Source organism: Nomascus leucogenys, chromosome 4 (assembly GCF_006542625.1).
Source record: "Nomascus leucogenys isolate Asia chromosome 4, Asia_NLE_v1, whole genome shotgun sequence".
Classification (NCBI taxonomy): domain Eukaryota; kingdom Metazoa; phylum Chordata; class Mammalia; order Primates; family Hylobatidae; genus Nomascus; species Nomascus leucogenys.
Window position 1 is genome coordinate 53,110,809 of NC_044384.1, and position 248,294 is coordinate 53,359,102.

The window sequence follows — 248,294 nt, forward strand, 5'->3', positions numbered from 1 at the left end:
ACCATTCTTCCTCCTCTCTCTCTTGTTCCGGGTTCTCCCTTCTCTTACCCCCACCTTTTTTTGGGAGGAATCATAAAACAACACTTTAATGACAAACTCCAGAAAGCTAGACCTTATGAGGACCCTAGATATTCACCAACATCCATGGAATGGCCTTCATTTTCCACACACTTTAATTTTAGAAAACATATGACCTACTAGAAGTCACTCCAACAAGGAAGGATTTACATTCATTTTTTTCCCCAAATAGTCTTTTAATATACATGTTTCTTGCTAGAAGCAGATTTTGTTGATGCTTTATTTTTTTTTTAAAGCCACTAACTAACTATAGCCTGACAATTTCTATCCCATCACATTGATATTAGTGGGCTGTGACTTTATGACATCAAAGAAATTAATCACAACTTTTTTAATATGTGGCTCACAATGCAGCCATTGCCATGATCCAAATATTATATGCTAACCTCGGAATCACGGAAGTGACGGGAGAAACACGCTGTGGTTAGCGATTAAAGACTGGACACAAAATTGTCTCCAAACCCATTTTTTAAGTCTTTGAACATGACCAAAATTGTATTAATGAGCTTTGGCTGGAAAGAACACTACAGTGTGTCTCTATCTCCATTTCTCACATTTTAGTTAAACTTATAAACCCTTCCCCCAGATGGGCTTCCCCGGTAACCATATTAAACAGAAACATTAGACAGAATCCGTAAGAAAATGTTCACACTTGTAATCCCAGCACTTTTGGAGGCCAAGGGGGGCAGATCACCTGAGGTCAGGAATTCTCGACCAGCCTGACCAACATGGAGAAACCCCATTTCTACCAAAAAAAAAAAAAAAAAAAAAAATACAAAATTAGCCAGGCATGGTGGCGCATGCCTGTAATCCCAGCTGCTCAGGAGGCTGAGGCAGGAGAACCACTTGAACCCGGGAGGCAGAGGTTACGGTGAGCTGAGATTGCATGATTGTGCTCCAGCCTGGGCAACAAGAGCGAAACTCCATCTCAAAAAAAGAAAAAAAAAGAAAGAGAAAATAAACTATTCATTCCTTTTTTTAAATGCATAAACCACCCAGAAAATATATACCTTAAAAATAAAAAAGGGGCTTAGTAAATATTTTATATTTCACTCAACTGGAATTATAATAGAAAGGGAAACTGTTTTATTAGAAAATTTACCATTTGCAGGAAGGTGTATGTGCCTATGCACCTGAGTCTTTATTAAGACAATAGAGGAAAAACAGCCAGGAACAAGGTGAAAAGAAGTTCATTCACTGTCTCAGAAAATAAAGACCTCAGACTTTCTAAATGAAAATATACCATTAGCATCAGATACTAATCACAAGGTAATTATTTTTAAAGAGTTTCCTAAGTAAGACACACACACCCATGACACCCTGGGGCTAATCTATGCACTTAGAGACTGATTCTGCCCTTCGTTGTATGTGAGTTAGTTGTCCTTGGAGTGACTAAAAGCTGCTTTCCATGTTATTCTACCCTCCTGTAAAAAGAAAAAAAAAAAATGTCACTTCAGAAGATACGGATAAAAATGCATCCGATTAAAAAACATTCCTCAAGGGCAATTTGGATAAAAGTTAAGCTGGGCAACATCAAACTAGGCCCCTTCCTATAAAATACATCAAATTCAAAGAAGTTTCTTGTTTTTGTTTTCTTTTAAGTTACTAATCTTTTTAATGAATCTCAGACTCCATCAGCCGAACTGCTTTTTTAAGAACAGTTTTTACCTATGTAAAGGCAAGGATCGGTTTAACAGAAAGCACCCAAAATATTAATCACATGGTAAAATATCTTTCTATTCTTTGTTTAAGAAAAAAACTCTGTTCAAGGAATTTCAAGTGAACAGAATTGTCCACACTGGAAAGGACAGTCCTCGTCAATCCAGGTGACTTTCTGTGGGCTTATGATCCCTGAAAGTGGCCCCCAGTAGCCCCCCTACACCCTTGCTGGCATGAATTACAACACCAGGTCACCTCTTCAAGAAATCCCCATTAATAAGCCTCCAACAGTGTAAAATATCATCTGTCATGGAAATTTTTTTCAAGTATAAAGATAGTTCCTGCCCTCATTAGGCTACATTTTATTAGACTCCGTGTATATCCCTATCTTATACCAAGCCTATGAGCTATCCAATGTTCTATAACTCCCTTTAGAGCTATATACTAGTCAGCACTCTTCATTCATTCATTCATGTAACCTCCCTTATTGAAGACCCCACAATGTGCCAGCACTGCTTCTAAAAGCTGGGAAATCAGACATGAAGGAGACAGGTAACATCCTGCTCTCGAAGAGTATATTTTCTCCTAGGCAGAGGCATTCAATAAACCAGCAAACAAATGGAGAAAACCATTTCAGACAGTGATCAGTGAAATAAAAATAAAGGGACGTGGTCAGATAGGGTGGGCTAACATGGACGGAAAGGCTTCATTGGGTAGGTAGAGATGTTGAGCTAAAATCTGAATGTCAAGAAAAAGCCGTTTGTTGAGAAGCTAGGAAAATGAATTCTGCTGTTTTTAAGTAAAGACTGATTTACTCACATTATTATATGGATTGTACAACCTCACAAGCAGTATCACAGACAACTCACAGGATTCCAAGCAGAAATTCAAAACCCAGGCATAGTAAGAACGCTTAGCTTTTATTTGCCAGCAGGACAACCCCGGGCATTATTGCTCAGCTGAGGGCATATTTAATTACCAAATGCTCTGCAAATGTCTTCCAAATTGTATAGATAAAGCCATCTAAATTGCTGACTTTCAAGAGGATATATTTCTTCCTTTATCATAGAAATGCCCATATTCCCTGATGAATTTGCATTTCCAATGATTCACCATTCATTTTAAATTCATTTTAATTTACAATTATTTTCTTAAATTCTTCTAAACAGCTGGGAATCTGTAAAGTGCATTTGCTTTATTTCATTAGATAACTAACTTCATTGCTACCTGAGCAGTTCTTCGCTTCAGAAAAACATTCAGCAGTCCTGCTATTTCACTGTACAGGCAGCATACTCACCATGCCAGCCAGATTTAGAAATGATTGCTTTTGCTTGTGGCTTACAAGAAAAGACTTCATATCATATATTAATTTTTAAAATGTTTTCTTAAGCCCCATTTTAGACTTTATGGCAAACCCAGAGGCCAAGTAAAAATGAATGGTTATAATATGGTTTTGTTTAAAGGCATGACAGTGAGCCATAGCCTTTTCCCATGTCACATCTGGACACTTCCATTATGGTCACTTAGGTGTCTGATGGTTTGTCAGAAAGCTAGCCATAACTTAGGTGGAAAACTGGACTCCATTAAAAAAACATTAAAAGCTGAGAGGGAGGCAAGTTGATGTGGCATGGCTCCCAGCACTAAGAAAGCAAGAGTGCATGGTGAAGCTTGGAAATAGAAAGTGATGTCCTCATAAAAACATGGCTCTAGGCTGGTATGCCACTAGAAATTCTTCTGTCAGTTTAGAATATTTAGCTCTAAGGGATTTCAACTTTCAAATGTATCTTTGGATGCAAAATAGACTGCACAGGAGGAGATAGCATAGAAGAAGGGAAAGAAGCATTTGCTCTCAATTACGATCAGCTTACGTGAAACTGAAAATTTCTTTTCTTCCAGATAGAATATTTGATTAGAAAGGGGGCAAGTAGATTAGATGAGCTACCTTTCTGACATCAAGTGATCCTCTGGCCTCCATGACTAGAAGATGTTGCTGATAACTGATGGAGCTAAACAATATTAAAAGCTTCAGCACTACTGGTTATCAGGGGAACCTTTCAGCCTAATTGGAAAGCTCAAAGCTTCAGGCGTCTGAAATTTTTTGGTTTGGGGCTCTTCTACAGCATTCCAATGCAGTATATCCAATCAATAATGTGATGCTATGCACAATACCATCACGAGGCTTATTAACTCCCCTGAGTTTTGTATTTGACTTGTTAAACTGTAAAAAGAGTTGGAGAAAACAAACAGAAAAGAAATATCTTGGTCCCTAGCTGCCAAAATATAAAACAAATAAACAAACTCCAGTGCTCAAAGAAAACTGAAAAGGGCAAAATGGAAAATATATACAGATGTACTTTCATGCACAAAACATGAGCATCTTGGATGATTTCTTTTAGTGTGAACCACCCTGTGTTTTAGGCAAAGGGGGCATCCATCCAAGCAGATTGAGTTATGTACTAAAATTCAGTTATGATGATGTAGATTCAACTCTAAAACCTATAGACATGAGGCTTTTTTCCATAGCAGACTGTGGTACTTTTCAGCCCACCCTGGCTACAAGCAGTGGTTATAGCTGCAGCAATTAGATGCGGGCATCCCGAGGAAGTTCAATATAGTCGGTTCCTCAGAGCGACAGCTGTCTGCATCTGGGATACTTCACAATTTTCTTAACCAATCTCCTTGCACAGAACTAAACAGCAGAATCTTCACACTCTGGTGACTCTGACAGAGCACACTTGATTCAGATGTTTGTGAAACTGTCTACTCCAGAGAACTTCCGCTGAAATCATCAGGGAGGTTTTGACAGTAACAACCAGAAAAAGTTCTTCATTTGGTTTTGAATTTTCCTTTTCCTCCAAAAGTTCACCAAGCTGCCTCCATAAGAGGTTTGAAAGGGAACATAGGTGGTACTAACAACTGAGTGAAAGGTAAGGAGCAGAAGTTGGAGTTCAGATCAAATCTAGCACCTGCTCCTGCCCTATGATGGGAAACAACAACCTCTAGAAACACACGGCACAAGCCTCTTTTCTGTGCCTGAGTTAAGAGATACACAGACCTAAATTTGAACCTAAAGACATATATTTACTCACATTTTAATATTTCTGAAGTCATACTGCAGCCCACATTCGCTGTCAGCCAGCAGCAGTCAGCCTTAGTTGTCATTGCCTATACACAGGCATGAAACTGTGCAATGGCCGGGAAGAGAATCCTGGAGATGAGTGGGGACATCTCTTAGAAAATACTACATTACCAATGCTCTCAATGGCAAAGAGGATGATCCTGTGCAGCCAAACATGAACTTGATGACTCCAAGTTGGAAAATAATTCAGAAGAGTCAGACTCAGAATGTGAAGTTTTGTAAATACCTTAACTAATTTATTTCATGTATACTTTCCTTATTACATACGCACAAGAGATGTATATGAGAGAAATCCATGCCAAAATAAGTTTAAAACCTTTTTCAGGGTCTCACTCTGTCGCCCAGGCTGGAGTGCAGTGGCTCAATCTTGGCTCACTGCAACCTCCACCTCCTGGGCTCAAACAATCCTCCCACCTCAGCCTCCTGAGTACTGGGACTACAGGCGTGCACCGCCATGCCTGGCTAATTTTTTCTGTATTTTTGTAGAGACAGGGTTTCACCACGTTGCCCTGGCTGGTCTCAAACTCCTGGGCTCAAGTGATCCGCCCACCTCTGCCTCCCAAAGTGCTAGGATTACAGGCGTGAGCCACTGAGCCTAGCCAAGAAACTCTTCCAATAGGTATACAATAAAAATTCTAAGGAATAAAACAATTACTGTGGTATAGTTGTGGTGGTACATCTTTCTTTCTTCATGGTACATAAAATCAATACAACCGATGACATCTAAAATTCAATGAAATATACCATTTTTGTGACCTGGAAGAGTTTACCTAGCTGCTCTGAGCTTCAGATTTCTCTCCTAGAAAAAGAGAATAATAACCCCAACCTCCCAGAGAGATGGGGGCTGACAGAGCCAGCTCAGATAGAGTTCACAGAAGTCTGTGTCCAACATTGTCTGTTCCCAGTCAATAGTAGTAGCTACTCTCCTCTTGTCATTTATCTATTTCAGCCTGGATACAATGCAAGTACCACAAACATACTCGTTTACTTATCCCGGTGTATTTTACTTTGTTTGTTAGACTCACCAGCCATGCACCAAGTGGACAAAAAAGCACCAAGAAGGCCTTGATGACTACTGTATTTTTTTGGTGATCATCTATGAAGCAGATAAAGTGAAATGAAATGATTGTTTGAATCCAGTGTTCTAATGGTAGAATAATTGTGACGTCAAAACAGGTTTTTTAAATGCCACTCCAGTGGAATAGAAATGAATACATCAGTCTCAAAGTGGGTAGAGAAAATTGTTTTTTTTTTTAAAGGAAAACTTTGACAATCAAAGAATGAGCCAACTAAAATGCCAAATTGTGTTTAAGTCAAAAGGTTAGATGACAGTTATTTTTCTCTGATTCCAACAAACGGAAAAGGGGAATATGCAAATGAGCAAATGCAACCTAAACTAAAATTAGCTTTTATTTTTACTTATTATTTTCCATTTAGAAAATCCAGTTTTAAGTGGTTGTTTCCTTTTAAAATAATAGAGAAACAGAGTCAATGGGCTTCCAGTTCCCATTTTCATTCTGTCTTAGTATTTTCCTGTGCAAATCTTCACCATAATACTGTAGATATCTCCTTTCTGCTTTGTAAGGTCACAGTTGGTAGAGTCATATACAGAAAAGAACAAGTTAGCCCCCTTATGCCTTAACAAATGTGCAACCGTGCTCTTTTAAAAGACTAGACAGCTCTCCAGAGTGACAGAAGGACATCAAAGTAGAGAACATGAAGACAAGCTAACAATCATTAATGTATTCTTAGAGGCATGGCCTCTATTAAAATGATGGGATTACAATTTATGACCAAATTGTAATCCCATAATTTTAGGTCAATGTACACCCCAAACAAACAAAAACACAATCTGTTTTTAATGCATAGGGTGGGAAAGATAAGATAGAATATAACACCAAAAGAAAATAATTCTTCCTGATGGAGCCCCCTGGAAGAGTGAACTGAATAAGTAAGCAGGTGGACATCAGCCTTCACCTGAAGTGCCCTTATTCCTTCAGTCCACTAAGCTAGGCATTTGGGGTTGCTGTTGCAGTTGTAGGATATTTACGAGGCCCATTATTTCATGCTGTCTGCTGTTGTGTACTTTTGCAAATAAATATTTTGCATGTCCCAAAATAAGCTCACAGGTGGAGATGGCAGCACACCCAGCACCAAGAACAGGCCCGTAAACTGACATGCCATGGCTTTGAGCTCCCGTGACAGCACAGCTGCTGCTGGAGTTAAGACAGAGTGTTCCCTGTGCCTCTGCCCCTCTCTGCTAACCCAGTCCCACATTTTTAGATAAATATAGCTGAAAAGAATCTATTCAGAGAAGGTAGGGCAAAATGGTACAGACTTTGGGCTCTCACAACCCCACCAAACCTGCTCTCTTTAAGGACACCAGTGACTTAATAGCCAAATCTTTTGGACAGTTTTTAGCATCTTTCTTTTCCTCTCTTGACCACATTCTCCTTAAAATCCTCTCCTTTCCGGGGGGCTTCAGGACACCATCCTCTCTTGGGATTATTCTTCACAGAAGCTATGGTCTCTGCCTCTTGTGTTTCTCTTCTTCTTCTTCTTCTTCTTCTTCTTCTTCTTCTTCTTCTTCTTCTTCTTCTTCTTCTTCTTCTTCCTCCTCCTCCTCCTCTTCTTCTTCCTCTTCCTCTTCCTTCTCCTCCTCCTCTTCTTTTTCTTCATCTTCTTTTTGTTGTTGTTGTTTTTAGAGACAGAGTCTCGTTCTGTTGCCCAGGCTGGAGTGCAGTGGTGCAATCATGGCTAATTGCAGCCTAGAACTCTTGGGCGCAAGCAATTCTCCTGCCTCAGCCTCACGAGTAGCTGGGACTACAGGTGTGCACTACTATGCTCAGCTAACTTTTTTTTCTATTTTTTGTAGAGCTGGGTTCTCATTATGTTGCCCAGGCTTGTCTTGAACTCTGGGCCACAATTGATCCTCCCACCTCAGTCTCCCAACCTGCTAGGATTACAGGTGTGAGCCACTGCACCCGGCCTTGGGTTCCTTTTGACACCCCTTGAATGCTGGTGTTCCCCAGGACCTTGCCACTCAAGCTGTTGTTCAAGAGCCAGCAGCATGGGTACCACCTGGAGGCTTGTCAGAAATCCTAGTGCTGGGGGAGGGGGGAGGGATAGCATTAGGAGATATACCTAATGCTAAATGACGAGTTAATGGGTGCAGCACACCAACATGGCACATGTATACATATGCAACAAACCTGCACGTTGTGCACATGTACCCTAAAACTTAAAGTATAATAATAATAATAATAATAACAAAAAGAAATCCTAGTGCTCAGGATAATGCTTTGAGAGCAAATCTACCTCCCAACATCTGCAATCTGACTCTACCTTACTCTCCCCACTGCGACTATCTTGGTCTATGACCTGATCATCCCTCATCTGGAGTATTAATCAGTCACTTAACTGGTCTTCCTTACTCCATTCTCTCCTCTTCCAACAATTTTTTAATGCAAATTTTATCATGTCTGGGGCAAGTTGAATAACGATCCCTAGAAAATATTCACATTCTATCCCTGGAACTTGTGTTACCTTACATGGAAAAAATCGACTTTGCAGGTCTGATTAAGTCAAGATTCTTGAGATGAGATTTTCCTGGATTACCCAGGTGGACTCGGTGGACTCTGAAGGGGTCTTATAAAAGAAAGGCAGGAGGATCCAAGTGAATAGTTGGAGATGTGACAATAAAAGCAAGAAGCTGGAGTGATTTAGAAGCAAGAAGCTGTAGTGATTTGAGGAAGGGGCCATAAGCCAAGGAATGCAGATGGCCTATAGAAACTGTAAAAGGAAGCAAGGAAATGGATTCTTCTCTAGAGCCTCCAGAAGGAACATAGCCCTGCTGACAGTCTGATTTTTAGACTTCTGACCTCCAGAGTGGTAAAATAAAAAATGTTCACCAGGATCACTTGAGGCCAGGAATTTGAGACCAGCCTGAGCAACATAGTGAGACACTGTCTCTACCAAAAAAAAAAAAAAAAAAAAAAATTGGCTGGGCCTAGCTGTGTACACCTGTAGTCCCAGTTACTCAAGAGGGCTAAGGCAGAAAGATTGCTTGAGCCCAGGAGTTTGAGGCTGCAGTAGGCTATGATCATGCCACTGGACTCTAACCTGAGTGACAGAGTGAGGCCCTGTCTCAAAAAAAAAAAAAAAAAAAAGAGGATCTCCTTAAAAAGGAGTTTAAGGCTGGATGTGGTGGCTCATGCCTGTAATCCCAGCAGGCAAATCATTTGAGATCAGGAGTTCGAGAACAGCCTGGCTAACATGGCAAAACCCTGTCTCTACTAAAAATACAAAAATTATCGGGGCGTGGTGGTATGTGCATGTAATCCCAGCTACTCAGGAGGCTGAGACGTGAGAATCACTTGAACCCAGGAGGCGGAGGTTGCAGTGAGCTGAGATTGTGCCACAGCATTCCAACCTGGGTGACAGAGAGAGACTGTCTCCAAAAACAAAACAAAAAAAAAAGAAAAGAAAAGGAGTTTAAGATGGAATAATCATAGCATCGTCCTCCTTGGGTTACTTGATTATAGGTCAAGACAAGATAATCCATCCTAAGTGCTTGGCATCACACCAGAAACTTAGTAATTGCTCAATACTTTTAGTTGTTAACTACACTTTATTAGCATTCAACTAAAAATTGTTAACATTTATTAAGCCTTTATTATATTCTAAGTACTGTTAAGTGTTTTACATGTAGGCATTTATCTAATACTCACAACTACCCTCTCAAGTAGATACGATTATTATCATCTCAGCGATGAGGAAACTGAGGCACAGGGGTTACGTGGCTTGCCCAAAGTCAAACATTAAGCAACAGAGCTGAGATTCAAACCCAAGCAGTCTGACTCCAAGTCCTGTACATGTAATCACTGTGCTACATATTTCATTGATTCTAGGATGCATATTTTTTCAGTCAATGATTATCATAGTTTAATCGGCTGGTTTCTTTTTTCCTGTGGAACATTGTATGAGTCCGTTCTCATGCTGCTAATAAAAGACATACCTGGGACGGGGTAATGCATAAAGGAGAAGAGGTTTAATGGATTCATAGTTCCACGTGGCTGGGGAGGCCTCACAATCATGGTGGAAGGTGAAGGAGGAGAAAAGGCACATCTTACATGGCAGCAGGCAAGAGAATGTGTGCAGGGAAACTCCCCTTTATAAAACCATCAGATCTTGTGAGACTTATTCACTATCACAAGACCAGCAGAGGAAAACCCACCCCCATGATTCAATTACCTCCCTCGGTCCCTCCCACAACATCTGGGGATTATAGGAACTACAATTCAAAATGCGATTTGGGTGGGGATATACCCAAACCATATCAGACATAAAATAACGTTACGTCTTACAGTTGATGGCATCTTAAATTCCATGGTATAGAATGTGCTGCTTAATGACACAGTCAAGGTGGAAAAGCTCTGGCTCCTATGACATTTTCACTCTCATTTCCCTTCCAATGTCAATCCAGAAGAGTGATTCCGATGACAGGGAGTAGATGAACAGACAGAAAGATGGAAAGTGCAAGACTTTTCAGGAAACTGAAACTTTCTTTTGTTGTTAGGAGAAGGCCAGGGCTAGGAGTCTTACTCTTATGTTCACTTGGACAGGGTGGGAGCCTTGAGGGACAGGGCTAGGTCAGATGCAGCCTAAACGGGAGCCACTTGTCTCTCTCCTCACCCAGAAAGTGTGGAAGTGCGGGATTCCCAGAGTGTGTTCACAGATGGGGGGTGAAAGGCTGGCCAAAGTTCATAGCAACAAAGGCCCAGAAACAAATTAATAGGGTAAGATTCTGTGTATAACCCTGAAGGGAAAACTCTTCCTTAATTAGAGACCAATTCGTACAATAGGACCAGAGCTCATAGAAGCTTCCTTCTACTAGTGTCTCTGATCAAGCTTGCACTTAAGCCAGTACAAAATTAAGTTTAGCAAGAGATATGTAAACAGAACCATTCCTGTTTTATGATAGGAAAATTATATACATTCGAAATCCCTGTTTGTTCCTTTCCCAGGGGTCCTTAGGTCCCTACCCGTAGGGACTTGGAATGGGCAACATCCTGAGACTGTAATTCAGGTCTTATATTTATACACCTCAAAGCCCCTCGTGGGCCTTTCTCCAGGTATTTGTGGACCAACTGTAAGAATGGATGTAATGAACAACAATATTCTCAGAGTCCCAGAAGTCTAGGATAAGAGATGGTTTAGAGGAGGCTGATTGGGGTCAGGAGGTCTGGAAACAAGAGTAGGGACATCTGGTTGGCTTTTAGGGAATTAGGAGCAAGGTCATGTTCACAACTACATTACATATTGTACTGGATCCAAGTGTTAAGTGCAAAATCTCCAGAATGTTCTTAGGCCCTAAGAACTCCAAAGAAGTCCTAAATATTTTAAATATATTTCGGGCTTTTTTTTTTTTTTTTGAGACAGAGTCTTGCTCTGTCATCCAGGCTAGACAGCAAGTGGCACAATTTCAGCTCACTGCAACCTCCACCTCCCAGGTTCAAACAATTCTCCTGCCTCAGCTAAGTAGCTAAGATTACAGGCATGCACCAACACACCTGGCTAATTTTTGTATTTTTGGTAAAGATGGGGTTTCACCATGTTGGCCAGCCTGGTCTCAAATTCCAGACCTCAAATCATCCGCCCACCTTGGTCTCCCAAACTGCTGGGGTTACAGGCATGAGCCACTGCGCCTGGCCTTTAAAATATTTTGAACAGACAGAAAGATGGAAAGAAACTTGCTGGCTGATACAGGGCTGAGCTATTCTGCTGGACTGAAAAGTAGTGAAACAAGAATGATATCTGTAAAGACTCCGAGTCACAAGCAGTGGCTGGTTTTGAAGCTTACCTTGAGGACTTAAAGAGGAAGTGAAGCCTGGGTGCGGTGGATGGGGAGAGATGATTAGGAAGGTAAGGGGGAAGAGGGTCTGGCACGGTGGTTCATGCCTGTAATCCCAGCACTTTGAGAGGCCAAGGCAGGTGGGTCACTTGAGCCCAGGAGTTTGAGGGCAGCCTGGGCAAAATAGTGAAATCCCATCTCTACAAAAAAAATTACAAAAATTAGCCAGGAGTTGGTGGTACGCACCCTGTAGTCTCAGCTACCTGGGAGGCTGAAGTAGGAGGATGGCTTGAGCCCGGAAGGTTGAGGCTGCAGTGAGCTATGATGGTGCCACTGCATTCCAGCTCTGGGCAACCGACCAAAACCCTGTCTCAAAAAAACAAATAAAATAAATTTTAAAAAACATCAAAAAAAGATAAGGGGAGAGAGAGCCTAAGAGTGATGAAGGCACCTTCACTTCTAGTTGAAAGGAAAGCAAGAGCAACTGTCATGAAGAAGAGGAAGAGGAAAGAAAGGATACAAAGAAGGGAGGGAGGGAAGGAGGAAGGGAGGACTCCCACAGAGTAAGACTCACCAAGAAGCCCAAAAGTAGTCACCTACTGTGACTTTCACTACCCAGGAACGAGCACCCTGAAGCTCCTCTACTCCTTTCCCCAAACCTCAACAACCCAAGCTGTATGTGTCTCATTGGGGAAATAACTTACAAAAATGAAAAAGCCCTTAGGTTTCAAATCCCAAGCACCCAAAAGATTTTAAAAAGAAATATGCATACATCTAGTCACTGAGTAATAATTCGAGTTGCTAACACAATAACTTTAATTAGAACAACAAAGATTCTCTCAGGTTTTGCCTATGAAACATACTAGGTGCAATCGGGGGAGGTGATATGTTGATGCTTTATAAGCAACCCAGACTTAAATGCAACTTGGGTAAGTGTCTACTAGTGAGGAGAAGAGAATTCATTTTGTCTTATGTAACAGGGAGTGTCTGAGTATGAGAGCTGCATTGGGCAGCTAGATCACCCCACAAACTGGGTTTGATATTATAATTGGGGGTGACTCCCAAGAGAAAGTCCGCAGCAGTGAACTTGAGGGAAATGAGCATACTCCAGGAATAAGAAGAAAATGGTTAATAGCAAGCTGAAGGGTAAAGAAAAGCTCAACCCTCAGAATCAGCTGGAGGCAGTTCAGACACCATGTGGAGGTGCACAAGGTCTGAATGCCTCTGAGCACAAAACCAAAGTCTGAAAAGAGGAGGTAAATTAAAGACTGTTCAACAGAAAGTGTGTGGATTTTTGAAAGCAGCCTTTAAAAACTGCACACTTTATCAGAAACTAATGAAACAGAAGAGTCCTTTCCCTCTTCTCCCCTACTCCCTTTACCATCACTAATCAAAAGAACTGAAAAACAAAAGATCATGAAAATTTGAAGCAGGGAAAAAATGAGACAGACAGGGAGGGGTTGGTGAGGAGAAGAGAATTCTGCATTTGAAGATAGAATCCTACAGGTGAGACTGGGGGCAAGAGTTTCCAATTACAGGGAAGGGTGAAAATGGCAGAGAAGATATGAAATATCTTATTTGTGTTTGTTCTATACCGAAAATGAGGATCTTCCTACCCCAAGGACAATTTTTACAGAAAGCAAAATGTACTGTGAGAGACGATGGAATCTCTCTGCATGTTCACAGAGCAGCCCAAACAGGGCTGTGCCAACCACCACTGACAGCTGATGGCATGCCCTGACCCCCCCACTGCAGCTATGTGGAGCCCAGCAATAACTCTCATGGGTACTCCACCCACCCCCAGCTAAAGCAATCACCGTGAACCCAACCAAAGCATGAACACAAACACCCAGAGAGGCATCTCTCTTTTTTTTTTTTTAAGTAGAGACTAGTTCTTGCTATGTTGCCCAAGCTAGCCTCGAACTCCTAGACTCAAGCAATCCTCCTGTTGGCCTCCCAAAATGCTAGCATTACAGGTGCAAGCCACTGCACCTGACTGCATCTCCATTTTTAATCAGAAGCTACTACAGTTCTCCTGCCTCCAATTTTTCTTCCCCTTGCTGGGTCTATCCATGTTCTGCTCTCTGATAAGTCTGGAAAAACTTGACTTTCTCTGCCCTTTCTACCACCCAAGGGAGGCTTTGGACTATCTCTGAGGTTATTGCTCAACCTTCAGTGACCCACCTCAGCACCTCGCCCCCATCTCACACTCTTCAATGTGAATATTCTCTCCCATTCCCACAAATCCATGGTCACAGACTTGGGTTACATGGTCCATTTTCCCTCTTCTCTGCCCTTCTGTGAGCTAGAAAGGTTTGCATACCACCTGGTACTGTTCTCTGATTATTTCCTATATAAAACATTATTTTCCTAACTAGACTTCATTGGCTAAAACTATTCTATTTCTGATTTGTACTTGGGAAGTAAAATGCTAATAAACATTTAATGGGTTGACAAAATTTTTGGAGAGTTTGAAATGTTTTGCTTTCTTTATTCTGAGAAGTGGAGGATAAGTTAAAGATACAGAATTTCCCTTTCAGTTTCTTGCCTGAGTGAAGCAAGAAGGTATAGATGTAACAATGCTTCCACTCAAATTCACATAATCCCTTAAAATAAAAACAGAGGCCAGACATGGCGGTTTACTCCTGTAATCCCAGCACTTTAGGAGGCCAAGGCAGGCGGATCACGAGGTCAGGAGTTCAAGACCAGCCTGGCCAATATGGTAAAAACCCCACTCTATTAAAAATACAAAAATTAGCCAGGTGTGGTGGCACATGCCTGTGGTCCCAGCTACTCAGGAGGCTGAGGCAGAAGAATTGACTGAACTCGGGAGGCAGAGGTTGCACTGAGACGAGATCGTGCCATTGCACTCCATCCTGGGCGACAGAGCAAGACTGTGTCTCAAAAAAAAAAACAAAAAACAAAAACAAAAAAACCCAGAAATCTGTGTTTCAGAGATTGTTACCCGTTTTTTAAACAAGGCTTTAGAATAGAAAAAATAATATATAATTTGGCTTTTCCCTTGAAACCCAAGATACACATAATCTACCACACACACACACACACACGTATGTACATACATGTATGCTTTTTTGCATGTGTATTACATGCCAAGGGCTTTATATATGTTATGTCTGATCCTTCTGACACCACCACAAAGTAATATTAATGGCCCCCATTTTATAAATAAGCAAACCGATGCCCAAAAGTTTCATTCAAGCAAGGCTGTGCAGCTAGTAAATGGCAGGACCAACTTTGGCCTGATGTTCTTTTCACTGCACCACACTACCTCTTTCAGATGTCCGAGATGGAGCCATGTAGCTTGGTTATGGGGTTCCATTAGTCTGCCCTCTTATCTTCTTTCAGCACCTACCCTGTGGCCATGAACCATTGATTGATAATTTTCCTGTACTCTCAATAGAATCAGGAACCACCAACACTGACAAAGCTACCATCTGTTGGCTCTAGGTTAGAACTAAAATGTGGTTGTGGAGAATTGTTTCCCACAGAGAACTGAATTCATCCTGAGGGAAATCTCAAGGCCCTCTCCTTACCTCTTACAAATAGAACTATACAAAATATTTAGACAAAGAATATGGACTTAGCTGTGCTCTCTAAAGGTTCCTCCTCTAAGTAATGTGGACCAGTGTTTCTTTCTTTTTAAAAAAATAGAGATGGGGTCTTGCTGATTGTCCAGGCTGGTCTCAAACTTCTGGCCTCAAGTGATCCTCCTGCCTTGGCCTCCCAAAATGCTGGGATTACAGGTATGAGCCACCATGCCCAACCTAGACAAGCATTTCTAGTGTGTGATGAGGCTTACTTGCATCAGAATGTCCTTAGGTGATGGTTTTGAATACAGATTTTCACACTAAATTTACTAAGTGACCCTCTCTAGGGCTGAGGTCCTGGAAATCTACATGGGATTGTTACCTTCATTCCAGAAAATACAGTAAAAGTACGGCATTATAATTTTATGAGACCACCACCCGGTATGTGGTCCCTCATTGAGGGGAATGCACTATGTGGTTCAGGACTACAGTTCCTCCTTATGGAAGCTAATGGTAATTAAATAATCCCATTAAGGAATACTTGCAACTTGATTAATACTCAAAAGAAAAATTCCAGTGAACTATGAGTGCTTATTACAGACAGCACTGATCTGGTCCCAAAGGGAAGAAAACCTTCCCTAAGGAAGTGACATCTGAGCTGAAGGATGAACAGGCATTACTAGGCTAGAGGAAGGAAACAGTGTTCTACTTACAAGACATGCCTCCTGTGCAAAGGCTCTGGAGCAGTGAGTTGAACTGGAAGAGCTAAAGGAGAGCAGCAGAGGATACTCAGAGCGGGAAGAGAGGAGCTTCATGAGAATGCAGAGGGAGACAGGCCAGATCAAGCAGGTCCTTGGGAGATTTTAGTCTTTACTCCAAGAGCAGAGAGAAACCATTGAATAGATGGTTTTATTTTTAATCTTTTAATGTTATTTTCAAATTTTATTTTTAATTTTTTTATGTTTATCTTATTTTTTATTAGGAGCCTACTGAGGCCCAGGGCCTTTCTATCAGCAAAATAAGTCTATGCCCTAGGAAGTAAAGTCTCTGCCTGCCTTCACTGCAGTTCACATTTTTCCTGCTTGTGAAAGGGAGAAGCAACCCCTCTGCATAACACAAATGTTGCAGGCATAATGGATGACTGACTTGATTTCTATATTACAAGTCAGTGGCTTAGGTTCATACTCTTTTCAGACATCTCTTCTTATTGTCCAGACAGCTACTACTACAGTGCTTAACCATGGGCAGGGAGTTTAGAATTCTGCATCAACCAAGTCTTTTGTTGACTATCAAGGACATTTGGAATTAAGCAAGCCAAGGGTAATCAATTCTGATGCTTTAGGCTATTAGACCACCCGTGGGGCTTGGGAGATATTTCCTGTTGTATATAAAATGGTACAATGGCTCCGTGTGTGACAAGCTCTCCTCCCTCTCGCCCTAATGTATTACATAGTGGCCTCTGCCAGAGGCAAGTACCTGACTACACTTTGCAGGGTCCAATTCAGTTTGGGAAAACTTAGAGTCATTAAGAAATAATGGAATTTGTTTTTCATTTGCAGGAGCACAACTTCTTTTTCTTCGTCAAGAGGAAATGTGCATATCTACATCTATAATCAATATGAAACTACATATAGAGACAGAACAGGCAGAGAAAACTGGGAGAATCTTCTAACTTTAAAGTGTTCAACTTAGACCTCCTCAAGATTTTTTCTGTGATTTGGCACATGTGATGTACACCTGGGCAGAGGGTGCAAGGCCTTTCTCTTCTAAAAGGTTCAAGTTTCACTGATGTGAAGTTTGGGAAAGTAATTACTTAGAGAAAGAGTGGACAGTTCCCTTTGGATAGAAGCTGTCTTATACACTTAATTTCCTGGAGGAGGTAATATCAGCACCCCCATCAGGTTCTCCTAGTCTAATTAGGAAACAGACATAGTCAAGATTCTTCAAAATTAAGAGACAGCCAATTAGGCTGTGAAGACGTTCCTCTAGAACTTTCTTTTGTTGGGAAACATCTTTCCCTTTATTTATCACCAACAGAGGATGTGGAAAGGCAACGGGGAGAAGAAAGATGTTATGCAAATTTTTTAAAAATGGGAATAGAATACGAATAGCGTGTCCAAAGAATGGAGACCTTGTGTTCTGTTCTTTTCAGTCCCGTCTATGTCCATTCAGCTTCAGGCATCCTGCGTTGGACCCTGTAAACGAAGCCAAGTTACAGGGATTATGACCCAGCATGGTGGTGCAGGCATATTGATCAGCATGGGAGCATTGGAAAGGTATTTTCTGCCACTTGTCTACTCATCTGCCTCCCTGTCTCCCTCCTTCCTTGTATTAAAAAAAATAGGTGTGGGCATGGGCAATAGAAAACTCAACCTCATCATGAATAGTTACCCTTCCTCTGGGGCAAAGCCACCCCTTTCCTGCTAACTCACAGGACAAAGGTCTTACTGAGGTTCCTAAAGAGCTGCATTATAAACCACTATGGCACACATTTACCTATGAAACAAACCTTCATGTCCTGCACATGTATCCTGGAACTTTAAATTAAATTAAATTTTAAAAAAGAGCTGCACCTTGTTTGATATATCTGAGTTATGCATTTGACGAGCATACCAATGAATGAGCATATTAACTCCTCCCAGGAACCAAGCTGTGTCTACAGAGAGATCATCATAGAATCTCAGGAGCCCTTCCCATGGGTATGACATCAGAACAACTACAAGAGTCAGAGTCGTCACAGAAAAGGGAAAGAGAAAGAAGGAGGAGGAGGAGAGGGAGGAGAAAGTCATTAGTTTCTTCCTTCAAACAAGGAGCTTGATATCCCATGGATAAAGAAATTGGCTGATTGGATGTCTCCTGTTTTATTTACTGACTTTTGCAACATAGAACAAATTATTTGAAAAGTTTATTCACTGTTTTAGTTTATATATGCTTCCTATAAGAGCCTGTTTTTTTGTCTAGGAAGCCAGAGATGGATATAGAAAAGAGGGACTTGAGAGCAAGACAACTGGTTAGGAATAACACAAATGCAACGTTTCATCCGGTACAAAAAGCGCTGGTCCTGGAGTCAGACGAATGCTCTTTCTCCTCTGCTACATGACTTTGGGGAAATCATTCTTTCTCTTTCCTCATCTTCAGTAAAATTAGATTAACAACTCTGGGTAAAAGAATAAAATGAAGCAGTGGAGGTGAGTGTTTGGTAAATTGTACAAATACAACTTCTCATTGTCTCTGTCTGAATAAGGAGTGTTAGAAAACAGGAACGTTACCACAGGAAAATACCAGGACTAGGTAAAATAATGTCAGCGCTAGCTAAGGCTAAATATATCAGAGATTAAAATATAGACTCAAAACTGTGTCATGATGCTTTGAAACTTAACATGTTGTCTAAAAGTGGAGATTAACATTATCATCTTAGTTTACTTTCTGGTTCTTCCAGGAATGACAGTGAGAACTTGTGACATCCATGAACTCAAAGAAGAAAAGGGAGAGTGGTTTGACACCTTCTCCACCACCTAACCCCAATCCTACTACCTATAACCCTGCAAAGAAGCAGACTGCTTGGGCTTGTGTTTGTCCTTTAATTTATTCATTATCAATTTCACATTTTTTCTTAAGTTTCTATCATAGGGTTAGTTCTTTCTAGATCAAGCACAAGGAAAAACCTCAGTTCTTTTGCACTGATGCATTTCTAAGAGAACCAAGACACAGTTCAGGGAGGATGAGTTGAATAACCCAGTATTTAGAAAAGGCATGCCTCTAAATATGATTATGACCGGCCACTCTGCCATCAGCACCAATCGTCCTTACAAATAATTCACAAAATATAATTAAAGGTGAACTGCAGATAGAGGTCAGTTTTCAGGTTGAATAGATTTTAAAATCAGAGAGTGGCACCCCTATAGGAAATGAAGAAAGCAGAGAAAAATGTGTTTTTACTCTTTAAAATCTAAAAGGTTCTCTTGCTATTATTTCCAGAACAACAACAACAACAAAACAACAACAACAAAAAGAACTCTATTTTCAGAAAATAAAAGAGCACCAATAAAACTATAGCAAGTACAGTGAGACCAGAGGTAGATATTTAGGCTAAATGGACAGAACAGGCATCACTAGATGGCCACAGAAATTATGAAAGAAAATCAAGGCTGTAGCTATCTCTAACCCAATCCAAACCTCAAAAAAAAAAAAAAAAAAAAAAAAAAAAAAAGGTAAAAACAGGTTTTCGTTTCATGATTCTAAATAACCAGTTTAGTTCATTATTTTATGAATCTGCAAGCTGTCGTAGATTTTGTATTTTCAGGTACAAGTTCACATCTACACAATGACAAACACCTAGGGCATGTCTAAAATATTGTCAAACACCAGGCTGTTTTGCCTACATAATTTCAAGTATCCAGACACACCATTTAGCAATTTCCAGTGTTTGATTTGGCTCAGAATATCCAAGTTTTTATAACACAATGAAGGAATCCGCAATGAATGGGACATTTTAGCTGTGCCGGACAAAGAATGGTGATCAGACCCAGCTCCCTCTCATGCTGGGTCTTCAATGTGATGACATGGTCAACACAAGGTTCTGGGGTTTCTGCCCCACTTCTTTATGGGCCATCGTGACCAGGTGTAACTCAGATGTAACACTAACCAAGAAGAGAATCAGAGAACTAGATGCCTTGCTTTGTTTTTTACCATATTGTACTTTTTTCCTCTCACCTATTTCTTAGAGTTTAATATTTGTATACTTTATTCATTTTTAATTGTGGCAACAAATATATAAAATTTTCCATTTTAATGATTTTTAAGTGTACAGTTCACTGGCATTAAGTACAACAATCACGTTAGCCACGTCCAGATCTTTTTCATCTTCCCAAATTGAAACTCTGTACCCCTTAAACAACAGCTCCCCATTCTTTCCTCTCCCCAACCCCAGGTAACTACTATTCTACTTTCTATCTTTATGAATTTGACTATCCTAAGTACCCTACATAAATGGAATCATACGATATTTGTCCTTCTATCTCCACTCTATTTTGATATTGCCAGAAAATCCAAAAGTTAGAAAGAGTTAAACCCGGGTATGATCAATAAAACTAAAATAACAAATATGTATGAATACTGGCCATCTTCTGGGTTCTGAGTTAGATGCTTTCTCTTTGATATCTGTCTTTACTACATAAAGATAAGTTTTAAACTATGCATTTGTTGTAGAAGACCAAAGGTTTAGCTTCTTCTCCCCCCAAAAGACATCTTTAAGTAGGCTTTACTATAGGAAGAAAACCTGCAGTAATGCTTGCCCTTGCCTTGGGGAAATAAGGAATAATAGGAGTATAATAATGCTTTATCTATCAAAATCTTCAGACGCAAAGAAACAAAATAAAAGGCTGATGATTTACTACCATTATCTGCAAGCTCTTTCACAGAGGCCTTGTTTTGTTTAGGGACATCTACAATTAGAAAAGAAATAGACATACCAACTTTGTTTTCTCAGCAAGAGCTGCTGTACGTTTGGTACAATCGATTTCTTTTTCCTTTTTAAAAAATTAAGATATTCATTATCTACAAAGCAACCTTAGAGGGACAGATTGAGGATTTAATTTCAGATTTTCATGTCTGACTCTCATAACCAGATGGTCTTTACACAATGGAAGTTTTGTACCATCAGTCATAATTGTTTCTTATCACTACTATTATTAATGTTATTAGTAAAAATAATGTTGAAATCACTTAAACGTCCTTACTGAATAGTCCTGTTGATTTGCTCCTCATCTCCCAGTGCACATTTTAACTGATCAGGCTAATACTCATTAAGACCCTAGAAAGTGCTTTCTCTCCTGATGACGTTAAAGAAAGTGCACAGGTTCTTGCTATCAGTAGCAATTTGTTTATAGCGGCTCTTGCCAGAGTTAGAGTTAATACTTTGGTTTTTTTTTCTTTTTTCTTTGTGTTTTTGTTTTTTGTTTGTTGTTTGTTTGTTTTTTGAGCAAGAGTCTTGCTCTATCCTGGCTAGAATGCAGTGGGGTGATCTTGGCTCACTGCAATCTCTGCCTCCCAGGTTCAAGTGATTTTCCTGCCTCAGTCTCCCAAGTAGCTGGGATTACAGGCGTCCGCCACCATGCCCAGCTATTTTTCATATTTTTAGTAGAGACGGGTTCACCATGTTGGCCAGGCTGGTCTCGAACTCCTGACCTCAGGTGATCCACCTGCCTTGGCTCCCAAATTGCTGGGATTACAGGCATGGGCCACTGCACCTGGCCTTGTTTCTTGTTTAATTATTACTTATTGACAAGATTTTTTTGTTGTTCTCGGCCTTTGGGGGTGTGCATGTGTGTGTGTGCATGCGTGTGTGTGCATGTGTGTGTTGTTTTTGTTTTCTGTGTTTTTTTTGGGGGGGTTGGCTATAGCATATTCGCAATTCTTTTTCTTTTAAATACATTTTATGTGTTTAACCATAGCATGATTCCACTGGATAAGTTTTATTCGATTTTTTTGGGGGTGGAGCAGGGAAAGGTTTTTTAAAAATTGAAATATGACATCCATATCATTAGAGTTTTAAAGTTAGTAATATGCTTAAGGCGGATTTTTTATGGTTAGCAAAGCTGAGAGGTTCTGACACCCAAAGGATGCAAGAAGAGATAACTTACATAAATGTATATGGTGCCCCGGAGGTGCCGCAATTGTATTATGGGGTTTCTCATGAACGGCCTTGGTTCAAACAGTAGAACAGTGAAGCAAAGCTAAGTGGTTCTGTACCGGATGGGCTGTGCATGTGACACATTACACTGCAAACAGAAGTACCTTTCAGTGCCAGAGAGTTTACTAGGAGGCACTAGAATATGAACTAGCACAAAATATCTGAGGAAATGTATATCTTATTTAAAAATGTTTCTTTAAAACAGCCACTGCATTTCTTTAAAAAGCCACTAGCTTTAAAATGGATAGCCTAACAGATTACATGGAATAATCTGAAAATGATAAGGTCTGAAGCTTAGCAAAGAATATATTTAATACATAAACTGGAGAATGTAGAAAATAGGATGGTATGATATGATTGATTGATTGAACTATTTCTTAGAGATTTCAATCAGCCCTGAAGTTTATTTCTTCCTATTTTGAAAACTGCATTTTCTTTTTTTAAAATTTTGTTTGTGAAGTGCTTGCTTATACTGATTTTGTAACTCCTGAAAGGCAAAAAGCAAATAATTATGAAGAAAGAGGTTCATGGCAGAATTCTAGTCAAGTACCACTTCTTATACGAGCAATTATACATAATGCTTAATTGTTTTATATGTGTGAGGCAGTCTTGTCAAAATCAACGATCCTCAATGGAACAAAAAGCAAGTGTTTTCGCTAGTAAGCAGCATCACAAACATACGATTTTTCATAGCTAGGATTTACCTTGGAGAAAATGTCATTTCACCCCATTATTTTACATGTGACGAAGTGAGATGTCCATATAATTTCTAGATGAAATAATAAAACAAGATTTAGTTATTATCTTTTAAAAAGATTAGCCACAGAGATGTTGATAAATTAGTACTCCCATTGCAAAGATATCCTTCTTCTATGCTGTTAAACACTAGAGACCATGTGGCTTATTCAACTACTATAAACCAAAATGATACTAGTTGCTATCATTTATTGAGAACTGACTGTGTGCTACGCTCAGTTCTAGACACTTTCCATATATTATCCCATTTAACCTCAAAATAACCCTTCAAAATAGATATTTTCATTCATATTTTATGGCTAAAGAAACTAAGGATCAGGTAACACCACAAGTTAAGGTGGCAGAATTACTATTGTAACTTAACGAGAGTCATAAAACCTACTTGCAATTATTTATTTAAAATATAGAAGGTAAGTATCCAGCAAAGAATTTCAAATGCCAGTAGTGAATACAGATGCTTCACAACTTTCTCCACACATCTACCTCCTTGTGGACAGATTTCTCAACTGAATAAGACTACCAAAAACAGCTGTCAGCGTATCCAATCATAGTCAGGTTTTATTTCTTCATACATCTGTATTGTTTTATAATGTGAGATTATAACTAGCATTCACATTAGACAACCAGAGAAGAAACTTTGATAAAAGACCAAATTGGGCCAGGCGCGGTGGCTCACGCCTGTAATCCCAGCACTTTGGGAGGCCAAGGTGGGTGGATTGCCTGAGGTCAGGAGTTCAAGACCAGCCTGGCCAAGATGGTGAAACCCCATCTCTACGAAAAAAAAAATATATATATATATATTTATACATTTTATATAATATACATTTATAATAATATATAAAAAATATACATTTTATATAATTATATATATATATATACACACACAAAAATTAGCCAGGCATGGTGGCGCATGCCTGTAATCCCAGCTACTGGGGAGGCTGAGGCAGGAGAATTGCTTGAACCTGGGAGGCAGAGGTTTCAGTGAGCCAAGATCGTGCCACTGTACTCCAGCCTGGGTGACAGAACAAGGCTCCATCTCAAAAAAAAAAAAAAAAAAAAAAAGAGAGACCACATTGATTTAAGGGTCTCAATACAAGGACTTGGTACGTATTTGTGTTTCAGAAATATGCCCATTGGCATATCTGCAACTGTTAGAAGATTTACCTTCTCAGAAGATGAGATATTACAAACTCAATATTGACAGTGATACAGGAAACTAATAGGTTTTCCAGAGGCTAATTATAAACAGGTGGTGGCTGGGGCCAAACTCCAGGAATCACAAACCCATTTTGTTAGAGCTCATTAATGCTTCTATTCAACTCCAGGAAAATGTGCACATTCCGCAGCATTATAGGGGGTTTCAGGTTGGCTGATAAAAAACAGGTGATTTTCCCACAAAAAAACTGACCCAGGGATAAAATAAAACAATATAATTAGCCTTCCCATGCAGCAGGGCCTCTCGTGGTAGTCACAGGTGGATTCTGCTGAAGCAATGATGGAAATGCTGTTGTTTAGTGACCAGGTAGGGGAAACTGTGGCAGCCTCACCACAGCTAGTGGTATCCAGGCATGCCCAGGTTGAGCCCAAGCATTGAGGCCTCTCTCTTCTTCCTAATGGAAAGTGCAATGGGATTTTAAAATTTGATCTGAGTGTCTGACTGCTTCAGTGGAGGGCTCTGCAATTTCACATTTCATCTCAGCAGCTAATGTCCAGATCTTGTCAAATCACCACCAAGAATGTACCGCAGGGCTACCCTGGACAAAACCGTGCTGTTCTGTGGCAACTTGCACTCTGAGGGTTCAGTGACTGTGATGCAACCAAATGTGCTTTCCCATGCTAACATTAGAAGGGGGGCTGCTGCTCCCCTCCAAGAACAGCTCGTTTTCTCTTCCACAACCGTCGTAGTGCAAACCTTTTTCAGCTGAGCTGCTAGTTTCAATTCAAAATATCCTATCTTGGTTTTTTCTGCCTTTAAAAAGTGGTAGAACTTATTTTGATAGTGAGACCCTGGAAGATGAAAACAGAAAGAAACCAGTTTTCTTCTTAATTGTTTTCTTGCTGACAATTTTATTGCCATTGTCTTCCGTGTGGCTAATGGTTGTTAGGCTGCTGGTCTCACACCAGTTATTTACGGAAAAAAAAAAAAGGAGGTTAGATGGATTTTTAATATACTCTTTTTCCCAGTTTCTTAAAGATGGGCAAAAAAAGGTGCTACAGACACCCCAAAATGCAGATTGTTCATTAGATAAAAAGTACAAAAGTACTTTCAGGTCGTTTTATGATTGCAGAGGCTGACTGAAGTCTGTTAAGTTTGTATCTCGTACTTGGCAAGATACGAACCTGACTTTTCACATGCTATTTCACTGACAGCCTGTTTTAAAATTTAAAGTCAATTGTAATTACTCTTGATTTAAAGGTCATGAAGTTTACTGATTTCTTTGTATTGCATGGAACAAAATAAATTTTCAAAATATTTTATATAGCCTCAATTTTGAGATCCCTTTGAAATGCAAGAAAATAAAGATCCCCACCACAATAGAATGAAAATTTACCACTATTTGCCACTGGAATTACTATTTGCCACTGAAATTACTACAACTTCAAGATCAACCAAACAGGTTGAATCACTTTAAAATATCAATGGCCTAATGTTTTAAAAGATCATCTTTTTGTAAGTGATGTCATTCTGGAATATTAAAATGTCTTATAAATGTACATTTCAGAACTTAATTCACTCAAATGAATATTATTCCCTTCACAGCAGTTATCTTAAAAAGAAAAGCCATTTTTCCAGTAATAATTTCATTGCTTAAAATATTTTGAGAAGTGTCTTTATTCCTCTTAGGAACTAATAAGAAAACTGTCCTGTTTTTAGTCCTATTTTCTTTTTTTGACTCTAAGTAGCATAAGCCATCTTTCTCATCTACTTAATGTCTAGACCTGGCAATAATTTTTTGTGTTGTTGTTTCCAAAGTTAAACGATCAAAGATCAAAACTCCGTTGCCATCAAAGATATTTAGAAGATTGTGCTACAGGACTTGAGGACAATCTCAAAAAGGGAATTTCAAAAGTACGGTTCAAGCCATGTCAACAAAATTTAGAATGCTATGCTCAACTTCGCAGGGTCAGGGCTCTCAGACGAACGTCACTCACTTTTCTTCTTGTCTTGCCTCTTGTGGCCGATCCCCTGTCAATGGCTGGCTCCTGACACTGGGCAAGCTGCCTGTTTCCCTCGTCTATAAAGTGATGCCAAAGGACTCGATGCCTGCAAAGGATCTTTCCAGTTCTAAAATTCTAGGACAATGATGCATGGTTCTCTATGTGACACTTGATTGTTTTTGTTTGTTTTTAATTAAAAGTCACTTTAGGCCACACCTTTAATGTATTCAGTCATCATATCAGTGATTGGGGATATTTCTTCCATAGTCTCTTTTCTTCTCACATTCTCCTGTATTAACATTTAGTGCCATTTAGGGGCAAGAACAAAGTTTTTATTCCATTGAATTTAGGGCTTGTGGACATTTAAAATTTTTTATTGCAGATCAGAGAATGTATCAACCTTGTGTGTGGGGATAGAGAGAAAAAGAATGTGCAAAGATACTCATGTAATATAAACTTGTTACATTAAAAAAATCTGCCAGCACCCCTAGTTCTCATTATGATGTTAATCTTTCATGTATTATAGCACTAATCTGATTGACTCTATTTACTTTTTAAAAGCTTGGTCCTTCCCTTTTCTGTTGGCATTGCAGCAGCTGCTTACCTTAAAGGAAAAATGATGGTTAAAAAATACTTCCTGTGAAATGCTGCCAGTTGCAGGTATTTGCAGGACATGTCTGGTTCTATTTAGGGTTTTTTCTTTCTTTCTTTAGTATCCTTGGCCATATAACCTGATCTTTTTCATAAGAAATGTCAGCAAAGTCTTTGAATTAATGAACTGTGAAGTGCTCAAAAACATACCATTTCAAGAAGTATCCTGCAAGGATATAAGAGTAATGGGAGGTGATCCTTGAGTTTATAACCAAATATCCCACCCTAACTAAAAAGAACTAAGATAACCACTGGCCCAGGCACAATCTCCTTGAACAAAGACCTAGAGAGGAAGAAGTGATGAGGAGTGGGGGAGGTCAGAACCAGAGTAGCAATCTGGGGAAATGTATTTATGTTAGCCTTTCTAGCTCTGTTGAGCACTTCCGTCAAATAATGGAATTATACCAACCCCCCTATAAAAGATACCAGGTGGAGAATAGCAAAGAGAAGGGAAGAGGTGAGGTGTGTTCAGAAGGTTGATCAAATAAAACTGAATGAAAGGTCCTTGGCTACACCTAATGTAGGTTTTTTCTTTTAATTTTGCCATTAAAAAAAATGCGGTGTCACTCCTTCAATCTTTTTACAATTCTGCATGGTCGAACATTTGAAATGAGTTTGTGTATCACCCTCAGGCGCTGATTCAGACTTGATTGGGGCAAAGCAGACTGCATGTGCTTATTTTTATCCACGTCATTTGGGACGTTATGTCGCCAAAGGAACCAAAAATGTGCTGCTCTATTGCCAAATTATCACCTATCCTTTGATCAGACAGGGCGATGATCCTCAACAAGTTGTGCGACCTTAGTGTAACAGCAATGTCAGGTCAACTTGAGAAAGTGAAGAGAGAGCCCTAGACACAAATAAAAAGAAACAACCAACAATCCTTATAATTATCATCATCTGCTGCTTTTCCCTCTTTTGGCAAAGAAACACTCCATCCATTTGCAGAAATCGCCCGCGGAAACGTTACATCAAAACTAATCACAACGATTAAAATCAGCTTTTCTGTGCAAGAGGAGGGTAAAAAGCAAGTTGGAGGCTGGAATGAGACTGCTTTTCCAACAAAAAAAATCTGGAAAAAAATTTCCTATGTGTATATTTCTCTATAGGTATATGTAGAGCTTTATTTTTGAAGGAGATCAATTGTCTGCCCTGTGATCAGTTAATTTGATTTAAGTTTTATTTTGGAGATTGATTTAGACTAGAGGTAGAGGCATGAGCTAATTGTATCCTGATCCTTGCCTTGAGGGGTTTCAAAGCCCTGGAGCAACTCTTCTCTGTATTTTGTTCTGTCTACCTTAGCCAAGCTATTGCATTTCTCTCTGGTGTGGCGAGCCGAGCAGATCGCTGGGAGAGAAATCGGAAAAGGGGGGAGAGGAAAAGGAAAAGGGGACTTGGAGAGAGACTTTGTGCTTCAATGTTTCAGGTAAGATCTGACGGTTTGGGTTTGTTATTATTTGCTAAGGAGGGTATGGCTGGGACTTTGGGCGCAACTCGCTTTTACGCATGTGCCAGGCATGGGGCGAGAGCGCGGCACACTCGCACACACGCCGCCCGCCGCGGCGGGCGACTAGGAATCCGCTCGGACCCGCGGCGGGGCAGGGGCCGCCGCCTCCTACCGGGCTGCCGCTCCCACTTCTCGGCTTTCTTCCTCCAGTAGGAGCCGGCGCGAGCAGGGCGGAGCAGAGCGGGCAGGAGGAGCGGGTGCGGCCAGCTGGGGCCGCGGCCGGGGGCCGGGAGCCGGCTCGCCGGGGCCGGGTTTCCGGATCTCGGGGCCGGGTTCCGGATCTCGGAGAGGAGCCGCCGCTCCGCGCGCCAGCCTCCCCGGCGGCCGTTCTGCCGCGGCTCTCCCCCGCCCTCCCCGAGCCCCTCCCTCCTCCCCCGAGCGTCCCTTTCTTCCCCGACGCAGAGCTCCGCGCCCGCGAACCGGCCCCGCCGAGAGCGCCCAGCGCCGCGGGGGCGCCCAGAGCCAAGCGCACATCCCTGCGGGGCGCGCAGGGGGCGGCGGCGACCGGGGCTGCGCTCCTGCTGGGGGTAGGGGGCCCGCCACCCTCTTCTCGCAGGCAGCCTCGGCGGCGCCCCCGGGCGCCCCGTGAAAGACGCCATTGTGGCGGCCGAGCGGATTGGGGCCCGAGGCGGTTTTTTCTTCCCCCTTTTGCCCGGGCCGGACCGCGCCGCTCCCCTTTGTGAGCCGCGGCCGGTGCCAGGCGCTCTTCGTCTCAGGCCGGGCTGATCCAGATTCGTCGCCTCTACCCACCCGGGCGCCTTTAAAGCCCCCTCCCACTCCCTCCCATTTCCAGCCCCCCTCCCCCTTTTGGATGCAAACGTTTCATTTATTTTTAAAAAGCTCTCATTCCTCTTCCTCCCCACCTCCTCCCCGGATAAAGGGCATGGCACATGCTCCGGATTAGAAGTCTCCTTGGGAGCCAGGGAGGGGGTGGGGGCGGCGCTGGGACGGGGGGTGAGGATGCGAGCGCTGCAGGTAATGGCTGTGGCTTTGCTGCGCTCGCTTCTTCTCCGCGCCGCCGGCAGCGCCAAGTCCGGAGCCCGCATCCTTCCCTCCCCTCCTGGCGGCCTAGGTTCCCTTAAAGGGACAGAGTTTCCCGGTCGCCTCTGGCCGCCGTCTGAACCAGCGCTCGGGCCGCAGAGGTGGGCGGAAAGGATGCTGTTTGGCTCCTTTCTGACCTCTTTCCTCCTCCGCTCCCCCCAACTCCCGTCGCCCCCCTACCCACTCCCGCCACCCCTCTTTATTGAAATGTGAAGTGTGCTTCTTCTCCTTCCCCCAAGAGGGACCTGGCTGGAAAACAGAGTCCGCGCCTCCTGGAAAAAGAACGGGGTGGGGGACGCGTAATGGTGAATTCGCGTTTAAAGTGAGGTCGAGCCCCAAAACATCCAGGAAGAGGAAAGCAGACCTGTGGTGCAGGAATCCCTTACCTGCACGCGCGCTCCGCACAGCCGCCCCGCCACCGCAAACTTGCGAACTGTCGCGGGTAGACAGTGTCTGCCTTTGTGCTTTCGAACACTTGCACTGTCGTGGAAATGATTTTCTGGTATCAAAACGTTTTCAGTGACTGTGCTTCGGGGGTTCGGCTGGGCGGAAGCCAACTAAGTTAGCAAAGTCGCAAATGGGGGCGCTGGCTTTGTACGTGGAGAATGGCACGCGAGAACTGTCCAGGATCCCAGTGGCACTGGCTTCTTCGCTAAAAGGTGCACCGCAGCAGGCAGGAGTAATTTGGTACAAATGTATGACCTTTTAGATAATAGAACTGGCTGCTTTCAAGCAAATCCTTGACTATGCGTTGTGTGTGCGTGTGTGTGTCTGTGTGTGTATCCTGGGTGGTACTGGGAGACGTAACAGTTTAACATATTCTTTAAGAAACGGTTGCCTTCTGTTTTCAATCAACTAAGCTGGCAGCTAGAGATACAAGTTTATTTGAGAATACCCTCTGGGTACCAAGCATGCTTGGATTGTTTTAGCAAATTAAAAATGAGCAAAATGCTTTTACCTTCTCAGCAGTAGACTCCTTAAGAGACCTCCTGTTTTGTGTGTATGTGTGCGTTTTTTAGAGAAACATTTTCTGTGTGTATCTCAAATGTGTTTTTAATGTGGAAAAGGAGAAAATAAAGGATTTTAAAAGGCTGAGGCTGATGCTGTAGAATGATTCATTAAACCTGATTCTACATCAAGGAATTCACCTACATATATGGGAATCTGTGGCAACCAATAGCCTACTTGGTGAATTTAAAATAGCAGTGGATCCATTTGTCTCCTGGATAATGGGCAGTGTGCCGATTTATTCCTCGTGTTTGTATTTGTGTGGCATTTGGCTTACTACGAGGGGCTGATGTTCAGGAAACTAAAACACAGACTGCAACAGTTTGACTCGGGAGTCCTGCTGCTGCCTGAATGGAAAGAATTGTGAGCAGTTGTTATGATGACAGTAGGTTAAATGTTTACTAATTAGGTTGCAAAGGTGACCATGAAACTTTAAAACTTTGCATCACGGAGAAAACTTCATCGGGTTAGGCTTATGTTTGTAAGAAGAAGGTAACTAATTAGGCAAAAATGTCACACAGCCGGGAAGAAATTTTGAAATGAATTGAGGGTGAAAGATATTTGGCAAAAATCTCTCACCACAGTATGCAAAACGACTGCAGTGATTTTGCTGTATTAATTATGCCTGAAGCACAATATATAAAGTTCTCCAACACACACTAGAGGTCTCTCTTCTAGCTGTAAGATTTTTGTGTTTGTAATTCTTTGCCAGGGCTTGCATAGTAGGGGTGCACAGTAATAGCTTGTTTCATATTTACTTAAGTAATAGTGATTTACTGACCATTCAACTTACTCTGATGCGAGATATTTATTTTTGGGGAAGCCTTCAGTAATCATTGTACAAATTATACCACTTAAGTATTAGGAAAGTAACTTCAGTAAGACTTCAACTAGATGATGATGAAAGCATATTATTCGATTTGCGTTGAATAATGCATTATGGACCTTTTGGCATCAAATTATTTATCCAAAGCAGTTTAGGTTTTTAAATGTAAGAGTAATTAGTGACAGATGTATTTTATCAGAGAACTTTCTTAAACCTCCATTTAGCTCTGCATTTAGCAATAGCAATTGCTTGCACAAATGCTTTCTTGTCTTAATGTTTCTGAATCAGAGTGATAGTTTTCTACTTCTGATGTGATGTTTTTAGCTAAGATCTTTTCCCATTTGCATTGCATTTGAGTCATTCAAATGATGTTTGTGAGCCATTAGTTCACCAACGTTTTTATTTAGTTGTTTATTAAACTGCATTTCTGAACCTTGTTTTGGACTGCGTTTATAATTTCCCAGGCAAACAGCATTTATTTGCTCCATCTTTAGGATGAACTATCTTGGGAATAAAAATGAAATTTTTGGATGCAAGAATGTATGCTTATTTTAATAGCTTACTCATGCAGAAGTGAGACACAACTCGCTCTGGCTTTTCATTCATAAAAACGTGCTAGATGTAAATAATGTTTTGCTTGTTGATGAGTTTGGTTTGAGATAACTGAAGAAAACAAAACAGAGAGATTATCCTTTAAGCATAATAAGCCTGTGTTCATTAGGTCCATTCATTCATTCACTGAACAAATATTTGTGCCTGCTGTGTAAGAACTACTGTGTTAAATGCTGGAGACACAATGGTGAGAAAAAGCATTCAAAGCCTCCAATCTCATGGAGCTTATAGTCCAGAGAGGCAGACATTCATCGAATAATTGAACAACTGACAGAGATGAGTGCTTTGAAGGAAAAGGAATATGGGGTTCTGGCAGCATTAACTTAAAGAGGGCCAAAATGGCCTGGACCAGGATCAGAAGTGCCACACACTAAGATCTGAAGGATGAAGGGGCCTGGGCAAGAGAGAGAGAACAGAGACTAAGTTCCAGGGAGAAAGAAGAAGGAACAGTATTTTACCATGCCAGGAGAGGCTTAGCAAAGGGGGAGGAACTAAGGGCTTAACTGGCTGGAGTAAGAGACGGAGGAAGCAGTGATGCAGACTGCAGGGACAGGCACCTGGTCTTCACCCTATGAGTAAATGATGGGGAGGATTGGGAGAGGGGCAGCAGTAATCAGATTGGTGTTTGGAAAGAATAACTTTGCTGGCACTCTGGGAAGTGGTTAGAGGGACCCAGATGGATGAAGCATAGCCCTTGGAAGGCTATTATAGTCATCCAGGCAAGAGAAGATATAGCTGGGGTTAGGGTAGGGGAAATACTGATGGAAGGGTTTGAGATCTATGTAGAGGGGAAAGTTTACAGAACCTAATAAAGAGTTGGCCATAGGTGAACAAGAAGAGAGAAGTGTCAAGTGGACACCTAGGTTTCAGGCATGTTAATTGAATAGACGCGGGAATTCTGAAGCCCGGGTGGATTTTGTATCTTTCACGTCATTTCTAATAGCCAGATTAAGTAGCAGTGAGAAGCCTCATTCACATCCAGTGTAACAGCATTCACAAAGGAAACCAAAGCATCTAGTCATTCTTTAATACCTCCATTTGTTCAACAATTGGGTCTGGAGTGCCTACAGTGTTATCAGGCACGCATCGGCCTGCTCTTTTTATCCTGCTATCCAAAATGCCTTTTCCTTTATGAAGTGTATCATGTGGTTCCATTTATCCAAGTCTGACTAAGTTGGAATTCATCATTGAAGTAGGCCTATGTTGAGCCTTCTGAAACAAACGTGTGCCTTATAGTGTAAATTAATTGTGTTAAAATATTATAAACGTGTCAGATGATTATAAAATGAATGGTTGGACGCTTTTTAAAAGTCTGTTTACATACAAATAACTGACACAATTATGCAAATCTCTCAACTGAAAACACTTTGAATATCACTCTCTCCGTAGGGGTTTGATGTACAAATGCAATTCCATAAGCTACTTTTCTTGGTGGTTCTCATGTGGATGGCCCTGAGGGCAAACTCCAGTTGGAAAAACAACGGTCATTTTGGCCTATTCCTTTTTCTCTATAAAAATGGGAATGATGTCATCTCTCTAACCTGCCTTATAGGATTGTTAAGAGGAAAAATAAGAGTATGTCCAACTGAAGTGCATATAAGTAGTATCAATCAACCCCAAAGGGCACTTTCTCTGGAGGAGCCACCCCAAGTCTGGCCCCTGCCATCTCAGTCCCTCGGTCCACATCAGTCTCACCTTATCTCAGCTGCCTCTGAAACCCCAGGCACTGGTAACATCCATGGCTAAGATTTAGGGAACAAGTAGCAGAGGCCGTCTGGAATACCTACCTCCCTGAGCCCTCCAAACAAGACTGTGAGGCAATTAGTATTCTGCACCCATCTTATTCTGCACCCACCCTAGATAACAGGCCCGAAACCTCGGTGTCCACTTGACACTTCGTCTTCTTGTTCACCTGTGGCCAACCCTTTACTAGGTTTTGTGTACTTAACCTTCTTCTTCTTCTTCCTTTTTTTTTTTTTTTTTTTTTTTTTTTTTGAGACGGAGTTTTGCTCTGTCACCCAGGCTGGAGTGCAGTGGCTGGATCTTGGCTCATTGTAACCTCCCCCTCCTAGGCTCAAGCGATTCTCCTGTCTCAGCCTCCCGAGTAGCTGGGACTACAGGTGCCCGCCACCATGCCTGGCTAATTTTTCTATTCTTAGTAGAGGTGGGGTTTCACCATTTTGGCCAAGCTGGTCTCGAACTCCTGACCTCAAGTGATCCGCCCACCTTGGCTTCCCAAAGTGCTGGGATTACAGGTGTGAGCCACTGCACCCGGCCAACTTTCCCTTCTAAATAGATCTCAGACTCTTCCATCAGTGTTCCCCCTACCCTAACCCCAGCTGTATCTCCTCTTGCCTGGAGGATTAGAAAGGTTATGTGCCTTGCCTGAAGTCAAAGACTAGGCTAGTGGCAGAGCAGGGATTCTAACTCAGCTGGCTGACTACAAAACCCCGCCATTAGCCCCCGTTAGCCATTCTGCTTTCTCATCTACACCCATAGTCCTTTCTGTCCAGGACATACTATTTAAGCCCTTTTCAAGGGCACTTGGCAGAGGGCTTGCTTGTTCTGCCACCGGCTTCCATTCCTCCTGTCTCTCTTCACCCCCACCTCTGTATCTCCCTGCCACACCAGCACCCTACTGTGACGCCAAGAGGGAAAGAAAAAAACCAAAAACAGTGTGAGGTTGTTGTGAGAGATTGTTGTGATCAGAACATGTGAATTGGTCTCTATCTCTTGCTGAGCAAATCGTTTACTCACAAGTACGCTGTCATGCTGACCAAAATAGGGATTTGTTTTCTATCCAATGGGAACTGAACAATTCGGCCCTTGCTGCCGACACCAACGCTATTAAGAAGAAGAGTTATGAACTGAAGAGAATGTTAACGAGATAGATTTCAAATGCTGGCTAGAGGAAGGGATATTCTTCCTGACAAATCTTTCCAAAGCATCTACTGCTATCATCAATTACTTGTTTTTGTAGCACTTTCACTTTGCTGGAAATTTGTAGCCAATGGAACAGAAAATGTGTGTAAAACAAAAGACCCAGACTTTCTATGTGAGGGAGAGAAAAAGCTACATTGATCCATGGTACTGATCCTTCTCTATCCTACCCATCGATTCCCACCACCCCATATGCAAATCCCACTCCATCTCTGTCTGTGCTGTATTTTCTTGGTTAAATTACTGCATCTCTCTAAGCTTCAGTTTTCTGAACTACAAATGAAATAATAATATGAGATCATTGTAAAGGAGATAATAATAGTCCTAGAGTTGTTCAGAGAATAAAATGAGATGTAACAGGATGTATATGCCTAACACAAAGAAAGCACTCAGAAAATATCCATATATTGTTAAGAGCAGGGACTGTGTTTATTCACCTTTGCTTTCTCAGTTCCTTAATACAGTGCCTGGCACACAGAATAAGTGCCCAATAAATAACTGTTGGGTACGCGAACATACAATTTCAGAGAACACAATAATAAAGCCTGATGTTGATTTCACTTCTCTGTGAGTACTTTTTGCCATTGACAAGAGGACCCAAGTTCTGCCAGATGCCCTCACCTGCTGGTTATGGGCTTTTTCTAACCAATTAGATGAATCATTTGGGAACAGATCAAATTTGATCTGGGGAAGCACTGATGCTAAGTAGGACATTGCCTCAAAGATGGTCCTGTTTTGCCCTTTGATTACTCACGTGGAGGTCGTCCTGTGCACAGTTGTCATGGGATTTCTGAAATCTGCAGACACTTATCCTGTGAAATGATGCAAATACACCACTAGGTTCTGAACCCCCCACAATGGGAGTCACTGAATTCGCGTATTAACACTGCAGAGAAACACGGGACCCGGTCTGATACCCATTCCATCCAGCAGATGGCAGTGACACACATTGGCAAGTAAACTTGGAATCGCCTCTGGTCTTGCTGTTAGTTTCTCACCATTGCCTCTCTCTCCTGGAAAAGGAAAGCCCAGCTGGCTTTAAAAAGCTGCCTTTTCCCAGCACTTTGGGGGGCCAAGGCGGGTGGATCACGAGGTCAGGATATCGAGACCATCCTGGCCAACAAGGTGAAACCCCGTCTCTACTAAAATACAAAAAAATTAGACGGGCGTGGTGGCGCATGCCTGTAGTCCCAGCTACTCGGGAGGCTGCAGCAGGAGAATCGCTTGAACCCGGGAGGTGGAGGTTGGAGTGAGCCGAGATCGCTCCACTGCACTCCAGCCTGGGCGACAGAGCAAGACTCCATCTCAAAAAAAGCAAAACAAACGAACAAACAAAAAAGCTGTCTTTGCTCGTTCACCGAAACAACCGAGGCTCAACGGGGACAGCTGGAAGGATCAACACCTCCGAGCCGTCTGGTTCTTCCTGGGCTGTGGGGCAGGGAGGAGAAAGAAAGCAGACCTTGTTATCTGGTGCAATCCACTTACTGCCAGTTTCACAGAGATAGGAACCATAAGAGGCCTGCTTTCCTGTTTATTTAATCAAATCAACAGAAGAAAGAGCTGTCAACCTCCAGCGTCTACCATGCTCTGGGTTGAGAGCACTTGATGCCAAAAGTGATCAGAAATACTAGTAAATTACCCAGTCTTAGGCAGTCACGTGCTGCCAGGGAATGGAACAGTGTTGTGTGCTGCTGAAGACCCATGTGGAGTCCTCTCATGTGGGGTCGTGAAATGACTTGGTCTTCTGGTTGCTTAGAAATAGAGACCCACTGTTAATTGTGTGACCCCAAAGCTTTGGTTTCATTATCTATACAATGTGGGTGAGGAAAACCACGTCAGAGGGTTGTTGTAAGATTGAATATGTAACACCAATACAATGCTTCTAAGTGCCAGACTGTTTTTCAAGGGCTTTGCAAGATATTACTCATGTAATCCTCATCCATCACCTAAGAGGGTGATATTATTGGCATCCCCATGTTTTAGATGAGGAGATGGAAGTGCAGAGAGATAAAGTAACTTGCCCAGGTTCACGTACGGTGAGTGGCCAAGCCAGGAGTTGAACTGTGCATTCAAGCTTCTGGTCTTTGCTCTTAGTCTCTAGGTGCGGCTGCCTCTTACTAATACTGATTAGTAATTACTAATACTAATAATTATTAAGCACCTTCCATATGCTAGGAACGTTACATATTTTAACTCCTCTCATATTTTCACGTTCACTATAAAGGTGGGAATGATTACCTTCCTCATCTTAACAAATGGGGAAAAATATTTACTCTGTGCCCACTCAGTAGGAAACACAATAAAGTAATTCCAAAGAGTTGTAAATACTTCTGCTCCAATTTACACTTGGATACAGGTAAAAAAATTAATGACAAGACTGCAATCTATTTAAGTGCTACAGGGTGGGTCCCCCTGTAACTCCCTCTGTAACTGACTTAGCTGATAAGAGAAATCCGCAGTGAGAGTATATGGGGCTTATGCTCCCATTGTACATGACAAGGTATGTAAACATTTTTTTTTTTTTTTTTTTTTTTTTTTTTTTTTTTTTTTTTTTTTTTTTGAGAAGGAGTCTTGCACTTTCACCCAGGCTGGAGTGCAGTGGTGCGATCTCGGCTCACTGCAGGCTCCGCCCCGCGAGGTTCACGCCATTCTCCTGCCTCAGCCTCCCACGTAGCTGGGACTACAGTCACCTGCCACCTCGCCCGGCTAATCTTTTGTATTTTTAGTAGAGACAGGGTTTCACCGTGTTAGCCAGGATGGTCTCGATCTCCTGACCTCATGATCCGCCCGCCTCGGCCTCCCAAAGCGCTGGGATTACAGGCGTGAGCCACCGCGCCCGGCCTGTAAACATTTTTTTAAATTGTCTTGCTCTTTAAAATTTTCATCAGGAGCCCTTGGATATTTATAGCCTCACAGCCATTTCCAGAAATGGTGAATGGCCTGCAGAGATTTGGTTTGGTCCCACTCCCATTTATAGCGCTGCTTTCCCCTGCTAAGAGTCACCATCATCATTTGAAGAGGTAAGAAGATCTAGGTGATTTAAAGCCTGGCACAGTGGCTCACACTTGTAATACCATCACTTTGGGAGGCTGAGGTGGGTGGATCAGTTGAGGTTAGGAGTTCAAGACCAGCCTGGCCAACATGGTGAAACCCCGTCTCTACTAAAAATACAAAAAAAATTATACAGGCATGGTGGTGCATGCCTGTAATCCCAGCTACTCGGGAGGCTGAGGTGGGAGAATCACTTGAACCTGGGAGGCAGAGGTTGCAGTGAGCCAAGATTATGCCACTGCACTCCAGCCTGGGTGACAGAGCAATCAGACTCTGTCTCAAAAAAAAAAAAAAAAAAAGATCTAGGTGATTTGTTAAATGGCCATCACCTATGAGGGCCAGCTCCTTTGCCCGTGAGTTCCGGGAACTCACAATGGTCAAAGAAATTCACCTGCAGTATGAACTACATTGGTCTCTCCCTTATCAAAAATGCCATTCTAAGTCTGGGATGGGAGGCAGGTTTTAGTATCTGGAGTGTAATGACTTTGGACCCTGCTTTATGCAGTCTGCACAAATGAAGTTTGGTAGAAGAGACAACTCTCAAAATGAGGCCAAAATTTCAGAATTCAGCCTTTTTTTTTTTTTTTTTTGAGATGCAGTCTCACTCTGTCTCCCAGGCTGGAGTGTAGTGGCATGATCTCGGCTCAGAGCAACCTCCGCTGCCTGGGTTCAAGTGATTCTCCTGCCTCAGCCTCCTGAGTAGCTGGGATTACAGGCACCTGCCACCACACCCAGCTGATTTTTGTATTTTTAGTAGAGATGGGGGGGGGGGGTTTCACTATCTTGGCCAGGCTGGCCTTGAACTCCTGACCTCGTGATCCACCCACCTCAGCCTCCCAAAGTGCTGGGATTACAGGCGTGAGCCACCGTGCCTAGCTGAATTCAGCCTTTTCTAGTGGCTGAGAATATTATATTTCAAAGATCCAAAGTATCTGAAAAGTGAGTCATTCAAAGGTTGCATAAGTCACACTAGCGCTATAAGAAGTGCAGGTGGTTTTCTATAGGAAAAACAGATCTTTATCTAGACCTGCTCCAGTCTAGCTCATCCCCACTTAGTAGAAATAGCCACAGGAGTTCAAGACCAGTGGAGTCACAGAGACCTGACCAATCGTGTATATTGCTGCAAGGTGAGCCAGGGTTGAGTGAGTGAAAGACAAAGGAAATTCTGCACACTTCCACCTTAAGAAATCAGGGGCATTTCTTATTTTTTTTTCTTCCCATTAAACCTTTGTGTTCATGCAAATCTTTGCACATGCTATTCTTTCACTTCTGATGTCTTTATGTCTAAATGCATTAGAAACAGAATGTTTCTAGCTGAAGTTCAAATCATTTAAAAAGCTCAATATTTTAGCTATGCATAATTGTTCAAGGGGTCTTCTTTCTTTTTCCCTCTTAAAAAAATTCTGAGTCAAAATGCATTTTAGATTTTAGGCTGAGATTCAAATTTTACTTTTGAAAACATGCACCCAGATTCCTTTTAGAGTCACACTTTTTTTTCATTGTACAGTTGAAGTGTTCATATAGCTGAGTTATTTTTGACAGCTCTTCTGCAAACTATAAATGTCTGGTAAGAACGTCTCCAAATTATTCTGCTAAGGAGCATGACAGATACATTTTTAACACCTGAAAATTATATCTTCTGATAAGTTTGGTTATTCAAGAGCTGATGATATAGTTTACATACGATCTATCTTCTCTCTGCTTTTTACTGTTGTCTACTTTTTGGCCTCATAATTACTTTTTTGGTGCCTCTGTCAAAGGATGGAGAAAAAGAAAAGAAAGGAAACACATTTCAAATCCGTTTCTCTTTCTCCCTCCTGCTCCCCCTAACAACTTGACAAAGTATATTGGAAAGGAGTCAGCTCTTGATCCATGCTAACAGAGGGACGTAACAGCATGAAAAATCCAAAGGAATAGTCAGTCCAATATCATTTTTGTTAATATATTGACGTGATGTATTAATTAGGCTAGTATTAAATATTGCAATCTTAATTTGCATATTACTATTGGACTTATATTTTTCTTCTCCATTTCAACTTCTGCAGTCTTACTATATGACTTCAGCATTAATATGAAAGACTTATCCAACCCCCTTACCAAATAGTCTTTTCCAAATATGAATATGAATTAGCCTTCCCAAAGTATTTTCTAGCTCAGTCATTCTTAAACTTTAGTATACAACAGAATTGTCTGCAGAGCTTGTTAAAACACAGATTTATGGCTCCACTCCCAGAGTTTTCAATTAGATAGGTCTAGGGTGAGGCCTGAGAATTTGCATTTCTAGCAGGTTCCCAATGGATGCTGATGCTGCTGGCCGAGGGACCGCACTTTGAGAACCTCTGTTTTAGGGGTATAGTCGACCCTAGAGATGCTTCTGGAGGGAAATAAAAAAGGATTCATGCAGCTGGGCACGGCAGCTCGTGCCTGTAAACCTAGCACTTTAGGAGGCCGAGGTGGGAGGATTGCTTAAGGTCAGGAGTTTGAGAGCAGTCTGGGCACCATATTAAGACTTCATCTCTACAATAATAATATTAACCAGGCATGGTGGTGCATGCTTGTAATCCCAGCTACTCTGGAGGCTGAGGGAGGAGGATTGCTTGAGCCCAAGAGGTTGAGGCTGCAGTGAGTTATGATTGCAGCACTGCACTCCAGCCTAGGTGACAGAGCGAGACCCTGTCTCAAAGAGAAACAAAAAAAAGATTTATGTGCCTGTAATCCTAGCTACTCAGGAGGCTGAAGCAGGATGATCACTTGAGCTCAGAACTTTGAGGCTGCTGTGAGCTATGATCACACCACTGCACTTTATTATTTTTTTTGAGATGGGGTCTCACTCCAGGCAATAGTGAGACCCTATCTCTAAAAAATAAAAAAAGGATTAATCAGTCAAATAAGCCTGGGAAACATGATACCCTCTTTTGAAGCCTTTTGAAGTATTTTGAAGATTTATAGAAGTCTTGCAATATGGGGAATCCATTTTCTAACTTACATTTTCTAAAGTTATTTGACCACAGAGCCCTTTATTCTGTCAGTACAATTTAACTCTCAGAATTACTATTCTTGGAACATACACGTTAGGGAAGGATGCCCTATTTTGCAGTGCCTTGATGGGCTAAACTTCAGTACTCCTCACTTCTGCTTCATTTGGGCAACCCACTCTCATGGACACAGGTTGGCTGTTTGCATCACTTGGCATCTCTGCAGCTCAGCAATCTCCCACTCCTGGCATTCTGTTGACCAGAGTATATTATTCTCCAACTGTTCCCACTAAGCCTGCTTTTCAACCTCAGTGCAGTCTGCAGTCCCTTCCCTGCTTCCTCTTTCTCTCTCTGTCTCATTTTTTTTTTTTTTTAGACAGAGTCTCACTCTATTGCCAGGCTGGAGTGCAATGGTGCAATCTCAGCTCACTGCAACCTCCACCTCCCAGGTTCAAGTGATTCTCCTGCCTCAGCCTCCCCAGTAGCTGGGATTACAAATGTCCACCACCACACCCAGCTGATTTTTGTATTTTTATTAGAGACAGGGTTTCACCATTTGGCCAGGCTGGTCTCGAACTTCAGACCTCAGGTGATCTGCCCGCCGTGGCCTCCCAAAATGCCAGGATGAAGGTGTGAGCCACTGCACCCGCCCCCTGCTTCCTCTTTAGTCACCCCCACTGCCTGTCTTCCTTGTCACCTCTCCCTCCTTACTCAGCCTGGGTTCAGTGGACACTTGTTTCCACAGTGTCCTCACTGCCACCCTTAATTCTTTCATCACCTTGACCTCTCTGTCTTTTCTGTCTTGCCAACGGTCCGTCCTGGATAACCTTCCTTTTTCCTCACTTTTGATCCTGGGGCCCTGAGTGGCACTGGTGGATTGTCACATAATTATTCCTGCTGCCATTACAACATCCATCCATTCATCTAGTATTTACATGGCTTTTTCTATGTTAGGCACTACTTTAAGCCTTAGAAATACAAGGCGAAAAATCCAAGGTCTCACAGATTGTGCTTTCTAGGGGGAACAGAGATGAGAACCAAATCAGAAAAAAATTAAAGCAGGTGAGACCTCCATAAAGAGGTGATGTGTAAGCTGATCTCTGGGTGGCAGTCATGTCAGCTCCGCCTCCCGAGTTCACACCATTCTTCGGCCTCAGCCTCCCGAGTAGCTGGGACTACAGGCGCCTGCCACCACGCCTGGCTAATTTTTTGTATTTTTAGTAGAGACAGGGTTTCATCGTGTTAGCCAGGATGGTCTCGATCTCCTGACCTCGTGATCTGCCCGCCTCAGCCTCCCAAAGTGCTGGGATTACAGGCGTGAGCCACCGCGCCCGGCCAGCAGGCCCCTTGATATTGCCTGGCAGTACCCAGCTAACTTCTTATTTCATTCCCCACAGAGGCTGTTCTAGATCTCTTTACTCTTCCCAAATTCCAAACTCATTCCCACTTATCAGGTAATTTTGCCTCCTGACTTATTGAGATGTCCGCTCCCTCCACTCCTGACACCGAGTCTCCAGCATGGCTCTACTAATCCTCTCTTTCTTTCTTGTTGTCCCTCCTAACGTCTTGTCTTTCCTCTCTCCATTGGCCCCTTCCTGTAGCCTACAACCATCTGTTGAACAACCCATCTTTTTGTGTACCCCCAAATTTCTTATGTTGAAACCCCACCCCCATGGTGGCTGTATTTAGAGATAGGGTCTTTGGGGACATAATTAAGAGTAATTACCAGTTTGTAAGGGTAGGGCCCTGATCCAATAATATTAGTGTTCCTATAACAAGAGACACCAGATAGCTCAGTCTCTGTCTGCTCTCATACAAAGAAGACTTGGCTGTGTGAGCACACAGCAAGAGGGTGGCTGTCTGCGAGCCGGAGAGAGAGCCCCACCAGAATCTGCTTCTCCGGCTCCTTGATCTTGGACATCCCAGCCTCCAGAACCATGGGAAATAAATTTCTGTTGTTTAAGCCGCCCAGTCTGTGCTATTTTGTTATGGCAGCCTGAACTCACTAACACACCATCCTTCAACACAAAACAGAACCTCCCTGCCTCCTGCTTCCACTTCCCTTACCTCCCCTCACGCCAGCGCACGCCCCTCCACCCACTGCCATCTGGCTTCTCACACCTTCCTCCCTCCTCCCCTCCCTGCAGGTTGTACTTTTCAAATTACATTTCCTTCTAGTGTGTTCATTTAGTGCATTCTTATGCCTTTTCAAAATGGGACAGCATTACAAAACATAGGATGGAACATCCTCTAAAAGGTTTTATTTTTAACTTCTCTTGGGATCGCAACCTCTGCAGTCTTTCAGTGTTTCATGCTACTTAACTGACCTCAAATGCCAGATGTAATCTCTGCCTGTCACTGAATCCAACATATTTCTGAGTGAAGTTCCCTTTTTTACTTCCTTAACCGTTTTTTTTGAATGACTTAGGGAAACAGAGATTAGTTAGTGCTCTAGTTTGTATTTTTCAACATCAACACTGTTGGTTTCCTACCACTTTCCAACTGAATGGTAATAGCCCTAAGCAGGACTAAAAATCAAAATTGGGAAGCTGGTTTATTCTTTCTCAGGAAATTTTCCCTGCTAAACTTTTGTATTCTCTTTTTAATTAATTAGAATCCCATCAACTATTGCTTATTTAGTGGAATATTATCGCAGGACATGCCCGAGAGCCACCGATTTCTGGGAGAGGACAAGTGTTATTGCTTCCCCAAGTTGACATATTGCATCCAGGGCAGGGGTCACTCACTCTGAGGAGAGATGATAAGACATAGAGATGAGGCAGGATTAGGACATTCACTTCCACTGCTGTGGATTTCCTCCAAAGCTCCTGCACTGATTACAAAGAGTTCCTGGGTTGACTCTGTCACATCCCCACAAAGAAAGCCAAAAAAAACCCACCCTGCATTGCTGTGATTTAAGATTAAGCCCAATTCCATAGGGCATGGAAAACTGTCAGGCAGGGAAGAGGGAATTAAATAGAGCAACATCTAGAGAGCACTTTGCATAGTGCCCGGCATGTAGTAAGTGCTCAGAACGTGGTAGTTATTGTCATCAGTGCCATTGTCAGTATAATTATTACTGGTCCTCATCATATAACTATACATATGCATAGGTATTGTACACATATGCATGTGTATATGAGTGAGGATTCCTTCTGGCTCTAAATGGAACCTATGAGTCTTTTTTTTTTTTTTTTTTTTTTTTTTTGAGACGGAGTCTCGCCTGTCGCCCAGGCTGGAGTGCAGAGGCGCGATCTCGGCTCACTGCAAGCTCTGCCTCCCGGGTTCCCGCCATTCTCCTGCCTCAGCCTCTCCGAGTAGCTGGGACTACAGGCGCCCGCCACCATGCCCGGCTAATTTTTTTGTATTTTTTTTTTTAGTAGATACGGGGTTTCACCGTGGTCTCGATCTCCTGACCTCGTGATCCGCCCGCCTCGGCCTCCCAAAGTGCTGGGATTACAAGCGTGAGCCACCGCGCCCGGCCTGGAACCTATGAGTCTTGAAGGAACCCAAGGTGAAATGGTGAAGCTCATCTCGAGATCTGATACCTTCCATTAGAGTTGTCTAGAAGGCTGGTTGAAATGTCATTAGGCACTGATGTTGTGCCTAGAGAAGGGGCATAAAACAGGCTCTGCCCACCTAACCCCATCAGATCAGTGAATACCTACAAAGAGTTAAACAGCTAGGCAAATATGGCCTGCCAGAAGGACTGCGCCAGGGGTTCTAGGATGGGGGGTTGTCATAACTTGGGGATAAGGGGGGTGGGAGACTTACTGCGATGGAGACCAGTGGGGAAATGAAAAAAGGAAACTGAACAGAAGGTGAAACTTCACTCTTGGGCTGCCTGTGAAGAGTAGCAAAATGCTAGCCCAACAGGAAAGAATATGCCATGGGAAGCATTCACAAAGCTGTGTCTGAGCTAAAAAGGGCAGAGGAGCTTCTGGTGTCTAAAGAAAGAATATTTTTAAAAATCCAAACTATACAAGTAAAATATTACACTCTATGCTGTGGGTTACAAGTAACCAATTAATCAGCACCTGGTTCTCAGGCACCGTGGGGCTACAAGGAAGGCAAAGGCTCTGCCTCCAGATGCTTGGAATCTTGGGGGAACCGTGGTAAATGACAATGGGGTAGGGAACTTGAACAAAGTACAAGGCCCAGCGGCCAGTGGGTTGGGAAAGCTTCCTGGAGGAGGTGAGGGTATAAACAGGCCTTACATACACACACAGCAAGCCAGGCTGGGACAGTGGGATGAACTGCAGGTAAAAACGATTTTAAAAGGCAAGTAAGAAATCAGTCTGGCAGAAACAGGAGTTTGGGGAGGAGAACCGCAAATTCAGCCCCCTTTCCTGTTCCTATCCACCCTGCTTCTGGGATCTTGGCTACTCTCTCTGATCTAGATCCCACAATACCATCCAACTCTGCCGTCCTTGTCCTCTCTGTGTCCCCAAGCTTCCTCCGCAGATGCCTCATCTTTCTATTTTGACCACTCTTCCCAGGGAACCTCATGTTCCTTGACTTTAGAACAAACCAGTGCAGCTGACTCCATTCTGTTTTTCTGCCTGCATGTGTCTACCTGCCCAGTGCACACCCCCGCCTGACAGACAGCACACACTCTCATAAGGTCCCAAAGTAAACTCATCACCTTCCTCCTGTCCTGAACATTTCTTCCTCCTGTAAGTGCTCAGGTGCTCAGTACAGAATCCCCATGATTTTCCTGATTCTTTTCTTTCCCTCAATCCCTCCTGGACACACACAGACACGTGTATGTGTAGATGCATCATGGTGCCTATGCATTTGCTCACACACAGACTCATCAAGGTCATTCCTACTTCCAGGCCCCCATCCCCTCTCACTCTCATTCCTTTTTGTTTGTTTGTTTTTCAGAGACAGAGTCTCACTCTGTCACCCAGGCTGGAATGTAGGGGCACCATCACGGCTCACTGCAGCCTGAATCTCCCAGATTCAGCTCCCAGGAACCTCAGCTACCCCACCACCTGCCTCACCAGTAGCTGGGACTACAGGTGGGAGGCATCATGAATAGATCATTTTTAAATTTTTTGTAGGGATGAGGTCTCACTATGTTTTCCAGACTGGTCTCGAACTCCTGGGCTCAAGCAGTCCTCCCACTTCAGCCTCCCTAAGTGCGAGTTACAGGCATGAGCCACTGCACTCAGCCACACTCTCATTCTCTACACTTACTCATCTACCCTCTCTCCTCTGGACCACTGGAATTTCTCCTTTAGACCTCTCTTCTCTGGACCACTGCTGTGGCCACCACGCTTGTCCCTCCTACCTCCTCCCTGTAAACCACTCCCCACCAACACAAACTCCTTCCTGCTATTACCAAAATTCTCTTTTGACAACCCAGTTCAGAATATTAGGATGCCAAACTCTATCTTAAACAAAACTGGCCATCTACTGATGCACGTGTGTATTGATTCTATGCTGTGTGACCCCCAAGCAGCAGTGTGGCCCAGGGATTCAGAATACAGGTACTGGAGCCTGATTATCTGGGCCTAGACCCCTACGTTGCTGCTTCCAACTATGCGACCCAGGCTTTGAACATATCCTCATCTGAAAACGGGGATCAGCATTTGACCTACAGCACAGCGGCGTTGTGAGGATTAAACAAAGCAAACCTTTGTGAAGGAGCCTGGCACATAATCAGCGCCCATTACACAATAGCTACAATGGGATGGGGGAGAGAGATAATAAGAATACAATAATGTTATCGATAATGTTTATCATTATTGCATTGTTATACAATAACGTTTAATCCTGGGCCCTAGGATTTTTATTTTCTCATTTTTTTCTGTATTTTTCCAATTCTCTGTAATAACCATGAAATCCTTTTACAACCATTAAACTGATCTTTTCTTTGGATATTACATGATGTTACATCCTTGCTTAAAAAGGTTCAATAACCTCCCACTGCCTACGAGATAGGAACCAAAGCCCTGGGCCTGGCCTCGGGAGCCCCGCATCTGCTGGCCTCAGCCAGATGGACTGGCGACTCCTCCCACTGCCTCACTTGCACTCCAGGCTCCAGCTTCTCCAGACTTCTTTGCTCCCAGATGCTGTGTCCTGCATTGTCTTCTCTTTTTATTGTGTCCTTACTTCCCAGGGATTCTCAGCTCTTCTGACTTCACTACTGCCCAATGAGACCCCTGTTCACACTAGGAACTCCTGGACTCAAGCAATCTCCATGGTTCAGATCCCAGCTTTTCTGTGGGGAGATGTTTCTCCCCGGGGGATTCTGGGGCAACATGCGTTGCTCACCAAGACCGAGAGGTCCCTAAGTCTCCAGGCTGGGTCACAGTCCTGTGGGCATCTCCAGACATCTGTAGAATCCTCCAAGGTTTGAAGAAAGATAGAGGGATGGAGAGGCAAAGAAGGAAGGGAGGCTCTTGCATGCAGGACTCTAAAAACAAGACACAGCAAGAGGAAATTTTGCAAGACTTTTTTAAGGACAGTATGATAAAAGTAACATTTTTAGGAACAGATATGGGCAATAATATTATGCAAAATGAATAATGTGCAGAGGTCAGAAAGTCAGGAAAGAGGCAGTTGGCTGTAGTTGAATCAAAAGGGGCGAGGTCTTGTTCTCAGGTGGACTGGCTGCTGAAGGCAGCACCAAGAGCTCCCACAGCTCCTGTTCCTAGCCACTTGCCCTTTGCTGCCCTGCCGGGCACTTCCCCAAACACATCCAATGACTACTACCAGCCTCTGTGACCAATACTAATGTCGTAGCCACCTAACGTGAGACATAGTCACACAGATAACTGTTAAGCAGTAGAGATGTGATTCAAACCTGACACAACTGACCCCAAAACGGGGGCTGCTAACTAAGCCTCCTCCACTGCGGCTGCTGCTACAGCCTGAACAGCCAGCAGATCTCTTGGCCTTCAGAAATGCTGAGGTTAAAAAATGAATTGTATGCTGTGCTTAGGCCTGGAATAGTTTTGCAGTTGTATTTTAAGACTTTTTTTTTTTAACTACTGGAAAAACTTTGGTGAGAGATAAATAAAATATTAAAGGAGGAAAAGAAGATATTCAAGTGTCTTCTAGGAAGTTATGAAGGTTATGAATAGAATGAACTTGGACTGATTTGACATTGAACTGTGGAGCGTGGGAGTTTCTGGATAAATGAAAGATGCTCTATTACATAACAAGCTGCGGTGCTTTTGAACTTTATTACCTGCAGGTATGATACAGGCTGAAAATGTAAAGTGAGTGCAAAAGACCTGGATATACTGATAGATGATTAATTTGCAACTGATTTTTTAAGGACAAACTATGTATGTATGGGAGAGATTTCCTTAAGTCTTTGATGTGACACCCAGGAGAGCCAGCCTACAAATTCAGACTGTCCTTGCTAAGACAGTCTAACGTTACAAAAATGATAACAATAGCCACAAAGTGCCAGTCACTGCACTGACACCCTCTTATTCAATTCTCACAACAACCCTTTGAGGAAAGCATTATCGTCTCCACTCTTCAGATGAGGAAACTGAGGCACATAACTTCCTCAAGGCTGCACAGCTAATAAACTGACAAAGCTGAGATTCCAGCCCAGGTCAGTGGACCCCAAAGCCCAGGCTCCTCCCATTATAGACACTGCCTCTAGGGTGAGCTGACCGATGAATCAACTCACAGAGACATGCCTTCTTTTGTGTTCTGGAATCTTCTCCAACAGCAAGAAACAGGCCTCATCCCACTGAAGCGACAGGGCTACCTTTCTCCATTGAAAGGACGCCAGGCTTCTTAGTCATGGCTTAACTTCCCTCTGTTTCCAGCTCTTGAAATCGGCAGAGGGGAGGGTGACCACACTAGGTGGGCTGACCCCATAATAGAAGCCTTAACACATTTCACATTTCTGCCCACACACCCAGCGCCTCCTCCTCGCAGCTCACATCAGCACCACCCCCAGCAATCTGGATAGTCCTCCTGCCATTTGAGAGAACATTCTTCGTTGTTCACAGTCTCTGGGGTTCACATAAAGCCAAAGTTTACACTTTGGAGTGTTCCTTTGTCCTGTGGCAAATTTGGCCTGAGGTTCAGAAGGAGCATGGGAGGCACCTAATCAGAAGCAATCCAGAGACGATAGAGTCAGGAGGAGGAAGGAGGGGAAGCGCAAAACATGGGAGATGCATGGAGAGTTCCAAGTACCACACAGGAACAACAACAAAAAAATTTAAACAGTTTGAAAACTAGGCACAGTGTTGGAAGCGTCAGCAGTAGGTGGAACACAAATGCGAGGGGTCTGAAGCCCTCCGAGGTGCTCTGGAGTAAGCGAGGCATGGCAGGGACCGCAGCGGGTGAGAGCAGTGGGAGGAATCCCCGCTTCACCGATTCTCTGCTGTGGAATTCCAGGGGAGTTGCTTAACCTCTGGGAACCTCAGTTTCCTCTTCTGTATAATGAGGATGATAATATTCAAGAAAATGAAAATAGTTCCAGCAACTGCCGGCTAGGTTGGAATGGGGTCCAACTGTTGGATGTCCAGGCCCCAGGCAAATAACTTCAGTGGGGGCCCACCTATATGAACACTTTGGGTTTCTCTAAAGCATGGCAGGACCATTCTGGCAGCTCAAGCCGCTCGCCAGGCTGCCCTCCTGGAAGAGGTGTCCAGACACAGGGCCATGGGTGATCACGTGGGTGTGAAGTCCTCAGGGCATCCAGTGACCCCAATGCTCAGGTATTCGTTGATGCAAAAGTAGTTGCAGCTTTTGCCATTGAAAGTAGTAACAAGAACCGCGATTACTTTTTCACCAACCCAATAGAAATTCAGAGAGCGCTCTGAATGGGAGAAATGGGAGTTTCAGTCGGGACTCAGGGCACCCTGGTGTGATGGCACTGCCAGCTCTGGCCAGTCTCAGGCAGCAGGGAGGGACCTAGAAAATTCCAGGAAGTTGCTCCAATGTGAGGAGCCCTGAGAGGCACAGGGTCCCAGCTTGCTCAGCTGGAAGGACAATACTAGCTGTGATGTTCTTAAGGGAACATAACCATCACTCACATAATAAAAACAATAATCAGACAGTGTTTCTCTATGACTTTGTGGGAACAAATCAGCAACCAGACCGCCATGAAATAGAGAGATGGGCACTCTGCAACCACAAACATAAACTCCCCCTCCTCTTCTGACTAACTTGAGTATTGCTTCTCTCTTCACGGCAATCCTAGCCCATTTTAATCTTCCACCCTCCTGGACAAATTATCAAGATACCCCCAATCGTCAAATCGCCCTTGCTCTTGGACTGAACTCAGTCTAAAACTGTCCACTCATTCCTTAACCCCTCCTTAGACTCTCCCAGCACAAGCCCCAACCCCATAACAACCCCTCCCAAGCCCTCCTGCAGTTCCCTGGTGTGTGTCCTCACTTGCTGCAGCAAGCTGAATTAATCTACCCTGGCGTGACTAGAAGTGTGTTCTTGATGGTCTTTGGTTGGGGGGCTTCGTGATAAAAGAACCTATCTCCCAGGGCTCTTTTAAGGATTGTGCACAACTGTGCCTGATGTGTAGAGGGCTGTCATTATTTGGGGGCATTTCACAGTCCTTCTGACCTCACCAAGCATCTAGTCTGGCTCCTCAGTCCTCAAAGCACTGTGGTTTGTGTACCAGTAACCTCAGCATCACCTGGGGCTTGTTAGAAATGCAGACACTTGCACCCCACACTGGACTGACTGATGTGGTTCTTAACAAGATCCCTGTGGGGATCTGAGTCGCAGTTAAGTTAGAGAAGCACTGCTGTAGCTTAAGAGATCCATTCTTGCACCACATGCTCAGAACGGCGGAGAGCGGTGCATGATGGGTGAAGGCTCCTGCGGCTGCCATTCAAACAAACATTAGGTTCCAGGCGATTTTCCAGCCATGGGTGTGGGCACGCCAAGCGCACAGGAGCACGACCAGGTCTGGGGATTCAACTTGCTTATCCATTCATGAGCAACTCCAGTAGCAAGAATATGCCTCTTGCACTAGCAATTTTGTATTCATATCTTCTTAGTTTCTCACCCTAGTCCTGTGGGTGCGGTGGGCAGGGAAACTCTTATCATTCCCTCTTTATAGAAAAGAAAACAGCCTTTGAGATGCACAGGTTTTGCTTAGTGTCACTTGGTGGCCAAATGGTAGAGACAAGCAGGTCCAGCACAACATTTAAGGGACACAAAAAAACTCAGAAATTGAGATAAATAATATTTTCATGGAATATTTTTTGAAATAAAAATTAATGCAGAAAAAGCCATAATGAGAAACAGATCAAAAGTTAATAAAGACAAGGTTCCAAGGCAGCTGGAATTACACTAAAATTTTTGATGTTTTTGTTCAATGTGGATGTTTTTAACATTAATTTTATTATTTTTAAAATGCTGTTTCTTTTGCTTTCTGAGTCTCTTGGCACCCCCTTAAATTTTGCCTCACTCATTTCTGCTAGAGCCTCAGAGGGCGTTTCGCAAATGGCCAGAGTTGTGTGTGGTTTGTGGAGTTAGACTGCCCGCATTCAGATCCATGGTTGGCCAATTCCTAGCTGTGTTCATTTGGGGAAGTCAATTAAGCTTTACTGCTTTAGTTTCTTCTCCGTAAAATAGAGAGGGCTGAAGTTCAATTCAGTAAAAATAAAGAAGGACCAAGATGATGTAGTCCAATTACAGAGCTCTGAAGTTCTAGTTTAATCCAAATTTAAAATATCTACAAGATTGACAGCATTTACTTGAGTAATCCTCTATAAATATAAATTTTAATTATATAAATGTGCACATGTAATCGTATCATACATACTGTTGTTTTTAGCTCGGTCTTTTCGCTCAATGCCCCTTTCTTACTCTTTTCCTTCCCTCCCCTCCCCGTGTAACTCATGCTAACATGCCTGATATGTATTTTCCATATTTTCCTTTATATTTCTATAATGAGGTGCAGACCACAACACACACATGCATATACATATGTACACATTTTGATACGGAGGTTGGGATTGTTGTTTCACAAAATGGATTATATCATAAATGCTTTTCTGCACTCACTTATAAATCATACCATATAGAAATCCCTCCAAGCCAACCAGTGTAGCTCTATTCTTTGCTTATGCTAGTCTAGAGGTGCACTACCATGATTCATTTTCCCATTTTGTACTAATGAGGATTCATTTTTTTCCCACTTTTTTGCCACCCTGAATAATGCTATATTTAAACATACTGATACATATATTCTAATACTGTAGATAGTTTTCCCTGTTCCAGAATTTGATATAAATGGAATCATACAGTCTGGAATCTTTTGTATCTGGATTATTTTGTCAGCATGTTTTTGAAATTGAACCATGCTGTGGAGTGTAGCGTAGTTCTTTTCTTTTGATTGCTGAGTGGTCTGTTGTATGCATATACTACAGTTTGCTTATTCTTCTGAGTATGTATATTTCAAATTTTAATAGATACTGCCATGTTACTTCCCCAAAATGCTGTACAATTTACATTTCAACTTTGTAATATATGTTGTAGTTGTCTTTAATTTTGGCAGGCCTGATAGGCATGATATGATGTCTCATTAGTACTTTAATTTGCATTTCCCTAACGATGGTAAATTCAAGCATCTTTTTGTACGTTTGTTGACTCTCTGCTTTTGTGCTTCTATGAATTGCCTTTTCTTATTCCTTCATCATTTTTCTATTGAGTTGAAAAATTATAAAATCTCTTTCTACATGATATAAGTACATTCTTTGCAGTTTGGGTTACAAGTATTTTTTCCAAATCTATCATTTGCGTTTTGAATTTGCTTAGAATATTTAATACTGTACATATTTGGGGGGGGTAGTTATTTTATTTTATTTTTAACTGACAAATAATAATTGTGTATATTATGGGATCATACCACTTTTACGATATGGTGAACTATATGTTTCTTTTATGGCCTCTTGTGTTTTCCAGTCTTGTTAAGGTTTCCTTGTCCTTGGATTATACATGAAGCCTCCTTCTACAATAATTTGTCTTGTTCTGTTGTCTACAGTTAAGACTTTACTCTCTGGGGAATGTATTTTTCTTTATGGTATAAAACAAGGATTTAATTTTACTTTATTTCAGATGAATAGCCAGTATTGTTTTTAAAATAATTTATTATTTTCCCACTACACTGAACTCCCACATTTGATATATGATGTATATTACATTCTCATATCCAAGACTTCTAGATCCTCTTTTCTCTTTCACTGATCTATTTCTCATTCTCATACCAATACAATATTTACTTCATAACAGCTTTATAATATCCTCTGATGTCGGGTAAGGCAATTCCCCTTGCACTGTTCTTTTTTACTATTTTCCTGCTATTCCTGAACATTTATTCTGAAGTGAATAAATGTATTCCTTATGAAATTTTAAATCGTTTCATCCAGTTCCTTCCCCTCTTCACCCCCTCCCAAGACTGTTGCAATTCTAATTGTAATTACATAAAATTTCTATATTTCTTTGGAATAATTGATAATTGTATGCCATATTCCATTTTCATATCCAAGAACTTGATATATCTCCATTTGTTCAGACATTGTTTTGAGACCTTTACTAAGATTGAATTTTATTCATATAGATGTAGCTATATTATTAATTATATCCCTAGCTATTTTTGTTCACTATTTTATGAAGAGGATACTTTCACCTTCTCCATTTCTATGTGCTTATCATTAGAACAGATAAAAGCTAATATATGTGTCATTATCCTGTATCCTCAAACTCTTGTATTCTCTTACTAATTCTAATTTTTTTAGAAACTCAGTATCTCTTAGATTTTCATGTCATCAGCAAAAATATTTATTTCTTCTTTCCAATTGTTTATTTCAATTATTTACTGCCCTTTTGTTGCATTCACTAAATCTTCCTTGACAAAGTCAAATTGTAATGGTTAGAGCAAACTTTCCTGTCTTTATGTCGATTTATTTTATTTTTTAATTTTATTATTATTTTTTAAGATGGAGTCTCTCTCTGTCACCCAGGCTGGAGTGCAGTGGTGCAATCTTGGCTTGCTGTAACCTCTGCCTCCTAGGTTCAAGCAATTCTCCTGCCTCATCCTCCCGAGTAGCTGGGATTACAGGCACCTGCCACCATGCCAAGCTAATTTTTTGTATTTTTAGTAGAGAGTGGGTTTCACCATGTTGGCCAGGCTGGTCTCAAACTCCTGACCTTAAGTGATCTGCCCGCCTCGGCCTCCCAAAGTGCAGGGATTACAGGTGTGAGCCGCTGCACTGGCCTGTATGTTGATTTTAAATGACATGGGTTTGTTTGTTTGTTTGTTTGTTTGTTTTGAGATGGAGTCTCGCTCTGTCGCCCAGCCTGGAGTGCAGTGGCACAATCTCGGCTCACTTCAAGCTCCACCTCCTGGGTTTACACCATTCTCCTGCCTCAGCCTCCAGAGTAGCTGGGACTACAGGTGCCCGCCACCACGCCCGGCTAATTTTTTTGTATTTTTAGTAGAGACGGGGTTTCACCATGTTAGCCAGGATGGTCTCGATCTCCTGACCTCACAATCCACCCACCTCGGCCTCCCAAAGTACTGGGATTACAGGTGTGAGCCACCGTGCCTGGCCATGAAATGGTTTTAAAGTTGTAGTGCATTTAATGGAGGGTTTTTTGGAAATATTTTTATTCTATTTAAGTGATTTCCTTATAGTCATATTTTCGTTAGAATTTTATTAGGAATAGCTGCTATGTTGACCTCTAATTCCTCATGATCTTTTATTGATATGTTTGTATTAATTTTCTCCTTTAATTGTTGAAGTACAGTCAATCATGCATCGTATAATGATGCTTCAGTCAATGACAGACCATATATATAGTAGTGGTCCCATTAGATTATAATACCTTATTTTTCCTGTACGTTTTCTATGTTTAGATACACACATACTTACTATTGTGTTACTATTGCCTACAGTATTCAGTGCAGTAACATGCTGTACAGGTTTGTGGCCTAGGAGCAATAGGCTATACCATATAGCCTAAATGTGGAGCAGGCTATAAAAGCTAGGTCTGTGTAAATATACCCAGTGATGTTTGAACATGGAAGGACAAAATTTCCTAATAACACATTTCTCAGAACATATCTCCATGGTTAAGTGATACATGAATGTAATGACATGTTAATTTCCTGCTATGAAAATACTTTTGCATTCCTGGAATAAGCCCTACCCGGTTTATTGATAAGGTGCTTGATTCTGTTCTATTTAGAATTCCAGTATCTTTATTTATAAATGAAATAGTTTTTCACGAAGGAGATTTTGGTAAGTTTCAGTGGCAATATGAGAGATTATATTGTCTGACAGGTAACTAGAATAGTATCACCACCAGTCTAATCAGAAAAGCGTATATAAGTGTAGGCAGGATATCAAGATCGCAGTTGCAGATAGAAGTTTTCCAAACTTCTAAAACTTTCACTTAAGAGCTTCAAGTGAAGGTCTCAGCAGCAACCAGCTGTTTTCCTTGAGGTGATAAGCATCCTTCATTCAACGAAACATCTGCCAGTTACCCAAGTCTCAATAATCATAGTTCGTCTGTCACTTGCTCTTTCAGATAAAAATGGCATTCCATGACAAAGTGGCTAGTGCAGCTCACAACTCAACCACACAAGTACTTTTCCTCGAGATCATCTTCATAGCACAGTATGCAGCAAAAATGCTTTATGCATACTTTCCAGTCAGCAACACAGAACACTAAGTAGACGTGGGCTGGGCACAGTGGCTCATGCCTATAATCCCAACATTTTGGGAGGCCATGGTGGGAGGATCGCCTTGGCCTCTCAAATTCCTAAGAGTCCAGGAATATGAGACCAGCCTGGGCAACATGGCAAGACCCTGTTTCTACAAAATATTCTTAAAAAGCATCTGGGCATGGTGGCATGCCTATAGTTCTAGCTACTCAGAAGCCTGTGGTAGGACAATCTTTCGAGCCCAGGAGTTTGAGGCTGCAGTGAGCTGTCATTGTGCCAATGTTCTCCAGCCTGGATGACAGTGAGACCTTATCTCTAAAAAAAAACAAAAAAAGACATCTACTCAAGGGTCAAGACTTAATAAAATTAACAATTTTTACTGCTTTGTTAAGTGAAACTGGATTTTTTTAAAAACTGGGGTTGTGCAGCAGTGAAAGATACAGTGATCACTCATGTAGTGTGGTGCTATTGCCTGTATTAGCAGGAAGGCACCAGCATTTTTACCCATCATTGCTTTTGCACCATTCAGATAAATGTCATCACAGTGAAAAAGCAAATAACACCTTAGTATTATTATGAACACAGTTTTGACCTTGCTGATCTTTCATATAGGTCTCAAGGGACCCCAGGGTTCTGTGGGCTATGCCTTAGGAACCACTGCTCTGGACAGATGAGGCTCCTTTCTTGTTCCTTGAAAAGGCCAAGCTCCAGGAGTTAGTAACCATCCTGACCAACATGGTGAAACCCCGTCTCTATTAATAATACAAAAATTAGCTGGGGCATAGTGGCAGACGTCTATAATCCCAGCTACTCGGGAGGCTGAGGTGGGAGAATCACTTGAACCCAGGAGGTAGAGGTTGCAGTGAGCTGAGGTCACACCACTGCACTCCAGCCTGGGCAACAGAGCAAGATTCTGTCAAAAAAAAAAAAAAAGGGTCAATCTCTTTCCTAACTCAGGGACTTTGCACATACTGGTCCTTTGGACTGGAATGCTGATCTCACAACACTTTGCCTGGTCCATTTTTCTCCTCATCTTTGAGGTTGCAATGTAAATGCTCCTTTCACAGGGCCCATTGCCCAAACTAGGCTCAGCTGCTCTGCTCTGTGCACTCGGTAAACCTTGACATTTCTATCACAGCTCTTATTACAATTGTAATTAACATTTACCTGCATGTTTATCCATGAATGTCTGCTCCCTCAAGAGTGTAAACTTCTGGCTCTGCCTACCTCTTCTGCCTTGGTATCTCCTGCACCTGGCACCTTACTTACTTATTGCATTCAATCAATATTATTGAACAAATTAAGGAGTGAGTGATCTGTTTCGCTTATGGCTGGTTAGCTCAGTTAGTTAGCTTCCAGGGCAGAGGCTAAGGTCATGGGCTGGCCCAATTTTACCCTTTTCTCCTTTTACAGCTCCCATCACCAGCTTTTCCTCCTCAAGCCCGCACTGCACACCAACTGGGATGGAGGGTGCAGATGAATAAAGGCAAATCCATCATCATGAGTAAGAAAACCCTTCCACACTTCCTCCCTCATAATTTGTTGTAGATTTGATACCATCTGCAAAGCCAGAAAGACAACTCCAGCACTTCCTGATCATCTTGAGACCCACATAAACTCCCTGAGACTGTAAAAATCTCTCCTATTTATTCATTTACTAAAAGTCCCCTGGTCTCCCAGCAAATACACATGCCTTGCAGAACCTAGAAGAGTAATCGGAAACTCTCCAGCAGTTATGAGCCATAGTTTAAAAACCTCTGAACTAACAAAATTATCATTCTGTCCCAGATTTAAACCGAATTGTGGTGATTATAGCGCAGACTCTGCAGTTCTGGTTGAGAGGCCAATTTAATTAGAAGCCTCTATCTTCAGGCTCTTATAACTCCACCCCATACCCCTTCCCCAAAAATAATTCTTTAGGATGAAATTTCTAATGCTGTCTCTCAGCCTAAAGGTATATTTTCTTGTAGAAAGTTGAGTAAGGTTTAATTTAGGCTATTTTTAAAACATAAGAAAAAGGGCAAAAAAAGGGGGATTTCACCACTTAAGAAATCACTCAGACACTTTTTTTTTACTATTTTATTTCCCAAATGCAAACTGCTTCCTTTAGAACTTTCAAGTTGTCCTTCTTAGTGCCTTTGGCATGTTTGAAGAAATTTGGTTGAGCTGTAATGAAGTTGTTCACAAAATGTGAATTGCCCATAAGTAGATTTATTTCTACTCTTTAAAAGAAGCTTGTATGGAAATGGTACATGGGAATTATGATAAAAATCAGATCTATGAAAAAGGTCTGTGTGTGTGTGTGTGTATTATAGATGCATTAATATCTTACCAATGAAAATGTCATTGGTCAACCACATGGCCTGTTACCAAAAAATGACCTTAGAAATATTTAGTCCAGGTCCTGTTTACAAGTGAGAAGACTGAGGTCCAAAGGCTTATATAAATGTTTTAGTCTGGATGAAAAATAAATGATTAACTCTGAAACTTGTATCTTACATAAAGAACATAGACTCATAAAACAAAAGTAAATTATATGGCCACTTTACCATTTTGGAGGGAAAGGAGGGCCTCTAGCCCAGGGAAGGTTATAATTTTCACCACTCCTGACAGATTACGTGGTGGGAAGTGGGGTGGGGGCCAAGGCACCCTCCCGGCAGCCTGCAGATCCCTGGGGGCTCTGGCTTGTCTTCTCCCAGTCAGGCATGGTAAAGCAGTTCCACCACCAAGTTCCTATAGCAAGAACCAGGTGGATTCTTCCTTTATGGATAACTAGGTACAGTCATGGCTTCTATTAAGAGTGGCCAGGAATTTCTTGACTAAGGTCACATATGTACTAATATCCCATTGCTTTCCTCAAATTATATCACTAAAAACTAATGACATCATAAAATTCAAATGCAGCATATAAGCCTAAATGAAAACAAATGCTAAATTGCATAGTGTTGTTTATTGTTGCTGTTTTAATTATTTGCTACCAACAACTAATTTAAGGGACAGTCAGGTGGCCAAAGATACATAGCTTCATTACAACAGAACATTTCCTTAGAGGACCCAGGTTCCAAAAAGAGAATTTTTCTGGAACCATGACCAATGCATTGGGATAATTAGCTGCACAATTGAACTATATTGTCATTTAAAATGATGTTTTAGTGTGTGATGAGCCATATGACAATGCTGATGTTTGATATTTTTGACCCCACAATGAATGACAATTGTGCATGGTTCAATCTAATATTTCAAATGCACCCTGGTAGCAAGACAGTAAATCTAGAAGCTTGGTGTGTTTTCACAACAGTTAGGCTTACTGGCATTAAGCTTTTGTGATAGGCACACACACAAACACACACACAAAAAAAGACTGTCTCAAAGACTAGAATCAAATTGAGGAGAGTCAATAAAATCATAAGAAAAAAATCAAAATCTGTAGAAGACAGTACATGGGAGCTACTTTCCAATTTCCAGTTTCCAGGTGCAAAGGAGGGGAGAGCCCAGGAACTCTTTAGTACAGAGGAGAAGTGATTCTTAGCTCAGTCAGGGAGAGTTCAAGAAGGAGGTGGGGCGTAAGTTAGGCCTTGAAATCTTCAAAAGATGTTTAGAAAGAGGGCGGATGTAATTAAGAAAGAGGAATAAGCATCATTATTCCATACCTTTTATTTGATACCATTATTTGCTATTCATGCCCTTTGTTCAGCCGTAGTGGCTCCTTTCTGTTCTTGTAATCCACCAGGCAATTTCCCATTGCACAGCCTTTGCACCGGCTGTTCCCTTTGCCTGAAATCTTCTTCCCCCTCATCTGCCCATGGATAGGTCTTGTTTCTTATTAAATATTACTTCCTGCTGGGCACAGTGACTCATGTCTATATTCCCAGCACTTTGGAAGGCCAAAGAGGGAGGATAATTTGAGGCCAGGAATTCAAAACCAGCCTAGGCAACATATAGAGACCCTGTCTCAACCAAAAAGAAAAAAAGTTAGCCAGGCATGGTGGCCCGTGTTGTCTGTGGTCCCAGCCCCTCAGGAGCTGAGGTAGGAGGATTAATTGAGCCAGGAAGTGGAGGTTGTGATGAGCCATAATTGCACCACTGCTCTCCACCCTGGGTGATGGAGCAAGACCTTGCCTCAAAAAAAAAAAAAAAAAAAAAAAAAAAAATCACCTCCTCAGGGAAGCCTTCCCGCACTCCCAAATCTAAAGTAGCCATCCCTCTGCCCAAGCTCTCTCTATCATTTTGTTTTGTTTTCTTCATTGAACTTACCAATAGATAAAGATATCTTATTTATTTATTTCTTGGTTTTTGGTCTGCTTCCTTTAAGCCCTGTGGTAGGAGGTTAGCTTCATGAGAATAAGGACTTTTCTGGAACAGTGCCTGGCATAGGCTTAAGCTGTTTGGATGCTCTTGATTGCAAGCAACAGAAAGTCCTAATCGAGTTGGCTCCAACAATAAAAGGGTTTTTTTTTTTTTTTGGCTCATGAAACTGTAAAGTTCAGTGTCCCATTAAGGAAGGATCCAGTGTCTTTCCATGTCTTTACTGTGCTTTCACAGTGTTAGCTACAGCCTAAACCTCATGGTGGCAAAATGACCAGAGCAGTTCCAGGCTTCACATCCATATGTACATCATCCAGGACAGAGCATCTTTGTTCTAGGATTCAGAAGTCCCAAATACACTCTGATTGACCTGATTTGGGCCACTCTGCATGCTCTCTCCAAGGCAACAGTTGTAGCCAAGGAAGGGGAATATATGGTCTGGCCAGGGTGGACTATGTGGAAGAGATATGGAAACAAGAAGGAAACGCCAGATCCTGTTAGGAAGGGGGACTAGAGAGGCAAAAGACACCTACTGCATCATCACTAAAACTTGAGTGCATGAAGATGCCTGGGATCTTATTTATGAATGGGGCTTCTTGTAGTATGGAGGAACAATGTTATAGGACATTACAACAGAATAGCCAATGTATTAGTCAATTCTTACACTGCTATAAAGGACTGCCAAAGACTGAATAATTTATAAAGGAAAGAAGTTTAATTGACTCACAGTTCTGCAGGACTGGGGAAGCCTCAGGAAACTTACAGTCATGGTGGAAGGGGAAGCAAACCTGTCCTTCTCCACATGGTGGCAGGAAGGAGAAGTGCCGAGCAAAAGGGGGAAAACGCCTTATAAAACCATCAGATCTCATGAGAACTAACTATCATGAGAACAGCATGGAGGTAACCACCCCTATGATTCATTCATCTCCCACTGGGTCCCTTCCATGACACATGGGGATTATGGGAACTACAATTCAAGATGAGATTTGCGTGGGGACACAGCCAAACCATATCATTCCTCCCCAGCCCCTGCCAAATCTCATGTCCTTACATTTCAAAACACAATCATGCCTTTCCAACAGTCCTCCAAAGTCTTAATTCATTCCAGCATTAACCCAAAGTCCAAGTCTAAGGTCTCATCTGAGACAAAGCAAGTCTCTTCCACCTATGAACTTGCAAAATCAAAAGTAAGTTAGTTTCTTCCCAGATACAATGGGGGTACAGGCATTGGGCAAAACCTGTTCAAACTGGGAGAAATTGGTCAAAACAAAGAACTACAGGTCCCACACAAGTCTGAAATTCAACAGGGCAGTCACCAAACCTTACATTTCCAAAATGATCTCCTTTGATTCCGTGTCTCATATCCAGGTCATGCTGATGCAAGAGGTGGACTCCCATGGCCTTGGGCAGCTCTCCCCCTGTGGCTTTGCAGGGTACATCCCCCCTTCCAGCTGTTTTTGTGGGTTAGCATTGAACGTCTGTGGCTTTTCCAGGTGCATGGTGCAAGCTGTCAGTATATCTACCATTCTGGAGTCTGAAGGACGGTGGTCCTCTTCTCACAGTTCCACTAGCCAGTGCCCCAGTGGGCACTCCTTGTAGGGGCTCAACCCCACATCTCCCTTCCACACTGCCCTAGTGGAAATTCTCCATGAGGGTTCCACCCCTGCAGCAAACTTCTGCCTGGACATCCAGGCATTTCCATATGTCCTCTGAAATCTAGGTGGAGGTTCCCAGACCTCAATTCTTGACTTCTGTGTACCCACAGGCTCAACACCACATGGAAGCTGCCAAGGCTTGGGACTTGCACCATCTGAAGCCTGAGCTTTGCCTTGGCTCCTTTTAGCCATGGCTGGAGCTGAAGCAGCTGGGATGCAGGTCACCATGTCCTGAGTCTGCACAGAGCAGGGGGTCCCTGGGCCTTGCCCACAAAACCATTTTTCCCTCTTAGGCCTCTGGGCCTGTGATGGGAATGGCTGCCATGAAGGTCTCTGACATGCCCTGGGGACATTTTCCCCATTGTCTTGGTGATTAACATTTGGCTCCTCATTACTTATGCAAATTTCTGCAGCTGGCTTGAATTTCTCCCCAGAAAATGGGTTTTTTTTTTTCTATTGCATCATTAGGCTCCAAATTTTCCAAACTTTTATGCTCTGCTTCCTCTTGAATGCTTTGACTCTCAGAAATTTCTTCCACCAGATACCCTAAATCATCTCTCTCAAGTTCAAAGTCCCACAAATCTCTAGGGCAGAGGCAAAATGCCACCAGTCTCTTTGCTAAAGCATAGCAAGAATCATCTTTATTTCAGTTCCCAACGAGTTCCTCATCTCCATTTGAGACCACCTCACCCTGGACTTCATCGTCCATATCACTATCAGCATTTTGGTCAAAGCCATTCAGCATGTCTCTAGGAAGTTCCAAACTTTCCCACATCTTCCTGTTTTATGAGCCCTCCAAGTCTTTAGGAAGCTCCAAAATTTCCCACATTTTCCTGTCATCTTCTTCTGAGCCCTCCAAACTGTTCCAGCCTCTGCCTGTTACCTAGTTTCAAAGTCACTTCCATATTTCAGGTATCCTTATAGCAGCACCCCACTCTACGGGTACCAATTTACTCTATTAGTCTGTTCTCATGCTGCTATAAAGAATTGTCTAAGACTGGGTAATTTATAAAGGGAAGATGTTTAATTGACTCACAGTTCTGCAGGGCTGGGGAGGCCTCAGGAAACTTACAATTATGGTGGAAAGGGAAGCAAACATGTCCTTATTCACATGGTGGCAGAAAGGAGAAGTGTCAAGCAAAGGGGGAAAACTCCCTTATAAAACCATCAGATGCCATGAGAACTCACTCTCATGAGAACAGCAGCATGGGGGTAACTGCCCCCATGATTCAATTACCTGCTACTGAGTCCCTCCCATGACACGTGTGTATCGTGGGTACTACAATTCAAGATGAGATTTGGGTGGGGACACAGTCAAACCATATCAGCCAAAATGGGGATACCTCTTAAGGAAAGAGGAATTTAATCGTTATTTGATGGACAATAGGAAGCCATGGAAGATTCTGAGTGATGGCATAATAGAATGAAAAAAGCATTGAGGAACATCAGTTGGCAGCAGTTTGCAGACTTAGTGAGAAGAAATGTTAAGGGCGGGTGGCGGGTAGGAGGGATAGTCAGGGAGAGGAAAGAGATCTGGAGCCAGGAGAGGCAATGAAGAGATTGTCTGCACATGAGGTGAAGGCCCAGACCAGACATTAAAAATGAAAACAATGTAAGAGACAGAAAAGTCTCTTGCACCTGTGTCTTGCCCCTTTATGGCTTGTTCACTACCCCCACATCACGCTGGTCTTCTAAACACTCAGTCTCCTCTGACACACCCTCTGCAGCCCCAGAGCCTCTGTACGCACTTCCGCCACCCCCTCTCTACCCTCTCCACCACTACCCATCTGGTAGGCTCCTGCTTCAGATCTCAAATGTCATCTTCCCAGAGACCTCTGCCACCCAAACTAGGCTCTTTTCTTTATCTCATATGCATATGCACATTATTTTTTATTAAGAATCCTTCCTTTCTTTATGGAATTCATCAGGGTTTATATTGGCATATGTATTTGTTGACCCTTTCACTGTCTCCCTCACCAGAGTTTAGCTTTATGGTAGGAAACAGAGACAATGGCTGGCAAGGACTCCAGGGTTGGGTGTAGGTGACATTCAGTGTGCTACCCACCAGCAGGCATGGACGCTGGGAAAGAGGTGGTTTATGGGGAGGAGAAATGACTTCGATGTGGAGCAAGTTGAGTCTGTGGTAGATATCCAAATGGAGATACAAAATAAGAAGTAGCAGAACCTCAGAATGTAGAGCTTGAAGAAAACTTAGTCCAGTGTTTTCTCAAAATGAGGTACCTCTTTACCAACCCATGCCTTTGCACCTCCTCTTCTGCTCCTCTCCTGAGTTCTTACAACTTGGTTCTTCTTAGCCCTACTCACCCTCTTTTTTTTTCTTACTTCTGTGATCTTTAGTAGAGAATTTAGACAGCTTGCAAGCCATAGTTGTATTGGATTGAGAAATGCCCTCAATAAGTCCCTCTGTTTTGCAAATAAGAAAAATATGTCCCAGAGATGTTAAATGACTTAAAGCCACACAGCTAGTTAGAGAGAAAACCTGGACTAGAATCCATCTTTGTAAAATTCCAGTTCAGCGCCCTTTCATTGGCCCATATTCAGTGCAGAAGTGGAGGTCAAGCCTTGGGGGTGAATTGTCAGAAATCCATGAACTTCTTGGCTCTTTTCTGGAACCAATTTAACTCTCTTGCAAAGAGGCCACAGAAAGCACGTGAGGACCATCAAATGCGTATTTTGTTCCTATTTAACAAAACAAAAAATGTGTTTTCTGGAATGCATGATGACACTGTGAAAGAAGGGTTTGGGTCTTCCAGTGCCTTTTAACAAGAGAAATTGTATTTTCAAACCAACTCCGTATTAACCAATACTATTTAAAGAATACCATCAGCAAAGACCAAGAGCCAACAGGTTGGCGTTCACCGCGGCTCTGCTCTGCCCCCTTGTGCAAGTTTCGTATTAGTGCATTTCCTTAGGACGGCTCGGGGTGGGGCGAAGGTGGGCTGCTTCTTTCCTCTGCCTTCCCCTCCCTCCTCTCCCCCAGTGTCACCCCTGCTTGTCTCCTTTTTCCACGTATTGTCCAGATTGCAGACTCAGCTCTTGGACGGCTAAGATTTTTGTGCAAACACGAATTCCGCCGCCCCAATTTTTAATCATTCATTGAACAGGTATTTATGGAACAACTAGGAAGTGCCGAGCTTCCCGTATAGCAGGAAATGTGCACGATCAGGTAGTCTATGGACAGTGTCTATGGATGCTGGAGTGTGTATTTTGTGACATAGGAAGCACAAGAGGTTAGGGGAGCAATAATCAGAGGACCCAACCACATTCATCCAAACGAGTAAGTAGCACCCCTATATTTAAAAAGAAAAGTAAAAAGATAAAGAAACATATACCCCAAATGCCCCCAAAGAAATAAATTCTTCAGCATAGCTTTGTAAAGAATTCTTTTCGGCCGGGCGCGGTGGCTCACGCCTGTAATCCCAGCACTTTGGGAGGCCGAGGCGGGTGGATCACGAGGTCAGGAGATCAAGACCATCCTGGCTAACACGGTGAAACCCCGTCTCTATTAAAAATATAAAAAAATTAGCCGGACATGGTGGCGAGCGCCTGTAGTCCCAGCTACTCGGGAGGCTGAGGCAGGAGAATGGCGTGAACCCGGGAGGCGGAGTTTGCAGTGAGCCGAGATTGCACCAATGCACTCCAGCCTGGGCGACAGAGGGAGACTCTGTCTCAAAAAAAAAAAAAAAAAAAAGATTACTTTTCAAGTGTTTCAGGATGACTGCTATGCAGTGAATAAAGCTATACCGCCACCCTTATCTTTTATTTTTAAATTGCTATCAAATTTGAAATTTTAGGCCAGGCTCAGTGCCTCACACCTGTAATCCCAGCATTTTGGGAGCCCGGGCGGGCACATCACTTGAGCCCAGGAGTTTGAGACCAGCCTGGGCAACATGGCGAAACCCTGTCTCTACAAAAACTACAAAAATTAGGCAGGTGTGGTGCTGCATGCCTTAGTCCCAGCTACTCAGGAGGCTGACGTGGGAGGAGAGCTTGAGCCCCGGAGGTGGAGGATGCAATGAGCCATGATTGCACCACCACACTCCAGCCTGGGCAACAGAACAAGACCCTGTCTCAAAAAAAAAAAAAAAAAATGCAATTTTGATCACTGTCATAAAAGTGTCAGACTAACTTGTTATAGTTTTTTTTTTGTTATTGTTTTTTAAGATTTACCTTCAGCAAATGCAAACTCACACGTGAATTGCGTAAGGACAGCTCCCTGGAGAACAGTGAGGACAATCTGTCATGCTCAATAAATACTTGTCACCTTCTACCAGGGCCTTTTAGCCACAATAAGGAATTCAGTCATCAGTCCCCGCATTCCACAGAATCTTAGTGCCTACGTTGTGCCAGACATTCCAGTGTTAAGGTCTGATTATGAGACAGAAAAAAATACCATAAAACAAACAAAAACCCCTCATCTCTGCCCTCGAGGAGTTCAGAGACCTGTGAGGAGAGACACAAGCAAATAGCAACTACCATCATGCAGGGTTTCCTTGTGAAGAATATTGTATGACTAGGTAAGTGCATACAATATACTATTGAGGAAAGAATGCAAGATAAGTTAGGATGATTTTGGCTGAAAGTCACAGGAAACACAGTTGAAAGTGACTTAAATGAGAAGGCCACTTGTCATCTCACATAATAGGAAGCCCAAGAACAGCATTTTGGAGCTGGTGCATTTGGTGGCTTCTCAAGAATAAGTGTGCTCTTCATCTCTCCACTCTGCAGTGGCTCCCCTTATAGTCCAAGGATGCAGACAGGGCCATGTCCAGTGAAGAAGATCATCTTTCCCATGCTTCTATTTTACAAGCCTGCGCTGCCCGCAGATGTCTCCTCAGGTCCCATTGCCCAGGCTTGGTTCCAGTGCCCAGGCCTTAAGCAATCATTGGCCTAGTAAAATGAGACCTGAATAGCTGTCGACAGCCAGCATCCCTCAAACACGTGGCTATGGAAGCCAACACAAAACCACATGCTGATAGCAATGAAAATAAAGAGAAATGGCTATTCTGAGACAACCCACAGTGTCACCTACAATACATCTACATCACCCGCACAAACAAACAAATTACATACACCAGAATGTTACTAGTGGTCTCATTGGGAAGTAATAGTATGGAAATTTTTCCTTTTCTTCTTTTTACTTTTCTATTGCCAAAAGTGAACATACATTCTTTTTACAACCAGAAGTGAAATCTGTTTACAAAGTCAAGTAAGGAAATAAGCAATACTTTGAGATCATCATTTAAGACACACTGTAGCAGGAAGTATGGAGTGGGTATACCAGTGGCATCTACTATAGCTCCTGTATGGAAGAAACTTGATATCTACTTAGCTAAGCAAGACATACTAAAGTTTTTAAGCAACAAAGGCATCTATACACAACATATATCTAAGCTAAACTTTTTTTTCTAGTACTCAAAATTAGACACTTAGGATAGTACCAATCATGCTCATTCTGCCAAATAGACAATAATTATCCAAGACTCCAGAGAAGGCCGAAGACTCCAGGGAAGGCAGAGCCTCACTCTATAGGCAAAGAGAAATAGACACTGGCTTTCCCTGGAGGACTGTAAAATGCCAACTACTTATTCTTAGAGAAACACTGGGACAGATTATTTCTGCAGTTTGTGAAAGGAAACATCCAACCATGAATGCAGTTCATCTATGCATAGTTTTCCAAATATCAGTAGAAACACAACTACTTTAATTCTAGATAATAACAACCCTGATTTGGAAAATAGTTGAAAATAGTTGGAAAATAGTTGAATTTTTCAAGTATCAGTAGAAATGCAGCTACTTTAATTCTAAATAATAACAACCCTGATTTGGAAAATGGTTGAAACTAATTGGATTTGCAGCACATCAAGTCATGTACAGAACTGTAAATTAAATTGGCCCACAGAGTCAATCTTGAAACAGTCTTGCCTTAAGGTCCTTCCTCGTTCACCTTTATCCTTATCACAGGATCTGGGTGTCTGAGAAAGATGAAGAGAGAGGCATTGTTTATTCTGAGAATGTGTTTTCTTGAGTCCTTGATTTGCGGTTCTCTGAGGACAGAGTAGGTAGGTGGTAGGTGGAATGTACCTAGTTCCTGAAGCAAAGGCTGTAGTCCACTTGGCAGGGTTCTCTGAAACCATAATTTGTCCTACAGGAGTACTGACAAAACTAAATATGCTGATTCATCTCCTAATCCATTCAATTAACTTCTTGGAGGTAAATTTTCTTTTGAACCCTCACACTTGAACAACACTTGACAGTTTCTAAGAGCATTCCCACTGAGTCTGCATAACCACTTGTAAGATAATTGTCTTGCCTATTTTGCAGATGAGAAAAATAAGATTTAGAAAGATAAAAAGACTTGCTTAAGGTCACATGGCTTTGAGTGCCAGAGTCTTTTTTTTTTTTTTTTTTTAAACGTAGGTCTTTTTACCCAAGTTTAGCATTTTTTCCTCATTAACACTGCCTTCGTAACTGGGCATAGGCAGAACCAGTCAACAAAGAAGAACTAATTATTTGTACTTTGATGTACTGTTATAGCTTCAAAGTTCACATGGACTTTCTGTCTTCCTTTTTTTTTCCTTCTTTTTGTTTCCCTCTCTCTCCCTTACCTTGCCTGCCCTCCCTTCCTCCCTCCCTCCCTTCCTTCCTTCCTTCTTCCTCTGATTGCTTAATGCCAAGCTCACAGCTGTGGTTTTGGGGATAAAAACAAATACATTTAACTAAGTTATCTCTTCTACCCACACTCTTTTATTTCTCTATCCAACTTTTGGTTCAATTATAACCAACATATGGGAGATTTGGACACCACATTATACATGCCAAAACCATTCTCTACCACATAGAGGCTGTGGCATAATTTGGAAAATTACATGCATTAAAACAATGTTGTTGGCTACTTAAAATACATGTCATCATTTACAAAACATTATTCCCTCTAGTTTCTCATATTCTCAGCTCAATAATAGTATCCAACTGACGGAAAGACTCTTGTTTATCCTGATTTTCCCGTATCATATTTCAAAAGCTAAGTTGTTAGTCATCCTGTCTATTAAGAGCCTTTGCTCCTCAAACACGGCATGGGAGAGAGATATGTTGAGAAGCGTCAGCTATGATACACATCTTTGTATGGCAGTTGACAGCATACATTCCTCTTGGCTGACATAACTAGCTCTTTGGATTACTGTAATGCCTGTTCCTTGACCCTGAATGTAATAGTACTCAAGACATACTCTGTTTTTTGAGCAGTGTTTTTGAATGGACTTAGCCTGGAGAAATGACCTGGAAAGGTTATCTTGGAATGGCCAATTTGTTTAAAATGCATGAGTCCACTACTCACAGGTTCATAGGTGTTAAGTGAGCAGAGCAAGACATACCCAGCAGTTCCCACCCCTTTCTCTTCCTTACTCCACCAAATCAAGGTCAGGCAGAGTACACTTAACAGTCTGGGCAAAGTTTTGTGTTTATTTGGTCAATAATAACAATAATGGCAAGGTTTGCTTGTTTTCTACATTACTGAAATACAAAACAATTGAATTTATATGTAAAACCATTGATGTAGATTGAGCATCTTGTTCTCTTTGAAATAGCCTCCCAAAAGGCAAGGTCTCTGTCCATCACCAGGAGAGTGGATTAGCAAAACAAGTCTAGATTGCATTACAAGTAATGGATTAGGCTGGATGCCATGGCTCATGCTTGTAATCCCAGCACTCTGGAGGCCAAGGCAGGAGGATCACTTGAGCCCAGGAGTTTGAGACTAGTCTGGGTAACAAGACCTGGTCTCTACAAATTTTTTTTTTTTAATTAGCCAGGCATAGTGGTGCATGTCTGTAGTCCCAGCCACTCAAGAGGCTGAAACGTAAGGATCACTTGAGCCCAGGAGCTGGAGGTTACAGTGACCTATGATTGTGCCACTGCACTCCAGCCTGGGTGACAGAGTGAGACTCTGTCTCTTTATATTTATGTATATATGAGTATGTGTGTGTATGTATGTATGTATACATATATGTGTATATATATAAAAGTAAAGGATTAGCTGTAAACATGTGTCATAGATGGGCCTTGAGGGAGTTGTACAGAGTAAAAAATAAATAGGCATATAAAACAACAATCCACATCTGGTAAGAACATATAAAACAAGGGAATAAACCTGAAAACCATGAGGAAGGCCACCTGTGGTTGGGAAATTTAGGGGAGAGGATGGGGATTAAAGCACTTGATCAACCTATCAATCAATCAATCACAGACCCATGATGATGAGCCATGTACTGTAGAGTATGGTTAATTCCAACTCAGCACCTGAGGTCCAACAATAAAAAGAGAAGAAAAAAAAAGAAACACTTAGAAAAAATTATTGTCTCCCATGACAATTAAAAGCACTAGTGGGCCGGGCACAGTGGCTCATGCCTGTAATCCCAGCACTTTGGGAGGGTGAGGCAGGCGGATCACCTGAGATCAGGAGTTCAAGACCAGCCTGGCCAACATGGTGAAATCCTGTCTCTACTAAAAATACAAAAATTAGCTGGGCGTGGTGGCGGACGCCTGTAATCCCAGCTACTTGGGAGGCTGAGGCAGGAGAATCGCTTGAACCCAGGAGGCAGAGGTTGCAGTGAGCTGAGACAGTGCCATTGCACTCCAGCCTGGGCAACAAGAGCAAAACTCTGTCTCAAAAAAAAAAAAGGACTAGTGATCCCAATTCCTATAGCTAGTGCTGAGATGTTTCTTTACAGTCCACGTCCTTTCCTTGGAAATCCCTTTTGTCTCCAACCAACAAAAACATGCCCATTTGAAAATAGGTAGATAAGTGATCACATTCTAATCAGAACAGGGTAGAATGCTGTATCTCAAATTTCTCAGGGGACCAGTACTGTAAGGGGACAGGATACTGAGGCTGGAGGGGACCACCCAAAACAGATATTTCTTTGATATCTTATGTTCCAGCTTTAAGACCCAAGTGGATTTTGCACTCTTCTCATAAGAGATCTTCATTTGCACATCAAAATGCTCAGTACTACTTGTTTCTTAAATTATTCAAGTCTCCCATCCCCTTCTCTATCCATGGGCTCCTCCCCTAAAACCCTGAGTAAATCTGACAGACTAGCAAAATATCCACCTTGATACTGTTTTTTTCCAGTAGCCTTGATATAAGCCACTCTTGCTCCATAAATGAGAGGAGTAGAAAAAGTTATCACCTGACTCACAGGTTTGCCACTGAGCAGCTGGGAGCTACAGAACCAGTCATTCAGTCTGCTGAGCCTCAGGACTGGGCTGAGTTGGATGGGGTGGGAAGGGATGGGGGCCAGTTATTTACAAAGCTTGGTAGTCTCTCAGGTTTCCATAAGCCCATAAGGTTTCCCTGCCCAGGTGGGGAGGATGTTATGATTTGTTTCACTTCACATTCTGTCCTTCTACTGATTGCATGGAATTCATTTCGTCCATGTAACCAGATCAAGAGCCTTCCTAAGAAAGTGCTGGGTTCATTTTTATACAGGAATATAAATGAAGGCAAGCTGTCATTTGAAAATTTTAAAAAGCAAATCAATCAATGAGCAAATTGTTAGTGAAAGCTACTAAGTATTCTTACAGTTGTGCCACACTTTCATAGTACATAATTGCTAAGAGAAAAGGTACCTCCGTACATATGTTTAAGGGAACAAGATGAGTGTAGGTCACCACGTTAATGAGTTCACATTCAATGAGATGCTGAAAAACAACTAAGTTTCCTGGATAGGAGATTGATTAGCTAGAGGTGGTTTAAAAATACTACCCACTTAACTCCTTTAAGATAGATTCCAAATTCCAAACATTCCAAAGCCTTCCAAGATCAGGCCCCCAGTCTCCTTTCTTGCCTGCTACATCTTCACAAACCCACACAGATTTCCACCTGGGTCCAAAGCATTCTGTCAACTCCTAGGGTTCCAAATATCTGCTCACTCTGTGTTGTGAGGCTGAGCGGTTCATCCCTCTCCTTTCTGCCCATCCCACATCTGCACCAGGCTCATCTCAAAAACTCCCCTGCCTCTCCCCACCCCTTTTTTCGTTGTGCTTTCAAAATACATTATTCAACCCATTCCTTTGCTTTGGAGCATAGTCATGGATTTTTTCTATTTGTCCTTCTATTAGAAGGTGAACTTCTTGGAATTCAGGGCTGGGGTGATTCACATCATAGCTCCTCCCTCCAGTGCCTTTGCACAGAGAGGAAATCAGCAAACATGTGTTCATTTATTCAACAAATATTAACTGAAGGCATACTGTGTGCTGGGCACTGATCTAGGTGCTAGAATATAGCAGGAACAGTTTCTGTTCCCATGGAGTAGACACTAGACTAGGAGAGGAGGATAGACAATAAATAAATAACACATGTGTGTTAGATCAACGTATATGTGTAGATATTTTTCTGACTGACTGTCAGGTGGTAAGTGATAAGTGATATGAAGAAAATAAAAGAGGGCAAGTGAAAAGAATGTCACATGAGGAAGGGGTGGTGGGGCTGAAACGCTCTGTTAAATAGGATGTGCAGGGAAGGATTTGCTCAGAAAATGACCATTGAGTGTAGGCCTGAATGAGATGAGGGGGTGAGCCATGTAAATATCTGGGAGAGGAGCAATCCAGGCAGAGGGAACAATATGTGCAAAGGCCCCGATATAGGGACATGCTTGATGATTGATGAATAAATGCATGAAATTTGTTTTCAGCACATTCTGTCGGCAGTTTGGTCAAATGAAAGAGCCTCTTCTCTCTGTTCAAAGTAGGACAAAAATGCTTGCTTTGTAAATGATATACTAAAGCCATGAGTCTACAGCTTTACAATTTAAAAAGCTTATACTTGGGAAATTTTGGACCAGAGTTTCTCGTGTATGTTTTAGCTTTCTGTGGACACTTTAGCAGTACAATAAAAAATGGAGTTAATTTGAATCTCCAGAATGAAACCAAAAAATGTAATTCTTTCTTTTTGCTTTCACACTCATGTCAAGGAAAGCCTGGGTACCAAATTGTGTTACCTCCTTCCTCGAAAAGAACTGAGAGACAGACAAAAATGACAGATAGAAAATCCAGATGAGCAGTGACAGGCTGTTCATTTTACTTCACAGGCTGGGTGGTTTGGGCCCAAGAATTTCTCCCACAGCTCTGTGCTACCAGGTACATGACTGTTAATTTAAAAAGGAAATCGTCAGAGTGTCACTTCTTTGAAAACAAGATAGGAACTAAAATATTTTAGTTTCAGGCTATTTTTCACACACTACAAATATCAAGTGGAATAAGAAATTTCACGTCCATTGATTTTTCATCACAAGTCAATCCTCAGTGTGCTGAGTCCGAAAAACCAAAAATACACTGTTTAGGTCAGATACGTATTGCACTCCTGTCGTGCACAGGGGACTAGCTCAGCCATTGTGGTTGGCGCAAAGGCCTCTGGTCTCAAAGCTTATAATCCCATTGGCAAACCGAAACATAGTCCCCAGAATATGAAACAGTGACACTGGACACTGTACAATTAAAACTCAAATGAGTAAGGACTTCTGCTTCCAGCCAACAAGCAATAATAACAGGGACTACATTTACCCTTCCACCTGAAACAACAGAAACCAAACCAACACTGGGTTTTAAGACAATGGACATCAAGCAACGAGAAAATGAGAGGTGGAAAACACATGTGCTGAGCCCTGTGCTTGCTCCTGCTCACTGCCCGAAGAGTTTCCAGGATACAGTGCAAGGAAGATGTGTTAAGTTTGCCAGAGCTACTCCAAGAAAGTACCACACACTGAGTGGCTTAAATGTCAGAAATGTATTGACCACAGTTCTGCAGGCCGGAAGTCTGAAATCAAAATGTCAGCAGCATAGGTTCCTTCCAAAGGCTGTGAGGGAGAGTCTGTTCCACGCCTCTTTTCTAGCTTCTGGGTTCCTCGGCATTCCTTGGCTTGTAGATGACCATCTTCTCCCTGTGTCCTCACGTGGTCTTCCATCTATACATGTCTCTGTCCAAGTTTCCTCTTCTTACAAAGACACTGGTCCTTTTGGATTAGGACCCATTCTAATAAGCTCATTTTAGCTTGATTACCTCAATAAAGACCCTGTTTCCAAATCAGTTACATTCTGAGGTACTGGGAGTTAGGATTTAAACATGTTTTTGGGAAGGGGATCAATTCAACCCAAAATAGATAGGGACCCCAGAGAGAACCTGGTGGACTCCCTGAGTTGAAGAGATAAAGCAAGATTCCAGGGACACCAAGGCTGCCAGAGTTTGCAAGTCAGAGTATCAGAGAGGAAACAGCTGCACAGAGAGATGCCCTGGGGTCTGCACTGGGTCCCCTGCATTATTTAACAGAATTTGATCAGCACATGCATGTGAGGAAACTATCCAAGTCAGGGGAAAAATTATTCAACAGAATTAGAGGAAACCGTGCCCAGTACTCACACAGGGCCAGGACAGTGCCTGTTCCTACCGGCCAGATTGGAAAAACTCATAATTTACAGGGCATTGGGTAGATGACTAAGGAAAGTCTTGCTTCAGTAGTGGCGGGTAGTTAGCTAAGCACTACTCCAGAGCCACTTAACAAATCTTAAAAGCAAAACCCCAAAAGATCGAACTGTTTCCAAGTAAGTTAACTCATCCCAGAACAAAGCTCAAAAATATTTATAGCAACATGTAAGTCTTCATCACCCAGCAAAGTAAAATTCACAATGTCTGGCATCCAATTAAAGATTACCAGGCATGCAAAAGAGCAGAAAAATATGACTTATGAGAATAGTCAATCAATGAAAACCAATCCAGAACTAACACAGATGTTAAATTAGCAGATAGGGCACTAAAACAGTTGTTATGGCAGGGTGTGGTGGCTCACCCTTGTAATCCCAACATTTTGGGAGGCCAAGGCAGGCAGATCACCTTAGGTCAGCAGTTTGAGACCAGCCTGGCCAACATGGTGAAACCCTGCCTCTACTAAAAATATAAAAATTAGCTGAGTGTGGTGGTGCACACCTGTAATTCCAGCTACTCAGGAGGTTGAGACAGGAGAATCTCTTGAACCCGGGAGGTGGAGGTTGCAGCGAGCCAAGATCATGCCAGTGCACTCCAGCCTGGGAGAAGAGAGAGACTCCATCTCAAAACAAACAAAAAAACAAAACCCAGTTACTATAACTGTGTTCCATATGTCCAAAAAGTTAAGTGAGGCAAATCAAGCTTCTAGAGATGAAAATTCAATGTTTGAGATGAAAAAAAAAGATAAAGATTAGACATTGCAGGTGAAAAGATTAATGATGTTGAAGACATAGCAACAGACACTATCCAAAATGAAAGAGAAAAATTAATTTTTTATAAAATCAACAAAGCACCAGTGAGATGTGGGACAACTTCAAGCAGCTGAATATACCTGTAATTAGAGTTTCCAAAGAAGGAGAGAGAGCCAGATAGAAAAATAATATTTGAAGAAATAATGACCAAAAACTTTCCAAACTTGACAAAAACCGTAAACCCACAGATCCAAGATTAACAAACCCCAAAGACAAGAAGCATGAACAATGAACACTAAGACATGTCCTAGTCAAATTGCTCATACTCAGTTATACAAAGAAAATTTTAAAAGAGCCAGAGAAAAAAGACATATTAAGTACAGAAGAATAAAAATAAGGGTAACAGTGATATCTTGTCAGAGTCCAGAAGCAGACCCACAGGGACATGCAGCTGGTTGTTGACAAAGGCCATTGAGTAGTAAAAAGACTCCTTTCTTTCTTTCTCTCATTCTTTCTTTCTTTCTTTCCTTCTTTCTTTCTCTTTCTTTTTCTTTCTTTCTTTCTCTTTCTTTCCTTTCTTTCTTTCTCCCTCCCTTCCATCCCTCTCTCCTTCCTTCCTTCCTTCCTTCCTTCCTTCCTTCCTTCCTTCCTTCCTCTCTCTTTCTTTCTTAGAGCCTCACTCTGTTTCCAAGGCTAGAGTGCATTGGCGCTGTCATAGCTCACTGTAACCTTAAATTTATGGGCTCAAGCAATCCTCCTGCATCACCCTCCCAAGTAGCTAGGACTACAGGCATGTGCCGTCACACCCAGCTAATTTTTGTATTTTTATTTTTGTAGAGATGGGGTCTCACATGGTTACCCAGGCTGGTCTTGAACTCCTGGGCTCAAGCAATCTACCTGCCTTGGCCTCCCAAAGTGTTGGGATTACAGGCATGAGCCACCATGCCTGGCCAAAGATAGTCTTTTCAACAAATGGGACTTAAAATTGTTTATTCATGAGGAAAAATTTAAACTTTGAGCTATACCTCACACTATATACAGAAAGTAACTCAACTGGAATCTGCTGACAAGGAAAAAAGAAAAAAAAAGTAACTCAAAGTGGACTTACAAGGTAGATAGGAACAGACACCACAGATATACCCACATCTTAGATTTATTCTCATAACATCATGAGACAATGCCTTATTCTCTTGGCTTCTCTAAATAAATTTTTGAATGAAGCATTTTTTAATGACTTGTTAAATGTTCAGTATTTCAGTTAAGATATTCATGAAATGGGTATGTATAGTGCAAATGTCCCCATTTTGCAGATCATAAACCAAAATCAGTAAGTTGACACACTTTATGTGTTTTATGGCAGAAATTTAGATCACTTTTGGCAAAAGCATTTTAGAAGTTTGTCACTGGAGCCTGTGGAATTTAAATGAACTATCCCAGATGAAATACAATTGACTTTATCCTTGTAAAAGTTATGTTCTAGGCTCTATCTGGAATTTGAAGGCTGTAGTTTCAGTCACTGAGAAAACAAAATCCTATTGGTGGTTAGATGGGCAGACATGTTAACAACCTTAGCATTGGAGTCAATCCAAACTACCCACTTTTAGAGCTCAAAGGCAGGGTTTCCACATTCTGAGAAACAGTCTTAATGAGGGGGAAACCAGTTATTTAAACAGTAAATTGTATCCAGGATTTTAAAGAGCAAAGAACTTTACAGCAAGTCATCTCCGTCCTTTGAGCTGTTATTGAGACACCACTTTTAGACATGGTGGTCCATCACCCAGTAATATGTTCCCATTAACCTCCGAGGGCTGAACTTGGTGCTTAAGCAAGAAATTTTTTGCTTCATTCCCAGCATGGCAGTGGACAGTGAGGCAGGAGCAGGATTCATTTTAAATTCACAGCCCATTAGGGAGAATTAGGCCATGATGCATTAATTCCAGGCACTTGAGATGTTTACTATTTTCATTAAAATTTTTTCTTCTTAAATATTTAATGCTAAGGGATTTTTATTTAAATGTATCATATAAAGTGCAATGGCTGACATGGCAGGATTTGTTCATTGCATTATATTAGGTGTTGGTACTACTTTAACATTTTATCCTATAAATGCAGAGAGTTTTATCCTATAAATGCAGAGATTTATCCTATAAATCCAGGACACAAGAGTTACAACCCCAATTTTGACATCGTCCTCTGCAGCCTTGGGCAAGTGCCTCTAATCTCTTGTCTTTGTTTCAATATCTATAAAACAAGCATTATAATTTACTGATCCCCACCAGAATACGATGAACTATAACTAATTAGTATTTACAGTCTGATCTGATGAAAGGCATTAAATGTTATTGTTGTTGTATTATTTCATAAATGATTGCTAAGTTTGACATCAGAAGCAATTTTCTTGTTCCAGAAGAGCTTTCTGATGAAATCAGAACTTGCAAAAAAGCTCACTTCTTGCCAATGGATTTCCTTCTTCAAAATAATCAAATATATTGTGTTCAATATCAAGTGGGTGAAGCATCACTGTACACAATAAGACTTAGGAGGTGATTAATTATACATTCAGACATTTGGGGACTGACACATAAAATACAACAAAGAATAATGACGGGGCAGCGGGCTGGAGGGTGACAGTGCAGAGAGTGGGAGCAGCCCACCGACCCTGCCCCATATGGACTGCCGTGCTCCCCCAGGCTCCTTCTGGGAATGCTACAGTGAGCAGAAGGATGGCTTTCGTGCCTTTCTTCAGGTTCTTTCTGTCACAAACTTATCATTTTGCACTAAGAACTGACGCTTGAGCCATGTCCAACTGGCACATAACAAATGAAGCTCTGGGTGAATCGGTTGAACTAAAGAACTGAAAAACCACAGGTCACAAGCTCCTACCTAGTTGCCAATTAGCCTGTGGTTAGAACAATTTTCTCAGCCATCTCCACTCTCACTTGGAAATAGAAAATTAGTGAAGCAGGTAAGACAAGAGATCAAACAGAGTGTCTTGTAATCATTTTTAAGGAAGCTGACAATAGTAACATTAAAAGTAAGCAATGCATTCAAAGGATTATTTTAAACATTAAAAATTTAAAATTTAAAAAGCTGACAAGTAAACTTTTAAAATTTATTTACAAGAGTAATGGTGAATGTAGTTGAAAACTAAATCAAACAATTGAGAAACTTTAAGAATTTGAGACCAGGTGCAGTGGCTCACACCTGTAATCCCAGCACTTTGGGAGGCTGTGGTGGGAAGATTGCTTGAGGTCAGGGGTTTGAAACCAGCCTGGGCAACATAGTGAGGCTCCAACTCAACAAACAAATTTTTAAAAATTAGCCAGGTATGGTGGTGCACACCTGTAGTCCCAGCTACTTGGGAGGCTAAGACAGGAGGATCACTTGAGTCTGGGAGTTCGAGGCTGCAGTGAACCAAGATGACACGACTGCGCTCCAGCCTGGATGACAGAGTAAGACCCTGTCTCAAAAAGTAAATGAATTAAAAAAATAAAAGAATTCAAAAACTTCAAGGAGTAACGTGACTGTTCAATACGGGAAATTACCAATCAATGAAAATATGACACTGCATGGGCTTAAAAGCTACACATGAGAAGGAAAAAGAGGTGTAAACACATCCTCCAATATGTGATCAGTGACTGAAATTTGGGTGAGTGGGGACATATTATAGAAGGAAGGACCTAGGCATTATAAGAAACTATATTGTTTGGAAGAAAGAGAATAAAAGAGAAAGAATTACATATGCTTAACATCCTAGAATTTGTTTTTTCATTCGTGCAACAGATATTTTTGGTGCACATTATAGGATAGGTTGTCCTTGCCCTCAGCTAGCTCAGCCAAAAGGAGAAATGGCTGTGTGAACAAGTATCTATATGTTACATGCTGTAATAGAGGTGTGAGTTTTGTCAAAAAAGTGTCTAGCCAGGCACGTGGCTCATGCCTGTAATCCCAATTACTCAGGAGGCTGAGGCAGGAGTATCACTTGAGGCCAAAGTTACCAGCCTTGGCAACACAGCAAGATCCCATCTCTAAAAAAATATTTTAAATTAGCCTGACTTGGTGGCTTGCACCTATGCTCTCAGCTACTGAGGATGCTGAAGCCAGAGGATTGCTTGAGCCCAGGAGTCAGAGGTGACAGTGAGCTATGATTGTGCCACTGCACTCTAGCCTGGGCAACAGAGCAAGACCCTATCTCTTAAAAAAATAAAAAAGAAAGAAAGCGGCTAGATCTGCCCAGATAGGGACAAGAAACTTTTCCAGTTAAGATGATATTTGATCTGGGTCTTGATAGATAGATGAGTTTAGGAGTTTACTAAGCTGAAAAAAAAAAAAAGGCATTTTAAGGCGAAGGAATAGCACATGCAAAAGCACTGTGTCCTTGATCTAATTCCATAGTGAATGCTGTCTCCCATAGCTTAGTGGCTTAAAGCAGCAACCACTCTTTGTTACACGAGTCTATGTGCCACCTAAGCCATTATGCTGATCTGAGTCTGACTCGGCTGATCTTCAATGGTCTGGCTCACAGAGCTGAGGTCGGCCAGCAGGTCAGCCAAGGGCTGGATGGTCAGAACTGGCCTTGACTGGGATGATGTGCAGCACTGCACTTGGCCTCTCATCATCTAGCAGGCTAGGCCAGGCTTATTCTAATGACAGAGACAGGTTCAAGAGATCGCTGAAGCACACAGGGCCTCTTTAGGCTCTCACTCAGAACTAACATGTAGTTATTTCACACACATTCCATTGTCCCAGCAAGTCACGAGGCCAGCCCAGATTCAAAGAGTGGGGTAGTGGACCCATCTCTTGATGGAAGGAGCTACAAAGTGTAAACCAAAACTAAAATTCTAAGGCTCCCCAACTGTCTGAATGAACCCCTCCTCTTGGCCAAGGGCATTCCAAAGTTAACCTAAAAAACTGGTTCAGCCGTGATGGGAAGGGGCAGTCAGACATGCCTCATCATACCCTCCTCCCTTTTGAAATTCAGGAAAAGCCAACTGGCATTAACATGAACACAGGCCTTAAGAAACATTTACAAACTAATCTCTCTGAAGCCTGCTACCTGAAGTCTTAATCTACATGATAAAACCTTGGTCTGCACAACCCCTTATCTTAACCCAGACATTTCTTTCTATTGATAATAACTATTTCAACCAATTGCCAATCAGAACATTTTTAAATCTACCTATGACCTGAAATCTCCTACTTTGAGCTGTCCCACCCTTCCAGATTGAACCAATGTAAGTCTTACATGTATTGACTGATGTCTCCCTAAAATGTAAAAAGCAAGCCATGCCCCAACCACCTTGGGCACATGTTGTCAGGACTTCTTGAGGCTGTGTCACAGGCGTGTCCCTAACCTTGTCAAAATAAACTTTCTAAATTGATTGAGAACTGTCTCAGATACTTTTGGGTTCACAAAAGTCACATTGCAAAGAGAAGGATAAACAATTTTTGTAATCAATCTGCCACAGTTACTAAGATGTTTTATATATATTTATATATATATATATATATATATATATATATTTATATATATTTATATATATTTATATATATTTATATATATATTTATATATATATGGTGTATTTAGGGGGGTTGGGGAGGGACAGGATTTAGGTATGGCTTGAGCAAAAAGTTCAAGTAGAGAAAGAGAGACAGACAGAAGCTACAGCTATAACAGTGGTCTAGGGCCAGGTCATGAATGAAAGTTGGAAGCCACATGTAGGAGTTGGAAATTTTTTCTGGAAGCAATTGGAAAACCATTGAAGGTTTGATGGGATTACATATTTATTTCAGAAAAGATATAATGAAAAATTTTCTGAGGGGAAGAGATTGAAATTAAAAAAACACACAGTTAAGAAGCTACAGTACCATAGTAATTCAGGTGAGAAGCTATAAGGACTTGTATAAGGGAGGAATGGCAAAGGAAAAAGGGTGACACATTTGGGGAAAAATTGGGGCAAAATTGCCAGGTCAAATGTGTGGTTGTAACTAGTTTGTTGTCTCTCTTCTTTTGTCATAATAAGACCTTCAATTGTGGACAGCCCATGTTGACTCAAAATAAAGACCACATCTCCCAGCTTCCCTTGCAGCTAAGTGAGACCATATGAGTATATCCTGATCAATGAAATGGAACAGATGTGTCATGTGGTGATTTCCTGAACCTTTACTAAAAGGCAGCTGAGCCATGCCCTTTGTCTGTTTCTTTTTCCTTCTCTACCCTATTGCCTGGAACACAGTAATCCATTTTTGGGACAGGAGGATAAAGGCTCTACTCTGAGGATGGCAGGGTAGTGAGCTAGAAGGGACCTGGGTTCCTAAAGAGGTAATAAAGTCACCAAGTCAGCCCTGGACTGCAGGCCTACTTCCTGAGTTTCTTTATTTTTTTTTTAACTTTTATTTTAGGTTCAGGGATATATGTGAAGGTTTGTTACATAGATAAACTCGTTTCACAGGGATTAATTGTACAGATTATTTCATCACCCAGGTATTAAACCCAGTATCCAAGAATTATGTTTTCTGCTCCTCTCCCTCCTCCTACCCTTCACCCTCAAGTAGATCCCTGTATCTGTTGTTCCTTTCTTTGTGTTCATGAGTTCTCATCATTTAGCTCCCACTTGTAAGTGAGAACATGCAGTATTTGGTTTTCTGTTCATGTGTTAGTTTGCTAAGGATAATAGCCTCCAGCTCCATTTATGTTCCTGCAAGACATGATCTCATTTTTTATGGCTGCATAGTATTCCATGGTGTATATGTACCACATTTTCTTTATAGGCATTTAAGTTGATTCCATGTCCTTGCTATTGTGAATAGTCCTGCAGTAAACATTTGTGTGCATGTGTCTTTACGGTAAAATGATTTATATTCCTCTAGGTATATACCCAGTAATGGGATTGCTGGGTCAAATGGTAGTTCTGCTTTTAGCTCTTTGAGAAGTTGCCATACTGCTTTCCACAATGGTTGAACTAATTTAAACTCTCACCAGTATGTAAGTGTTTCCTTTTTTCCACAACCTTGCCAGCATCTGTTATTTTTTTGACCTTTTAATAATAGCCATTCTGACTGTGTGAGATGGTATTTCATTGTGGTTTTGATTTGCATTTCTCTAATGATCAGTGGTATGGAACTTCTTTTCATATACTTGTTGGCCACATGTATGTCTTCTTTTGGAAAATGTCTGTTCATGTCCTTTGCCCACTTTTTAATGGCGTTGTTTGTTTGTTTCTTGTAAATTTGTTCAAGTTCCTTATAGATGCTAGATATTAGACCTCTGTCAGATGCATAGTTTGCAAATATTTTCTCCCATTCTGTAGGTTGTCTGTTTACTCTGTTGATAGCTTTTTTCTTCTGTGTGCAGAAGTTCTTAAGTTTAATTAGATCCCATTTGTCAATTTTTGCTTTTGTTGTGATTACTTTTGATGTCTTTTTCAAATGCCTTTTCCAATGTATGGGATGGTATTGCCCAGATTTTCTCCTAGGGTTTTTATAGTTTGGGGTTCTATTTATTTACTTATTTTCTTTTTTTGAGACACAGTCTCACTCTGTCATTCAGGCTGGAGTGCAGTGGCGCAATCTCGGCCCACTGCACCCTCTGCCTCCCAGGTTCAAGTGATCCTCCTGCCTCAGCCTGCCGAATAGCTGGGATAACAGGAGCGTGCCACCACACCTGGCTAATTTTTATATTTTTAGTTGAGGCAGTGTTTCATCATGTTGGCCAGGCTGGTCTTGAACTCCTGGCCTCAGGTGATCCACCCACCTCGGCCTCCCAAAGTGCTGGAATTACAGGCATGAGCCATAGTGCCTGGCCTACATTTAAGTCTTTTTTTTTTTTTTTTTTTAACAGGGTCTCACTCCAGTTGCCCAGACTGGAGTGCAGTGAGGCAATCTTGGTTCACTGCAGCCTCAACCTCTTAGGCTCAGGTGATTCTTCCACCTCAGCCTCCCAAGTACCTGGGACTAGAGGCATGCACCACCATGACTGGCTAGATTTTTTGTATTTCTAGTAGAGACAAGGTTTCACCATGTTGCCCAGGCTGATCTCAAACTCCTGGACTCAAGCAATTCACCTGCCTCAGCCTCCCAAAATGCTGGGATTACAGGTGTGAGCCACCGGGCCTGGCCTACATTTAAGTCTTTAACCTATCTTGAGTTGATTTTTTTATATGCTATACGGAAGGGGGTCAGCTTCAATCTTCTGCATATGGCTAGCCAGTTATCCCACACCATTTACTGAATAGGCGTCTCTTCCCCATTGCATGTTTTTGTCAGCCTTGTCAAAGATCAGATGGTTGTAGATGTGTGGCCTTATTTCTGGGCTCTCCATTCTGTTCCATTGGTCTATGTGCCTGTTTTTGTACCACTACTATGCTGTTTTGGTTACGGTTGCTTTGTAGTATCAAATGAAAGAGAAATAAACTACTATTCTCATATTTAGGCCCTTTGTTCTTTAGGATCTTTGTTATTCACAGGTGAGCGTATGCTGAACTGATACAGCTGTGGAAGGAGAACTTAAGTTTATGTGGATCATGATGTTATTAACCCAGGACGAAAAACAGATCTCTAAGGGGAATTTATGAGATCTATCATGTAGCTGATAAGTTCCTGATGCTTGTGGAAGAAACAGATAAAGATCTTTACCTCTGGAGAGAGGAATTGTGTGATGAGACTCTGGAAGAGGGACCTGGATGACTTAATCTGATACTAAAAACACTTTTGAATCTTTGGTATTTTATACCATTTGCTTGTTATGCCTAAGCATAAATAATTAAATATTTTCAAAAAATGAAAGAGGAGAGAACAATTCCCAACTTATTCTGTGAAGTCAGCATTACCCCGATAACAAAATCAGATAAAGCCATCACAAGACAGGAAAACTATACCCACATTTCTTATAAATATAGATGTAAAAATTTTCAACAGAATACAAATGGAATCCAGCAACGTATGAAACCACGATCAAATGAGATTTATCCCAAGAAGGCAAGGTTGGTTTAACATGAAAATCAATCATGTCCTATACCATAGTAATAGAATAAAGGACAAAAATCTCAATTGACACAGAAAAATCAGTTGGCAAAATTCAACACCCTTTCATGATAAAAACACTAAATAACTTCCTCAATCTGATAAAAAGACATTTATGAAAACTCCACAACTAACATCATACTTAATTGTGAAAGACTAGACATTTCCCCCAAAGTCAGTAACACAAGTAGAATGTCTGTTCTTATCACTTCCATTCATCATGGAAGTGTACCTGGAGGTTCTGGTAAGGGCAATTAGGCAAGAAATTGAAATAAAGGCATAAATATGAGAAAAGAAGAAGTAAAACTATCCTCAGGTGACATAAATTTTTAATACATAAAATACTAAGAAATCCACCAAAAATGATCAAAACAAACAAGTTCTGCAAGGTTGCATGATACAAGATCAATACTAAAAATCAATTGTATACACTAATAATGAACAATACAATAATAAAATTAAGTAAACATTTCCATTTATAATTGCAGCAAAAAATCTAGGAATAAAGTTAACACAGGAAATGCAAGATTTGTAAACTGAAAACTACAAATTATGTTGAAGAAAATTAAAGACCTAAAGAATTGGAAAGGCATACTATGTTCATGGATTAGAAGACATAGTATTGTTAAGATGGCAGTGCTCCCCAAATTGATCTGCAGATTCAATGCAGTCTCTACCAAAATCATGGCTATGTTTGTTGCATCACATCTTGAAAAGGAAGAACAAAGTTGGAATACTCACACTTGCCTCAATTTCAGAACTTAATAAATGCTCCAGTAATCATAAGGATAGATATATAGATATGATGCTGACATAAGGATAGTCATATAGATTAATGGAATAGAACTGAGAGTCCAGAAGTATGCCTTTACATTTATGGTCAATTGAATTTCTTTTTTTTTTTTTTTTTTAACCAATGAACACTTTTATTTACTGGTAAAATATAAAAATCCAGGTCTCTTAAATCCACACAATCTCTCCAAATATTTGGCAAGATTGATCCCAAGTCCGTACGGGTGGGTAACAAGAACAAAGGGGTCTCTGCTCAGAGAGACTTATTGTCGTTCAGAGTTCTGCCCTGCTTCCCTCTAAATGCTCACCAACCTGGGCTCTTCTAAAGTGGGCAGACAGGCTCTATTCTAAGCATAGGACTAGCCCCATTTGTGTGTGACACTAAGTTCCTCCAATGGTCCAAACTGAGCGTGGATGACTATCCAACATCACACACAAATACACATCCCCTCTCTTTACAAGACATGCAGAATCTCAAGATATCTCAAGATATGCAGCAAGTTTAATACCTGAAGGTTAACATAAATGACAACAGGACACAGATGCAATGCTACAGTAAAATGTAGTTGGGGATGGAAGGGGGCGGAGGGTCACTGGATATCATCACAGCAACCAGTGAGTGAGTCCTCTGGTGCCCTGAGGAGGTTGTGAGACACTTGACTCATGTCACAAAGAATGGAGTAAACTAACAACTCTGAAAGACAAGCAGGTGGCAGCATTGCTGAGATGAGACTCGGGGCAGGGGTCTGCAGCTCTGTCAGAGTGTTAATGCTCAAGGATGCCTGGGCTCAAGAGTGTTCTGGTCAGCATTTTAACATCAGAAGAAGGGCTTCTTCAGGACACACTCTCTTCTCTTAACATGAGGTGAAGAAACCGATCCCATTCTGAGTAACCGGGCCCCATAATACCTTGGTCTTTTGATACACAGCAGCACTACACACCACTGCGCCCCCCAGTCAGCTTCACTCTGTCTGCTAAGCACCCACTCTGCAAATAGATCTCAGAGTGAACAAATCCAGAGAAGGTGGGAGGAGCCACCGTGGTGGGATGTGAGGGACAGGAGTTGGCTGGAGGAGCAGATGGGTCCCATGTCAGGCCCCTCCTAGGCATCGTGAAGATTGCTATTGCTCAGAAGCACCTTTTCCTCAGGTTTGAAGGCTGGCATCCCAAGGTAGGGGCAGCTGGCACAGCGGAAGGCATCACCCAGGTAGCAGTTTCCACAAGCTGACTTGGGTTGGGAGCTCATCTGTTCCCTTGACTTCTCTTTTTCCAGTTCTTCGGCAAGGCCACAGGTGCAGTTCTTACAGGCCTTCCTCTTTTTCCCTTCCCCACAAGAAGTAGCCTGCAGGGAAGCCGGATCTGGCTTCTTCAAATCTTCTGGATCTAGCAGCTCATCTGAGTCAATGAGGTCCATGCTGTCGTCCTCCATATCGTTGGCTGAGAGGGTCCACAGCTTGGCAGCAGCAGGGTCCACAGCAGGCTTCCCTGAAGGAGAAGACTTCATGGTGATGGAAAACTTAAGCTGACTAGAAGAAACCACTTCAAAGTTTGTTTTTTTGCCTGTGATCTGAACAAACAGCAGGCTGTCACTTTCATGACCAAGGTGTTCTCGAACAGACTATTTCCTCAGGGGTTAGAGGCTCCCACTGCAGTTCTTTCACTTCCACAAGACCAGAAAGAGTCAGGGCTGAACACAGCTTAGATGCTGCCTTCACTTTGCTATTGTTATCTACAGCTGTCTCTACTGGCTCTTTCAGAAAAAGACATCCACCAGGCCGAAGGATCCGGGTGATTTCAGCCAAAATCTCACCACTGTGCAGAGTGGTGCTTCCCAGGACTAAACCTGACAAAATAATGTCAAAGCTGGATTCTTTGTGGGCAGACTGCAACAGCTGGTTGATGTTTTCTACAGACACACAGCCCTCATTGCCAGTTAACACTTGAAACTCATCCACCAGACCTTTCAGAGCCTCCACTGGGGATGACTTATCCCAGACCACTGCCACAAACTGGCCAGCAGAGATCCCAAAATCTGCCATTTTTGCAGTGCAGTACTGACGGACCTAAAAACTGCTGGCCAAAAGAGAATCAAGACTGCCACCTGGGCTCGCTCCCGGCTTCTCCGCCAGTCAACTGAATTTCTAAAAGAGCACCAAACAATTCAATAGAGAAGGAATAGTCTTTTCAACAACTTTTGCTGGAACAACTGGATATCTACATGCAACAGAATGTGACAAAAATGAAATAAAAGCCATCATACGTTACAACATTTATAAAATTATCACATATAAAAAAACTCATAACTAATTCTAAGAGCTAAGATAGTAAAACTCTTAGAAGAAGACATTGAACTAAATCTTTGTGATCTTGGATTTGTCAATAGTATCTTAGATGTGATACCAAAAACACAAGTAACAAAAGAAAAAATAGACAATTTGGACTTTATCAAAATTAAAACCATTCTTGCTACAAAAGACATCATGAAGAAAATCCGAAAGACAACCCACAGAATAGGAAAAAATATTTATAAATCATAATCTGATAAGAGATTTGCATCGAGAATATATAAAGAACCCTCACAACTCAACAATAAAAAACAAATAAACCTATTTAAAATGGGCAAAGAATTTAAAGAGAGATTTCTCCAAAGAATATATATGAATGGCCAATAAGCACATAAAAAGATGCTCAATCTTATTAGTCATTAGGGAAATGCAAATCAAAACTACAATGAGATACTCATACCCACTTAGGATAGCTATATAATTTAAAACACAGACAATAACAAATGTTGGTTAGGATGTGGAGAAATAGGAATTCTCAAACACGGCTGATGGGAATGTAAACTTGTGAAGCTGCTTTGGAAACAATTTTGAAGTCCCTCAAAAAAGTTAGACATAGTACTACCATATGACCCCACATTTGTACTCCTAGAAAATCAAAAACGTGTGTGTGTGTGTGTGTGTGTGTAAAAAGAAATAGAGAATTGAAAACATATATCCATACAAAAGCTTATACATGAATGTTCATTCCAGCATCATTTATAATAGTCTAACAGTGAAAATCTCAGTGTCCATCAGCTAATGACTGGATAACAGAAGGGAGTACATCCCTACATGGAATATTATTCAGCCATGAAAAAAATGAAGTTCTGATACATGCAACAATATGGATGAACCTTGTAAACGAGCTAACTTCAAGAAGCCAAACACAAAGGTCATGTATTCTATGATTCCATCTACATGAAATGTCCAGAATAGGTACAGCATTCATAGAGACAGCAAGCCGATTGATTAGTGGTTGCTAGGAGTTGAGGGGAAGTCAGAATGAGAAGTGATTGCCAATGAGTACAGTGTCTTAGAATCAGCCTTGGAACCCATCATTTCTCCAAGAAGTCCTGGTTTCTTGCACTTAGCAATAGTATCTAGAAGCCAAGGGCCAGGTGTGGTGGCTCACGCCTGTAATCCCAGCACTTTGGGATGCCGAGGTAGGCAGATTTCTTGAGGTCAGGAGTTCAAGACCAGCCTGGCTAACATGATGATACCCTGTCTCTACTAAAAATACAAAAATTAGTTGAATGTGGCAGCAGGCCCCTGTAATCCCAGCTACTTGGGAGGCTGAGGCAGGAGAATTGCTTGAACCGGGGAAGTGGAGGTTGCAGTGAGCTGAGACCGTGCCATTGCGCTCCAGCCTGGGTAACAGAGCAAGACTCCAAAAAAAAAAAAAAAAACCAAAAACCACCAAGACCTCAGTACTGGGTGTGTTCATTGCTACTGGTGTGTTTGCTCCCAGACTCTCTCAGTGGAAAGAGTTAGGAAGCATGTATGTACACACACATAGTCATTAACACCTTTTGTTTCCAAAAAATACCCATTTGTTTTTATATCTGCTTATCTTGCAAAACTTCAGCTCATACCAATACCACCAATTCCAGTCCCTAATCACAGGGTAGTTATCTCCCATCCTATATGATACAGGATATTATCTGATCAGGCCTCTGTATGTAATCAATATTGCCACTGCTGCCCCTCCCTGCACAATGCCCTCCTCTCAGTCTCCACACCTCAAGTTTGTTCCTTCCTCCCACGTGCACATCATCATCACCTTGCTCAGGCCCCAGCAGCCCACACTAGGCCACTCCTTTATGGGGTGCCCTTGTGCTTTAACCTCAGGCTCTAACTTTCATCTCGGTGTTCCCTCTCTGGGGGTACCCTCCTCAACTTGCCTGGGCTCCAGTGACCTGAGCCAGTTTCCCCTCCCACATGGAGGTCCTCCTCACCCCATGGGACTCCTATTCCTACAACAAGCAGCTCTCCTACACACGTATTCTCTTTACCGACCGAGACTCCGGTGCCTTCTCTGGGTCACTGCAGCTTCCCCAAAGCAGGCCCAGATGACAACTTGGCTCTGCTGTAGTGGTGTTACAACCAAATTTTTCAAGAGGGAAAGTGGATGGGAAAGAGGAAATCAAAGAGCCATTTGTGATTTTAAGAACTCTTTCATCAGCAATTCCAACTAACATCTCTTAGATTAACAGAAATGGAACTCAAGGCTTGAAAAGAGAAGAATGTTTAAGACAAACATTATAGAGAGTAGTAACATTCTTAACAACAGTAGCAATGGCTACCTGTCATTTAGTAAACTATTACTTTGTGCTCAGCACATTGATTTAATCCTCACAAAAACCTTGTAAATTGAATATTACTTCCATTTTTCAGAAGAAGAACCTGATACTTAAGGTGGTAAACCAGCTTAGTCAAGATTACCCAACTCTTGTTGGTTATGTAGAGTCCAAATGCAAATCTATTTGAATTCAAAGCATCAGTTGTTTAACCACTAAACTCCCTCACCAGAAATCCCTTGCCAGGTACACGTGAGTCAGAATTAGTGTTTAATTAGAATTAAGTCCCCTCAGGCTGCCATAACAAAATACCACAGACTGGGTGACTTAAACAACAGAAATTTATTTTCTTACAGTTCTAGAGGATGGAAAGTCCAAGAGCAAGGTCTTGCAGGTTTCACTTTCTGGTGAGGGCTCTCTTTCTGTCTTGTAGACGGTCACCTTTTTTTACTATGTGTTCAAATGACCTCTTCTTTGTACACACAAAAAGAAGAAAGAGAGAGAGAGAGAGCTTTTTGGTATATCTTCCTATAAGGTCACTAATCCCATCTTGAAGGTCTCAGCCTCATGACCTTACCTAACCCTAGTTACCTTCCAAAGACCCCATCTCCAAATATTATCATATGCGAGTTAGGGCTTCAACACATGAATCTGTGGGGGATACAAACATTCAGTCCATTACAATTAGGATTACGTTACTTTATTTTTAGTTATTTTTAATTTTTCTTTTGAGACAAAGTCTCACACTGTTGCCCAGCTGGAGCGCAGTAGTGTGATCATGGTTCACTAAAGCCTTGAACTTCTGGGCTCAAGTGATCCTCCCACCTCCTCAGCCTTCTGAGTAGCTAGGACTACAGGGGCACACTACCACACCTGGCTAACTTTTTAAAATTATTTTTTGTAGAGATAGGGCCTTGCTATGTTGCCCAGGCTGGTCTTGAACTCATGGTCTCAAGCAGTCCTCCCATCTTGGGCTCCCAAAGTGCTGGGATTACTGGCGTGAGCCAATGTACCCAGCCTACAATACATTTCTAATGTTAAAGCTTTGCCTTATTCAATACAAAACTTAGAACTTTAAGAGGGTCTACTTAAAAGTAAATGGAAGCCCAAGAAGTCCAGCAGTGATGAGCCTCAGGTAGGTGGTGGTGGCACAGTGCAGGGCACATAGGCACTTCTCTGTGATTGCTCCTCTGTGTGTGGCTTCTTATCCCAAAGTCACTTTGTGGCAGTCTAGCCCCTCCATTCTGCCAGCAAGAAGGAGGAAGGAAGGACACTGCCCACGAGTTGTGCAGGCCCCTCCCTCTAACATCCATTGACCAGAATATAGTCACGTGCCAAAGCCTAACTGCAAGGGAAACTAGAAAATGTGATCTTTATTCTAGAGGGCCAAATGTTTGCCTAAAAATTGGGATTCTGTTTCTACTGAAAAATGGAGACAGTTTACTAGAGATGCACTTGTGGCATCTGCCATATCAGAGAAAAATGAAGGAATTCTAAGGAAACTGAGGGCTGAGGTGAAGTTGGAAATAAGACATGTATAGTGATGCTCAGGACCTATCACAGGAATGGGGCAGGGGGTAATTAGGAAGCCCCTTGTGCCAGGCCTGAAATCATTCATCAAGCCCTAAATTTAGACTTTCAACTTAATGTCTAAATAGAGTTATACATCGAGGATAAGGGTCTGTATGAGTCAGAGTTCTCCAGAGATACAGAATCAATTAGATGAAGAGAGGAGAGAGATAAAGAGTGGAAGAGCGGGGAGAGGAAAAGTGGAAGAGGGAGAGGGGAGGAGATGGGGAAGAGGAAAATGGAGAGAGATATATTTATTCTAAGGGATTGGCTCACATGATTGTGAGGGCTGCTAAGTCCCAAATCTGCAGGTCTGGCAGGTGGGCTGGAAGTTGTTGATGTTGCAGCCCAGAGTCCAAAAACAGCCTGGAGATAGAATTCCCGCTTCCTGGGAGCCTCAATCTTTTCTCTAAAGGCCTTCCACTGACTGGATGAGGCCCACTCACATGATGAGGGGGTCATCTGCTTCACTGATTTAAATGTTAATCTCATTCCAAAATATCTTCTCAGCAGCATCTAGACTGTTGGTTGACCAGACATTTGGGCACCGCAGCCTAGCTGAGTTGATATAAAGTTAGCCATCACTGGGGCCTGCAGATCCAGTAACAGGCTTGAAAGGAGCAGGTACTCTCTGATTGCAATGCATTTGTGCTGCAGTTACCTGGATCCTCTCACCTAGGGTCTACTATGACTTTTGTCTTAATTTCTCTGTCATAGGAACAGCACAATTATATGTGCACTATATTCTTAACTTTAAAAGACTTAATTTGTTAAATATAAACTTTAGGATTTTAAGGAGACCCAACAAAAATCACTTCTCTCCTCCATCTGACTTCTAGACATCAGTTAAGAAAAAGTCTGTACACAAATGCCAAAAGTTTACCTTTATTACTAAATAAGCTTATATTAGAGAATGCAGCATACATTTGCAGACAAGTGATCTTCCTAATACTCTACTGATTTAGGCTAACTTCCCCTCCCAGTCGCTGGCAGCTCTTGACCTAAGCCTTCCCTAGCAGGAGGAGGAAGGAGCAACCCTTCTAGACCATGGAGTAGAAGAGCGCAGAGAAATGCCTGGAGAGCAGAAGAGGAGCTGTCCAAGCCCAGCTCCTTCAAGCTCACCAAGATGGTAAATCCTGCCACTTGTCATGCTAATGTGATTTCTTCTTCCACATAAGTGAAGGCATCAAGGATGGGGTTGGGGTATTTCCTCTAAACATAAAATATTCCACTGTTTTTATAGTCCTGTTTTGAGTGCTTCTCCCCCCCTTCTCTTCTTTCTCCTCCTCCTCTTCCTCCTCCTCCTCCTCATCTTCCTCCTCCTCCTTGTTCTCTTCTTCCTCCTTGTCTTCCTCCTCCCTCCTTGTCCTTCTCCTCCTGCTCCTTGTCTTCCTCCTCCTCTTCCTCCTCCTCCTCCTCTTCCTCCTCCTCATCATCTTCCTTCTCATCTTCCTCCTCCCCTTCCTCCTCTTCTTCCTCCTCCTCCTTATCATCTTCCTTCTCATCTTCCTCCCCCTCTTCCTCCTCCTCCTCTTCCTCCTCCTCTTCCTCCTCCTCTTCCTCCTCCTCTTCCTCCTCCTCCTCTTCCTCCTCCTCCTCTTCCTCCTCTTCTTCCTTCTCCTCCTCTTCCTCCTCTTCCTCCTCCTCATCTTCCTCCTCCTCCTCTTTGTCTTCCTCCTCCCTCCTTGTCCTTCTCCTCCTGCTCCTTGTCTTCCTCCTCCTCCTCTTCATCTTCCTCCTCCTTCTCCTTGTCTTCTTCCTCCTCCTTGTCTTCTTCCTCCTCCTTCTCCTTGTCTTCTTCCTCCTCCTTGTCTTCTTCCTCCTCCTTGTCTTCTTCCTCCTCCTCCTCACCTTCCTCCTCCTCATCTTCCTCCTCATCTTTCTCCTCCTCCTCTTCCTCCTTCTCATATTCCTTCTCTTCCTCCTTGTCTTCCTCCTCCTCCTCCTCCTTCCTTATGGGAAGCTTCAGAAACAGAAATGTGCAGGGCCTCCCTGGCCAAGCTAAATTTTCTGGGCAGTCCAAGAGCAAGAGTGAAGCATGGAAGTGGTGCATTGTCCCAGGCTTGGTGTTAACCTGAGCCATGTGGTGGAACATCAGAGAAATGAAATGACTGACCTTGAAGCCCAGAGGGGGACGAGAGACTGGAGAGACCAGCATTCTCTGTGAGATTGAACAATAAAGTTAATAGGTGTGAGGAAGAGGGAGGGAAGAGGAAAAATTAGCTTCACTGAGCATCAACTGTGTTGCCAGGTGCTTTCAGTCATATGCAGCCCACCTTACAATCCTGCAAAATACTCTGTCACAGACAAAGAATATAAGGCTCAGAAATATAATTTACCTGAGGTCACACAGCCAGCAAGTGGCAGAGCCAACATTTAAACCCAGATCTCTGCTTCTAAAACTTGCCCCCGTTTCCCCATTAGATTAGCTGCTTCCAAGGACATAAGAAAGGTAGTAAATGGAAGGTTACAGAGCAAAGGGGATTATAATGTTTAAGCTTTCAGAGCTGGAGCACTTCCCACTGAAGACAAAGTCAAGGATGTGGTCATGGGGGTGGGTTGCTGAACTGGATGGAAGTCAAGATCTTTGGAGTAGAGAAGGGCAAGAACATATAGGGCTCATGTTGGATGGGCCATCAGCAGTGACAGTGATGGTTTACTAGGCTGGGCTGAATAGAGGTGAGTACGCATGCAAGGTAGAAACCCCTGAACAGATGCTGGGGGGAGAACTAGAGATTGGCGGACATGGAATGATGGGCACAGAGCCCACAGCTTGGTAATGGTAGCCACGGAACTATTATAAATGAACAATCCCAAGGCAACTGCAGAATTCCGAGTTTTTCCTCTTTTTCCTGATTTTCTCAGCAAAGCATATGTTGCCATTTCACTGTCATCTTCTTACACTTCACTGCAGAAGAACTAAATAATTTTAAAGATTATTTAAATTATTTTTCTGGTAAAGAAAAAAACTGTTTCTAACTTTTTGTATCATAAGGGATTTTTTTCAAGTATGGGTTTTAAGAATTAGACAATTCTACTCTTAAGAGATGGGAACTGAGACCTTAATTCTCATAATTTGTAGTGACGAAGCTCTGTATGAGCCATTATTGCGCATGGTAAAGACTTTCATGAATATGCCCAGGTGTCAGAAGTTGTTACTAGACTAACAAAGTAACTAGTAGTTATAGTTACTTACACAGTAACTATACAGTGCATGATTTATGTTCTAATGTTAAAAATAGTATTGTATCATGTGTTCAATAGATTCTGGCTAGAATCTATCATTGTATCTCTTACAGGGACTAATTTTACACAAAAACTGATTTTTAAAAAATGGTTCCATGTCTAACAGTCCTGATGGTAAACTCCAAATCATGGCTGGTTTGTTTGACACACCAGGAGTACTAATTTATTTATTATATACACTAAGAGGAATATAAAGTTCAGTGGTTCGAATTAGATAATTTAGTGTCCCAAGATTTTTTATTTGATTGCCTTAGGCAGGACTTAAGGGCAACTAGAGAATTTGTACAGCTTACTCTGTGTATGTAGAGTATGGAGGTCTGCTGCTTCCACCCTCTCCTTTTGCACACCTTTTGAGCAGTTTAGTATGTATTGCAATTTCTGCAGGAAGGTGGCCATGGTGAAGGCCTTGGGGAAATCCCTGCACCTTGAATAGAATTTGGGATGTGGCTCTGTAGTAAGATGGACTTGTGGTTCAATCCCAGCTCAGGGCCTTTTTAAATTATTATTATTATTAGTTGGGAGACCTTGAGCAACATCCTTTATCTTGTATCTTCAGTAACCCTTCCTGAAAGGATGAAATTATCCTTAAAAGATGAGTAAAGGCGATTGAAAATAATTTAGTTATTTAAAGTATTTTCAGGCCCTGCATGGTGGCACATGCCTGTAATCCCAATGCTTTGGTAGGCCAAGGCAGGAGGACTGCTTGGAGCCAGGAGTTTGAGACCAGCCTGGACAACAAGGTGAGACCCTGTCTCTAGGGAAAAAATAATAATAATTAGCTGGTGTAGTGGTATGTACTTGTAGTTTCAGCTGCATGGTAGGCTGAGGCAGGAGGATGGCTTGAGGCCAGGAGTTCAAGCTATAATTGCACCTCTGCACTCCAGCCTGAACAACAGAGCAAGACCGTGACTCAATTGAAAAAAAAAAATCAGTGATTTTCATATACATTATCTAATCTGAACCACTGATCTTCATATTCTCCTTAGTGTATATAATAAGTAATAAGCATTCCTGGTGTATCAAACAAAGCAGCCATGATTTGGGGTTTACCATCAGGACTATTAGGCATGGAAACCTTTAGAAAAAAATTATTAGTGTTTATTTAAAATTAGTCCCTGTAAGAGATACCATGTAGGACCTAGCCAGAATCTCTTGAACACAAGATAAAATGTGATACTTTATGTGTATAATACATCCAGATTTCTGGAGTTAGAAATACCAAAAATGCATATAGGCAGTTTTCATCCATAATGGAACATAAACAATAGCCTAAATAAGTGAATATTTGCAGTTGCATCATGTAACCTTTTAACATTGCTCTGCAAATAGCTATTCATTTTTCAGCAGGTAAAACTGTACCAGACAAGCAGAAAAGAAGGCCTGGTTAAGTTTATATTTTCTAAGAGAAGACTTGCTAAAAGAAAACAACCAGACGTTTTAAGGTATTGCTTGATCAGCTACCTTTCTAAATAGATAGGGCAATATAAGTCACAATTAGCTTAGGATGCTTTGGGCCACTAATAATAAGAGACTCAGAAATGGTCTAATACATTTCTAATAAATGAGCAAAATGCATTCACAGCCGGGCACAGTGGCTCATGCCTTTAATCCCAGCATTTTGGGTAGCCAAAGCAGGCAGATCATTTGAGATCAGGAGTTTGAGACCAGCTTGGCCAACATGGTGAAACCCCATGTCTACTAAAGTGAAAAAAAAAAAAAAATGAGCCAGGTGTGGTGCCACGTGCCTCCTGTAACCCCAGCTACTCAGGAAGCTGAGGCAGGAGAACTGCTTGAACCCAGGAGGCAGAGGTTGCAGTGAGCTGAGATCATGCCACTGCACTCTAGCCTGAGAGACACAGTGAGACTCTGTCTCAAAAATGAAATGAAATGAAATGAAATAAAATGAAATGAAATAAAATAAAAAATGCATTCGCTTATGAAGTACAGAGATAAGGCTGTTCCAGGATTCACTAATTTGGCAACTTAACGACAGAAGCATTGCCTCCTTTCAGTTCTGTCTTCTCAGATCGACTCCCCTTGTGCTCACAAGGTGGCTGCCAGTAATCTGGGTATCACACGTAGTTATGACTTCATGAAGTCAGAGAAGATGCTGTTTCTTCCCATGCATCCCTTTATCAGCAGGCACATATAATAGTAGTCTCCCAGTAGACTTCCCTTTCTCTCTCACTGGCCAGAATTACCTTGTGTGCTCATTTCTGGCAGGAGATGGAATCACCATGCTGTGCTTATACCAGTCAAGGTTGACCCACTGGGGCTAGGGAGGGGTCTAACCTTCCTTGATGCACACAGCCACCAGATATCTGAATAAAAATGGGGTTCTGTTAGCAAGAAAGGAGAGTGGCCAACAGCTAGGCCATTGATAGTAATGACCGCAACAGCCAAGATACTTTGAAAGCATTGTTGTGATGTCTTTGATAACCCTTTTCAAGTTTATTTAAAGTCTGAAAGACTTTATATAACTGGCTTTACATTGAGAATATCAGAAAGCCTGGCTCCACCACTGAGACCTATGCCCCTTTGCTCCAGTTACTTAATTTCTTGAATTCTGTTTCCGTAAAATGTGGAAAGTCATAAAATCCCATAGAGGTTTCATAAGGATGAAACCAGACCATTTGTGGAAAGTGCTTAACTGAATGGCTTGCATATAATAAATGCTCAATTAATGTTGTTATTCATTCTTCACTCTTTCTAAATGTCGTCCTGTGGCCAATGGCCAACCCAAGGTCCAAGACTGAAAATCTGAGCCACAGGCCCGAGTCTCATCTCTCTGTTTCCCTCACATTCATGTTACCATCCTGTCCTCCCCCAGGTCTTATCCCACAGCCACAGGTCTAGACAGAGCCTTTAATTATGAGGTCACCTCATGCAGGTATCTCCCTTGATATCCTCCATTCCCCCACACATAGGCCTAGGAGAGGGATCCTTAGAGAGTATTTATCCCTGCTTTGCTGATTGTTTGCAGTAGATCAGTGGGTTTCCTCCATTCTTCTTAGGAGCCTAGGGATTTGAGTTCATGCTTCAGTAAGCCAAGCCACATGGACCTTTTCCCTACTTCATCCAAAGCAATACACTGCTCTATACTGTATATATTAGGGCTTTGTGTTCGATTCTTGTGAAAAAGGAGTTCTGCTTCTTGTAGAAAGTGTGAAAAGCAATGGATTGGATGATGTCTCCAGTGGGGTATCAGGAACCTTCCAAACCTCTCTCGCTCGGCTCTGCAAACTGTCTCCTATCTCATGCAAACTCCAAATGGCCTGAAGTCCCTCCCAGGTCGGCGCCTCCTTCTCGGTACTGTGCTTCTTTGACAGCCCAGCCTCCAAGAAATGCTTTCTGGGCCCCTGATGATGCATGTCACACATATCAGCTACCTTGTTTCTAACGTCAACTGCTCCCTAGGCAATTGTCACCCTTCAAAGCTGTGCCCAGCTCTTCATTGCTCTGCAGAATTGTCACTATTCCATACTTATTGATAAACCCCTGCATTCAAACCCTATTTTCCACGGAGTACAAATTATTTTCAGCTGATCTATATTCCAGAAGTTCTCACCGTGTGGTCCAGGGACCCCTGGGGTTCCTAAAAAACTATCTAGGGAGTCTGTGAGTCAAAACTGTTTTCACAATGATACGAAGGCATTATTTGTCTCTTTGACTCTCATTCTCCCACAGTTGTACAGTGGAGTTTTCCAGAGGTCACATGACACGTAATAGGACAACAGGTTGAATGCAGAAGTGGATATGAGAATCCAGCTGTTGCCCCTTAAGACAGACATTACAGAGATTTGCAGAAATGTAAAACAATGCCACACTTTTCACTAAATCTTTTGTTTTAAAAAATATAGGTATTTTCATTACAGTATATTGTGTATCCTGACATGTAATTTATTTTTTAATGAATTTTAAATATTATGTTTTCTCAGTTTTAATTTCTTAGATGATAAATATTGACAGATATAACCCATGACACCTTTTAGGGGGTCTTCAATAACTTCTACCAATATAAAGGCATCCTAAGACCAAAAAGTTTGAGAACTGCTGCTTTCTACTATGCTGTTTTAGTATTTCCCAGTACAGTGCTCTATATTCCACAGTAGAATCTAGAACGTTCCACACAAATGCTCTGTGATAGCTGCTAGAAAATGCTCCAAAGCTACTGGAAAATTTATTGTGTCAGAACTGTGCTAGTTTTGTTAGCTTATTTCATATTTTTATAACACACTTTTATTGAAATATAGCCCAGAGATACCCTCAAAGACACTGAGGGTTCAGTTCCAGACCACTACAACAAAGCGAGTCATATGAATGCTTTGGTTTCCCAGTGAATTAAAAGTTATGCTTATATTATACTGTAGTTTATTAAGTGTGCTACAGCATGATGTCTAAAAAAAAGTACATTCCTTAATTAAAAATGCTTTATTGCTAAAAAATGCTAATGTTCATCTGAGCCTTTAGCGAGTCGTAATTTTGCTGTGGAGGGTCTTGCCTCAACATTGATGGCTGCTGACTGATCAAGGTGGTGGTTGCTGAAGGTTGGAGTGACTGTGGTGATTTCTCTTTTTCTTTCTTTTTCTTTTCATTTCCTTCTTTCTTTTTTCCTTTCTTCCCTTTTCTTCCTTCCTTCCCTCCCTCTCTCCCTCCCTCCCTTCCTCCCTTCCTTCCTTCCTTCTCTTTCTCTCCCTCTTTCTCTCTCTCATTCTCCGTCTCTCTCCCTCTTTCTTTCTCTCTCCCCTCCCCTCCCCTCCCCTCCCCTTCTCCCTCCCCTTCCCTCCCCTTCCCTCTTTCTTTTCTTTCTACAGAGTCTGACACTGTTGTCCAGGCTGGCACCATCATAGCCTATGGTAACCTGGAGCTCACGGGTTCAAGCCGGCCTTGGCTTCCCAAAGTACTGGGATTACAGGTGCACAGCACCACACCTGGCCACAATTTCTTAAATTGAGACAAGTATGAATTTTGCCACATGGATTGACTCTTCCTTTTATGATAGGTTTCCCTGTAGCATGCAAGGCTGTTTGGTGGCATTTTACCCACAGTAGGACTTCTTTCAAAATTGGTGTCAGTTCTGTCATACGCTGCTGCTTTATCACTAAGTTTATGTCATATTCTAAAACCTTTGTTATCGTTTCAGCAATGATCACAGCATCTTTCCTAGGAGTAGATTTCATCTCAAGAAACCACTTTATTTGCTCATTTATAAGAAACAACTCCACATCTGTTAAAGTTTTCTCATGAGCTTGCAGGAATTCAGTCACATCTTCAGGCTCCACTTCTAATTCTAGTTATCTTGCTATTTCCACTACATCTGCAATTACTTCCTCCACTGATGTCTTGATGTCTTGAGCCCCTGAAAGTCATTTATGAGGGTCAGAATCACCTTCCTCCAAACTCCTATTAATGTTGATAATTTTTACCTCCTCTCATGAATCATAAATGTTCTTAATGGCATCTAAATGGTGAATCTTTTCCAGAATATTTTCAGTTTACTTTGCCCAGATCCATCAGAGGAATCACATAATCTATGGCTGTTATCACGTTAGGAAATGGATTTCTTAAATAATAAGACTCAAAAGTCAAAATTACTACTTGATTTATGGGCTACAGAATGGATGTTATGTTAGCAGACATGAAAACACCATTAATCTCTCATTTGTATATCTCCATCAGCACTCCTGGGTGACCAGGTGTATTGTCAATGAGCAGTAATATTTTCAAAGGAATCTTCTTTTCTGAGTAGTAGGTCTCAACAGGGAGCTTAAAATATTCAGTAAACCATGCTGTAAGTAGATGTGCTTTTATCCAGGCTTCGTTTTTCATTGACAGAGCACAGGCAGAGTAGATTTAGCATAATTCTTAAGGGTCCTCCAATTTTCAGAGTTATAAATGAGCACTGGCTTCCACTTAAAGTCACCAGCTGCCTTAGCCCCTAACAAGAGAGTCAGCCTGTCCCTTGAAGCCAGGCAGTGCTACTTCTCTCTAGCCATGAAAGTCCTGGATGGTATCTGCTTCTAATAGAAAGCTGTTTTATCTGTATTGAAAATCTGTTTAGTGTAACCACCTTTACTGAAGAAATAGATCTTAGTTAGATCTTCTGGATAACTTGCTGCAGCTTCTCTATCAGCACTTGCTCCTTAACCTTGCACTTTTATGTTATGGAGATGGTTTCTTTCCTTAAACCTCATGAACCAACAACCTCTGCTAGCTTCAAACTTTTCTACTACAGCTACCTCACCCCTCTCAGCCTTCATAGAATTGAAGAGAATTAGGGCCCTGCTTTGGATTAAGCTTTGGCTTAAGGGAATGTTGTGGCTGGTTTGATTTTCCGTCCAGACCACACAAACTTTCTCCATATCAGCAAGAAGGCTGTTTTGCTTTCTTGTTATTTGTGTGTTCACTGGAGTAGCACTTTTAATTTTCTTCAAAATCTTTTCCTTTGCATTCACAACTTAGAAAACTTGTGCAAAAGGCTTAGCTTTCCACCTAGTTCAACCATCAACATGCCTTCCTCACTAAGCTTCATCATTTCTAGTTTTTTATTTAGACATGCGACTCTTCCTTTTACTTGAACACTTAGAGACCATTGTAGGGTTATTAGTTGGCCTAATTTCAATATTGTTGTGTTTCAGGGAATAGGAGCCCTGAGGAGAGGGAGGGAGACTGAGGAACAGCTGGTCGGTGGAGCAGTCAGAACACATGCAACGCTTATTGATTAAGTTCACTGTCTTATATGGGTGCAGTTCATGGCACCTCAAAACAATTGCAATAGTAAAATTAAGTCATTGATCACAGATCACCATTACAGATATTATAATAATAAAAAGTTTGAAGAACTATGAGAATTACCAAAACATGACACGAAGATACAAAGTGAGCACATGCTGTTGGGAAAATGGTGCTGATTGATTTGCTAGATGTAGTGGTGCCACAGACCTTTAATTTGTAAAAAATGCGGTATCTTTGAATTGCTATAAAGCGAAATACAATAAAATAATTGAATTGTATTGAAGAGACTGCTTGTTTTGTTTTGTTTTTAAGAGACAGCGTCTTCCTCTGTGGCCCAGGCTAGAGTGCAGAGGCCCAATCCTAGCTCACTGCAGCCTTGAACTCCTGGGTTCAAGCCTACCAAGTAGCTAGGACAAGAGGAATGCACCACCATGCCCAGCTAATCTGCTTTGTTTTGTTTTGTTTTAATAGAGACAAGGTCTCACTATGTTGCCCAAGCATACCTGTACTTTTTAAGTTCGACTATAGTTAATCATATTTGGGAGATTTAAAAATTACTACCAGGGAAAATCTGTCCAAAGGGTGCTTATTGTTCTCATTTTGCCAATTTTGTCTTTTTTAAAATTAGATGTGTCACACAGCGTAATTCAATAAAATATGATACTTTGAATAATAATTGCAAAATATACAATTAGTTCTCTGACTTGGACCATTAAACGGAATGAATCCCGTTTTGGCCTTCTTGGTATCGTACCTGGTCTTTTCCTAGTTAGATAATTCTTTATTAGTGTGCACACCATTTACCAGACTCTGTGAAAGTTAAAACTAAAAGAAAACTAGAGATCACTGAGTTGAAACCTCTCATTAAAAAATGAACAGAGGCCCCTGCATGTTAATTAACTTGTTTAAAGTCACTCATTAAATAGTTGAACAAAAACTTCTGACTCTAGAATGTATTGCAATGCTTTAGTCAAACACTGAATTCTTTGTACAGGTAGAGAATTCCATTTGGATGGTAACTTTAGGCCTTAAGTATATTACCAATACGGATAGATAATGATCTTACCATAATTGAAAATGTGTTTGTTAAAAGGCATTAGTTGCCAAAAGTATGCCGGTGGCCAAAATGTACAAGGAATGTACCTTCCCAACAGATGGAGGTCCTGGCTACACAGGTGGGGCAGTTAGGGGTCCAGTTAAGTTCACTTTTCTCTTTGGCTCCAAAAGGCAACCTCCAGCCTGGTATCGGGGGGCAGCATCAGGCCTGGAATGCTCATGAGGCATCACCCAAAGTCAGAAGCAGGAAACACCTAGAAGGAGGGCTCCTTGCAATCTAGACCTGCCTGCCACCCCCACAGTCCCTCAGTTCACTCCCACACTCCAGCAGGACTACGTGCTCCTCCTACAGGGAGCTGCTGTCTCTCTGCCCCCCAGTCTTATACATGCCGTTATCCATGCCTGCAACACCTTCCTCTCGTATCCCTTTTTCTCCTGATCCGGTTAACTCCTGCCAATTTTCAGCACTCAGTTTATACTTCACCTACTCTAGGAACCCTTTCTTGCCTCAGCCTCCATCATCATGCCCTACACAGCCAGTGCGGTTGGGAGCCCCCTCCTAGATACTCACAAAACACCCCGTGAATACCTGTCTCAGCACTTCTCATCTTCCTCCTGCACTAAAATGAAAGCCCCTTAAAGGCAGGGACTGTGTCTCATTTGTCCTGATACCTCCTGGACTCAGCTCAATGCCTGACACGTGGTAATCTCCTCATAAATAGTTGCTGAATGAATGACTGAAAGAGCTAATGAATAGGAAACCCCCTAACTTAGCACTAACAAAAATGTAATGCAAATTACATATGTGGTTTTAAATTTTCTAGTGATCACATAAAAAAGGTTAAAAGAAACAGATGAAATTAATTTTATTAATATCTTTTGTTTAACCCAATACATCACAAAATTATGTTCAACATGTAGTCAATATAAAACATTGTTAGTGAGATATTTTACCTTTTATTCCCCCAATCTTCAAAATCCAGTCTGTATTTTATACTTGCAGCGCATCTCAATTTGTCTTGCCACATTGCATGGCCAGTGGCTACTCTATTGGATAACACAAGTGGATCCACACCAAGAAATATCTGTTCCGGGTATTGCCAGCACACTTGATGAGCCCTCAAAGCCCTCACTCCAATCCCAATATTGCCTCAGAACCCTGGTCTTTCCTATAAGAAATAACTTCAAATACACAAAATCTTCTGGGCTGGCACCAAACCCAGCTGGATTCTGGAAAATACAAAGACAGGCCACTATATAGGATTTATTTCTTGATCTGTGGACTGATGTTAACTTGAGGATGCAAAACAACAGACCCAATTCAAAATCAAGAAATGCCTGGCATTCATTTACAGGGAAGCTGGGTAGCTGTCCTGTGCTTAAGAAAACAGCTACCATTACTGAGAGTGTCATAGTCTTCCTCCAGCGTCCTTAGGAGCCACTTTTGTATTTTGATAGATGGAGAAAGAAGTCGGACAACTTTTCTTAAACAGAAAGGATATTTTTAAATTTCCTAAAACCCCTGTTAATATATGTAATCAAAACGATAGCTGAAATAACTCATTAGTGACCTCATTGTATTTTTGTTGTGCTAAAGATTTAGATGACAGCAGCATCAGATGAAATAAACTTTTATCCACTTTAATGGAACTTATGTATGGCCAAGTGCTTTTGAATTCCTGTAAGGTGAAACAGAGTACATCAGAGAGTACCACTTGCATAGAATAATGTCACATATGAAGCCAGATTACATTTGTTAGATGATTTGGTAGTTTTAATAGCTGTCATAATAAGTCCTATTACCCACATCTCTGAATGAAAGCTCATGCTCACTTTTGCTCTTTCTTTTTCTTTTTTCTTTTTTTTGTTTGAGACGAAGTCTTGCTCTGTCACCCAGATTGGAGTGCAATTGCGCGATCTCAGCTCACTGCAAACTTCGCTTCCTGGGTTCAAGTGACTCTCCTGCCTCAGCCTCCTGAGTAGCTGAGATTACAGGTGCCCGCCACCACATCCAGCTAATTTTTGTATTTTTAGTAGAGACAGGGTTTCACCATGTTGTCCAGGCTGGTCTTGAACCCCTGACCTCAGGTGATCCACCTGCTTTGGCCTCCCAAAGTGCTGGAATTACAGATGTGAGCCACTGCACCTGGCCTACTTTTGCTGTCTTTTATCTCCATCATATTTTTAAAAAATTACCATCTATCTATTATTAAACATTACAGAAATATGTAACTTAAAAGTGAAAATTCCCTGTAATGTTTTTTGTTTATATTCTTTCAGATTTTTCTATGTATACTCATTTTTTCTCTAAATTGGATTCATATGTTCATATTTCAGTATTAATTTTATTTGTAAAAGTTACCCTTCTCAAAGGCAACCACTACTACCAGTTACTTCTGTATTTTTTCTGAAGATAGTCTATGGAAAGAACTCCATATAAATCCTTTTTTAAAAAAAAGCCAAATGGTATTATTCTATACATGCTCATTCCACTTTTTCATACTTAACATATGTTGGAGATCCTTCCACATCTATATATGAAAAGCTGCCTCTTTCTTTTCTAGAGGTGCATGGTATCTTGCAGGCTGCACATTAATTTATTTCACCTATTGATGGATATTTATTTCCCATATTTTGGGATTGTAAGCAATCTCTCAATAAATAACCACGCAATTGTGTCATTTCGAACGTGAATATTTCTATAGGATAACTTTCTGAAATTAGAATCATTAGATCAAAGGGTACATGCACTTTAAATTTTGGTTACATATTGTCAAACAGTACTCCCTATAAAGTTCTGCCAATTTACAATTCCACTAGTACAACGTGTTCTCGTTAGCTGAGAGGTGGAAAAACAATAACTCATTTAGTTTAATTTGCTTTTCTCTTATGAGTGAACTTGGTCACGTTTAAATAGGTTTAAGGAGCCATTTGCAGTTACTTTCTATAAATTGCCTGTTATTATTTGCTGACTTTTTTTTTTTTTTTTTTTTTTTTAGACGGGGTCTCACTCTGTCACCCAGGTTGGAGTACAGTGGCACGGTCTTGGCTCACCTGTAACCTCCACCTCCCAGGCTCAAGTGATCCTCCCACCTCAGCCTCAGAGAAGCTGAGACCACAGGCACGCACCAACATGCCCTGCTAATTTTTTTTTTTTTTTTTTTTTTGGTAGAGACAGGGTTTCATCATGTTACCCAGGCTGGTCTCAAATTCTTGAGCTCACGCGACCTACCCACCTCAGCCTTCCAAAGTGCTGGGATTACAGGCATGAGGCAGCATGCCCAGACCTATTTGCATACTTTCCTATTGGGTTGTTGATCTTATTGATTTGTAGGAGTTCATTAAGTAATAGGCCCTTGGTGATTTCTTGAAGTTTATCATAGCTAAGTTTACTTATGATGGTTTTGGCCATGTAAAAAATATATATTTTTATCTTTTAAATTTTTATGAAACCAAATTTCATATATATGTTATATAGCTATATTTTATATAGCTCTCTAGGTGTTGTTATATTCATTCATTCATTCAACAAATATGTATGTATTTATTTATCTAGAGATGAGGCCTTGCTGGCCTTGAACTCCTGCACCCAAGAAATCCTCCTGCCTCAGCTTCCCCAGTAGCTGGGACTACAGGTATGTACCACTGTGCCCAGCTCAACAAATATTTATTGAGAGTATACCAGGGGACACAAGGTTCTAGGTACTGGGGACATAACAGTGAACAAAGGCCAGGCATGGTGGTTCATGCCTGTAATCCTAGCACTTTGGGAGGCTGAGGCGGGAGGATCTCTTGAGTCCAGAAGTTTGAGATCAGCCTGGGCAACATAGTGCCATCTCATCTATCTAAAAGATTTAAAAATTAGCCAGGCATGATGGTGTGTGCCTATAGTCCCAGCTTCCCAGTAATACTATGGAGGCTGAGGTGGGAGGATTGCTTGAGCCTGGAAGGTTGAGGCTATAGTGAGCCGTGATCACACCACTGCACTATAGCCTGGGAAACAGAGTGAGACCCCATCTCTAAAAACAAAAACATGTACAAAACAGACACAGGGCTACACTTATGGAACTGATATCCTAGTGGAATATTTAGAGAAGTCAGATGTATTACACTCAAATTGTTTTTGTTTTACTTAACATATCATAGACATCACCCATATGGAAATATAATTCTTTTTCATATTTGTATAGTATTCTTTTTCCAACACATACCAAAATGTTATAACCAGTTCCTTGCTGAATACAAGCCATACTATTAGCCAGGGCCAACAGACTTTGTCTTATGGGACGAAATCGTAAATAGTTTAGGCTGTGTAGGCCATACAATCTCATCACCACTATTAACTCTGCTATTTCAGCACAAACGCAGCCAAGACAACATGTTCAAAATGAGCATGGCTGTGTTCCAGTAGAACTTTATGTATGAACACTAAAATTTGAATTTTATAAAATTTTCTTGTCACAAAGTATTCTATTGATTTATCTGTTTATTTATGCATTTTTGGCCACCCATTAAAAAATGTAAAATACAATACATCCTTAGCCCATGGGCACTACAAAAATAGATAGTGGGCTGGATTAGCTGCAGGCCATGGTACGCTGACCCCAGCTCTAAGCCATTTTGCCACATTCCCTCCCCAGTGTCCTCTGGTATGTGAGTTTCTGTGGCTTCTTTTAGAATCGTATTTAGAAACAATGGGAACTTCATTGCCAAGGCCGACAGAGGTGATAACAATAGTAATAATAAATCACATCCTTGGGCTCCACACCAAGGCAGGCTGAGAGTGTGCTCTCAGCTGCTGCTTGCCTAGCTACGTTGGTGAACTGGTGTGTGCCTGTCCTTATCAAAATTTAGATCTGACTGAATGATAAAGGTGCTAGGTTCACCAGGGAACCACACTGAGCTCCTATATCACCCTGGGTATCCTAAGTTCCCTTACTAGATGCAAACAGCGCCCACTGCACAGCACCTTCCACCTATTACTCAGGATCCCCTGACCCTACTGTCCTTGTTGTCACTGCACTCAGGACACCTGACATCATATTATGCATTCGCGTGATTCTTGTTTGTCTCCCCGGCCAGAAGCAAGCAGGAACTTTGCCTTATTCACTGCCTAGACCAAGAGCCTGGAATGGGGCTTGGCACAGGGTGGGTGCTCAATAGATGTTTGTCAACTCAATGAATCACCTCTCTAAGTCACCCACTTGGCTTTGGGCAGGTGGAACCTGAACTCTCAGAAACATGGAAAGCCTTACTAAAAATGGAACTTACCTGCTTCTGAGAGAAGCCCCAAGGACTAGGTTACCATTGGCCAACTTCTCCACACAGCTAAGTAGATAGAGATGAGGCAAAAATGGGGGTAGCTCTCAGTTTCATCATCCTATACTTCCTTTGTGACTCAGGATAAACAGGGCTCCTTCCAATGTGTGGGAGGCCTAAGCACCAAGAGAGGGTGCCCAGCTGAAGAAATGGCTTCAGTTTTCCCCTGCCAGCTGGAGTCAAAAACAAGCTTTTTAAGTGCCACTTATTGTTCCCAGGCTGTGGCTTGGCCATTTATGGACTATTTCATCATTATTAAATATTTCTGCATGCTAACAAGAAATAAAAATATGAAAATTTGATGATGGGAAATAACTTCTGGGTTTTGCATGTAATTTATGGAAAATCTGACTTTTTCCACAAACTATTTCTATGTTACCCTTATATTTTAAGAGAACAGAGCTAAATTATAAGAAGGAAATTAAGCCTCTTAGGGGAAGCAGTACAGAAAAACCCTAACTTTATCTAAATCAGGTGGAACTCACCAGATGACAATTATTGAAAAAATCTACAACTTTTGTTTTCTCTGTGGTCACCTGTGAAATTGTTATTTAATTTAATTAGTTCCTAAGATCATGCATAAAATAAAGCAATTAACCAATCACCAAATATGTTTTGATTGCCAAGTGTGTCCAACACTAATTGGACACTAACCGGACATTCAAAACTTTGGATGCTTTGTGTGTGTGTGTGAGGGTGAGAAAAAGCTCACACTGTATAAAATTAACTTATTTTCTACTGGAGGTATTAAAAAGATCCAATAAATATGTTTAGAGCACTGACTGTGTGCCCAGCTAGGTGCTGGAGGTATAGTGGAGTGAGACAAATAAGGAGTTTGCAGTCTGTACATTTCCTATTTGTTAAGTCTTCATCTTGTATACGCATCCAGTATTTGGCGGACTGAAAAAAAAAACAAAACAGGTAAAAACACATCCTGTAGGAACTATATGGGATACATAAAATAAGCCTGGCTTTGTTGAGAAGCCTTCCTATTTCTTATGCAATTGGCATGTGGTAATTATGTTTGCTTTCTAATTCCTAATGAGCACTTCTTAAGTAATTGGTACCCTGTTCATGCTCCCCAGTACTAAGAATTACACTGGATAACCTCCACAGAAGTGTGGATGTGTAATTTGATCAACTGGAAGGGGTAAGGCATCCACTGTAATTGAAATCAGTTTCCCTGGTGCATTTAATATTGGCATACAGGAAAGGAAGAGAAGTCATATGTAATTATGATTAAAAGGGAGTTTCTCAGGCATGTCAAGGGCTCCTTCATACAGTCACCTAGGGAAGAAATGTGTAAAACCATACTATTCCCATGGGTTAGAGCCCAGAGTCTGCAGTGGAGAATCCACAGGTATGGCCAAGGTTGGTTCAGTTGAGTTCAGCAAAACTAATGGAACACCAACTACATGGCATGTACTTTGCTAGGTACAATTTTATTTAAAAAATGATTAAGATGCAACCCTGGAAGTTCTTTATAATTCTTCAAGCAGCTTACTCTCCACTTGGGAATATAAATAGGAGCAAATACTAACAATAGTTTGTGATACAGGCAATTTCAAATCCTTGATAGAGTTTTAATTTTAGTGTAAATATATTTTCATTAAAGGCAGTTCAGTTCTTTTACAAACAAGAATATACTACCAACATTTGTAAAAGTGATTTATGGAAGAGCAAAAATATTTATAGAAGGACATTGATATTACTGCTTACTAAGATAAAACGTGGAATTAGCCGGGTGTGGTGGCGCATGCCTGTGGTCCCAGCTACTCAAGAGGCTGAGGCAGGAGGATCGCTTGAACCCAGGAAGCTGAGGTTGCAGTGAGCCGAGATCAGACCACTGCACTCCATCCTGGGCAACAGAGCAAGACTCTGTCACAGCACAGAGTCAAAAAAAAAAAAAAAAAAAAAAAAAAAAAAAAAGAAAAGAAAAGAAAAGAAAAGCAAGGTGGAGATGGGGCAAATAGAAAAATACTACAGTGAGTTACAGTGATGGCCCAGAAATAATCATCTTCATTGACTTCTTCCTAAATCCTAAATTCTTTCCAACACAATTCAGATCACAGACACCATTGTATTTATGGGTGATCAGAATTAAGAAATGCTCAGCCATGCATGCTGGTTCACGCTTGTAATTCCAGCACTTTGGGAGGCTCAGGCAGGAGGATCACTTGAGGTCTGGTGTTCAAGACCAGTTTGGACGACATAGCAAAACCTCATCTCTACCAAAAAAAAAAAAAATCTAAAAAATAATTAGCCAGGCATGGTGTTGGACTCCCGTAGTCCTAGCTATTCAGCAGGCTGAGGAGGGAGGATCCTTGAGCTCAGGAGTTCAAGGTTACAGTGAGCTATGATTGAGCCACTGCATTTCAGCCTGGATGACAGAGCAAAAACTTGTCTAAAAAGTCTAAAAAAAAAAAAAGAAATGCTCATGAATTTATCTGAAAGAAATAATCACATTGAAAAGAAAAGGAGAGCCCTGTTCAGGATGTCACAATAAGCACCTGCATTTTGCTCTACTACCTCCCTAAGCCCCATCAAAATGATAACAAAGATACCCTGAAAAGAATTGATTGATAACAACATTAACAAGGGAGGTGTCATTAGCAGATAAGAAATTTCAAAAAATTTCTAGAAGCCAAAAGCAGAGCCATTGGACAGAATAAATGGAAACTACTAAAGCCTAGATGTAAATATCATAAACCTTGACAGTGATGGATGGTAAAGCTGAGAGAAGTTTGAAGAAATGGAGGGAGAGTGTAGGTGTTCTAACATCCACAAAGCACACAGCAGGGTACCAGTATTTTCTGGGTAAGGTTGATGGGGCAAGATGGAATTTTAGTATTTTATATAAAGTTATTAATGTAACCACTAAAATAACTAAACATAAACCACTAAATTCTTCAACTTATCAAGGAGTTGATAGATACTATCTAATATTGAGAAATCAAGAAACGATTCATAGTTGCAGGGATAACCACCAAAAGTACTAAAACTAGGCATGGTTACAAAGTGTTTACCTCTGCAATATGGAATAAACAATGGTAATGGACAAAGGCAGTTTCACTCTTCATTTTATACCTTCTGCACTGTTCAATTTTTTTTAAAACAAGTGCATTGAACATTTTAATAAATACATAGATGAATACCTGATTAATAAATATTCTGAGCCTATATATACAAAATAATAAGATGTGTTATATATTAAGTAGAAATGTCAAGACAGAACAAATCCTAAAATATAACCTTGTTTTAAAAAAAAATTTTGTTGGTATATTTAAATATGTGTTTATAAATGTGAAGAAAGGCTTTAACAGTGCTTTCCTCTGGGGGAAGGGGGTGGGATTGATGAGGAGCGATGAAAACATATTCATTTTTTCCCCTCTGTATGTACTTCTGAATCGTTTGAAATGGCTACTAGGAGCATGTATAACTCTTGAAAGCTTAAAAGCAACTTGCAAAGATTAATAAATTAAGGGAAGCCAAGAGACTGGCAAAAATACATTAAAATGTATTTTTATACATTTTATTTGATAGGAATTCAGTATATGTGTGTTAAATGGATGAATGGAAACAGGTTTGAGCACCCAAATCTCAGCAAGGGAGTAGAATATGGATAATGGATCCATTCATCCATTTAACAAATATATACTGAATTCCTACCATGTGCTATGCATTGTACTAATCACAGGAGAAACAGCGACAAACAATACAATTTTTGTCTTCAAAGAATTCGTAGTCAAATGGTACAACAAACAATAACGCACAATTACGCGACACGGTGAAAAGTGCTGTGACAGATATATGCATAAGAACCTGGGGAGGGCTATAAAGGGACATCTACTCCTACTGAAGCGGATGGAGGAGTGTTAGCAAAGCTTCCTGGAGGCGATGCTATCCACAAGGAGTATAGACACAGGAGTGCCAAGGCATGTATGAGGTGTATCCTTCTGTGAATATATGTATTTACTTACACGTTCATGTGTCTGGAATGTGTAAGCATTTATATGAAGTAAAAAAGCAAGCAAGCCATGCTAATAGCAAAGTAACACCGAATATCGTCGTGGCTGACACTTAAAGCCTCATCCTTGGCTCTGTTTCAGAAGCTCCAATAATCTAAAGATCAGTGCTTTCAACGAGGCTTTAGGGAGGGCAAGATGTGGAAGGGACGATAGCATGCTAAAGTTTCTGAGTGATCCAAATTCCCTGAGAAGTTTGGGAGAGCATAATGAAGTATGAAGAGCACAACCTAAATGATGTACAAATATTTGAATAATAGTTCAGAGCCTTCCTTTGAAGATACCAAAGCACTTGAGCAAATAAAGGCTTTCCCTTTCTAGCTGGCAAGCTAGAGACTAAGCCATTTCCCCAGGTCACAAAGACCGTGAGTTGCAGAAACAGACCCCTCCATTTCTGATCTGGCTGTCTTTGTTCTGGTGTCTGGATAATGCCCCTCCCTCCAGCCCTGGAGAGACAGAGAGAGGAAAGTTAGAAACGGCCCTGTCCAGGGGGTCGCAGTCTCTGGCGTGAACTAGCTTTGTTTCCCGAACCCTGCCCGCACGCACACCACGTTCGTGGGAGACGCTGCATGTGGTTTCCCAGGAACGCAGGCTTTGGCGCGGCGCTCTGCATTTTCAAGTCTGCACGCGTATCCGAGTTGCCACGACTTGGCGATGCTTTGCTGGCAGGTTAGTTTATGCCCTGCAGTACTTTCGGTTGGTTTTTATGGTCTTTTAAAGCCACCGTGAAAGTCAATGGGTCTGGAATTCAAACTTCTGAAATATTCTACTCCATTGCTGAGATTCGGGTGTTCAAACCTGTTTCTTTCTGCAACAGGAGTCTCAGCATTTAAGACAAGATGGATGTGATAAGACAATGGCAGAGGAAATTGTGGGTTTATGTCTCCAGGTGGGCTAATTTCCAAGTTACACTGGAGAAAATTGCTCAGGATAATTTCACAGATTTCCTCCGTGGTTCGTGGTAGCAGGATTGTTGCACCTGCAAAATTTAATTACACGTTTGTTTTTTTTTTCCACAGCAAAGATATCACTATAATTGAGGGTTGCTTGTCCTAGCCAAACTTGTTTCTCGTAGGGCCCAGGAGAAACAGTTTTATCCTGGGAATGAATAAATGATGATGTGAAGCTATCTAACATAATTACTCTGCAGATTCCAGGTTCTTCATTTTATCTATCATAAAATCACTGGAAGAAGAACCTGTGCAAAAGTTCTGATCTTCGCCACAACTCACATTTCTCTTTATCAATTGTGAGATGATGACATACTTGAAAGTGAAATATAGTACATTAAAATGCTGTCTATCTGGAGGGATTGAAGCTAGTGTGTTTTGATTAATTAATATTTGTAGTTATTATAAATATCTTCCATAGACAAATTCAGTTCAACAGATATGTATTGAGTGCCTTCCATGCTCAAAGCTACCTGGGAGGCACTCAAAGGCCCGCCCTCAAAGCCCTTGTGCTCTTGAGAATTACTTTTTGTGTGTTTGAAAAGACCATGGTAGAAGTCTGTTAACTGGGAACCGTTTTTAGTTTAAGTTAATCCTTCTCAAATGGCTGGAGGATACTGTGCTACCTAATGGCATCACGAGTCTCATGGCAACGTTCACGGAGGGCTAATATTTAGAACAAATATCTGACATCAGCTCATTTATTTGTCAGCTTTTATAAAAGAGGCCGTGTGTTTATAAAAGAGGAGAATGTGTTTATTTAAGATCCTCTATTATTTGGTTTTCAGCTTATTAGGCAGCACTGTTAAAAAGCCATTTTATTTTTTATTAATTATAATCAATAAGAGACAATCAAACTATGAGCTCCAAGACAGAGAAAATCATAGTGGAAAGAGGGATCTGACCAGCACTAGTGAGAGGGTCCCTGGACCTGGGGCACAAAGTATGGCCAACACGTGTCAGTGGCTCTCAAGAAGGGGTTTGGTGGAAACTTCGGGGGTCTTTTGGTTGTCACAATGACTTTGGGGCAATACTGGTATTTGGTGGGCAGGGACCAGGGATAGAAGATGTCCAGCAAATGCAAGGACCAGTCTTGAAACACAAAAACTTCTCACGACTTTCACATCCAACCCAGTCTGTAGGTGAAAAATCTGCTTAGAATTATCTATGAATTCAATTTGTTTTACATATTGAATTGAAAAACACGATGTATATTTTGCAAGATTTTAAAGACACTGAATTTTCCAAAAATGTAACTACCATATACATGTAGACAAAATTGTGCCTTGCTCTGGGCAGAACTTTCTGAGAGTTGGCCACCATTTGGCAAATCCCGTGCACAGCAGCATTGCTCTGGAAAGGCACTTACAGCCGACTGCATTTGTACCACGCACACACATTCATGGTGATTCCAGAGATAACCAGCTTCTCACCACCTTATCACGTCTTCTGGCATAGTTGTGCCCAAACATAAACATTTTATTGTTCGTATTAATTCAAAATAAACAACTTGCCCTTTTTGTCTCTTTTATAAGTAGGGCAGCATCATGATTTTTTTAATTGTGGTAAAATACATGTAATATTTACCATCTTAACAATTTTTAAGCGTATAGTTCAGTGGCATTAAGTACATTCACATTGTTGTACAATCATCACCATCATCCATCCACAGAATTTCCATCTTGCACAACAGAAACCCCGTATCCATTAAATAATAACTCTTCATTCTCCCCTCCCCCCAGCCTCTGGCATCCACCATTCTAATTTTGTTTCTATGAATTTGACTTCTCCAGGTACCTCACTATATAGTGATTTTTGAGGTTATAGGTGGAACTAGGTATATTATCTATGAATTACATTTCAGGATGGTAACGTGTTACGAAATATTTGTTATAAAAAGGGGTTATTGCCACTGCACTCCAGCTTAGGTGACAAAGCGAGACTCTGTCTCAGAAAAACAAAGGTGGGGGTTATCGAGTCTGTAGGGTTACACTATAAATCAGACTATAAATACATGGTCTGTATCTTAGAAACTCAACTATTAACTTAGTTGTATACTTAATATAAAATCATTTCCTTCAAACCTGAGCCATTTTGAGGAGGACCTTTGTTTGCTTGAGTTTTTCCAGCATTTTTTCAACTCCTACACTAGTTTGACCTGCAACTATCTTGAGATGTTATGTCCTCTCGTCTACAAACATGGGAGCTCCTCACCTAGCTCATGGTCTAATTTATTTAGTATCTCAGGGTTTACCACCATGGGGGGCAGTTCCTGAATAAATAATTGTTGGAATGTTTGGCAGCACAAGTGGCTCATTGGTGTAACCCTATAGTCTACTTTGCAGTTCCCACATCAAAAGCAACAGAGTGCTTCATCCCATTGCCATAACCCCACACACTGATTCATTTAAATAGGATCATTATATTGTAGTCATTCTGATATTCACATCCCTTAGCTCTGCTGATAACTCTGGCCCTAATAAAATACCACCCAAAACCAATAAAAGGAACCTGGTATAATCAGACTCATGTACCATGCCTGTGACTTTTCACTTTCCTTGAATTACCTAATTTTCTTGCACAGAAAGAAATCTCATTTGTCATTCATAATGGTGCCAGCCAAGAATTTTTAAAACCAGCAGTGGCTCACGCCTGAATCCCAGCACTTTGGGAGGCCGAGGCAGGCGGATCATGAGGTCAGGAGTTCAAGACCAGCCTGACCAATATGGTGAAACCCTGTCTCTACTAAAAATACAAAAATTAGCTGGGTGTGGTGGTGCACGCCTGTAGTCCCAGGTACTCGGGAGGCTGAGGCAGGAGAATCACCTGAACCTGGGAGGCAGAGGTTGCAGTGAACCGAGATTGCACCACTGCACTCCAGCCTGGGCAACAGAGCGAGACTACATCTCAAAAAAAAAAAAAAAAAAAAAAAAAAAAAAAACAACAACAAACAAAACAAAAAACCTTATCATTAGCATGAAGTTTAATTTTTTTTAATGAATACAGAATTAAGTATCATGTACTATCTCACATTCAAACAGAATAAATTCACTCAATGGGTTAATTTATTCTTCTTGACTTCTACACCAAACACTTCATACCATTGTCTAAAGAGGCAACATGGAACATTATACATGTAGACACCTTTTAGCAAAGCTTGCATTTGCTACCCCGTGACCTTTTTTTAATAATGGCTATTTGAAATGGGTTACACTATGAACACCAGTTACTATGCACAGTTACCATACCATATTTATGATCCAAGAATATCTATATACAGTTGGCTCTATGTATCTGTAAGTTCCGCATTCTTAGATTCAACCAACCTCACATTGAAAATATTCTAAAAAATAAATAAATAAAAAATAATACAACAATTAAAATAACACAAATAAAAACAATACAGTGCAACAACTATTTTCATAGCATTTATATTGTATTAGGTATTATAATTAATTTTAGAGATGATTTAAAGTACACAGGAGGATGTGTGTAGGTGATATGCAAACACAATACCATTTTATATCAGTAACTTGAGCATCCTCAGATTTTGATATCCTGTTGGGTATCTTGAAACCAGTGCCCCTCAGATACTGAGGGACAACTGTATAACCAGATATGGGTATTTTTTAAATTTGCAGTATGAAGTGTTCTTGATTATTTCTTCTCTGTTTGTTAAGGCTATGGCAGTTTTTCCAAAGCTTGGAGAATTGGAACTCAGTCGTTCATTTACTTACTTACCCATTCATTCATTCAATAACTTGTATTTACTGGCCTGCTATGTGCAAGGGACATTCTGTTAATGCAGAAATGAATGGATACTCGGTCTCCACCCTCTAATTAGTGAGAGAAAGACTTTTTTTCATATTCAATGGTTACTTAGAAATCTACTATTAAGCCTTTACATTCTGTAAAAGAAAAAGCTGAGGAATTTTAGATATAATGGCTATTTACCAGTAAAAATATTTTATAATTAGCAATAAAAATACAAATGGAGTATTTGGAAATGTCATCTGGCCAAAAATATTCTTAGAACCATGGAAGTGCCTGAAACAAACTCAGAGATTAATTGAGTTATACTCAGCATATGATTTAGACAACCTCACAGAGTAATAGAGCTATACATGACTGAGGCATTCTTAGAGAATAATGGAATTACAGTCAGAGTATAGACATCCCCGACTTATGATGGTTCAACACAATTCATCAACTTACAATGGGTTTATCAGGAGGTAACCCCATGGTAAACTGAGAAACATCTGTATACCTGTGCGTCCTCAGAAAGTAATAGAGGCCTGGTGTGGTGGCTCATGCCTGTAATCCCAGCACTTTGGGAGGCTTAGGTGGGAGGATATCTTGAGCCTGAGAGTTCTAGACCAGCCTGGGAAACATAGTGAAACGTCATCTCTACAAAAATAAAAAATAAATTAACCAGACGTGGTGGCACATGCCTGTAGCCCCAGCTAATTGGGAGGCTGAGGCAGGAATATTGCTTGAGCCCGGGAGGTCGACGCTGCAGTGAGCTATGATCACACCACTGAATTCCAGCCTGGCAACAGCGCAAGACCTTGTCTCCAAAAAAGAAAGAAAGTAATTGAGAGTTACGATTATAGTAAAACTGGAACATCCGTAGATAGAATGGAGTTACACTCAGAGTATGGCTGGAACATCCTCGGACAAAATAGAGTTATACAGTCTCCCAATGAGAAGCCTTTTTCCAAATTTCCTTGTTTCTGTCAACTGAAACATGATTTCCCCTGTCCTTAAGGTTTGAATTGCTGAAATCATATATATATATATATATATATATATATATATATATATATATTTTTTTTTTTTTTTTTTTTTTTTTTTTTTTTTTGCGGTGGAGTCTCGCTCTGTCACCCAGGCTGCAGTGCAGTGGCGCGATTTCATCTCACTGCAACCTCCCATTCCTGGGTTCAAGAGATTCTCTTGCCTCAGCCTCCCTAATAGCTGGGATTACAGGCATGTGCCACCATGCCTAGCTAATTTTGTTTTTTTAGTAGAGACAGGATTTCACCATGTTGGTCAGGCTGGTTTTGAACTCCTGACCTCAGGTGATCCACCCACTTTGGCCTCCCAAAGTGCTTGGATTACAGGCGTGAGCCACTGCACCCAGCCTATGTGACCTTTTAGTTAATTTACTGCTAATATCTAATTAATTCAGTTTCTCAGACAATATACTATTCCTAATTATTTGGGAGTGAATAGCTTTATAAGCTGTGTGTCTTTCTGTCTAAAACTAAATTCCAATAGATGATTTCAGATCCGAGCTAGGAGAGGGTTAAGATCAAGTTAGAGCAGGTATTTCATAACCCGAGGTGAGCTGGGAATTATCTGTTCTTTGTGAATAATCTGTACCCCTTCTTCCCCCTCAACAATTAATGTAACAGTTTAGTTGTCATTGTCATGAGAATCAAGGCAATGTGCACCCCGCACCCCCCACCCCCCACCTCCCTGATTTGTGTCCCAAATGCTTTGCAAGAAGAATCTGACAGCCTGAATAGAAGAGTGTTGTCGGGGGCGGGAGAAAGGCGAGAGAGGTAGGAAGTGTTTCTTTTCCATGACATTTGAGCTGTGAGTTGTCAGGAAGGAAGGGATCTGAGTGGGTTTTATCAGTTACTGAGAGAAGCTCTGCCCAAAGCACTAAGATTATTTCTCAAAGCCCCATGTAGTACTTCTGCAATTTTTAGGTGGCAGCTGTAGTGTAGTGAAGGAATACAGGATTTGGGATATAAGCACAGGGTTCAATTCCTGGCCCTGCATCTTAATACCTGGATTATTTGGGGGCAAGTTGTTTAAATGCTCTCAGCCTGTTTTCTTATCTGTCAAGTGTAGAATAATAATACTACTTCCTCATTTTTTTTGTTGTGAAGTTTAGATGAGATAATACACGTAAAAGTGCTTTGTAACCTCTAACACACCATACAAAGGTCATATGATTAACATATTATTTCAAGAGCTTTAGCTCAGTCCTTTTGTTAAAATGCTATTTATGCAATAGAGGTGGGATCAGTTAATAGACTAATTGCCTTTTGAAAATATTAAACAGTAATTCCTGTCCCTTTTAAATCAAATTGTTATGCCCAAACCAAAAAAAAATAAGAAAATATTCTTTATTTTCCCAAAGAAAATATATTTGGAATCCAGCTTTGTATTTTCAACAGTATCAACAAGGGTCAATTTAGCACAAAAAATATCAGAGCAATTTGTTGAGCTTCCAGTGTTTTGCTTGCAATCTACAAAGCTGGGTATCAAAAGTATACCAGTAGCAGCAAATTAGTTACAAATTAACAGGAAGCAAACAGAGTGTTGGCCTTGATTAAGCTCTCCATGGATCATGTTAATTACTTTATTTTTTATTTGTACTATTCTACAGTGTAACGGTTTTAGATGCAATGATTATATAAATGACTCTCTACACAACCTACCTCATTTTTTTTTTTTTTATGTTGTAGGAAAAGAAATCATTAAAAAAGTATGAGCTGAGGCTGGGTGTGGTGGCTTACACCCATAATCCCAGCACCTTGGGAGGCCGAGGTGGGTGGATTGCTTGAGCCCAGGAGTTCGAGACCAGCCTGGGCAGCATGGCGAAACCCTGTCTCTGCTAAAAATACAAATATTAGCTGGGTATGGTGGTGCGTGCCTGTAGTCCCAGGTACTCAAGAGGCTGAGATGGGGAGATCACCTGAGCCCAGGGAGGCCGAGGCTGCAGTGAGCTAGGAGTGCCACTTCACTCCAGCCTGGGTGACAGAGTGAGACCCTGTCTTGGAAAAAAATAAAAAATAAAAAATACAATAATTGTATGAGCTGATCCACTTATATTTGTTAACTACTCCACTCTTTCCTTCTTGATAATTCCACTTACATTACTTTTGCTGTGTGTGGGGTTTCATTTAACATCACCTTGTGGAATCTATTAATCATGCTTCATTAAGTAGAAGGAAATGGGTAGGAAACAAATTTTCCAATGGCCAGAGAAGAAAAAGATCTAAAATGTTGTGCTAACTTAAAATCCTACAAATGTTTACAAAAAATGAGGCCTTGATCATCTTGATTTTGCTTTCAAAACAATATTTTTCTGAAAAATATAATTTCATTGTTGTTTTCCTCCTTCTGATGCAGTAAGAGAGGGGGCAGGTGGAGAAGGACAGCTGCTTTTTTATACAGATTAAAACAAATCTCAATCTTCAAAGTTTCTATTTGCTATAACAGTAGATGGTTTCAAAGAAGCACTTGGCCGGGCACGGTGGCTCACACCTGTGATCCCAGCATTTTGGGAGGCTGAGGCAGGCGGATCATGAAGTTAGGAGTTAGAGACCAGCCTGGCCAACATGGTGAAACCCTCGTCTCTACTAAAAATACAAAAATTAGCCGAGTGTGGTGGTGCATGTCTGTAATCCCAACTACTCAGGTGGCTGAGGCAGGAGAATTGCTTGAATCCAGGAGGCGGAGGTTGCAGTGAGCCGAGATCATGCCACTGCACTCTAGCCTGGGCAACAGAGTAAGACGGCGTCTCAAAAAAAAAAAAAAACAAACAAACATCAGATCTCTGCCTCTAGAACAACAGCATTTCCCTCTCATCTCCACACCATCCGTAAGATGGAGACACGATTAACTTACTCTCAAGAAAGCATGTTGGAATTGCAAATAGATTCCAGAGTGGTTGTTACACAGTTTGTATGTAAATAACCTTCCGATTTCAGCACCTTTGAATTAGTAACACATTTCTTGAAACACTGAGAAATGCCTGGGGATTTCTTATCTGAAGGTAAGGATTAGCAGAAATCCTAAAAGATAGAGACCTTGGTGATGTTTGGCTATAGCTCTTTAAAATGTAATTGGTGGAAGAGTAGGCAACTAGTGTCGAGGGAAGACTGGGCAGTATCTGAACTCTACTGGCAAAGAGAGGGTTTGCAGGAGCCTCTCAGAGTTATTCCCTTTTCTTTCTTCCCTAGCTCCCAGAGAGCCACTTGCAGCCAAGAAAACCAGCCCTCCCCTGCTCGTTTGTCTCAGGAAACAGCCTTTTGTGGCACTACCTTCAAGGCTGATGCCTCCACCACCCAGGGACATTGGGGCACAAATCCCTGACTGGAAATGAACAGATACATAGATCATAATCCCTTCCCTGTTTGCCCCCACCCCCAACTTTTTTTTTTTTTTTTAGATCTTGCCTCCAAAGTAGAGCTTGGGGACTGTTGTCTAATCCAAGCCACCAGGGGAAATGCCAGTTGTGTGGGCTGTGACTTTGGGATGAGACCACAGAGCCTGTAGAATCAAGTTGAACCTCAAAGTGCCAGCCTTGTGGATTTCGGCCCACAGGCTGCTCCAGCAGAATGTTCATGCAGATGCTCCTTGAACAAACTCCCTCCTCAAACTGCAAATTCAGCCTTCCCAAATGGATTTGTCAAGTTGGAAATCTCTTATATATACCCATCCTCACCCTTCGTAGGCAGAAGCAATTCTAGAGCTGTCTTCTCAGCGAATTGTTAACCAACTCAGAGCCTGGTGGTGTACCGGGAGTGGCAAGTTCTGTCGGTTTATTTCAGGACAGCCAGAAGGTGTTCGGTGGAACTGGTCCCGTGCCTCTGCAGTGCAGGTGTGGGCCTGGTGGGATGGGAAGTGCAGCCAGAGAAAACACAGGGCAGAAGGCTGGGCAGAAACTGTCCTTATGGAATCTGGCTTCCTACTCCCTACCCAGGTCACAGATATAGTGCTAGGATCCTTGGACAGACCATGAAACCTGGAGAATTGGAATTTCAAGAAGAAAATGGTTTAAAATGCCATAATCTTGCATTGAATTAATTGAAGAGGAAACAATATTTGATTACAGCTATTTGATACCACTTCAAAATGGCAAGCCATTAGATTCAACTCAGTTCAACAAATTGGTCCCTACTGTGTGCTGGGGTCTGTGTTAGGCACTGAACACAGTGCCTGGATACAATGAATCCCATAGGGTTCAGCTTCTACCAAGACAAGAAAGTTATCTTGTGGGGGGGAAAAAAAAGTAAAAAGTACTTGTCAAAGAAACACATTTTTCCTAAACAAAACTTAACATCATAAATCTGGAGAGAAAATTATCCAGTAATAATATACTCTCTGAATGGAAAATTCCCACAATAATAACAAAAATAACAATGATATGTATACTTAGTACAGCTCTATTTTTGCTTTTCATCTAATGATTTCAAAGAGTTTAGCAACCACTGCTGAGCTAATCCTTAGTACTAAACTTGACTCTTCCATCCTTCTTTGAAAAAAAAAAAATTGGCACTAACACCTCAACATCCCACAGGGAAGAAGTTCTGGAAACAAAGCATGGCTCACTCCCACACAAGCATCAAGCAGCAAATTAAAGACAGTCTAATTCATCCAGAAAAGTAAGTTGGGACCCAGAAGAATCAAATGAATGCCCACAAAATGAAAGTCATTTAAAAAAGAAATACAAGTTTCTTTCTCGCAGGTGAAAAGGAAAAACTTTTCAATGTACCATTGGGCATTCTTGATGGGTTTATATCTCTCAGAGATGTAAGTTCCAGAGTATACTCTGGGAAGGCTTTCATTTTCAAAGACAGAATTTAAATCCTGTTTTAAAAACAGAAAGGGAAATAAAGATTTCATTTCCATAACATGGTATGTAAAGACAACTTGATTCAGCTGATGATCGCCAAGCTCTTTGATGAATCCCCTCAGAACCACATCCATATAAAGGGAAAAGTTATGAATGAAAGAATTCAATTGTTTGCAAAAATAAAGGGAGACTCTGCCAGAGATAGAGATGATCTGGAACAGAACTGGTCCCTAATTACACAGTAATCTGACACCTTAGCACTCTCACCCTGCAGTCTTCACCTTCAAAGGATCTTCCCAATATTAATGAATTCTTCACCTCCTTTTCTCTCATCTTATCCGTAATAGCTACTCTTTAAAGAAAAGTTGGTCTAACTTTTTAGAAGACTTGACTAACATTATCATTTTAGCCTAGGATTTAGTCACAAGTATCTCTTTCCTTTTGATGCTTTGTGGTGTTTCCTTTTGCCTGATTTTGAATACATATTGCAGGCTGTGTTTATGACCCTTTGAAACTTTTTTTTTTTCTTGAGACAGAGTTTGGCTCTTGTTGCCCAGGCTGGAAGTGCAATGGCACGGTCTCAGCTCACTAAAACCTCTGCCTCCCGCGTTCAAGCGATTCTCCTGCCTCGGCCTCCCGAATAGCTGGAATTACAGGCGTGTATCACCATGCCTGAATAATTTTGTATTTTTAGTGGAGACAGGGTTTCACCATGTCAATCAGGCTGGTCTTGAACTCCTGACCTCAGGTGATCCACTCGCCTCAGTCTCCCAAAGTGCTGGGATTACAGGCATGAGTCACTGTGCCTGGCATGAAACTGTTATTACACACACACACACACACACACACACACACACACACACAGCAGCCTTGCTGGGAAGATGTTATTATAATAAAATAATATAGAAGTATTACCATAGGACAAAGATCAGAGATGGCTTTCTAAAAGCCTCAAAGACATGTGTGAGCTGGGTCCTAACAGATAACTAGGAATGTGTCAAGTGTGTAAGAGGGAAAGGCATCCTAGGCAGAGGGGAGCTGTTTGGAGAAAGGCTCATGACATGGATGGGAATTGATGGTCCAGGTATAAGGCACACTGCGGTACAGCTAGAGCCCAGGCCTGGGGTGTATATTGAGTTAATCAGAATTTGACTGGAAAAGTGACTTGCTCAAGCTTACACAGTCAGAAAGTAGAACTGCCTGATCTCAGTGAGGCTATCTGGCTCCAAGTCCATGCTCAGTCTGAGTTAGCACCCCAGTCCTTCTCCTTGTGCAAAAAATGAATGGATACAAGGAGCTTACAGCCAAATGGGTGATACAGGCATGTAAATTCACAATTACAATACATGCAAGAAACATCTGTCAAATACCTTCTACGTGCCAGTAACTATGTTAAGCAATGTGAATACAAAAAAAAAAAAAAAAAAAAAAAAGCCCCTCTCTTTGAATGAAGCCTAAGGAGTCTGGTTAAGAAGAAAAATAGCAATTACAATACCTGTCCAAACTGCTGGGGAACCAAAGGAGAGATCTGCCATACAGAGTGAGAGAAGGTGCCCCAGAGGACTTGAGCTAAGACTGGAAGACTTACAATTCAGTGGTTGGCACTACCAAGGCAAGATCATGATCATTGCTAACATGAATAAGCACTTAACAGTATGCCAGGCACTCTTCTAAGCTCTTTATCCATATTAACTCATTTAGTCCTCATAACAATCCCCTATTCTACAAACAGAAAGGTGAAGGATTTTGCCCAAGATCACGCAACACATAAGTGGCAGTGCCAGAATTTGAATCCCAGTTGTTTGGTGCCAGGGCCCATACACTTACCACTATACTACACTCTCTTGCTACACAGAGAGGGAAACCCAGGCCTGCTGAAGTCAGGGAATGTTTCCAAGAGGAGGTAACATGTGAAATCATTCCAAAGAGATCTCTGGGAGTTGAGTTGTTGAGCCAGGAGATGAAGAGTATGGCCAACGGCATGAGAGTCAAGGCAGGATGAGAGAAAAGTGTTTTCAAGGAAGAGCAATTACTTTCTGGTAGCTGGAGGGTGAGGCTGGTTTTGGAGAATGGTGGACCCCTGTAAAGGAGTAGGCAGGGAGTACGTTATAGTTTGGTTTGGTGGTTTTCAGGGAAGACAAAATTACACCAATAGTCTAAGTTAAAGGATACAAAGGACCAGGGATCAGAGACGAAACTCAGCCTGGACACGTTTGCAGGCTGCCCACTCTACTGTGGGTGGTGCTGCCTCCAGTTTCACCTTCTACTTTGTTTGCTGCATCACTGAACAGCAGAAGTGGCCTGAATTAGTGTGATGCCATTGGAACTGGAGAGCATGGGCTGAATGGAATGGATTTGACATAAAGGAGAGGAAGCAGGGAAGGGGACTACAGAGTTCCCAGCTCGGGGGCATTGCAGAGATGGGAAATAAAGCAGGAGGAGCAGATTTGGATGGTGTTGCGGACTGAACTGTGTTCCTCCCAAATTCATATGCTGAAGCTCTAACCCTGCAGTGTGACTCTATTTGGAGATAGGTTTGTTAAAGAAGTAATTAAGGTTAAACAAGGGCCTAAGAGTGGGCCCTAATCTGGTAGAACTGATGTGTTCATAGGAAGAGAGAGATGCCAGAGATCCCTCTCTCTCCAGGCTCTCACACAGAGAAGAGGTCATCTACAACCAGGAAAAGAGGCCTCACCAGAAACCAACCCTGCTGACACCTTAATCTTGGACTTCCAGCCTGCAGAACTGTGAGAAAATTAATTTCCGTTGTTTAAGCCACCCAGTCTATAGTATTTTGTTAATGGTACCCCAAGCAGATTAATACAAAGGAAAAGACTATTATCAACCTTTGGATGAAGACATAATAGATGGATTTAAAAACAAAGCTTGAGGCCAGGTGCAGTGGCACATGCCTGTAATCCCAACACCTTGGGAGGCTGAGGTGAGAGTATCACTTAAGCCCAGGAGTTCAAGACCAGCCCAGGCAACATAGGGAGACCACCCCGCCCCCACCCCCCACTCCACCAGTCTTCACTCACAAAAAATAAAAATTAGCCGAGCATGGTGATGTGTGCCTGTAGTTCCAGCTGCTTGGGAGACTGAGGTGGGAAAGTCACTTGAGCCTGAGAGGTCAAGGCTGCAGTGAGCTGAGATGGCATCACTGGAGGCCAGCCTGGGTAGCCCTATCTCAGAAAGAAACAAACAAATCTTGAGATACAATTGGCAGGGCTTGGTGCTTCAGTGGAAGTGGAGTCTGAGAAAGAGTGAGAAGGAGGATGGGATATTGTCCAGGTTTCAGTTATGGATACAGGGTGAATTGTGATGCCTTTCCCTGAGTCAGAGATTTGGGAGTTGCACCTGGGCAGAGGGCGAAGGCATAGTTAGGATTTCTTGGTTGTAAGCAAGAGAAATTTAAGACAAGGAGTGATTAACTATAGGGATGTAGTGAGACTAAAAGGGAAGTGGAACCTCATTCAAACCCAACATCAGCACTCTAGGAGAGTGAGACTCCTTGGAGGCCAGACTAGACGGTGGGTCTGGATACAGAGCAGCCCCAGGCCCTCAGCAGGTGCTCACGCCAGCATGGGACTGGGCTGATTCCATGGCCCTGCCCCCCTTCTTCTAACTACTGACTACTCTGACCCTGATTCCTAGAGAAAGAGAGACTGTTTGGCTCAGGAGTTTCAATCCAGCCTTCTAGTTAGCCCAGGGATTGCTGCCCAGGGACCCATCCTTGGGCACATTCATTATAGTTGCTGGTCATGTGACAGACCACTTGGCTTGACAAATCTGTCCCTTCATCAGTGGCTGTGAGCAAGTCAGCGTCCTTAGAAAGGTCTGAGGTGTGGCAGGCACACCTAGAACACCTAGAACAGAGGGTGGGCGTGGTGAGAAGACCACTGTGTTGGTTTTAGGCTTATTGGGTTTGGAGGACCTGCTTGACATGCAAGCAGAGAGACCCAGAACATATATCTACAATAGGCACTCAACAATGGGCCACTCAACAGAGCACTGAAGGCCATGGAGACAGAGTTCAGAGATGACAGCACATGTTTGTCATCTATTAAATAAGCAATAAAGGGACACATACTCATGTTGCAAAATTCAAACAATACCAAAAGTATGGAGTATAAGAAGTTAAAGTCCCTCAATGCCACTCTCTTCTCCCAAAGTCACCACTGTAAATGATTTTATGTGTTTTCTTTTTACCCCACTGCACTTACATTTGTAAAATATGTATGTATCATTTTAGGTCAGAGTTTTTTTTTTTTCAGCAAATGGGCTTATACTTTTCATTAATTTTTTTACTTGCTTAATAAAATGTCTTGGAGACCACTGCACTCAGCACTTACAAACCTACATTATTCTTTATATCTATAGATAGTGTTCTGTTTAATAGATGAGACATAATTTATTTATTCACCATCTGCCTCTGAAGTTAGATTGTATCCAATGATTCTTTATTACAAACAATGCTTCAAGAGCACCCTTGTACATATATCTTTGTGTGCAGCCCATTTCTAGAAATGATTTACTGCATTGAAAGGGATGTGCATTTTCCCACTGTCCTCTAAAAAGACTGTACCATTTACCGTTCTAGCAGTGATAGAGGATACACATGCTTATTGCTCTACACCCATGTGGATGTTTCTTAAACTATTTTGCATCAGACTCCTTTAAGATGTCGAAAGCTATGGATTTTAATTCTAGAAAAATACACAGATGAACATATACAGAACATTTTGCATACAATTTCTGCAGGTTCACAGACAACCTAAACACACCCCAGAACACACCCTTCCCCACCCCGTGCCAGACCTGAATAGGCATGTATGAATGGGTGCCAGTCTAAGGGCAGTGGGTCCCAATCTTAGCTGCACATCAGAATCACCTGCAGGACTTTGAAAAGTCCCCATGTCCAGGCCACTTCCCAGACCTATTTGATCTGGTTCTTTTGGAAAAGGATCTGGGTACCAGTATTTTTTGCAAGTTCTCTGGGTGATATTAACATGCAGCCAATCACAAGAACCACTGCAGTCTAGGAGAGGCCTGAAGAAGGATTAAAAAGAATTTAATAACAGAAAACCAGAGTGTACAAGGGGCTCTTGGGGGGCTCACATGTGGCTGGAGGAGCTTTTATTTTAACAAATCTGGGGTAGGATCTGGCATTGATACATATTTTTTGTTGTGAGAGTGTTTGTCATACACAAAAGTAGAGAGAATGAACACCCATGTAACCTATGTTAAATACTTAAAAAAAAATTTGCCACATTTTCCTTATCTGTTTTTTTTTTTTTTTTCTGGTGGGGGTAAGGTGGTAATGGCTAACATTTGTCTTAAATTATTCTGCAGTGTTTAAATTTTTAAAAGCTCCCCTGGTGATTCTAAGGTATAGCCAATGTTGAGAATCACGTGTAATGTGAAGCCTCCCAAAGAGAAGGAACCCCAAGGAACGAGAGTAGAAGGAAGAAAAGCCAAATGCAAATCCAAGAACTTGTAACTTACAACCAAAGGGAGAGTGCTCCACTGAAGGGTGCTGGCAAAAGGGGCTGGCCATTGCGTCCTGCAGCAGAAGGTCGCTGCTTTCGACCCTCCTAGAGACATGGGATTTGGAGCTGAGCCTTAAAGAATAAAGACAATTTAGATCAGTGGAAGGGAGAGGGGAAATTTCCCCATTGGAAAGGAAGTTGATATTTTGGGGTTGAGTCTACTCTGCTTCAGGCCTTTTAACAGCCCCTCCTACCATGGGAGCCATAAAAAAGATTCTGAGCCCCCCAGTCCTCCTGAATTGACCGAGAGAGGCTCACCAGGCTCCACACCCTTGATCCTTAGCCCCACCATTCCTCCTTTACTATGCTGACTCTTCCCTCTGGGGATGTGTATCTGCCTCTTCTAGGCCAGTGGTTCTCACAGTGGGGTCCAGGAACCAGCAGCAGCATAATCATCCGAGGGTGTGCACATGCTCAGCTCCACCCCAGACTGGCTGAATCAGACACTCTGAGGGTGAACCCAGCACTCTGTTTCTTCTCTTTTCTTGTTTTCTTTTTTGTGGGTACATAGTAGGTGTGTGTATTTTGGGGGCACATGAGATATTTTGGTAAGACATGCAATGCATAATAACCACATCATGGAGAATAGGGTATCCATCCCCTCAAGCATTTATCCTTTGTGTTACAAACAACCCAATTATACTCTTTTAGTTATTTTAAAATATACAGTTAAATTATTATTGACTATAGTCCCCCTGTGTGCCATCAAATAGCAAGTCTTATTCATTCTTTCTAATTTTTTTGTACCCATTAATCCTCCCACCACTCCCCCAACCACCCCACTACCTTTCTCAGTCTCTGGTAACCATCCTCTACTCTCTATCTCCAGTGAGAACATGGATGTTTATCTCTCTGTGCTTGGCTTCTTTCAATTAACATAATGACCCCCAGTTCCATCCAGGTTGGTGCAAATGACAGGATCTCATTCTTTTCTTTTCTTTTTTCTTTTTTTTCTTTTTTTTTTTTGAGATGGAGTCTTGCTCTGTCGCCCAGGCTGGAGTGCAGTGGCACAATCGTGGCTCACTGCAACCTCCACCTCCCAGATTCAAACGATCCTCCTGCCTCAGCCTCCTGAGTAGCTGGGACTACAGGTGCGAGCCACCACACCCAGCTAATTTTTTGTATTTTTAGTAGAGACGGGGTTTCACCATGTTGGCCAGGATGGTCTCGATCTCTTGACCTCGTGATCTGCCAGCCTCACCCTCCCAAAGTGCTGGGATTACAGGCTTGAGCCACTGCACCTGGCCGATCTCATTCTTTTCTATGGCTGAATAGTACTCCATTGTGTATACAAGCCACATTTTCTTTATCTATTCATCTGTTGATGGACACTTATGTTGCTTCCAAATCTTAGCTATTGTCAACAGTGCTGCAACAAACATGGGAGTACAGATATTTCTTCTATATACTGATTTCCTTTCTTTTGGGTATATATCCAGCAGTGGGATTGCTGGATTGTATGGAAGTTCTATTTTTAGTTTTTTGAGGAACCTCCAAACTATTCTCCATGGTGGTCGTACTAATTTACATTCCCACCAATAGCGTACAAGCATTCCTTCTTCTCCACATCCTCGCCAGCATGTTATTGCCTGTCTTTTGGATGTAAGCACATTTTAACTGGGGTGAGATGATATCTCATTGTAGTTTTGATTTGCATTTCTCTGATGATCAATGATGTTAAGCACATTTTCATGTGCCTGTTTGCCATTTGTATGTCTTCTTTTGAGAAATGTAGGCACCCTGCTTCAACAAACCTTCCCGGCGATTTGGAAACACACGCAAGTTCCATGATCACTGTCCTGGGGACTCCCAGCCAAATGTCCTCTTGATGTGTGAGCTCTCCAGAACTCTCTGGAGTCTTCCCCAACAGACAGCTGGACTCATATCAGGGAGATGAAACAGAGAATGTCAGGAAATTAGACTGTGGCAAGACTATAGGGAGTTTGGACTTGAAACTAAAGTAAGAAAGGAGCTACGATGATGTTTTGACCAGGGGAGAATATGTATTAAAGTGGTATTGGAGACCAGGTAGCTGCAGAGCTTCAAGAATGCAGGCTTGACTCCAATCCCTGCTGAAATGGTAGGCAAAATTGGTGTGTGTATGTGTGAGTGTGTGCATCTTCTGAAGAGGTTTCACAACTTGCATTCAATTTTCAAGTGAATTCACCGCCACAGAATGATTGCTAGAGAGGAAATTATTTTATTGCTTAATATATGAGCTTTGAGGCAGTGTTTATCGAAGTGTAGTCGCATTAGTATTAGAATTGTTTGAGCTGTGTGTTAAAAATATACATTCCTGGGCCACACTCAGGAGCTACTAAATCAGAATCTCTGAAGCTGGCACCCATGAATCTACATATTTTAACCAAGTTCTCCAGGTAATTCAGCTAATTCTGATGCACTCTAAAAGTTATTATATCTCAGGCTTTAAATCTAAAAACTAACAATTCTAGGAAAGCAAAGTTAATAGTGAATTTAGAAAGCATGTTGACCACTAAAGCATGGTACTAAGGTCTAAAAAGCACTTACAATATCCAAAGTGTCACAGAACTGGGAACAGTAGCCACAGCAAACACTTTCCTGGGCATTTCAGTGACCATCCACTTAAAAGCTGTATTCTGTATGTAATACCGTATGAATAGCAAAAAAAGCTTGAAGAATTCATCCTCAAACTCTGACAGTTCAACTAACTTCCCAGAGTTGGACAGAGAATAAGTTTGTGTGTTTTCTACGGCAGATTGCACTAAGATAACCATGAAAAAGACAGGAGGAGTGCTATTAACAGAAGAAACACTATTGATCATTTTGGGCTTATTGAAAATTTGCCCCTCCCTGGAGTCAGGGAGTTCCCGGAAAGAACCTTCTTTCCTTCCTGTCTCTTAGCAGGTGCTTGGTGGAGTTTGCCAAAAATCCACTGATTACATAGTTTGAATTACAGATTTTCAAATACTGTATGTAGTACTTAAACGGTAAATGGCATGTGATTGAATTCACAGAAATAACACCCAAATGTATTTGGGTGGTTGTCTCTGGGCAGTGGAAATAGAACTGAAAGGTCCTGGTCTGGTGAGTTGTTCAGAAAGTGTGTGTGCCCTAGAGTCTGGCCTCACTAATTCTGTGAGGTTGGGCAAGTTATTGAAGCTCTCTGGGTTTCTATGCATGTGCAATAGGAATAGGAACAACCCTCACATATACTCATAAGAAGAAATCGAGAGTGTTAATGTAAAAACCTAGGCCCACAGCAAGCATTCACTAAACGTTAGCAAGAAAGCAATATGATGCATATATGTTTCCAGATTTCTGTACTTCCCAAATCTTTGCCAGTGAACACATACTGCTTTTATAATCAGAAAAGAATGATAAACCACATTTTTGTTTTGTGCTTTTTAGTTTAAGGGAATGCACTATAAAAAGAGAAAAGACTGTAAAACAACAGATGCAATCCATGTCAGGGGAGTTTGTTTTTACTGGGAGTAATGACACCATGTGACCTCTGGGGTATCCTAATCCAGGGACAGGCTGTAGGAAGACTAAACATGAAGAATGGCGAGGCTTCCCCTGGGAGCAATCATGCCCTGGCTCTGCAAACTTAGGTCACAGAAGAGAGGCGCCAGGTCACAATGTTTCCTGCTTCTCTGCCCCTCTCCAAGGCAGTCTCCTTCCATCAGGTGCAAAGCCTGGATCTCCAGTATCAAATTAAAGAAATAGAACAAACCCATCCCAGGGCTTCTTTAAATATTCAGATAAACCCATGTGCCCCTATCAGTTAAATTAAGCTTTCCTAAGAAAAAGTAAGTCAATTAGTTCAAAATGTGGGTTAGTGCTTCTGGGTATTTAAAAGGGGAGTTTTTTTTTTCTTTTTTAGTTCATTTAGAAACACAGCCACGGGGCAGGTACATACCCACTCCTCCGCACATCCTGTGAATTGCCCCAATACACCCAGATACCAATTTCTGATATCTGGAGCTTCAAAATCTGGTCCTTAAACTTTCTCAATGTCATGAAGATATTGAAATACGAGCTTTAAAATTTATCTTGTTTTGCCCTTTGAGTACATATCGTTTATTTCACTATCATTATCGATACTCATTAAATGGTAACTGACATTGCTGTAGAACATTGATAAGATGTGATTTTACCCTAATTGAACTTCTTTCTTCTCCATTCCACAAATACTTATTCTCTAAACTTCTGTGAACAAAGAGAGGTCTCAAAGACATTATAAAATGTAGTTCTACAGCATAGTTTGTGACATATACCACAAAATTCATTTGTCCAAGTGGCCTGGATGCAATAAACCAAACTTTACCAAAATACAAGTAAAGCAGGATATTTCCTAAGATGAACTTCTAGAAGCAATTTGTGGATCAAAGAATATGAACATTTTCATGGCTTTTGAAGAGGTTGCCTAATAATTGCATTCTTAAAAGGCTATTTCATTTTTATTTATTTTATTTTCATTTTGGAGACGGAGTTTCACTCTTGTTGCCCAGGCTGGAGTGCAGTGGCGCAATCTCGGCTCACTGCAACCTTCGCCTCCCGGGTTCAAGCGATTCTCCTGTAAAAGGATATTTTAATTTATATTGACAGTAAAAGAAGATAAGGATAACATTTTCGAACCAACATTTGGGTAGAAAGTATTTAAGTTTTTATTTGTTTTGCTTTTACTAACTTAATAGACCACTTTATTTGAAATAACAGCAAATTGTTTCAGGAATATTTTAGATTGTGAGAGCATGGTAAGTAGTTCTTCCATTATTTAAAAAATACATATTTGTTACATGACATATTATCACATACCTTTATCTCCTTTTCCACCATAATTAGTATTCCAATGACATTGAAATAAAATTGTATTTAATAACAGGACTAATGTTCACTTTAATCCCACATACCTTTTACAGATATATACAACTAGAAGATAAAGAAATGACTATCATTCTGAATTTTAGGTTTCATTTAACTTTGACAACCTTTACATTTGACTTCTTTATTAACCAAGTGAAGTTTCATGATCAGAATATTATAACAATAAGAGATGGTACACTTTTAAGCTCGACAAAAACCCAATTTACTTATGGAAAACTACATTTCTCTTGTACGTTATTTGTTTTACAAATAGTCTAGGAAACGAGTAGAGTAGGTGATTATTAGGTGGAAAGATCTAGAATTGTAGTTACCAGGTAGCAATTAGGAACTAAATATTCTATTCCTGTCAATTACTGCATTAAGTTTACTCTGACCTGTTTTTTGACAAAGCATTGAAGAAAAAAATAGGAATACCCTCTTTGCCCCAGGAGATTTACAATAGCCCAGGATTTCAATAGAAAGCGCCTCTTTCTAGTCTGGTTGAATTTGTGGGCGTTCCTTTTGTCTCTGAATTGTTCACTGCCATTTCTTCTAAGACACAGATGGGTCCCTACTTCCAATAGCCAAGAAAAAACGTACCACTGTTTAGGTGGCCAAGTGACAAAGGTGACACTGTTTCTCAGTCCATTTATACGTGTGTCACAGTCCAAGACCTTGGCAAAGTACTATTCTGGCTTTCCAAGTTTCCCAAATCCTATTATACACAGGGGTATTTTAATGGTAGGGAATTTTTCCCTTGAAGTTTCTTTCTTTCTTCTCTTCTCTTTTCTTTCTCTCTCTCTTTCTTTCTTTTTTCTTTTCTCTCTCTGAATTGTTCCCTTGAAGATTCTCTTTCCTTCCTTCCTTTCTTTCTTTTTTCCGTCCTTCTTTCTTTCTCTTTCCTTCTGAATTGTTCCCTTGAATATTCTTTTTTTCTTTTCTTTCTTTCTTTCTCTTTCTTTCCTTCCTTCCTTATTTTTCTTTCTTTCTGAATTATTGATTCTTTCTTTCCTTCCTCTTTATTTCTTTCATTCGTTCCTTCTTTCCTTTTATCTTCTTTTCTTTTTTCTTTTTATCTTTTCTTTTCTTTCTCCCTGTCTCTCTTTCTCTCTTCATTCTTTGGTTCCTAGAGGCTGAATATGGTCAAGTGGTTCAAGCATGGCCTATGGAACCAGACTTGCCTGCCCTGGTCAGGTCTGGGAGACCTTGGGCAAATGTCTTCACCTTTTTTGTTTTACCCTCTCTGGCCTTAGTTTTCTTGTTTGCTATCAAGCTTGGGAAACAATAGAGCCTTAATAAATAAGAAGTAATGGTTGAATGTGTATGAATGTTCCAGATAATGTGTTAAGTGTTTTGTGCATATCAACTTATTTAATTCTCAAAACAATCCCAAGGGGTAGGGACTGTTATCATTATTACCCAGGTAATATAATGAGAGAACTGAGCCATAGAAAAGGGTGGCTAGTAAGGCAAACTAGGATTCACACCCAGGTAGGCTGGCTTCAGAGAGAGTTTTTCACCACTCTGCTATACAACCTTTTGTTGAAGTTAGCTTTCTCCCCACACATAAATGTGTGTATATTTATTGAGTATCTACTATGTGCCAGTCACTCTGCTAAAATATACCAAGAAACTGAATTGGAAATGAACTGGAAATACAGAAATAAATAAGACAAAGTTTCTGCTCCTGTGGAGTTATTTTTCTTTTCTTGCACTTTGTCAACTTAGATGACATGGGTTCAATTTTCATCTGAGTTCAAAAAACATTACTCAAGATGATTTTCAGTTGAATTCAACACTCTGAGACACGAGTGGTGGCTCACTTGAGCCCAGGAGCTCAAGACCAGCATGGGCAACATGGGGAAACTTATCTTTACAAAAAATACAAAAATTAGGAAGGCTTGGTGGAGCAGGCCTGTAGTCCCAGCTACTTGGGAAGATGAGATGGGAGGATCACTTGAGCCCAGGAGGCTGAGGCTGCAGTGAGCCATAATCATGCCAATGCACTCCAGCCTGGGTGAAAGAGTAAGAACCTGTTTCAAAAGAAAAAAAAAAACCCTCTAAACCCAAGATATACCAAAATAGTTTCCATTTGAATTCATATTTAGCCTTGAAAGCCCTTTATGAATCTTTTAGTAATTACATCAAGACAGTATGGCGTCTCTTTTAATTTGTGTATTTAAAATGATGAACTAAATGCTTTTTCTGGCCTCTGCTCTCAAGAGCCCACAAAATTCCTGAAATTTAACAATTTAAATCCTCCCCAGCCCACCTCTCTTAATAGAGACACTTCCATTCCCCACATCTGCCTTCAGAAGGGGCAACATTAACTCTGCTGAGAGAAAAGGGTCCCTCACTCTACTTCTGCAATAACTTTCTAAAGCATGTTCCACTAGGAGAGGGAATTAATGATAAGGAAATATTCATCCAAAGCAGCCATTAAATTCATTTTAACTTGCAAACAATAATGTTGCCTTGTAGTTACTATTTGTCCTGATTTTCAATACAGAACTTCAGATTCATGTTATTTTTAATTTTTCACAAAAACTTCCCTGCTAAATGTAAGATTTAACTAAACACAGATTCTCTTCATTCAATATAAATGACAAGTGCTCACCATGTCCCCAGGCACCAGACTGAAACTACAAGGGTGTGTGTTGCTTTAGTAGAGAGGAAACAGGCAGATAAAAAGCAACTATATCCAGTATATTAACAGATGATACTCAGAAGACTGGAAGCAAAAAGGAGGAAGAGCTGAATATGTTTCTGTATAGTATAAAATTTCATAAAATGTGAGCCTAAAATGGAAGTAGTTGGGTTATGAATCGAGGGGGAGACATTTGGAGTTTTTCATGCTGAAATAACCATGTCACTATTTTCAAGTATTCTGCGAAGTGGAGAAGCACAAATATACAAAGAGACCTCCCACCCCCACCAGCAAAAGGTGGAGAATCTTGTTAAAAGTTGTAAACATCTTACCATAGTTTAGAGAGTTCTGACAGTTAAATAATTGCAATAAATGTTCCCTATAGTACTGGGATTATAAAGAAGTCATGTATCCTGAACAAGAAATAAAGCATCCTTTCAAAGGGGTGACCGGCAGCTTCGATTGTCAAGGTGGTAGTCTGAACGGACTTCATGATATGGAGAGGTCAAGTAGAGGAATCGGATGCTGGCTGATAGGCAGAACGACAACCAATATTGCCTCTACAGAAATAATAAGAAGAAAGCTTTTTTGATTCTTTCATTTTGGAATTGAGTGTATGGAACCACAGGATGTTTTTAAGGGATCATTTATTAAACTTGGAATTGAACTACTTTATGAACTCTACCGTAATTTTGTGTTATTGGGTTTTAAAAATTAAGCAACTTTTTTTTCTTTCTTTTTTTTTTTTTTTTTTTTTGGTCAAGGGGAAGCAGGGTATATATCTGTTTTTCCGGGTGTTCTTCCCGTGACTCCTACAGATAGTAGCCCAAAGACGTCTTCTTTTCCAGTATTTAATGAAGTATCCTATGGGCAGATCATTTTGGTAGCCTTTCCGGAGCTGGTGCAACGAAGCAGATCCACAGTTGCCCGATTATCAGGCCAAGGCATACTTTCCAAGGTGCGTTTTTCATATCGAATTTAAGCGCGGGTCCTGCCCGTTGTTTGCAAACTGTCCAAGCAGCATCCAAAACTGCTGCTTTTCCAAGTCCGTTAAAAAGTTATTTGCGCTTGGGGTTTTTCGGTTCTGCTATACCCCACCTCCTTCCCCTGACTTTTGCCAGTAGAGACCTGCCCTGGGGGAATTTTCTCCTGGGAGCACAAAACTATTTTCTTTTCTGGAAATAAGTTGACGTCAACTGGGAGCTGTTTTGGGTTGCTTTGTTTCCCGGAGCGTCCAACCCAGCACACCGCCTCCGGCAAACTGCGAGCAATTCAAAGCAGCTCGCCCAGTAGGGAGGGGAGCTGGTGGGAGGGGGGTGGACCCCGCCGCCCGCAGAGGTGGGGAGACCTGGAGGGCGGCTCCACTCTCAGGCTGGAGTGTGGGCCTGGGTCCCCTGCCAAGCCAGGAGCGCAGCCCGGAGCCAGCGCGGCCCCCGGGTCCCTGCGCTTATGGTGAGGGCCGTGGGGGAACAGCCCCCGGTAGGTAACTTGCCGGGCACCCACCTGAGTTCTCCGCACCGCGGCCCGAAAACCTGGGAGCGTCCCAGGACAAAGGGCCAGCCCTCTGGAAGTAGCCGTGTGTGACTAGTGTGTGCCAGCTCGTATGTGGGGGTCCCAGTGTGCAACTAACTTAGCTGCTCACCGCAGCCTCGGAGAAACGAACACGCCTTTCTGCACGTGTCCAGGGCGGGTGCGGAGGGCAGTGCATTGTGAACAAAGCCGGCCACCTCGCGCGCCGCATCTCGGGGACGATTCCGGGACGGTTCTCCGCGGAGAGCCGGGCGGATGAGAGCGTGCTGTGTGTGTGTGTGTGTGTGTGTGTGTGTGTGTGTGTGTGTGTGTTTTCCCTAAGAAGCCGGAGGCGGCCCGCGAGGCAGGGACTTGCTCTAACTTGTTTCACACCTGGCGCGGTTTCCCCAAAGCTCGGGTGGCGTCCAGGGCCGGGGAGGCACGCGGAGGACCAGCAGCGTTCGCTGCAGAAAAAGACATCGTCAACTCCCACTCAGAAGCCCATACGGCCCTGAGACCTGGTCTTTCATTCTTTCTTACCAAAACAACAACAAAAATACAAATTGATGGATGGGTTTCAATTGATGCGTAAAATGTATCCCTTGAGAGCAAGACAGGAGGGCCAGGGAAGGGGGAAACAGGCAGTTGAAATGACTCTCACAGCCTAACTGCCGAGAATTCGGACTTGGAGGCAAATTCTAGGACGCGCCCGAGGAGCAGGCGAGGCTGCCTCCCAGGAAGACGGCCTGGCACCGGGGCGCGCCGCTGGGGACCTGACTCCCTCGTGGCCCCTCACCCCAGGGACTCGCAGCTGGCCCGCGCGCCAGGGGACACACGGGCTGCGGGAGGAGGTGAAAGTTAGGATGCAGCGCGAGCTCCGAAAGTGGCCTGGGCTGTGCCTCCTAAGAGAACAGCCAAAGTCCCGGGCGGCTCTGGGACGCTGCCCCTGGGCCGGGAGAGCGGGAGGCGGCGACGCAAGGACGCGCCCGGAGCCTGGGCGCGCCGGGGGCGGGCGTTTGGCTGGAAGTGGGGCAGTGTCTCCTATGGGAAAGCGAGACCCGGCGAGCTCTTTGGCTGCTTTTCCAGTTTCCGAGGTGCCCGCCCCCGCGCGCCTGAGGCAGCGCAGCCCGGAGGGCGAACGAATGGCGGTTGGCAAACTTTGAGTGAGAGTGCGCTCCGGATCCGAATTGCCGAATTGTGGCTGCGGCAGGGTCGGCCGAGACCCAAGTTCGCTTTTTCCGCCTGCCCGACGGGCCTTAGGGAGACTTCAGCTCCAGCCTGGTGGAGCGCCTCGCCCGAGGGAGTTGTGTCACTTTGCTCGGAGGCAGGGAGGGCGGCGCCCTGGGCGGGTGGGGAAGGGTCCCTGTGGCCCCTGGGGTCCCGAGCGCCTCTTCCCTCGTCTCCCCTCCCACCGGCCCCTCCCAGTCTTCTCTCCCTCGCTCCTTCCCGGGGCTGGCTGGACCGGCGCGGACTTGCCCCAGACCTACGGGGAGCGCCCCAGGTCTTTAATGACAGCTTAAATGTGGCTGTTGGAAAAGTCGAAAGGGATGAGGCTGACGTGGGGCGTGTTTCTCTCCTTTGCAAGAGTCGGAAAGGGAGTTGAGAGCCGCGCGGCTGGCCCCAGGCCCCCGCGCCTCGCCGCCAGCAAGTAGGTGGGGGAGCCGCCGCCGCCGCCAGCCCCATCCCGCTCCCAAGCCTCGCCCGCTGCGCCCTGGCCGCGGGCGCCGAGAGGGTGCGGGGCCTCGCCGTGCCTCCTCCACCCTGCTCATTAACCTGCCTGCTCCGCTCCTCTCCGGGCGGCCCCAGACACGGGTTTCCCGCGGCAGGACCCGCGGCCTGCCCGGCGCAGCCGCCGCCCCGACCCCCCGGCTCCAGGGGGCAATGAGGGGGCAGTGGAAGGGGCACTGCTCCTCGGGCATTACTTAGAGAAACGAGACCGTTCCGCCCTCTCGCCGGCCCTCCCTCTCTCCCGCCCGGGCCCGCGCAATTCTCCGCCAGAGGGTAAGTTGGGAGTGTTTCGCCCCCACCGACAGCTCTCCCTCCCTTTCCTTTTTTTTTTTCTTTAAAGTTTTCTTAGAAGTGGGAGCCGGGTGGGGGAGGAAGAAGGTCTGGTCAGCCTCCGTCCTTTACCCTATCTCTCCCGTCTAACTTGTCCCCCCTCCCCCCTCCCCTCCATCCCCTGCGCGCCGCTGCCCCTCCGGAGCTGCGCTCGGGAATGACAATTGGAGCGCGGCTCCTTTAAGAGCCCGGCTTTGCCTCCCGGTAGCTGAAGGTCATTAAACACAAAAGCTCTCAGCGCTGCGGTCCAATATAGCGCATGCGCCCTGCCCGAGGACTGGCAGAGAGACGGCAATATGGCGAGAATGCCTGGCAGCGGGGACTGTAACACCAGCGCGGGCGGCAGCGCCAGCGCCGCCGCCGCCGCCGCCGCCGCCGAGAACAATGGGGAGCGGGGCGAGGGCGAGCGCGGCGCGGGGGGCCGCGGCCGCCGCCACGGCCGTCCGCACTACTGCAGCGCGGGCGAGGAGGAGGAGGAAGAGGAGGAGGAGGACGAGATCCAGGAGGTGCAGATAACGGGGGACGAGGAGGAGGAGGAGGACGGAGGTGGGGGGCTGGAGGAGGACGAGGAGGAGGAGGAAGAGGAGGAGATGGGGCTGGACTGGGACGAGCCCCTGGAGCCCGAGGACTCGGCCGGGGAGGAGCTGGAGCCCGAGCCGGTCCATATGATCAATATGGACCAGAGCGCCGCGCTGGAGCCCGAGGCGCCGCCGCGACTGCTGGCGTCCCGGGCCCGCGGTGGGCCGCCCGGGGACGGCGCCGAGCTGGACCCCGACGTGCTGCAGCGCCCCGAGCGGGCCCGGCTGAGCGAGAACACCCGGCTGGCCACCCGCTACGCCGTGCGCATCTTCCGGGAGTACCTGAGCGAGAAGGCGCAGAGCCCGGACTTCGAGACCATGGACAAGGGGGCGCTGTGCCGCGTGCTGCGCTCCTTCTATGCCGAGGCCCGCTCCAAGAGCGGCCAGCTCTACAGCAAGTCGTCGCTCATCAGCATCCGCAGCTCCCTCAACCGCTACCTCAATGAGCCCCCGTACTGCCGCACGCTCGACCTCACCAAGGATCCCGAGCTGCGCAGCGCCAACCTGACGCTGGCTGCGGTCATCCGCAAGCTCGAGGAGCAGGGCGCCGGGCCGGTGGTGCAGAAGCAAGCCATCACGCGCGCCGACCTGCGCAAGCTGTACACCTCCAGCGTCTTCAGCACCAACACGCCCTTCGGGCTGCTCAACAAAGTCTGGTTCGAGACGTGCATGTACTTCTGTACCCGCGGCCGCGAGAACCAGCGTGAGTTGGAGGAGGACTCTTTTGGGCTGGCCATGGACGAGGACGGTCGCAAGTTCGTCTACTTCAAGTCCCTCGGGCCCTACCACAAGTCGCGCTCGTCGTCGTGGAGCAAGAAGCGCGCCGAGAGCAGCGACGAGGAGAACTTGCCCCGCATGTATGAGACGGGCACTGAGTTCTGCCCCTACGCCAGCTTCGTCAAGTACCTGTCGAAACGCAACCCTCTCTGCAAGGCGTTCTTCCAGCGGCCCCGGGACCACTGCAGCGAGGGCGATGTGACCTGGTACGAGAACAAAGCCATCGGCAAGAACTTGCTAGGCACTCGGATGCAGATGCTCTCCAAGGCGGCCAAGCTCTCCAAGACCTACACCAACCACTGCATCGGCGCCGTCTCCATCGCCACGCTCAACAGCATCGCGGGCATTGGCACCAAGCTGGGCTCGCCCGCCCCGCAGGGCTGCTACGCCGAGGCTCTGAACGGGGCGGCACGGCACCACTCCCACCACCCCCCCACCCATCCCTCCCACCACCACCGCCCCCAGCCGCCCTCGCTGGGGAACACTTACATCCTCCCCAAAGACAGCCAGGTCGGGCCCGACGTGAAATCCGAGGCTGCGCCCAAGCGCGCCCTGTACGAGTCGGTGTTCGAGTCGGGGGAAATCTGCGGCCCCACTTCCCCCAAAAGACTTTATATCCGCCCCTCGGAGCCTGTGGATGCGGTGGTGGTGGTTTCCGTGAAACACGACCCCCTGCCTCTTCTTCCAGAAGCCAATGGGCACAGAAGCACCAATTCTCCCACAGTAGTTTCACCTGCTATTGTTTCCCCCACCCAGGTAACCAAACCAAACTCTATGCATGAAATGTTTCTTTGGTACCACTTCGGGACTAACTTTTGTGCTAATGCAGCTCTGGGTAGGGGGGAAGTTTTAAAAAGTAGGTAATGTACTGAATCGGATTTCGTTTCACCCTTAGAAGTTAACTCTCTTGGTGCTTTTTGGGAAACTTTACACCTAACCTTAAAAGATGTGAGAGAGGGCATGCTACCTAACAAATCACTGCTGTGCAGTAAGGCGAAAAACTTCAAAGTTCGCAGAACAAAAGGATTAGCTCACTCTTGCAGCCGCTCTTCGTTGAATGCATGAGTTTTATAAGGCAAAGACTGCGAGAACGCTGTAAATGTAAAGGAAGCGGTTACTTAAGACATATTTGAATCAAGTAACCCTTAAAAAGACTCTATTACGTATTCGCCATGATTTTAGAAGGTAGAAAAACAGTTATAAATTATTGAAAAGAAAACTTGCCAATCCCACTTCCTGTAGCTTTTTTTTTTTGTTTTCAAGAAAAGGGGTGGAGAGTGGAGAGCCAGGCAGTTGAGTGCCAGTTTATACTGTAACATGTAGTTGAATGTAAACTGGCAGTGTGGGGTGCAATTTCCATAAACTAAAGTGGGAACGTGTTATCTGCAATTCCAGTCAGGCTACAAATTGGAGTATGGGCCTGTGGTGCCCAGCACTGTGGGCACTGAAACATTGCTGTCTCCCCCTAGCCCCACGGAGCGCACCATCTAGGGGGCAGATAATACCTATGAAGTAGATAATTAGAGGAAGAGTGCTGTCCCAGCAGCTGAGTCAGCATGGACAAATCACTTCACTTCTCCTTGGCTTCACTGTCCTCATCAAAGAGGAGGAAACTATTTCCACCCTAACATGATTTAAGTCTAAGCAGTGCCAAATTATGGGTCGAGATTGGGGCCTCTAGTGTTAGATTCTTCTTTCCTTATTTTCCCCAAGGTAGTATTTTCGTGAGTATTATTAAAGTTATATTCATGTTTTGGACACTCTCTAGGAGTCAGAAACCAGGGGTCTTTGGACACTGTGTTCTATTCTGCAGGCAGGAGTAGCCACTGGAGGTTTTACAACTTTGACCTGCCTGCCATCAAGCAGAAGTAGGAATTTTGCAAGTCTGAAGGTATAGTGCAGGCCCTCCAGGAACATATATATGTCAGGTACCTCTGTGCTTTTTCCAAAGTGGAAATTCCAGTTCTGGACAAACTGACCCTTTCAAACGTTTACCAGCTAATGGGCAAGCCTCAAGGCCAACTGAGAAAGGGGCTGTGAGTGGTAATATAAACACCAAAGTTCTCTAAAATACACAAGACCTGTAGGCTATGTGTCTTCTGTACTTCAGGTGTGTAGTCCATTTCTGACAGGTTGTGTTAGTGAGTTTTAAGAATGGAGAGGAGAATTTAGGGTTTGCTTTTTCTTTGAAAGCAAAAATAAATGTTCACATTCTTCTGATACAGTAAAAACCCTTGAAATGCCCTAGTTTAGAATAGCACCTGATTAATTAAGAGTTAAAAGCCTAAGAAAGTTTATTAAGGCATGCATGGCCTTGGGATAACAATGAAACAGTTTGTCTACTGGCATCTGTCTGCTGGTTTCTTGACACCAGTGTAATATAGAATTGTGACATAAAGAACCACAAAAGATAAGAGGGTTTCGTTTCATTGGTTTTGTTTTGTTCTAAGGAATGCAATCTTTCAGTCATTATCTTTTATTTACCTGAGTGAAATAAATCAGTTCCAAAAAACTGTATGTATACTGATGCTTTTATTATTCTTGCATTATTGTCAGGTAACTCCTAAGTTAAATATAGATTTGAGTGTCCATATGTGGCTTATATGATCATTATGGCTCTCAAACAAGATCTTAGCTCCAAGTCCCTGTTAGTTAAAACACTACAAAAAGTTGTTCAGTTTGCACGTATTTAATAGTCAGCTTTTCACTTATGAAGTCTGAGCAGTCGAAGTATTGCTCAGTAGAAAGCTGAGAGCAAACTTTTTCCTTCTTTGTGTATTAAAATCACTGTAAGAGTTGAGGTTCAGTGCATTTCCTGGAGCTTAATGCCTAGTGGAGGTTGCTGGCCTGTGGCATTGCTTTGGGTCATCAACTTTTCTGGCTGGTCATTAATCCCCAGGAAATGCCCTGTGCAGCTCCAGCTTCAGTCATTATTACTTAATCATAAACATAGGCTCTCTAGCCTAATACTGACTGGACTTTATCAAGTGGTGTCATACAGAATTCCACTGTTGACCATCTTAGAGACATCTTGATAACAGAGGTCACACACTGATGTTTCGATTTTCTACTAATGTTGCAAGTTTCTCAAAAGATGAAGAGCCTGCTTCTTTAAATGCATTTACTCTTTTTACTTCTTGAGGGTGTTATTAAGTATATTATTTATAGGACTGGTTGAAAAGTGAATGCATTTAAGGATTAACAAAGATTATGGAATGTGTGATTGCTCATGTGAAGTATCTGGCTTTTGGGGGGGAGTGAGGAATTATGGTGATGGTTGTGATGGTCGCTTTAACTGGTCCACTCTTTAATTCTCTTGAATGGTTGTGTTAAAAGTAAAGGGTAGTTCTGGTTCCTTTGTCCCCCAAATAGCTGTTGTGATCTAAAATGATCCAGTTATTGGTATGGTTTGCAAGCTCCCAGGTGGAGGTCATGTAGTCCATTTTAAACTGCTTACCACTGTATCTTCCATCCTTATAACTATTCTCTTTGCATAAAAATAGAGCATTTTTCCTACCTCAGAGAACAGTACTTCAGTTTAGAGGGATGATAGAGATTTATAATTTTGTTCTTTATCATTCTTAGAGGAAAAAATACTAATAAAGCTTAGATTCTGAATGTCATAGTTTTGTCACTACAGTTTTTGTAGTCATGTCTCTCTCCTGTGCCAAACAAAAGTGTGAAGCATTTGCAAGCTGTGACAAAGGTGGCTTTAGTTGCACTTGCTTGACCCTAACCTAGATTATTTCCAGAAATACTTTTAAGGAATTCTGTAGAGAGGACATCTATTAGTGGAAAGATTTTGGGGGCTGGTGCACATCCCCTGTTTGTGTTTTATCGTCTTCAGTGGAGGCCTTTGGTCCTTATAGTTTGCAGAGTGGAAACTGCAGCAGGCTGCAAGCAGGCTGACACAGTCAGTTGTTCATTAACTTACCTTTGAGGAGAAGCCAGAGACTGACAGCTCAGGGAATCCACTCAGGTGCTGTAGGGGCAAGAAGAAGGAATATTTAATGTATCTACTTAATAGTGAAAGGCATGTGTTTTATGTATTATTGAAATAACTGCTAAAGTCCTATTTTGAATTTGAAGACTTCGAGGGAGGGATATTCTTTATTTCTTATAGATGGAATCAAATTTTTATAAACATGAAAGGAGTATAGCAATTGTAACAAGACTTCTTGCCATGGTTATTTGGAGCTATTAAGATTAACTGCCTTTTAAAGAGTGGGTATTCTTCTGATTTTTAATATTAGTTTGTGGCTACATTCCTTTTTCTACTGCAAGAACATTTGCTCTCCTTTATGAAAAGTTCAAGTTGGTGGAGAAACTAAATGTTTTGTACATAAGTATGTAACTTTCTTCATTCAGGAAGTAGTCACTGAGCGCCTACTGTTTTGGCTTTTGTACCAGGAATCTATAAATTAATCGTTTTCTACCTGGCAAGTAGTCTCATTGGCAAAATTTTGGCTTCTTTATCTGTTTAAACTAGATCAAAGTAAAGACAGTTAAAAGGTGATGCACTCAGTGTTTCGCAGCAGTCATTTTGGGAAAGAAATCTGTACCTTTATATTCTCTTCCATGCACTCACATATTAATGTTGCAACCAGTATTCAGGAGTATTATTTTAAATTGATATAAACTCATATCTGATGTCAGTTCACTCTCTACTCAAGCTGACCCATGAAACAGAAAAAGAAATATTTGCTGCCAGGGAGAAAGTGGATCCCATTCATCCAAAACTTAAATCTTTGTATCACCCTGATTTTAAAATTTGGCTCCCCAAGCAAATGTCACCAAAAGGCCACCCTCTTGTCATTACTAAGTAGTTTTCAAGCAGGAAGAAGCCTTTCTTTTCCGAGGACCACTAGTTATATGTGAGACCACTTGGATGATCATCCAAGTGGGTCCAGGTCAGTTAAAGCCCTACTTCAGTTATCCAATAAAACTTGAGTTTCAAGACACCTTTTGGTGTTTTAACTGCCATTTTGAAAGCAGAATCGATACAGGAGTTCCTGTGTAGTATGTGTCTTTGAAGTCTTAGGAACGTACATGTAAACTAGTCATCTGTAGGTCTGTCATATGTTAGAACTTTTATTTGTAGAACCGATTTTACTTCTCTTGACTTATCTGTCATCCATTGCATTGTACCAATAGTCAAGTTGCCTTTTTAAAGATTTCTTTGGAGAATTTATGTAAGGGATAAGGTAGTATGAATTAATTGGTTCAAAAAAAGGGGATATGGATTGACCTTGATAAACTAACACGAAAGAAAACGTAGCTTTAGGATTTGAAACATTGCACAGGCACACTTCTTTAATTAACATTTTTAGTGCTCTAAGATGCTGAATTCAGTTCATCCACTGTTAACTGAGCATCTTTCTGCTTGCTAAGTGCTGCAAAGAGGAGCAGGATTCAGTCCTTGCCCTCAAGAGGGATTCATAGAGGCTGGGCAATTAGTGGACTTATACCCTTTAAGCTGAAATAATTCTCTGCTTGCTACATGATCATCAGAGGGGAAACAGGTGAACTCTTAAAGTTTTGGGCCCTATAAAGTTCTTTTGGATTTTCAGATTTATGAAAACTTTTCCTTTGCCTACTCTTCTCTTTCAAGAGAAGATGGGTGCTGAGTGGTTTTGAGTCTTTATGGCAGCATGAGCTTCTAGATGGCCCAGAAATAAATGATCTTTTCAGCCCTTCGAGATACAGCAAAGGGTATGGGTTGAGATTAAACCTGAATATGAGGTTGTGTTATCTAATGCCCGTGACCATAAACTGGACGACAGACCCTGCTATGCCCACACTAGCACTACAGGAAGCTGAACCTAATGAGGCGTGTTCTGGGTTTTCAGTGATTCTCTAAATTCCTTTCAACACTTTCTTTATAGCCAGACGTCTTATCTTTTAGCTTATAGCGTATAGCAACCTGACAGAGCCTTTTCTTTCTCCCTAAGAAAGATTCACTTACATATGACAGCAAACTTTCATTCATGACAGACAGGTTTTTTTTAATTTGGTGGGGGTAGATATCATAAATTTTGCCCAAGTCTTGGGTAACAGAATTTTCAAAAATAATGGAGGTAGGAGCTATCTTACAGTATCATAAGTCAAAAGTGTCTGCGTTTTCTTTGGAGTTTTTAATCACATGTGCTTTTAGGCAACTCCTGCATGTACTAGTTTGCTTTGGGCTAGCTTTTCACATTTTCACCCCCAATGAGAATTTCCTTTCTCTGAAAACCCTCTCCATCCTGAGGTGTGTGATTCAGCTCCTCTTTCTACAGGCAGGGGCTTTGGTTGTTTTTAATCCTGTGGGCTGCAGGGCAGCGGGAAGATGGTGCAGGCCTCTAGTGATGAGTTCATTTATGTAACCCCAGATAGCTGAGGGGATTGGAGAGGCCTGGAAGGAGAGGGCTGAGGATGGACTCAAGCTTCTTAGTGATCCCCACTCCACCAGCCCATTCTGCACCTCCAACCCTGCAGCACCATCTCCACCGGAAGATAGAGCCAATGCCACTTGAAAATCCTCTTCATAATCCAAACCTTTACTGGGAGTATCTGGACTCATTCACACCCTGAATTACAGTTGACCATTGAACAACTCAGGGCTTAGGGACGCCAACCCCCTGCAGTCAAAACGCTGCTTATAACAAATTTTTGACTTCCACAAAACTTAAGTGATAGCTTGCTGTTGACCAGAAGCCTTGCCAATACCATAAACAGTTGATTAACACATATTTTGTATGCTTTATGTATCATCTGTATTCTTACAATAAAGTAAGCTAGAGAAAAGAAAATGTTATCAAGAAAATCATAAGATAGAGAAAATATATTTACTATTCATTGAGTGGAAGTGGATCATCATAAAGGTCTCCTTGTCATCTTCAGGTTTTGTAGGAGGTGGGGGAAGAGGAGGGGTTGATCTTGCTGTTTGAGGGGTGGCAGAGGCAGAGGAGATAGAGGAGGTAGAAAGGGAAGCAGGACAGGCAGGCACACTTGGTGTGACTTTCAATGAAAAACACCCACATATAAGTGAACCCGCACAGTCCAACCCCTGTCATTCAAGGGTCAAGTGTACTGCTTTCCCCCAACTGTCAGTGAACCCTGGAAGGTTTTGATCCAGTCTGGGAGGAAGGGGGGTAAAACGTGCTGCCCGAAGAGGCTGGCAGATTTAAGACAGCATTAGGTGCTAGGCCTCTAGGCGACAAGAGGAGGAGGTCAGAAAGGAATGCTAAGGGATGACAGAGACAGATGTTGCTTCCTTTGTGAGTAATTCAGTTGCCAAATTAAAATGTCAGGACTAGTTTGGGAGCTTGTGATCATGAATTTCTAGTTTTACTTCATGTCCCTAGTCCGGTTTAACCCAGTTCAGCCTAGTATCTCCCCATTCAATCCCCATCCTTTCTGTCTTAACACAAGAAAAAGGAAGCAATTATTTATAGCACCAGTTCCCATTTGGGCCCTTTCACTGTGTGCCAGGGACCAAACTAGTTAAGTATACTATGTATATTTTAAAAATCGAATTTCATATTTGTACATTTCTCTGCCTCATCCTCTATTTAGACAAAATGTTCATAGATAATATCTTCATATATATATATACATATATGTAAACTTGATATTTGAAAAAATCCTTCATTTTTATCATAATCTGAGAAATAAGTGTTGAGGATAAGTTTCTTGTGCTTGTGGATTAATTCTGATATTTCAAGTTGCTATGGTTTTTGACATGCAGTTTTAAGGAACTTAACTTAGAAACGTGAATTATTTCCACATTCCTGGCTGTTATGGGTCAGTGAGTGGACTGTTAGACCAGATCCAGACAGGAGTGAATGTGGGGAGCACTGTAGGGGCATAAGGCACGAGGCTCCCATCTCGTTGTGCTGCAGTCTGCAGAGACAAACTTGATTCATTCATTGGAGAGTTCTGATGTAAACTGTCACAATCTCTAACTGGTTCTGTAGCTATGGAGTAGAATATAATCATTAACATTAATAATAATGAAGACATACTGAAAGCTTTAAAATGGTCCACCAACCAGCAACATCTGCATCACTTGGGAGCTTGTGGGAAATACAAAAATCCCGCCACTCTGTACCCCTGAATCAGCCCCTGCGCTTGAAAAGACTCCTAGACAGTGCATGTGCTCTGAACATCTTGAGCACTGGCCGATGTGTTCTCTCATTTAATCCTCATGCAACCCTTCCAGGAATTATGGTTACTATTTTCATTTCATAAAAGAGGAAGCAAGCTAAGGGTCACAGATGTTGATTCACTTGTTTAAGCCCTAACAACTGGTAAGTAACTATGCTGGGATTTGAACCCAGCCTGTCAGATTCCACAGTCTGTTCTTTCAAACCCATGGCCTGTCGATTGCAAAATTCTTATCAACTGTTCAAATAAAAGAATCCAATAAAGAGAAGATGATAGAACATGAAATCCCATTATTACCTGTGATGCTTTCTGGAACAACTGAAGAAGAGAGAACTTGTTAAAAGACAGCATTACAAAGCAATGACATAAGTATGCAGAGACACACAAAAGAATATTTCCGGTGTGTGGCATGCTTCCGTTTTGCTATGCGGGGCCCCCAGCCTTTGCTGGGTCTGGGATTTGGAGCAACCTCATTTGAGAAACCATATCACATAGTGGTTAAGAACAGACTCCAGAGCCACATCCCCTGGAGCAAATCTCAGCTCTGCCCAGATCTCTGGGTGCCTCAGTTTCCTCCTCAGTCAAACGGGGATGATGATAACATTGATCTCACAGGAGCGTGGGTGTTAAATGAGATACTGCTTGAAAAGTGCTTCAAATATGAGCACTATAGGAATATTTGTTATCATTTTGTTATCTTAGTGCAGAATGCTTTACATTTGAACAAATGCAGATCTTTATCATAAAGTCCTAGCCCCAGCCTTCAGTTTGGCTCTTGGAAGTAGCTTGTCCAGGTGCTGCGCAGGGGGCCCCTCTGCCGTTTCTTCTTTTGGAGCATCCATAGACTCTGGCCAGTAGCACTTTTGCAGGTCTTCTGGGAGATATGAAATCTCAGTGCAGGCTCTTGCACTCTGGCCTACCTGGGCCCTCTTCCCTCTCACAGTTAACCTAAAAAAGCCCATCCATGTGGATGCTTTACCTCAAAGCCTGTTTTCTCTCCTCTACTTTTCCTTAAGATTTGCATGTTCTGTGGCCCACGTGGGATTTAACTCCACACCTTCTTCTAACTTAGTTCTGCAGACCCTTCCTGTTTGTCTTTACAGAGGCATGGAAATTTTCTTTTCTTTTCTTTTCTTTTTTTAAGACGGAGTTTTGCTCGTTTCCCCGGCTGGAGTGCGGTGGTTGCGATCTCGGCTCACTGCAGCCTCCACCTCCTGGGTTCAAGCGATTCTCCTGCCTCAGCCACCTCAGTAGCTGGGATTACAGACATGTGCCACCATGCCCGGCTAATTTTTGTATTTTTAGTAGAGACGGTGTTTCACCATGTTGGCCAGGCTGGTCTCAAACTCCTGACCTCGGGTGATCCACCTGCCTCACCCTCCCAAAGTGCTGGGATTACAGGCATGAGCCACCATGTCTGACTGGAAATTTTCTAATGCTAAAAAATTAGCACTAGGACTTGGGGAGCCCACTGATGGGCATAATTGCTGCCCAGGCTACAGCACATTCACAGATGAAATGAGACAACAATGAACAGAATGAAATCAACAGTTTTTCAAAAGAGATTAAATTTTATTTGGAATGGCTTGAGATGAAGGGAGTGGTCATTTTACTGGGATTCCTAAAATATTATGAAGGTCATTATAGCTATAATCTACATAAATCTCTTAATTTCAGTATTCTAGAAGTAGGGTCTATATTTGGCTAGAGCCTATGTTATGATGTTTACGTTTCCCTAATGCAAAAATGCACTACAATTTTCTAATACTTCTGTCTTGGATACTATGTAAATCAATAGAAATGCCACTTAAAGCTGAGGTGTACTAATATATGGTTGAAATAGACTACAGAATTAAGATAAATGGTTGGTGTTTTGATACATTATTGCTGACCAGTTAATGATCTTTTGTGACTTGTTTTTAGTGTGACAGTGCAGGGATTTATTACCTCTGATTTAGTCTGCCCTCCAAATACTTACAGTATTCAGCCAGGATAGTCCTTATGGAATAGGTTTTTGGGTTTTATAGAATAGCGTATTGTATTAAGCCAGTTTATATGGAATATTGGCTTCTATTTTGTGATATTCTTTCTGACAAAACTATATCTAAATAGATTTTAGATATTTTCTTACATCTTGAACAAATATTGTTGTTGTTTTTTTACTCCAGAAAAAAAAGAGACTTGCTGAATGTTTATTTTTCAGTGGATTGAGGTAGCAGTTTAGAAACATGTTGCTGTAGAAACACACAGATCTAAATAAAAGTATAACAAGAACATTAGAAAGCTGATTATGCTAGCTTCTTTTCCACTCACGCCAGAGTTCTTTCACATGTTCGTCTTTTATAATTAATGGTAGGGTGTTCACAATGCTGGATTTTACTATTTTTTTCAGAATCACTTTATGGAGGTGGTGGGGGTGGTAAAGTTCCAGGAATGTGTCTCGTGGTTTTTTGTTTTTTGTTTTTAATTTATGAAAGGATCGTGGAGTCATAGAATCCCATGTCATCCCTTGAAGGGTTTTTAGAACCGCCTCTTCGGACGTGAGCCAAGATCTAAGGAGAGAAAGGCAAGGTGAAGGAGAATGCTATTCAGAAAAACTCTGAAAAGCAGATTCATTTCTGAAAGCATTTATTGAGCACTTACTGTGTGCAAGGTAGGAACTTGGAGGTGAAGAATAACTTAGAAATATTTAAGAGAAGACATTGGAGAAACTACAGTGGAATACCTAGGGCAAGTTCAAAGGACTGGCTGGAGATCCAGTCTTATCTCATTTAATGAGTGTTCCCAGGTCAGCCCTGGAGAGCAAGGGATGTGTATTAGTATCTCAGAAATGGGACCAAAAGTGGCCTAACCAAACGAAAGACTAAACAGTTAAACCTGAAGTGCATGTATGGGGAATGTGGAAACCCAGGAAAAAATAAAATACTACCTTGTCAAAAAATTTAAGCCTTTTCTTTGCTGTAACGTTGCAGGCTTCTCCAGTAAGCCTTAGTATACTTGTGTTTTAGGTGTCCCCACTCCAAGTAAGCTGCCACATTCCACCACATATGAGCCACTCTAAATGTTCACCATGTTGTGAAGCCACATATTTTAAGATTGAGCTTATGTACGATAATCCCACAAAATCCAGAACTGGTACCCTGTCAAAGTTCACATGTTAATTACAACTCACATTCACTAAATGTATGGCTTTGGAGTCCAGCGTGATTTCATTCACCTCTCAGGTCTGTGGGACCACACTATGAGTAATCACTAAGGTACTTGTAGATAGTGCTTCACAGTTGGCAAAGGGCTTTCCTGTATGTGATTTCATTCCAAGGGCTTAGTAGAGCAGTTAGTTCCTAGTGTCAGGTACTGGGCTAGACAGACTGAGGGGACACAGAAAAAAAATTTTTTTTTTTTTTTTTTTGGAGGAATCACTCAGTCTCGTGGGGGAGGCAAATAAGTAACCAAATGAATAAACCCTGACTGTGTGATAAGTCCTGTGAATCTATGCACAGAATATTAGCAAGCTGAAGGGGAAAGATAGGAACTTTCATCATACCCATTCTACAGATGAGGAAAACTGACCGTCACATTCATCTACCTACCAAGAAGCAAAGTTAAAGTTCTACTTCCAGCTCCAGGCCACTTCTACAGTGGTACTTTTAAAGCTGTACCTTATAGATAAAGTTATAAACATGGTATAGTTAGGTATTAAAGAGAGGAGAAAAAGGACACCAAAACACAAGTATATTGATGGATGTGTCTTTTGAAAATGGAATGAATCTTAGTGTGATTTTGTGTTTTTGGAGCCTCAGGAGAAGAAAGGGGAACATGATGGGTCGGGTGAAATGAACAGCCTGGTCTTCCAAATGTCAGTATATGCCTGAGACATCAGTGGCTGAAAGCTACAGTCTTAGGTTGACTTGGGGACTTTTTTTAAAATACGAAGTCAAGCCCCCTGGAGCCATTTCTTCGTGGGTCAGTGCAGACTGACTCCTTGCTGGGGGTCTGACGCTCGCTGGGACCAGTCCTCTGTTTCTGTGGTTCTGTATCTGTTCACTGACTGTTTGGCAGTTGAAGACTTGCTCCCCAAGGCCCTCAGTCTTTGCCACTTCATTCAGAGCACTTAATTAAAAGAGAAAAGGAATGCAGTTCTGATGTAGTTATAACTAGTAAAAAGAACCAATAAAAATGACTAAAGTGCCTGACAAATAGAAAATGTTTAGTAATCAAGGTACTTTATGGGGGAAGGGTTTACCTCTTGGCACAGGATGACAGCCCCCCCCCAACCCCAGGCTTTTCCCTCTGTGATGCCCTTGGCAGGGAGCTCTTGCCCAGCCAGAACAGGTGAGTGAAAAGATGCTGCTGTCTTGGAGTCACCTGATTTATTACAAGAACATCCTTCAGAAGTGAAAATCACAGACATGTAGGTCTTTTGCTGGTGATGACAGATAACACAAGAGATAAAGAACACTTTGGTGATATGAGAGCAAAAAGGAAAATGAGGAAAAGACAGTAGAAAAAAGTATAGGAGAAGTAAGTGGTTAAGGAACCTCTGGTCATAAAGGAAGAGGTACATCAGTTTGGAGCAAAACTCATATTCTTTGTGGGTTCTGGTAGAATTACCAAGGGATAGACCAAGTTAAAGTTACATGAATCATTGACCTGAATGGTCTTAGGCAGTTTACTACATTTCTTAATAGGGATGATACAAATACACTTATATTAAAAGCCCACAGTAAGTGCTGAATAAATGATAGCTTTAAAATACATATGTATAAAATATACATATATATTCTATTGGTTAGAGATTATTGACAGGTTAGAGGAAAATGAGAGAGATTATATACAATTTACAGATGATCTTCAGTATTCTTTTTGAAAGATAAGACAAAGGGTCGAAAAAAATTACAAAATATTTATAAACACAGGCAGAAGTGTGGAGATGTGCAAAGAAACCAGTTGGAGAACTCACATCTTTGGCAAGGATAAAATAATGATAATCAAGAGACTAATAATAAAAACTAAAGTTTAGAGAAAGATGGCTATTATAGGTACAGGTATTATGTGACTCATTAAAATATAAAAATAAAATGAAACACAAACTTTTATTCTCTCCTTTATGCCACAGAGAGAAAAATTTAAATATACTTTATGTAAAATATTTAAAGGATTAATTTTGAACAAACTCTAAGTAGATTTTATTTTCTATGTATATTTTTAAGTAGACTGTAAATAAAAAAATTGAAATGAATTACAAGTGTGGGCAATATAAATCTTCAGGTTTCAGTAAGATTATCCATCTCGTAAAAAAAAAATATACAAATTGATTTTTCCTAATTATAAGCAGTGTACTTATGGAGATCAGTCACTTTTTATTTATAATTTTCATTAGAATGTTACGATACCAGTAAACCGTATTCCAACTGTGTTTCAATAAAGAAATATCTTAGTCATCTAGAATATGGAACTAGAACCTCTTATACTTTTATTATTAAAATCTAACACATACGACCAGATGATAAATCGCAAATTCCATGGCTTTTTTTTTTTTTTTAATAATAGCTTTAAAAATATTCTCACAGGCCAGGAGTGGTGGCTCATACCTGTAATCCCAGCACCTTGGGAGGCTGAGGCAGGCAGATCACTTGATCTCAAAGAGTTCGAAACCAGCCTGGGCAATATGGTGAAACCCCATCTCTACAAAAAATACGAACATTAGCCCAGCATGGTGGCACATGCCTGTAGTCCCAGCTACTCAGAGGCTGCGGTGGGAGGATTGCTTGAGCCTAGGAGGTGGAGGTTGCAGTGAGCCAAGATCGTGCCACTGCACTACAGCCTGCGCTGCAGAGGAAACAAAGAAAAAAAATTCTTATGGCCACTTAGCTAGAAAAGATCTCATCCAAATACAATAAAGAATATGAAACTTTCTGGCAATGTATGACATAGAACAGTAGCACTCTTTATAATAAAGTGCTCATTTGAAACAAATTAAGTCATTCTCTTAGTCCCGTTTTCCTACTTGACTGAAATAAAATACTTGCTCAGTTGACAAAAACCATCAAATAATTCACATTGTAGTTGTAATTTAGTTTATACTAGCTTGTTTAGAAATAAAGTCAGCAAACATTATCTGCATTATAAAGTGTGAATCACAGTTAGATTATTAGCCTTCAATGCATTGCTTGGTAAGAGGGCTACTACATATTCTCATTCCTGAAGAATTTGTTCCCACAATCAACCCAATAACTAACATCTGTGTATCACATGTTATGTAACTACTCAGGGTCCTCTATTCCATATGATCCTCACAGCAATCTTGTAGGCTACAGAGGTTAAGTGACCTGCCCCAGGAAGGAGGTAGTCAATGGCAAACCTAGGACTGGATCCCAGGTCTTTCACTTCTATTCATTTAACAAACATTTATTGAGCACCAACTTCGCTGATCACTGAGGACGCAATAAAGAACAAGGCAGTGAAGGTCTTGTTTCCCATGGACTTGACAGTCAAGTGGGAAAGACAGGAAAACTAATAAAACCATGATTGATATAGATGGAAGTAACTGAGCAGCTACTGTAGTCCCCAGGATTCCTTCTCTTAATGTGTCGTCTTTTTCCCCATCAGTTGGGTCCCACCCCCACAGAAGCAGGCCACACTGACCACTCATGCCAACATAATCACAATAAGGCACAGCATAAACCCAGAGCCAGACTTCTCTGACCACCTCAACCTGTTGTTAGGTAGGGTAGACATCACAGGTGAGGAGATGGAGGCCCAGAGAAGGGGAGTAGCAGATTCTGGCCTAGAGGCAGGAAGTGATCAGCAGGGAGCCGTGACTCACACCTGTAACCCCGGCACATTGGGAAGCTGAGGCTAGAGGATCGCTTGAAGCCACGAGTTTGAGACCAGCCTGGGCAACATAATGAGACCCCATCTCTACAAAAATTTAAAAATTAGCTGGGTGTGGGAGTGCATGTCTGTACTCCCAGCTACCCTGGAAGCAGGAAGATCTCTTAAGCCCCTGACTCATAAACTCGGAATCTCTTTCCTTCTTGACAAAGCCGCCTCTCCTCACTTGTTAGATTATGTGTAGCCTTTATGGTGTGATTACATCCTGCCTTATTCAGCCCATACTCATCCCGGCATACCACTCAAAATCTGAATGACTTGCTCAAGGGTTGAGATCTTTGTTCTCTGGGATACACACTTTCCTTCCAACTACCACTCTCCAGATAGGTCTGTCAAGAAATCAGGCCTTTCTCCCCCATTCTTATAAAAGAAAGCAGCTAAGGTATTATTGATGGAATCAAAAGAAACTTAACAAAGGTAAGCACTTGTTTGTGAAATGCTTCATCCATATTTGTGATACTAAAGAATCATGGGATTAGCTTTGGAGAATGAGATCAGCTCAGGAGGCCGCTGTTCACAGCTAAACTGTATCCTGATCCTCCCACTTGGTGTCAATGAGGTGACCTCACCAAACAAATTTAGGAAGAGCCCTTCTGAATAGGGCAACTAGGATCCAGGAATACCTGGTCAGGTGACATTTAGAATCTCTTTCCACCCTAAGAACCTATGATTCTATCCTGGCAAAAAATGTTTGCAAATCAAATGCTTCTAAATTAGATCAACGTTTAAGTACACTGAGGGAAATTCTGTTTTTATAGCTCCCATTTGTCCTTGATATGAATTTTGATACTGGGTCAGGCTTTTTAAAGTTAAACATACTTTGGTATACCTTACGATGTTGTCATTTTTGGTTAGGATTTGTATGTTTTAAGGGTATATACACATATACTTCTTTTTTATAATATTTGACTTAATGAAATGTGTATGTATTTGACTTAAAGTATTTCAACCTGTGGTTGACATTTTCTAATTGATTTTGGGTTACTTTATTTTATTTATTTTTCTTTAATAGTGACACGGTCTCCCTATGTTACCCAGGCTGGTCTCAAACTACTGGGCTCAAGGGATCCTCCTGCTTCAGCATCCCAAGTGCTGGGATTACAGGTGTGAGCCACCACACCCAGCCTCCCTGTTTCATTTTTTATTTGCCGTAATCAGAGTGGTTCTTCAAAAAAAAATGGTTATATATTTTTAAGAGTGAGAATTAATATTTTCATGATTTTTATTCCTTCTACTCTTTAAATAAATAAAGTCTATTCCTCAAAGGCAGGGATATGGCCCGTGTTGCTCACTGCCCTATTCCCCATGCCTGCCACAGTGGTTGGCATGTACTAAGTACTGAAAGTACTTGTAGAAATGAATAAAAATATAGTAACATTTTAAGGTTACTTGATAATCTTTGCCCTCTTTGCCTTGAACAGAAAGGATCTAAGTATTTTACCCTTATTTGAAAAGATGAAAACAAATTCCTTAGCTGTGAAGGTTAGAAATAAAAAGCTCTTCCAATAGCACATAAAGAAAAAAACCCACATCATCCCTTAAATAGTTGTTACACACCTACTGTGTGCCTGGCACTGTGCTGTTCTCTGCAGTCAGACGATTAAGACAGTGTGAAGGTTAAGTCAAGTGCTCTACCACGTATGTTCCAATTTTAATTTGTTCTCCTTTGTTGATTTCTTAGCACATAGTAGGAATCACATATACCCAAAATAAATCACCAGCCAAATTAACTGTGGTTGTGATGGTAATACTGCTGTCCTAGTGAGGTGTGGGTCCGTTTGGGTAGGTTGTGCCTTCTGTGGATGAGGGAGGGATAGGACTGAGATGGACTTGCCCCAAAGTCACCAAATCTAGACTTTCAGCGTCTTCTGTGTTTCGGGTCTATATGAATGTCCTTTTCCTCTCTGCCTCAAGCCTACTCATCTTTTCTTTCCTTTTTTCCTTTCCCTATAACCCTCATATCTCTTCTGTCTTTCCCTGGCTCAACCTCTAACTCCTCGGAAATACAACAAAGATAAATTGTATTATAGAGGTTCAGAATCACCCAATATATATTTACTCAAACTGTAGGGTTGACGAGGCAAAATTGAGAAGTTCCTAGGGAAAGAACTCCAACTTGAGGGGGTCCATGTTAAAATTTGGGTGTAGAGAAAAGAGTAAAAAGAACTCTAGACATACTGCTTTGAAATACTAAGGGAATAAATATCAACCCAGGGCATGAATCTGTCTAGTCTTCCATTTCCATTCCCTTGGGAGACTCTGATTCGTAAGTAAGCACCCTTTCTACAGAAGAGAAGGGCCAGAGACAGGCCGGGATCCTTGTCTATAGGTCTAGCTGTCCACCTTAGGGTTTTGTTGACATTGTTTATGTTTAGCACCTCTTCTCACTTTCTGAGTTTAATTCTGTTACTATTAGGACATAGCACATGCTCTATTAGGAAATATCAGTGACTACTGTCACTAATCCTGTTTTACTTTTTACTTTTATGGGATTTGGTCATGGATCCCATTTGTCCTTTTGATCATTCACAACTGCAGAAATTAAAATCAGTATTCTCAAAGTTATTTAATATCATTTGGAAATTTGTATTCTGTTAGGCACAACCTCCTTGGGTTACATTTTATTTTAAATGTAAAGAATGTGGTCTGAGAGGACAAAGTACAGTTAATAAAAGGAGATTAACTTACCTGTTTTTCTTTCTTGGCACTTTTCTTCAACTGGTTAGTTTCTCTTGGTTCTTCTTTTCCTTTGGGATTTACTCTGTTTTAACTTCTGGGGGTGCAGAGAGAGCAACAGAGAGAAGGATTTTGGACTAAGAGATGTGGTAGACAGAAATTTACATGAGCTAAGGCCCCGATACAGGAAAGAACATGGAACATTCCAGAATATTCCAGAAAAGAAAGTTCATCGGCTTGTAGCCTAGAGAGGATAGGGAAGTGGTGGGAGAGAAAGCTGAAGAGTTCAGCAAGGGCCCTAAGGTGCAAGTGCCAAGGCCATTTAAAGGTTTCAAGCCTCATCTTATAGGCAGGGCAGTCATGGAAGGGTTTTGAGTGGAGGGGGAGATGCAGATCATGGATTGCAGAGGGATCAGAGCAAGGGGAGAGGTCATTGTGTCTGAGGACTAGGATGGCGGTAGTGGGTGAACAGAAGTGGATATTGACATGCTGGTGCTGTGTGTGAAAACAGAGGCCACTGCAGGGGAGTACAAGAGGCTGTGATGGGTCTGCTTTAGAAGCATTGGGCTTGAGGGGCTTATGGTGTGACTAGGTGGAAATGTTGGATAAGCAGGTAAATGTACAGGTTTGGCAAAGGTGTGGGCTGGAGGACTAAATTTGGAATTTCATCAGTTTACAGATGATAATTGAAGCTATTGGGGCAGATTGTTTTGCTTAGGAAGAAATTACAGTGACAGAAGAGAAGAGGGCCTCAAGAAACTGGAATCTATGGAGGCAAAGCAAAAAAGGTGTTGCCGGCATAGAACCACAACAAGTGGCCAGAGAGGAGGAGGGGAACTGTGGGCCTTAGTTTCAGGGGCAAAGGGAGTGGTCCATTTTGTTCAATGCAGCTCAGATTTCAAGTGAGATGAGGCCTGGGTGTGTGTCCTGCAGCTTCTTTATAGGGAGGCCATTAGTCATCTCTGCAAGAACAGTTTTGTGGGGCATGGGGCAGAAGCCATATTGGCGAGAATCGAGGGAGCCTGAGAGGTGAAGAAGGAGGAACAGAAACATGGCTCCAGTTTGACTGTCAAGGAGGCAGGCAGCAGAGCAGCAGCTGGAGGAAGGCAGGGCTCTAGAGGTGATGATAGGTGGATCCCATACGTTTTTAAGAAGAGAGAGGACCTGAACCTGTTTAGAAAGAGCAAGAGAGATGGCAGGGTGTAGGCATGGCAGGATCCTGAGGCCAGGTGGTGTGATTGGCTTTAGATTGTTTTATTAACTTTTTATAGACTTTAGACTCAGAAGGAAAAGATTGATCCACGTTCAGCTGGCACTGTGGTCTCACCTTCCCCCCACCATCCTGGGACCGCCCTCCCACACATGGGGCCCACTGTACTCCCACAGAAAGGATCCTGCCTCCCCATTAAAGGTTGTTCCTCATTCAACCAGATGAACTCCAGCATCCTTTTTACTTTGAACAGGAGACAAAAGCTGAGGATCAAGTTCAAGGTAGGGGCCTACAGTATTGAAAGAAAAGCTAACAAAATAGGAACACTGTCTAGAAATATTTCTCAGACCACAGAGAGAACCAATGAGTTCCATTCTGTGCAACATGCTGGGTCTGGTGTTTTGGGGATTAAAATGGGCTCTTGTTAGCATTACTTTAATTGATTTTAAGTGCAGTGCCTGTATGCAGAGAGAGTTTCTAGATTTCAGGCTGAGTTGGGCCTGAGTAGACTAGATGCTCATCAGGGAAGAGCTAGGCTGCTATTTGCTGGCTTTTTCTGGAAAAAAATTACTGGGTTTGCAACAATTATATTTTTTTCTCTCATTTATTTTTCCTTAATAACATTTGTCAGAGCAGTTTTAGGTTCACAGCAAAATTGAGCAAAAATTATGTAGAGTTCCCATAAATCTCCTGCTCCCAAAATGGCACAATTTACCACAAGATTGACATCTAGAAACAGCGTGGTACATTTGTTGCAATTGCTGAAACACTGACACACCGTTATCCCTCAAGGTCCATACTTTACAGAAGGTTCATCTTAGTGTTGTACATTTTATGGATTTGGACAAACGTATAGTGACATATCTGTGCCATTATGGTATCATATAGAATAGTTTTAGTGCCCTAAAAATCCTCTTATGTTCCACCTCGTCATCCCTCCCACCCCCTCCTTTTTTCTTTCACGTAAACATAAAAATGTGTTTTTCAGCCTCACCTGTTTGAAGATCTTGACACAACCTTAATAATAGCTTTGTTTTGGTTTGAGTACACAAAAGAAAAATTCAGTCGCTGACATGGAAGTAGGACACTAAAGCAGTAGGTCATTCAGTTGTCTTCCGCATCGAATGCTAGCTTTATTCATCTCTCTGTTAGTTTCTCTCCCTCCCCTTTTAAAGCTCTCTGTAGTTCCCGTTTCAGCAGAAGCTTTTTTCCCTCCTCTGGGCAGGCAGACCTGTCCTTGACCCTGACCTCCCACCTTGCAGAGGGCCAGTCAGTGAGGATGTGTATGGCCCTTCCTGACACTGCAGAGTAAATTTCTGTCCCTAAAGAGCCAAGGAGGAGAAGCTTTGGCTTTTTAAGTTGCTGATGATAATGTCGCAGGCAGAGGGCAGGGAAGTTAAAAACAGGTAGTTTGGGAATTAAGGGGTTAAAGCATTAGTGCTCACAGCTCCACTGTTTACGCATCCCTACATTTTACAGAAAATAGGTTGCTTGAATCCTGGGGAAACTGGTCATTGTATATTTTGTGGTTTGAAAGTTGTTGGAGACAAAAAAAAAAAATCCAAAATGTAAGATAAATGGGTCTGAAAATACCAATTCTTCAGGGAAAGGCTCCCTCAGAGATAAGCTGCTTTTAATCCACACATGTTCTCCATTTCCTAGTCTTTTTCTTTTCTTTATCTTTTCTCAAGTGGGATTGGCTCAGCATTTTCAAGTGTTGACTGAGCCCGTCCTGGGTCTCCAGCATCCCTCTGGACGCGCTGAAGGAGGCAGCGGAGCAGAGGAACCCCTTTCCGTGCGCCTTGGGCTTGACCTTTGGTCTTTCTGATTTTGTGATATTTCTATTTCCCTAGCATCTTTCTCTTGGCTATTCCAGCCTCATCTCAAGTGACAGTCACCACGAAATCCCAGGTTTGATGTGCTAGTTATATTTTCTAATACCTATTCAAACACATGTAGGACTATTTAGAAGCCGTAAAATGGTCATCGCGTGCCACCTCAAATAATCCTGCAGCTCTGCAGTGGCGCGAGGTCCTCTATGTGGGAACCCGGATCTAGATCACAGCCTCCAAGAGCTGGAAGGAATCCCGCAGATTTCTTGAATTTCATGAATTCCTTGGGGCCCAGGGAGGTTCATTGTGCATGGGCAGCGTGGTCTCCCTCCTCCTGCTGCTCCCCAAATCTCCAGAAATGCATAACCAACACACGGGCTTTCCTTGGAGAGGGCTGCTTCTTCACTGGTCTCTTTTCTCACATTTAACTGTTAAAATTTTGTGCCGCCCTGGATTTCTTTTTCAACCCAGAAGAAAATGCTATTAAAGACTGGCCACCTGCCTCCAGAAACATAGGATGTTGTAAACTGTCTGAATAATTTGTATGTCTCTCTCTGAACTACTCTTCACTAAACACCTACTACAGGGGCTGTGTAGGCTCTGGAAATGACAGCAGGCCACAAGATGACAAGCGCCCTGCCCTCTCAAGAGCTTATATCCTGGGCGAAATGAGATGGACAGAAAGGGGAAATAGGTAACATTAAGAAAATATGCTGAGCACAGTGGCTCATGTCTGTGATCCTATCACTTTGAGAGGCTGAAGCGGGAGGATCATATGAGCCCACAAGTTCAAGTTTACAGCGAGCTATGATCATGCCACTGCACTCCAGCCTGGGTGACAGAGCAACACCCTGTCTCAAGGAAGGAAGAAAGCCAGGCAGGGAGGGAGGAAATATTATATAGTAGTAAATGTAAACATATCTACAGAAAATGAAAACAAGGGGACATGACAGTTGGTTATCAGGGGAATGGGGCTGCTTAGATGTGGGCTTCGGGAAAGAAATTGCAGAGGCAGGAAGAGGCTGACCATAGGAGAGCATCCCGGGCAGAGGGATCAGCTCACGCAAAGGTTTTGGAAAATCTTTGAGAAATACCAAGTTAGTTCAGTTTGACTTGGCTGCAGAGAAGGGAATGAGGTGGAGCAGTTAGTTGGACCCCACTGGAGGCTGTGGGGAATTATTGAATATTGGCTCACAAAAGGTAATCACATCCCTGAATTCAGCCCTGGAAATGAAGCAGATTTGTTCCACCAGTGGATCAGAGCACATGCATTGTTGCAGTTTGTCATGTGGTTATTTTAGTATCTCTAAACTAGATTTGATCTGTGGGGCTACTAGTGGTCCTCCCTCACCAGAGTGTGTCTGCACCCTGCTTAGCACAATGGAGCTTGCTCCTAACTCCTAAGGCCTTCTGGAAAGTCCATACTGATACAAAAAGAGAGTTGCATGTGCAAAAGAAACCAAGATTTTTAAAGTTGGTGTTTGGATCATTCTGCCCTGCCCTCATCAAAGGAAGGTGTTGGGGATTGGCAGTTAGTATTGGCTGGGTTTTCTATGAGAGAGTTTTTTTTAGGGAAATGAACTTTTTTGATATTCAGCATTCTTTCCAGAGGTCCTTTCTGGGTGGAGTTCATCCAGGCAGTACATATAAACAGTGAGATCAAGGCATTTTGTTAAAGGAGAACTAAAAGTTGTGGCTCTAACAAATGACTCCAGAAGAGCATATGCGGTTTGTGCCTTTAGATTTTTTTTTAAATTAAAAAATGTCTTAAAATTTAACACATGTACATGTTAAAATTTAAAAATATACCATGAAAAATGACTCTGCCTCCTATTTCTGACTGCCAATCCCCCATTTTCCTCTTTAGAGACAACCACTGTTAACATTTTCTTGTGGATTCTTCCAGAGATATCATATGCACGTTCAAACATATATGTACATACCACATATGGGTTTTGAAAGGTAGAGCTTTCTTAAATGTTTGGGTGTATGGCAGCTGCTTAAATGTTAGGGAAAAATTGAACAATATTGAAAAAAAGAACAATACAGAATGAATAATATCATTGGGATACTGATTCCTGAGCCTGAGTGACTTTGGGGGCTCATGTAAATAATGCAGATCGTTCCTACAGGAAAAAAATATGAATAATACATACAGTTAAAGTGAGCTAATTCTATCTGTAAAGACAGAGTGTTTTGAAATAAAACAGACCTTGAATTTTCTCGTTTTGTCTGTAATAGGGGAAGCTTTGGGAGTCTTGTCTCTTTCTCTGTCTCACTAAAGCTGGATAGTGATGGAGCCTGTGAGCGCTGTCTCGCATGCTCCTTGGCGCCTTCACCTTGGCCCATAAGTAAGGGTGGATGTGGTCCTGGGAGCTGTTCCTAGCAACAGGCATCCCCCTACCCCTGCTGGAAAGCAGGTAGTGTGTGCCTGGTGAGGACTAGATCCTAATCCAGTTGTTATGAGTAGGATGCATCTTTTCAATGATGGGCTCAAGGTATTTGCATTAGAAGATGCCAAGATAATAATTGAGAAGTTTATGAATTCATTCCCTCTCGTCCCCTACATTGTCTCCAGTGTGACTGCTGCAGTCTCCAAATCCTGCTCAGGCTGAGCTGTTCTGAGACTTCTGATTCGAGTTTGTTCTCTGCTTGAAGCACCGTTGGCCAGCAGTGAGTGTGCTCAGACCCCAGAATCCAGGTCATCATTCCGGCACCAGCCAGAGTTTGATCTCCTGAACATTAATTGTTGTTTCACAAATTGCATTTCCCAAGCTGCTTGAAGCTTTTCTTAATTTAGGAAAGAGGAATCAATAATAGATTATGGGAGGCCCCCCACCACTGTTTTTCCAGACTCAAAAAACTGCGTTAGATAGTAAGATTCTCAGAAAACCACACAAGGCTTACCTTAGGTATATGATGGTTTGGATTTTATTTTTTTGTTTTAAATTTTTTAATTTTATTATTTGTTTGAGAGAGGATCTCACTGTGTTGTCCCAGCTGGCCTTGAACACCTGGGCTCAAGTGATCTTTCTGCCTCAGCCTCCTGACTAGCTGGGATTACAGGCTTGAGCCACCACACTCAGCTTTTTTTCAGATTTTAATGTGCTTCTCACATATATCTAATCTGATCCCCACAATAACTCTTTTGGGTGGCGGGGGGAGGACTATTATCTACCTTTTATAAATGCAGAAATTGAGTCTCAAAATAGCCAAATCCCACGACAATTTCATACAGAAAGTAAGTCACTATCTGCAACAGAGTTTCCCCCAAAGTAGAGGGAACACCAACCCCTCAATAGGTATCTAAAGAAACAGAGTTCTAGGGTCAGGGAAGCTTGGCAAAGAGTGCCATCCTCTTGGAAGCCCTATATAAAGAAGCCTGTTTAACTCAGTGTTTCCCAAATTTACTTGATCGTTAATCCTCCCCTGCCTCCACTTGGTAATATCTAGCGCCACGGTTTCTCATAACACTTTGGGAAACGCAAATCTGCAACATCACCACGGGAAAAAAAATGTAATTTTTGAGTAATTAAAAAAAAATGTATCTCTATTTAAAATAATTTTAACTCTAATTCAGAAACTCCAAAAGTTATCCCCATGGCTGTCAGCTAACAGTAATGCTTCCAGATTCATGGAGCAGTATACAAGGCACTGTGGGAGATGTTTAAAATCTAGTTTAGGTCTCAGCTAGTTACTAGCTTTGTGACTTGACCAAATTACTGAACCCTCTGTAAGCCTCAGTTTCTATATCACAAAATGATATTTATTCCTATTTCATGGTCATTGAAGAGGGTAAATAAGCTGACTCGCACACAGCACTTGACACAGAGCCTGGGACATAGTCAGTGCTCAGAAAATACTAACTTTTTATTATTAGTTCACGAGCTCCAAGCAGATTCGCTGTTCAGAAGAGCCCAGTGGCCTCTGTCTTGAGGATGGTAATGGGCATGGTCCAGAAAAAGGTGCCGTCAAGATTTGATTAAAACTGAGAAAGTTACAGTTGGTTGAAGTGTCTAATCCTATGTAGCTGGAGCAAAACACATGTACCAGATTATATTATTTTCCTAGGACCACCATAACAAAGTACTACAAACTGAGTGGTTTACACAACAGAAATGGATTGTCTCACAGTTCTGAAGGCCGGAAGTCTGAGATCAAGGTTGTCGGCGTGGTTGGTTCCATCTGAGGGCTGTGCGGAGGAATCTGTTTCATGATTCTTCCTAGCTGCTCGTGGGTTGCTGGCAATCTTTGGTGTTCCTTGGCTTGTAGACACATCAACCGATCGATCTCTGCCATGATGCTCACGTGGCATGTTCCCCGTGTGCTTGTCTGTATCCAAGTTTCCCCTTTCTATAAGGATGCCAATCACTGGATTGGGGCCCACCCCATTCTTGTATGACCTCCTTGTAACTGATTACTTCTGCAGCAACCCTATTTCCAAGTGAGGTCACATTTTGAGGTACTGGGTTAGAACTTCAACATATGAGTGTTTGGAGGACACAGTTCAACTCACAACATGAGTGTAGTCCGTCAGTCCCTGGAAGAACGTGCAAGAGGAATTTGGCTGAGCATCCAGTTGTGACATTTTGTGCTTGCCTCTTTTTCCTTAGAACTACTTCTTTTTTTTTCCAGTCACTTTTATTGAGGTATGGTTTATATACAACAAAGTGCATCTGTTTTTAAGTGTACAGTTTAGTGAGTTTTGACAAATACACTGCCCCAATTAAGGTATAGACCGTTTTCATCAGGTTAGAAACTTTTCCTCCTGCTCCTTCCCCAGCAGCTCCCCTCCCATATCCCAGCCTGCAGGCAGCCACTGCTCTGCTTCCTGCCACTGGAGATTAGTTGTAGCTGTACCTTTTCTAGAGTTTCATGTAAATGAAATTATACAGCCTATATTTTTATGCTGACCTTTCTGCTTTTATCTTCTTTTAATGTGGACTGTGAGTCCACAGGAATCGAGTATAGAAGTTTTTAATAACTATAAATCCAGCCTTTAGAATTTTGTAGCTACTGGGGCACAATCTTGATAGATCTTTAAGGAAAAATTTATTGTTTTCTTACTGTGCCCGTAGCCCTGTAGGAGACACCTCATACCCTCATTAAATCCCCAGACAGCCCTGTGAAGTAAGTGTTCTTTTCTCCATTTATAAAAGAGGCAGTTTCTTAGAGAATCTTTTTTTTAAGTCTTTGATGACTGCTACCTGGAAAATGGGTTGAACTGAGAGATTTTGAGCTTTTGCAAAAAAGCGTTTAAGAATATTGGCGTATGCTCATAGTGGTGTTTTTAGTGAAGTGTCACAAGGCCACTGTAAAGATTAAATGAGATAGTGATGTCAAGGGTTGAGAATGGTGCCTAACACACAGTGGGCACCCCCACAAATGCCACCTGGCATTATTGTGATTAGCAGACTCGCAGGCTGTCACAGCCAAAGCCCTCTGTGATGATCCAGGCCAGCGCTCCACCCTTCGGGTCCCTGAGGTTCCCCCCATCTCCAGGGAGGACTTGGCCTGTCCCTGTCCTTCACTCCCGCTCCCCCAGCAGCTTTGCCTTCTGGTTTTTATCTGCAGCTAAAATGTAAGCTTTCCTCTGAAAAGAAAAGGTTCCACAATGAACAGGTGTGGGCACCCCACCAGTGAGGTTCTGCTGCCTCCTTTTTACAGCATGAGAAGGCTTAGCGACTTTGGGCAGCAGGTGTGTGCAGGAGCCGGGAGCTCAGCTCTCTGAACTTCCAGCCTTTAGGAAATTAAAACAGGGAGATGCCAGCCCAACACTGAGATATTTTAATGTCATGCCAGTTCAAAGTGAGGACTCTTCTTACTATCTCAGTATCTCAGTATCTCCAGGCAAGCTGGAGGAGGTGTTTGTAGGCATAAATTGAAAGCTAATAATTTTCCAGCCTCTTGTTTGGGACATAGTAAACATTTTAGAGCTAAAATATGGAGTCAGCTGACACCATCTTTTTAGCAGTTATTTTTAACTTTGGGGATTTTAGGGAGTTCTAATTTGTCAAATTTCCTCATCCTTTATCTTTCACATCGCTTCAGAAATACGTGTGAATTAAGGTCAATTAGCATGTGTCGACATCCACCTCAAACTAAATCTCTAAATTGTCTTCGTATAAATCTTGAAGAGGTAGTAATTTCAGCCTAAGTGGCAATTAAAAAGCAAGGATTATACTTAATAACCTCTGTGGGGGTACCTGAGGTCTTCTGTTGTAGAGTCTTGACAAATACTGTTAGTCATCAATAATTTAGGGGGCTATCGTCTGACTTCCATTTAGTTTTACATGGTTATGCAGGCTCCAGTTCTCTCTGGGGAGATGGCAGAAAGAAAATAGCCAGCACATGTGTATGTGGAAGCTGGCCGCTGTGCTTACCAGGTGCTTCTCAGCTGTGGCCCTGAGCAAGCCACCAAGTCACCCTGAGCCTCAGTTTCCCTTTTCTCAGAAATGATCATGAACCAGATCTTTTCCAGCCCTGAATTCATTTGCTATTCATTATCAAAATGCTAATATGCAAAATCTATTTTAGAGCTACTAACTCAAATATAGTCCTGTGTTACGGGATTAACATTAATTTAGTTAAGTGTATTGTCAGATTTGACATTGAGGACATATTCATGCTAATTAGAACAGGTACAGTGAATAGGCTCTCGCTAGAGCTGTCTCATTAAGACTGAACTGAATTGATTTTGATGCTTTCTTACAGATTTTTAAATCAAGAGTAACAAATGGCAGCAATTGGCTCCGAATATATAGACTTTTACCTAGAGCAGCCACAGTCCCTCTCCACAATTATTTTTTACATTTCAAATATGCTAATTTCTTACCTCCTCCCGTCTTTCACTTTATTCTTGTCCAACTGAATGATATTAGCACAACTGAATATATCTTTAGGGAGAGATGTGGTAATCACTGCTTAATTTGTTTAACATTTTAATACCCACAGACCGAGTACGTGAAACAGGATATCAAGTATGTTATTAGCAGATGAAATAATTCCAGTGATGGAATTTATTTTGAGTCTTAGTTTATATAAATGGTTGTGTGACGGTTAATATCAGGTCGTTGCCTCTAAATGGTGATAAACAGGCCAGAACGTTAAGTGTCGTTATTATTAACTTCATTTCATTACTTCCAGTTTAGGATTTTCATTAGAAGACCAGAGCATTTTCAAATAACTTAGAATATTTTTTAATTTGTCTCAACAAAACATTTTTCCATAAAATACTGGACTGACTTAGGAACAAGAGATTAATATTTTAGTATCGCTCACATACCAGAGTCTCATCTTTTGCATATTTGCCATGGAGATAAGACAAACAGGAAGGAGGTATATTCTGTACTTCTGAGGGCACTTTTTCATTTACATGAGGATTCTTTAAGCAGTGACTATCTAAGACCATCATTAAAGTTAGGCATTTCTGAATACAGGTGAAAATCATCACTTGTGAGATTTAAGCGTAAATGTAAAAGTCGGGCAAATTTTCTTTTACCATGTCTTAGCTGAGATAGAACTTGTATTTAAAAAGCTTTGAGAATATAATAAAAGCAGGAAAAATAATGAATTTACTATATATTATTCTTGTAATTAATAACATCAGAAGTTCATTAGTACACATTATCCCTCAGCAGAAAAGATAATACTTGTAAAGTTTACATTTATAAGACTTATAAAGTTTACTTTGTATAGCACAGTGTCCTGTGCAGTATAAAGTGTGTTGGGATTTCACAGTAAGTTCAGAATCACTGGAAAACAGAGGGGATAAGGAAATAAGGATGGCTGGCGCAGTAGCTCATGCCTGTAATCCTAACACTTTGGGAGGCTGAAGTGGGAGGATCACTTGAGGCCAGGAGTTTGAGACCAGCCTGGACAACACAGCAAGAACCCATCTCTACAAAATTTTGTTTTAATTTTAAAAAAGGAAAAAAGGAATAAGGATGGTGTGTGAGCAACATGTGTAGGCTGGCATTTTGTAAGTATCCCTTAAAAATAATCGTTAAATCTTTAATAATCATTTGCAAAATTTTGAAAACCTTCATGAAAAATTATAGCTTTGGCTGGGCGCAGTGGCTCACACCTGTAATCCCAGCACTTTGGGAGGCTGAGGTGGGCGGATCACAAGGTCAGGAGTTCAAGACCATCCTGACCAATGTGGTGAAACCCCGTCTCTACTAAAAATACAAAATTTAGCCAGGCATGGTGGTGCACACCTGTAGTCCAGCTACTCAGGAGGCTGAGGCAGGAGAATCGTTTGAACCCAGGAGGCAGACCCAGCCTGGGCAACAGAGTGAGACTCTGTCTCAAAAAAAAAAAAAATTATAGCTTTGCATTTTTCAAATTAGTTTGTTTCCCTTTCTGCTTTTATTCTCCATACTAAAGTGTTTTCTAATATTTCATATAGTTATTGGAGAGAAGAAAAAGTTTATGTGAAGGAAGGTGAAAGATGGGGAGCTACGATGCACCCACCTTTTAAATTCTCTTCTGAAATTCCATATTAATGTTTATTTAGTGCCTACTGAGTGTCTTGCTCTGTGCTAGAGATGGGGGGTACAGCAAACAAAACACAGTTCCTACCCCTGCAGAGCCTGCAGGTAGACTGATTTCCTAGGGTGATTCTGAGTACCATATTTCATTTTTGAAAACACTTTGCCCTGGCTGGGGGACTTGGCGGGACCCCACCCCACCCACTCTGAGTCTGTCTCTTGTAGCTGCAGGAATCCAGAGTCAGCCCAGCAGAGCTGTTTGGCTGCTGTGTTAGTCTGTTTTCACTCGCTAATAAAGACATACCTGAGACTGGGCAATTTGCAAAAGAAAGAAGTTTATTGGACTTACAGTTCCACGTAACTGGGGAGGCCTCACAGTCATGGTGGAAGTGAAAGGCACGTCTCACATGGCGGCAGAGAAGATAGCTTGTGCAGGGAAACTACCCCTTTTTTTTTTTGGAGACGGAGTTTCGCTCTTGTTGCCCAGGCGGGAGTGCAACGGCACGATCTCAGCTCACCGCAACCTCCGCCTCCTGGGTTCAAGCAATTCTCCTGCCTCAGCCTCTCGAGTAGCTAGGATTACAGGCATGCATCACCAAGCTTGGCTAATTTTTGTATTTTTATTAGAGACGGGGTTTCTCCACGTTGGTCAGGCTGGTCTCCAACTCTCGACCTCAGGTGATCTGCCCACCTCAGCCTCCCAAAGTGTTGGGATTACAGGCGTGAGCCACCATGCCCAGCCTCGAAACTCCCCTTTTTTAAAACCATCAGATCTCTAGTGAGACTTATTCACTATCACGAGAACAGCATGGGAAAGACTTGTCCCCATGATTCAATTATCTCCCACCGGTTCCCTCCCACAACACATGGGGATTATGGGAACTACAAGATGAGATTTGGGTGGGGGCACAGAGCCAAACCATATCAGCTGCCTTCTTGTCATTTTTTAAAACTTCAGTACTACCAGCGCTCCTAATGTCCCACTTCTCAGAGTGTGGGCTGATAACCCAGAGATTCCTCAGCGAGCACAGGCTGCCTAGCTCCCCCTGGTTACTGGAGTTTTTACTGTGCAGGGTGACTGCGTCAGTGTTTCTGTCCTGGGAAGTATTATGTGTTTACTTTATTTCCACAAAATCTCTATCATCTTGTGAGTGTTTGATTTTCCTTTACTTGACATGTGTGCCTATTAACAACATGAAAATGTGGGGTTTGTTTTTTCTTTTAATCGACATTTGGGATGGGTAGGTAACAAATCAAAAAGCATTTGATGCCCACTGTCCTGAGGGACAAATCACTGCTGAGGTCACTTACTGGAAAGAGATCAGAGCACTCCATTCTAGAGCCTTATCGGCCTGCTTTGTCATCATCAGTACTGTTTATTCATTTTCTACCAAGTACCAAAAATAAAAAAGGATTTCATGAAGTACTGTGGGGAGTTGATAGGAAAAGTAATTGGATGGTACTCACCACCTGATTTTATTCTGATTGCATCTGCAGGCTTTCAGCTGATGCCTGTGATCTTCCATTCTACTTGCTGTAACCATTTATCTGTGAGCTCATTTAGTGGTGAACTTTCCATCAGGGCCAAGGATCTACCTGAATCTCTAAAAATTGGGCTTCAGCCCCAGGATCTTCAGAAGGAAGCCCTATAGAGAGGGATCTTTGAGATTGGTTGGCGGGAGGACTGAAGCAAAATGCAGGACCTGGAGGACCCTTTAAACCCTTCTTCCAAACCTCTCTCATGCAAAAGGGCCCACTTGCAGAGGGATCAAGTAAGTTCCTCCTGTGGGATAAACAAGATCTATAGGGAAGCACACAGGCATTAGCAAATGACCTCCTGAATATGTAGGTAAACAGGAGGTCAAGAAAATGAGGAGGTAAAACTCGTCTGATCCCTCCTTCCCGACACACACCCCTGTCTTCCTGTCTCTTTCTCATCTCCTGTATTTTCCTTTCCATCAGTTTCTTTCTCACTCCCTCCCACACCACTGTCCTTTCCTCACTTCCTGCTCCCCTTCCCTTTCTTCTCACTTCTTGGCCTCTTTGGAACTGCTGTCTGTGCCTTTCCTGCTTCCTTGACCCTGACCCCTTTTCTTCTCAGACAAAATTGCATTTATCCGCTGTGTTCTCCCAGCCGCTGTCATTGTCTTGGCATTATATACTGTGTCTTTTGCTTTAAAAACCATCTAATGAAATTAAGTTGGGCTCTTAACAATACCAAAGAAATTCTGCCGCCCATTTCACTTCCTTGGGCAGGAATGCTCTAGTGCAGTGCCGTCTGCTGCCACAGGCAAATGAAAGGCCTGTTTTCTGCTGGCTGTTGTGGCTCACGCCTGTAATCCTAGCACTTTGGGAGGCCGAGGTGGGTGGATCACCTGAGGCCAGGAGTTCGAGTCCAGCCTGGCCAACACAGCGAAATCCTGTCTCTACTAAAGATACAAAGATTAGCTGGGCTTGGTGGCGCACACCTGTAATCCCAGCCACTCACTCAGGAGGGTGAGGCAGGAAAATCGCTTGAATCTAGGAGGCGGAGGTTGCAGTGAGCCGAGCAAGCCATTACACTCCAGCCTGGGTGACAGAGTGAGACTCCATCTCAAAAAAAAAGAAAAAAGAGGCCTGTTTTCAGAGTCTAAGCCCTAGTGGGTCAGGCGCCACCAGATTGCCCCAGACATCTAAGATAGGAGGATATAAGTTTAGATCCTGGAATATTTTGCTTCTAACTTTTAAATCAACTAGCTTATTTGAACTTGAGCAACTAATCTAAATGTTGCACCTCCGTGTGTTCCTTTGCAAAAGATGGCATTGGCTTTCCCTTCTGCTTCCTCTGGACCTTACAAGGGTCATGATTGTTCATAAAGTCTTTGGACTTCTGGGATATCATAAATGATGGCTTCATATGCATAAGGCACTACCTGAATACAAGTTACAATGGTTTTCTAATGCATTTCCATTTTTATAGGAAACTTTTCTTCCCAGTCAGGTTGATCTTTTAAAAGTTGGTTTGTTTTGTACTCTTGTTGGTTTTTATTTTAAGATGTATCTCCAAGAACACAGATGTCTCCTTTACAGTGTGAAAATTGTAAAGAATAGCTCAATGCAATAAAATACTGAGGAGGATGATTGTTCACTGCTGTCTTTAGGGCTCATTCGAATGCCTGCTTCTTAATCTAAGCTTTCACTGATATCTTCTCACCCATCTGCTCCTAAGCAGGAAGTTTCATCAACCCACTATCCTCTCCAAAATATTCCAAGAAACAAATCTCCTGTGCTAATACCAGGTCTGGCAGTTCAGCTGCAGGCACTATTGGTCCAAATAGGACGAATGTAACTAAGAACTGGACAGCCCAACAGTCAGAAGAGAATTGGTCTATATCTTCTGAGGACAAAGATCCCAGTGAATGCCAGATGTCACCTAGGTCCAGGAGGAGTGTTTCTGGCAAACTGCTAGGCCTGGAGCATGCCTATCAACAGGACACATGACCCATTAGGTCTGGGTGTAAACGTGACACTACTTCCCTCCAACATCTCTCTGCCGTTTCTTTTTTCTTTTTCCTTTTTTTTTTTTTTTTTTTTTTTGAGATAAGGTCTCACTCTGTTGCCTGGGCTAGGATGCAGAGGCATGATCATAGCTCACTGCAGCCTCGAACTCCTGGGCTTACATAGTCCTCCTGTTTCATCCTCCTGAGTCACAGACTGTAGGCTGAGACCACTACGCCCAGCTAGTTTTTTAATCTTTTTAGAGACAGGGTCTCACTATGTTGCCCAGGCTGGTCTCGAACTCCTGGCCTCAAGCAGCCCTCCTACTTCAGCCTCCCAAGTCACTGGGATTATAAGCATGAGCCACGGTGCTTGGCTGTCTCCTCCCCTACACCTTTAAAAATTTTTGTTACCAAATATGTCTTTTGGAAAACTTGGCACTGATTCTGCTTACAAGAGATCGTTACTTTATTTTTAAAAAGCATCACTTTATATCATTGAGACAAATTTTTTTTCTGTTCTACAGGGGAGTCTCAAGCTGCTTTCAGACTAATATTCTAGAACAATGAAAGATATAAATAAGTAAATGATACTCCAATAAAATGACACTAAGAATCTTTCCCAAGTAGGCATTTTGCTTATTAAGCACCATATTTTATTTGCTGTTTTCTCCTGCCAGTGGAGGCAATAGAAAGCAGTAGTGATTAAAATGTAATCTTCCCGATCAGCTAGAGCAAATGGTGTGATTGTTAAGGAATCTCCCTGGGTTGGCTCTTTTTGCACTCATACTTTTGGAATGCATTTCATTTCATGAGCAATTCTCCTTTCTTTCAAAGGCATTTTGAATTCCAATTCTGACCTTCTAAAATGCTAGCTTTCTTAAGATATTTGAATCTCTATGGCTTATATTTTTTAAAAATCATAGACTAGTAAAAATTCAGAACTGGAAAGAGCATTATAGAGCATCTGGTCCGACTGCATAGATTATAAATGGGAAAGCTGAAGTGAGAGAGAAAAGAATTTGCCAAGGCCACATAGCTCGTTGGTGACATGGCTTAGGCTAAAACTTGGTCTCTATGTGGTTGCATCCTCGGGAAAACGTTCTGAGTTTAGGTACCTTACTCCATGTCAACACTGTTATAAGTGCCACAAATAGTTTGCTCTTTAAAAGGTAATTGGGGCAAAAGTTAGAAGTGTGGTCTTTGTAATGTGGAATTACTAAATATAGGTATGTCTTATTTAAAAATAATACACCCTGGAGGCCGGGCACGGTGGCTCACACCTGTAATCCCAGCACTTTGGGAGGCCGAGGTAGGCAGATCACGAGGTCAGGAGATGGAGACCATCCTGGCTAACATGATGAAGCCTCGTCTCTACTAAAAATACAAAAACTTAGCCGGGCGTGGTTGCGGGCGCCTGTAGTCCCAGCTACTCAGGAGGCTGAGGCAGGAGAATGGCGTGAACCTGGGAGGTGGAGCTTGCAGTGAGCCGAGATGGCGCCACTGCACTCCAGCCTGAGCGACAGAGCGAGACTCCGTCTCAAAAAAAAAAAAAAAAAAAAATACACCCTGGATTTATAAAACCCAGAAAGGTGCATTCTTTGGGGTATTTAAGTATTATTTAGTTCTCAGAGTATTTCAGGCATAATTTGATTGAAAAAAAAATTTTTTTTTTGAGACATTCTGTGTTGCCCAGGCTGGAGTGCAGGGGCACGATTTCAGCCCACTACAGCCTCCACCTCCCTGGTTCAAGTGATTCTCTTGCCTCAGCCTCCTGAGTAGCTGGGACTACAGGCATGCACCACCACACCCGGCTAATTTTTGTATTTTTAGTAGAGATGAGATTTCACCATGTTGTCAAGGCTGGTCTTGAACTCCTGGCCTCAAGTGATCCACCTGCCTTGGCCTCCCAAAGTGCTGGGATTCCAGACATGAGCCACCCCATCCAGCCAAAAAATTTTTATTTACATGGGGTCTCTTGTCATCAGGAATTCCCTGTGCATATGACTGATTCTCAAATTAAACTTACAGACTCCCTGAGGAGTTCATTTCCACAGTGCCCTCGCCTGGCACCAAATAGAGCAACCAGCCAACATTTTCTAAATGAATGAACAAATGAGCAAATGAACTTTTTATGAACACATTTATTATATAGAGTAAGTCATGTACGTATAAACCTGTGTATTTTAATTTTTATTTTTTTAATGCAAAAAAGTCAAGCAAATGGGCACTTAAGAATCTGAGAGGAGGCCACGCGCTGTGGCTCACGCCTGTAATCTTAGCACTTTAAGAGGCGGAGGCAGGCGGATTGCCTGAGCTCAGGAGTTCGAGACCAGCCTGGGCAACATGGTGAAACCCTGTCCCTACTAAAATAAAAAAATTAGCTGGGTGTGGCAGCGTGCGCCTGTAGTCCCAGCTACTCGGGAGGCTGAGGCAAGAGCATTGCTTGAACCCAGGAGGCAGAGGTTGCAGTGAGCCAAGATCACACCACTGCACTCCAGCCTGGGCGACAGAGTGAGACTCCATCTCCACAAAAAAGAATCTCAGAGGAGGTTCCCAGAGACTCAATTCAAGTTAAAAGGAGTACATTTAGCTTTCGATACTCTGCTGAATGAGGAATTTCAATGACCACATCCAAGAAGTTTTTAATAAGTTTCTGATTTATGTAGAGGCCAATGTGTCCTGCTAAATGCACATGGAGCTAAGAGTTAGGGGAGTGAATAAAGTGCCAATTCTCTGTGGTAGGGGAGGTGTCCACTTCCTGGGCCAGCTGGTCCCCACCTTCTCTGTGATCACTGACCCTCCTTCTAAGCCTCCAGCTAGTATGTTCACCCCCAAACACAGACAGGGTGAAAGGAATAAGGCAAATCTTTTCCTCCTCCAGGGAATGTCAGAGCACGTATAGCCTAGTAATAAGAGAGTGGCAACCTTATCTGGGTACACAATGGCTAGCATGTAAAATATCACAGTAAATTTATTACTAGATAATTATAGGCTAAGCCACTTGACCTCAGAGTCAACTTCCTTCTTTGTGAAATGGTGATAATACCTAACATTGTGCAGAGGTTTCTGATTTCAGACTCTAAGGCCCTCTCTACATGTTAGACGCTATTTCACTGCCAACCTTTGCTGTTGTTCGCATCTTCCCCCCACAACAGCGTGTGCAGGGCGACTTCAGGAAACACAGGCAGTGTACTTGGATAGCTTTGATCATTTTGCTCTTGCCATGTTTTAGAGCTGGGAATGGAGGGATCTGGAAGAGGGGACAGATGACCAGATAGACCCCGAGAGTGTGGGAACCATAGACGACTGCCCCTGTCTTTCAGGATCAGATGAAATCGTCTTCTGTGTCAGCTGAATACGAGCTCCCTTGACCTGAAGCCCATTTAATTTTCAGTTCCACGCGTTTCCTCCCTGGCAAGAAAATTAAGGAAAGGGAAGTATTATCCCTAAGTTTAGTTGCATTCCTGTATTTCTTCATTCTGGCCTCTTAAAAATGTCAAAAATCCCTATTATGAAGGTAAAATATAGCAGTGTGTCAAGAGTATGTATAAATGATTTAATTGGGCCATCGAGTGCTGTTTTTTCCGCTTTTAAAATTCAAAAGTAGTAAATATTCAACTCTGTATAGCATAAAGGAATAAAAACAACTGAAAATTTTTGCCTATAGCATCATCACCCAGTCCTAATCCCTACTAATATTTTGGTGCATTTAATGCTAGAATTTTTTATTGTACCTACACACATTTGCAAAAATGACCTTTCCCTGTAGCACTATTATTACTGAAGCAGCTCTGTCACTTTTAATGCTGTTTTAACTTTTTAAAAGTGAGTAGTATCTATATTTGAGCTGTAGAATGTATTTAAAATATTCTCTAGTGTTTTAAGTGTTTTTAAAAATATGTAAGAAATCTAATTTAAAAAAACATGCGAAATTCTATTCAGATGTTATTTTTCTCAAGTTCATTTTCCTTTTGAACTAAAAGCAGAGAAATGTTGGCCAATAGTCATTCTTTTCATGGCCTCAGCTTGGTAATCTAATAAGGGAGCTTCTCAGATACATATTTCACTATGAAAAAGAAAAAAAACAAAAAGGCATGTTGAGGGCACTCACTCTGTATCTGGCAGACAGACTGTGCAGTGAAATAGATAAACAGCAGTAACGCCTTGTCCTGCCCCACAGCAAGAAGGGTAACATTTTACCACTTCAGATTAGGAAAGAACTGCAGATTAATTTAACACAGTCCCTGGTCATTCTGAAACAACTTTGAAGCACCCTATTTTTAATATGTTTTTAATTCTGTGAAATTACGGTTTTAATCTAAAAAAAAAAAGCAATATAGCTCAAGTGCCATTTCATGAACCTACTGTGATGATTTCATTCTCTACTTCCTTTCATACACTTTGTCCAAGGCACATAATTAGCATCTTGTCCCATTTTCTTTTTATTTATCTGCACCCCACAATGTAATACTGTGTTACATCAATGCAAAGCACTGCCTTTTTGTTGGGCCTTGCCGCTCAGCGACCTTAAAGTAGTTCACTGTACTTCTCTCTAGGCCCATAGAAGGCTTGTCTGTCTGTCCATCTGGCCTGTCAAATTTCACTTTTTTTGTGCTCAGAGGAAAGAAATAAACTTCATTTTTTCCTTCTAAATGCCAGACACTGTTAGATGTCTTCCCAAATACTGTCTCATCTACTGCCATCTTTGCCCCTCTGTCGGGTAGGGCGATTTATTCCTGTCTTAGAGATGAGGATACTGGGGTTAGATCGGTTTGGAAACTTCTCAGAGATCGCACAGGGCAGGCGGCTGAGTTCAAACCAGGTCTTCAGATTCCGAAGGAACAGGGCTTTTTCTCTTGTACCCTTACTTAGGGTGCCCTGTATATGTGACTTTTCCAGCTATATGGAGTTTTGAAAATTGTCTTAACTTAGAAAAATGTTTTTCTTTACCGTTTTGGGATGGAAATTTTTATTCAATATATTATATACTTTCCAATCTAATTTTGTCTAGGGTTTGATCTTTGGATGACTTAATTTTAGATGATTTTAGCAAGTAGCTACTGTCCTGTGAGCTAGAAAACCAATAATCCCACTTCTTATAATGATTAAGAATAAGTAACACAAAGAAATGATAAATGATTGAAGTGATGGATATCCTAATTACTCTGATTTGAGCATTGTATACATATATGGAACTAATACTCTGTACCTCATAAATATGTACAATTAAGTGTCTAAAATTTAAAAAAATTTTATTACATTCTTAGAAAAAAGAATAAGTAGTCTCTATGAATTTGAAGGGGGCTCCTGTGAATAAAGTGACTAGAAAACTTGACATCAAATTTGGATACTCAGAAGACTTTTTTGGGCTAATTCTTTGCTGTTTCCCAAATGGTCAAGATTGACAGGAACTGTTCTCTAAATAAATTATGCATAGAGTACTCATCAATTTTGAATCACTGCTGAGTTTTTTGTTGTTTTTTTTTTTTACTTAAGTGAAATTACCAGAAAGATTATTTTCTTTCTCTTCAGGCTCATTCTGCTATTTAGTTAAAGTCAATAGAGACCATAGAGTTTGGCAGGTGATAGGTGCCCAATAAATAGCACTTGAATGAATGAAGAAACCAGTGAGGCCTCTTTCAAAACACATTGACGTTATGGTTGAGAGACTTGCTATACAATTAAGTAGCTGTGGTCAGTAAAGTGATGTTTTCTTATAAGAACCTTTATTGAGAGTCCAATGATTATGTCATTCCTGAAACAACACTCCCAAGGCAACCACAAATTTCCATCCCAGGAAGCAAGATCCTTGCCTAAGACACTTTGATTACCCTTGTCAGACTATCAGAATTAATCAGAACATTCCCATATCCAAGTATGCCATATAATACAGATGTTGTGCGTGTGTGTGTGTATGAGAGAGAGAGAGAGAGAGAGAGAGAAATAAATCCAGGTTGAAATTTGTGGAAAAGTTATGATCTGTATTAAATTCTTTCACTGCTCTACTGAATGTTTTGAATTAAAATGTCAAAGAATATAGGTATTTTACCACTGACATGCTTTTCTGGAGCTATCACTAAGAAGCCTGTTTCTTTCTCCAGTGAAAGAGGTAATATGGTCAAACTCAATAGTGAAACGTGACATAAGACAGGGACATACATTCTTAACAAAGAAAGTCATTAAAACTTTCAGTTTAAACTTCAGCTCATTTGTTCAAGGCAGTACCCCCAGGCCTCCTGTTTGAACAGCACACAGCTAGGTTAGAAGGCAGATTTTTCATTTACTTCTTTTGAAAGATGCCTGAAGTCAAATCCCTTGAAGGATTCTACTACCAAAAAAATCATTGCTCCTCTGTTGGGTAGGTGAGATGGATGATGAAGCTACGGGAAGCAGCTAGGAAATGGAAATGTTAAAGATGCACTGATCAGCACGCCTGAAAAATCTATACAGGACAGATATGGGAAAGGAGGAATTAGAAAGAGAATTCCTAAGGGCTGTTTCATGTCAGAGTATATTTTAGTCAGATTTGGTGAATTCTATCAAAGGAAATAATAAGCACTTTCTTTGGCTTTAAAAATAAGTGTTATTTCACAGAAATTTAAGTAAGTATTTCAACAGTAAAGTGTTCGGATTGGAGGACTTTTTTTCCAAGATTATTTTCAGTTTATCTTATTTTTATTTAATAGAACTTAAAGTGAATGAATCTTCCATGTGCGTATGTATACAACTGTGTCACCACTCAGATCAAGATGTGCAGCTTTGCTGGTCACTCCCTCTTCCAGTCACTACTCCTAAAGGTGGCCGGTGTTCTGATCTTTGTCATCGTCCTGCCTGCCTGTCACTTCATGTGAATACAGTCATACAGTACGTGCCCTTTTGTTCCTGACACCTTTTCTTCAGTGCTCTACCAAATCCATAGGGCATCATTCTTTTTTTTAAAAAAAGTATAGTGTCAGTAAAGAAGGGAGAAATACTGTTAGAAAGGGAGAGGGAAATGAATGTGTTTGTGAGGGGTCATAAGGCATTTGATCACCTGAGGCCAGGAGTTCAAGACCAGCCTGGATAAACATAGCAAGTCCCCATCTCTACAAAAGAAAAAAAAAAAATTAATTAGCCAAGTGTGGTGGCACACACCTGTAGTCCCACCTACTTGGGAAAATAAGGCAGGAGGATGGCTTGACCCCAGGAGCTCAAGGCTTCAGTGAGCCCTGATAGCACCACTCCATTCCAGCCTTGGCAACAGAGTGAGACCCTGTCTCTAAGAAATAAGAATAAATTGTATTCAGTTCTAAAATACCTCTGCTTCTCCATCACAGAAGTGGGAAATTCAAGTTTGTCATAATTTGGGCTTCCAAATATTAAGAAAAATTCTAGCAAAGTTTACTTGCTATGCAAAGTTACTACACTGTCCAAAATGATAGCAACTAGCCACAGGTAGCTATCTAAATTAAAATTTATTTATTTATTTATTTATTTATTTATTTATTTTTTATTATTGAGACAGAGTTTTGCTCTGTTGCCCAGGCTGGAGTACAGTGGCACAATCTTGGCTCACTGAAACCACCACCTCCCAGGTTCAAGCGATTCTCCTGCCTCAGCCTCCCGAGTAGCTGGGATTACAGGCACCTGCCACCACACCCAGCTAATTTTTATATTTTTAATAGAGACGAAGTTTTGCCATGTTGGCCAGGCTGGTCTCAAACTCCTGACCTCAGGTGATCTGTCCGCCTCGGCCTCCCAAAGTGCTGGAATTACAGGCGTGAGCCACCATGCCTGGTCTAAATTAAAATTTAAATTAGCTAAAATAAAATTAAACGTTCAGTTCCTCAGTCTCACTATGACACCCACTTGTGGCTGGTGGTCACCATATTGAACTGTGCAGGTCCAGAGCATCTCTTCAACTGCAGAAAGTTCTATGGACAGCTCTGTTTAGAATGTGGGGTCTTAGCTCCCAACCTTTCTACCTCCTCTTCTCCAGACACAAGGATGTTATGGTGGGCTTCATTTATTTTTTCATTGTAAATTATCATTTAATTCTGTGGTTCTCAGAGCACAGATCAACATACAAGCTTCTGTCTCCCGCATTATCCCTCAACCTTGGAGAAAAAAATAAGTGGTTGCGACACTATATTGAACTTTTAATTTCTGCTAGGTACCATGCACTCTCCCACTTTGGAGCCTTGGGAATAGCACTGGGCACTCTCCTTCCAGCCTCCCAGTGTCTGTTAACTTCTCAGTTCTTAGTCTCTAGGGATCCTTCCCCATCCTTCCCAGCCCCAAACCCTGGGTTAAATGTCCCCTCCATCAGCTGCCATAGTAGCTCGGCCTTCCTCTGTCCTGATCATAGTCACATGTTTCATTGGCTCTCTCCCACTGAACGGCAGGACTGGTGAGGCCAGAGACCAGCCTGTTTTGTTTACTCTTGTTCACTTATCACCTTGAACAGTGGCTGGCACTCAAGAGATGTTAATAAATGTTATGGGCTGGACGCAGTGGCTCACACCTGTAATCTCAGCACTTTGGGAGGCCAAGGCGGGCTGATCACCTGAGCTCAAGAGTTCGAGACCAGCCTGGGCAACATAGCGAAACCCCATTTCTACTAAACACATGAAAAAAAAAAAATTAGCCGGGTGTGGTGGCGCATACCTGCAGTCCCAGCTACTCGGGAGGCTGAGGCATGAAAATTGCTTGAACCTGGGAGGCGGAAGCTGCACTGAGCTGAGATCATGCACTGCACTCCAGCCTGAGTGACAGAGGTGAGACCCTGTCTCAAAATAATAATAATAATAAAATGTCATAGCCCGGGCCTGGTGGCTCATGCCTGTAATTCCAGCACTTTGGGAGGCCTAGGTGGGAAGATCAGTTGAGGCCAGGAGTTTAAGACCAGTCTGAGCAACATAGCAAGACCTTGTGTCTACAAAAAAATGTTATTAGTTGGCCAGGTGTGGTGGTGCACACCTGTAGTCCTAGCTACTTGGGAGACTGAGACGAAAAGATCACTTGAGCACAGGAGCTCAAGGCTGTAGGGAGCTATGATTGCACCACTGCACTCCAGCCTGGGCAACAGAGCGAGACCCTGTCTCTAAAAAATAAAAATAAATTAGTAAAAATGTTGTGAAGGAGAGAACAATGGGCTGCACAGGGGAGGAGCAGTAATCAAGTAGCTTCGTGTTAAGACAGGGTTCATCTCCCGGGTTCTTCCTCTGTATTCTGGAGGGAGTTTTATCACAGAGCTCTCTGCCTGAGCAATGCGCAGAAATTGAAATAGTCTTCAGCACTCTGAGTTGTTTCTTCAGCAGTGTGACGGCACATCCAAGTCCCTTGCACTCTTTCTGGTTAAAGGTTATGGTTTTCCTTTCTCCAGAAGTAATCCTGAAAGACATACACAAACTAAGATGATGATGGGAAGGTAGATTTGAGGACGATGATGAATGACAGAAGGCTCTGCTGCATCTCAGCAGGCACCCATGCTTGGCATCCCTGGCCAAGGCCCCCCAAGCCAAATGACCTCGCAGGGAAGTAACAGGAAGGATTCCTTATCAAGACAGGTGGCAGAAATCCCATTTCAAACTAGCTTTACAAATACAGAAATTTATTTTCCCAAGTCACAGGAAATCTAGAGGTGGGAGGCTGAGAGATGGCTGATGCAGTGTGTCAACAATGTCAGCGAGGACCTGGCTTCCTTCCAGCTCTCAGCTCTGCCATCCTGGGCATTGGCTTCATCCTTAAACTGGCAGGGAGATGGCAGCTGCAGGTAGCAGCGTCCCATCCTGGACTTCAGTGTCCATCCAGGTAAAGTTGAGAAAGTGTCAGCTCCAGCTACTGGCCAAGGGAAGAGGTTGCCACAATTGTGTTAGATGAAGCATCTGGAGTCAATGGGATACATATTGAGCATCAACTCCGTCTATTACAAGTGCCCAAACTCTCAGCCCCAAATATCCTCCCCCAACCCCAGCCTAAGGATTTTCAAAGTTCTTATATATCAGGTATAGGGCTCACACCTGTAATCCCAGTGACTTGGGAGGCCGAAGCAGGAGGATTGCTTGAGGCCAGGAGTTCAAGGCCAGCCTGGGCAACACAGTGAGACCCCTGTCTCTAAAAACGTTAAAAATAAAAAGTTAGGCCAGATGTGGTAGCTCATGCCTGTAATCCCAACACTTTGGAGGCCAAGGCAGGAGGATCACTTTGAGCTCACGAGTTCAAGACCAGTCTGGGCAACATGGTGAAACCCTATCTCTACTAAAAATACAAAAATTAGCTGGGCATTAGTGGCCTGTACCTGTGGTGTCAGCTACTCAGGAGGCTGAGGCTGGAGAATAGCTTGAGCCTGGGAAGTGGAGGTTGCAATGAACTGAAATTGCACCGGCCTGGGTGACAGAGTGAGACCCTGTCTCAAATAATAATGATAGTTAGCTGGGTGTGGTGGCATGTACCTGTAGTACCAGTTACTTGGGAAGCTGAGGTGGGGGGGTGGCTTGATCCCAGAAGTTTGAGGCTGCAGTGAGCAGCTTTGATCACACCACTGCACTCCAGCCTGGGAAACAGAGAGAGACTCTATCTCTTAAAAAAAAGTTCTTACAATCTGCCCCATATGGAAAATACCAAGTGAAGAGCCCTGACTATGTTAACTAATATCAGTTAATGCCTTAGAAATGAGCATAGCCACAGCAACCCTGCAGAAAGAGGAGAACATCCAGGATGGGGAGAGCGCCTAGGAGAACCAAGAGGACTCACCAAAGGAGGGCAGTTCTAATCCTTTGCCTTTAAGGGCCAATCCCCACCCACCCCACCCCCACCCCCAGCTGAAGAAACACTGGTTTAATTTTAAATTTAGCAATACCCATTGCATTTATGACTTACAATGTAAATGGTATATATTCTGAGAAATCTGGAATGCTTCAACCGATCAGTCAGGCTTTCATTTTTTTCTCTTTCTGTATAGACCTGGCAGTGTTAGAGCAATGCTGAATGAGGTCACAGTCTAACGACAATATTAACCCTGCAAATCTGTTCATTTTCGCCTGAGCACCCTCAGGCAGGATAGAGAATGTGTCCAATTGAAAAACTATTACAGACTCTGCCGTGCTGTGATGGGCTGAAATGTAACAGGGAGGGAAGTGTGTGTGTGCCTGTGTGTGTGTGTGTGTGTTTGTGTGTCCATAGCCAGGAAATCATTTTCTAAAAGGAAGTCAGTATGTATCTCTTAAAAGTGGAGGTTGTATGATTGCATTTTTAGAGGAAAAATGTGTTTTCTGTCATCCAGATTTTAAAATGCTACTTTTAGTATTTCTGAACCTTACCTGTTTTATATTTCCTACCAACTGTCTTGTTTTTTTTATTTTTTTCCAATACCCAATACCCCTTTAACTCTTCTTCTTTGTTTGTTACAAACATCCTGTTGTGTTTTTCAATATCTATTTTGCATTGTTAAAAATACCTAGGAACATATAAAGAATAATGTAGTAAACACCCTTGAGCCGACCAGCCGATTTAAGAACTAAAACATTAACTCTTTTTCTGTAACTGTTTCTAGGCTCTGTTAATTCAGCATGTAGAAACGCACAACACAGATGGTAAACATTTTGCATAAAGGCCCAGTCACCACCCCATTCACAGTAGATGTTGAGTTTCAGAAAGCATGTGCATTCACAGTCTTGCTTGGACATGTGGTTAATGCTAAGTAGTCTAACAGTTGTGCCCCAGGTAACTCCTGAAGCTGTTACAGATCATAAAATCTATGATGTTTTGCAAATTTATATTTTATCATGCTGCGTTTTATGCACAAAAACTAGATGACTTCCCCTTTGTGGTCTCCATCAAAGGCATTTTTCAAAATCCCTTCAGTGTGCCTTATCCCTGGCTTTGCCGTACATTGTTTGCATGTTTGAAAACAATCTTTGGCTAAAATTATAAATCTGAGAGTATACATGTGTCATCGGTGTTACAGAATTTGTACATAAATGCTATTTTAGCTTACTCTTCAGTTAGATACTCTAAATGTTTGACGCTTTCATTGAATACCAGAGACCTATCTTTACTTGTCTGGGGTTTGGGCTCTAATTTAAAAGCAAACAACCGTGTTTTGATAGCATTTGAAATATTTATATTGTATGAAAGGATGTAATAATTTATTTTCTCAAGAATATAGTTTCTGCCCAGGTGAGGTGGTTCACGCCTGTAATCCTAGCGCTTTGGGAGGCTGAGATGAGCAGATCGCCTGAGCCCAGGAGGTCAAGATCAGCATGGGCAACATGGGAGAAACCCTGTTTCTACAACAAATATAAAAATTAGCTGCGCGGGCCGGGCACGGTGGCTCATGCCTGTAATCCCAGCACTTTGGGAGGCCGAGGTGGGCGGATCACGAGGTCAGGAGATCAAGACCATCCTGGCTAACACGGTGAAACCCTGTCTCTACTAAAAATACAAAAAATTAGCTGGGCGTGGTGGCAGGCGTCTGTAGTCCCAGCTACTTGGGAGGCTGAGGCAGGAGAATGGCGTGAACCCGGGAGGCGGAGCTTGCAGTGAGCCGAGATCGTGCCACTGCACTCCAGCCTGGGTGACAGAGCGAGACTCCATCTCAAAAAAAAAAAAAAAAAAAAAAAAAAAGGTACAATTTCTTAAACATGTTCTTACTGCCACCAGGTGATATCCTCATTCTGGTCTGTTTGCTCACATTGCACCTTTGCTTGGGCCACCGCACATCAACATCTGCCTCAGTTACACTTTGGGAACTTGATTTTTCAAGAAGTCAGGCATGCAGAAGAGCAGTTTACTTGTGGTTCGTGAGCAAGCACATGTTTATCATTTGAGGGTATATTCTGTTGACTGATGAACTTGTGGTATCTCTTTGCAAGGTTGCTTTAAGTATGTGAGCTGATGGCTAGACCAGTATGCTCTCTTTTTCCTGATTTGAAAAATAAAAGTTTAAGAAAACATTTTGTAGAACACAGGTGTCAGAGATCTGTTTTTATTCCAAGTGCATAGCAATGAGGAAGTTTTCAAAGAGAGGGCTAACTCATACGCATTTTATTTAGATATGTATTGTTTGAAGTGTTTGATTGTCATTTTATTTGGAATGAATAGACTTTTCATATCATACTAGTTGCCATTTGTCAATTGTTAAATGCAAGAATTTCTTAGTATAATAAGCCTTCATAGTCGTCAGAGTTATCTGAAGTGAACATTAGTTCAGCTCCTTATTTCTGAGCATGTGAAGATTTCCTTTTCTTTGCTACAGAATTTGTTTTTCTGATATTCATTATAACAAAAGCAACAGCTTGCCGGTTTTTCAGGTTTTATTACTGAATGAGTATCGTTAATCACTCGTTTATTCTTTATGCTATATGTATTTCCTATCTTTCTACTGTAAAGAGAAGAAGTGTCTAAACTTGCTTATCTCTCTGTAGGACAGTCGGCCCAATATGTCAAGACCTCTGATCACTAGATCCCCTGCATCTCCACTGAACAACCAAGGCATCCCTACTCCAGCACAACTCACAAAATCCAATGCACCTGTCCACATTGATGTGGGCGGCCACATGTACACCAGCAGCCTGGCCACCCTCACCAAATACCCTGAATCCAGGTAATCTGAAAAACTGAAAAATCAGACTCCGACGTGCATGTATTTGATAACCTAACTGTTTTTCCTTTGACCAGCATAGCAGCATAGCCTCGTGGAGGCAGGGGGCAGGATGTGAAAGCGCTGTGTGAGCCACCCTGCTGCCTAGGCTGGATGTCTTGGGCAATGGCTGGACGTCTTCGAATCAGGATTGGACCCGTAGCTTAGTTGAGTCCGTGTAAAAATGTCACAGGAGAATGGAATACTGTGATATTTTGCCCTACAATGATATTCATAATTCTCAGTGTAGTACAAAAAAAGATGGTGATTTCTCCCCAACACCTTTGTTCCTTCCTTCTTTAAAAACATGCTTTCTTACAGGTTCTGATAATTTTATAGGAGATCAGTTGGTTCATCAGCTTGTGAACTAGAAAAAAAAGAGATTCTCAGCAGTGAGGCATTATATTTAGATCTGTATGCAAAAGTCCAAGAAGCCAAAATAGTATAGTTTAAAAAAAATGAAGGGCCGTGGAACTTACGAACTTAAGGTAGATAAATAAATATACAAATTGTTTAAAGATGGAGAGTGATTTACAAATAGGCAGTATACATTTATGTTTATGAGATATCTTCCCCCATGCCCCTGCCCACCCATTTTTTATTATTATTATTATTATTTTGGAGCCAGGGTCTTGTTCTGTCACCCAGGCTGGAGTACAGTGGTGCAAACATGGCTCATTGCAGCCTTGACCTTCTGGGCTTAAGTGACCCTTCCACCTCAGCCTTCCCAGGAGCTGAGACCACAGATGCATGCCCCCATGCCCAGCTTTTTTTTTTTTTTTTTTTTTTTTTAATTTTTTGTAGAGACAGGGTCAGACTATGTTGCCTAGGCTGGTCTTGAACTCCTGGCCTCAGCAATTCTTCCGTCTCAGCCGCCGAAAGTGCTGGGACTCTAGGTGTGAGCCACTGGACCTGGCTAATTTTTTTATTTTTTGTAGAGATAGGGTCGCACTATGTTGCCCAGACTGGTCTCAAACTCCTGGCCTCAGGCAATTCTTCCACCTTGGCCTTGGCCAAAGTGCTGGGATTACAGGTGTGAGCCACTGCACCTGGCCCCAACCACCCATTTCTAAAGGAGTTCCAAAGAAATAATTTCCTTTCTACCCTGGGACAGCCCTCCTGGCTCTGCCCCATATTTGGGGGCTATGCCCAGATCCTGTAAGGGAAGTTTTTTGCTGGTGGATAGGGGAGGAGGCATGCATTCATGTGGGGTAATATCGGGAAACAGGGTGTTTCTCTGTTTCTGATCACAGGAACTGGAAACACACTCCTTGAGCTTCAGAAGGGCACCGGCCACATTTTTCAGAATGTCTTATGAAGTGACAGATAACAGATAGCTTACAGTCTAAGTAGACAGCACTGACATAAAAGTCACTGTCACCTTGCATACTACATGAAGGCCGACTTTTTTGTTTGTTGTTTTAAAATCTCACTCCATTACTTGACAATTTATGAAAGAATGTGAAGGTTGGGAAGAAGAAAGATGAAATGTTTCCTCTCTTACTTTCCAGATTTAATTTCTACAATTGAAATTATTTAAATAAAATAGGTTTCCATTTGTTCAATTATCCAAAAGACTATATACTTTAAAATGAAATGATTGTATTAGTCATCTATTAGTATTATTTAGTCCCCACCTTCCCTAAGTATATTGGAATAGGCACTACAAAAAATTGTATTATAATAATGGCTTTATTTTTCAAGAATTTTGTTATATAAGTAGTGTTCTTTTTGAAAATGCCTATTTCCATTCCTTCCAACCCTCTGTTAATACCACCATCAACTACAGAAAATCACAGCTGCTTTTTTAGATGAATTTAATTCTAGGGTTTAAGTCACAAAATGCATATTAAGAGACAAAAAGCAAACCTTCAACTGTAGCAAGATTTACTGGTCTGGTCTGATGGCCTTTTGCTTCAGTTTTTGCAAATTAAACCTTGAGACAGGAGGGAAGTTAATGAAAACTACATTTTCTGTGACTTAAGCAATAGGTTTTCTTCTATGCTCATTGTAACTAGGTGGGTCTACTTCCACTGACTCATTCCTGCCAGGATTTAGCCCCTGGGAAGCTCCCTGGTATCACTTGGTCTGCTGACTAAAGTAGAAGACAGAGGGAGAGAGGCTCTATTCATTCAGTTCCTATCTCTCAAATAATTTGCTACTTTCATTATTCTGGCACTATGTATTATGAGGTAAAGACTTCAAATAGTGTCCCATTTGGAGATTCTTTCTCAGTCCATCTTTCCATGGATATTTCTAAGAGTCTACTTTTGTTCCTTCTTATCCAAACCCTGAAACACGCATCAAATTCCATGGATCTCATCACTTTATTTACCTGCGCTGTGTCATACAGTAGCCAGTAGCCACGTACAGCTATTGAGCACTTTAAATATGGCCAGTCCAAATTGAAATATCTTCTAAGTGTGAAATATACACTGATTTTTAAAGACAGTACCAAAAAAAGTAAACTCAATAATTTTTTATATTGATTTCATGTTGGAATGATAATATGTTGAGTTAAATAAAACTATTAAAATTAATTTCACTTGTTTCTTTTTATTTTTTAACGTGGCTACTAGATAATATAAAATTACATGTGTCTTGCTTTTTATTTCTGTTGGACAGCGCTGAACTATGAAACAGATGTTTCTATAAAAGCATCTCACTAAACCTACCCCTCCCCCAACCTGATACTGAAATACATAAAAAGGTGAATGTCTCTTTCACCAATGTAATTAGAAAAGATAGAATTGTTGATCTTCCTTTCCTAGACTTTCCCTCTGCTTTCTGTCACCAGTGAGTCCTAGTATCACAGGAGCAACAGCAAAAATAATTTGTGATTCATTAGTTCTAGGATTGGATGCTGGCAAATGGCGAATAGTTCTTTGGCTATGGAAAGGTCTAATTTCTGAACACCTGTCATCTCTCGTGTAAAACAGGCACAAATAGGTCTCCTTGCAAGGTTCCTGGGAGGATTAAATGTGATTATGAAAAGCACACCGTGGCCCTGTGCCCAGCACATAGTATTGTCTTCATACTTCATCTTCTGCCAAACCCAGGAATTGTTTCTTTTCAAATTCCAAATATTTTCCATTTCTTGCTTTCCTAGCCATGGAAACAGCTTTACATCTGGATTCTTGCCTGGATGACTCCCGTCTCAGGGGACTCCTGGCCTGCACCTTCTCCTCCTTTATCTTAGATATCCCAGCCGGTCACAAGTTCCGAGATATCCTTATCGTTAGGAGATATCTTTAAGAATTTGTCAAGACTCTTTGAAACAAGCCTTACAAAGTAACTTCTGTTTCAGCTGCTAATACCTGAAGCAAATGACACTGCTCAAGTAACACTGGTTTTGCTGTTGAATTGACCATCGGGTATTGCTTTGTTTCCTCTTGGGTTTTGGGGGGCGTATTTTTGTAGATAATTAAATGTTCATGTCAAAGCAACATCCAATTTAATGGGACTCATACACAAATTTTAGTAATCAAAGAAACAGAGAAGAACTAGTTCTTCATGCTTTTCCCATGGGCGTCAGGTGCTCCTTCCAATTTCCGGGGAAATCTCTTGCATATTATTAACCCCTCTTGGATAAATCCAAGGACATTAGGTTGCCCATGGCCATGGAATCACAAATAACTCCAATTAGTTTTGTAGGTTCTGGGGTGCTTCAAACCCTTCCTACCCTATGGGACCATTCTCTGCCCCACCCTCTTGGATCCCCTGGTTCCACTCTAACCTACCTCTTTCTTAGTGTCACCCAGAGGATAGGGGGGCTTTTTCTAAGATTTCAAGGGAAAGACCTGTAATTTAAAAATACTAATTTGTATGTAACAAGTGACCTTAAAAGATGTAATATTATCTTTCTACAATTTTAGAGGTCCTGCAAAGAACCTTTACTCCGTTTTGAAATGTTGTAGGTGTTTTTAAAATTCTGTCTCTACTTAACCTACCCTCTTGGCTAAAGAGCACCCTTAGAACTTTGTCCCCGAAGAATAGTATGATGGACTATACAGCTGAACATTAGAAGCACCTGGGAAGCATTAAAAAGCCATGCAAGGCCCTGCTCCAGACCAATAAAATAGGAACCTCTGCAATTTTCCAAAGGGGTCTTGATTTTCACCATCTGGCTCTGAATGGCACCAAGATGTATGATCCCTTCTGGAGAATGTAGGCCTCTTCCTCAATGAATATTTCATGTATCTCATAATGGCCATTTCACCAAAACAAAATAGCTTTCAATCTTCATTTCTCTAATTACCAAGGTTACCAGTGGTTCCAGTGTGTGTGTGTGTGTGTGTGTGTGTGTGTGTGTGTGTGTGTGTGTATGCGTGCATGCTTTTTTTTAGCTTGTAAACCCTGAGTAATGATTCAGTGAGTAAATTGACTTTTACACCTCAAGGTTAACCACTCATGTTGTTAATTCATTTCCATCATCAGGTGTTTTTTTAGCTAAAGGGACTAAAGTTTTCAAATTAACTGAAGTATTACATATATCAGTAATGTATTTTGTCTTAACCAATGTGTATGTAAGATGCAAAACAGCTCTTTAGGGGGTGTTTCTGAGACAGAGGTTAATCTCCACCATCTCAGTGGTAAACACTGATTCCTTTCAGAGGATCGTAAGAGTCTCCAATTCTGACTGCCATTTTGAATGGTAATCCCCAAGAAAAATACCCAGTTCAGATCTGCAATAATTTCACTTTAAATAAGTATTAAGTCAAGGAAAATATATTACCATCAAAAAAGGATTATAAATGGATAAAGAAAATTGAACATATGTTATTTAATAGTTTGTTAGCTTGATTTGTAGCTTGTAAATATCTATAAGTATGCAAAGTAGACCCTCCACTCGCACTCTTGCCCTGGACCCTGAAAATTTTAAGGGCAGACCTGATTAGATCTTAGTCAAAAATCCAAGGCACCCTTTATTAACATCATTGGTAATAAAAGATCTAGGTAACTAAGTAATTTTTCATAAGTAATTAATATTGGTACCATATTATGTGGCCTCTTTAAGATCTACTGTTGACACTGAAATATCCTCTTAGCCACATGCATAATGAAAATACATTATATTTCTGCTTTAAAAGAAGACACAAGTCTGATTTCAAAGTTAGGTCTATTCATTCTCTACTATTACCTCCAACAAAAACAATCTTAATAGCAGCTGTATTGATGGTTATTCAGATGTGGATGACCATTTTTAAAACCAAGAAGTAGACTGATACTACTAATTCATCAAACCTATCAAGTGGTAATAAGACAGGGGTCTTAAATAAAAGCACTGATTGTCAACCAATGACCTAGAGGTAAAAGGTGAGATCTCATGTTTCAGTCCTCTCAGCCATCCAACCTGACTGCTTGACAAAGCTTTTGTATATTTTAAACCCCATACATGAGTTAACTCCCACATAAGTAGATTATGTTAAATTGGTCTCTTCTAAATAGCAGTAGAGTTACTAAGCACGCTGGCATATATAGGTAATTGCAAAACGCAAGAGACTCTACTTTCAGCCTTGCAGTCGACACCCGTGGCCACCCAGGGGTGTGTGTGTATTTGGAGCTTTAGGTTGGAGATGCCAAACATGTGTGCCCTGCCAGCAGCAATCCAGCTTTTGGTGTGCGTCACTCTCGGATGTGTTAGCCATTGCCGGATTGCTTATGTGGAGCTACACCAAAAGGAAATTCAGACAACTGCAACACTAAGGGATTGGTGCATACGTTCAGAGGATAATTGCATTCAACAATTTGGCTTTCATTGCAATTGTTGTATGCCAGCCGAGGGAGTTTGCTGTAATCCTGTATTAGGGTTGGGGGTTCTGTGCCGTCACATTTTATGACTTGACAGTTCCAGTTTTAACACTACAGTTCGTAGACATGGGTGCACGCCATTGTTTTAGGATCTCAACAGAAATGCCAAAAAAAAAAAATACATTCAATTTATTCACTACACTTGCTTTTGGAATCACTGCATGACATGGAATAGAGAGCTTTTTATTATAACCTGCTGTCTACATCCACATGCTTTGTAATTCAATGTCGATAGCAAATTTAAAAGTCACAGAATAGGTATTAGGGATTTTTAGATGAGTTGAAATCAACCTTCGCTATATAGTCTCGGCACAGATGGAAAGAGAGCATATCCCTGCTGCTATGAAAAGTCTTAAGGAAACGCATAAAATGATGAACAGTTTTGGTTGGTAAGGTGGGTTAATCTTTAAAAAAAAAAAAAAAAAAGAAAGTTAGTTTATGGAGGAACTTAAAAGGGGGGAAAGCACCTGGCAAATGAAAAACGGAAAGTTTCTCCAGGGTAATAGAAGAAATTTTCCTCTTCTCTCTCTCCTTTTCATCTTACAATATTGCTTTTCCAAAATTGCTCCTCAGTTATATAGGTAAAGAGTAAATGAAATGGTTGGCTTCAAATGTCTTAAAAAAAAACAATGAAACTGGATTTTATGTTTAGTGCTAAAAAGCCAGTCCTTCAGTAACTTGCACGACTGCTGGATTCAGCAAACTTCCTTTGCCACTAGAGAACAAAAAAGGCCTTATTTTTAAAGTAATCTAGCTCATAAAGTCTTGGAGCCTAATTTAAAGGAAAGATAGCCATACAGTGCCTGAGTTTCCTCTATTGTGTTTGTTTTTGTTTTGTCCTGTTTGTTTGTTTTTTGAGACAGGGTCTTGCTCTGTCACCCAGGCTGGAGGGCAGTAGCAGGATCATAGCTCATTGTAGCCTTGAATTCCTGGGCTTAAGTGATCCTCCCACCTCAGCTTCCTGAGTAGCTGGGACTGTAGGCATGCACCACCATACCCGGCTAATTTTTCTATTTTTTGCAAAGACGGGGGTCTCACTATGTTGCCAGGGCTGGTCTCAAACTCCTGGCCTCAAGTGATCCTCCCACCTTAGCCTCCCAAAGTGTTGAGATTACAGGTGTGAACCACTGAGCCTGGCCTGTTCTTTCATTCTTTCAACAGACTTATTGTGTGCTCCTCATCTGCCAATGCGTAAATAGTTACCAACAAAAGTCCTTGCTCTTATAGTTTACCTGGGCGAGGGCAAAGGACAGCCAGTAAACAAGTAAACCACCAGTAAGCAAGGTTTCAGTGAGTAGTGATATTAAGAAAAATATTTAGGTTGGTGCAAAAGTAATTGAGCTTTTTGCTAATGGCATCTAGGGTAGTGGGCTGGGGGTGGAGGGGAAGAGAGGATGGTTAATGGGTACAGAAAGTATCTAGAAACAATGAATAAGACCTAGTATTTGATAGCACAACACAGTGACTGTAGTCAATAATAATGTAATTGTACACTTTAAAATAACTAAAAGTTACAATTGGATTGTTTGTAACACAAAGGATAAATGCTTGAGGGGATGGATACCCCATTCTCCATGATGTGATTATTGTGCACTGCATGCCTGTTTCAAAGTATCTCATGTACCCCATAATATATATACCTACTATGTACCCACAAAAAGTTTTCAAAAAAGCAAAAGAACATCTAGATGGAAGTGTGACATCTAGGTGTTCTTCTTCTAGAACAAGAAAGAAAAAGAACACACATGATAAATTGGCCCACTTTGACATATAGTTCTCTCCTTATATTAAAACTAATTTTTTTCTACATGTTTTTCTCCAAAAAAAATACATCTTTATTTGTTCATCTGTATTTTCAAGACAAAATCTAGTTTGCATGTTAGTTTAGATTTAGAAGCAGATTTTGTCACTATCGCAAATCACACTGGATATATGATAATGAAGGCCACTCTGCTAGCCACAGACATTGCACATTTGCACCCCTGCCAGAGCCTCTGATGGCCAGGTGAGTCATACTGGGTATCCTAACGTGAGATAACTCAGGGCAGGACTCCGGGTCATACACTCAACTTCCAGTAACTTCTCACTTACCCAAAACTCAGTCTCATCATAGACAGAAACTGTCTCCCTGGAAGGGAGATTTCATCCTGTATCCTTGGGACCTGGTAGCATCCCAGCCACAGGGTGGACATTCAAAAGTTTGTTCAATGTATAAATTAATGATTGGGTAAAATATTGTACTCAGAGGCCAGATCCTTCAAAGAATAAAGGGAAAATAATTGAGTAATGTTATTCAAATTATAAAGTTACATTTAAAGGCTGGGCTGAGTTCATTTCATATAACCTTATAGGTAGGGACTGTATTTATATATAAGGTTATATCACATATAACCTTATAGGTAGGGACTGTATTTATCCCTCTATCCCTGCAGAGAAGAGCCCAGAAACTCTGAGAGGTTAAGTGGCTTCACCTTAAGAGTCAGTCTTCTTTGGGAAATGGGGTAAGAGCCAGGCCTCCAGCTCCCACTCTGACTCCATGGTGCTTATTGTTTCCTCCTCTTTGATAACAATGGTTCTATTTATTTATTTATTTATTTATTTATTGAGGCAGTGTCTTGTTCTGTCGCTCAGTCTGCAGTGCAGTGGCGTGATCCTACCTCCCAGGCCCAGGGCATCCTCCCACCGAGTAGCTGGGACTGCAGGCATACACCACCATGTTCGGTTAATTTTTAATTTTTTATAGAGACGGAGTTTCACCATGTTGCCCAGGCTGGTCTTGAACCCCTGGGCTCAAGCGATCCACCCTCCTTAGCCTCCCAAAGTGCTGGGATTATAGGCATGAGCCACGGCTCCCAGCCTCATAATGATGGTTCTCAAACTCAGGCGCAGGTTAGAATCAACTGGGACTCAACAACAACAACAAAAAATTGCCTGCCTCTACCCCTCAAAGATTCCAATTTTTTTTTTTCCCAGATAGGGTCTCACTCTATTGCCCCGGCTGGAGTACAGTGGTGCAATCACAGTTCACTGCAGCATAAACCTCCTGGGCTCAAGCAGTCCTCCCATCTTAGCCTCTCAAGTAACTGGGACTACAGGTGCATGTCACCACACCTGGCTAATTTTTTATGTTTTTGTAGAGACAAGGTCTCACTTTGTTGCCTAGGCTGGTCTCGAACTCCTGGGTCAAGTGATCCTCCCTCCTTGGCTTCCCAAAGTGCCGGGGTTATAGGCATCAGCCACCCTGCCCACCCTAAGTGGGATCTTTGGATCCCAGTTGTATTGGTCTGGGGCAGGGACTGGGCACAGGATTTTTTAATGTTTCCCATGTTCAGCCATATAGTCCAACACACCCCTTTTGGAACTGTGTTCTAAGAGTGATTTTTAGACAAAAGGTCAAGTTTTCTACGATATTTCAAGCCACTTTCTTCTCAAGGCAGCCTTCACCTTATTTTCTAGCCAAGGGCATCTCCGTTAGTGCTGGGACATGGGTTACCCATGTGGAGCCCTTCAGCCCCCAAGGAAGCCAGAGCTCCAGGCCAGTCACTTCCTGCTGTGAACAAAACTCTTGCTACCCTAGTGTCATACAAATATGGCACCATCATTTTCTGTGTGTGTCATGACTTGGAACAGTTTGAAAAGGACCACCTTGGACTGGGCAATGGGATAAGTGGGTCTTATTCTTATTTGCATGTGGGTTTCTGAAGTCCTTTTCTTTCAGGCCCCCATGTCCAGTGTACAAGTCTGCCTGCAGCCAGGGACAAAGTTGACTTTGGACCAGTGACCTTGCCACTTGTCTGATGGCTCATAGTTTGTACCTATGAAGAGAAAGTTGTTAGCAACAGTCAGTGACCAGCTTTGATCCTTGCACTGTGTGCCCACTGGAAAGAATGGTGCACTTGACAACACTGGGATATTGAGGGCTGCTCTCCAGGCTGGGAGGATTGAGGCCCATGGCTGTGTTAGTCACCACCCTCCTGCTGTGCCCTCCTTTCTTGTTGCTGATGGAACAGTAGACCCCAAAACACCCCGCCAATGCAACAACCAGTGCGACACTCAAGGTTCACACTCCTACACGGAACACACATAAGCACGCATGCATGCATACACTCACACACCAATCCAGGAAACTTGGTTTAAATTTTTATTGTAAAAATATGCTCTCTGGGCCAGGTGCTGTGGCTCACGCCTGTAATCCCAGCACTTTGGGAGGCCGAGGTGGGCGGATCACTTGAGCTCAGGAGTTTGAGGCCAGCCTGGGCAACCTGGTGAAACCCTGTCTCTACTAAAAATACAAAAATTAGCTGGGCATGGTGGCACGCACCTGTAGTCCCAGCTACTCAGAAGGCTGAGGCATGAGAATCGCTTGAGCCTGGGAGGTGAAGATTACAGTGAGCGGAGATCACGCCACTGTACTCCAGACCCTGGGCGACACAGCAAGACTCTATCTAAAAAAAAACAAAAAAAAGCCCTCTAAACCTATGCCCTAGGTTTTAAAACAAATAACAGATCCACCAGTAGTCTTTGGTGCCTGGCATAGAGCAAATGCTTGATAAATATTTGTTGAATGTGAATGAATTTTGCTTAGTATCTCCCTTTATAACCTGGAGCAACTCAGCCACCCCAGGGCAGCTGCAGTGTGAAAGTCAAACATCTTGAGTCTTAGGTGCTAGAGTAGCCTCAGGACCTGCCTGGCCTAGTTTAATACGGGCAGCAAAGATTTACATCGTTTTTAATTCAAGGCACAAACCAGAAAGGAATTTTCTGGTCTCGCTATCCTGGAGGAAAAGAGCAGTGAACCAGATTAACAGAAGAGTGACTCCTGCCTTCAGAATGCTTTCCTCCAATTGATAGCTTTTCCCTAATCCCCCTGTGTCAGGGTCATCTCAAGGTACTTCTAATGATGCAGATTCCTGAGCTCCACCTGCTGTTTACTTAATCTATATCTCCCAGGTTGTGAGGAAAATCTTTAGTTTTAATAAGTTCCCCGCAATCCACATGCCTCTCCAAGTTGGGGCACCTGAGCTGCAGAGAAAGGTGGTGAGACGTAAACGCGTCACCGTGCAGTACCATGGGCACCATGGTGGTGTGGCAGGAGACTCACTGGCAGAGTGAGGCCTTTCTATTGACCCTGGCACAATCCACGTCACTTGGGACAATAATACTGACTGTACTCGTTTTTGATCAGTCATGAATAATATCATTGAGCAACACCCCAGGCATTTTTGCTCTGTTTTTTCATCATATTTGGAGTCTACCTTCATCATACCAGAAAGAACTTTTATAATAATAAACCATGTGATTGGTTTACTTGTTTGAAAAATTCATAGGCATTTCATAGAAGATTCAGATAATCTCTTATAATGTTAACATGTGACAAATATGCTCCACTTTACTGTGTCTTGAGAACAGTTCCATTCAAAGGGGTTTAAAATTTTAGATGTTGTTTCATACAGCCCAGCCCACGAATCTCACGCATCTCCTTTCTAGGATACCTATGCTATGTGTATGCTAGGCTGGAAGAAAATCCTGTACAAGTTATTCTCAAGCTGAGGAAATGTTTTTTATCAGGCCAACGCGGAAAATAACCTTTGCCCCCAACTCCCAAACAGAAGCATTTATTCACACCCCAAAACCGTGATGTTATAATTTTCATTTAAATATTCAGGATTAAAAGAAAAAAAAAAAACAGGCCACACACAATGGCCTGTAATCCCTACACTTCGGGAGGCCAGGCAGGAGGATTGCTTGAACCTGGAAGTTCAACACCAGCCAGGGAAACACTATCTCTAACCCAAACTTCCTATGAGTAGTATCAGAAAGTCCTTCTGAAAGATATCTCATGGGTCCACTGCCACATAACTGAAACGTGGGTCACTGAAACGTGAGCTATGTTGTGAGAAGAGTCTGGTCCACCACATCACCAGAGAGTTCAGTCTATTATTATTATATAAGTCGCGTATAAAAATACCATTTCTTTTTACTAAAAATGCAGTATTTATAGCCTCAGTTAGATGAATTACCAATATTTGGCTTCTGAAAGATTACTCTCAAGCTGCCTGGAGATAGGAAGTGGTGACAGTTTGTCCCCAAAGCTGCCAGCTGCGTTGGTGCAGAATGCTTTCCGTGCTGGCCTTTCAAAGGTACCCAGGATGGTCCTGGTCCGGCCAGGGGATGAGAGTCAGGTGTAGTCTTACAAGGTGTGTGTTTTTCATGCGTTCATATTTCAAAAGTAGGCACCTGGAAGCTCCAATCTGACGGCAGTGACATTTGCAAATGAAAGTGTTTTTTAAAAATCATGTTTTAGTGCCACAATTTTATCAGCTATTTGCCTGACTGTCTGAATCTGTTCAAGACGTGGTATCAGTGGAAAAGACACTGTTGTTGGATAATGGCTTCCTGCTGCTACCGAGTGTCAAATGCCAAGTGTCAGTTTGCTTAGTAATAACATTGCTGTTTATCTTTTCTGGTGGTAATGATTATTTTTATTCTTATGCAACTTTTCTTATTGTGTTCTTCATATTCAGAAGATAAATTACAACTGTACATAACAGCTAACCACCACTTTCAAACAGTGGCAAACCTTGCTAGGCTGGGAGGGCTTCATAGCTGAAGGGTGAATTTGAGCTCGCCAGAACTTGTTTCTGTGATCGGAGCTGAGTGTGTTCCAGAACTCCCACCCAGCCTCGTTAAACTTGGTGAGGCCCCTCCCACCCCGCCAAAAATTGATTTTCAAAAAAGAGCTTAGAAAGTCCTGAGGGCTTTAGAGCTTACCTAAAAACTGAAAACTCTCCTAGTCTCAAAGCAACACAGTCAATATAAAAGAAAAAAAAGAGAATGCTCTTTTAAGTATATCCCACTGATCTGTAATCTTAGGGGCTCTAAAGAAGGTACGTCATTAAAATATCATCATTTTGATGATACATTGCAGAAGGAACAAAATGGCATTAAGGGTGGAATTCAGAGAAAATGGACTGGAATAAAGGTTGTTGTGTCAACCAAGGAAACCTAGGGAATCAGGTTAAAAAAAAAAAATGAAGTTCCATTCTTCACCCTAGCTTGATGTCTGTAACGATTAGAAAAGCTGAACAGGGAAGATATGGTTTTTATTTCCAAGTACACCATGTGTCAGGCTCTTGAGGAACCCATTGATAATTCTTTATGCAGATTTTTAAATTAGAAAAGTATTTCTTTCTCACCCAGGCCTTCTGAATGAAAATCTAGTGGAACAACAACAAGTTATGGAAAGTGAAGTCATCAAACTACTACTAAAACTTTTCAATGTCTATACATGATCATCTTAAAAGGAAGAGGAAAAAAATGAGGGATCCTTGCTAGCTGGGAAACTTTTATTTCTTTAAATGATTTTCAGGTTAGGGCTTGGTTCTGTTCTTTGAGGGGTAGGGAGAAATACGGATAGATATTCCTATCACCTAGCATGGCTATGGACTGGCTTGGGGCCTCTGGGTAAATTTTTGAACTATGATAAACCACGACTAAGCCCAGAAGGGCGTAGACAGTTGCACAAGACACACACCTACAGACCGTGCATTGTTGGCCACAGTGCACCCAAGGGCAGAATGCTGTCAGCGCCTTCTTGGGTATTTCCCAACCACACACACCCACAAGTGTTCTCTTTGAATCATTAGCTGATATAAACTTAATATTTTTCACATGTCATTTTGATTTGGTGACTATTTAAATAAGCTTGCGACATAAATTAGAAACCTTAAGCTTCTCAGAGCATAAAGCCAACCAGGCACATCCTCCAATGTGATTTGAAGAAGCAATTAGACATTCTTAAAATGTTGGATAATATGGACTTTTGATAGATTCTTTAAAATGTCTATATACTTTTGAAGTTGTATATTAGGATTCTTGTCCAATTTTCAGCTTTCTGTCCTCCTTTTCAAGAGATACAGCTCACAGTCCTGAGGCTGTCTCCTTCCTTTGACTTTGTCATTGCAAGGCTTAGGTTCTGAATGTGTTTTTAAGCTTCCTAGTCACTCTGACATCATAAACGACAGAGTAATTCATTCCTTTTCATTCATCCAACCACCTTTCAATACTGTAAATGTTTGAAGAGAGATTCTGTTGACTGATTCCATCAATGAAGTCGTGTGTGTGTGTGTGTGTGTCTGAGTATGGAGGGGTAAGGTGGGGGTGTGAAGGAATCAGGGTAGATTCAGTTATTTGCTTCCAAATATCTTCTGTTAGGTGTCCAAAATGTATTTACCTAGTCTCTAAGTAAATTATGTCTATTTTCTAGTTCTTTTTGAATTAAGCACTGTGTTAAGCCTCTGGTTTTTCACTTATAGGTAAAAAGCAAAAGATTTAAATACTGTTCTTTTGCTGGCATGATTGCAAGTGGGAAAAATCATTAAATTGAAAATAGATATAGCTGGCTTGGCCATACTCCTCTCATAGTGTCATGTAATTAATGTGACATTTTTGTATGAAGTGACTGCAGTGGCATGCAAGTTAATTCCAACAGTCTGGAACAGTAAAACACCAAGGGAAATAATCAAAAAATAGGGAGAGACGGGGCCACCTGGAGAGCAGCAGTCACAGGGGGATGGGCCCAGAGTCTGTTCCATTTGTTAGAGCTATTGACACCACGGATGAAGAATCAAGAATGTTTCTTCACACAGGAAGGCCCCAGTCCAGTAGTTAGGGTTGCTAATACTGAGAAACCCAGGAATAGGAACAGTCCTTCCAACACAGATTAAGTTCATTGGGAACACGTGCAAAAGAGTTCGTTCTGTAACAAAGAGCACAACTGCGAGATGAAGAAAGATTGGCAGGAGGTGCCAGAGCAGGCAAGGAGCTGGGACTTCTGGGACAGACGGACACTGTGAGTCGGGGACAGCATCGAGCATATGCTGGCCCTCACTCTTCAGGGACAATAGACTGTGTAGCTCAGAAACCCTTGGCAAGTTACTCGGTGGCTCTGTAACTCAGTTTCTCCATCAGGAAAATCAAAATACTGTATAGAGCTGCAATAAGATTAAATCAGGGCCAGGTGCAGTGGCTCACACCTGTAATCCCAACACTGGGAGGCCAAGTGGGGCGGATCGCTTGAGGTCAGGAGTTTGAGACATGGGGGCTAACAATGGTGAAACCCCGTCTCTATTAAAATACAAAAATTAGCTGGCCTAGTGGCGCATGCCTGTAATCTCAGCTACTCAGGAGGCTGAGGCAGGAGAATCGCTTGAACCCGGGAGGTGGAGGTTGCAGTGAGCCGAGAACATGCCACTGCACTCCAGCCTGGGCAAAAAAAAAAAAAAAAAAGATTAAATTAGATAATCCATAAAGTTTTTAGCGGAGTACTTGATACTCTTAATACATGTTAGCTATTTTAACATTTTTTTCTCTGAATAGTAATTATTATTGTGAAATGAAAAACATATTATGGAGTTTTAAATTAAGAGAAGAGACTAAGGAGTGTGTCAGAAATACCTCCAAATATAGAACAGTGTTGGGAGGAGGGTGGGCGTGGGATGTGGGGCAGGTTCTGTGCATATGTTCATGCTCGCCTGCCCAAATAAAAAGCAAGGGAAAACCTAAACAGAAACTGTTCTAGTTGAAAAAATACTAAATTGGGCTTCCCAGGGAGGTTATGATGATCTGATCCTCGACTGATCTTAAACAAATAGCCATTTACCCTAGAAATCATGTTTAAACAAACACTCAAGTCAGAGAAGAGGCCCAGGTGATCTTAAAAGTTTTCTTTCAATTCAAGATGCATGCAGGATTTTCTATTCAGTCAGAACTCTGTTTTGGCATAGCACATTGTCTCCCAAGGATGCAAATCTGTCAGCACTTACCAAGGCCATGCACGGTGCTGAGCAGCAGAATGGCCACAGCGAGGATGTGGGTCCCAGCTGGACCCGGCAGTCCAGCTGCCTGGTTGTGAATTCTGGCCTCACCGTTGATTAGTTGGCCAGGTGTCCTTGCCTCTAAAATGGGGATAATAGTACCTACCTCATGGAGCCGTCAAGACTCTATACTGTGCCCTGCACAGATGAACACTCAGTTCAGTGTAGGGCTTATTAGATATCCACTTATTCCTCATGAGAATTATTTGAGGTAGGTATTATCCCATTGCTCAGGTGAAGAAATCAAAACTCAAGACAAGTTTCAAACCCAGGTCTATGGGTCTTGGAGCTGAACATGCCAGGAAGTTCCTAAGACATGACTGAAGGACTGTGCCAAAACTCTTGTGAATAATGGCGCCCTTACCCCGCTCAGGTCAATACTGAGAGAAATGCTCTTCACTGGCTGTGTCTGTACCTCACCCATCAAACATCATGTTCTTTCCTGCCACCGTGGCCTCCCTCCAGCTGTGCTCTTGGGCTAAAATCTCTTCTCCAAGCCCCCGTGCCCTTCCCCTTACTCCAAACCCTGCAGAGTCATTGCCTCCAGCAGGAGGCCTTTCCTGCCTGCCTAGGCCGGCTGGTTCCCTCTCCTCTGTCCTTCCATGACACCCAGTGGGACCATATCATGCCCAGTTTAAGGCCCCAAAGAGCACAGGGAACATGGTGGGCATTCAGTAAATGAAGAAACAAAAAGTCTACTTATGTCAATTCTAAAAAAAGTCAGTTTCATTGTAATAGTACTTTTCGTAGTAAACAATGTAACCCTCCAATTTTTAAAAATTTTCTAACCGAAGTCAGGGGAGGATTAATAAGCTTACTAGAGAATCAGCTACCCCCAAGTGGCCCTGAGCCCTCAGTGATGGATTCTCCAAAACGCTGAGTTCCTGACTTGTTATTGCACTCATACTTTTTCTTGTATTTCAAACTTGCCTTTCCTTTCTCCCCTACTTTCTTCAGTTCTATGTATCATTTAAGAAAATGATGCCACCTCAGGGAACAGGTACTAGAAACATTATCTCCTCATAAGTAGATATAATTTGTTTTGTTTGTTTTTACTTAGAAGGTATTTTTCCCCCTTCTCTTAAATTACTTCTATCCATTTCTATAACAAGCTCTGAATTAATTTTTATCTGTGTTCATGAAATATAGATGAAATTTCTTGAGTCTGGAAATCTTAAAGAGCTAGTCCCAGAATTTTTAACAGTTATAATACTTTAAACGAATTAAATGCTGTTTATGATAATGCAGACTTCTGAAACAACAAGTTGACTGATGATAGTTTTTACACCATAATTATCTCCAGCATCGCATTCCCTTTTTTAACAGAAAAACTTTTTATTATGGACATTTAAAAATATATGCAAAAACAGGGAGAATACAATATTGAGCCCCTATTTTTCCAAAGGTTTCCTATGTTAACCTAGCATTTCCTTCCCTTCCACCCACTTTGTTTCGTTCCTCTCTCATCTCAGCAGAAAGGAGGCAAAGGAACCCTTTGGTTGCAACAACATCTCCTCTCTCCACGACTCCTTCCCTTCCTGCTGTCCTGAGTTTAGGTTGCACCTGCGGTGTCAGCTCTGCACATGCCTCTCATACACACACACACACACACACACACACACATCTCTGTTGTGCATGCACACAACTTACACACCTTCGCCCAGCCTCCACCCTGGATTTATCTATCTTAGGTTTCAGATATTAGGAAAAAATGTTGGTTGGGAATCCAAATTAGTAGCCATAAAAAAGTATGAAGCTACAAGTGCTTCCAAAAACCAAATGGTTCAATAGAAAAATACTCATTAGGCTGGGCGTGGTGGCTCATGCCTGTAATCCCAGTACTTTGGGAGGCCGTGGTAGGCAGATTACTTGAGGTCAGGAGTTCAAGACCAGCCTGGCCAACATGGTGAAACCCCAACTCTACTAAAAATACAAAAACTAGCCGGGCATGGTGGCAGGTGCCTGTAATCCCAGCTACTCGGGAGGCTGAGGCAGGAGAATCACTTTGACCCGGGAGGCAGAGGTTGCAGTGAGCCGAGATCGTGCCACTGCACTCCAGCCTGGGTGACAGAGCGAGACTCACTCTCAAACAAAAAGAAAAAAGAAAAGACAGAAAAATATTCTTTAAATCAGATTTTTTTAAAGTAATTCCCTGCTGAGTGGTGGGCTCACAGCAGATTGTTCTTCTGTTTTGCTGCTCCTTCACCCTCTATACTTTTCCAGTTGACAACATAAGCAGGTATCACTCTTGTAATTAAATATCTCCAAATGCTAAAGATGTCATTTGTAAGTAGCCTCTGAATCTCTTAGCCAGCAAAATAATTCTGGACCAGAAACTAAATGAAATCTTTTCCTAAAGTCCAAACCATATTTCCCATGGCTTGGAAGCCTAGACATAGAGAAAAAAAGGCATTTATTGGCAAAGGAGAGCCAAATGGATAAAAGGGCCCAACCACGGGAGCCCTTCCCTTTTCTCGCCGTCCTCATCCTGTGGTCCATCTGTCTTTGCACTTCTTTCCCCAGCCTCACCCCTGAGCAGGATGTCTCCACCCTCTCTGGGTTGGTCGATCCTGCAGCAATGCAGATGAGCCCTCCCTCTGTAATTACCATGCATGGACCGCAGGGGACAGTTGAAAGGATTAACCTGCTGGCCTCTGGGTAAAGCCGGGACTGGTGTCGAGTTACATGCCTTGGTGCATGAGGTGGCATGGGGTGCCCTAGACAGCACAGCATGGGAAGGGTGGGGGGTATAGAGCCTGGAGCCAGAAGGCAGCTTCGGCAGAGTTGGCAGCCTCTTCAAGCTAAACTTCCTTAGCTGTAAAGTGACAAATCCCATAAGAATTTTCAGGATTAAGTGTAGGGACACAGCACATAATGGAACAAGAGCTGCAAGGTAAATGGAGACGAAACCTCATGTGTACTACTCTTCCCAGAGGTTTCCGTTGCCCTGAGAATCCTCTTTCCCATCCCTCCTTAGGCCTCTTTATGATTGTACCAGCAGTTTGAAAGGAACCTCAGAAGTCTTGGGGTGTTTCAGTTTGGGTTGGTTCAGTTCAGTGTAGGGTATCTTCTCAGTCTACCAATGATTTCCTTGACCTCATTTTAACGATTAAATGAGATATAAACCCTTAAAGCAGCCAGCTGACTCTTTGGCACATAATGCTATTCAATGAGTAGTAACTGGCATTAGAGCCATTGTCCCCCGTGGGCTTGAACTTGACCATTGTGCCAATCACCACAGGGGCAGCATGGTGGGGTCTGGAGCCACCTCTGTGTCTAGCCAGCCATGCATCCTTGAGTGTTATATATTTGGGACTCGGTGTCTCCATTTGTAAATGAGAGGCTGAACTTGGTTGTCCTGGAGATCCTTCACAGTTTAAGAAAGTATGCTCTGACATTTCAGAGTGACAGGGTCTCAATTGATGTTGACTTGCCTCCTCGTTGGTCTCTCTGCTCAACCTCCTTTACACTGGTTCTCAACTCAGTTGAGACTTAGAGAGTTTTAAAAAAAAATACAGATGCCTGGGCTTCATTCCCAACCAATTACATCAGAATAGCTGGGGATGGGGGCCCAGCATCATTATTTTTTCAGAGTTGCCCAGGTGATGCCACTGTGTAGCCAGGGTTAAGAACCACTGCATTATGCAAATGACGTAGTCAAAGCAAGGCAAAACAGGATTTGGATAAGCCAGAAGCTGTGTCTGTGAGAAGGCATGATTTCAGATGTGGCATCTTGACTCTGTCTCACTCCTAAATGTGCTCTTTTACTTACTGTCCCTGACAACATAGCCTGACACCTGTCCCCATTGCCCTTGAGACCAAATCTAAACTCCTTGACCCGGCTCACATGGCTTTTTACAATCTGGCTTCTGCTGCTTCAGCCTCATTTTTCAGCCAGCCTGACTACACCCCAATAGAGAGTAATCACATGGCAGGGTTTGGCTACAAGTCTTTGTATCTTCCCCACCCCTCTCCCTGCCTACCTAACCTTACCTCCTGCCCCTGTACCTGGCCAACTTCTTCTCCTTCAGGTCTCCAATGAGCTTTCTCTCTCTTCCCTGCTAACCCCAGATTGAGTTAGGTGAGCCAGGTGCACCTCCTGAGCCCACTGTGCATACCCAGTGACACACTTTATCACACTGCACTTGACCCGCACGCCCAGCCCCGACGACTTAAATTCCACAAAAGCAATGACTTTGGCTTATTTACTACTGCATCCCCTGTATCTGGCATAGTGAGCCCCCACTAATACTGGTGGAAAGAGTGAATGAGTAACTGAATGATTACACAAGAAACAAAGAAATTCTTAAGAACCTGAGTCACAGGAAATTAGAGAAATCAGGTCCATAAAATGAATGAATACACAAGAAAAAATTCTTAATGAATGATTCACGCTAAGCCAAATGTAGGATCCTAGCCGCATACTCTCTTTGACTTAAGACCATTCTTTAATGCACAGTATGGACAGCACACGATGCCAGGGAGAGTGGAGAGAGCCAGACTCACTTCCCACCAAATGAGCTTGGTTCCCTCAGAGATTAGGTCTTGCATTATTTGCTCTATAAACAAGAGTAATCAACAGAGTGCTAATTTTTTTTTTTTTAAGACAAAGTCTCCCTCTGTTGCCCAGGCTGGAGTGCAGTGACACGATCTTGGCTCACTGCAACCTCTATCTCCCGGGTTCAAGCAATTCTCTGTATCAGCCTCCCGAGTAGCTGGGATTACAGGTGCGCGCCACCACGCCTGGCTAATTTTTGTGTTTTTAGTAGAGACGGGGTTTCACCATGTTGGTCAGGCTCGTCTTGAACTCCTGACCTTGGGATCTGCCCGCCTCGGCCTCCCAAAGTGCTGGGATTACAGGCATGAGCCACCATGTGCGGCCTCAGGGTGCTAATATTAAAAAGCTAATATTAAGAGTGGAATTCAGTATCTGTCGTTTTTAATGAACTTTTTTTTAAGTGAACATATTTTGAGTGAGCTTTCCAATCTTATTAGTTAATAAAATATGTACAGTAAAATAATACAGTGTTTGAGATTTACCTCAGAATAACCAGTGGAAAGGAGAATGAGGCATAGAGGTAGAGTTGAAACAAAATTAACCAGGAATTGACAGCTTTTGAAGCTGGTTGATGGTCATATGGGGGTTCATTCTACTATTTTCTCTGCTTTGGCATAAGTTGAAATTGTTCAAAATAAAATGTTTTAAAAAGTAAAAAAAACTAGTTAAAATAGTAATGATCATCCTTAAAAAACAAAAAGAAATTGGTGGAAGAAAGTCGTTCTCAGCATTGCCACTTGATTCAATGAGTGAAAAAAAAAAAAAAAAAATCCAAAACCAGCCATACATCGTCTGGAGCCAGCTTGGTCTTGGCTAGTTGGAAAAGAGGAATGTTCTCCAAGGTTAGTAAACTGTAATGAGTTCCACATAGTTTTCAGGCATCAGAGTTTACAAATCACTGCAGTTTGATTTGTAACTCCATTCACATGTCCACAAGAAATACAGCCTGTGCCGATTTTCCCCATTATTTACTTAGCCAAACAATACTTTTCCACAGCACAGTCCTGCCAATCTCAAAAACCACCCAGGGACGCCATTTTACGACCCTTGGCACCACATGCCCCCTCCACCGTGTTTTCACAACTCCAACGTTCCTCCTTTTAAAGTTGGCAGAAATCAGCAGCCCTGCGTTTCTTTTTATTACTCCCAACGTTTGTTGCTTCCAATGGGGAACGTTTTCTTCTCTGAGAGGCTTTCACCTCCTCCAGGCCTGTGCCTCCGCGGCCCAAGCACCCTTCCCTTCCAGCCCTTTCCCCTTTCTCTCCACACCCCTTGCCTGCTCTGCTCCCACGGAGCCCACGCAGTCTTTTGGCAGCGCGCGTTTTTCAGCCCCTTCCATCGGGTCTGGCCGAGCTGGCCGCTAGCGTTCCCACGGCCTGGCGGGGGGCCTGCGGTTTCACCAGGCAAGTGGGTCCCCAAGACAGGGCCTGGGCCTTTCTTGCTGCCCTTTGACTGGACCCCCTCATAAGAAAAATTCCCTGGCTAGGGTTCCTCTTGTGCTGGGTGGAATCCAGGCCTTCCTCAGCTTTTCGTCTCCTCTGGTCTTGGTGGAGGCCGCCTGAAGAGTCCACTTCTCCCCACTGTCTCTCCTGCCCGGACGCCCAGGCGGCCTCTAGGTTACTCGTGGGGCCAGCTCTGCTAGTGCTCGCTTCAGATCTCCCTCCTGCTCTTCTCTTTGCAGCTGTTTTCTATTTTAACTACATTGGAAGTGAAGATGCCTCATTGCATCCACACCCGAGGTTGTTTTTTGTTCTTGGTTTTTGCATCTTAAAAACCATTTAAATGACACTTCTCTCCTATTTTTAGAAAGGTCTATAAACAATGCACTTCCAGGATTGTTCCTTTTTCTCCTTAAATCCTGTGCCTTAGCACTTGCAGTCTTTTAAGAGCTGCTTTTATAGAAATTTTTGTTGGCTGTCTTGGAATACTTTCTATTGCTGTGCATTTTTTGAGTTCACCATGAGCACACTGGATTTCCTCATCATCCCTGAGAAAAAGTTAAAGTTATTTATAAAACAAAGAGACTTAATTTAAAAAAAAATGGAGACAGAGAAGTTGATTCACCTAGATTACAGCTAGTAACTAGCCAAACCCCATTCTCATTCCACACTCCTCAGTCCTGATACTTTTACACATTCACTCCGCATAGGTTTATTAATCACTCATGCTGTGCAAGCGTACATCCAAGTCTAGACCTGAAAATGAGAGTTTATCTAAAAATTAAAAAACAGGATTTTTAAAAGACCAAAATACCCACTTTTCCTCTCTTACAAGTGACAAGATCACTGATACTGACTTATTTCGCTATAGGTGCTTGGATTTCATTGTGAAATTCTCACTCCACAAATATATGGCAGAAATAAAACTCTAGACCATAAGCTTTCATTCGATATTGGTAATTCTCTTCACTCCGATTGTTGTAAGGGAGGCCCCTTTAGGACCAGACAGACTGTGCACAAATCCCCCAATGCTGCTTAACTAGTTGGGCAAGTTAATCATCTTTTCGAGCCTATTTCTTCACCTTTAAAATGAAGATAATGGGTTTGTTACATATATAAAGTACTAAGAATGGTACAAGGCATCTGGAAAGCACTTAATATAGTGCCCTTTTCTTCCCCTGTCAACTGGAAATTTATCATGTTATTAAGAGTGAAGAGTAAAATGTTTTAATAATAGGCAAACAAATCTCATTCTTTTTCATCCTGTATCAAATTGTCCTGGAAACACTACAAGTAAGTGACTAAGCACATTTTAGTTTCAAGCCTACTGTTTGATTGATGTGTCAGTGAGAAATGAATGACTAGGTGGCATGCAGTGAAAGAATCCCAGAAAGGTTGTAATCCACACCCTGGATAATCACAGGCAATTCATGGAAAGTTGGATAAAATGCTAGCTCAAAAATATTTATTGAATTTTAGAAAATAACCCTACCATAATTACTTGCTTTCCTCTTTGCACTTACTACCTTCAGAGTAAGGTAACATGAGTTTTTAAACATGATTTTAAAACATGAGCTTTAAAATTATCTTTAAAAGTTTTTTATTGAAACAAAAATTCACATGCCTTTCTTTTGGGGGAGAGAGGGAAGAAGCTTTCCTACTTGTTTGTTTGTTGTATTTTAAGGGGGGTGAAATTATTGATTTATCATTACACCTGCCCCACTTCAACCTATGATTAGAAAATGTATAATTTCAAAATCATCTTCAGAGCAACAAAATGATGTTGTTCCAAATCAGAGAGAGATTTGTTAGTAGATCAGCAAAAGCTTTTCATTAAAAAATTGAGCCGTTTGCCTGCCCACAATGTTAATGAAAGTAAAATGTACCTTTTGGTACAGCAACCGATTTCTAGTTTGTAAATTCTATTCTCTGATATGAAATGCTTGCATGTCATTAGCCAGCCCTCTGTGTTTTCACAGTATAGATATGACCACCTTCTATTAACTGAATATATACTAATGTGTATAGGTTCAGCTTTTATTGATGGGATAAATGATGATAGATGCAAAACACTTTAACTGTAGCACACCATACAAATGTTCATTCCAAAATTGGGAAAAGCATATTGTGGATCCTTGTTTTTAAGCATAGCTACTCATGTTCCGGAACAGGTCATATTTTAGGGGTGGCCAAATATTTTTTTGTAATGATGCCTGGCTGTTAAAAATGCTTTTTGCTGAGACCTAAGAAACTGTAGTGTATATTGTTATTGGAAAACATATTCTCCTAGATGAGTGATATTTTAAATTATTCTTTTTTATATAATTAAATGTAGATGTCAACATATAGGCTTTGCCTTATTTTTAGAAAGTTTGGGATTCATGGGTGGGGAAAACTCAGAAAATGATTTCTTAAAAACAGAATTCTTTTTTAGTAGAATCTGTTTCAAAGATGCTTTGGAGCAATAACATTTTTTAAGTAGCAGAGAAGCTTGTTTTAAGTAACACGGGGAAAGATGTTCCATTACAGTGACGGCACTTAGCCGTAATCACCATGTCAGGAACATTTTCTTTGCAGGTGAAAGACAGTGAATAAAAGAATTTATTTGACAAAGCCTAGGACTATTTTGAATGGTCTCGTCCTGAGATATTTATCAAGCGGGGACCAACACTTTGCAGACAATTGTAATTTTTCCCTACTGCCATCTTCAAAAGTGCTACCTTTGACAGTGATAAAAGACACCTCTTAGTCTTAGTGGCCGAACAATTGATCTAATTGTCTTCACTGTTCCCTCTTTTCTATCACAGAATCGGAAGACTTTTTGATGGTACAGAGCCCATTGTTTTGGACAGTCTCAAACAGCACTATTTCATTGACAGAGATGGACAGATGTTCAGATATATCTTGAATTTTCTACGAACATCCAAACTCCTCATTCCTGATGATTTCAAGGTGAGGGATCCATGTTAAATCACCAATAGCATAAATATGTGATTTTTTTATGTGCTCCAAAAAAATATTTCTAGTTCTACATTATTAACATACACCAACTTGAAAGGTGCCAGAGTTCTCTTTGACATGGTTCACTATTCATGAAATAGTGGTTATGGTCATTAAACTTCTACATGACTAAGAGGATCGCTTTTCATTTAAAGCATTGAATTATAATTCACTTGAACAAATTGAAAAGGAATTGATTAAATTCAAAGCTCATTTCTGATATGTCTTAGAGAGCTAGAGAATAAAGGGAAACCTCCTTAGCTTAATGAAGACTTCCCCCTCCCCACTCCCAGAAATCGAAAGCAAACATGAACAGTAAAATTTTAGAATTATTCCCTTTACAGTTAGTAACAAGTGTTAAGGTTAGTCACGCTGAGATGGCCCACACTGTGCTGGTAACTCTAGGCAATGGAGTCAGACAAGGAGAACAAATAGAAAGTGTTAATATTAGAAGGGAATTCACGAAAATGTAACTTTTGCAGCTGATAATGTTTCTTCAAATGGATGATTCTAAAGAGTCAACTTAATGCTATTCGAACTTACAAAGAACTCATTAAAGCAGCCCAATTCAGGATCAATATATAGCTTTTTTGTTTGTTTGTGTTTGTTTTTTGAGATGGAGTTTTGCTCTTGTCACCCAGGCTAGAGTGCAGTGGCGTGATCTTGGCTCACCGCAACTTCTGCCTCCTGGGTTCAAGCAATTGTCCTGCCTCAGCCTCCCGAGTAGCTGGGATTACAGGTGCCCACGACCACACCTAGCTAGTTTTTCATATTTTTAGTAGAGACGGGGTTTCTCCATGTTGGGCAGGCTGGTCTCAAACTCCTGACCTCAGGTGATCCACCTGCCTCAGCCTCCCAAATTGCTGGGATTACAGGCATGAGCCACTGTGCCCAGCCAGTCAATAGCCTTTTTAGAGAATAGCAAGAGCCAATCATAAGCTATAATAAAAAAATATACAACAAAAATTATAACACCTAGGAATAAACCTAACGAGAAACAAGCAAATTCTGATTAAGAAAACCACAGATCTCTACACACAAGTGTAAAAGAATTGAATAAATGAAGGAACATTCTAGGTTCCTGGATGGGAAACCTCAATATTGTTAAGATGTCAGTTATCCTCAAATTATTCTATATAGTCAGTGCAAACCCACTTAAGTAATAGATTTTTCTAAATGAAATTTGAACCATTTATAAAGTTTGTGTAGAAGAAAAAAAGCGTAAGGATAGCTAAAAAAAAGTATTTCTGGTCATGGTAATGGTGGTAAACGTGGGTAATGGTGGATGTGTCCTATCAACGTCAAAACAGACTTTCGAGCTATATTAATTTAAAGGTGTCGTTCTGACAGCACTGAAATATACAAATCAATGGAGAAGAATAGGGTCCAGAGATAGATGTACAGGTGCATAGGAATTTGACGTACTGTAAAGGTGGCATTTCACATCAGTAGGAAAAGAAAGCAATAGTCAGTAATAGGCACTGAGATGATCAGCACTGAGACATTTGAGGGAATTGTAAAGCCAGAGCCCTATCCTACATCATAAATTCACAAAAATTTCAGAAATAAATACAAAAACGAGGGCAATAAAAGTATTATGAAAAAATACAAAGAAATTTCTAAAAGTATAAATTTGAGGCAGAAGGGGCCTGTCTAAGTGAGACTTCATACCCAGAAGCTATCCTTTATAAAAAATAGTTGAATTGAAGACATCATATACAAACACAAGACAAGTGTCAGACTGTAAGAAACATTTGCAACAAAAGATGAATACCCATCATAAAAGATCTATCTTAAAAATCTATAAGAAACATACAAACAACCCAGTGGAAAAATTTTTTTAGCTATGAACAAAATTTTCCCAAAGAAAAAACAGAAATTGGCAATAAACATTTGAAAAGTTTCTTTTGTATCAAATAAAAATAAAATGAGATACTCCCTTTTATCCATTAGATTGGCAAAAATTAAAAAGATGTATAATATACAGTGTTAGGGAACATACAGTGTGGTTGGAAGTCAAAATCATTAAACATTTTTGGAGGACAATTCAGCAGTAAATGTTAAAGTTTCGAATATACATACTCTTTGATCTGCTAGAAATATTCAGGTAAATCTGTAAAGATATTTGTATATAGGATGTTTATTATCGTCATGTTTATAATTACAAAAACTGGACTTTCTAAAAAAGAAAGTTCATTGGCAGATGGTTACAAATATTATAGACTATCCATACTATGGACTAGTTTAAAAGATGTGGTAGATCTATATCTGTTGATATGTGGGGGGAAAATCCGTAATTCCATGATTCAGTGAAAATATTAAGTTGCAGAACCATATGTATAGTATGTTTTTATTTATGTAAAAGATCAGGTATGTATGTATATATAAATGCATAGAAAAAGATCCAGAAGAGTAGATCCCAAGTTAATAAGAAGCTCAGGGGCCCCTTATTTATCTTCTCCTTCAGGATTTTGAACAGTGGGGCACATGCCAAGGATTATTAGCCAAATGGAAAAGAGAGCACAGAGGAGTTGCATCCTGTGCACATTTATTTTACATGGCAACTATATGCAATTGGCAAGAAAATAGAGAGAGTGTAATAACTGCAGCCGGTGAATGAGCTTCCCGCAGCCCTGGAATGAGCCTGAGGAAGGCACAGGACCCCGCTGCTCCCAGCCAAGGGCAGTTCCCAAGGCCCCCTCAATGGTGTGCATCTCACTGCACTGAGCTTGATTCCAGGGTTTGAAGACATGCGGGCTTGGTTTGTGCAACATGGCTCCTAAGCGAAAGCCGCTTCATCAGTAGTGATCTCTTCCAGCTCAGGAAAGGAAGCATATTGAGGAGCAATTTCTTTATTATTATTATTATTATTTTAAGTTCTGGGGTGCTTGTGCAGGACGTACAGGTTTGTTACATAGGTAAACATGTGCTATGGTGGTTTGCTGCACCTATCAACCTATCACCTAGGTATTAAGCCGTGTATGCATTAGTTATTTATCCTGATGCTCTCCCTCTTCCTATCCCTGCTACAGGCCCCAGTGTGTGTTGTTCCCCTCCCTTTGTCCATGTGTTCTCATTGTTCAGCTCCCACTTATAAGTGAGAACATGCAGTGTTTGGTTTTCTGTTCCTGTGTTAGTTTGCTGAGGATAATGGCTTCCAGCTTCATCCATATCCCTGCAAGGACATGATCTCATTCCTTTTTATGGCTGCATGGTATTCCAAGGAGCGATTTCTAATATGGTAGCTTCCTAGAGGCTTTTCAAGGATAATTTTCAATATAGTATATACAGTTTTTTCTTGGCATGACAACTTTTGAACCTCTTTCCTGCCTTTTTCTCCATGCTACTTTATTAATTTGGGCAAAAATTTTATACAGGGCTCTCAGATAATAGCTGAATTAGACAACACTCTGCAGGCCCAAGGCCAAAGTGCAGTCTCTACCTCCAGCCCTCAGTCTGCACCTGGGGTCACACACTCTCAGACGTGATCAAGGGAACTGACTGGGTTTAGACAGCAGCCCCATGTCTTCGAGGCCACAGCTGATGAATAGCATAGTTGAAGAGAGCAGGCCAGCTTCCCACAGCAGCTGCAGGTAAAACAGAGAGACCTAGGGAGAGAACCAGGCCTGTTCTAGAAAGCAGGTGCTTGCCACATGTGGAGACAGGAAGAGGAGTCAGGAAGCTGGGTCCCTGCTCAGGGCACAGATTCCAGCAGTGACTGGCCACTAGTCCAACCTGGCGCCACCAACGTCAGGCGCTCCCCAGTCAGCTCTGGATCCTTTCCCACTTTAGGGAGTAAGTAAGCTCATGTAGAGAGAAGGGCCAAAGCATGATGTGGAGAGGTGGGGAACAATTTCTTACTGTCTCGTATTTTCCTAGAGGAAAGGCAGTAGAATTGGAAACGGGCGAGGGAGGATATTTCACTTTTAGTTCCGTGTGCTTTAGTGTGAATTTTATCATTAGTTTTTACAATGAGTAGGCATTCACATATGACTTAAGTCATTAAAATAATAAAATAACAATTTTTAAATAAAGTTGTCAAAAAAGAAGTCAAGTTATCACAGCTACAGACATGTATACTAGTAAGGAAAAACTGCCATAGGATTTCATTATATTTTTCACTAAGTTATGTATAGCCTGGACTTCATCAGGAGAAGGTTTGGTTAGTACAATATGAAAATCACCTCATGTTTAGGTGATTGCATTTCCAAATGCCAGCCCAGAATCCCTGCCTGGATAGTTCATTTGCTCTTTAAACTTTAGATGCCCAAAAATGAGCTCACTCTGCCTGCCTCCCCCTCTGCCACCACCACCACCAAGAACAAAATCTGCTCCTCTTCCTTTGTATCCTATCTCAGTAAAAGATGCCAGAATCCACCTACTTGCTCAAGGCAGGAACCTGCAGTCCTTCTGGACTTTTTCCTCTTCTTCGCCTCCCACATGTGATCTGTCAGTGCGTCCGTCATCTTAACCTCCTGGACGCATCACGAATCAATCCACTACCCTCATCCCACCTCCCTAACCCAAGGCCCAGCAGCTCTCTGGACTCCTTGGAGTGGCTTCATAATTGGTCTCCCCTCTCCCACTCTTACCCCTTTTTGACTTGTTCTCTGCATTGAAACTATGAGATACTTTTTAAAAATTCAACTTTTAAATTTGACATCATTATAGATTTGCATACAGTTGTAAGACATAATAGAGATGCTGTGTTACCCAGTTCCCCCCAATAATAACATCTTGCAAAATACTAGGATCACAACCAGGATATTGACACTGATACAGTCAAGGTTCCAAACAGTTCCATCACCACAAGGATCCCTCCTTTAGTCATTTGACAGTTACACCCACCCCTCTCTCTCCCTGCCACCATCCTACCCCATCCCTGACCATGTGACTCTTTTTTTTTTTTTTTTTGGACAGAGTCCGGCCCTGTCCCCAGGCTGGAGTGCAGTGGCCCTTTTTAAAAAGAGTACTGTATCATGAGTTGCTCCTGCTTCAAATTCTGCAGGGACCTTCTCTTGTTCCTGAAACAGTCGAATGAAGAAGATAAACCAAGCTTTTCAAGAATTAAAGTTAGTTTTACTCAGAAGTCTTACTGAGGTCCCACACAGGATTTCAGCCCGCAGCTTGTTATACAGGCGGTGGAGGGTCAGTACATGGAAAATCACATCACACTTGCTCAGACGCTACAAGCAGAATACATTGAGCTTTGGGTATAAGAGTACAGCGTGTTATAGATTACAGAAGCGTCATCACCAACCTGTCAGACTTTATCTCATATGGAAGAAAAGGCAAGGACTAGGGTCATGTATCTCTTAAGGAATGTAGTGACTCAGGCAGGAGACCTGGGGGGGCCGTATGCTTGGCTCTGTTGTGTCTTCAAGGCATTCTCCTGGAGACCGGCACGTCCTCCCAGAGTCAGAGGGTCAAGCAGAAATGAGCAGCCATGGCTTCTTCCATTCATTCCTCTGTCTCACAGAGCAAAGCGCCACATCCCTGTCAGAGCCCACAAGGCCCAGAAAGCTCTGGCCCCTGCCCACCTCACCCACTCTCGCCCTCCACATGTCCCTACAGGACTTCTCTTGGTCCCTCAGACACACCTTCCTCTTGCCCCCTGACAACTGCCCCTCTGTGCACCTATGCAGCCATTCCCCTAGCCTTTACTGGAATTCAGGACTCATCTTTTTCACCACATCCCCCAGTAAACCTGCCTGGGCCTAGTGTAGCTTAGGCTCACCTGTACCCCTGACTCTCCGTGGTCACACTCAGTGCATCTATCACTCACTGTGCAGCACCCTCTGTGCAGCTGTGAGGTAGGGATGCTTCCAGCTACGAGAGTGGGAACAGCCAATTAACAGCGGCTTACACTATTGGAGATTTGTTTTTCTCACATGAGAAGTCAGAGGCCTGTGGTTGTTGGCAGAGGTATCTGCCCAGCAATGTTATCGAGGACCAGGAGGCTTTCTGTCTTTCTGTTTTGCCATCCTCAGTGTTGACATTCTGGCCTCATGCCTGTCACCTCAAGATCATATGGTGACTGCATCATGGCACCAGGCATCATCATTCCAGGCGTCACATCCTCAGTCAAGGCAGGATAAAGGGACAGACAGCTTTTCAACTCACAAGACTCTGTCCTTGTCAGACGATCCCACAGAAGACTTTCCCTTTGTGGCTCATTGGCCAGAATGGACCCTGCCCTTGGTGGCTGAGAAAGGGATTTTTTTTTTTTCTTTGCTTATTTTTAGCCTCTGTAGTAAGAGAAATAGGCAAGGGAAAGAGGTTGAAATAGCTGTTGGGGAAGCTAGCCAGCAGCATCTGCCCCACACGCTCAGCACCTGCCACATATTAAGCATGTAAATATTTGTGGTGTGAGTGAATGAACACATGGATGGGTAAACAGATAAATGGAGTGAGGCTCACATTCAAACTAGGCTCTTGTTCCCACCAGTTCATCTGAAACCTGCTGATCTACTTCCTGATGTTTGGACTCTGGATATTTTGTGTATATATCTTCACTTCCTTGCTACATTATAAGGTTCTTGCAGGCAGGGCCTTTTTTTTTTTTTTTTTTTTGAGATGGGCAGTGGCGCGATCTTGGCTCACTGCAACCTCTGCCTCCCAGGTTCAAGCGATTCTCCAGGCAGGGACATTTTTATGTTTTTCCAGAGGACATTTTTGTGTTGGGCACATAATCGATGCTTAGTATTAATTCACTGAAATACAGCAGAAAAGGGTTAAAAGAGATGTGGGAAGCCACAATCTAAATATGAGTAGGCAATGCACTTCCTTTCAAAATTATATAGGACCGAGTAGAAAATACAAAACGTGTATATAATATCATCATTGTGTGCTGCTTATCAGAATAATATTAATTTATAATTCTCATTATTAAAAAGGATGCAGGCTGCAGGGAATCACAAAAGAATATATTGGGAATTACAGTTGGAAATGATAGTAGCCATGCATTTTTAGTTGCAGTATGTTCCAGAAACTGAGCCAGGTATTTTAGGCATGTACTTTGGTTTAACCCTTAGCACATAAACCTACATAGCAGGCATTATTTTTCCTCCAAGAGCATTCAGGTTAGGTGCTGGGGAGGGAAAAACTTCCACACGGAGTTCAACTGTGGCCAGTTTCCTTAAGGACTCACCCACCCACCTGCCTAGGATTGGCACAGCTGCTTCTCTGCACCTTTTGCATGCTTCCTGAGGATTCCAGAGCCCTTAAAGACCTGCTATTTATCAATTCTAAGTACCAAACACACCCTTTAATTGGCTAAGGATTTAGCTGTAACCCACGCTTGAGGAAAAAAAAACAAAAGCATGTCAAATGAAACTCACGTATCCCAGGGCTTTAAAACATTTCCCACAGAACCTCTGGGTGACAGGCTGTCAATTACAGTACAGGGTGTTCTGGAACCTGGGAGGGGCAGCAGAAGCTGAAGGGGTCCTTCCGCTCTGGTGGCTGGTGATGGAATTGCATCAGCAGGAGCAGTGCAGTTTACAGGAGTCACAAATACAGGTACACATAGGAGCTTTCAGTCTGTGCATCCCGAACAGTACTATTGGTGCTTTCTTCCTTGTCAGAGTTTTATCTTGAACCTGGGAGGGACATGGTTTTTGAGGTTTTTTTGGTTTCTTTGAGACAAAGTCTTGCTCTGTCGCCCAGGCTGGAGTGCAGTGGCGCAATCTCGGCTCACTGCAACCTCTGCCTCCTGGGTTCAAGCAGTTCTCTTTCCTCAGCCTCCCAAGTGGCTGGACTACAGGCACGCGCCACCACGCCCAGCTAATTTTTATATTTTTAGTACAGACGGGGTTTCACCATGTTGGCCAGGCTGGCCTCAAACTCCTGACCTCAAGTGATCCGCCCACCTCAGCCTCCCAAAGTGCTGGGATTATAGGTGTGAGCCACCGTGCCCAGCCAGGACATGGTTTTTTGCATGAGGAGAGAATCTCTTTCACTAAGTTTGCTAGGGAGAATGTTTATTGATTACCTGCTTCTTTCCCTAGCCATTTAAGACTGGGTGAGCAAGTGCATTCAATCCCGAAGTCACAAGATCCTCCACCCCTAAAAGCTCATTCCGCAAATGTGCTGTCCGAGCTGGATACCCATTTCATCTTTGAGATAATTTCATATTTCAGAACACCATTTAAGTGGCAGTTGCTTGTGTCCTGGCTTCCATGGAAAGCTGTTGAGATCTGTTCTCTGCATAAGTGATTGCAGAACTTTTCTTCAGTGTTTTATTATGGATATGACTGTGCCTCTTCCCTTAATTTTCCCCTCCCTCCAATTTTACTGATTTTCTCATTGTTGTTTTATGCCCTGCACGTGAACGTATACGCATGCATATGCGCACACGCACACATGTGGTTACAACTCTCAGCACACCAAGAGTCTAGAGCTTCAGCCCCATTTTTTATGGAGAACCATACAATTCTCTTTCTCTCTCTCTCTCTGTAGCCTTTTATCTTTAACATCATCTTTGGTAAGTGTCCCCCATGTTGCTCACATCTTTCATGGTCTGTCTGTATGAATGTCCACCATTCCTAGACATAGACAAATTTGCTGGCAGGCAGCTCCCAACTTACCTAGCCCTGGATATGTTCAAAAGTCTATTGGGTATTTTTTTTAATTAATTAATTTTTTTTTTTTTGAGACAGAGTCTCGCTCTGTCACCCAGGCTGGAGTGCAATGGCACAATCTCAGCTCACTGCAACCTCCGCCTCCTGGGTTCAAGTGATTCTCCTGTCTCAGCCTCCCAAGTAGGTGGGATTACAGGCACCCGCCACCATGCCCAGCTAACTTTTGTATTTTTAGTAGAGACGGGTTTTCACCATATTGGTAGGCTGATCTTGAACTTCTGACCTCAGGTGATCCACCCACCTCGGCCTCCCAAAGTGCTGGGATAATAGGCATGAGCCATTGTGCCCGGCCTTAAAAAATTTTTTTTGAGACAGGGTCTTGCGCTGTCACCCAGGCTGTAATGCAGTGGTGCAATCATAGCTCACTGCAGTCTCAGCCTCCCAGGTTCAAGCAGTCCTCCCTGCTCAGCACCCCGGAAGTAGCTGGGGCTGCAGGCATGCACCACCACACTCAGCTAATTTTTCATTTTTTGTAGAGATGGTCTCACTATGCTGCCCATGGGTTGATCTCAAACTCCTGGGCTCAAGCAATCCTTCTGCCTTGGCCTCCCAAAGTGCTGGGATTACAGGTGTGAGCCACCACCACAACCAACCTCTATTGTTTATTTTTAATAACGTTTTAATATTATAGAAGAAGTACATGTACATTGTAGAAAATTTAAAAATATAGACAAACCAAAAAAAAAAAAAACTATACCGTATGTTCCCACCACTCAGATTGCCAATGTTAAAACATTAGTGAGTAGCTTTCTGGATCTTTTCCTGTGCTTATTTTGGACAATAACCTTTACCTTTCCATTTTCAAAAAAAAAAAAAAATTATATCCTCTAATTCCACAACTATATTCAAGTTTCCCTGCTTGACCCCACAATGCCCTTTACAACTTGCTGGAGACTGGGCCAGCTGTCCTGCAAAATGTCCTGCCATCTCGATTTGTATGGTTGCCTTGTCATGTGTAGTTTAGCTCATGAATCTATCCCCTAATTTCCTGTAAACTGGAAGTCATCTCTAAAGACATGATGGGTTTAAGTTAGACATGTTGGGGAGAATACATCACAGTGATGCTGTTTGCTTCCTACTACGTCACAGTAGCAAAGGCATGTGGTTGAGCCACCATTAACGATGCTAGGAATGAACTGATCATTGGATCAAGGTGAGCTGCATGCTCCTTAGGCTGCAATAAAAAAGATCTCTGTCAAGCTCAAAGTAACATTTGGGGCCAAACAATTCTCTGTGGTGGGGGCTGTCCTGTGCAATGTAGGGTTTTCAGCAGCATCCCTCCCTACCCATCAAATTCCAGTAGCACCCCCTTCCCGGTTGCAACAACCAAGAGTGTCTCCAGACACTCTTGACATTAGACATTGCTAAATGCCCTCTAGTGTCAAAATTACTCCTGCTCGAGAACCAGTCGTCCGGCTTAAGGAAAAGTTAAACGGAGTATTTAGATAGGAAGCGCTTACTAGTTCATCTCATAGAATTAGTGGAAGCTTTCTCTCAGGGGTGGAAACACCAGGACCGCCCTGAGGACTTAAATTGCAGGAGCTGCCATTAACATGTGCCAGTCTCAGCAAGCCCAGGGCCTCTTTTCCCTCCCTTAGTCCTACAGAGACACCATCTGATTGGCTCAGCTTGGCTCCGATGCCTGTCCATTAGCCAATCAGCTGTGGCAACACACACATTGCTTCTAGGTCTTCAGTCCTGCGGGTAGAACTTTCTCGGAGAAGGCAGAGTGGCGACCTGGATAGGCCCTCACTCGCCGGAGTTTCTTCACCAGTACCTGCGGGAGTGCCCACTCAGGACATGCCCCAGACCACGGCCTCAGCTGCCGCCACCAAGGCTGTATCCATGGTCTGGTGACTGGTGCTGTCTAGTACTGCCCATGCCTTCTTTTCTCCTCCCAAGGATATTTTCCCAGAGGTAGGACTGGGAGGATAGGCGAGCAGCCAGCCCCAGCCCTGGCACCATCTCTGATGGTGTCTCTGGCCCCCGCCCTCAGCACGCCCTAGACATCAGGCCTCCTGTAGTGTGGCGTCCTCGTGACTTGCCAAGCCAGGGTGTTGTTTCAGAATGCTGGTGGGCCTGCCTTCCTTCCCGCCGTCAGCACCCTGGCACAGTCACCTGTGTGTGCTTCTGTCTGTAAGATGGGGAGTGGAGACAGTGGCAGGGCATAGACGGGACACTGCTGCTGCTTCCATTTCTTTCAATAGCCATCAAGACTAATCCTAGTCTGGGTATCTTTGACCCAGGAAAGCAAGAGTAGTCGGGAGAAGCTGGGAGTCAGTGCCCCTGGATGGGGAGGGGACCGCCTGGTGAGAGCTATCAAGTAGTGGCAGGAGAAAAGGGGCACGTGGGCCAGTCCCTCCAGGCTTTGAAAAAAAGAAAGAATGGGCTGGGCACGGTGGCTCATGCCTGTAATCCCAGCACTATGGGAGGCTGAGGTGAGCAGATCACCTGAGGTCAGGAGTTCAAGACCAGCCTGGCCAACATGGCGAAACCCCATCTCTACTAAAAATACAAAAATTAGCCAGGCGCGGTGGCGGGCGCTTATAATCCCAGCTACTCTGGAAGCTGAGGCAGGAGAATCTCTTGAACCTGGGAGGCAGAGGTTGCAGTGAGCCGAGATCATGCCATTGCACTGTAGCCTAGGCAACGAGAGAGAAACTCCATTAAAAAAAAAATTATTCCAGCCCAAAGGAGTATTACAAGCCGGGGCAATTAAGAGCTTTAGTACCCTAAACACTGAAAAAACTGCAGTGGCCACTCCCCCAACCTCCCATCCCCAACAAGAAAAACAAAATCTTTAAAACCAAAGGAAAGTAAGTGCTGCAGAGATCTGTCTTTTCTTATGATGACCACTTCTTGGATGCTGTTTTGGAAATGGAAAAGGTAAAATCCTCTCATTTTCTTGGTACCCCTGCTTTGCTGGTGGTACCCCTGATACATAGGTGTCCTGCCTGCTAGGGAACACCCCACTGCCGAGGGTCGCAAGAGCAGGATCTCACTGCCCTGTGCCTAGGGGTGAGGAGAGCTAGAGATCCTGGGAGGTGTTGGAGCTATTCCTCAAAGAAAAATCCTTTTTGTGCTCACGGTGCCTTCCATGGCATCTGGCACCTACATAGTTTTTAAAATGAAATGGGTGAATAGTCAAGTTGCCTTTTGAGTGTAAGGACCTGTCAGCTACTGGGTAAAGCCTCAGGTACATTCAGAAAATAAGCCTTTCAACTGTTTTGCAGAACCATTGACTGTGAGGGGGAAGCTTACCCCAGTGCTCGGAACCTGTGAATACGATGCTTTACATGGCAAAGGGGACTTTGCAGATGTGATTAAGTTAAGGGTCTTGAGATGGGGGTAGTAGCCTGGATAATCCAGGTGGGCCCTGTATAATCACAGAGGTCCTTATTTGAGGGAGGCAGGAGGGCTGGGGTTAGAGAAGGTGGGATGAGAGAAGTGATGTGCTTGCTGGCCATGGGCCAAGGAATTCTCGCAGCCTCTGGATGCTGGAAAAGATGAGGAAGTGGATTTGTCCCCAGAGCCTCCAGAAGGCAGGCATCCCTGCCAGCACCATGACTTAAGCCCAGTGAGATCCATTTCCGACTTCTGACCTGGAGAACTGTAAGGGAATAAATTTGTGTTGTTTTAAGCCACCTAATTTGTGGTAATTTGTCACAGCAGCAGTAGGAACCTAATACACTGAATATATCATTTTCCTCCCTCTAGGGAGGATGTTTTCTGAATTCCCATTATTTAATCAAGAAAGAAGTTTCAAAACCTGGCCTGTTTGCATTTTGGAGTCCACCACCCATGTCTGTTTTCTTGTCCCATGTACCTGTCCTCAGGATCTTAGGGAAGCTCATATGTAAAATGAGATCTTGATCTTCCTGCCTCAAAAAAGTTATTGTAAATCTTAAATTATTTAAAAAATATGTATTCAGGCCGGGCATGGTGGCTCACGCCTATAATCCCAGCATTTCAGGAGGCCGAGGCAGATGGATCACCTGAGGTCAGAAGTTCGAGACCAGCCTGGCCAACATGGCGAAACCCCGTCTCTACTAAAAATACAAAAATTAGCCGGGCATAGTGGTGGGCACCTGTAATCCCACCTACTCGGAAGGCTGAGGATGGAGAATCGCTTGAACCCAGGAGGCAGAGGTTGCAGTGAGCTATCACACCACTGTACTCCAGCCTGGATGATAAGCGCGAAACTCCATCTCAAAAAAAAAAAAAGTATTCTAAGATTTTGAAATGATTTAAACATGATAATAGGTCTGTGAGTAACTGGTTTCCCTTTAACTGTATATGGGGCTAAGCAAGAAATATGGATGGTGCCTTTTTTTTTTTTTTTTTTTTTTTTTGAGATGGGTCTTTCTCGGTCTCCTAGGCTGGAGTGCAGTGATGCAAACATAGCTCACTGCAGCCTCAACTTAGCTGGGACCACAGGCCCGGGCCACCACACCCAGCTAATATTTTTACTTTTTGTAGAAACAGGGACTCCCTATGTTGTCCAGGCTGGTCTTGAACTCCTGGCCTCAAGTAATCCTCCTGCCTCCACCTTCCAAAGTGCTGGAATTACAGGCGTGAGCCACTGTGCCTGGCCAGATGGTGCTTCTTAATCAGAGAAGATAAAATGGATATAGGACAGGGCAGAAGAGTGATAGCATCTAGCACACTCTTGAGTGGCTTTGCTGAAAGCTCATTGCTCAGAAGGGAGGAAAAGTGGATGTGGTGAATTCATTTCCATCAGAAAAACAGGTGCTGAACCTGCTGCTGCCCCATAAACCCCTGCCTATTTCCACCAAGAACCTTGGAAACAAGAGACCAGTCATCTCAAGTTTGTAAAAGCCCCAGAAAGGACATTGCCAGATTAGAACAAAGGCTTTAAGGAAAGATTTCGGAAAATTCAGAGGCCTGAAGGAAATAAGCACAAGGCCAGAGAACCTAACAGAAACACACTAAACTTTAAAAACCATGGTACTTAGAGAGTAAAGTTAAATGATCCCATTTAAGGAAGGAAAGGAGGTTTCTAAAGACAGCAGCCAATGGGACTGACTCTGCTTTGCAGGTTCATTTCTGATGAGCTGAGACTGTAAGCTGGTGTTAGGCAGGATAGAAAGACAGACACAAAGGAGCCTGCCAAGAAAATGAATGGCCAACGTGCACTTCACCGTGTGCAGAAAATGGTAATGCAGCAAGAAGGACCATTTCAGTTCTCTGGCCAGCCAGTGCTTAGAGGCAAGGCAGCATGGTGAGCAGTCACCAGAGAGAAGCATGAGCGCTCGGCTGTTCTCTGTCATCTGCTCCCCATGACATAGCAGTGGCTGTACTCTGGAGACCAGATAGAACAGCATAGTAAAGGAAAAAATGGAGCCAGGTTGATCAAGAGAGAGTAAAAGAACACCTGGTGGCTTAAAGCAGTTCAAGGCTAGGCCCATAAGACTCCAGCCCAGGGGCAACACGACCTTCATAGAGCGCTTCTGACTCTCGCTTTAATAAACCCTAGCAGGATCCCAGAGTGGTCACTGAGCAGAGCCAAAAATCCGAAAAGGGCCAGTGTTTCTCGACTTTTCCAAGAGTGGGTAACAATGAATTGGAGCAACATTATGTTGTGAGCCTCACTGCCCATCCAGGGCCAGACCTCCGAGTGGATTATTAAACGAGTGGCTTGTGAACCTAGAAGGAAGAAAAGATGGTGAGAACTCAGGGTCAGCGTGGGGAAGACTTCTAACCCCAAGTCCTGTTAGCTTCATTCACTTCATTCACTTTGGACACATTGGGAGATCAGGGCTTTGTCCACCACCATGCCCAGCTAATTTTGTGTATTTTTAGTAGAGACGGGGTTTCGTCATGTTGGCCAGGCTGGTCTCAGACTCCTGACCTCAGATAATCCACCTGCCTCGGCCTCCCAAAGTGCTGGGATTACAGGCGTGAACCACCACGCCCAGCCGATAAGTGATATTTTCACTGGAGTCTAGATCCTTCCTTGTGCTAAATTTTGTAATTAAATCTCACAAGAAAATAAAAAGCAATAGCGTAAGTTCTCGCTTCTCTTGCTTGTGTAACTCTCATTGCTGTTTTAAAATCTCCTTGAGAGCTGTCCTCTTGGTAAATAAGTATTTAGGTCGGTATCTTACAGTTGGTATGATGCCAAGATGACAAAGCCCCGGAGTGGGGATCCCAGGTAGAATCAGGAGGAACCTGCAGAGGCGTCCCCACTCCTACCCCTCAGGCTGGGCTAGGGGCCCTGGTTCTGCCCTGTCTTAAGAGTGGCCACACCTCAGCCTAGTTTTCAGCTCCTTAAAGCAAAACAGTATCTCCTCTGGGTCGGGAGGCTAAGCAGGTAGAACATGTGCAAGGAAGATTTTCAGAGCAATGGGCTCCTTTCCTGCAGGGAACCAAGACTCCTGTGGTAAGGGGGTTGCCAGGAAAAGGACAGAATAAAGCAGCAGCCCATTCCACTGAGATGAGTGTCGTCATTAGCATCTTCTACCGGATCCGAGTTTCTTTATATGGAAAGCGGATTACCCAGCTCAGGACCCCCAAGTGCTCTCATCTCTCCATGCTGTTTTCTCTGGAAGTGTTGAATAATGCCACTACTGCTGCTGCTGCTGCTATTGCTTGATTTGCAAGAAAAAGAGCAAAGTGCAAAATAAAAATAATTATCCCATGGTCGTCTTCTGCTTCTCATGCTCTAGCCCATCTGGACATCAGGGGCCTCTTTGAGGCACTCGGACCACATATTTGCAACATTGGCTGCCATGCAGGCACCGGGCATCCCCTGCCAGCTCTTGCCCATGGACGGAAGGCACAAATGCCTGTGTCAGCTGATTAAAATGTTCTCAGTCAACATGTCTAGACAAGTATCCACTTATCTTACACCCAGAAATGATTGTGGCCATAGCTACGTTTAGCCATAACATTGACCTGCTTGTTAACATTGTTCCTGAGTTGCTGCCTCCCCCTCATTCTCTTTTGTCTTCCCATTCAGTGGCTTATGTGTGTGTTTTAATACCGTTTTGTTAGATTTCTGTTTCAATTCAACAGATTATTTTAAGGCTGGAGGAAAGGAAACCATGCCAAAAGACCAGGTGTTCGTGCTTTCAGAAATGCAGAAATGGACAGGTTTTCTTTATTGCACATCTTTCAGGAGTCGAGGCCTAATGTTGTTTATGTCGCTGACTCTATGATGGCAGCTCCAACAGGTGGCACAGGGCAGCACACCAGCCTTCCAGATCTCCACCAGCCTCCCCCAAACCATCACAAATCAACACCCAACTTCAAGTAAAAGCCACATGCCTGCCCTCCAGGTGCCCATCCCCGCCTGTCTCTAGCCTCATATCTCTGTCCCACACCCTCCTGTGGCCACCAGAGGTGACCCAGAGCTTCTGATGAAGGGTACCCATTGGCAAGGTTGTGCCTCCCCTTGGTCAATGTATGCGTTCCATCCAAGAGGATAGAAATTGGGTTCTCACCGACACAATCAAACTTGAAATACCCAGAGACGTTTTTTCTACTAAAAGAAACAAGTCTTGGGTGAATCCTTTCACATCTCAGTTTTCTAATCTGCAAAATGGGAATAATAGTGGTTCCTAATTCACTGGGCAATGGCGAGGGTTACAGGATTTAAATCATGTAAAGCACTTGGAAGAGACCTGACCAGCCCTAATCTACTCAGCTCCTTTTATCTTCCCTGAATGAATGAATGAATGAATGAATGCAAACTGAGCCTCTACAAACATGTCGTAAGTGAAAAACGCACATGCAGATTTGATTATTGACATAACAAGAAGTGGAAAAAATCACCTCTTAGATGTGGACATGTTTAGTACTTTATGTTTGCAGTTTGCACTGTGAAATACCTTTTTTTTTTCCAGGACTACACTTTGTTATATGAAGAGGCAAAATATTTTCAGCTTCAGCCCATGTTGTTGGAGATGGAAAGATGGAAGCAGGATAGAGAAACTGGTCGCTTTTCAAGGCCCTGTGAGTGCCTCGTCGTGCGTGTGGCCCCAGACCTCGGAGAAAGGATCACGCTAAGCGGTGACAAATCCTTGATAGAAGAAGTATTTCCAGAGATCGGCGACGTGATGTGTAACTCTGTCAATGCAGGCTGGAATCATGACTCGACGCACGTCATCAGGTTTCCACTAAATGGCTACTGTCACCTCAACTCAGTCCAGGTATAGCATTGTTACACACTGTGTGGCATCAAATGTCACTCTTACTGTTGTCACTTAACCTTGCCCTCACATGGTGCCTTTCCTCCAAAGAGCTGAGAAACTCACTCAGTGACACTTCTGTTGGGTAGGTGAATTATCACCCTCTACAGCAGTCATTCCCTAAGTCTTGTGATTGTGCCAGGTGCTGGGATGAGCACTGGAGATACAGAAGAGACAGATATAGAACACAACAGCTGGGCACGGTAGCACACGCCTGTAGTCCCAGCCACTCCAGAGGCTAAGGCAGGAGGATCACTTGAGCCCAGGAGTTCAGGTTCAGCCTGGGCAACATAGTGAGACAAACAGACAGAATCGTGTTGATGGACAGCTCTGTGTTCATGGAACTGCATTATGGGAGGGGAGTGGGAGGCAAACAGTCAGCATAAATATATTGCCCAGGAGGTGGTAAGTGGATTTCTGGGGTAGAGTATGCTGGCATATTGAGGACTATCAGGAAAGCCAGTTTGGCTTGAAGAAAGTGACTCAGGGAGAGAGAGTACCCAGACAGGAGGCCCGGGAAAATCAGGGACAGATCACGGAGAGCCTCGTTAGGAGGTGGCAAGTGCCCTAGGATTGTTTATTTTGGCATCTTTCGGTTTTGGTTCGTTCGTGTATGTGAGCCAAATGGAAAGCCATTGGAGGGTTTTGAGCAGAAGGGAGAACTGACAGAACTCGTATTTTAACGTGAACATTGCGACAGCAGCTAGAGAATAGGAGAAACAAGGAGACCAGGCAGCAAGCTGTGGTTCAAGCAGTTGAGAAGTGTCCAGTTGTGTGTGTCTGGAGGGTAGAGCTAATAAGGTTTTCTGACGATGGCTGTGGGTTGTGAGACATAAGCCCGGGATGACTAAGATTTTTGACAGAGGAACTGGGTGAGTAGAACTGCCATTTCCTGAGATGGAGAAGTGTAGGGGAGCAGGAGATGTGGGGGTGGAATTGAGAACTCAGAGGCTAACGTGTGCTGAGCACCGACTTTCTGCCCTACCCTGGGCCATGGCCTGAACATGTGTTGTCTTCTTACAACCCTAACCCTAACAGGTAAGCACTGTTAATCCTGTCTGTCTTGCTGATGGGAAGGCAGAGGCGCACCTGGGTCTCGATTCCAGCTCCGTGTGACACAAAACCGTTTGAAGTCAGTGGAGTGAGGGTTCTAGTTTTTTCCCTCTTTCTAACTGGAATGGGCCCATGACTTTGTTCAGTAGTCAGCAGAACCCTTCCCAAAGCACAGAGACTAGAAGCACCCACTCTTCTGTGCTGCCTCTTGAGGATTGTTCCACTACTATTTATAACTCTTTAAATATATGAACAGATGTCTGAGAACAGAAGAGCAGAAAACTGGCAGAAAATGTTCCCTAAGCATGCTAGCGGAAGGCACATGCTCCCAGGCGGCGGGGTGGCTGCTGGGTCGCAGGGTTCCGGAGGACGAGATTCGCATTCTCACCTGTGCGGAGAGCGCCCCCTGGAGGTGTGTGGCGCTCCCGCATGGCCCTGCACAGCGTTCCTGAGACGGCCTCAGCAGTTTAAGCCTCTTTAAAGCCCAGAAAGCCTGTCCCCTTCCACACAACAGCCTGCCCTGGCTGCCACTGGAGCAGACAGAGGGGCAGAACCATTCAGAGCCAGGACAGGAAGGCCTCGGCCACACCCTCGGGCCAGTGAATAACGATCATCAATTCATATGCTTGACAGTTTCCCACATCAGATGTGGAAATTTTCATCTGGATTAACGTGGTCGTATGACACAGCCATGACATACCCTTGCGTCCTGCTCCACCGACCAAGAAATAGGCATCAGCCTATAGGCACGCAGAGACTCTGGGATAAGGCTTACAACACCCGATACCTCACTAAGTTGTTATATGATCACTGTTTAAGGAACTTTGCTGTGAACGTGTTGTTGTTTCCAAAGTAATGGCTCCATCAGCTGTTTGCATTACATTGAAATAAACTTTTGACAACATCCAAGGTAACACTGGATCACACTGAATAATTATCACATGATGCCTATCGGACTCCGAAGAAGAGCTTACAGATTTCCTCCTGTTAGCATTTAGTGACCTTAAGACTCAAAGAAAAATGGACATCACGGTTAGGTTCTCTGCTGTTCATGGCTTCCTCCCCTTTGGATTTCCTCTCCTAATCACGGCAAGGAATCCTTTCCAGGGTGCTGGTTTGGCCAAGCAAGCTGGGGTGCCTCTTGCTGAGGGCTGCATTCCTGCCTCTGCTGGGGAATCCATGGAGGGAGCTGTTCTTCGTCTTTGTATTTACCTGCCACCAAAGCACATCTTGATTTTGAATTTAGGGATTGTTTTCTTCCTGTCCTTATGCTGACAGGTATGCATATGCATTGTGAATTTACCTACAGAAATAGAGCACTGCTGGGTAGAATGTTAATTTTGTTCTCATAAGGACTTGTGTGTGTTTTTTTAATTTGCCAGCACTTGAGGTTTGAATTTTTAGAAAACATACTCTCTTGCTTTCCAATCTCATCTAGTAAGCTGTTTTGCAACATAGCAGACTATATTCTATATTGAAGTAGGCAACTAAAAAATAATACTTTTTTAAAAAGTAAGGATCCACTTTACATTGACTACATTTCACTTCATTCCAATAAAAGTTTTTTTGAGGTGGGTGTTTTTTTGTTTTTTGGTTTTTTTTAAGTTATGATTGAATCACTTTGCCTTTAAGGTGGTGTGGAAGTAATTTAATTATATTCAGAACTCGGGCAGGAAACATTTGCAAGTCTAATATTTGTTGGATTCCTAAAGAAACAGAATGCTCCAGATCAGTTTCCTGTATTTGTGTCTATCTGAGAGTCACAGGTACTGCTGCCTGCATTTAAGAGTGTCAGACATGTAGTGCCAAACCCAGGAATCTTGCTGGCATTAGGTATTTGATTTCAAAATTAAGGAACAGATTCTATGGCTTACATTTGTATAAGAAGTTTAGAATATCTTTATTTTTCATACATTTTCTAATATGTAATCATTGTGCTGATTCTTGTCTCCTTGAATGCATGCAGGGCAATAAATCTGTTTCAAATGCTACAAACTTGAAAACCTGTAGATAATTCTCTAGTGTCTTCAGTAATCCCTTTGTTCTGCTACTGAAATTACATCAATCTTCCAGGCCAAAACATATATATTAACTCAGTATTAGGAAACTCGAACAAAGGCAGAGTTGAGAGTACAAATGAATCACTGGCTAAGTAAACTCTGCCATCACTGTCCTTTCCAGATTCTTTATCATCTCATAGGATGTATTTTAGTGATAAATGAGCTTTGAAATGTGAACCCTCATTTTTGACAGAGAGGGCAGCACTGCATATACAAAAACAGGAGATTTGAGGCCAAACAGACCTGAGTTGGAAACCCAGTCCCATCACTGACTAGCCATGAACCTCAGTTTTCTCATCTGTAAAATGGGCTGAACACCACTGAGTGTTGTAGCTCGTGTGTGTAAAGCAAGCATGTAAAAGCACATTTTAGGCATTAGAAATGCTTGCTTCCTCTCTCCTGCCCATTAATCCAGGGTCTTCCTTTGAGAGGAGCAGCTCACAGGGACATGGGTGCTGGATGAGATGAACCAGAGTGCACATAATCTCAAACTTTGGGGTCTTTATGTAGCCATAGGACTTACCTCACCCCTAACTGGATGCTTGTCTTGTTCCCTCGCAGGTCCTCGAGAGGTTGCAGCAAAGAGGATTTGAAATCGTGGGCTCCTGTGGGGGAGGAGTGGACTCGTCCCAGTTCAGCGAATACGTCCTTCGGCGGGAACTGAGGCGGACGCCCCGCGTACCCTCCGTCATCCGGATAAAGCAAGAGCCTCTGGACTAAACGGACATATTTCTTATGCAAAAAGGAAAACACACACAACCAATAACTCAAACAAAAAAGGGACATTTATGTGCAGTTGGGACAGCAAACCAAGTCCTGGACCTAAAATTGAATAAAAGACACATTTATATCCAATAGAGACCACACCTGTATTCATATGGGAACAATTGGAATAGTGATATCCTCAAGGTGTAAAAAATATATAAATATATATATATATGTCAAAAGGTAGGAAATGCAAAAAAGAAAAAAAAAAGGTGATAGCCACAGTTGGTGCTGTGATGGCCGTGAAGTGTCCTGGGCCTCCCGAGGCCTCTGACCAATAAACAAGCCATGAGTGGTGAGGACACAGTCTCCTTACAGTTTCCATTGCCAACAGCCATCCACATTTCTTTTTCCTTTGTCTTTCTTTTTCCTTTTTTTTTTAAAAAACAAAACAAACAAAACACCTTGAATCAAGTTTGTTTGTATATGGAGGTTCCACGTCTCTCTTTAGGCAGGGACCAGGCAGGACTTCAGAAAAACCCTCATGAGCACATTGCAAAGATGTTAGACATGAAATTTTAAATGTAGTTTGTACAGAAGTCACACTTTTTTGTCCACCTCACAGATGTGAACTTTACTTTGTTTTAAAACTGATCAGTTTTGCCAAGGGGCCAGAATTATTCCTTGTTAGAATTGCTCCAGTTCAAGTCTGCTGCTTTCCTACAATTTTTCAAATTTTATAATGTATTAAATACAATAAACTCTGTTTAAAAAATAAGGTCTGTGTGAAACACACATGTGGGGGTGAGGCTGGATTAAAGTGAAATTTTTTCTTTTTGAAATTGTCCATGTTAAGCATCAAAAAGAGGCTTGAAAGCCGGGGTCAGTTTTGAAGTCAAAACCTACTAAAGGCTAAGGATGTCATCACCTGTTCCAGACAGTTGTTTTCCAACTCAGCAAATGTTATTTCCTGTGCTTTGTTATTCTGCGTTGGTTAGCAAGGTAAATCTTCATTCTTACGGACTTTTCGGTTGCACCTATTTCAGTTTCAGTTATCTCTGGCTGCAGAGCAAGTCACACCAAAATTTAATGGCTTAAAACATTTTGTTCTGGCCTATGATACTAACCTTCGCTGGGCTGCGTCTGCTCCATATCTGCTCCACTGCTCCAATCCAGGAGTCTGATTGGCGTGGAATGTCCTAGATGGCTCACCCAGATGGCTGCAAATACTTACTTAGCTGTTGGCCTCTATGTGGCTTGGGCCCCTCTCAGCATGGTAAGTGGATTCCAAGAAGGAGGCAGAGAAAGCCACAGTTCTCTAAAAGCCTGGGCCCCGGACTGCACAGTTCACTTCTGCTGCTTTCTGTTGGTTGAACAGCCACACGGCCAGCCCAGACTCAAGGAGGGGGAAATAAGAACCTCCTGTTGGGGAAAGTAACAAAGCACTTGTGACCAACTTCAGTCTACCATAACACCTGTCCAAAGCATCTTAAAAATAGGGCATTATGGCTTTGGAAGAAGTAGGGAACATCTCAGAGCCAGAACTATCATTTTATTATTAGCCAGAGAAGTAAAAAACCTGAGATTTCAACAGCACTTTAGAATGAAGTCCTCAGCTTTTCCAAGGTATTAGTGACCGATTCCTCCATCAGCCCTACACCCACCTTTCTTCCCTCCTCTTCCTCATTCCAGACACTCAAAATGAATCTGGCATGCTGGTAAGATTGACAGGTAAACTAGAATGTGTTTCTGGTGCAGAGATATTCCTGTGGTGATGGGTTATTTCCATCCTGAACTTACTTTCTTTTTTTAAATTAAAAAGTGTATGCCTGAGGACACTAGTAATGAAAATATCCCTGGCTTCTGAAACTAAAAGTGAGCTGTTAATGGCTCCTATCACTGCCTGAAACACAGGCAGCCCAAACACTGAATTACTTTAATGACGGCTAGCCAGGCTTCCACATTGCTGCATAATTTCCCTATTTGAGACTAATACACCACTCTCTCAGATGGGGACAGACAGGGCTGCTCCCACCAGCTGCTCAGTCATCCATGTCTTACTGAAAGGAGAATAAAATTGGTCTATGATTTACTAGCAATCCATTCTCATTAGGCAGAATTTCCTCAAATCAATAATGCAAGGGCCTCACTTTGGGACTCTGCTGGTTATTGTCATCAGTTAATGTTTACCCAGGACTGCCTATGTGCAGTTAGCATTGTCCCAACCAAATACTGCACAGAATGGTGTGCATTGGCTACTGGCATCCACTTTGTTCTTTTCTAAGTTCTTCGGTCCATTTATATGACTGCATCCCATTGCACATTGTTTCTACAAAAACTCTGATCCAGTTCAATGGAGCGAACATTTCACTTGTAATGTTCACCTTTTTAGGTCTTGAAACATGTAGATTCCCAGATACCAAAATACTGTAGGAAAGAGTAGGTCAATCAAAATGTCAAAATATAATTGAATCACCACTTTTTTCTTTTTCTTTTTTTTTTTTTTTTTGAGACAGGGTCTCACTTTGTCACCTAGGCTGGAGTGCAGTGGCACAATCTTGGCTCACTACAACCTCCACCTCCTGGGTTCAAGTGATTCTCCCACCTCAGCCTCCCAAATAGCTGGGACTACAGGCATGTGCCACCACACTCAGCCAATTATTATTATTATTTTTTTTTTTTTTTTTTGGTAGAGACGGGTTTTGCCATGTTGGCCAGGCTGATCTTGAACTCCTGACCTCAAGTGATCCACCCCTGTCGGCCTCCCAAAGTGCTGGGATTACAGGCGTGAATGAATCACAATCTTATTTTTCACTATTTTTTATGATTCAATATAAAGTTCATATTCCAACTTCGCCAGTGTCCCCAAAAGGATGTTTATAGCTGTGCTTTGCACCTAGAGGATCTGATCAAGGATTATGCATTGCATTTATTAATAATACCCCCACCCCTTCCTTTTTTTTTTGGAGGTTGGGGGTGTCTTTCCATGACATTGACTTATTGGAAGAGTCTAGGTCAACTGTTTTGTAGATTGTTGCACAATTTGGATTTGTCTGATTTGTCCCTCACTGGTAGAGTCAGGTTTTTTGGTTTCAAGAATACTACATAGGTGATATTATGTCCTCAGTGCATCATATCACAAGACTCAGTTTGACCCATATTAGTAATGGCAGTTTTGGCCTCTTGGTTGAAGTAACATTCACCAAATTATCCAGTGTAAAGGTAGCTTTTTCTTTTTGTAATTAATGATTACCTGTGGGATGACGCTATGAGACTATAAATATCCTGTTTCTCAACACACTCTCACCTAATGGTTTTAACATCCATTGGTAATCCTTTCCTGAATCAATCATTACCTTGGTAGCTATACAAGTTTGCTTTTTAAAAAGCCACTGTTGGCCATGCGCGGTGGCTCACGCCTGTAATCCCAGCACTTTGGGAGGCCGAGGTGGGTGGATCATGAGGTCAAGAGATCAAGACCATCCTGACCAACAGGGTGAAACCCCGTCTCTACTAAAAATACATAAATTAGCTGGGCGTGGTGGCACATGCCTGTAGTCCCAGCTACTTGAGAGGCTGAGGCAGGAGAATCACTTGAACCCAGGAGGTGGAGGTTGCAGTGAGCCGAGATCACGCCACTGCACTCCAGCCCAGGCGACAGAGCAAGACTGTCTCAAAAAAAGCCACTGTTGCCTGAATCTTTGATAGTTGAAATAATCTTTTTTTTTTTTTTTTTTAGCAAAATATATTTCTTTAGTCTAGGGCAGACAAGCTACACTATTTGACCTGCTCTTTTCTAAGAAGTATTTTAGAAAACTAGAATAAGGCAAGCCACTTATAAACTGGTTCCAAATATTAGATGAGTTTCTCCATAATAATAATAGTCATCCATTTAGTGTTTGCTGTGTGCCAGACCCGTACTGAGCACTTTACCTGTTAACTCATTCAATCTTTATGACCACACTGGAGGTTGTATTATCCATCCCTATTTCTTGGTTAAAGTAACTAAGACCCTAAGACATCAAATAAAGGATATGATAAAGGCTAATGTTTGATTAAGTTTTCTAAAGAGGACCCATAACAACTATTTGAGAAAAAGTAAGTTTTTATGTTGCAATAGGAGGAAGGAGTAGATTATTAGTTAATAGCAGTTTCTCCTTATAACGGAAATGCACTCCTGTAGTTAAGTATTTTGACCATCTTCTTCAGTATGTTGGGCACTTGGCTTTGCTGATACTAGCGCGACCATGACATGGTTTCTGCTGTGGGTTTCTGGGGAGTGAGAGGAGTGGGGCTCTCTGCACATCTAGAGGTGAATTAAGGTATGTGCATACCTAACTACCGTCCGAGGCACAATGGAAGATGTGTCATTTCATATTTACAAACCAAGGATTCTAGAAATGCCCAATCATATGGGATCATATCTAGTCTGGGAAATTAGAAAAACCATCCTTTGGGGAGGTGGCGCTTGAAAGATGGGTAGGCTTTGCAAGGAAGGAGTATTTGGGCGTGGGGCAGAGGCTCTGAGCTGCAGAAGCACAAGGCAGGGTCAGCACATGGTGTGGGACGAGGGAAGCACGGGCTAGAAAAGGAAGGTGGAACTGGATTTTGGGAGCGTGAGAGGGGAGCTGATCTTGACTGCCAGACAAGGATTTGGACTTTATTTAGGAACCACTGGAGAATCACAGAAGGTGGGCAGATACTCATTTAGGGAGTCTGCAGCCTTGACTGTCTGGGAACAGTCTGTTGGTGGGAGGGGCAGTTAAGTGGCTGTTTTCCCCATTCATCCATTCATGATGAATGAAGCAGGCTAAGAGCTGATGACATAAAGATGTATGAAAAAATAAGACATCACGTTAGTGTTAGGGCAGCAAACTCAGATGTCTCCAAGGGCTGGGCAAGTTACATGAATCAGTAAGAGATAGCCACACTGGAGCATTCGAAGGAGCAGCCCCTACTCAACCCCAGCAGGTTGCAGCTATAGGAGAACAGCGTCCTTGTACTTAAACATCTCATTTTTCTTTTTTTTTTTTTTTTTTTTTTTTGAGACAGAGTCTCGCTCTGTCGCCCAGGCTGGAGTACAGTGGCGCAGTCTCGGCTCACTGCAAGCTCCGCCTCCCGGGTTCACGCCATTCTCCTGCCTCAGCCTCTCCGAGCAGCTGGGACTACAGGCGCCCACCACCGCGCCCGGCTAATTTTTTGTATTTTTAGTAGAGACGGGGTTTCACCGTGGTCTCGATCTCCTGACCTCGTGATCCGCCCGCCTCGGCCTCCCAAAGTGCTGGGATTACAGGCGTGAGCCATCACGCCTGGCAAACATCTCATTTTTCTAGAAAACCTGGGAATCCAGACTTTTGTGTGAAATCTCTAGATGTGTAAATATTGGAGCTAACTAATTTTTTTTCAAATGTACAGCCCAAACAAGACATCTGCAGACTAGGAGTTTGCAACTCTGAGAGTTATGAAATAAAACAATTTTAGACATTCTAGAAAAATTCCATTTGGGTGGGATTGCATGTGAGATCACAAAAACTAAGTTGATCGAGGACATACTTTATAAAAAATGAAAATTTGATGCAAATTTTTAGTTTGATTTGATAATATCTTCTGATCACAAAGAACACTTATTCACATACACATACACCAGGTCTGAATAATACTTTGAACTCAACTCTTTCTCCTTTTCCAACCCATGCAAAAAATGAGCTTGCTATCATTGGCAGCTGCAGTGTGCTCCATTGTAAGACACTAGACAAAAATGTCGTTGCAGTAACAATTAGTAGGAATCTACTGGTAGGAATTACTAATAACATTTGTGACCGACTAATATTCATATATAGGACTAAAACCCTGAGAATATGCATTGTGTCTGACTTTGTCACTGTCAGGCAGCTCTTTTCCATAAAAGTTGATCATGGGTTCTATCAGTGATTTCCAAACTTGCCTGTTCTTAAGACACACAAAAGGCATTTTTTTAAGTTATAATTCCAGCCCACCACCACCCCTCCACCCCATCTCTCCATAGATTTCTGAATTCCACTTTTTTTTTTTGAGATGGAATCTCACTCTGTCACCCAGGCTGGAGTGCAGTGGTGCGATCTCAGCTCACTGCAACCTCCGTCTCCTGGGTTCAAGTGAGTCTCCTGCCTCAGCCTCCTGAGTAGCTGGGATTACAAGCACCCACCACCACGCCCAGCTAATTTTTTTGTATTTTTAGACGGGTTTTTGCCATGTTGGCCAGGCTGGTCTCGAACTTCTGACCTCACATGATCTGCCCACCATGGCCTCCCAAAGTGCTGAGATTACAGGCATAAGCCAGCATGCCCAGCCTGAATTCCACTTTGTAAGTGAAGAGACTGGGACTCCATATTTTAATAATGCCCAATACAGTGACTCTTCAGACAAGTATTAAAAACACTGGGTAACGTCATTGTGCTCCCCAGCGTAGCCTAAGAACAGTAAATAAGGATCTTCTGAGTGTGCTTTTGTGATGTGCCTTTTTATGAGTTCACTGATGTAAACAATAGTTGGCATCTGCTATTCTTTTGAAGTTCAGACTGAATACTTCCAAATGGAGTTAATGGAGGAGGTAGGGGATGTGTGTTGGGGGCATTGCAAGGAAGTACTTAAGTGACATTTAATCCAAGGGCCTTCATCCTTTCCTAATTAGGCAGAAAACTGCCCAATCCTGTGGAAACAGCCCACCAGCTACAGAATTCTTATACCTCCTCTTAAAAAGCTGTCAGAGGCTTAAGTGAACAGAAACCAGTACAGGAAGTAATTACCATAGCATCTACCACCTGTAACAATAGCCTACTGTAGGTGTATAGGTGCGTCTTTTCCCTTGTATTTTAGTCTAGGTGAGTTTCTTTGAAACTTAATGATTTCAAAACTTCCGCATTTGAAGGGGAATGTAAATCGATAACCCTAACCACTGACGACAAAGCTCCCTTGCATGTACTAAAACGTTCGCGTCAGAGAGCTCAACCTGACTGCATTTCCTGTGACTCCAGGTTCATTCTCTCTCCGTCTCTCCTTTTCCCCTCATTCCCAGTGTGAATCACACAGTGCTGCACTGCTCCTCCCAATCTGTTTATCAGATTGTGCTTGTCAGAAAAGGGAACAGATAGTACAAGCATTAAATTATGCTGTTGATCAGGACTAGAAAAGCCACAGAAACATGTATTGTGCGTTCCATTCAAACTTTGGAACTTGACTCGGAAAGCCTGTCCCAAAAGCTGAAGATCAAATCATTGTCACAGAGGATCACACTCGTTGGAAAAGAAGCAAGATCAGTTGGTTAAATCCAGTTTGAGGAGGCCTTACAGGATCATCTAAAGGTCTGCAACTTGAGCAATCTGACGCAGCTGCGTTTTTAAGTTAATCAGCAGTGATGGGAAACTGGCTTGGGAAGGGGCAATGGTGGGAGACAGATGGCTTATGTGCCCCTAAAATTTAAATTTGCATCCATTATTGCTCTTTATTTGAAAATTTTTAAAATTATTTAAGATGTTGTTCTTCTATAAGTCATATTCTTAAATGTTTGGTCTCTTAAATACATAAATACCAGAAAATTTGAAATTCTAAGTAGAATGCATATTCATGAAAATAATTCAGTTATAGCTCTTAGTTTAAGCATGGTAGACGTGTTTATAAAACAGAATATTGACCTGTATAATCTTTTCCCTACTGCCATTATAATATCAAAATCAGAGTTATTTTCCTCTAGGTAGGAAAGGAATGGGAGAAAAACTACACACACACCCCAAATTCTTCCTTCCAATAGCTTCCTGCCTCTGTCCAGTCTGCAATAACACCCCTCCTCCACCATCCACTCCCCACTTTTCTTCCAAAGTTAGTCAAGTGATAGATGGAGATGACTTCTGCACAACCACTAGAAGCCTTTGTGTAGATATTAAAAGCATACAAGGGGAATGACTTGCCTGGACACTGACAGGGCTGCAGGCCTGCATTGAGGTGGCCTTTCACAGGGCCCATGGAAGAGCCACAGACAATGCAAGGCCACCAGGCCACTTACTTCTCAAATTCTCACCCCAGGTGTGAATGTCTTTTTCTTGCATGTCACTGCTTTTCTCAGTCTCCTCTACTCTCCCTGGGAGATCTCAACCATCGATGGCTTTCCTGTCACCTGTGCTGCAGGCAGATCTCTCCCAGAGCTTGGGTGGGGTAGCCAGCCCTGAGGATACAGGACAAATAAGATATGACCTTGCCATTTGACTTTTAGTCAGGCAGGAGGGTGAGCCATGTAAACCCATTGATTCAATACATTTTGTCATAAGCAATGATAGATGTAGGATCTGCCAAGCATTCTCACTGGACTATCCAGAACTGAGCTTATTTTGGCACCTGGGCCTTTCCTTTCTCCTTTTAGATTTCCTATCTCAGTTCAGGTTGCTCCTTTCTGTTCACACCAGGGAGCCATTTCTGCAATCCCCATACTTACAATGTCACCAAGTTCTACAGAAAGTATCATCTAAATATTTCTTAAATTGGTCTTTTCCTTTCCACCCCTACCTCCACTTACCAATGTCATATTATCAGTTCCTCCTATATGGACCATTTCCATAGGATCTTAATTGGTTTTTCTGTTGAGAATTGAGATTGTCACCCCTTAAAATCCATCCTCCACATTGCAGCCTGGTTACTCCCCTGTTAAAAGCCTGACAGTGTTTCCTTGTTGTTTTTAGAATCATCTTCTTTCCTTAGTGTGGCATCCAAGCCTCCTTAATCTAACTCTACTTACCCCTCAGCCTCATCTGGGGCCACCCCTGGCCTCCTACAAAATACTTTTAGTGTCATATTCGTTTTTTTTTTTTGTTTGCTGTTTTTCATTTTGTCTTGTTTGTTTGTTTTGGAGACAGGGTCTCACTCTGTTGCCCAAGCTGGAGTGCATCAGTAGCACAATCATGGTTCCCTGCAGCCTGACCTCCCAGGTTCAAGTGACCCTCCCACCTCAGCCTCCGAGTAGCTAGGACTTTAGGCACCCGCCACCATCCTTGGCTAATTTTTTTTTTTTATTTTGTGTAGAAATGGGGTCTCACTGCCAGGTGTGGTGGCTCATGCCTGTAATCCCAGTACTTTGGGAGGCCAAGGGGGGGTGGATCACAAGGTGAAGAGATCGAGACCATCCTGGCCAATATGGTGAAACCCCGTCTCTACTAAAAATACAAAAATTAGCCAGGCATGGTGACGTGTGCCTGTAATCTCAGCTACTCAGGAGGCTGAGGCAGGAGAATCGCTTGAACCCGGGAGGCGGAGGTTGCAGTGAGCCGGGATTACACCACTGCACTCCAGCCTGGCAACAGAACAAGACTCCATCTCAAAAAAAAAAAAAGAAAGAAAGAAATGGGGTCTCACTATGTTGTCCAGGCTGGTCTCGAACTCCTGGATTTAAGCGATCCTCCTGCCTCAGCCTCCCAAAATGCTGAAATTACAGGCATGAGCCACCATGCCCTGTATGTCATATTGTTCTGAGTCTCCCTGCTTTGTAATACATTTATCCTGTTATTTGTTTAATCACTTGCCACTCATCCTTCAAGACCCTCTTTACCTGTCACCACTTTTTCATGTGCTCCTCAGATGGGTGACCATCTCTATGGTCCTAAAGCACCCAATTTGTACTTTTATTATCATACTTACAACTTAATATTGAAATATCTACATGTATATGTTTACTAATCTAATGGCCATCCTTAAGATCTTCAGTGGAAGAAATCTGTCTTATTTATGTCCTAGCACCTAGCAGGTGCTGACTAAATGATTGTCGATGACAGATGAAATGCACAACTGAAGTCTATTATTTGTAGAACTAGGCAGAGTATGGGTTTCATGTTCCTCACTCCAACTCTTAGAGAACTTCTTTCTACTCATAAGCACTTAATTAAATATTAATGTAAAGTATAATAACTGACCTACAATAGAGAATCAATTACTAGTAATATTAAATCCCTCAAGCACTTTGGTTCTTTTGATGTTTACTTTGGATTTTGCCTAATCTAAAGTCATTCAAGAGTTCCACATTTGGCCAATATGAAGTAACAGATTACTCTCCCTGCTGAAACAACTCACAAACTGGACAGAATATATGAAACAATGATTTTTCAAGACATTGAATATGAGCAGCAGAGGACAGTGATCCCTGAGAGGTGGAGAGCAAACAAGGTGAGCCCTATGATTGCCCTGGCTAACTGCCTTGAGGAAGTTTCCAGGCCATGTTGCAGGGAGGGGTAACCCATTCAGAGGCTAATGTTTTGCCTGAGTTGAAGAGATGGAGATGGTAGTACAGGGAAGCCAAGGCAGCTAGAATTCATAGGGCAGAGCAATGGACAGGGGAGAGATAAATGCAGAAAGAGAAGACTGAAGAACAGAAGAGACTATTCAGCTGAGTACTGATCAGTGCATGTGTTGGACGAAATCACTCAAGCCTAGGGGAAAAGCTACATAGAAGAATGAGAGAAAGCAATCCCCATAGCCCACCCAGGACCAGAAACAGTTCCTGCTCTCAGCAGACAGAGTGGAAAGCCTCATAATGAATGGGGCATTGGTTAGAGTACTCAGAATGCCAGAGTGCTGGAGGGAAATGAGCCCTAGACTAAACACAGCTCTGATCTTACCTAACAAAGCTTAAAAGCAAATCCCAAAAGGATCAAAGTGTTTCCAAGTAACTCTACTTCATTCTAAAACAAAGTCAAAAAATATTGATAAGAGATACACAAATATTCAGCACCCAATAAGGTAAAAGTCACAATAACTGGCCTCTAATTTTTAAAATTACCAGGCATTCAAAGAAGCAGGAAAATATAACTCATAGTAAAAAATAAAATAAAATAAATAAATCTAAACCAACCCAGAGGCTGACAGAGGTGGCTCATGCCTGTAATCCCAGCACTTTGGGAGGCCAAGGTGGGTGGATCACTTAAGGCCAGGAGTTCAAGACCAGCCTGGCCGACATGGTAAAACTCTATCTCTACTAAAAATACAAAAATTAGCTGGACATGATGGTGTGTGTCTGTAATCCCAGCTACTCAGGAGGCTGAGGCAGGAGAATTGCTTGAACCCAGGAGGAGGAGGTTGCAGTGAGCTAAGATCATGCCACTGCACACCAGCCTGGGCAACAGAGCAAGACTCTGTCTCAAAAAAAAATAATAAAAATAAAAATAAATAAACCAACCTAGAAATGATGAGACATTACACAATCAGTAAACAAAAACACTAAAACAGTCAATAAACTTTATTCTATATGTTCAAGGAGCTAAAGACTTAACGTGTTAAATGGTGACATGGAAAATATAAAGAAGAACAATATCAAATTTCTAGAAATAAAAATTATGATGTCTGAAACACACACCTGATGGGATTAGCAGCAGATTACAAAAAATTAGTGAACTTGAAGATATATTAAATAGCAATAGAAATTTCCTAAGATGAAACACAGAGTCTTGTCTTTAAAATGCTGAAACAAAATGAACAGAGCATATTGAACTGTGGAGTAACTTCAAGCAGCCTAATACACATGTAATTGCAGTCTCCCTCAAGGGGTCAAGGGGGCAAACAGAAAAATATTTGAAGAAATAATGGCTATTTCCCAAATTTTATGATAACTACAGTATAAACCCACAGATCCAAGAACCTTAATGAACTCTGCAAAAGAAGCAAAAAGAAAAACACACCAAGACACATCATAAACAAATTGCTTAAAAGCAATGATAAGGAAAAAAAAATCTTAAAAGCTGCTAGTGGGGGAGGGAGAAGATACTTTATGGACAAAGGTGGAAAGATAAGGATGATGGCAGATTTCTTATCAGAAACATGCAAGCCAGAGACATTGGAACAACAAAGTAAAATTACCTTTCAAATACAATGGTAAAATAAAAACTTTTTCGGGAAGACAAAATCTAACAGAATATATCACCAGCAGATTTCTCTACAAAAAATGCTAAAAGAAGTCCTTCAGGCAGAAGGAAAATGATGCCAAATGGAAATCAGCTTCTATACAAAGAATGGAGGGCACCAGAAATGATAACTACGTGGGTAAACATAAAGGGCTTTATTCTTTATTGTTAACATTTTTATAAAAATAACTGTTTAAAGGAAAAATAATAACACATTGTGGGTTTATAGCTTATGTAGAAGTAACATTCATAACAACAATATTGGAAGGATAAATGAAATTATAAGATGCCTGTATGTTAAGTGATATCAAATCATTTGACAAATAAGACTGTGATAAGTTAAAGATAATACTATAAACCTTGCAACTACTAAAATAATGCAACAGAAGCCAATAAAGTGAAATTATTTTTTAAAGTACTCATTTTATCCAAAGAAGGCAGAAAAAGAAGAAAAACAAAACAAAGTGCAGATGAGAAAAGTAAAAATTAGCAAAAGGATATAATTAAACAAAACCGTATCAATAACCACATTAAATGTAAATGGCCTAACACCTCGATTGAGACGAGATCGTCAGGCTGGCTAAAAATATGACACCCAACTATATGCTGCCTAAAGGAAATCAATTTCCAATTTTTTTTAAAAATAGGTTAAAAGTAAGAGCATAGAAAAACATATCCCAAACACTAATCTAAAGAAAGCTGGAGTTGCTATATTAATAGCAGGCAAAGCAGACTTCAGAGCAAAGAGAATACCAGAAATAAAAAGATCATTTCATACGATAAAGGGGTCAACAGGACATACTTTTAGCCTTTCTTTTTCACATAATAACAGGACTTTAGAATACAGAAACTAATAATTGATATAAATTACAGGTAAATAGAGGCAAATCACATGTATAGTCAGAGATCTGAACACCATTCTGTCAAGAAGTGATAGGAAAAATAGACAGGAATTCAGTAAAAATACAGACTTGAACAACTCTAAAAACATAAAACAAATCTCAATGGATTTAGAAGAAGTTATACAAAAGAAATTATCTAACCACAATGGAATCAAAGAACTCTGGAAAATCCACAAATATTTGAAAATTAAATATGTTTTTAAATAGCCCATCAAAGAAGAAATCAAAGGGCAATTAGGAAGTATTTGAACTGAATGAAAATGCAAATATAACATACCAAAATGTGTGGGATTCTGCTGAAGCAGTACTTGGGAAATTTATAGCACTAAACAACTACATGAGGAAAGAAGAAAACTTTCAAATCAACAACTCCGGCTTCCACCTTAAGAAACTAGAAAAAGAAGAACAAAGAAAATCCAAAGTAAGCAAAAGAACAAAAATAATAAAGATCAGAATAGAAATCAATAGAATAGAAAAAGAAAAAAATAATAGAGAAAACCAATAAAATGAAAAGCTGGGTTATTGAGAAAATTAATAATATTGATAAACTTCTAACCAAACTAACTGGAGAGAAAAGCAAGAGGACACAGATAGTCAATATCAGGAATAAGTAAATTACTGGAGTCCAGATTCTAACCCAGATCTGGCCAACTATCAAGTCCACACCAAGTTGACTCCTGGGAGTTGAGTGAGGCATACCAGATGGACAATCGGATTGGGCTTATGTAAGGTTTTCCTTCATCCATAAATGGGTCTCTAACAAGCTGAATAACCTTCCAAATTAAACGCTGACCACCCGAACACTTTCCGGCAGCACTTATTTGTAAAGAATTTTATATTTTGTTGCTGTTAGGTGAACTGTAATAAATTTGTAATGAATTAGAAAAGCAAACATTACTTTTTTATTTGGTAAATTATCTGACTTTTCAACATTAAAATATATTTTTAAAATAGATTCTTAAATTCTGTACTTCCTTCAAACAAAAAGCATTTGCCAGAAAAACAAAAGTCATTATGGCTTATATTTCAAAGATGTTTTACGCCTGGCTGCATGCTTGAATCCTGGCTATATCCAAGTTTTGGATACGGCTGCCTCCTTGATAAGCACTGGGAAGTAACGACAGGGTTAATCAGAGTGATGGGATGGGCTGGAGAAAAGAAACTTCAACAGGCTGATCTCTCCCTCTGCCTTTCTAGTCTGAATGCAGCTGATAAATGAGTTCATCTACCACACAAAATAGCCTTTGTTTCATTCTGTAGCTTTCTGGCTTTCCACTGCTAGGAAAAGAAAAGAGGCAGTATGGTTTGCCTCAACTTGCCTACTTACCACTAGAGCTTTTCATTTTTAGACTTACTATACAGTAAAATTATTTCCTGAAATTTGCCTTTATTTCAGTGTTAACCATTTCCCCCCAGCTTTCATTTTAAAATATTCAAACCTGCAGAAAAGTTGAAACACAGTACAAATAAGGCCATGCACTCTTCACTTAAATTAATCAGTTGTTAACGTTTCACCAGGTCTGCTCTCTCCTTGTCCCTGCGTATCGTTTTTGCTGAGCTATTCGAAAGTAAATTGCAAGCAGAAGTACCCCAAGTACTTCAGCACAAAATCTCCTAAGAACAAGAATATGCTCCTACTTAACTCTCAGTGTGATAATACACACACACACACACACACACACACACACACAGAGTCAATATTCAAATTTCCCCAGCTGTCCCAATAATTTTTTTTTTTTTTTTGAGATGGAGTCTCACTCTGTCGCCCAGGCTAGAGTGCAGCCGCGATATCTTGGCTCACTGCAACCTCCGTCTCCCAGGTTCACGCGATTCTCACCCCCTCATAGCTGGGACTAGTAGCTGGGACTACAGACAGGCACCATCACACCCAGATAATTTTTGTATTTTTAGTAGAGACAGGGTTTTGCCATGTTGGCCAGGCTGGTCTCAAACTCCTGACCTCAAGTGATCCGCCCGCCTCAGCCTCCCAGTGCTGGGATTACAGGCGTGAGCCCAATAATTCTTTTAAAAGCTGTTTTGTTTTGTTTGCTGACTCGACCCAGTCCAGTATCACACGTTGCAGTTAGTTGTTATAATGCCGAGCGCTTTTTAGCCCACATTAAACGTGTGTCTGATTTGCCACTCCCACTGATTAAGAAATCTCAGATAAATGAAAGCTTGATTCTGCAATTAATCCGGAAGTTACAACTCTTGAAGTACAGCCATGAATATCAGAACATACTGTTCCACATGGCGGAAGTGGCTACATCATTAAATTATCCTGTTGAAAAAATGACATAACTCATTCAGAAATAGTGCAGGGCATACAGGCAGGAAAAATGTTAGCTGCTCACCACCTCTCATCATCTGTAGTCAGGGACACAGAGAGTTTGCAGCAGATACTGACATTCTGACCTCGTCAAAGTCACAGACATTAGGAGCTAGGCATCTTTCAAGGTAGCTCTTCTCCCTCCCATGGAAGGCATCCCACAGAAGACCCCACCACGGTCTTCCAGCTTCTCCTTCAATGCTTATCACGGGTAGCCTGGAAACCAGAATGCCTGGGTTCCAGCTTACCTCTGCTCCTTGAGCTATGTGACATTGAGCGGGTCACTTAAACACTCTTTAGCGGCCCAGCTTCTTTAGCTACAGAGAGCATACTGCCATCTGCCTCAACTGCACCTGAAGACTGTTGTGGGGAGCAAACAAGAAAGAATTTGGGAAGGCACCACCCTTCACCAGGTCAGCCATCACTGCCTTGACAAGGAACTTGCTACGCCATGCTGGGTGACTTTGCTGCCCTAACAGCTCTTCCCCTGGGTCCACTGTCCTCCACTAAGGAAGAAAGGCATTGAATCAGTCCTTACTGCTTTCTTTACCAGATTAAGCAGCCACATTGTCTTCAACTAAAATGCCCTTGATCTGGACACTGTACTCAACTTAGTGCAGCCTAAAAAGCAGACACCACCCGGACCTTGGGTTTGATCAAGCCAGATATCCCCTATCCCTTGAGCAATTGATCATTTATAACCAAAGAAAGAACTGGCCCTTATTCCCCATGAAATTTCACAGAATTGGTGTTTTGGATGCTTTGGGGTTCTTCCATCTGTCCTCCAGGAAGCTATTCACTCCTTCAAGTCTTGAGTCATCTGAGAATTCTCTGAGCATGGCCTGTCCATCTTCACCCGAGCCACAGACATCATTGTTGACCTGAAGCACACCATCAAAGTTATCCCTCCAGGATGATGCCAGACTCTTCACCAGCATTACTTGGGTACGGGTGTTCCCAACAGCTGTGAACCCACAGGACTAGGCGATCGCTCATTCATTTGTTCATTCATTCATGCATTCAGAGCTGCTGAGCACCCACTGTGAGCCAGCCCTGCACTTGGCACTAGCCCTCGAAGAAAAAGAGGAGGAAGCTGGCGTACTTACGGTTTTTCCACTCAGATCCTCCTGATTACAAATCCCTGCCTCCTCCCATTCTATCCCTTTAGTATGTCCATCAAGAAGTAAATGAGAATTTCTGGGGTGGAGCCAAGATGGCCGAATAGGAACAGCTCCGGTCTCCAGCTCCCAGCCCCAGCGACACAGAAGACGGGTGATTTCTGCATTTCTGCTTGAGGTACTGGTTCCATCTCACTAGGGAGTGCCTAACAGTGGGTGCAGGACAGTCGGTGAAGCGCACTGTGCGCGAGCCGAAGCAGGGCGAGGCATTGACTCACTCGGGAAGCGCAAGGGGTCAGGGAGTTCCCTTTCCTAGTCAAAGAAAGGGGAAGCAGACGGCACCTGGAATATCGGGTCAGTCCCACCCTAACTGCGCTTTTCCAACGGGCCTGGAAAACGGCACACTAGGAGATTGTGTCCCGCACCTGGCTCGGAGGGTCCTATGCCCACGGAGTCTCGCTAATTGCTAGCACAGCAGTCTGAGATCAAACTGCAAGGCGGCAGCGAGGCTGGGGGAGGGGCGCCCGCCATTGCCCAGGCTTGCTTAGGTAAACAAAGCAGCCAGGAAGCTCGAACTGGGTGGAGCCCACCACAGCTCAAGGAGGCCTCCCTGCCTCTGTAGGCTCCACCTCTGGGGGCAGGGCACAGACAAACAAAAACTCTGCAAGAACTTCCACAGACTTAAATGTCCCTGTCTGACTGACAGCTTTGAAGAGAGTAGTGGTTCTCCCAGCACGCAGCTGGAGATCTGAGAACAGTCAGACTGCCTCCTAAAGTGGGTCCCTCACCCCTGAGCAGCCTAACTGGGAGGCACCCCCCAAGTAGGGACAAACTGACACCTCATTCAACCCGGTACTTCTCTGAGACAAAACTTTCAGAGGAACTATCAGACAGCTGAATTTGTGGTCTCACGAAAATCTGCTGTTCTGCAGCCACCGCTGCTGACACCCAGCCAAACAGGGTCTGGAGTGCACCTCTAGTAAACTCCAACAGACCTGCAGCTGAGGGTCCTGTCTGGTAGAAGGAAAACTAACAAACAGAAAGGAC

General features: G+C 42.2%; 1 protein-coding gene and 1 pseudogene across 4 annotated transcripts; one reads left to right on the plus strand and one right to left on the minus strand.

Moving 5' to 3' along the window:
- The first annotated feature begins 27,852 nt into the window (after positions 1–27,852).
- Positions 27,853–231,764, plus strand: KCTD1 (potassium channel tetramerization domain containing 1). Of its 3 annotated transcripts, none has more exons than XM_030810621.1 (5): positions 27,853–27,960; positions 185,416–185,594; positions 210,121–210,265; positions 226,824–227,129; positions 230,843–231,764. In XM_030810621.1, the coding sequence occupies exons 1-5, from the start codon at positions 27,952–27,954 to the stop codon at positions 230,999–231,001; spliced, it is 798 nt and encodes a 265-aa protein (XP_030666481.1). In that variant the 5' UTR covers positions 27,853–27,951; the 3' UTR covers positions 231,002–231,764. The 3 variants fall into 3 exon arrangements, with proteins under 3 accessions (XP_030666481.1, XP_030666482.1, XP_012361812.1); XM_030810622.1 differs by lacking the exon at positions 27,853–27,960 and adding an exon at positions 137,322–137,866; XM_012506358.2 differs by lacking the exon at positions 27,853–27,960 and adding an exon at positions 137,886–140,034.
- Positions 84,681–86,325, minus strand: LOC101178918 (annotated as a pseudogene). The gene has a single exon (XR_178131.3). The product of XR_178131.3 is annotated as an anamorsin pseudogene (transcript).
- Positions 231,765–248,294: the final 16,530 nt, after the last annotated feature.

Excerpts from the sequence above, each read along its gene's own strand:
- KCTD1 (XM_012506358.2), top strand. The coding sequence starts at position 138,220 with ATGGCGAGAATGCCTGGCAGCGGGGACTGTAACACCAGCGCGGGCGGC. Across the intron at positions 140,035-185,415 it reads CTATTGTTTCCCCCACCCAG|GACAGTCGGCCCAATATGTC; the intron begins GTAACCAAACCA and ends ATCTCTCTGTAG. Across the intron at positions 210,266-226,823 it reads TCATTCCTGATGATTTCAAG|GACTACACTTTGTTATATGA; the intron begins GTGAGGGATCCA and ends TTTTTTTTCCAG.